The 288358-nt window shown below is 41.7% G+C and overlaps 1 protein-coding gene across 1 annotated transcript; it reads right to left on the bottom strand.

The window, feature by feature from the left end:
* Window positions 1-52447: 52447 nt before the first annotated feature.
* LOC119809548 (cadherin-6) lies at window positions 52448-185184 on the bottom strand. The gene is made up of 12 exons (XM_038322428.1): window positions 185063-185184; window positions 110374-110741; window positions 81732-82026; window positions 77577-77696; window positions 74918-75085; window positions 72367-72554; window positions 69933-70186; window positions 63659-63795; window positions 60909-61030; window positions 59727-59844; window positions 59332-59583; window positions 52448-53136 (listed from the first exon to the last, which is right to left on the bottom strand). The coding sequence occupies exons 2-12, from the start codon at window positions 110599-110601 to the stop codon at window positions 52646-52648; spliced, it is 2373 nt and encodes a 790-aa protein (XP_038178356.1). The 5' UTR covers window positions 110602-110741; window positions 185063-185184; the 3' UTR covers window positions 52448-52645.
* Window positions 185185-288358: the final 103174 nt, after the last annotated feature.

The raw sequence follows: 288358 nt of genomic DNA, 5'->3' as shown, positions 1-288358 counted from the left end.
ACTGTTTCTTTCTCAACAAAGAAAAGCAAAACCAGGGAATCATTTGTCAAAGTTTCAAACAGAAGAGTCCGTTTATGAACTGATCCTAGAGGGCTTCCTGTTCTCACATTTGTGGGGTTTTAGAACAGAGACGCATTTTCTGATTAACCTCCAAGGCGGAGGAGCAAAGCGCTGTGTTTGTCTCTTTTGACTTATTTCAGCAGCCTGAATTTTTAAAAAAGAGGAAGAACCACCTTCAAGGAGAAAGTATTTATTACGCTTCAAAAATTCAGTTTATATGTGCCGTTGTGCGGAGCAATTCCTTTTTCACTCTGCTTAATGGCCAAGTGATCATTTGTTTTGGAGATTCAGTGAAGCTTTGGGAGATTTAGCAACCCATGGAACAAGCACATTTCTGAGTGCTTTGCTTCTCCTGCTTAGGACAGGGAAAATAGGCTCCAGTGAATTATACATGAATTGAGAAGTATTGATTAGAAGTTCATCACTTGCTCTGTGTTCTGGGACACACAAGCTCAGTTTTCCAACTTTCAAGAGCTGATGAAAAGGATACTTGTGTTCAGTTTCTCTTTCTCTTTGGAACTGGGTGACCTTGGATTAATCTCCTGCGTTATTACTTTTTTTGGCTTTGGTAAAGTTACTATTGTTCTGTCTACATTGTTATGAAAGAAACATCAAAAGATGTAGTCTCATGGGTCCAGGATGATGGGCTTTGAGTTGATGTGACAAGGTAAATCCCTTACTTCCTGGTTATGACAGGCGTGTGATTAACCCTCTGTGCCTCGGTGTCCTTATCTGTGAAGTAGGCCCAATGATAGATCCTACCTCAAGAGGTTGTTTTGAAAAAAAAATGAAATAATTTACAAAGATAGTTTTAGTTTACTTACAACTGTGAAGAAGCATCACAGTCACACCATGAAAATAAAAAATATCATTGAACTGGCTTTGTTCTATTACTCCCTTAATATAACAAATAAGACAAGCATTTGAGGGAAAATTAATTTCACAAATTAAAATTATGGAAAAGATTTGTTGAAACAAGTTTATATTATTTGAAAGGCACATGTTTTAAATATCTACATTAATATACACATACAAATGTATCTATACAAGCCATAAAATTATTTATTCTATTAAAATTTCATAGACACTTTAAATAACAACCTGAAAATTTTTTTACCAAAATTTTGTACTATCATCATATTTCTTTCTGTTTCACATGCAAAACCATTTTCTAAATAAAGAAAATATTTAGTCACAAGTACAAAAGTGGAATAAGATTTAATAATCTCCCCTAGGAACTGATTTTAAGGTTTAAACTATCCTTTTATGAATAGTGCATTAAAAACTCTTAAATCCTTCTTATAATGTCTTCATATTTAAGCTTCAGTGGAGAAAGAGAGGCGCTTACCAGTCTCTCACTTATTTAAAAATATTCCTGGATTTAAAAGTATTAAGAGCTTTTGCTTGAAGATAGCAGCGTAAAGATAACTGTGCTGAGCTCTGGTCGCTAATACCAGCTGAAAGCAACACGAGTCTAACGAAAAGAATCTATCTTTAATGAAGCCAGGAGACAGACACAAGTCCTAACTATGAAGAATTGCTTCTAAATATAGGGCCATTTGGCCCCGATTCCAGAGGATGCCAAAAATGGAATCATGCTGGACAGTCCACATGCACAGGCCTAGTCTCCAATAATAGGCACAGCTCAGAGGGCTTTCCCTGTTGTCCCTTAACAAGAAACCATTAGGTCCCCATTCCACACTGACACACTGCACACCAGATGGAAATAGGAGGAGAAAAATACATTAACTTTGCAGAGACACACTGGAAGCATATTGTGGGATAACGACACTGTTAATTATGTGTTGACAACAACTATAGCCAATGGTTGCCAAGTGCTTACTCGGTGCCAGGTACTGATTACATATACCAATTCAGATAATTCTTATAGTTACCTCTGATGAAGATGCTATTTTTTACCAAAGCTTACTAGTCAGTTTCAGGCTTGGAATCCAGAACCAAGCCTACACTCTTAATTTCCAAGACCGGCCATGTTCCGGGAGTCAGCATTGATCAAATGATAGTAAATGACGGGTCTTCTCAGAGTCAACTGGAGCGTAGGCCACGGATCTTTGTGCTCATTCCGAAAAGGAGGCAGGCCTTAGTGTTTCTCTTACTATGGTAAAAGCCCCATTATCAAAATCAGCTTTGGGAGGAGAGGATTCATTTCGGCTTACAGTTTCATGGCACAGGCCATTACAGAAGGATTTCAGAACAGGGACTCAAGCAGGGCAAGGGACCTGGAGGCAGGAGCTGATGCAGAGGCCACGGAGGACCACTGCTTACTGGCTGACTCCATGAGGTAGTGCGATGTGGACCTATGAGCTGAAACAAACCCTTTCCTGCCCACGTCGATTTTAATCGTGGTGTTTTACACCAGAACTAAAAACCCTGACTAATGAGGAGATTGGTACCAGGAGTGGGGAAGGACTGTGAAAAGATTTTAGAACTTGAAGCTGGAAAAGCCATTGAGTGTTTTAGAGCAAAATGAGCTGGTCACGGGAACTAAGGAGACAGTTCTGGGGGCAAGTGAAGGAGGCCTGGCTTGTGGAATTCCAGGGGGAGGTTTGAGAGACCCTTAAATACTGTTTGGGGGACTGTTTGATAATGTGAATTAAGAACCACTACAAGTGAAACTTTCTCGTTATAGGCACAACTGATGATGGTTAGCTGGTTGGAAGTGAGAAATTAGCAGTGATTAAGAAGAGACAGCCATCACCGAGGCAAAAATCTTCTTGGAAGATTCCTTAGGGTCAGCACACAGAAGCTATGGTCCAGAAGGCTCCAAGACTGTACCTCGTGCTGGTAACCTTACTTGGTAATAGCAAAGAGTTTTATCAGGTAGTACTTGTTTCGAAGGCATGAAGGAGTCACGGAGAGCAGCTGAGGCTTGGCACTTGGGAGGCTGGGAAAGGCCCATTCGTGAGGGTGCAGCCACAGCTGAAGAAGCAGCCTCAGGATTGAAGGAGTCATGGAGATAATTTGAGGTTTGGCATCATGTGACAGAATCAGAGTTCCTGAAGAGATTCCAGGAGAGGCTTTTGGTAAAGATGCAGCCCTGATTGCTGTAAAGACCCGAGCATTTTCAAGATGCCAGTATAATGGGATGACGGGCAATGGTGACAGCAGCTGTGGATCGAAGCCAGCCTGATTCCAGAAGACAAGATGTGCGTGCCGGAGAATCATGAGAGAATCACAGACCCTGGGTGCTGAGCTCATTACATTGTTGGGGTTTTAGAGAGACTAGATATTTTAGAGAAACTCTGAACTTGAGACATTTTGGAGAAAAAACTGAAAACAAAAGGAAAAGGACAGTGCATTGCAGGAGATGAATTCAATCGCGCTGGGAACTGCAGACAGAAAAACCGCCACAAAGAAGACTCCATTCTGTGAACTGGGAGTGCATACCAGGCCCTCGCGTCTTAGGGTAATGGTTACGAAAGTGCTGTTGGATATCAATAATAAGGAAACTGGGATGTAGGTGGGCGGTGTGTGTGCAGGATGAGAAGGTAGCTCAGTTGGTGGGTTGTTTGCTCAGCATAGATAACGCTCTGGGTGTGATTCCCAGAACCATGTAAAACTAAGTATGGTGGTGATACCTATAATCCTGAGAGGTGGAAGCAGGAGAATCTGAAGTTCACGGTCATCTTTGGGTACAATGGCTGGATTGCATGAGACCCTGTTTCAGAATAGGGGGAAAAAGGAATCTGATTATAGACTTTGTGGGTTAAAATAGAACCAGTTCCACGGTAGACGACATCTCTTTCGTACTTGCTGAGTAAGTGAGCAAAGTCACCTAGGTTGTGGAAAAGTCAAATCAGCATTAAATGTCACAGCAAGAATGCTGAGAAATGATATGGCTACTATTTATTACGAAGTCCTTAGGGAAGAAAAGGGTACGCTGGAATCTTCATACTCTGTTAAATATCATTCAGCCAGAGAAAACAAGAATATTAGTTTTGGCACACAAAATAAATCAGAAATGTGGTAGACATTAGGTTTTTCTAATTCTATTTGGTTATGAAATCTAGCGCAGTAAGTGATGGAGACCGGATAAAAACAAAGAGTACAGGAATAGGAATTTGAATACTGACTTGAGCACGGAAATAATTTAGATACAGCACCAAGACAGAGCAACGGGAAATTAGGAGTTTAGATGAGAATGCAAAGGTTATAAATTGTCACAGTGTAGAAATAATGATCTCACCACAACAGTTGCGAGGTCAGCAGGAAGTGCTGATGGGATGAGCGTTTCCCTGCTTCTCTGTCTTTACTGTGGCCTTCGAGAAATTATAGCGCTGATAACTCAACTGATGAATGCCTAAGTACATTATTTTAGCACATAAAGATAATACCAGGATAATTTAACATAGCTATATAACAAACCACACTAGTATATATGGGGGGGGGATGTGTAAATTTGAGAGAATGGGTACGTAAGATATTTTCCTCATCTTCCTTAGGAAAGTTTATAGACACTGTTTAAAGTTGATTAATAAATTTTAAAAGTAGATTAAATGTATTATTCAAAAGCATAAAATTTAAAACTAGAACTTTATCACAAACATAAAGCTACACACAAAACAAAACAGGGAAACCCAGATCACACAGAAAAATATCTAAAAAGTATTAAAAGCATAAAATATAAAGTGAGACATAGAGCTAAGACCAAATGTTGTCCTGATCTGGTAAGTATGAATGGAGTAAGCATCCTTTCTTTTTATTTAATTTTTTTCATTTTGCATACCAACCCCAGTTCCCCCTCTCTTTCCTTCTTTGGCCTCCCAGACCTCCCCCCACCCCACCTCATCTACTCCTTGGAAGGGGCAAGGCCTCCCTGAGAGTGTTGACAATGTCTGGCATCCTAAGTTGAGGCAGAGCCAGGCCCCTCCCTGCATCAAGTCTGAACAAGGTATCCCACCATAGGGAATGGGCTCCAAAAAGTTCATGCACCCAGGATAAGTCTTGGTCCCATTGCCAGGGGCCCAACAAACAGATCAAGCCACACAACTGTCACCCACTTTCAGAGGGTCTAGTTCAGTCCCATGCAGACTCCCCTGCCCAGAGTCTAATAGCCCCCACTTGCTTGGATCAACTGTCTCTGTGGTTTTCCCCATTATGATCTTGACCCCCTCCCCTTGCTCATATGATCTCTCTTTCCTCTCTCCAACTGAAGTGCAGGAGCAGCCCAGTGCTTGGCTGTGGATCACTGCATCTGCTTCCAGCAGTTACTGAATGTAGCTTCTATGGTGACAGGGTAGTCACTGATCTGAATACAGGGGAAGACCAATTTAGGCACCTTCTCCACTGGAGTCTTAACTGGAGTCATCCTTGTGGATTCCTGGGAATTTCCTTAACACCAGGTTTCTCCCTAAACCCACAGTGGCTCCCTCTATCAAGATATCTAATTCATTGCTCTCTTCCTCTGTCCCTCCCCCATCTCGGCCATCTTGATCCCTCATCATCCCATCTCCATCTCCCCCCTTTACCTCCCTCCTAGTTTACCTAGGAGATCTTAACTATTTTCTCTTCCTGGGGTCCTCCATGTGTGTCCCTCTTAGGATCATCCTTTTTACCTAGCTTCTCTGGGGTTGTGGATTATAGTCTGGTTATCCTTTTTATTGTTTTGCATCTAATATCCACTTATGAGTTGAGTACATACCTAGTTTGTCTTTCTGGGTCTGGACTACCTCACTCATGATTATTTTTTTCTAGTTTCATTCATTTGCCTAGAATTTCATGATGCCATTGCTTTTTGCCACTGAGTAATACTCCATTGTGTAAATACACCGCATTTTCTTTATCCATTCTTCGGTTGAGGGATATCTTGGTTGTTTCCAGGTTCTGGCTATTATAAATAATGCTGCTATAAACATAGTTGAGCAAGGGTCCTTGTGGTATATTTGAACATCTTTTAGGTATATGCCCAATAGCGGTATTGCTGGGTCTTGAGGTAGGTTGATTCCCAATTTTCTGATAAGCTATCATACTGATTTCCAGAGTGGCTATACAAGTTTGCACTCCCACCAGAAATGAAGGACTGTTTGTTCCCTTACTCCACCTCCTCTCCAACATAAACTATCCTCAGTGTTTTTTTCTTTTTTCTTTTTTTTTTTTTTTTTTGGTTTTTCGAGACAGGGTTTCTCTGTAGCTTTGGAGCCTGTCCTGGAACTAGCTCTTGTAGACCAGGCTGGTCTCGAACTCACAGAGATCCGCCTGCCTCTGCCTCCCGAGTGCTGGGATTAAAGGCGTGCGCCACCGCCGCCCGGCTCCTCAGTGTTTTTTTTATCTTAGCCATTCTGATACATGTAAGATGGTATCTCAGTGTTGTTTTGATTTGTCTATCTCTGATGACTAAGGATGTTGAACAAGTCCTTAAATGTCTTTCGGCCATTTGAGATTCTTCTGTTGAGAACTCTCTGTTTAGATCTGTACCCCATTTTTTAATTGGATTATTTGGTAGTTTGATATCTAGTTTCTTGAGTTCTTTAGGTATTTTGGATATCAGCCTTCTGTCAGATGTGGGGTTGGTGAAGATCTTAGAAAATGGAAAGATCTCTCATGCTCTTGGATAGGGAGGATCAACTTAGTAAAAAGGGAAATTTTACTAAAATCAGTCTACAGATTCAATGCAATCCCCATCAAAATCCCAGCACAATTCTTCACAGACCTGGAAAGAACAATACTCATCTTCATATAGAAAAACAAAAAATCCAGGATAGCCAAAACAATCCTGTACAATCAAGGAACCTTCCGAGGCATCACCGTCCCCGACTTTAAGCTCTACAATAGAGCTATAGTAATAAAAACAGCTTGGCACTGGCATAAAAATAGACACATGGATCAATGAAATTGAATTGAAGACCCTGATATTAATAAATAATTAATTAATTGAAGACACCTGATTTTTTACAAAAAAGCCAAAATTGTAAAGTGGAAAAAAGAAAGCATCTTCAACAAATGGTGCTGGCATGACTGGATGCCAACATGTAGAATAATGCAAATAAATCCATATCTACCAAAACTCAAAACTCAAGTCCAGATGATCAAAGTCCTCAACATAAATCTAGTTACACTGAAGTTGACGGAAGAGAAAGTGGGAAGTAGCCTTGAATGCATTGGCACAAGAGACCCCTTCCTAAACATAACACCAGTAGCACAGACACTGAGAACAACAATTAATAAATGGGACATCCTGAAGCTGAGAAGCTTCTGTAAGGCAAAGGACATGGTCAATAAGGCAAAAAGGCAGCCTACAGAATGGGAAAAGATCTTCACCAACCCCACATACTTTCTAATATAAGGGAAAAAACTGACTCTTACTCCATATTGTTTAAAAACAAACTCCACAAGAAATACGAAAGGGTTGCATCTCAGAGTGGCTCAGTAAGATAGAAAATTAAAAGTGGGGACCTAGAGAGGTGGCTTTGTTAGCAAAGTTCCTGCTGCATAAGCCTGAAGACCTGAGTTAGAATCTTCAGCACCTGTGCAAAATCTGAGTGTGGCATCACCTATGTAGCCCCAGGCTACAGTGAAAGCGGGGTACGGAATGGGGTATGGTGTCTAGGGGTTGTGGGGAAGAGGTGGTAGTGCTGAAACCTTGGAACTTACTGACCAGCCAGCCTAAGGTAAGCTCCAGGTTCAGGGGAAAACCCTGTTTTAAGAAACAAGGTGAACACCACCCAAGGCTGACCTGCCTGCACATTCCCATACAGACTCCCCTTCAATATATGTACATATACACTACAGATGCATTTACCATGGAAACACACAATAAATAGGAGGTGGGGAATCCCAACCCCTTCAAAAAGAGGAGTGTTTGAAGATTTTCATTGTAGAAATCTTTCATTGCATTTGTTAGGTTTATTCTTAGGCATGGGGGGGGGGGGAAGGTATTATTAAGAGGATTGCTTTCCTGCTTTCTCTCTCAGCATTCTTATTGAAACACAGAAAAACTATTAAAGTTTGTGTGCTGTTTTCTTTTATCTTGATGTTTTGCTGAAAGTACTTATCAGGTCTAAGTTTTGTGGCAGAGTTTGTTGTACATAACATGAATTATGTTAGCATTTTACTTTTATTCTTGGGGTTTTTATCATGAAGGAATGGTGGCCTTCGTGAAGTGCCTTTTCTGCATTGATTCAGATGATTATGTGATAATGTGTCCATGACTCTATTAATATCACATTTTTCTGATTTGCAAACATCGAATCCTCCTTGTGTCTCTACCATGAAGACCACTTGAGCACGGTGAATGGGCTATGCAGTTGAATTCCATTTGCAAGTATTTTGCCGAGAGTTTTTGCATTTATATTTATAGAGGAAACTGGCCCATGGTGTTCCTTTGAGGCTGAGTCTTTATCCGCTTTTGGTATTAGGGTAATACTAACTTTGTAAAATGAGGTTGATAATCTTTGCTGTTCTAATGTTTGTGCTAGTTTGAGGATCATTGATTCTTTTTCTTTTTGAAAGGCCTGGTAGGATTCAGCAGTGAATCTACCTGAACCTGGGCATCTTAGTTTTTAACTGGAGACTTTTAATGTCATTGCTTGCTATAAATCAGTTTATGTTGCTATAGCCTCTTGGTTTAGTTTTGGCAGGTCATATATATGCTTGGAAAGCTGCCCATTTCTTTGGGAATTCCCAGCTTGTTGAAATACAGGTTTTCAGTATGGATTTTGTTAGAATCTGTTGTAACAGCCACCTGATTGCCTTTCATTTTGTTAATTTTGGTCTCTCTGGTTAGTTTGCTAAGGCTTGGCAATGTCAAAGTACCAATCCTTTGTTTAATCAATTCTTTGCATGTTCTTTCATTTCATTAATTCTCACTCTGATCTTTACTATTTCTTTTTATCTGCTGCTTTAGGTTTCTCCTTATTCTTGTTTTCCTAATACTTTGAGATACATTATTAAGTTATTTATTTGGGATTTCTTTGATATTTTAACATAGGTATTTATAACTATTAACACTTAGAACTGCTTCCATTTTATTCTGAACATTCTTGTATGTTTGCATTTGTATTTTCATTCAGTTTTAGCAATCCTTAAATCTCAATTCTGATTTCTTCAGTCACTCAGTCACCATTCAAGTATTGTGTTGTTCCAGCTCCATGAGTTTGTGAATGTCCTATAGTTTCTTTTGCTGTTGAATTATAGTTGAATTTCATTGAGACCAGATATAAGATTTTTAAAATTGTTTTCATATTTGTTAAGAATTTCTTTAAAAGAATTTCTTTTCTATTTATTTAGTAATAATGTGTGTGTGTGTGTGTGTGTGTGTGTGTATGATATGGCGTGTGTATTCAAAGCACAGCTTAAAGGAGTCAGTTTTCACCTTCCATTACATGGGTGAGAGGATTGCTTGAACCAGTGGATTTTCAGGCTTGCCAAGTACCTTTATGCCCTGAGCCATGCTGCTATCCCAGGGCTTCCTTTATGTCCTAAAATGGAACCTAGAGAAAGTTCCAAGTGCTTCTGAGAAAAATGTGTATTCTGAAATGTTTGGATGGAATATTCTGAAGTTATCTCTTCAATCCATTAGATATATGTGATTGAACTCTGATTTTTTATTATTTTTTGTTTGATCTGTCTGTTTGTGATAGTGGGGTATGGAAGCCAATCATTTATTATTGTGTTGAACTACACCTATGCAATTTTATCCAGTCTGTTTATTTTTATAAAATTATTCTTATGTTTAATACAAGCATGGTTAGAATGAGAATACCCCCTTTCATGAATGATTCACTTAATCAATATGAAGTGACTTCATTTTTTTCCCTTGAATAAATATGGTCTGAAGTCTATTTTGTCTGATATTAGCATGGCTACCTCTGCTTGCTTTCAAATTTGTTTACTTGGAATGTATTTTTGCATATCTTACCCTAAGGTTCTATTTGTCTTTGCCAATGAGGAGTGTTCCTTACAGGTAACAAATAGGTGGGTTCTATTTTTCATGGGCTAGTCTATGTTTTTTGATTGGAGAATTGAGACCAGTAACTAAAATTTAGTCATTATTGAAAGGTATGCATTAATCCTTATCATTTTGTTGTTTCTGTCAGGTTTGGTACTTTCCTATTTCTTGCTTGCTTATTTAGTATTCTGTCTAGTGTAACTGGTACCTCACAGGTGCATTTATTATTCCTCTTCAGTGTGTAGAATTCCTTTACTTAATCTCTGCAGTGGAACAATTACAGTATGGTATGTACTAAGACATCTGTCACTAAGGACCGGAAGGGGAAGAAAATAAGGTGAGCAACACTATCAGGGAATATTTCAGAAATAGAGAAAAAGACAGAAGGAAAAGTAAGCACAAGAGGGAATAATAAAGATGGGAGAAGGTAAGGGAGTTTGGGTCAAAGTAAAATAAAAAAAAGAAAGGCTTAAAAATGCAATAATACAATTTTAATACTCAGGAGGCCGAGACAAGAAAATTCCCAGTGCCAACCTGTGTTTTTTGAGAGACCTAAAACAAAATAGAAGAGGTCTGTGAAGATAGCTTAGTGTGTAAGGCACTTGCCACACAGATATGAGGACATGAGTTCAAATCCCCAGCACCCATGTTAAGCCAGGCTTAGTAAAATGATCTCAGTTCTCTTATGATGAGGTGAGAGGTGGAACCAAGAGAGTCCTTGGCAGCTTGTGACTCAGCTAGTCTGGTGTGTGCAGCAGCAAACAACAGACACTGTCTTAACCAAGGTTGAAGGCGAGAACTGACATCCAAGGTTGTTCTTTGACTACCACAAATGCATTAAGTTACATGTTCACCTGCATAGATGCATACACACGCACACACATGGACAGATGTCATACAAATAAACACACAAAGATATTAGAAAATGGAGAAGAGTGGAGTACAATTCAGTGTGCATAATAAAAATTCAATATTAAGTACCATCTGTTATGATGCAGTTACTCTCCTATGAAGAACATCTGTAGAACATCACTTGCCCAAGGTGGGTACAGATTCTGTCTCTTGGCTCTGTTGCTTTTCCTTCTTTGGTAATTCAGGTGTTCTTCTCATGAGTATGATGAGAGCAGAAAATCTGTGTTTGTGATGGTTAGTTTTGTTGACTTGAACTTGAAACAACCTAGAACCACCTAGAGAGAGAATGTCAGTGAGGCGTTACCCAGATCAGGTTGACCTGTGAAGGGATTATTGCCATTACATTAATTGATGTGGGGAGGCTTAGCACACTTTAGGTGGCACCATTCCCTAGGTTTGGGTCTTGGACTGTCTAAGAGCTGAGTTACTGGTACACATACATTCATTTTCTCTTAGCTTTTGACTGGATGTGATTAGGTGACTCAAGTTTCTGCCTTGACTTTCTGTTGACTGAGGTTTTCTGTCCCACCAAGTCCCACAACTGTTTAGTGCCAAAGAAACACACAGAGGGCTACATTAATTATAAACTGATTGGCCCATTAGCTCAGGCTTCTTATTAATTGATTCTTACATCTTACATTAACCCATTATGCTTGTCTGTGTTAGCTGCATGGCTTGGTACCTTTTTTGGCGAGGCAGTCACGTCTTGCTATCTTGCTTTCTCTGTGGCTGGGTCACGACTGCAGACTGAAGCTTCCCTCTTCCCAGAATTCTTGTTGCCCCACCTCTACTTCCTGCCTGGTCACCCCGCCTATACTTCCTCCATGGCTACTGGCCAATCAGAGTTTTATTAAAATACAAGTGACAGGGTACAGACCATTGTCCCACAGCAACTTCTCTCTAGTGATTGTCCAAACTTGAAAGTTGAGTAAACCATTTCTCTCTTAAGAGGGGAACAATACCTTGCTTTTGCAGGGATAATCTCTTCACAGCAACAGAAGCGAAACTAAAACAGTGTTGTTATGCGCACTGCTGGTGTTGCTCTTCACGATGGTGTGCCTCATAATCAGAAGGTCGGGGTTGTGAGATGGACGCTGTGTGTTTTAGTTAGAGATGTCTTTCAGTCTCTGGATACTGGAAAGACCTCCTGGAGACCTTTCCCCTAGTGTGTATCTTTAAGTGCTACCGAGAGTCTTCACTCCTATAGCGTATTACTCACAACACTGGAAGGTTCTCTGCATACTACCAAAGGAGAAAGATAAACAATAACCCAGCTCCAAACCCTTAAATCTATAAGGGTGACCTGCAAGATCTACTGGTGCCATAGTGGCACAAAGCTTGTGGGAGCAACCAACCAATATTTGATATGAGTTAAGACCCACTCCACAAGATGGAATCCATCCACACTCAATGCTGCTTGGGTGGCTAAAAATCTGAGACTAGGTTCTTTTTCTTCGGTTCTTTTTCTTGTTTGGTTGTTTTGTCATATTCCAATTTGTTTGTTTTTGATTTATCTTATTTTATTCTTCTTCCTTAGATGCTTGCATGTTTTCTGAGGAGAGACAGAAAGTGTGTAGATCCTGATAGGAGGGAACTGGAAGGAATAGGAGGAGGGGAAGCCACATTGAAATCAATTGCATGAAAAAAATCTACTTTCAATAAAATAAAAAAGAAAGTTTAATTTCTTTCTTTGCTGCTAAAACTAGATTGTTTGTTTTTATTTTTTGTTTTCCTTTATTGCCAACCTCTTTGGATAGCAACTAACTATCCTTGGCTTACTCCTTGGAGACTATAGCAGTGGGATCATGGATGCCATCTGGCATCTCCAGCGTCAGCTTAGTTGTCCTGAAGCTGTTTTAAAAGGAACCATCGATTTGTGGCAATTTCGTCATAGTGAATTAACACAGAAGCAGTGCTCGGTGCTTAATACAGTTCAGAGAAAAGTCTGATGATAAATATGGAGTAGCAAAGGATCATAGAACATCAGAAAATATTTTTTAAACTATTGGGTAACATATAATAGAACAATTCTTACCTTTTAGATTTATGTATATGCGATGTGTGCTTATGTATTCATATGTGTGTGTGTTCATGTGTGTGTCCAAAGTTGATAGACTATGCCCTCCTCAATTGATTTTCACTCTATCGAGGCAAGGTACCCAGAGCTCATCAATTCTTTCTACTATGGCTATCCGGCCTTTCCCAGGGATGCTTGGCTCTGTATCATGAGAGCAAGCATGAGGATGACAGAGAGGCCACCACTCTGTGAGTTCCGGGGAATCTGAACTCTGGTCCTCACCCTTGTGAAGCAAATGCTTTATCCACTGAGTCAGGTCCCTAATCATAAAACAACTTTCTCCAAGTATGTAAACCATCCTAATCGTCACTAGCCAGATGAAGTTGGTGGCTGCTCTGTCAGTCAACACACACACACACACACACACACACACACACACACACACACACTCACTCACTCAATTTTTCCTCTTTTGTACTCTTATCAAATGGTCTTATTTAGAAATTCACATTTCAGCTCGATTAAATCACTATATAATAAAACACTGCTTCCACGCCAGAGTTAATTGTTCACGTTGCTCTTGTTTTGAACTTTCTGGATTCTTAATTTGATTATGTCACTTGTCTACTTCCACCCCTTCAGGGACATGTTCTAAGCCTTTAGAAGGAAATTCAAATTCCTTGTCATGTTATTTTCTGACTCATAGTCCTCCCAAGCTTACTGCTAGCTTTGCCATACTGTCTCCCTTGCCTTTACGACAGTGAGGTCCCCGCTGCCATCCCTCTTTCCTCAGAACATGACTCTGCCACCTGTGTCTACGACATTGCCATTCATTCTTAAAAGCCAATTCAATCATGATTTTCCCTAAGAAATATTTAAGTATTTAGACACCAACATTTCACTTCCAGAATCCTTTCGTTCTTAGATCACTGGGAAATGTAGGGACTTGTTTTCTCCAATATCACTGAAAGACCATGTCATTTCCAGGGGCCAAAGACCTTGAGAACTGTTTATGTAGTTCTGTATCAGGAAGGATCCAATCTAGGGCCCAAAGTATAACTTGACATTAATCTGTCTTAGTATGTCACTATCCTTAGAGAGAAGATGAGACAACTAGCATAGGAAATTTAGCATTGTCTCGTGGAGACGGTCCTATGATCTCTTCTCACTGGAATTTGAATTTGTAAAGATTGGGTGAGTACAGTCTTGACATGATGGACATGAAATAGCAGAGAGGCATGACAACATATTTCATACAGGGCCACTCAGAGTGAGATATGAAAGGCTAGTGCAAAGGGTGGTGGTTCTTATCTGCTGGGGGTAAATCACCTGAAGCTGCTGTGTTTGGGGCTTGTGACGTGGCAATGTGAGACAGAACAGACTGTTAACTCTCTTGCTGGTCAGCTATCTAGGGACCTTCTGCCTCACCTGATAAAATCGTGGGCATTATCTGTGAATGCAGCTCTCAGACCTTCTTTGTGTAGTGGATGGGGGTTGTGATGGTTTGAAAGAAAATGCCCTCCGAAAGGAGTGGCACTATTAGGAGGTATTAGGAGGTGTGGCTTTGTTGGAGTAGGTGTGACCTTGTTGGAGGAAGTGTGTCCCTGAGGAGATGGGCTATGAGGTCTCATATATGCTCAAGACACGCCCAGTGAGACAGACCACTTCCTGTTGCCCGTGAGTCAAGATGTAAGAACGTTCAGCTTCTCCTCTAGCACCATGTCTGCCTGCCTGCTGCCCTACTTCCCACCGTAGCTATAATGGACTATAACCTCTGAATGGTAAGCAAGCCACCACAATGATAGGTTTTCCTTTATAAGAGTTGCTGTGGTCATGGTGTCTCTTCCTAGTAACAGAAGCCCTAACTAACACAGGGGTTGAGGTAGACACTCACAACTGGTCAGAGAACAGGTGACTGTGGGGTGGTGCTCAGTCACAGATGAGACATCTATGACACCCCCACTAACCAAGGCTCAGGGACCATCACTAGAGAGGGAAGAAGAGATGTGAGAACCAGAAGCCGGTGGGGAGCAGAGTAAAACCGGCTTCTGGACACACCAGGACCATTTGCTGCTGTTGAACTCCCTGCAGCTGGGGTTGCCTGTACACCCTGTCAAGATCAAACTACGTATGGTTCTGGGACCAGCTGAGGAGCTATTGAAGACCGCTGGCTTCTAGAGGAAGGAGAGTCATTTCCTTTAGGATTTGGGCCTGTGGGTAAATGGGCAGTACAAATCGGACTCCGTGGGTCATTAAAAAAGAAAAAAGCGCATGAAGTTGGAAGCGGCGCACATAGAGGATTAGGAAGAGTGGGAAGTTGTTATGATTAAAATATATTCTCTGAATGTTTGGAATTCTCAGAGGCTTAATAACATTATAATGAAATCATGAGTCAACAAGGAGAAGCTCTCCAGGTGCTGGTCTGTGGTAGCATGTGTGTCCCTCAGCAGCTGACAGGAGTGAGGGACGGCAACACGCAAACAGCAGCAGCAGCAAGTGGTGATTACTAGCCTTGTCAGGTTCAGGAGGGTTTCCGGTATCAGGGCTCTCAGCTGTATGGTGCTAGGAATTCTCATCGGCGTCCGAGAGCCTTGATCCTAGAGCAGTGGTTCCCAACCTCGCTAACACTGCGACCGTTTAATGTAGTTCCTCGTGCTGTGGGAACCCCTAACCATAAAATTATTTTTGTTGCTATTTTATAAATGTAATTTTGCTAGTGTTTTGAATCAAAATGAAAATACTGTGTTTTCCAGTGGTCTTAGGTTATGTGGTGGTTTGAATGTAATTGACTCCCTCCATAAGCTCATGGGAAGTGGTAATATTAGGAGGTGTGGCTTCCTTGGAGGAAATGTGGGGGAGGGCTTTGTGGTCTCCTATGCTTAAGATGCGCCCAATGTCTCAGTTCACTTTCTATTGCCTGCATATCAAGACATAAAACTCTTAGCTCCTTCTCCAGCACCATGTCTGCCAACACGCCACCATGCCTTACCCTGATGATAATGGACTGGATCTCTGAACTGTAAGCTGCCACTCCATTAAATGTTTTCCTTTATACAAATTGCTATGGTCATGGTGTCATTGACATCCTAAGACAGGTGACCCCTGTAAAAGGGTCATTTGACCCAGAGGGGTCACAATCCACAGGTTGAGAACCATTTCCCTAGAGATTCAGCCTGCAGTTTCTCTCTTCTGGCCCTCAGCTGCCCCCTACTTCAGCCTCCGTTCTCACATTCTCATGGTTTCTGCTCTTCCTCTTTTCCTTGCCTTCCTTCTAGAACTGTTTAGCCATATCTTGTTGCTCTGGCTGCTGTCACAGTTGCCAGCACTCAGGAGGCATCTCCTACCTCTGTCACTCCTGTTGCTGCTGGTGGCCACTGGTCTTGTGGTTCTGCCAATTCCTGTCTTCCAGATGGCTTGTCGCTATGCCCAGTTCTCAGCTTAGCTTGCTCGCTACTCAGCTCTGCTTCTTCTGCACCTCTCACCTGCCCCCCTTACCCCGCCCCCTGTCCTGGTCTCTGGCCATATAAGCAGGATGCTCAGCTCATTTGGTGAACTGGAGGAGAACCAACCTTTATTTCTTGATTGTAGACTATTAGCACAAAGAAAGGCTTCTGTCAGGCGGTCTTTTCTTGTCCACTTCAGTGGAGAGGGCCGAGTTGGTAAAGTAAAGAAAGAAGCAGCATGGATGGTGAGCGGTGACAGGCAGGAGACCAGCAGTGGCTTCAGTGGCAGAAGAGCAACTGGTACGCAAAGACATGGAAGCAGCAATGGAGCTGCACCGGCAGGAAAAACAGCAGAGATCATTATACAATTTCCTTATGGCATGGGGTGTTTAAAATGACTCGGGCTGCATTAAGGGTATCTGTCTGCTAATTTGACTGACAGTTCTTTTGCTCAAGTATCCAGGGTAGGTGGGAGTGTCCAAAAGTTGCTAGTGAAGGAGTCAAATTGCCCCATCCCCAATGTCTTTGCTTATTTGCAGGAAACGAACATAAGAAGGAGTGTTCACCAAAAGGACTTGCCGTTAACACTACTGCCTATTTTAACTGGGATTCTCAATACTCAACATTTGCCCAGTGCCACTGGGAGAAGGCCCATCTTACCTGTCTCACACCTGCTTTGCTAAGGCACGCCCCTTTGGATGGGAAAAGCTTTTCTTTTAGGAGAATATCTTCCAAACATCCATGAAGCAGAACACTTCTTAAGAGATTGATATGTGAACAAGCTCGACTGCTCTTGCTGTGCCCTGGCGTTCTATTTCAGGAGAAGGCTCTTTACCCTGAAGCAATTATTTTTCTCTGCTACCCAAACATCAGTCACCAGAACTGTCTTAGTTAAGGTTGCTATTGCTGTTATGAAATACCATGACCAAAAGCAACTTGAGGAGAAAAAAGGGTTATTTCACTCACAATTCCAAGGAATAGGTCATCATCAAAGCAGTGAGTGTACAAACTCAGGAAGGGCAGGAACCTGGAGGCAGGAGCTGATGCAGAGGCCATGAAGAGGTGGCTTACTTATCCTGCTTTCCTTTAGAGCCCAAGACCACCAGCCCAGGGATGGCACCACCCACAAGAGGCTGGTCCCTCCTCATCAGTCACTAAGAAAATGCCCTACAGCTGGATCTTATGGAGGGCTGCCTCCCTCTCAGAAGACTTAAGCTTGTGTCAAGTTGACACAAGCCATCACAAGAACTCACTCCATCATGAACAGATAGTAGTTCCACACTATACCAGTGGCCAGGGGGTGGTCAGGAAAGAGATCCGATGTGAAGTCCTACATTGGGTTGCTTCTTACTGAGCAACAAGTGAGGAGCGGGCAGGATCCCTCACAGAGCGATTACTGCTCTAGAATCTAGTATTGTTGGCCACACCTGAGGTGTTTTGAACCTGATTCACCACAGCCAGCTTCTACTCCTTGGTCAGGCAGTTGCTCTTTGTTGAAAGCGACAGGACAGGATGGGTCTCACTGAGCAGTAGCTTGGAATTTGAGCACAGTACTCTATCTCTCATTATAATTTTTTATTACAGCTTAGCTGGGGACATAGTTGATGGGGTGAAGAACACCTTGATCCATTTAAGTCATTTTTTTCTAAGCAGTCATGGTTAACATACCCGAATCATCCTGATGTGGGATGAAGGCAAGGCTGGCAGATGCCCCTATAAATGTCCATGATATACTGAATTTTTGCAGGTCTTTCTTCTCAGACTTTCTTTGGACTGCCAATCCCCAAATAATGACACAGAAACTTATTATTAGTTCTAAAAGCTTGTTCTTAGCTTAGGTCTGTAAATATCTTTTTTATTGACTTTTATTGAGCTCTACATTTTTCTCTGCTCCCCTCCCTGCCTCTCCGCTCCCCCTTCAACCCTCCCTCAAGGTTCCCAAGCTCCCAATTTACTCAGGCGATCTTGTCTTTTCCTACTTTCTACTTCTCATGTAGATTAGATCTTAAATCTCTCTTAGTGTACAACTAACTCTTATAACTTAAGTTAACCCGTTTCTATTAATCTACATTCCGCCACGAGGCTCTTTACCTTGCTACCATTCTGTATCTCCAACTCCATCCATTTTGAATGGTGAAATCTGTCTCTCCACAGTTCCCATCTCTGCCCAGAAGTCCTAACTATTTCCTCCTGCCTAGCTATTGGCCATTCAGCTCTTTATTAAGTCCACCAGGTGCCTTAGGCAGGTGAAACAAAACCTAGAGACATCTTCACACAGTGTAAACAAATATCTCACAACACTGCATTGAGTCAGTGTTCTATATGCTTGTATCTCCAGCCAGTTATAAACATTCTAAAGTCTCACTCTTTGTTTTCCTTGAGTCAGGCTCTCAGGCTGGTTTTGTACTTGCTATGTAGCTAAGGATGACTTTGAGTTCCTGATCCTTCTGAGTGCCAAGTGTAGAAGGAGACTGCTCTTTCATTTCCCAGCCAACCAGACCTGAACAATCACACAGAAACAATATTAATTACAACACTGTTTGGCCCATTAGCTCAAGCTTCTTATTAACTAACTTTTACATCTTAAATTAACCCATTTCTATTATTCTATATATCACCATGAGTCTGTAAGAACAGGTAAGCTTCTGTTCTGGCGTCTCTCTCCTTTAACAGCTACATGGTGTCTCTTTGACTTTGCCTACTCTCTTTCAATATTTCTGTTCAGATTTCCCACCTGACTTTACTCTGCCCTGCCATAGGTTGAATCAGCTTCTTTAGTAACCAATGGTAATAGAGCATATTCACAGCATACAGAGGGAAATCCCACATCTGCCAAGAGCTCTGGTGTATAGACATGTAACCCCACACATTTATGAACAGCTGAGAGTCTAACACAAGGCCCTGTACACGGTAAGCAATGATTCTGCCACTGAGATAAATTTCCAGTCTTTTAAAAAAAAGTAAGTATTTCACTGAAAAAACTAAATGTTAATTGTTTTTAAGTTTAGGTTTTTATGTCCTCCGTCTTCCATATATTTTATTATAATACTTGGTCTTATATTTTGAAAGGATGATGAACTCTGATCATCATATAAGGTGTTTAATTATAATTCATTTTGAAAGTTGAGGAAAATATTTATTACATATTGGCTGCTAACATAATTTTGGCAAATTAAATATTATGAAAGAGAACAACACAGTGTTTATAGCAATATATTTAAGGTATATTGTTTACCTCCAAACTAGAAAACTGTAAAAAATAGAAAGATTTCCTTCATAGAAAATAGACAAAGAGGAAGGTAATAGTCAAGAGATCATATGTCAAAATATAATTATATACACGTCTATGCTAAATACCACTTTTATGTCAATAAAACACTTAACTATTTAGTTTTTCAGTAATTTTCCTCTAAATATATGAGTTAGTAATTCACATGCTGGGGAAGGGACAATACCAATTTAGACAATTACTCTAAATTTAAATTTTCATCTCAAGTGGGAAAGAATAGCTTTTATGCAGCTTTTCAATCCCTCACCCCATGCAAAATTATGCAGAGTTAAAGACTTTGAGATACTTAGAATCATGATTTAATATATCAGTGCTGTAAAGTGGAAAGGTAGCCTATTAATTCCTCCTTAGGGGTTTATTAACTTAAGCCACATAAGAGATTAGTTAGAAAGGCATCCATCTATTGTTGGTAGTTAGGAGAATCAAGTAATTTTTTGATTCCAACAGTCGAGAGTACAAACAGGAGCTTTTAATGAACAATGCTGAGCCGTTCTCAGTGTGAAAATATTTAACAGCTCTGCTAGGACTAGCGAAACCCAACTTTCTTTGTGTCTCTGCAGACCTTTGCAGGGAATTGTGTGTGGGGAAGGCGCACAACAAATGCTTCTGGAAACACCCGAGTTGATGTATTCAGAAACAAAAGAGGGGGAGCTGGAGCGAGCTAAGTGCAAAACTCCCGTGAAATGGCTGGGGTGTTTCAGAGGTCGAGAGTAAATTCAAAACAAAAGAGTTTGTACATGTAGAAAGTGATTTGTTTCATTAACCCTCATTTGAAAAGCATTCTTCCCCTCTATATCAATGACTTATTTATTTTTCTTTCTCCGGCTGAAACTTTCCAGAGCTGGATTTCAGCTATTGCTTTGTGTTATTCCTTCATCCTAACAAAACACATTCTACTTAAGTAGCCGAACTCAGGAAAACAATGTTGCCTTTTGACAACAAACTAAATGTTCAGAAGGCATTTCAATTTCAAAACTTTAAAAAATGCCGATGTTTTGCAATAGTTGTAGCTGTTTTCCAAACCTGCTGGATGAGCCCCTCTCCCCCGACCAGTTTTGATTGCGGGCCATTTCTTTTCACGGTCCGCACTAATATCCTCCACATGCTGCTTGCTCAGCACCGTCTTTCTCCCCATTAGCATGTACTCAGAGGAGACGAACATTGTCTTTCCGTGTGTGTGGAACACTTGTCCCTCAGGGATTCAAAACACACACACACACACACACACACACACACACACACACACACACACACACACACACACACACCTCATGCCTTTCCCTGGGTGACCATCCAATATTTTACCTAGGGATTTTAAGGTCGATGCCTGTGGAGGCTCAATGCTGCGACTCTATAATATGGAGACCCATTATAAACACAGCCGAGACGTTTTATACACTTGTTGTCTGAAAGCAAACTTAGGCTTCTGCGAAACTTAAGGCACAAAAGCTTAGGGAGAGATTACAACGGTTCCACCTGATTGCCTTAGCCACAGCTTGACATTCCCAAAGGATAGATATTAAAGAGAATTTTTCAGAGATATACAAATTTACTTATTCCGGTATTCAGTAAACATTCGCTGGGCCCCCACTGTGTATATGACAGCAGGTGTATTGATGGACCATACGGAAGCACCGCTCATTGTATTTGTCACGTGAGTGCCATCTCCCAGAGGGCTTTACCAACAAAATCGAAACAAAGAGGGCTGATTATTATGAATTGTGATGAACACTGTTCCTTCTAAACATCAGTACCATGGTCAGGCATCCCTAGCAGATATGTATTACACATGCATACAAAGGGAGTCTTTGAAGAAAGACTTTTGCATTCAAAAAGTAGATCTAAGGCAAATGCGGTAGAGGGTCAATGATGGAAACGTGAATACTTTCAAGTTTTCCCAAGAGCCATGACACCAGTCCCCCTTGATTACAGAGATCATCTGTTTTTTGAGGCCATGGTACAGCTTTAACACTAAGATGTGTCAATGTAATGCAACACTAGGGTCTCACAATTAGACGGTGGGGTGCGGGTGTTGCAGGCATCAGAACTGCTCCTGTTTTAAGAGTGTCATCAATGCCATTAATACAGCGGCACAAGAATAACCAAATCACTGCTTAAGAGAAATCCTAAAAGGCATTTTATCTCTGAAGAATCACGATCTTCTGAACTGTGAGCTACATTTGCAAGAGGGTGCATTTTTTAGCACCGCTGAATCCATCATAGAGTTAGTCCATAAAAGCACAGCATTAGCATTGCCTTCCACTTTCTGTGTAGTTTTCAAGTTTGACAGAAAGGTGAGTGGCCTTACATCCTTTAGGTTTTTGGATAAAAGGAGGGATCAAACTTTATTCACAGTAGCATAGAGACGGCGGTTACTGCAAATTCACAAACTTGAACACCAAGCTGGTCCCCAGGAGAGAGAAGGCATTTACCATATCGAACACTAAGCACTATGGCTTAGTCTGCACCCTGTATGCACAGGCTTCTCCTCCACAGCGTGGCAGCTGTCCAGGACCCATGACTTGCTGTTGCTGCCCAACTTTGTGGGAGAAGATTCAGCCACAGGTTACTAGCCAAGAAGAAATCTGAATGCAAAATTCTGACTTTGATTTCTGCTGAATGAAGATCCTTTTCTTGTCATCATCAAATGGAAAATCCCTGGTGAGCCATCGTAGCTGGGCCGTCCGCTCTGGGAGGTCTTTATCAGCCATATTTCTCCTCTTCTCCACAATGGTACCTACACTCATCTTCCCACAGGCACCCCAGAACTTGGTGACCCCAAATTGAGGGGTCACCTTTGAGGGTGTGTTTCACACATCCTCGTCTCCAGTCTTCTCCCTGCTTCTTATTTTCTGGCTATGGCAGGAAAACCTCGCTGACCTTGTATCTTTAGCCCCAGCAGCCTGGCATCAGGCCGCATAAAGCCAGTTTCTTCCATGACCCCCATTTCTGTGTGCATTGGAAATTTATGTTTTTAAGTTGCTCCCCCAACCCCACTTGGCCAATTTTCCATCATCCTTCCTATGACGCTTTCTCTCATATCGGACTTATCAACTTTCCCTGTTTTCCTTCTAGTTTTGGGGAGAGTCTTCCTCAGCCGTAGCCCGTTCTTTGCTTTTGCTTATTTCGTGACTCCCATCTCTCTCATACTGTGTTGTATTCCTCTTCTCCACAGGCTCTCTTGCCTTCTCTGCCCAACCTCATCCTTCACCACTAATTGCCATCTATGTGTTGCTCTCTGTGGCAGTTCAGAGGAAAATGGCCTGCCTCCATGCGCTCAAAAATTTGAATACTTGGTCACTAGGGAGAGGCACTATCTGAAAGGATTAGGAGGCCTTAGTTGGAGGAAAGGTGTTACTGGGGGTGGGCTTTGAGGTCTCAAGAAGCCCCTTCCAAGTCCAGAGTTTCTCTTTTCCTCCAGCCTGTAGATCCAGAGGTAGAAGTCTCAGCTACTTTTCCACCACCGTGTGCTGTCATGCTTTTTTTGCCATGATGGTAATGGTCTAAACCTTGAAACTGTAAGCCAGTCCCAATTAAGTGCTCTCTTTTATAAGAGTTGCTTGGTCACGGTGTCTCTTCACTGCTCTCAAGGCCACACTCACACCTGAAATTGATCACATTAAACTTTAGTTCCATGTATTTAACTACAGCCCAGCTTTTCTTTTTAAATATCACATGCCTGAGAACGAGCACGTTTGAACGGAACACTGTCTGTTCTTCAAACTTTTTCTTTCATATCTTTCATATCTGGGTGATACATACTCAGTCTAGAAATGTGGGAATTGTCCTCAACCCAGTCCATCAGCAAAATGGTTAGAAATCTCCCACAGACCCATGGACATGAAGACCGCATCTCTGTCCCCCTGTGCTAGTGTCTGCCCGACTGTCTCACTTCCTGCGACACAGACTCCACCACCCACGCTCTTACCTTCTGCTCGCCACTTTGTCTGCGCCACTCCGTCTGTCTTCTCAGCCTTTCTTCATTCCGGAACCAGAGCGAAAGAGCCAAACTCACGCTATCACAGGCTCTGAGTGGCCCTGCCAAAGATAAGGCCTCAGTTGCAGTTCACTCGAAATGAACAGGCCGAGCAAGCGGTTCTTGGGAAAGCCGCAAGCCAGGGACAACCCATCAGAGGGTGCCCACAGTCTCGTGTAAGCTAAAGAAAACTAAAGATAACTTCTCCTACCATGTAGCTGGAAAGTTCCTAACCATTAAGCCACCAACCGATTCTATAGCAACCCATAAACCTTGTATTTAAACCCACCAATCAGTCCCCAGACTAACCTCCTCTCTCTGGAATTCCCCTAACCCTGCTTACATCAGCCTGAGAGTTTCACGGGGGTTGCCATTTGCTCATTCCCTGAATGGTTGACCTCCCTTGCATGGAAAAATAAGCATTCTTGTTGATTGCCTATGTGGCTGGTAGTCTTTTGGGGACTCTTCTCACGGACCCTAACACAGAGTTGCCTCTCCACAGAATGTCTCACCGTAGCATTGCATCCTATGTTTAGATCACACAATGGCTGCCGTTTTAAAGCCCAAACCCTATCTTGTGTCTCACCCTGTGCTGCATGAGCATGTCCTTCTCTCCTTTCTCACACCAGCACCTTCGGCTCACCACACAGCTCTCCACTCCATCAGACATTTTAAATTCTCTAGCATACCATGGTCTCTTCAAGTTTTGGGCCATCTGATAGGCTGTTCATTCTGCATGGATGCCCTTTCTTCTTCCCCACCCAATTCATTTTTACTTTCTAGCTTGATCATTTATTTCACTAGGAAGTCTTGATGTGTGTCCATAGCTTGGCATATCACAATCCTTTTGTTTACAATTGTATATTCAAGTATCTTCTGCTAGACAGTAATACAGAACACAATCCACAATTGTAGTGCTAAGTACTCGTTATAATGATGTTTATTCATGCCATCAAATTGAATGGTAATGAAAAATGCATAATTTGGATGACCTTTTGGATAAGATGCATGAATTTGCTTAAGCTCTTCAGAAGCAGCACTAAAATCCTATAAAATAAGGAGAATAGCCAAGAAAATGGATGCATTTTATATGTGTACCAGATTTTCATCATCAATTCATCTGTTGATGGGCAATTAGGTTGGTTCCATTTCCTTGCTATAGTGAATAAAGCAGCAATAAACTTGGAGGTACAAATATCTCTGTGCTGGGCTATGGGTTCCTTGAGGCTATGCCAGGAGTGGAGCATCTGGGTCCTATGGTTACTCTACTTTTAACTTCATAAGGAGCCCCCCAAACTGATTTCCATGTTGATTGTATTCCCATGTCTTCCCTAGCATTTGTGGTCAGATTCCCGGACGATGGGCACTGTGACTGAGGGGAGGTGGTATATAGAGAAGCCGAACCTTTAAAAATTTGGTCATTTGTTGTGTGACAGACTGGTGCTGGGGAGATGCAACAGCAACACACACACACACACACACACACACACACACACACACACACACACACACACACCTACTTACCCCAGATAGTAAGCCCATGATAGACCAAAGCACTGATACCATCCAAGTCCAACTTAGTGCACCAATGAGTTTTATTGGGGTTACTTACAAGAATGTGGGTGGGGGGTTACTTACAGGAGCATGAATGACTCATGGACAGCTGTATCACCAAAGTCTACCCTAGCGTGGGTGGCAGTTTGCAAACCTGGGAGATGGGAGCCTGTCACACAGCCTGGAGGCAACTCAACAGGTTGGAGAGAGTCCTTAGTAGTTTAGTTGGTCTAATCCTTTTCCAGGAAGCTCATCTGACTTCTGCTTCTCTCAGGCTGCTTGGCTTGATCTGCTGCTTTGTAGCTTGTGATGTCTAAGACTGAATCTCAGCAATTTTTACTGTTTACGCTTGTGAAGGGATGGGTCTAGTGACCAGTCAGTTTCAGGGACTTCCTGAAGCTATTTTGAGTTGTTTTCTTTCTGGCTTAAAGAGCTTCCTCGCAGAATGATATCTTTTAATTTTGGAAAAAACAATACCACTTGTTTCTTCTTTTTTTTTCAAAACCGCCTTTTCGATTAATTAGCCCACTTGTTGAATGGTAGTTTTGTTTCCTTAATATTTGGTGATAAGTGTTTTTGGATCCTCAGTAGTGAGTTTCTCTGCTAAAGCAATAAGCCAAGTCAAGTTGAATTAATAAGACCAGGTTTAAACCGCGCAAAGCATTCCCAGGTGTTCTCAGGGAAAGAAAGGGGAGAAATCATACCACTGTTCCCAAGGAGGGGCCTTAAATACCCTGTAGGCATGGTCTTTGCAGCTCCAGGGGAGAAACCACTGCTTGCTGGGCTTTCGGAGGGTGGGATCTGGAGAGGGAGAAGTGGAGCAAAGTGGGGATTCCCAGTTAAACATTTAGTTTCTGCAATTCTTTGTAAATTCTGAATATTAACCCCTGGTCTGAAGAACAACAGCTAGTAAAGATTTTCTCCCATTTGTCTGTCTGTCCTGCTGTTAGTTTTCTTTACTGTGCAAAAAACTTTTAGAGTGGGGTCTCATCATACATCTCTAGAACTTTCTCTATAGACCAGGCTGACCTCGAACTCACAGAGTTTCACTGGCTTTTTTCTCCTAAGTGCTGGGCTAAAAGCCATGCACTACCACACCCAGCCCTAACCTTCCAATCTCATGTAGTCTCATCTGTTGGTACTTGGGTCTAGTTTCTGTGCCATTGATTTTCTGCTCAGAAACTTCTTGTCTAACTCAGCTCTTGAAGAGTGCTCCCTGTTTGTCCAGGAGTTTCAGTGTTTCAGGTTTTAAAGTCTTTGATCCTTTCTGAGTTGATTTTTGTACATGGTGAAATATATGAATCTTATTTACTTATCTGCAGCTGGATAAGAATCATTTCTTGAATAGAATACCTTGTTTCCAATGTATGTTTTTGCCTCCTTTGCCATTATATTCAGCTGTACACATACTGGTGACCTCACTGGGCTCCAATGGATAGTTCTAAATCAGAGCTCATACAAATGGCCCTGGTTAAACTAAAGAGGCCACCAAACCAAACAAAAAGTCATGAAAATCTGGGAAACAGGCCAGTAAGGACGGGGGATTGTTGGGACCAGAGGGAGACAAAAGAGGTGTTGGAGAGAAAGAGTAATCAGAACAATTTTTGTATTTACGAAATTGCCAAAGAACAAAATTAATTCCCAAGAAAAGAAAAAAAATGAGCAATAGACATCTCCATATGGACAATTTAAAGAATGATTTATGTCTTTACATTTTAGTAGTTTAAGTTTTTAACTTTAGGACCAAAACCTAGCAGCTGAAGAGTAAACACCCATGACAACCTGAAGAAGGGATAGACGGGAAGACCTTGTGGAGCACAGATGGATGGGAGTAGGATGGATGAGCCATAGAGAACAGTGCTACCCCCACACCCACGGCTATTTTGGTGGTACAGATAGTCACACCCATCCGTCCACCTGCCACTCATCCATCACTTACTACCTTGTATAGTCGTCAGCCTCTGCCGATCCCACTGTCACCTCTCCTAGCGGAGGACCTGTGAAGAGGTGCTGTAGATGTGATCATTCTGACTAAACTTTCCTCACACAAATGCCTTTAAATTAAAAATATCTGTGACATCACAGGGATGGACAGTTTCTTACCTGATATTGTAATTGCCCTATCCATTTGAGGGTATGACAGGTGTGTAGAAGATTAAGAAGTATTTTTTTAAGAAGCATACTAGTTTTTGGAAGAAGAAAGTTGAGTAGGAAAGGGGGTGAATTTTTAGTATTGTGTCAGAATATTTACACGGGGATAGTAACATAAACCTTAAGTAGAGCTGCCAAATGTGGTGTAGGTATAGTAGAAAGATGGAGGGAAAGATTTGAGTGTGCGTGTGTGTTTGGGGACGAGGGTTTAGTAAATCTAAATCATCACTCTCGATAGTGGAAAGTCAATACATGCTATTTAAAACTGTAAACCCAAGAAACAGTAGCATTATGTTGACCTCTCTGAGATTGTTGATGTTAACAACTTTTTAAATTACAACATGGTACCATCATGACTGATGGAAGTCTGAAAGAGCTGATGGAGATTATTTCTGTGTAAGGGAGTAGGGTGAAATGGGAAGTTTATTCTCTCTCTCTCTCTCTCTCTCTCTCTCTCTCTCTCTATATATATATATATATATATATATATATATATATATATATATATATCTCAGTGTGTGTATGTATGTGTGTGGTGGGTGGATGCATGCTACAAGGCACATGTAGAAATCAGAGGACAGCTTTGTGGGGTTGGATCTCTCCTTCCACCTTTATGTGGGATCCAGGGATTGAACTCAGGTCACAATGCTTTTGCAATAAGTGCTTTTATCAAATGAGCCATCTTGTTGGCCCCTTCATTATAAACTTCAAAGAGCGATTTGACATTTGAAACTACGTACAATAACTTTAGAAAAATTAAAATTAATAAAAACCGAGTAAATGGCTTAGTTCCAAATCACCTAAGTGGAACGAATGACCCCGGTTTCTGATGAGGTGTAGTTGACGGCAGTAATTGATCCAATAATGCCCACCTTCTCTCCTTTAAGGAGGCTTACCTTTTAAAAAAATGACTATTAGCCGAGCTTACTCGGAAAGGATGAAAATAGACTATTCTAATAGCTCGTTTAGAACTTTAATTGGAGATTTAGCTGTGTCTTCTTCCAATTAAGCTAATTGAAGTGAAACTCGGATTGGGTCCTGGGAGAGGGGGAGTTCCCCAGCTGAGGCGCGGAGAGTAAGAGACGCAGAAGCAAATGCTGAGCGGTGCTGGTGAGTCAACTCTAGAGGGCTTCAATTACTTACTTATTGACTGACACATGCAGGGAACGTAGCCAGAAAAGTTGTGGGAAAAAAAAAAAAAAAAAACCTCAAAACACGGTAGTGGGAGGCCTCACCCGAGGCTTTAAATAAACGTTTGTATGGTTTCTGGTATTTTAATTGGACGCTTGCAGCCTTTTCTGGAGAGGCTCAGGTATAGAAAAGTGGAAGGGTATGTGCGAAGATATGAGAACTTACTGATCTCCTCGTCATTTCTGGAAACTTCTCTCTCTTTTTGGGGTCATGCTCTCATTGAGGAACCATGATTCTTAGTCAAATGATGTACCCACAGCTCCTACTGCATACCTTGGCTTCTGTGGGCTCTATAACTTTCTCTCTATCTTAAGTGTGCAGTAAGAGTCGGTGGAACTCGTTCTAAATGCAGATTTTCAATTCCATCCTTAATTTGTTTGCGCTGTCTTGTACTGCATTAGGTACAATGTTCCCACTATCTGTTTCCTCAGAAGGGGTGCTACTCCTCTGCAAATACTATACTAACCAACCAAGCAACCAAGTGAGCAAGCAAACGGGCTAGGGACATACGTCAACGGTAGTCAGTGTACTTAATGCAAAGGTAGCCATTAGGTTTCTATTCATAGCACCAGAGGTAAAGAAGAAAAGAAAACAGGAAATGACAAATATCTACAAAAGACTAATGGGTCTATAACAGCATGTAAGGCTAGCAAACCACAACTTAGTTCATATTTTCAATATAAAACGTGGGTAGATTTTAACATGTCTGCTATGGTGTACGTGGGGTCTCCAGAGTGAGTAATGTCTAAGGCTGGCAACATGTATAAAAATAACCTGGGACTTTTTTTTTCTCGTATTGACAAAAGAATTTGCATTTAAAAGAGGTAGGTTTTTAAGTTTCCTTGAGGTGCTAAGGCCAATCTACCCCTCTACCTTCTCTCAGCCAGCAGTCCATCCTTTGAACTTTTTCCATTCACAAAATTATTATTATTATTATTGAGTTGGTGAAGTATGTTTTTAATTGATTGTTTGCGAATTTTTGTGTTAATGTGTTTTAATCAGATCCACCCGTCACTTCCTCTCCTCCATCTCCTCCCAGACTGCCCTCCATCAACTACCAATAGCTTTTCAGGTTGCGGTGGGACGTCAGCAGTTCCTCCTCTGTCCCTTCTGGAATTTTAGCTGACTTTATCTTATGTCTGAAGCCACCACTGCTGTGAGTGTTTGTGTGCAAACACTCTGTCATGTGAAGAAAACCCTGTTTATAGCAATTTCCCTCACGCTTTAGCTTCCATAATCTTTCTGTTCCGTAGTGCTTGAATGAGAATGGCCTCCACAGGCCATTTAAACTGTAGGGGTCCAAGAAAACGCTGAAGGAAGACCCCAGACTCAATTAGTATGCAGGAACAAAGAGCGTGCGTTCCGCAGAAACTTCCAGCATGCAGGTCAACTACTTGTACAAATGGTGACCCAGGACAAAGGCGCAGGTCCTTTAAAACATAGCTAGGGGAGTTTCAGAAAGTTAGGTCATCTAAAACATGATTGGTTAAACTAGCAGCAGTTGTATTAATATATTTTTGATTGACTGAGGCTTTATTTTTTCATCTTTGGGTATATTAGGGCAGGTCTGTGCCTGTTTCAGGGGATTACAGGAGCTGTCTGTTTTTGGTCACTGTGTTGGGATATTGTGGGGACTGACTCAGGCCTTGGACATGTTTCCCTCCCTGTCTCTACTGTCAGGGGTGGTGCTGACTATTGGTCCTTTGTTGGGGAGGGGGGGAACTTGTTTGGTCTTAAAAAGTAGAAATTTAGATCTGGTTGTGAAATGGGGGAAATTTAGACCTTTCAAAATACTTGGTTCCCAGTTGGTAGAACTGTTTCAGAAGGATTAGGAGATGTGGCCTTGCTGGAAGAAGTTTCAAAAGACCACTGCCATTCCCAATGTGCTCTTTCTACTTCAAGGTTGTGGATGTGATCCAGATGTGAACTCTCAGCTCCTTTGCTTTGCCATCATGGACTCTAACTCTCTGAAATCATAGCCAAATTGAGCTCTTTAATAAGTTGCCTTGGTTATGGTGTTTTAGTACAGTAATAGAAAAGTAACTAAGACAGAAGCTGGTGTTAGAGAGTAGACAGTTGTGGTGACATGCCCTGACCATGCAGTTTTTTGGAGGAGTATGGAAGTTTTTGGATCAGGAAAGCAGTTGAATGCTTTAAGCAAGGCTTGCTGTATCATCTTAATTTGAGCTTAGAAGACAATGGCGTGAGAGCAACGCAGACGGCAGAGGTTTCAGAGAGATATAATGTTAGCAACTGGATTAAAGAGGATTATTTTGATATTTTAGCAAGAATGCAGCTGCTCCTGCCCTTCTCCTACAAATCTTCCTGAGAATGAATTAAAAAAACAATGGACTAATTTTCTTGGCAGAGTGATGTGGGAGAGTCTTCTGTTTGAGTTGATTTCATTGGCTAATAAAGAAACTGCCTGGCCCATTTGATAGACTGCCCCTTAGGTGGGTGGAGTAGATAGAACAGGAAGAAGGAAGTGAGGTAGATGGCTCAGTCAGATGCCACACCTCTCCTACATTAGGCAGACTGCCTTGCCTCTCCTCAGAGAGAGAGATGCAATGAAGCTCCAGCCCAAGATGGACGTACGCTAGAAACTTCCCGGTAAGACACCGCTCATGGTGTTACATGTATTATTAGATATGGGTTAGTCAAGATGTGAATAAGAGGCTGAAAATAATGGGCCAGGCAGTATTTAAAAGAATACAGTTTGTGTGTAATTATTTTGGGTCATAAGCTAGCCAGCGATCAGGAGCAGGGTGGCGGGAACGCAGCCCGCAGCTCCACATTACAGAATGGCGCCCAACGTGGATAACTGAATCCATAGAAAACCTGAGAAAGCTTGGGAAAGAATAGAGTAAAGCATGTTTTCTTGGTAGCAGCTATTTCTCAGGTTTGGCTTTGCTTGCTAGAGGTAAGAAGCACTCTCATCTAAGAGAGGCTTCCTGACTCAGCTTTAGCTGCAAAATCTTGCAGCTCTTTTAAGAGGTCCTGCCACGAAACACTTAAATGGTGTTGATGAAAAGCTGAATGTTTGTTTTTCGGTTTTCAGCCGTAGCAGGAAAAAAGCTGTGCCGTTTTAAAATGCCAGCTGTCTGGGCCGTCCCACCAGGGCAAACTCTGACTCTTTCAAGCAGGCGGTCCTGACTATGGTGCTTTTGAGTGTTGTTTAACACTGTTGCAGCTTGCTTGCTGGCAGGGACCTTGAACCGCCACAGAGTTGTGGTGATAAACAAGGCTATAGCCGGTACCTCTGCCATGAGGCTGGAAAGCTAAGGAATGGGCTGGATCTAGCTGTCAAAGCCACGGCTTTAGTCCTACTGATATTGTTTGGTAAATTAAAGATTCATATAGTCAGAAAAAGAGAGATATACAGTAAAGAGAGATTCAAAGACAAAGAAAACCTCTAAATGGTTTGCAGTGAGTTAAAAATACATGCAGGCTAAAAGTTAAAGTTCTTACAGTTAAAAAAAAAAGAGAAAGAAAGAAAGAAAAAGGGAGTAGTTTGTTGTGGTGGTATACACCTTTAATCCCAACACTTGGGAGGCAGAGGTAGATTGACCTCTGTGACTTCAAGGTGTGGCAGGACACACCTTTAATCCGAATGTCTGGGAGGCAGAAAGGGAAAGATTTCTGTGAGTTCAAGGTGTTGTAACACACACCTTTAATCCCAGCACTGGGGAGGCAGAGACAGACGGATTTCTGAGAGTTCAAGGACAGCCTGGTCTACAGAGTTATTTCAGGACAAAGATATACAGAGAACCTGTCTCAAAAAATAAAAGTAAAAATAAATGAAATAGAGGTTAAAATAAAGCCACACAAAGATGGAAAATACACAGAGAATCTTGATACTGTATGCTATTATGCTCTTTTTGAATTGTTTGAATGCTGAGGAACGAGCAACAGCTGCTAAAAGATATTTGTTTACAAATGGTGCTGAACTAATCCAAGAAAGATATCTTGAAAATACCTTGACTTTAGAATTTGGATCTAAGGATATGATACTTTGGAAAAGAGATTCTTTTATTTTTACAGAAAATGAGACCTGTTGGATTGCTTCTATCCCAATATGGTATGATAGACCACGCCCTCCTGAAAGGTTGCTGTGAACACCTTCAGAAAATTACTTTACCCAACTGATGACTGAAATGAACCTGGCACAAAGGTTACACCATGAAATATCTGATTAACAGCGTCCCCATTCAGCAGGAAGCAGTTTGGAGAGAAATAACTGCGCCCATATTCCCAAATATTGTTTATAAATGTTCTTTTACATTTAAAGGGGGAGATGATATAGATATAAATAAGTTGGATTGTTGTGAATCTTGGTTAATGATATTAAGGTCAATCTTCTTATATGTATTTCTGATCTTGATTAAGGTATTGTGATTGTGTAGTTCTTTTAAAAATGTAATGTATAATTAGGAAATATAGGTTGTTAATGAATAATCATCAATAATAGTAAAGCTTATAGTCATGTTAGTTAGATTTTCTAGATATATAGAGATATATTTCAGTAAGATAGACATTCTTCATATCTTTCAAAGACTACAGAATATTCCACCTAAATGTCTTAATAACTTAGGACTTTTCATGACAATGAGACACATCTGCTCCTGGCAGCACAAGCTACTTCAAGAGAAAGATGGGCATCGAAGAGGCTACTTATGGAGTTTGATAGCCATTGGGCAAGAAACTGCTCTTGCTTGGACTGTTGCATAAACTGGACACAGAGAACCCACAGAGAGGACTGCTGAACTTGCCTAAATGTGAGATGATTCTTTGGGGTTCCTGACTCATGAAAGAGTCTGCGAGACATTCTGCAGGACACAGCAGATACTGACTGAACTGCCTTTGAAATTTCCTGCTTCATGGAAACGTTTGCTGGAAACTATGGGCCTGTAGGCTGAAGATGGATGCCCCAACGGTACAGAGGAACTTTGGGTGACTGTCCAGACAGCAAGTTGTCTCTGTTATTTCTAGAGTTTGGAAGTTGTTTGTTTCTTGTTCACCTAGGTAATATTGTGTTCTTCTGGAGTCTTTGATGGAGTTGAAGAATAGATAGATAGTTATAGTTTTCCTTTGTTATGATAAAAGATAAAGTAGATATAAATACTGTAACTGTAATTCTTACTTGATAACTGTTTTGTTATATGTAATTTTGCTATGTTAAAGTTAAAGCCTTCTTTTTATTGTTTAAACAGAAAAAGGGGAAGTGATGTGGGAGAGTCTTCTGTTTGAGTTGATTTCATTGGCTAATAAAGAAACTGCCTGGCCCATTTGATAGACTGCCCCTTAGGTGGGTGGAGTAGATAGAACAGGAAGAAGGAAGTGAGGTAGATGGCTCAGTCAGATGCCACACCTCTCCTACATTAGGCAGACTGCCTTGCCTCTCCTCAGAGAGAGAGATGCAATGAAGCTCCAGCCCAAGATGGACGTACGCTAGAAACTTCCCGGTAAGACACCGCTCATGGTGTTACATGTATTATTAGATATGGGTTAGTCAAGATGTGAATAAGAGGCTGAAAATAATGGGCCAGGCAGTATTTAAAAGAATACAGTTTGTGTGTAATTATTTTGGGTCATAAGCTAGCCAGCGATCAGGAGCAGGGTGGCGGGAACGCAGCCCGCAGCTCCACACTACAGCAGAGGAGACCTCAAGACAGCCGAACATTGACTCTGTCCCATAGTTATTAGAAATCTTATGTAGGCTTATAATGAAAAAGAGCAAGTGGAACAAAAAGAAATAGAAAATATACAGTTTAAGGAGTGGGGTGTGCCCCAGGAAATTTAATGGGGTGTATGGTAGAGGAGTCCCTGCATGGGGGTCCTGAGAGACTATTGAGTTAAGCTATGGAAGTGGAGCCTGGGTGTGTCTCTGTGTCTATATATGTTGCTTGAGCTTTTCCTTGGGCTCTTTTTCTTGTTTGGTTGTTTTGTCCTGTTCCAATTTGTTTTAGCTTAATATTACTATTATTATTACTATTATTACTATTATTCCTTAGATTCCTGCTTGTTTTCTGAGACAGAAAAGATGTAGTGGATCTGGATGGGAGGGAAGGAGAGGGGAGAGGAGGGAAGAAAGGAAGGGGAGGGTAGAAGGAATTAGGAATAGGGGGAGGGGAAGCCATAATCAGAATATATTGCATGAAAAAAATAACTATTTTCAAAAATCTATTTCAAAAAATAAAAAAGGGAAGCCTAGATTATGTTGGAGACCATAAGATGTTAAAGGCACCAGAGTCATAAGAGAGTTGCACACAAAGTGTAGACACAGCCCAAGAGAAATATGTGTCTTACAGGCGGTAAACTGGAGGGGTGAAGCTATTTAATCAGACATGGTGCTATAGGATTCGGAGTTTATTGTGGTGGATTTTGGTCTTGCTTTGGTCCAGTATTTCCTTACAATGTCCCCATTCTTCCTTTTTGGAATAATAATGAATATCTTTATGCCATTGTATGTTGGAAGTATATAATTGGATTTTTAAATTTACAGTGATTACAATTAAGAGATTGCTGTGAATCTCAGAAGAGGCCTTGGACTTTTAAACTATGTTGTGATTATGGAAGACCATGGGGACTTTGGAATAAATGCATTTTGCTTTATGATATGCTCACAAACTTATGAGGGCCACGGGGTGGAATGCAATGGTTTGAATGAGAGCAGTCGCCATAAGTTCATATTTTGAATACTTGGTCCCCAGTTGATGGAACTGTTTGGGAAGGTTTAGGAGGTATGGTCTTGTTGGAGGAAGTATGTTATTTGGGTGGACTTTTGTTTTCTTTTTTTAAAAATTATTTAAACTTTTTTTCATTTTACATATCAACCAAAGTTCCCCCTCCCTCTGCTCTCTCTCCACCTTCCCCTTCAACTCCCCATCCATTTGTCAGAAAAGGTAGTCACTCCTATGGGGAGTCAACAAGGTCTGGCATATCAAGTGGAGACAGGACCGAGCCCTTCCCACCTGAGGCTGAGTAAAGTATCCAGTCATAGGGAATGGGCTTCAGAAAGCCAGTTCATGCACTGGGGATATATCCTAGTCCCATTGCCAGTGACTACAGATGCCCAAGCCACCGAACTGTCACTCACATTCAGAGGGTCTAGTTCAGTTCCATGCAGGTTCCCCAGATATTAGTTCAGAATCAGTGAGCTCTCACTAGCTCAGGTCAGGTGTCTCTGTTAGTTTTCCCATAATGATCTTGACCCCTTTGCTCATGTAATCCCTCCTACCTCTTTTCATCTGTACTCTGTGAGCTCATCCCAGGCTTAATTGTGGAATTCTGCATCTGCTTCCATCAGTTACTGGATAAAGGTTCTATGATGACAATTAGGGTAGTAATTGATCTGATTACAGGGGGGAGGCTAGTTTAGGAACCCTCTCCACTATTGCTAGAAGTCTTAGCTGGGGTCATTCTTGTGGATTCCTGGGAATTTTCCTAGCACCATATTTCTTCCTAATCCCATAATGGCTCCCTCTATCAAGATATCTCTTTTCTTGCTCTCCTTCTGTTCTCCCAATTCAACCATCCTGCTCCCTCATGCTCTTCTCCCCCTTTCATTCACCTTTCTACACCCAGTGCTTCCAATTACTCAGGAGAGCTTATCTATTTCCCCTTCCTAGGGGCATCTATGCACATCTCTCTTAGGGTCTTCTTTGTTAGCTAGCTTCTCAGGGATTATAGTCTGGCAATCCTTTTCTTTATGTCTAATATCCACTTAAGAGTGAGTACACACCATGCTTGTCTTTCTGGGTCTGGATTACCTCACTCAAGATTTTTTTTTCTAGTTCTATCCATTTGCCTGCAAATTTCAAGATGCCATGTTTTTTTTTTTAAAACTTTTGAGTAATAGTTCATTGTGTAAATGTACCACTTTTTAAAAAAAATCCATTCTTTGATTGAGGGGCATCTTGGTTGTTTCCAGGTTCTGGCTATTATGAATAATGCTGCTATGAACACAGTTGAGCAAATGTCTTTGTGGTATGACTGTGCATCCTTTGAGTATATTCCCAAGGGTGGTATTGCTGGGTCTTGAAGTAGATTGATTCCCAATTTTCTGAGAAACCAGCATACCAATTTTCAAAGTGTCTATACAAGTTTGTTCTTTTACCAGCATTGGAGGAGTATTCCCCTTACTCCACATCTCCAGCATAAGCTGTCATCAGTGTTTTTCATCTTAGTTATTCTGACAGCTGTAAGATGGGATCTCAGAGTCATTTTGATTTGCATTTCTCTGATGACTAAGGATGTTGAGCAATTCCTTAAATGTCTTTCAGGCATTTGAGATACTTCTGTTAAAAATTCTCTGTTTAGATCTGTACCCCATTTTTAATTGAATTATTTGTTATTTTGATACCTAGTGTCTTAAGTTCTTTATATATTTTGAAAATGAGTCCTATGTTAGATATGGGGTTGGTGAAGAACCTTTCCCATTTTGTAGGTTACCATTTTGTTTTATTTACTGTGTCTTTTGCCTTACAGAAACTTCTCAATTCCCATTTATTAATTGTTGCTCACAGTGTCTGTGCTACTGGTGTTACAATTAGGAAGTGGTCTCCTGTACCAATGTGTTCAAGGCCACTTCCCACTTTTTTCTTCTGTCAACTTCAGTATAACTGGATTTATGTTGAAGTCTTTGATCCATTCGGACTTGAGTTTTGTGCATGGGGATAGATATGGATCTATTTGCATTCTTTTATGTGTCGATATACAGTTATGCCAGCACCATTTGCTGAAGATGCTTTCTTTTTTCCATTGTACAATTTTGACTCTTTGTCAAAAAACAGGTGCTCATAGATGTGTAAATTTATTTCAGAGTCTTCAATTCAGTTTCATTGATCCATATGTCTGTTTTTATGCCAATACCATGCTGTTTTTATTACTTCAGTTCTGTAGTAGAGCTTGATGTTAGGGATGGTGATGTCTCCAGAGGTTCTTTTATTGTACAGGATTATTTTGGCTATACTGGGCATTTTGTTTTTTCATATGAAGTTGAATATTATTCTTTTGAGATCTATGAAAAATTGTGATGGGATTTTGATAGGGATTGCATTGAATCTTTAGATTGCTTTTGGTAAGATTGTCATTTTTACTATGTTAATCCTCCCTATTCAACAGCATGGGAGATTTTTTCATTTTATAATATATTCTTAAATTTCTTTCTTCAGAGACTTAAAGTTCTTTTCATACAGGTCTTCCACATCTTTGGTTAGCATTATCACAAGATAATTTTATGTTGTTTGTGGCTATCATAAAGCGTGATGTTTCCCTGGTTTCTTTTTTTAGCCCATTTATTATTTGTGTATTGGAGGGCTACTGATTTTTTTTTGAGTTAACCTTGTATCCTGCCACATTGCTGGAGGTGTTTATCAGCTGTAGAAGTTCCTTGGTAGAATTTTTGGGGTCACTTATTTATACTATCACATCTTCCACAAATAGCTAAAGTTTGACTTCTTTTCTCCTTTTGATAGTGGAGCTCAAGGGGATAGAACCTAGCTCGAACCTTGAGTACTATATTGAATAGATGTGGAGAGAGTGGACAGCCTTGTCTTGTTCCTGATTTTAATGGAATTGTTTTGGGTTTCTCTCCATTTGGTTTGATGTTGGCTGTTGGCTTGCTGTATATTGCCTTTATTATATTTAAGTATGTTCCTTGTATCCCTAATCTCTCCAATATCTTTATCATGATGGGGTGTTGGATTTTGTCAAAGGCTCTTTCAGCATCTAATGAGGGGATAATGTGATTTTTTTTCTTTTCAGTTTGTTTATATGGTGCATTATATTGACAGATTTTTGTATGTTGAATCATTCCTGCATCTCTGGTATGAAGTCTACTTGATGGACGTTATGTTTTCAAAAGAGTTCTGTAATTCCCAGTGATCTCTCTCTGCCTTTTGTCATGGATCAGGATGTAAACTCTCCACTGTTCCTTTGTTCCGCCATCTAACCTCCTGAAATTGTAAGTCCAATTACGTGCTTCCTTTTATAAGTTGCAATGGTTATAGAATCTTATCACAGCACTAGAAAAGTAACTAAGACATACCTACTTTCCTGCAATAATTGCTGAGGCTTGGAGGAAGGGGTGTAATATAAATATTCTGTTTAACCCTGTGTTCTCCATGGTCTCTCTTTAGATTTGTTTTGGTGTGTGTGTGTGTGTGTGTGTGTGTGTGTGTGTGTGTGTGTGTGTAGGAGTTCAAAGAGGCTGTTGGATCACCTGGAGCTAGACTTAAAGGTGATTTTGAGCTCCCTGAGTTGAGTGTTGCGAATGGAACTCTGGTCCTCTGCAAAAGCGCTACTTGCTCCTAACTATCGAGCCATCTCTCCAGTGCCGTGCCACAGTCTCTTATTCTCTGCCCCTTGGCCGGTTGTGAGTCTCAGTATTAGTTATCATTTACTGCAAAACTAAAGAAGCATCTCTGATGAAAGCTGAGAGATGCAGCAATCTATAAGTAAAGCTAAGCATTTGGAAGGCTGTTGATATGTTTAGCAGTACAAAGGTTGTAGGTGTTCCTCTAGGGTCCTTGACTTTCTCAGTCACGTGTTCTTGGCCTAGCTAACAGCACCAAGCATGAGTTCCATCTTGTGGAGCAGACATTAAATTCAATCAGAAACCACTTGACGGCTCCCATAACTAATATATGCCACTATTGCACATTAAAGCAAATCCTGCCAAGCCAGTCATTATCATAGGTCAAAATTGGATAACACTCGACTATTTTTCCTCCCAACCATCCTGCTAAGAACCTTCTGACTCCCTGAAATCTATCCAGATAGATGAAGCTCGCATATTAACACATAGTTTCATTTCTCAGTTTCCCAGCAATAGGGTCTTACCACCAGGCTCTGGTGGGTAACTAAAAGCAGTCACAGTAGCGTTTATTGCTTTGAATGGATCTCTGGGACCCCTTTGACCAATAACATAAAGAAAAATAACTGTCCTGTTTTCTTTCTGTTGCAATGATGACTATCATGATAAAAAAAAAACGAAACGAAAACAAAACAAAACAAAACACTTGGGGAAGAAAGGGTTTTGTTGTTTTGTTTTGGTTTTTCCATCTTACAGTTCACACTCCAAGGGGAAGTCAGGGCAGGAATACAGGGGCAGGAACCTGGAGGCAGGAATTAAAGAGACTGCAGAAGAACCCTGATTACTGGCTCCCCCCCTCCATGGTTTGCTCATCTTGCTTTGTGATGCAATCCAGGACCATCACTCATGTGAGTCACGAACCAAGAACATGCTCCATAAACGTGCCCACAGGGCAATTTCACGGAGGCAATTCCTCGATGTCTGTTTCTTCTTCCCAGCTGACCCTAAGGTGACTCTAATTTGATACTAACATAGTAAGTTACCCTGGTACTGTTTTTGTTTGTTTGCTAGTGTATGAAATCTGGGAGAGACATTATCTCCCTCTATAGTATAATTCCACTGAGACTCGTTGTGTGTTAGGGAATATAAAACAGTAGGCTTCATATGGCTTTTCCAGAGAACTTTAGTGTTATTTCTTCCTATACCTGCTCCTCTTCCCTGACCTCTCATCTTCTTCTGCATTCAACCCTTCCTGCCCTGTATATTTCCATTTCCCCTTTATAACACCCGTGTTTAACTAATTTCCCCTTTAAATCTCACTCCCTCGGGGGGCATTTTTAATTTCTTCACTTCTACAGGTGCTCCGGTTTAAACACGCATATCTAAAGATCAAATGTGAGACCGAGGATCTACATTTGAGAGAGAATATGTATGTGGTGTTGGTCTTTCTGGGCTTGGGTTTCCTTGCTAACAATAACTATTTTCAGCTCCACTTGCAAATTTCATAATTTCACAGCTGAATAATCCACTGTGTAAATGCGCCATATTTTCATTATCCATTCATCAATGGATGTTTGTCTAGGTTGTTTCCATTTCCTATATATTGTTGACTAGAACAGCAATGAACATGGCCGAAGGACTGTCTCTGTAGTAAGACAATAGGATCCTCTGGGTATATGCTCAGGAACGGTATAGCTGGATACAATGGTAAGTCTACTTCTAACTTTTTGAGATGTTTCTGCAATGATTTCCATAATGACTGCACAGATTTATACTCCTACCAACCATGAATAAGGGCTCCCCTTTCCCCACATCCATGTGTGCAAGCTTGTCATGGTGCCTGTGTGTTGGCTGGAGGAAGCTGTGGGAACCGGGTGTCTCCTTTCACCCTGGGGGGTTCTGGGGATCAAATTCAAATCATCAGGTTTGGTACAGGTGCTTTGACCTCCCCACACATTTTCCTGACCCTCACCAATTTACCAAATTTCATCTATTATCTATCTATCTATCTATCTATCTATCTATCTATCTATCTATCTATCGTCTATCTATCTATCTATCTATCTATCTATCTATCTATCTATCTATCTATCTATCTATCGTCTATCTATCTATCATCTATCTATCTATCTATCTATCTATCTATCGTCTATCTATCTATCTATCATCTATCTATCTGACTACAGGTCTCTCTATGTAGCTCTGACTGTCCTGGAACATTTAAAGTAGACCAAGATGAATGTGAACTCACAGAGATCCATCCACCTCCACATCCCCAGGGCTGATATACATTAAAGGTTTGTACTACCATGCCCTGGTCACCAAATTGTTTAGAAAGATAATAGATTTTGGTGGATTTAAACTGAGCCAAGGAATCTGGATTGAACATATTTATTATTTTTAATATAAAAATATTTGTTAAATATATATTCAATTGTGGTTTTATGACACCTCAGAATTTTATATAGTATAGTAATAAGTCAGAAAATACCTTGATTTATAATAAAGAAAAATATTATATTTAACACATAAACTAGGCAGTAAAATATTCATCACAGAAGAGGCATTCAGAAATCATTGATGAACAGGTCAATTTTTAATATAGCACTTAATTTTTTCAGGTATCACAAGTGGATGCTTTTCTGCAATGCCCAAGGCAGTCACAATTAGAAAACTCTAGGGTAAATTAGCACTAGGTTGGAAACTGTGACATTCTGAGATGATCATTTCAGCTCTTTCTAAATCTCTGTGAAGCTGTAAGTCAGGGAAGAGCCAGGTGTCTTTGTCAAGCTTTTCATCCTGACCTTCTGAGAAGGAGAAATAAAAACAGCGACAAAAACCGCGACCAATACGCTTCTGTCTCTTCGTTTTGTGGTGAGCGGAAAGACAGACAGGGAGGGTTCACACAGAACAGCGGTATTTTCGCAGTGTCCTAATTAGGGTTACTATTGCCAAGATAAAACACCACGACCAAAAGCAAACTGGGGAGGAAAGGGTTTACTTTGGCTTACCCTTCCATGTCACTTTTCATCGCGGGGGGAGGGGAAGGGGGGAAGTCGGACATGAACTCACACAGGGCAGGAACTGATGCAGAGGCCATGGAGAAGTGCTGCTTACTGGCTGCTTGCTCCGCCTGACTTGCTCAACCTGTGTTCTTGTAGAACCCAGGACCACCAGTCCAGGGATGGCACCACTGACGATGGGCTGGATCCTCCCTCATCAATTACTAATTGAGAAAATGCCCCACAGGTTTGCTTACAGTCAGATCTCACAGAGGCATTATCTTTCTTTTGTTCCCCTAAACTTTTTCATTTATTTTACATACCAGCTATAATTTCCCGTCTCTCCTCTCTTCCCATTCCCTCCCCGCAACCTACTGTCTACTCCCACCCCCACCATCCACTTTTTAGAAAGGGTAAGGCCTCCCATTGGAGCCAACAAAGCATGTCATATCAAGTTGAGGTAGGACCAAACTCCTCCCCCTGTATCAAGACTGGGCGAGGCATCCCAGCAGTGGGAAATGGGTTCCAAAAAGCCCGCTCATGTGCTAGGGACAGGTCCTGCTCCCAGTGCTTGGGGCCCCACAAACAGAGCGCGCAAACTCTGGACAGACAGCTAGGGAGCCTGCATGGGACTGACCTAGGTCTGCAGTATGTAGGTGATAGTTGTGTGACTTGGAGGCATTTTCCTAACTGATGCGCCCTCCTCTCAGATGACTTTAGTATATGTCAAGGTGACATGAAGCTACCCAGCTAACTCAGGATCCATCTGCTCCTCCTCCTTTCTCAGACAATTAGCTTTAAGCTTTGGTGATGCCTCACCCAACCGTTGGCACTGTCTCAACCTCTACGGATGTCGCTGTAGCATCGGTAGATAGCCACAGTTAAGTTTCTGCTGCTCACAGCTTGAAGTAGGATTGAAAATGGAAAATTAAATCCAGTTAAAGAAAAATAGTAAAAAAATATTTCCTTTAATTTAGACTCAAAGATTTGTAGCTGATAACTTGCCACAGCTATACATGCCTGATGGATCAATTGGGTTTTCTAGGGATATCTCAGAAGCCACACTATTGGGCCAAGAGCCATTAGAGGGAGTTAATGACTAGCTAATGTCCCTTCTTCCTTTGTATCTGTGTTATTCAATGTCCATCACTATTGCAAAATACCTGAATATTTCAGAGCTCTGCCTCTGGTCATACCATGACTATTTCTATCTTGAAATCTTTGAAATCAGAGTAGGTATGATCATCAGGAGACCCTTACAAGAGTGAACCTATTCATACTTTCTCAAGGAAATTGGGGAGGCTTAGGAGGTATTGTAAGATCCTGAGACTTCTTGCCAAGGACAAATGAGCGCTTAACGTTTGCTGAGAGGGCAGGAGAGTCTCTCCTTATGTGGAAAGAGTTTCATCTCATTAGTTCACCAGCTAGGCTTGGGTAAAACAGTGTCCTGTCTAACTTAATAGATAATTTGTCACGTTTCTCCAGAAAAGGTCATGCGATACTGAGATCATCAACTTAAGGGAAATGACTTATTTTTTCATTTATTTTTAAATGTTTTAGCTCATATCACTTGGCCCCCTTGCTTTGGGCCCATGATGGCTTAGTACATCCTAGTAGGGGGTTTGTTGTGAAGGAGGCCTACTCATCTCCTGGTAGGCAAGAAGAAAAGAGGGAGATAATCAGTCCAGGGTCCCAATATCTCCTTTGAGGGCATTTTTCCAGTGACCTAACTTTGTTCCACTAGATGCCACCAGCTAAAGGTTACCTGACCTCTTAACAGTGCAACGGGCTGGGCTCTAAGCCATTAGCAGACAGGCCTTTGTGCGGTATTCAAGTTTCAGACTATGACACCTTCTACCTTCTTCATCGCATCTGAATCACTGAAAGGCAACACAAATTGCTGATTCCTCTCCTCTCCTCTCACAGGGCATCGCTGCTTGACAGGGGGTCCAGTACAATTCATAACGAAAATATCAATGTTGGCAAGATGACGCTTATGTAAACAATCAGAACTTTTGCAGATCTGGTGGAATTTGATATTTCTTGGGGGATATTTTTCTCTTAATAACACTGTTCCAATTTTGTAATAAGAATTACTTGGGTAATTGGGGTTAATAGGCAGAAATTTTCTTTCCAGGCTTTCTTTCTCCCTTCAGAGCCTTTGGACTGATCTCATGGAGAGTAATGGCTTTGGGGCCGCAGCCATTATCATTAGAATTTGAATAAAGAGAAAATTTCCTTTTTTTCCCCTCTCCAATAAATATTCACTCAAATGGACATGCATGCGATGGAAGGAATGTGGGGTTCAGTGGCAGGATTGCAGAGTCTGCATTAAAAAAAAGTGAGTTTAATTAGAATTCTGTGAAGAGGACCTCCAGGCAAACGGCCCTACGTACTTTGTTCATGAAATAGGAATGATACAGTCTAATGTACAGATTTTTTTATTAGGTAATATATATGACAGTTACTTCTAAAGTGCTATATAAAAGTAAGGCATTATCGGGCAGCTAAGCAAAGTTAAAAGCTTTAATAAACCCACCCTTGACTGACTGTATGAAGACACCTTTTTACCAATGTGCAAACAAGACATGTTCGCCTTTAAAAGTTAGGTTTCTGAGATTAAATGGCTTAGGAAGCAATAAAGATGATCTAATATGTCAAGGGAGACATTAAAAAAAGGGAATAAGTATATTGCAGAGAGAAGTAGGAGACAATCTACTTCTTTTAAAGAGCCATATCTATTCATAGCATATTTGGAAAAAGTATTGAATTCAGGAATATGAAACCTAGAGAAGCCCTATGAAGAATCATGATGTCATTCCATATAAACTGTTTAGTGGGGCAAACTATTATTGATAATGGGACGGTAAGTCACATAGCCCTTGATGAAGGTGTGTGTCTGTTTAGTCCAGTGCTGTGCCTTGTCACGTTGATCTGCACCTTAAGAGTCGGTGCACACACAACTACTGCAGCATGCACATCCAAGTCTAGCACTTAGTATCTGAACTGTGTGAACAAGGCTCGCTGATTCCAACTTAAGAAAGGAGATGAGAGTTAATTGTCACAGCAGGCTAAGTCCTTTAGCTTCTTAACCCATTGCAAATTTTGAAAACCCCAAGAACAGAAGGCTCTTCCCAAACGTCCAAAGTGAGGATTCATCCAAACTTAGTGTGAAAGAGCTTACCGTCTTCATTAAGGAACCTTATATCTTTGGTTTGGGATAGTAAGTCGGCCAACATTACTCTATTGGTGATGCCTTCTTAGGGTATTCCTACGTGGGAGTCCAAGGTCTTAGGAAATCAATAATATGGCAATTGATTAGCTATACTTGCCATGGAATCGGAGTCAGAGATGGTAGACAAAAACCTGTTAAAATGGTTTTTCACCTGAAACAAAGATTGAACTTGTGTTTTCTGACTTTCTCTTTTGATGATATCGTCATGATTGTGGAATGCAGTTTGTTATAGTGGTTGAAATTGGGGGGAGGCTTTGGGGAAAACAGTGCGAGGTTGACTGGAATTGAAGTTATAGATGGCTAAGATTCTTAGTGCTCAGTAGCTACACATGTGCTAGTATCTGTATCCTAACCTCTTCCCACATAGTTTAGGGGTGAATGGCAGGGATTTCTTGGAGGCAGTGTACTCCCCAGGGCATCAGTAGAAGAGGGAGAAAGGTCCCAGATGCTCTCATGCCTCAAGAGTGAGAAATCAATACTATCGAGACTAGACTGTCTTGGTTGTGACAAACAGGGTTGTTTTCCCCTAATCATAAATAAAAACATAATGGAGAGTGGTTTATTATGATGAGTAGAAAGGGCTCATCTTACTTAAATGTCTGTCTGGGTTCATGCACTGTTTCTTGAAGAGGCTGCCTTGTGCACCCTGCCTCTGTGGGTTAGGGAAGTTGGCCAGCATCCTTCAGTCTCTGTTGGCTCTATGCTTAGGGGTGCCACGGTTCCGAGGGTGGTACAGAGGTGGGGGTGAGTCGAGGGTACGAAGCAGGAAGAGACTGGAACACAGTTGCTCTGGAACACAGTGTGCAACATTCCTAGCCTTCAAAAAGTGTATTCCTGACAGCCTCATTTCCTTTTGTGGGCTTCTGTTTTTGAATACATTACATTCAGTCCAACTGGCAAAATAACAAACACAAGGAAAAACAAAACAACAATAGCAAGTTTCTATTGCATCCATCCCTTTTGATACCGTTTGAGTTTTCCAAGCCTACTCCTCTTTAGGGACCTCAGCTGAGACCAATTATAATGCTTAAGCATCCTTTCCTTTTTTCTTTCCCTTGTTAGTCTGTTTGATTTCTCATCTCTTGTAGTGATTTGAGTGAGAGATGTCTACAATAGGGTTACATATTTGAACGCTTGGTCCCCAGTTTGGTGACCCCGTTTGAAGAGGTTGCATAGCCTTTAGAGGTAGAACCTTGCTGAAGTATAGCTTTGGGGGCAAAGCTTTTGAGGCTTTGTAGCCCCGCCCCTCTTCTAGCTGAAGATGTTCATGTGTTGGCTTTTTGCTCTGGCCATCTGCTGTCGTTCCTCCCCTACCACTATGGCTCTCCTTCCGGAACTGTAATCCAAAAGAAACTCTTTCTTCCCTAAGTTGCCTTTGGTCATGGAGTCTCATCACAGAAACAGAAAAGTAACGCATACACCTTTCTTCCCTAGAGGAGGGACAACACCCGACTCTGGCTGACTGTTGACCATTCCAGAGCACACTATGCGTCCTTCACAGAATACATAAGGGACAAACAAACAAGCATCTCCTTGGCACTGCTATGAGTTCTACCAGTTAAAATAATTCTCAGACAGCCTCCGTGGAAATAGGAGGCAGCTTAGAAAGGAATAAGATGTGGAGCACTGCAGCTCCAAATGGCCGGAAAGCATGTCATTTCGGATTTGGATTTTATTCTCATTTTTACCCTAGTCTGGCTCTTGCTTTTTCTTTCTTTTTTAAGTGATAGATCCACAGACCATTGTTTCTGAAGGAGTAAGACAAAGGATGAAGATTTGGAGGGGACACAAATATAGAACTGTCACATTTTTTTTATCTGAAGCAATTACTGCGGGGACAAGCACCCTTCTTCTCAGTACAGCAGCCCTATAAATAACAGCAGGATTCTTGGTGTCCCGGCAGTGGGATGCTGCACTGGTGCTCCAGACTGCCGGCTGGGAGAACGGTGCTTTACAACCTACTTACTGCATAACAAATTTGCTATAGTTAGCTATTCGAGAAGTTGAAATACTGGATTCAGAAAGTCAGTCTATCAAATACATTAAAAAAAAAAACCAAAAACAAGCAAAAACCTCCCTGATTATAAACAGTAGCTGAGAGAATTGGGAAAAAAAAAAGCAAGTTAGAAAAAAACAGTTTATTAAGTAATATCATATAAATAACGTTACAAAAATTGATTTGCAAAAGGCATATTTACTCTTTGTGAGAAATCACTTTTTCAAGTTGCATTCTTTTCAAATTTATAAGACTAAGAAAAGAAAACCAAATAAACGGAGCCGTGTCAAGGAGCGTGTTATCTGTCGTTTGACTACAACACAAGGCCCAGCCACACTGCGCTCAAGGGTCACTGTTTGCACCCCACTCCTCTGACACAGAAATCTGCTGTGTAAAGGGTTAGGTTACCAAGGTCTGCCTAGCTAGACGCGTGGGTGGAATTCAGCCTGATTGTCTCCATCCACCCTCTCCTCTTGCTGAAGATGCAAACAGACAGAGGACTCCAGGCAGTCTTCGAGCGTGGCACAAGCTTCAATTTGTACTTGAATTATTTTTTAATTAAGTACAGTTGGTACCAGAAGCCTTTATTTTCTTGGTTTTAGGAATCACAAGTCACAGTAGGAGAATGCCAAACCGCTTTAGTTTGGTATTACCTAAGATGCAAACAGCGTTCATTACAAGGCCTATTCGGATGTAGCCTCCTTTCAAGGCAGTGAAAATAATCGCAAACAGAACAGCACAGTGGGCTTGCAGTGTTCCTGTGTTCTTCTGAGCAGATCTATGAGACATTTGCTACACAAGCATTCCCCGGGAGTGCTGTGTGATCCTATATATGTTTTTTTCTTTTTTTAAAAACACTAAACTAATAGATCATAGAAAACTAAAAGGTTACAGAAGGTGCCTCAGATATATTTACATAAATAGCATAGCCTCACAAGAAAGATGAAGTTCTCACTGTAGCGGAATGCTTTCTCTTACAACACTGAGTCCATGCCTCATTTGTCAAATAACCTCATTTGAAAGGAAATTTGGGTTTGTGGTTCATGTTCCCCTCCCCAATGGTATTAAGGAACTTATAAAAGGTCTTTTGAAATTAATCTAATAACCTGGTGTCTCCTCAGCTAAGTGCCCGGTCCCGTATGAAATATGGCAGGTAATAGCCTTTGTTTCCATTTGACGTCCTTTAACGCTTTTGTCTGCTGGCTCTGTCAGGCTAACATTCCCCCCAAATTAAAAAATGAGAATGCGTCATAAATAACGTATTGCAAAATGGGGAGATTAAAGATTGTCTTCGGCAATGCTTAAATTAAATCGATGCTGCAGAGACCATAAACTCCTGGCTTTAAGAATGAGCTATTTCTTTGCTAACTTTAGGCAAGTGTGTGAGCCAATGCTTTCTCAAAGGGCCTTGCTCTTTGCATTGAATATAGCTGGGGTCTGGTATTTTTAGCAGAGAATTATCCCTTTTGAGAATGGTTCCACGAAGACAACAAAGGAAGATTTAAGATGCTGCAATCATGATCGTCTCTGAACTCTGGTGAGATCACCGTGCAGTTCCATTCTGTGGAAAAGAAACATGCTTCTCTGAGCTTAGGACACAGCCCATCTTCCTGAGGACTCACACAACAAGTATTGCTCTCTCTCCCCTCTTATCTGATAAAGAAGGTAGGGTGTATTGTTAATTGAAATACAGCGACCTGCCTGCATTGTGAGCCTACTTCTACAATATGACAACTCAAAAATGGTTTAATCTAGATAATGTAAAAATTAAAATAAAACTAAAATGGTTTTTTAAAAATAGAACATGTCCCTCCAAATGGCAGAGATTTTGTGTTCTTCTGAAGTAATTATGCTGCTTCAAGTCTAGTAACCGGGGACTGAGAGAATTCATTTGGTGGCTGTATTCCTGGGGACAAGAGATTGGTTTGATAAGGACAAGAACCCCATTCAAATATTTAGCTTGTACCAGGAATCAACTCTGCTTTTTCTTTCTCATTGTGTGTTTCTAATGTGCTCAGGGCTGCAGAATCTAAGAATTCCCTGTTGATATTTTATAAATCATTCTCCTCGAGAAAATACCCACTTTTCAGGATAAAGCCTTCTATGTAGAACGCTGTTCGGGAACACACAGTATACAGATTATATAAAGGAAACATTAGAAACTTATTTTGACTTCTCAAAAACTTGGATGCTTCTAAGCTCCAGAGTCAGTTCTTGTATAACACTCTGAGAAGTGGAAATGAGAACTAAGCCACATATTTTTATCCTGAATTAAAATGAAATCACCAGCTTTGTTCCATCTGAAAATAGAGTGATTCTCTAGTCGAACCTCCAGAATGTAAAACCAGGGAAGCTGTGTTTACAGCACCCAGATTTCCTCTCTTAAGGTCTTAGGAGACTGTCCTCGCCTCTTTCCCATTTGATTTCTTGACTTATTTGAGGGCCAATGTTTTCAGAGTTCCTGAAGAAAATGGATGGAAACTGAGGGAGTTTCAGTCTCACTCACAATGAGCTAATGTTCTTTAAAGTCCCATCTTATTGTAGGAAACACCGGAAGAGGTTTGAAGAAACTTTCTGTTGAAAAGAGGTTAAAAAAAAAAAAGGAATCAGAGCTTGTGGAACAGCCCTTAATGCCAACTGATCTGCTTGTGTTCAACAAAGAAAATGTTAGAGTTGGACCCCTCCTACTCCTGTGCCATCCTTATTGCCTGGGTCTAAGACCAAGACACAATTAATAGGAGAACTACTTTTCCTCTCCAGAACAAAATTTCATGTTGACTTAGGATTTATCACAGAGAGAAATCTGTCCATGGGAACGCTTTTAACCTGGAATTTTGGTGGGAAGAAAAATTACAGAGAGAGAGATGGTTGGGCTTCTCATTCTTTGTTTGACAATTCTTAGGGGAAAGTGTCTGAAGTTAACACCTATAGGCCTTGAATAAGCCATTTTTTTAAAGATTGGCTTTACCAACAGTCTTCGTGATAAGACATTAAACAGTTATTTAAATATCAAGTCATACTTATCTACTCTCGATACAATATGTGATTTCCAGTGTGGGATCAAAAGGTTTTGGCCAATGACATCTCAGATAGCCTGACTTCCTTTCAGTACATACTTGTGCTCAGAGGGAGAGGTCAACTTTTTCCCAAAACGTTGGAAATTGCCATTGTCAACTCTTAGAAATTTAACACCAAATTTCACACCAAAAGCTCAAAAGGGCAACGTTTGATGATACCTTTCTTTTTAAGAACTGTTTCTTGGTTCAGTTTGTCACATAATGTATGATACAAGATAGAGTACTCTAATTTTACAATCAATTGTGCAAGGTGCTGTTCTCATGCTAGATCTAGGAGCTCTCTTTTCCAAATACTTACCTGTGAATATAATGCATACTGACCCATTTTAGTGAGCCATCTGGCCACATTTGTTTGCATGCCTCTCTCTCTCTCTCTCTCTCTCTCTCTCTCTCTCTCTCTCTCTCTCTCTCTCTCTCTCTCTCTCCTTCTCTCTCTCTCTCTGTGTGTGTGTGTGTGTGTGTGTGTGCATGTGCCTGTGTGTGTTTGTATGTGCATATCAATGTGCATATGAAGAATTAGGAAAAGAAAACCCTCAAAGATGGAAATAGCCCAAGCATAAAGTACTCGTGACTCTTCAGAGCATTTCATCACAAACAGGAAACCATTCAGGAAATACAAAGGGCAATACAGTTGTAATTTTTTTTAAACCATAATCCAAAATCCACATTTCTCCCATTTTACAGGTGCCATCTTTACTTCCTGGGTAAAAACTATTTAAAAGCCAACTAAACAACAGTGTGTTTCTAAATAGAAAATGTGTTGATAAAACATTACCCTCAAATGGAAATAATGCTAAGATTATCTCTATAAAATTAACGTGAACTGAAAATAAATCCCTATGACTAATAAGAGAAGTCAGGACATTCTTAAGTATATATTATATATGTATATACAGAGCCTTTTAAGAAAAGTCTTCAAATGAGGATGTTTCATTACAGTACTTTGGACATTTCTGATGACCGCACAATGTGAGACCCTAATGATGAGAGTCATTAGACCATCTGTATGAAATAAATGAATTGAACCTGCCAGAAGGATGAGCTTGGTTAAGTTGGGTCCCCTGGATAATAACTGACTAAGAGAGTCTAATTGCATAATTAGAGCAATAATAGATTGGATGGATTTTATATTACTTTCCTGTCTTACTTGAGACCATTGCTTTATCATCAGTTCAAAGACAAAGATGGTGGCTTTGCCACAGAAGCCAACTTAAGAACAGCGGGGAAACAAGACTACTTTCAGAAATCGGCTGTCAGTTTCCCAAGAGTCTTAAATGTTTCTTTGCTGAAGGCAATCCAGGCTCTTCTCTTGTGGGCACTTCAGAAACATGGCAGGCAGGTTCTCAGCGACATCTCAGCGCCATTCATTTACCCCCTCATCGCAGTGTAAGTACATGGAGTCTCCGAAGGCAAGGGCAGGGATTAGGTTCAGATGTGACTGGTCTAACCTTCCCCTTGAACTCTAGGGTAGGATATTTAATCTAACCTTACTAAGTCGAGTTAATTATATAAGAAGCATTTGAAGACTATGAATTATTGTATTTCACACGGCTACTCTCAGGTATAGTAGGATAATAGTGATAACAACTACAGACCAAAAAAGTTACCGTCTGCTTCAGGAAAGTCTCGCAAGAACTGCTGGGTGATTTAGACCTATGTCTTATCAGTTCCCTGATAGCTGAAAGAATTAAGGGATCTGTGACACCGTTGGTGGCACAAAACTTTAAGATTTGCTAAATATTTCCTCTGTTAACATTTTAAAGCTATTTCTCTTGTTCCCTTTGTTTGGCACAATGGTGACCTTATATGTGTCTCACACCGGTTAGGTGATGAGTGTCAGGAACACAGCCTTGCTCTTTGCTACTGTCTTTGAATATCACCATTTGATTTGCTTCTAAATCACCTGAACATATAGAAGGATTTGATTCTATGAGGAGTTGGTGCCAGAAACACCTCTTCCAGCGCAGACAGGATGCCCCAGATGACACTTCACATTCTTTGACGCAATACACCCTTACCAACCCTTCCGTAGCTAGGGATCTCCTCCAGAGTTGATTGACCAAGAACAGTTTCCCAATTGTTCCCTCCTTTTATGTTTTTGTTTTACATTAAAACTATATTTGTATCAGTAAAGTCTGATCCCTTCTCCCATTAGCTTGGAGCATTCAGCTGGCCTGAGGCCGTGAACAAAAAGTAGCGTCCAGGCCAGCAGTAAGGAATGTGTGGCCAACCTGCCCTAAGAGAACAAGGGAAAAGACGCTGTTCCCTTCTCTCCTCCCCCGCGGGCCTGCTGGGCTCACTTGGTTAACTGCATGAACTAAAGAATAAAAATTTGCCTCTTGGAAGCTCATAAAAGTGTACTAGAAAAAAAGTCTCTAACATTGGATCCGCACGGACTGCAGCCATTGACGTTCGGAACGGGTACAACAGAGAACCCTTCACGGGATAGCGGATAAATAGAAAGAAAGAGCCACTTCACATGTTCCAGTGTCGTAACAGGAAAATGAAAAAGGCAACAGATTAAGAGTCTTTGTCACTGTCCATCCCTCCGTACATATCCGCTAACTTTTTGAACCGAGGACCCCAGTCACTCAAATAGTCATAATCTTGGTCTCCATCTGTGGTCACTGACTCGAGCGAGCTCAGCGAGTCGGCCACTGAGCCGGTGCCTTCGTAGGCATAGGTGGCCAAGGAGTCGTAGGGTGGGGCTGTGGGATCTGTGTCATTTTCCTTTAACCTTTGGTTAATAAAATCTCTGACGTCAGTGTTGTCGCGAGCTGTTGGAGTCCGTCTGGGTAGAAAAAGAGCTTCAGGCACAATGTCCCTGCGCGATTTGCTGTCCTCCATGGCTTCGGGGTTCCTCAGGGTTCCAATATCAAAGGCCTGGGTGTCCTCCTCTCCGCCACCTTCGTCGTTGTAACTGACAATGTTATCTCTGATGTCCTCTTTGGAAATGATCAAAGGCTCTTTCTTCCGTTGCCGCCTCAGAGCTGCGAACAGCACCACGGTCACTGGAAGCAGAAAGCAAAACAGAAGGGAAGGAAAGTTAATTTGCCATCCAATTAACACGGGAAAGAACCCTTGCTTCAACCTGCCACTTTAAAACTTCTCTTGAAAACACAGGCTCAACTTTTCCCGGCGTTAAGGATCCATTTGTCTTTATCCATAATCAGATAAGGACCCCAGAATGGAGTGTTTTAAAGAAGGCTATTCTTTAAGCAGATGATAAAATGCCATCCTATTTTGACAGTATTTTCTTCCTTTTTCCCCCCTTTGAGAAGGCAAAGTAATTTTAAGGTAGGTAAGGTAATAATAACAATAATAATTTTTTTGAAGCACGGAGAAAGTACTGCGGTAAAAGTGCAAATTATGCCAAGCACCTAAAATGCTCCAAAACTGGCTATAAAGAAAAGGCTGGCACCTTTGGGAAGTGTTGAAGGCTTTGCATAACTCCACATTTAAAATAACTATCGCGCTATGCCTTCCTGTTCCCCCCACCTGAGAAAAGTGCAAAATTAGTTTAAAATCCCAAGCAGAGATGTGAATGTTTGCATACCTTCCCACATACAAAGAAATATTAGTACAGATAAAACTCCCGAGAGACCCAGATTCCAAAAGCTACTCCGGGTCCCGAGCTCAACCAGTTGAATAGGGCAGATAGTAATACACCTTCCCTGGGATCTAAGTTTGAGTTAGACAAACATATTTATATGAGATTTCACTATCAAAGACGTATGCCCCACAAGTTTGTTAGCCAGAATGTCTGTTTCACATATATATTATTCTTTTTTTTTCTTCTAGCTCAAATTAGAGGCAAAAGAAGAACGGCGTTTAAATAGCTTCTGCTCTCTCTTCACAGCTGGTTGGTAGAACAAAGCTGGCTGCCTGCAGAGAGACATCTACCTGCAAATGGGTAGATGGCTGGAAAATAAGAACACAGTAACAGCTTACAGAGGAAGCGGCCGCCCAGCGCAGGCAACGCATTACCAGTCCTTGTTTGTCCAGTGATATTTACTACGGGAAGCACTGGCAATGCCTCTACCACGTCACCCGTTACACGGTCCAGTTTTTGCATGCCATGAAAACGGAATTCTTGCAATGAGATTTAGAAGGCAAGAGCATCTTGCTCCTAATGAATAGATTTGCACACTCAGAGGTCTATATATCATCCTTTTAGACATTAACAGTATTGCTACTTGGCATCCGAGAGGAAGAGGTCTATGTACCAATTACTGTGCTAAGTGCATTTCATACTCAGTCCCACTTAATCATCATAATCGTCCTATGAAGTAGGAATCGTAGTGTAAAATCCAGTTTACCAAAGAAGAACTTGAAGCCTGGAGAGGTCACATGCAGCAGGCATTCAAATCCAAGTCCATCAGACTAATGAAGTTGTGCTCTTACCTGTCATGCTGGAAGCATATTGGGGTGACTGTCCCTTTCCTAAGGAAATTCAACTCTGCCATCGCAGGCATGTGGCTGTGTAACTGTCCACACTCTCTGTTCTTGTCAGAGAGTGTCCCGATGCCTCCATCGTCTCATCCTCCCAGGGGATCCATCCATTCTTTCCATAAATAATTGTGTGGTGCCTGCTTTGTGTCAGGTACAGTTCTAGGTACTAACCCATATGACATGTGCATCAAATGCCTGCCTCAGAGCCTGGACAGATGTGTAGGGACTGTGGGATGGAGACAGAAAATAAACAACATGTATAACAAGCCAGGAAATCATTAGAGGATGCTCAGTGCAATGCAAAACCAGAAAAAGCAGAGGAGGAGGCCAAGGAGGATGGGGAGGGTTTTCTCTGTTCGTTCCATGGGCTGTGCATTTCTGTATCATTTCAAGAAAGATGGGGTGGGAGTGGGGATTATCCAAGGTGTTCTCTGACAAAGGGGAGATAGCAACAAGAAAAGCCCCTAGGGAGATCTGTATCTGTAGTGTATGAGGGGCAGGCAAGAGTCTCAGAAGCTGGGCCGGAAGGAACCGAGGAGAGGGGAAGGGAAGAGTTATGTCTCCAGGCACCTTGGTGGCTTTGGTAAGTTTTCGCTTCCACCTTGGTGGGTTGGAGATGGAGACCTTCAGAGCTTAGGAATAATCTCCTTTTATGCTGCTTCTCAGTGTGAAGTGGCATGGATTTGCAAAACAGGAGTGTAAGGAAGGGTGACATTGGGGATTAGTGGATATACCCTGACCATCTGCCTTTCAAGAATTCAACTTTAATGCACATGAGTTCTTCAGTCATTAATGGTCAGACAGCAGGCATTTGTCACTCCCTAATTCTCCAGATTTAAGTACTCAGGATTTTAAATTTCAGTTCTGCATTCACATGAAGTTATAGCTTCATACAAGTGAGAAGGGAGAGTCATAGATACTCAGTGCTCAGCCACGGTTTAATTCTACAACCAAGACTACGTACTCCTTTTATCAGCCCCGTGTAATCTGATGTCTCGATGGGAAATCTTGATGAAAACTGACTTTTATAAATGAGGACTGGACTGGGGCAGAAACATTTAAAACAGTTCAATGTATCTGTAGAGAATAGTCTCTTCTTCGTCATCCTCCTGGGGCCAGCAGCAAGATTTCAGGGGTGGGAGAGGGAAGATGGTCAAATTCATGCTCCAATCCCATTAGAGAACTAGCAGATCTAACAGTTTGACCTCTGTAAAAGGGAGGCAATAACACACTGCCAGGTGCTGTCATGAGGAACATGTGAAGATTTTGCAAAACTCTAAATTGCTATGTAGATTAGATGTAGCTACGGTTGGGATGCCTAAACTATTTCATTTAATATTTGTACATGCATATAATGTGTTAGATCCACTCCATCCAAATCCTCTCCCTCACAACTCCTCCCCTACACACCACCAAACTTTTCTTTGAATGCTTTTACTGTTTCCTTTTAGTAAAATACTGGATGCCTTTGGTTTCACCCAGGGACGTCTGTAGGGTGGGCAAGTGCCCTGCCCCCAAACCACACCCGTAGGCCAGGCTTACGTTTGTACCAGATTTCCTCATGTATCAGTGTGGCTTTCTTTCTCTTTCAGTCTCTCACGTGTGCCTCTAACCTCCCCAGTGGCCCCAGTTTAAGTTTTCTGTCTCTTTCAGCCTGGAACGCACTGCATTTCAAAGCTCACAGGGAAACTAGGGATTGGGATGGGATCCCTGCACCAGCCTGGAAAGACCTGGGCCTAGAGCTGAGCTCTGCTGCCTGTTCCACGTGTGACTTGGCCACATACCTTACTTCACACCCTGCTGCCTCAATTTTTATACCAAAGATGCAGCTAAATCCACCCCAGGTATTTCCGAGGAACCAGGGAAACATTTGTGAAGTGCCCCACGCAGCATCTAGTCTGTGGCGTGAACCTAGTTAAGCTAAAACTCCTTTTCTAAAAATCCTTTAAAAAATTATGTACAGAATTCCCAAAACACCAGAGAAGGTGTGGGAGGTACTGGAGCCAATTAAGAATAATGAAGAGACAGTGAATTTATTGGCAAAAAAAAAAAAAATGAAAGAGGAAAAGAAAACGAGTTAGTTAGAAGGAAGAAAGGAGAGAAGAGAAAATGGCTTGATGCCTGGAGGTCTCTAAGTCAACATGCCACAGAGATACTTGCTCTCTACACAATTTCCAGGAAATGGAGCCAGCCTAGATGTCTAAATAGATGAATAAAGAAAACGTGATCCATATACACAATGGGGTTTTATGCAGCCACAAACAAAAATGAAATCATGACATTTGCGGGAAAATTGATGGAACTGGAAATCATTATGTTATGTGAAAGAAGTCAAACTCAGAATGAATCCTCTATTTTCTTCTACATAAAGAATCTGAATTAACATTATATGTGCTCACATATACGTGTGTGTGTATTTATATGTATGTGTGTGTTTAACTGCATTTAGGAGCGTAGGTTTCAAAAAAAAAGAAGGGTCTAATGAGAGGGGAGGAGGTGGGTAGTTGAAGATATTGAAGGAAAGCAGAAGGGGACCAGCTGGGGCAAGGGTACGGTAGCAGGGAAGGGAGTCAGAACCAAGTGTAAGAACACAAATGTGTGGAGGGATTATGATGAAATACGTTGCTATGTGTGATAACCTTAAAAACAATTAAAAATGTAAAAGAGCAGGACAGATGACTAGTGAGAGGAAGGGGAAGGGCTAGCAAAAGGAGAGCTGCCTCTCCTTCCACAGGCATGGCTCCCCCGCCCCTCCAGGTTCTTCCACAGGCATGGCTCCCCCGCCCCAGGTTGTCCAGATACTCCTTTTAGATCAAGAAAAATGATGCAGTCCTCCAGGTTTTACAGACTCGCAGCATTAGGGATGCTGATATGTCTTTCTTTTGTACACTGTCATTGCTGTATGCCTCAAAACACTTTGTTCAAATCTTGCTGGAGAAGATCATGGTTCTGAAGTTGAGTTTCCAGTCTTCTGTTGTGATTGACAATGTTGATGAGTCATATGAAAGATCTTTCTTGTGGAAATGCAGGCCCTTTTCCTATGCTTCTCTGTTGCTGTTCAGGCTTCTTTATTAGAAGAGGTTTTCCTCCTGTGCAGTCTAGGTTACTGCTTTCGTGTTTGCTTTTTAGAGAGGGTCTTGTGTACCTCGAGGTGGCCCAGACTTACCATGTAGCTAAAGATGACCTTGAATTTCTGATCTTTCTTTTCCCACCTTTCAAGTTCTGAGATTACAGGCATGTGTTGAACTTTGAATTTTTTTTCTAATTTTATAGGCAAGATTGTAAATATAAATCTTGTTTTTATTTTTTAAAAAAGTTTATTTTGTTTATCTTATGTCCATGGGTGCTTTGTCGCCGTGTAACTTGTGTACCACGTGTATGCCTGGTGCCCTTGGAAGCCGGAAGAGGGTGTTGGATCCCTTGAGAATGGAGTTTGAGATGATTGCGAGAGCTGGCATGTGAAGACCTGGAATACAGCTTGGGTCCTGGCAGAGCAGCCAGTGCTGAGTCGTCTCTCCAACCCTGTGTTTTCATTTGTGGAAGAGTTACTTTGGCTGATACTTGAATTTTTACTTGAGCAACAGTTAAAGGTTTGTTAAACTTTCAAACTCAGGTTTTTGGCTAAATTAGTTGGTTGGAATAAAAAAAAAAACATCATTTGTATGATTGCTAGACCTTATGTTGGTTTCTGTCTCTTTGAGGAAGCTCCTGAGAGAAACAACTTACTAGGGGATGTATCTTGGCTTATGGATTCAGAGGATTCAGCCCATGGTCTCTTGTGTCTACGGCTTTGGGGACTGTGATGAGACAAAGTGTCATGTTGACAGGAACATGTGGTGGAGCAAGGTGGGCAAGAGACAGGATGAGAGGAAAGGTCCGGGGACAAGATATCTCCTTCAAAGGTGTGCCAGGTGACATAAGTCCTTCCACTGGGTCCCAGATCCTAGCAGCCCATTCAACTGTGAACGCATCTCAGTGCTTCAATCATTTGGTGAAGTTAGCAATACCTGATCCAATTCCCTTCCAGTTGCACCACCATCCGAGGACAATACCTCCAACACATGAGCAGTTGAGCGGAAGATGCCGAATCCAAGCCATCACAGATCTTGTGTTTCCCTTTCATTCGTTTCTTCAGGGACCCAGAATCCACTTCCTGATGTCAGGAGTTATTTATTAACAGTCTGAAAATTAGCAGACATCGTGTACGTGGTAAACTGAGAGCAGCTCTAAGCGGGTAGTTGCTCCATTGTGTAGCTCAAGGTAAGTTTGTTGCATTAAAGAGATTGCCACCATTTGATTTTTTTCCCCTGGGTAGGAAATGTTACTATCTTCCTTTTGCAGTTTTCTGTTGATCTCAAATGTTATCTTTGTAAAAGGGGTCCTCATCAGATACGCCATGATGCATGACTTGTACTCTTCAAAAGTTAATTATCAGACAACATACAGAACAAGCAGGGCGTGTATATATGTTGCTTTCAAATACCCCCTGAGATGCAGTTCAGTACAATAGACAATATATTCTTTTGAAAAAATGGCACCCTGGGCAAGCAAAGACATGGGCACATAGTACATCTGTTCATTCTCCAAAGCAAAAACGAGTTCATGTTTGAACAACACAGATTCTCAGCATATAGCTCTACTCACCTAGATCAGGCTGTATGCCTTAATGGGGGAGGCGGAAAAATCTAGAGTGTCACAGTAACAGTGTGTGCCCCTCACCAAGGGGAGAGAGGATGCGGGGAGGAGCAGTTTACCTAGTAGGATCAGGATGCACAGAAGGATGGCCACCAGAGCCCCTGTGCTCAGCCCTGTGGGGTGGATGAGGGCCTCGGCGTGGCAGGACTGCATGTTCCCATGGTGGTCACATGCACAGACCCGGACAGTCACTGTCCCAGTGCTGCTTTGGACTGGGTAGTCGTTGTCTGAAATGACCACAGGCAGGAGATAGGTGCTCATCTCGTGTCTGTTATAGCCATTTTTCCGAGTTAGGATTCCTGCGGTGTTGTCTGGAAGCAGAAAGGAAAACAGTGAATATGTGTGACTACATCAGGCATTGAATAGGTTGTGATGGACATCAATAAGTACGGATGGAGACTGAGATCCAGTCCCACAGGGGTATGGAGAAAGGGAAGGTCAGAAGCTCACTTACCTTTGTTGTCCTGTACGGTAAAGTTTGAGCCACTGACTGCTTCAGGAGCCAAGGAGAATGAGAATTGGTGTCCACTGTAAGGGTCATCCTTGTCAACAGCATGCAGGGTCTGTATCAGCTGAAAGAGAAACCATAACGTTGTCCAGAAGGTTTCAGGACCTAAAATGTTTCTTAACAGTTTTCCAAGAATTTGCTTAATTTTATAGTTCATAACTTAATTAAAATGATAGCTCTTGAAAAGCAATCAGTACATTCCATCCAAAGATCTAATGTGTTAGAAACCCATGGCGCCAGGGTTACTTCTTTGCTGCAGGATCTACTCTGAAAACTATGTGGTATTCACTTCGACCTCATGCCACTATATGCTAGAAGGCCCTTCCTATGTTGTGACAATCTGACTGGGCTCCAGTCGTTGCCAGGTACCCCTATGAGGCAAGGTCACCCTGGTTGAGAAACACTGCAGAAGAGTAAGCCAAAACTCTAAAATGTCTCAGTGATCGTTGATAGCATTGCCACTTAACAAAATGGAAGTACACTGGGCAGCCTGTGTAAAAACACTATCTTGTGTTCACAGGTGAGCAAACTGGGAAAACAACTGAAAAAGGAAATTAGTGTAAAGAAAAATGCAGTAACATCTGTGTCCCACCTTCCCCTATACATTCATACTGCACTTCTGTGTTGACAAAGCGTAGCGCCATCTCTCTGCCACAGGCTGCAGCGACCTGTTTCAGGTGGGTGGCACATGGGTGAAACAGTAACTCATTCATGAATTTGTACTGCTTTGCAGATGGGCAATGGAAATAAGTAAAACCGTGAGTTATAGGCAATGGGATAATAGGTTCTAGTTATTATTTTCATGCACATATGCAAATTAAGCTATCTGTTCACCAATAAAGATTTTTATCCCAGCAACACTGTGACTAATCTATCTTAATGAAAACTTAAAACTGATTTGGAAGCCACATCAGTCTTGGAGACTGATGAACTTCCAGTTCTTAAAAACTATTTGTTCTCTTATGCAAGTTAAACATTCGTCTTGGTTATTATTTATGGTATTAATCTCCTTGGCATCCACTTCATAGATAATTCAAGACAAGCCCTCCGCTGTGTGTATCGTCTCAATTATTAGATCTAAATTAATCTGACTTTCAATCAGAAGGCGCTTTTTAAAATACAACCCACCTGATCTGCCTTTGCCTTTTCACAGACAAAGGTCTCATAGAACTCAGCAAATTCCGGGGCGTTGTCATTGACGTCAAGAACTTTAATGTACAGAGGCACGCGGCTGCTTTGCTTTGGATTATCTGATACATAGCATAAAGAAAGAGATAGGCATCATAAATGCTGATTACCATTTCTCCTAGACAAGAGCCACTCACTCTTCCAGTCTCATTCGTTTGCCCTAATCTCCTGGTAGGTGGAGGAGAGAGTTCAGGTACCAGGGTCAGGAGCTGGTAGCTCACGTTTTCCTTTCTCTCATCCGCTTAACCCCTGTGTCTATTTGAACGCTCATGAAATACAGCCAAACTGGAATCTGACACCTAATATGGGCTGGGACAGACAAGGAGCATAATAAAGATAGTGAATTTTAGGTATCTATTTTAATGTGGAGATAAACACGCGAAGCATATGAACATACAATGCACCAGATGGCTAAATTAAGCAGAGGGGAAGGATGGAGAGAGATGGAGCTGTTCTGTTGACTGGGATAGCCAGGCACCTTCTCAGAGGCACCGTTTGTTCAGATGCGGCTGAGAGGAAGGAGTGAAGCCGTGTGAACATTTCTGGATTCCTAGGGAAATGAAAGAGCAAGTAGAAAGGCTTCGGAGTGAGAGCGAGGCCTTTATAGAAGCCCCCAGATTCTGAGCTGTTGCAGGTGGTTAACAAGCTCTGACAATAGGATTCTTAAGATCGCTAGCGTCTATTTTTCTCACGCTATTCTCCCAAAGTGAAAGTGGCTGCACGTAAATTGTGGTATGTCTCAATCACCCATATTTTCAAATATATTAGAGAAACATTAAATTCTAAAACCAGAAAATTTTAGGTGGAAACCTAAAATAATGCATAAATGACTACTTTAGTAAAAGAGCTAAATTTCGTGTTTTGAAAAATGATCTTTTTCAGGGGAAAATCATTTTGTAATTTTAGTGCTTTTAGAGTTCACTGATGTTAGTATACACACCAGTTCCTTGGCACAAATTCTGAAAACCAAATTCTTATGTAACGGATGTCCAATGAGATGTCCTAATCACTATCAATGCCAGGACCTTCCTTTGCCCACACTGGTTGGTTGCTATTCCACCCATTCTCCTTCAATTATGTCACGTCTCATGAGTTATGATGTCAAAATGAAACTGTAATAAACCATTTGATATGGAGTGTTTCACAGCAGATATCCAACGGAGATAAAAGTGTTTAGAACTTCAGAAATTAAAAATCAAAACTGAAAAGAACTGTATTTCAGAAGCCTATTTATCCTTTATTTCTATGTTCTCCTGTATAATGCTGCTCAAAGTTCAATTTAATTTCCTTTCAATAAAACAATTTCATTTGAAAAGTTTTTTTGGCCTTATTTTTCTTTGCATTTTATGGGGAGTAACCTAAAACCCATTCTAAGGATTTTATTGATTATTTGGTGCTTTATGGTGCTCACTTTGACTAGGAAAGTGATACTTTGTAGTTCTTAGTTCAGTAAATATTTTGAAATAGAAATTCTACAGAAGGTTGGAATGAATGTCTAAGAGGTGTTGACCAATGCTTATATTTTTTAAAAAATTATTTTATTTATTCATAGAGTGTGTTTTTATCATATTCTGTTCTGTTCCCCAACTCCTGCCAGATTTTCTTCCCTACCACCCAACTTCATGCTCTTCTTTCCCTTAAACCAAACAACTGCGTGAAAAGAGAAGCCAGGTTGTCGGTCATCTATTGTGTGTGACTGCTTTCTCCATGTTTAAGATGACTATTCTAGTAGGAAATTAACTCCACTCAATTCCACAGACAGATTATGAGTCTACTCAGCAGGCTCATAGGTACATTTAATTATCTCAAAAAATAAAAAAAAAAAAAGAAGAGGAAAAAATAGAAGCTAATGGAACCAATGTTATGGAGTAACAAACCACTTTCTGATTGAAATACAGCTCCATTTGCCTTTCTTAGAATTCTCATAAGTTGTTTTTGTTTAGCCACTTTGTTTTTCTGGATTTTGATACGACTAAATGTACCCAATGCCTACATTTTGAAGATAATATGACCCTACTTATTCCCTTGTTTCCTGTGTGAGAGTCCATTTTTTTCCCAGCTGTTTTTGTGATTTTTCTAACACTTATAACTTATAACCTTTGGGAAGTCATATTTACTATGTGCCTATTCTATTTCACTTGAAAGATATATTCTTTCTTTTTTTTTTAAAAAAAAAAAAAAACTCTGTCTCTGTGTATGTGTGTGTATGTGTGTGCCCAAAATTTGTGTTGGGTGTCTTTCTCCATCACAACCACCTTACTGATGGAGGCAGGTTCTTACTGTCTATATAGCCTACTTGCCCGAAAGGTCCCATCTCTGCCTCCTGAATGCTGGGATTACAGGGAGCCGCCACATCCACCCAGCTTATATGGGGACCTTGGGGATCAAAACTCCAATCCTACACTTGCCTAGCAAGCTCTTTTCCTTCTGGGTTATCTCCCCAGCCCCGAGAGATGCGTTCTTATTTATTATTTCCAAATTGCAGAACTTTCATAGTTTTATCTCCAGTGAAGATGAACCAGCACACATTTAGAAGAAACATCTTGGCAGATCTCTCCCACAGCGCTCTTTCCCTCAACACTTGTAGAACAGGGTCATCAATATGAGGGGAACAGCTCTGGCCTTGCTTGAATAAGCCCTCATTGGGGCTCATTCCATCAGTGGGGACAGCTGAGTAAGGTTGGACTTACTAATCTCTGTTGCTATCACTGTGATGTTGTGCCACAGCAGTGTTTCCCGGTCGAGAAGTTTCGATGTAAAGATTGAACCATTTCCAGAATCAATGTTGAATATCCTGTCCATGTCCGTATGTCTATCCACAGAATACCTGAAAACACAGAGCAGGATTTAGAAAGACTTTCCTGGATTTTCCCTTTACACCTCATAAAACCACCCCCAGGACAGCTCATCTGTTAATTCCTTCTACCTGTGGTGTTTTAAAGCATCACCTGTAACATCCAGGAAAATATTTTGATAAATTATATCTTCACAATCAGGCTGAGTAGTACACTCATTAGGCAAGTGGTGTGATTTTAGAGCTCACTATTAATTTCTTTTTTATGTGCAATTAGACCAAGTTTATTTTAATATGTAATTTAGAGCAAGTGTATACAGTAACTATTTCTAGGACTTCACTGTGCATGTGTGTGTATGTGTGTCTGCGCGGTGTATAGGTGTATGTGCTCAAATGTGCATGTGTGTGCATGCGCACATGCACGTAGACACCACCGGCTGACGTTGGGACTCTTTCTCACTTGCTTTCTTCCTCATTCACGGAGACAGGGTCTCTCCCTTGAGCCCAGAGACTGCTGATACTGCTGTTGTTCTGGACAGTCAGCTCAGCGGCAGGGATTCCCAGGGTTTGCCTTCAGTGTACTTACTGGACTTCCAATCAGGCTGCCACGCCCACCTGCCCTTTATTTAGGCCCTGGAGGCCTACTCCAGTCCCACCTTTCACAGGTCATCCCATGCACCGTTTCCCCAGCATATATCCCATTTTTTAAAAAATTATTTATTATTTATTTTACATCTTGATCATAGTTTCCCCTCCCTCTTCTCCTCCCAGTCCCCCTTTCTTCCTCCCCTCTTTCCCCCCACCCCATTCACTTCCTGCCATTTCTATTCAGAAAAGGGTAGGCCTCCCATGGATACCAACAAAGCATGACACGTCAAGTTGCAGTAAGCACCTCCCCTTGTGTTAGGAATGGGCAAGGCGACCAGTATCAGGAATAGGGTCCCAAAAGTCAATAAAAAAGAGCCAGAGACATCCCCTGATCCCACTGTTAGGAGTTCTGCAAGAAGACCACACTGCACAATCATCAGAGATACACAGAGGGCCTAGGTCAGTCCCATGAGGGCTCCCTGGCTCTTGGTTGAGTCTCTATGAGCTCCTGTGAGCCCAGGTTAGTTGATGTTGTGATTTTCTTGTGATGTCCTTGACCCCTTGGGCTCTTCCAATATCTTTCCTCCCTCTCTCTCTCCAGCAGGGTTCCTCGAGCTTGGCCTATTGTTTGGCTGTGGGTCTCTGCATCTGCTTCCACACACTCTCTTTTTAGATTAAGTCTTTTGAGATCTTCAGAATGTTAATATATGTGCTTATATAGGGAACGGATTGCTTTTCTGTTACCCATTTTATTTTAAAAAACCATTCTGTTTTCAGAAACAAAGGATTAGAGTGGAATGCAATCTGAGTAGAAGGATGGGTCGGCTACAGTGAAGAATTGGGGTCTCTTCTAAATGTCATATAAATCTATCCACGGGCTCCACACAGGGCAGGGAAGCATCATAATCTAAGTCATGTTGGACAAAGATGACTAGTTGAACTGAGGAGAACGGCCATACACTACAGTCATAGGATGTTGGAAGAGCCACGAAACAAGGCTTGAGGAAGATTTGAGGCCCTGGTTTTGACCCGCAGATACGGAGGACCTGAGAAACATCTGGTGGAAAGATCTAGGCTGAAACGTGAGACAGAGAACTGCAGAGACAGCCTGGAGCAACTGTGGAAAAGGACATGCAGTAGAGGAAGGAGGTTCTGAGGACAGTGCCACTTGGGTGTCCCAGAGTGACAAGGGCAAGCATGACGATCCTGGGGCAGAGTAAGGGCTGGAGATATATTTACGGAGGGCTTTTAGAAGTTCAGAGGGTCCAGAATGCTATCTTAGAAACCAAAGATAGAAGGGACCTTCAATCATAACACTCACGACGGATTAGGAAATTGGGAGAAATAGTATCCTTCAAAAATAAATTTGTTACTAGCTTTTAACCTACTTTTAAATTTATTTAATTGTGCAATTGATTTTTTGGGATGCCTGTGAGAAGGGAACAAGTATGCATGTGTGTTTATGAGTGAAGGGGCATCAAGGGAAGACTTTGAAGAGATTTGATATGTTCAGGTTTGTTATGAAAAACAATTTTCCTTTTCCACTGCATTTTCAAAACTTAAGTTATTGAAGGGGGCTTAAAAATATTGGCTTAAAAATTGGCTTGGTAGAAACACAATTGAAGTAAATTATCCAACTAGCTGATCTATTTAGAGTTACAAATGCTCTAAGAAGAGATGTAAGTAGTTTGCAATAATGTACAATGCTCAAAATCCTATTTTAATGAATTGTTTGTATTTACAACACATAAGTAACCAGATACAACAAACAACATATTTTTGCCACTTAGCAGTTGTCTAAATGACACAGGCATCTGTTTATTGCTTGCTACTCAAACTTCTTTCAGAAGAAATTGATGATGTCACAATGGCTATCCTGTCATTTCGTCTTAACTTTAGTTTCAATGTATTTAACATAGACTTTTCATCTTCTGAAGGGCTCAAACATATTTGAAAAGCTGTCTATTGGTTTTGATGTTTCTGCCATGAACCAGCAGCGCTGAAAAACTTTGGGCAGAACACTGCACTGATTTGATCACCTTTCCTCATTTTCGAAAATGAATGATAAATATTGCTAACCAATTGCTACTTCTCAAGAAGGAAGTCGCGGTGAGACATTTAAGAGGAATCCAGGAGCCTGTCTTTCTCTCGTGAGGAGTGCCAAGATTTGGGCGTCCTGCTTTGTGCTTTTGTAAGCTGTCGTGGTTAAACAGCCATCTTCTGCTCTTTGTCTCGGCCTCCCGGTGTAGTTTTAAGTTCTACAAGTAATCATGCTTTTCTATCAGGCCTTGAAATAAATGGGAAGCAGTGAGGAAGTTTTAGTTCAAGGCAGCTTTAAATCTTAAAGAGAGGAGATTAACTACTTAGGAAATACCAAAATTTATATTGTCTTTCCTAATTGGGAGATTAAAAATTAATGGAAACCCTAAAATGCCTATATTGTTTAGGAGAGATGATTATAGACAAAGCTGTATTTTCTCTGTGTTGTTATTTTCTTTCCTCTGAAGTATTTCAGTTTATATCAGGGATATTTATTGTCCAGAAACATTAACTGTGACCATTGCCCATAGGAAGTAAAGCAGTCAGTCTCTGTATGGCTATAGCAGATCCGGCGACCTCTTCTGGGACTTCACTGCATTTTTTATGATTAAATGATTTGTAATGTGTCCTCCAGTGAGGGAGATTTATGGCGGGAAAGAAGCTGTGTTTGCATATATACTGAAAAAAAAAAACCATAGACTTACCTTATTTTTATTTATGTGCATGAGTGTGTGTCTGTGTGTGGGCACAGGATCTCAGGTACCGAGAGGTCAGAAGGGGACACTGGATCCCTAGGAGCTGCAGTGATAGGCAGGTATAAAACACCTGGTATGAGGGTTAGGAACCAAACTTGAGTCCTCTGTAAGAGCAGCAAGTGACGAGCCATCTCTCTGGCCCTCACACAGACACAGTACATGTAGATATATATAGTGACATGTTTTCTCTCGTGTGTATCAAGAGACACTTTGATAAAGTTATAGTAGGAAACCATTTTGTGAGCGAAGAGTTAAAGATGCTTGCTGCATAGACAACTCAACATATCGGGAATTATTTGTTCCCCTAACAGCCTTCAGCTGCTCAGTATTTTTGTCTAGGCTATCCCAGACTGTGTATAGGCATATTTTCTTAATGTGAGAATGATTTTGGCTGGGTGGTGGTGGCACACGCCTTTAAACCCAGCACTCAGGAGGCAGAGGTAGGTGGATCTCTGTGAGGTCAGCCTGGTCTACAGAGCGAGTCCCAGGACAGGCTCCAAAGCTACAGACAAACCCTGTCTCAAAAAAACCCCAAACAAACAAACAAACAAACAAAGAGAATGATTTTATCCTATAAGGAAAACCACTGGAACATGCATTGCTATGCCAATATAATCTATGTTCGTTTCTAGACTTAAATCTATATTCATATGTCAAATCCATATGTGCTAAGGGAAGGCTGGTAGCAGTAGTCTTTTGAATGAACCAACAGCCAATTCAGCCGGATGAGTTAAGTACTTCCATTCATAATATGGAGAATAATGCAGTGGGTAAAACTGGTATTTGGTTTTAAAACTAATATAAATGTATTTAGCCTAAATTTCCAGAAGATATTTTTTCTTCAAAGTGGAAGGACGTTGCTGTATCAGAGAGGCAACTGAAGGTCCCATTTGTTAACGTCTAGCGTTAGCACTTTTAAATTGGACTTTACACTGGCTGACTTTCTAGGCACACCCTCCCCTGCTGAGTCATTAGAATGATCTTCAAGTAAGAGAGCAGTTGTCAAAGTACTACAGTGTGCTTGCTATGGTAGTGAGAGCCGCCATTTGTTTCCCTGATTAAACACGTTACATTCACAAGTGGGAAATACTGGGGCCCTGGAGCTCACACGGGGCTGCACTGGTGGGCTGAGTCCTCTTTAACGTGTCATGGATCTTCCAGCACATAGATAAAACACGGCTCTTCTGCGCCCTGCGAGCAGAGCGGACAGCTGTGTGTTTTAGATATGAGGGTGCCGCGAGATTTGAGTAGCACGAAGCGGACTGGATGCTAGAGCGCATTTGCGTAGAGCTACACGTATCCTTTTATCTGCAATAACGTTTTCCACAGAGCAGGCAGAATGACCCTTTAAAACTGTAACTTGGGATTAGGTAGCTCTTCTAGTCAAAGCTTCCAGATGGCTTCTCACCTCAATTAGATGCAATTCAGGCTTTACCATGAACTATAAAGCTGGGTAGGACCCACAAGCTCCTCTGTGGCACCCGGCCGACTGCCTCCTAATTGACCTCTCTCTCCACCTCCTCCTTCCTCTCTCTCCTCTCTCATCCTCTCCTTCCTTTCTTTTCCCTCTTCTCCCTCCCCATTTCCTCTTCAGCTTTCTCCTAGAGACACAGACCCCTCAGCCACTGCTACAAAAGAGGAGGTCAGCTCTGGCATTAGCCCTCTTCCTTTTCCCTTTCTGCAGGTCTTCCCCCAGAATTCTATGCAGCCCATCCCTTCATTTTTTTTTCCAAATCTTTACTGCAAAGGTTTTCTACTAAGAAGGCTAAACCTGGTCACATCATCTTAAACAGTTTCCCTATTAACTTGATTCTTAGAATTTCTTCACCTGAGCTATGGTTCTTTCTCTTTTGTTTATTTTTCTCTGCAAGCTCTCTTGAGGACCAAGTATAGGTGTCTGCTGCCTTCCCTTAGGCAGATGACTGGATGGTGTGTGTGTAAGGCAGGTACCCTAATGAGAATATGTCTGTGGACTCCCTGGCAAGAGCCTCTACGGATTTTATTTTTTTTTCTGCTTACTTTATCTAAGGAGAATGATTTACACCATAGTATTCTGATTTAGCACCGTTTTCATTTATTCTACTGAGCCACTGGCTGCCGGGTGGAAGCTGGTTGATTCCAGGATTTGCATACGATTCTAGAATCCCCCAGTTGTCAGGGGCCTCAAAGAGCAATGAGGTTTTCTTGTCACCTGATTTATAGCTCAGGAGCCAGCAAAGCACAGGCAAGATGGAGCTTGTTTACTGAGCATTAGTTGGGATTCTACCCTATTAATTTCTCCAGCCTTTCACAGACAGATCACGAAACAGTTTTTGTTTTTATTTACACATGCACAGGGGAAATTATTCATCTAAACGGAGCATAATTCTGCCTCTAAGTGTTACATGATAGGTCCTCCCACACTTGAGAAGCACGCTGGCTGTCAAGCTCCGTGGCTGTGTTATTTCTGTGTGCCACTCTTTAGTAAATCTCCTGAAACCTTACAAAGAGCCCAGGTCAGTCAGCTGCAGCACCTTCGATCCCCTCCCTTAAACAGCAAACTCCAGCGGTACCTCTCATCTCAACATCTTTTCCTTTCAACTTTTGTGTCCTTGAGGTCTATGCTGTTGCTAAAGCAATATTTATGCAGTGAGCAAGGACAGTTAAAGGTGCTGTTTGGAACCGTTTTTCAAGAAAACACAGCTGTCTAATTGGAAAAAGGATTCCTCTTTTCTAAAGCACAGGTGGGTATTTGGACATAAACACAGACTTAGCTTTAGGAAAGAGACAGGGCTGCTGTGCACTTACTTGACAGGGTTCCTGGCAGCGTCAGGATCCTGAGCTGAGACAGAGCCTATGGTCGTGTTTATCTGCGCGTCCTCTCTTATTTGTAGGATGTAGGCCAGTTTGCTGAAGACTGGAGGCTCGTCCACATCATCTACCACAATTCTCACGGTGGCCGAGTCTTTGAAGGGACCCAGGTAGAGAAATCGGGGCTCAACGTGGGGATTGGAGGCTTCCACCTTGAGGGTGTACACTTTCTTCTTTTCGAAATCCAAGAGCTTCAGAAGAAAGCGATGCAGCACACAGAGAGGCAAGTCAGAAACCATTTTAGTGGAAATCCCTGACAAATGCATGTGGTCTGGCTGCTTTGGGAAATGACCACACATTAGGGCAATGTTGGGCAGAGGCAGCAAGGGTAAGGCAGCATTTTTCCCATACTGTAGAGCATTGGTAGGGAGAGTATTACACAGACTGTGAAGAACCATGATGCAACCATGATAGAAGCACAGCCTGAATGTCTGCTGCTGCAGAGATGTGGGTACCCAGGCGACAGGCATATGGGCAGGAAGGGAACTGGACACAGGAATCACTTGGTCTGCTATCGCGGAAAAGTGGGTACTCAGATACTGGACATTTGGGCAGGAAGGGAACTGGACACCCCTTTAAAATACTTTGGGTTTGAGGAGAGAGGGTTGCAGGGACAGCATGGCAGGCGTGTAGTAAACCATTTTGCCAAGTGTTCTCACATCTGGCTTTACCTGCTGGGTGTTTAAAACTTGCCAGTGCCTGCAGCCCCACTTTCATCTAAACCCAACTTTCTCTGGTGTCTGGTGGAGATGCTTATCCATAGTTTTAAACAACTCTAGGTGAGTCTGAGTGGAGCCAGAATTGTGACCCACAGGTTAGCACAGTGACTCACACTTGCCCATTCAGACGAAATAAGTTGTTTTTGCAAGTTGGTAAAAGCTTTCCTCAATAGCCTTACAAGGGCACTGGGCTAATTATTTGCCAAAGAAGGCAATGATTCCCGTTGTCAAAGATCTTTAAGAAAAGATGTTGCCTTTGAAGACATGGTGAACGCAAATGCATATTGCCCACGAGCAGTCTCAGATGCTATCATGACAAGGCTCGCTAGAAACGCTATTAATCAGGACGTTGGCGAATGTAATTTAGTCGGCTAGGCAAAATTTCAGTTTGAATCTGATAAGGCACCGAGAAAATTAAAAAGGTTAATGCACACTAATGGGCTTCCTAATCATATCAGGGTCTAAAACATTGGTCTGAGTGTCACTTAAGCATGTTTTATTGTGCTCCCAGATATTCAGCCATGTTCTTAAGAGGGAAATTTTTCTTGTTATTTACATCCACCATGCTTACGTTCACCAGCAAACCGTGGTGCGCTGAGGGAGGGGGATGATATTACACTATACATCACAAAAGAGAAATCAATGGAAATGAACCTAAATCAATACTTTCGGCCCCGAAGCACACAATTTGTTGGTTTTTAACCACGGCCACACTTTGGTATAGTGCTCTTGTCGCCAACCAATTTTGAGAGGTCAACTAACACACAAGCAGCAGACTGGGGTAGGGGAGATTTGACGAACTCATGTTCTTGAAGTAACTGAAGGAGTCCTGCGAAATGTCCTCTTTTGCTTAATCTCTCTCTCTCTCTCTCTCTCTCTCTCTCTCTCTCTCTCGTTAATTCATGCCACCTTGCTCCCTGCTTGTATTGAGCCTTTCCTTCAAAGCACGGTTCACAGTCTGCTCGTACACATTCATTTAGGGGTTCTGTCACTTCCTCATTGATTCCCTCCTGGCCAATAGGTCTTAGGGCAGCAGAGATTGCCTGTTCTATGTACCGTTGAAACACCAGCACCCATAACAATGCGTAACGCTGTTTATTTTATCGTTTATATTATTTATTTAGTCATTTCTATGTATTCCACTTGTTTCTATTATTTACTTAGAGGATCTTTAGGAGAAATTTATTAAAAGTATAAAAGTCATGGGTATGTAAAATTACTTTTGACTACTAAAAGTCAACCCAAGAGATCTCAGTGCGTTAAGAACGAGTAAAAGAAGAATCTGAACAAATGTTTATAGCAGATTGTCAGTGTCCTTGGGAGTCAGAGGGAAGCACTTTCATTGGTAAGACGTTAAGAGTTTTATCTTGTGCAACAACTGTGTAAAGCTGTAGATGTACCGATAAATAGCCTACTTTCCCCCTACTAAAGGATAGCATTTGGAGTTGAATAAATCTAATATGGAATTGTGTTTACATCTCCTCTCTCTCCTTTTCTATGTGTGCATTCTCACTTGTATGTGTATGCTTGTACACACATGTGCACTCTGCATATTTGTGTGGTATCTGGACTTGCACAAATACTCTATTCTGCAGCCATCTCCTCAGCCCCAATCAGGGAGTTTCAACCAGTTTCCATAATAACACCATTACCTTCTTGACGGTTATAATCCCCTCCTGGGTTTCCTGGTCGGTGATGACATCAAACATATCTTGCCCCTCACCATCCGTGATGCTGTACTCAATCTCTGCATTCTCTCCCACGTCAGCATCGCTGGCTTTGATTCTGCCAATTGGTGTGCCCGGTGGAGAGGACTCGGGGGTCTTAAACTGGTACGTACCTATTAAGCACCAAACAGACAAATAAGGCGGAGACTAGGAGATGTGCTACTTAAATAAGCAGTCCACTCCTACCCACTAGGGGTGCATTCAAGATCCCTAGTGGAGTCCTAACTGAAACTACTACTAAACCCTACATAAAGGATTTAGTTCAGGTTATGTAGTCTATTTTTTTCTGTATTTATTTTTAATATATAGATATCTTTAATAAAGTTTAACATATAAACTGAACACAATAATAGACTATCAGCAATAGCTTATTCCTAATTAAACAAAGAGAGCAAGGATAATAATGATGACAAAGGTATTTAAAATAATATTTTGGCCTGTTGGCTGGCAATAAGTGAAGTTGCAGAGAGCCCAGCCGTGGTGAGGGGAGATAGTTTTAAGATCTCACTGTGGATGGAGATGGATTGATGCTTTCTTCAAAATAATTAACGGTGCCCTAACCTCCTTATGTCTTTACTACCATGATAGACTCCTCCTTCTATTTCATGCCCTGCCTCCTTGCAAACGGAGTGTTCTTTCTTGTTCTGTAAACAAGCACCCAAGTGTGCGGTGTCCTTTGGAGACTCAGCGGGAGAGGAGGTTTCAGAAGCCCCACGGAAGTAATAGAGCAGGAAGAATAGAAAACCTAACTTGGACTGACTTGAGGCCAATTACTACGTGTTCTTAACAGGGCCTCTTCCTGACCTTGCTAATAATAGCTGAATTTGGAAGTGAATTAGAGCAATTTGGAAAAACACCCAAGTAGCTATGATTTGACTAATAATCCAAGCTGGAGCTAGATGCAGAGTCGGGGGTGTGGGTAAATACCCCAGCAATGGAGTTCACCACTCTTTTCCTTTGACTAATTCTTTCATTTTTAATTTCATCATAGCATTTTCTTTATGTAATATATATACATATATATTTACAAACATATTTAGCATTTATATATTATGTTTACATAATAATATGTAAATATATATTATTTTATTTTTGAGACAGTCTCACTGTGTAGAACAGGCTGGCCTTGAACTCACAGAAATTGGCTTGCCTCTGCTTGATTAAAGGTGTGTACTACCATGCCTGCCAACATTGTTTTATTTTTACTTCTAATCTAAACCTGTACTTTGTTAGATGATGCTATTTTTAATACCTTCATGCCGCAAAATTAGTTTAAAGACAACCTGTGGCTTTCAGCTTAAATCTGATAATCTTGCAGACCAGTATGTACTTAGAATGTGTGTGTGCGTATATGTTCTTCCCTCCCTTCTTCCTTCTATTCTTCCCTCCCTCTTCCCTTCTCTCACTCCTTCCTTCTACCTCTTTAAAAAGATTTATCTTTTAAAATTATTTTTATTTCTCTGTGTGTATGTCTGTATGTGTGTGTATGCTATGTGTGTGCAGGTGCTCATGGAATCCAGAAGAGGGCGTTGTATCTCCTGGAGCTGGACTTTTAGGCAGTTGTGAAGATCCACCTGAACCTGAGTTCTCTGAAAGAGCATCGAGTTTTCTTATCTGATTGCTGAGTCATCTCTTTAGTTCCCTTCTTTTAAAAAATATGGGGTCCTCCTAGGCTGGCATGAATACCAGCCTGGAAGCCACCACCACCGTCCGAGGGCTAGGATTATATGTGTGAGCGAGTCAGCATATCCAGCTACATTTTCTACTTAACGATTCAGATAACTTTTTCAGGGGAGAATGGTCACAAAGACATTTGCTTTAGAAGGGAAAATCACATCACAACCAGTTCCCACTTGGGTGGCTGGATGTGAAAGTCTGGCGTGATGCTTGAAAGAGAGGCAGTATTCATGGGTGCCGATTTCTCTTCTCCCCAGATAATGACAGTGAATGATGTCTGAGATGATTTTCAGTATCTCAATTAACCATACTATAGAAAGCCCTTTATGATTACAAATGGATTAAGCACATAGCAGCTTCTCCAGCTGTATTTTTGGAACTAGGAAAATAATAAATCCTTCCCGGCAAAGCTTGTGAGCGTTTAGCGGAGATTACATGCCTGATTAAGTTCGTAAAAACACAAAGTCAACTTTTTCCTAACAGATAGCAGCATACATGCTTTGCTCAGGCAAATTTATGACTATGGTAGTTATTTTAATAAGGGGAGAGAAAGCAATGATGTTGCTTGTACAGCAGCAGCCATATCAGAAATCGCTCAGCTAATGACCGACGGCAGAACATGAGCATGCGCACTTCCCGAGCATAAGTGGTAGTTGAGCTCATTTCAATAATTCTAATAAAAGTGCCAACTCTTTCTAAGTCCAGTGATTTTGACAGTGTTGCCAACACTGAAAATATTCCTCGAGTCAAAATTTTACAAAGGCATATTAGAGAGATCTGTTCAATCAAATGTCCCTACTCTGGGGGAAACGGGGTGGGTTGTCATTGACATCTGTCAGCGTGATGTTCACGGTGGTGGTCCCCGACAGGCCTCCCATCTGGCCACCCATGTCCTTGGCTTGAATCACGACTTGGTACTGTTCTCTGTTTTCTCGATCCATGTTGAGCAGCGCTGTCTTGATGATACCTATGGATGCAAAATTGAAATTCAGAAGTGGAAGGGGAGGCATTAGTGGTATTTTATGGAATCATTTATTTATGCAAACAAATGTAGACTGTCACCCACAATATGCAAACCACTATGCAGATGTCACTGTGATATAAAGATGATTATATGCAGCCTTCCTAGCGAAGGAAATTACAGTCACACAGGGGGAGAGGCACTCATTAAAAATCCTGTAATACAAAGGGAATAAAAACAAGCACGAGCGAAAGCCAGAGCAAAAGAGACCGCAGGTAGCGCAATGTAAGTGTCGTAGGATGACATTGTAAGGTATAGTTATATACCTGGCTTGGGGCATGAGAGGGCACACCACACTTGTTGCTGGATAAAAGGTATTGGGGTGTAGTCTGAGAGGATAATTCAGCAAGCCATATGCCTGAGCTGATACCAGAGTGTTGCATTATCAACTTGACTAATTGCCCTTCAAGAGTACCTACCATAATGGATGTTCTGTGGGGTTTAGAAGCCACAAAACTATGCACTAAGAAAAATGGCCTGAGGTCCCTCCCAGGTATGATCTTGCGTGATCCTGGAGAATTTGGCTTTTCTTCCAGAGAATGAGAACTCAATCCCAGCGATCCCTACAGCAGCCAACAGTTTAGCGATAGGTTAAAGTTGTCTCTACAGCAAGGCAGTCAGATAACGACTTGAAAGAGTTTCTCCAAGTTTGTCTGATCTCTGTAGAGTGTTTATGCTTAAATTAACTTTCTTTTCAAAATCCCTGGAGTAGGCTTTGTAACCCTCTCCGGTCTCACATTCTCGTGCTGAACCACTAATGAAGCTGAAAATATCTTTTCTTCCTTCTTAACAAGAATGCCTCAGACAACAGGTCAATTTTATTCCCATAGTCTTGGCTTCGAGGAGCAGCAGCTCTCTCTTCTCCAAATAATGGTTCTTCTCTATTTAAACACAGGAAATCACCTTCGCCTTTTGTCCTTTAAGCAGGGTAATTCTAATTTTTCATTCTCATTGTTTTTCTACTCAACATTTTCTCCCTCCTTGGGATTCTTTCCAGGTTCATTCACCTTTTAACACATAGATTTCTACCTGGATATAGTAACCCAGAAAAACTCTGGCTTAAAATAAAGAACATTTGAAAAATATATGAGAGGAACTTGATTCAAAATATGTATAGAATCTACTGTACAATACAAATGCTTTGTACTAGAAAATAAACCAGCAGATAGCATGGTGCTTTTGACAGAGGTGCCTTTGTATTCTGCATTAAGTGATACACTTGTGCTCCACATTGTGGAGAGGCCTCAGTACCTCCATGCTATTTATAGCCCCACGAGCACACACTGCCAATGGGTGGTTTGTTCTGAGTTAACCTCCTCTCAGCCCAGATGCTCCTGTTTAACATCAACTAGTTTGACTAAGTATTTCAAGAGGTGCCTGAGCCCCAAACATCCACAAAATGAGGGGAGACAGCAAGAGATGGGAACGAGAGAAACACAGGCATCGCAGCTCTCAGAGCCATGTCTGGCCTCCTGACCAGAGGGCAGGATTGAGCCCTGGAATGACTGGCTGCTTCCCTGACCTGTGATCTGCTGGTGGGAAATGAGATGGAAGACAGTTTTTTTTTTATGTTAATCTACTGTCTTCTCAGATTGCCAGCTCTCTGAATAAAGCAGTTTTAAAGATTCAGTTCCTGTCTCTTCTCATTGGCAATTGTGACAGGCAGCAATGAGTCCAGCATTCCACTTAGACTTTGCAGGCAAAAATTCAGAAAAAATAAGATGCTGTAAGAAAGATTCTATCAGGCGAGTTGATTCACTGGACCAGGGCTGGGTTGGACAGGACAGGCTAGACCATGGCATCAGAATGAGACCAAAATCTCAGTGGTGTGACCGAGCTATGGGTCAAATCTTACTCAGGCTCTAAACAGGCACCCAGGGATCTGTGCTCATAGTAACAGTCTGGCTTCTGGGCTGAGGCCCTATCTCAACAAGGGTTTCCATGATCACTGTGATCAGGGGTAGGGAATGTGACAGATTGTGCACAGCTGTGCTTGGAAGTGACTTATCTCACTGGCACACTTTATTTGTGCAAACATGTCCCATGGCTATACTCTACCTAGCTTCAGAGCAGAACAGAGAGAGATGTGGCATCATCAAGTAACCAGGAAAAGAGAAGAGCGGACTCAGGATTTCTGTGAATAGGGTCAACCATTCTCAGAAAGGGCCACTCCTTCAGCTTCATGCCAAATTCGGTGGAAAAAGAGAGTAATGAATGACTCTATCCTATACATGTGCTGTGAAAGACTCATTGTCGTATTTCTTTATTAAAATTATCTGGGTGTCATGCTTACAAATAAATCATTAGAGTTTGGCAGAGAAACACAAGGGAAATCCAATCATGCTGATTGTTTTTTATTAAACAATATGCTAGGTCAGCTGAGCATGTCAGTTAAAATTACAGAGCGTAGACGAGGAGATGCAGAAAGTATTCTAACCTGTTTCCGACTCCACTGAAAAGTAAGGCTGTCCCTGTAGGATGCTATAGACAACTTTAGCGCTGTTCCCATACGTTGGGTCGTCAGCATCCGTTGCAGTGACTTGGACAACAAATGTGCCTGCAATGACAGAAAAGTAACTGAGACCAACTTGGTATGTGTGCATATGAAGAAAGCATGAACTTAATTCATTTAAAAATTAAAGTACATTTTAGTACATGCATATATTTGTGTGCATGCGATGGCCACACATGCTACTGTGCATGCATGGAGGCCAGAAGACAATTTATAGAAATAACTTCTTTCTTTCAGTTGTGTGAATCCTGAAGATCAAATTTAGGTCATCCGTCTTGGAAACAAATATCTTTGCATTGAGCCATCTTGTTATGCTGGTTCATTTTTTTTTTTTTTTTTTTTTTTTTTTTTTTTTTTTTTTGGTCAACTGGACACAAACTAGAATTACGAGGGAACTAGAACCTCAATTTAACTGCCTCCATTGGACTGGCCTGTAGGCATGTCTCAGGGGCATATTCCTGACTGATGGTTGATATGGAAGGGTCCAGCCCACTATGGACTGTGCTACCCTGGGCAAGAGATTCTGGATTCTGAGAAAGCAAAATAAGCTCAAGCCATCCAAGGCAAGCTAGTGAGCATCACTTCTCCATAGTCTCTGCTTCAGCTCCTGTCTCCAGGTTCCCATCTTGATTTCCTCTGATGATAGACTGTAACCCCAAAGTCACAGTCTTTTATCACAGCAATATAAGGTCAACTAGAGCACCAGCTTCCATGGCAAAGGAGTGGAGAGTCACAGTACAATGTATGTTGTTGGGAAGCCATTGATCCTTGACTTGAAAGGGATCAGATTCACATCAATGGATGCTGTATGCAGTAGGTTAAAGAGGGGCAGACTTCGGTAGAGGTGAGTCTTGCCCATCTCCTGTGATGGCATATGATTGGACTGTTGCTTCAAGGGTTCTTTCAAGTTACTTAGGACTGGAGGTAGGTATCTCGAGACAATCAGCCTCTTGAATTACTTGGTCAGAATTAACGGGAATTCTGTTAGGTGTTGTTTAGTGGGTAGCCACTTGCAATTTTGCTAGAAATTCTGTTTCTCTTGGTCTGAAATGTGGCACATGAAGATACAATTGTAGTAGCTGTTGTGGTATTAGTTATGCCAGCTTGGGGACAAAGTTGAATGGGACAGACAACCACTAAGAAGCCAGGATCCAGATCAAATTTTTCCAAAGGTTTAAGTATTATGATCAGCAAATATCTTCATTGTTTAATCTTGTTTGAGTCAGGTTTCCTGTTATGGGCCCTTTAAATGTCTGATAATTCTAAGAGGTTGAAAGACTTTGAACCATTAAAGGGGTAGCGTAGACCAGCTAAAGAATTAGTTAGGGCTGGCAGTAGAGTACATGTAGGAAGCTCTAGGTTCAATCCCCAACCCCAAATAAACCACCTCATTTATATAAATAAATGAGGTGATACCTGTAACCTCATCCTTCACGGAGGATCAAAAGTTCAAGGTCATTCTATGCTATAATGTGGGTTCAAGGTCAGCCTGGGCTACCTGTTTCAAAAAACAAGACAAAACCAAATATTGGTTGATTGGGATAAGACACTTTAAACACCTGATAGTATAATTTTAAATTAAGATTAAATGTACAGAGGAAGCTCTAGTGTTTTAGACTGGCATTTTTACTTCAGGAACCCTTAACAGAGAACTTTGGAAGTAGTCCTACCTTGCCTTAAGGCCATACTAATTTCACGTGTGTGTTTGCGTGTCCATTACATGAGTGAGAAGTTCTGAAAAGGCCCTCCGAGTAAGGGTACCCTATGGCTGCCTTTTGCTGTTCCTATCAGATAAGCAGTGGTTGTCCTGCTTTTGAGAAGGGCAGGGAAGTTCTATGCTGAGAATAGGAGAATTTTGAAACTGCTATTGTAATATCTAAACATTTCATTTATTAAACAAATAGAGTGCATTGTGCTAGGGTTGAATGTGTCGGCTCCCGTTGTATCGTGCTGAGACATGAGACACAATACCCACCTATACAATTTGGCAGGTTAAGTGGCCAGAGTGAGAGCCTCCTGGAACTTCAGAGGGAGAGTTAATAGAAGTCAACAAACACCCAAATTCTTATTTGCATTAATATAACTTCTGTGTGCCTTTGGAATGTGATTATCTGGTGTTCTAAGCAGCCATTAGGAACAGCTACGGAAGGAGAGGCTCTATTCCTGTTTTCTCATTTAATCCTCATGATTATCCTTCGGGAGTAGACATTTATTATTTATTTTTGTAGATGTGGAATTGGAGGATCAAAGAAATAAAGATCAGATAAATCAAGTAATTTGCCCAAGGCTACACTGCTGGCTATTAGTGGAGACAGTTTCTAATTCAGGTAGTTTTGATATTGAAGTACACTTTACCCCTTTGCTGTTGTCCCATTACATATACATATACATATACATATACATATACATATACATATACATATACATATATGTGTGTGTGTATACACACACATATATTTAACACTCCTTTATCTATGCCAATATTGATTCTTTAGACATGCATTTTGGGCTTTCCCCTAAATATTTCTACTTAATTCTTTCCTGGCTTCAAAAGTAAGTGACAGTCTCTAAGAGGAGTGCAGGGCATTACAGTTAGTTTGGGATGCTGCCAGGAACAAAGATAAATATCTTTCTTTAATTCTTCCTTTTTTGCTTTTTTTTTTTTTACCACCTACAAGAAGAAAATCCTCCAACTCATCCAAGAAAAAAAAGATTCATTAAAAATAATCCCTGCTTCTTTCTTTGCTCTGATGATCATTTCAGATTTTTCTAACAGAACAAAGTGGCATCAAATAAATGATGGTTTTTTTCCTCGGGGGGGGGGGGGGGGAAATGATGCTTTACAATCACTTCGCCAGACTGAATATTTTTCAAATTTTGTACCTCTGAACACCAATATATCTCCTATCTACTTGATGCAACCAGAGAAAAGTTATTCTGTGATTTCAGCCTTTTTTGAAGTTGGCTGAGTGAAAATAGAAACCACCTTTCCCTTTAGCAGTTTGGGGGTGTCACTGTGTTTGCCCTGTGAAATATTTTAAAACTTCTAAGAGTGGGAGCAATAGAATGTCCTCCTTTCTTTAAAGCCCATTTACCTTTTTCTAGCTTAAGCAAGTGTTAAGTCCACACAAATTAAACTTAAAATTGGTAGCGAACTTGTGCATACAAAAATAACCCTCTGTATGAAATCTCATGGACGTCTTTACTGTTAGCGTACTGTTTGTAGATTTGAAAAAAAAGTTTCCTTGAAGTCTTTCCCCCAAATTCATAGTTACTTAACACAACTGCCAGTGTTTTTTTCTTATTAAACAAATTTCTTATAACTGTGGTGTGTGTGTGTGTGTGTGTGTGTGTGTGTGGCTGTGAGTGCCACAGCCTGGCTGGGGGTCAGAGGGCTTTTTTATGGAATTGGTTCTCTCCTTCCACTTTCTGGTCTGGTATTGAACTCAGGTTATCAGACTTTTGAGGTAAGTACCTTTACCTGCTGAATCATCTCTCTGGCCCCGTCAGTACTTTTGAGACTGAACTGTAAAGTCAGGCTTTAATTTTTTTTTTTTTTGGTTTTTTTTTTTTTTTCTTTTCGAGACAGGGTTTCTCTACAGCTTTAGAGCCTGTCCTGGAACTAGCTCTTGTAGACCAGGCTGGTCTCGAACTCACAGAGATCCGCCTGCCTCTGCCTCCCGAGTGCTGGGATTAAAGGCGTGTGCCACCACCGTCCGGCTCAGGCTTTAATTTTTAACTGGGAAGATTTCCCCCTGCCCCAGACAAATTGTGTTGTTGGCTGAGGGCAATAGAATAGGTAGCTGTCTTTCAGTCCAAGAAAGAGGAGGAGAGAGAGCAGGTGAGGTGGCCTCCCTGGCTTCCTCCCAGCCCCCCCCCCCTGCTGCCACACCCTTAGGAAATGGTGTCTTCTTATGGTAGTCATAAAATAAGACTAAAGTGACATTAGACCATGGGGTGTTCTTATGAAAAGGACATATGTTAGTTTGGGGATTTGGCTTCTACATTCTTTCAGTTAGTTAAATTTGGCTCAGGGCTCTTCCCTTGGTGGGTGTGGAGACACCACTCGGTTGAACTCACCGACATCAGCCATCTCAGGGACTGTGGCTGTATAAACGTCCTTGGTGAATATTGGTTCATTGTCATTGATGTCGTGAATCTTGATGATGAATTCAGACTCAGGCTCTACCGGTCTCCCTGTCCTTCTGTTGATAGCTTGAGCTCGAAGGATGTAAACGGGTTTTTCTTCCCTGTCCAGTCTCTTCGTGGCCTGAATGTCGCCTGTGTTTTCGTTGATAATGAAGAGATCTCCTGCCCCATCTCCTGAAAGGATATATTTAAGTGATCCATCTCCTCTATCCTGGTCTGAATGTAACTAGTGTAGGGAAAAAGAAATTAAAGAAATAAAAGTCAAGCATGTGATCCTAAACCGTTTCGATTTCACCATGCAATTTATCTCAACTGTTTGCTATTTGATATCAACAATCTCCAAAAGCAGGTACAGCTCTTCTATTTTAAACTACCTGCATAACCCTTTAATAGAAAACACCACTCATTAACGAGCACATTTCTTAATCATAGAATTTTCTAGAATGAAACAGAAAATTTGACAACCTTTCTTATTTTGAAGAAGGGAAAACTGAAGACAGAAGCAATTTTAAAAGCCCAGTATCATGTAAATTAGACTGGATCAATCTTTTCAGTATGGATGTCAGATCCCGTGAGAGGACTTCCCTAGTCACTTTGCACACACAAACATTTTCCAAGTGTCCCACTGCTTAAAAGACGTGTGGGTATAATCTGCCTTTTGGTGAATTACGGAAGCTAGGCAATCACATTGGTAGATGGAGATCATAATCCATTTTCTGGGGAGGAGTGATATGTGTTTGTTTGCCTGTCTATTTCAGTTTAAAGCATCCAAGAGACCTCCTCAGTGCTGCTTTCAGCAGTGCCTTGAGACCACGTGACCAGACAGTCCATCATTTCCCTGGGACAATGGTATCTGGCATATCTGGCATTTGGATTGTAGTAGGAGACAGGAAGTGGCCTTCTGCTGTGCAGAGACGGCCTACAATTGAAACAGTCTGCCTTATGAGTTAGTGAGACCTGACCCTCCACCCCAGCTCTGGAAATAATACAAACAGAGGTGATGAAGATTCACTGTCAATGAAATGGTCCAGAGGAAAGAGTGGAATTAAGTGAATGCCTGGCCCTTCTAAGATCGTCACCTGATGATCCTAAGTTGGAGAAGCAGTTCCTGCTTTCTAACTCCTAGATCCCCTTTCAGAGTCGAGTTCCTAAATTCTTCTACCCCACCCTAGCGAAAGTGTAGGCCTCCTAGCAGCCCAAGTCCATTCACAAATTTTCAGTGTGTTATGTTGTTGTTGAGGGTGACCATTTAACAGTCAGAGTAGCAGGCATCCGTGCTCACAGACATGTTAGTTACAGAATCTCCTTACAGTCTTCACACAGAGGAGCTGGGTGACCATGGTAACCACAACAGGTAAACATCCACGGGCTCTGATTAACACTGCATACGCTTCTAAAGCAGTGGTTCTCAACCTTCCTAAGTCTGTGACCCTCTAAAACAGTCCTCTTATTGTTGTGACCCCCCCAGCCATAAAATTATTTTCGCCGCTACAACATAACTGTAATTTTGCTACTGTCACAAACTGTAATGTAAATCTTTGTGTTCCTCCATGAAAGGGACATTCAACCCTCAAAGAGGTTGCGACCATAGGTTGAGAACCTCAGTTCTAGAATACCTGCAGGTGGACTCTCAAAGCAGAAGGGAACTAAGATGTTGATCTAAGCAGTCTTTTTAAACACATGTTCTATGGACTATCCACTACACGGGGTACAGAGGGAAAGAATTCTGTGGTCCTGTGTGCTTGGGAAATAGTTAATCTGACTCCTTCTTGGAGTAATCTGCTAACACATGGAAGACTGTGAGGGCCTGAATGTCAGACATGATTTTGTTTGACACGGCTATCTGGAGCTTTAGTGTTCAATGCAATGTTCTTTGGGTATGACCTGTGACAGCCCTCCTGGAAAGTTTCTTTTGTAATCCTGAGTATCTTATCTGTCACTGTAGAAACAGGAAACCCAAAGTTCCAATTAACGTAGTGTTTCAAAATCACACCCAGCTCAAGTGAGAGTCAAAGAAGAGAGAACCTGCTGGCAGGAAGGCGCCCTGCAGAATATTTGGTGCAATGTCCCCATTTCTGGAGCGAGAGAGACTGTGTCCAGTGCCACACAGCTACGCTGAGCTAATCACTGAATTGGAGAATGAGAATATTATTCATACAATTAGTAGCTTTGAAGGCAATTTGGCAGAAATAATGGAAGATAAAATGCGAACAGGGAGGAAATTGCTTAGAAGTGAGACAAACGCCATAAGAAATGTAAAACAAGAGCACGCTATGATTTGTGTAATGTGATACGCCAAGGAAACGCTGAAACCACCCTGACATCGAAAGAGCCGCTAGGGAAAAGTTAACTCTCCGTTGACAGATTCTAATGACTGAAGAGCGCTCTTAAAAAGCCATTTTATTAACTCAAAAGCAGAACAAGCCCCGCCGATGTCCTTTGGTTGCATGGTCCTGGGCAGCCGTGGTGGGCGGCCGTGGTGGGTGGTCACGGTCAGCAGCAGGGTGCAGCATGTGGGATGTGCATCTAAGCCCTAAGTACAGGTCATGCTCACTGTGTCCCTCGCCAGGTGTGAGACCACAGCAGAGTCAATTAACCTCCCAAGCCAGGACCCTTATCAGCAAAATGAGGATAATAAGGGCTGCAGGACAAGCGGCTGGGAAGAACTAATTAGAGGCTATATACAAATACCTCATTAATTGCCACATAAACATGCAATAAAAGCACGGTATGTGTTTTATGAATTATGAAGAGCCATCTAAGTGGAAGATATTCCAGGAGCATGAGCATTAGCTGTGGATTTATCATCGGCATGTTTTTGCTCTTATGACTTTGAGAACTTTGTCTGAGGACCATAGAAACCCAATTTTTGTAAACATTCCCTATCTCTCAGGTAAAATCTGTTAAGAAAAGCCAGAATTCTTCTATTTGGTGGCAACTGCTGTCTTCACATGTGATTTATTCTACGCTTTATTCCACTAGATCATAGACTCTCCTCGGCTGCTTCTTCCATCATCTTCAGTGTGTAATTGTTGCACACTCAGTCGGCGAATACCACATCCGGTCACACGATTTATGCAGGTAAAAGTAATCAGGGAGTTGTTTTTAGCTGTCAGAAGCAGCCATTTCCATGAATTATACTAGAAACACCCGGGACGATAGAGGCAGAGGGGAGATGCCGGCCAGTGTCAACAGGGACTGTGTTGCAGATCACAGCTCTGATTTATCAATATTTGAAAACCAGTGGGGAAATGCATCTCTTCGCTCAGGCCTGGCCTGATAATAGAACAACTTAACCTCCTCCCTCCTCTCGGCCCCCAACATGAGCTTTCTGGTTCTGATGGTGCAAGTGCAGGCCACAAAAACCCGCATCTCTCTCCACTCTCCCCCCTTCCGCGGAGCAGCCCTGGGGCCAGCTCTTTCCTCTGTTCTTGGGAAAGAAAGAAAACAGAAGACTCTGCCGCCTGTGAAAGCCGGGGCGGCAAGCAGACATTAGGGCTTCATTGAGCACTTAGATTTTAATTGGATTTTTTTCTTTTGTGATGTCATTCATCATGGCCACCGGAAGAGACAGAAGTTAAACAACAACAAATGAAAGGTTGTAGGTTGCCCGAGGCATATTTTTTACTAATTTCAGTGTAATGTGCCTGTTCCATTAAGTTTAATCATCTGGTTCACTTTTAATGGTTCACCATCAAGGAAGAATTAGTCACTTCCCTCCCGAAGTCTCATCTCACCTGTGGCGGGCAGGGTTTCTCACTACTGTATCTCTGACACTTTCAGCCAGAAGGCGCTCTGAGTTCATTTCTCTACTCACTTTCTCTTCTTAGTTATTTTTTTTTAAACAACAACAAATGTAGTGTCTTGGGAAATAAATACAGGGATCTCTGTCGCATGGCCCCATGGAGGGTGTCACCAGGCAAGTGGCAGCATCATTGCCTGAGGGGCTGTCCCTGGGAACATAGCATTCTTTTATCAGCCACATTGGACCAACTTGCAGCTTAATTTTGAATTCAATTCAAGGGCATAGCATTAATTGTATAGATATTTAGTAGTCTGTGAAGCCAGCTAATGCTGCTCTATTACTCCCATTCCTGTGCGTCACTTGGTGAATCTCTGAGTCGGTGTCCAAACTGAATCTTCTAAGCACACTCATGGCATAGGTGGAAGACAGAGTCTCAGCCTAAGATTCCGAGGATGGCACGCATAAGTGCCTGCCACAATCAGACGGGAGCTTATGGACGTGAACACGGGCTGGTTTTCTGAATGAAGACCCCGGAAGAATGTAGTGTGGCCTTTTAGGAAAGGAAGAGTTGCTCACCTAGATGTCCCAGGACAACCGGAGAACAACTACAGAAAACAGACGCTGCCCACTGGGACTGGGGTAGAAAGCAGTAGCTGATGTGGAGGAAGAACATCTCTTTTGTGGTCGGCAGATTAAACCTCATCTCACATTGGATCTTAGCTGAAAGTCTGAGAAGTCATGAATATTGTTTTGAACTAGGAAGTGAGTCTATCATCAATTTATGTCAAGAGAAGAATTATCTATTCTTATTATACGTTTGTATATATTTATACATTTTCCTATATATTGTCCTGTGGTGGTTTGAATGAGAATAGTTCTCATAGACTTGTATATTTAAATGTTTGGTCTCCAGTTGGTAGAACTGTTTGGGACAGATTAGGAGGTATGGACTTGTTGGAGGCAGTGTGTCATTGAGGGTGGGCTTTGAGATTTCAAAAGCCCACACAAGGCCCAGTCTCTCTCTCCCTCTCCCTCTCCCTCTCCCTCTCCCTCTCTCTCTGGGTTTATTGTCTGTGGATCAGATGGGAGCTCTCTGCTCTTGCTCCAGCACCATGCCTGTCTGCTTGCTGCCTTACTCCCCAGCATGATGATCCTGGCCCCGCCCTCTGAAACTGTAAGCAAGTCCCCATTTAGAAGGTTTCCTTTGTTGGCTGTCTTGGTCATGGTGTCTCATCACAGTAATGGAAAAGTAAGTACACAGTAAATAAATCCACTTAAGATAGTGAAGGCTGGGGAGATTTGGTGGGTAGATTTTATGTGAGAAAGAAATGGAACCCTGCTGGAAGACAAGTCTTAGAAATTGATTCCATTTTAGTGATTATAGGATCTGGTAAATAAAAATAGGTTAAAATTTTCATATCATATATTTTATTACATGAGCGTTAATGACTTTACATGAGTTAGCTCATTTACATCTGATAATTATTTCACAGATGACAAAGTCGAGACTAGCATAATTGTGACAGGTGCTAATTGTTCTGCAAACTCCTGCTAACTTTGTATTTCTGTGAGGAACTACCTGAGCTAGCTAGTTTATTTTGGTTTACTTGCTTTATTTGGAGGGTTTATTTTGGCCCCTGGTTTCAGAGACTTCAGTTCATAATTGCTTGGCTCTATTGCTTTGGATCTGTGGCAAGGAGGCTGAGGTAGCTTCTGGCCTCCTACTTGTCAGGAAGCAAAGTGGATGAGGGGCCAGAGCTCTTCCAAACGGAGGCCAGCTGCCAGCAATCGGAGCTATTAAACTATACCTCATTTCATAGACTCTACTTCCAGCCAGGCCACCAAGCTGTCCCACAGTGTGTGTGTGTGTGTGTGTGTGTGTGTGTGTGTGTGTGTGTGTGTGTGTTGCCATCTACAAACATTTTGGGTCCATTATTTCTGGATATCCTGGATCCTGGGATGCACATGGACCGCAAGCTGCAGGTCAAACAGGATTGCTTCCTCTGGTCTTCCATAGTCAGTAGTTCTGGCTGGCACATGGCTGCTTGGCCTTTGATCACCTTTTCATAAGGTAATACATGTGTGTGTAAGTGTCAGCGCCCACTGCTTAACAGGAACTGGCTTACGGAATTTTACTCCCAGGCTGAACCTGGTTTCCTGAGGGCTGATGAGGACTGAGCCTGAGGGCACAGCAGACCACAAAGGGGTGGGACCTGGGTTTCAGAGTCATCTCTTGCCTGAGCAGCATCTAATATGATACAGAAAAGTATCTTAACTTCAGTCATGGTAATTCTGCTTTCTGCTTATTTTTTAATCTGTTGCTTTTACAGTGATTATCTCTTAATTGTCTCACTGGTTTTCAAAGATGTCAGGAGTGTGACCTGGGACCTACCTAGAAGGATAAATGCCCGGCCTAGACTCGGGAACTCAGGGGAGTTCCCCCTGCAACTTGTGTTTTAAAAAGCCCTCTAATGGATCCACTTTAATGACCTTTATTTTTAATGACATGTATGTGTGTGCATCTGTGTATGAGTATGTACCTGTATGTGTTGGTGCCCGAGCAGGCCAGAAGACAGTGTCATGTTCCCTGGAATTGAAATTACAGGCCGTTGTGAACTGTCCAATGTGGGTGCTGGGAGTAGAACTCAGTAGAGCTCCCTCTCTAATCTTGTTTACTCTTTTTAATGTTCCTTGTATATACTGACCAAGAAACATTTCTGGTTATGATCAATATATCATGTTAAAATGTAGGCTAGTTAAAGTAAAGTTGTAAAGTTTTGTAATGTTATAAAGTTGCCCAGAATTCCATTTGTTAGGTCATATATACAAAATCTAAACAAGAGTTTTTATGTGTCGTGTGTGTAGAAGACTTTAAAACTGACAAACAGATTTTTAAAGCAAACTAGCCATGACATTCATTAATCTCATCCAGGATTTTTCACTAGGTACCCAGATCAGGGTTCATTCAGACAAAATTGGGGTAGTGGGGAGGTACATGAAGACTTAAAATTAAAAGTTAAACATATACAGAGACAGTTACTTCCATAGTCAAATCCTGTATTTATTTCCATCCCCCCCTTTGAAAGTATTTCTAACACTGGGCAAGGACAGCTACACATTTGTTGAACTACTCAGTGAAATAGGCGCCTGCTTGTTGGTGTTTGAGTAGATGCTGCATCTTTTGCAATGAGGAATAGGAGTCCTCTACCTAACTCTGATGGCTGCTGGGGTCTGAACGGTTGTTTTAACCAGTACAGTCACAATGGGTGAAGGGACGCGCTTCCATGAAAGATAGCAATGGGTATAAATTCACACTGCATACTCATCTTGCCACCTTGGGAAACTTAGTTAGCTTTTCGAGGACTATTTCCTCATCCATGGTAGGAATAATAATGATATTTCATTTACAAGTATGTCGCTCTGAAGATTGCTAAAAGAATGTGTGCAGATGTTTGATGGAGAGTCTAGCTCAGGGAAAGCCTTCTGCAGGTTGCTACTGTGTTTGCAAATATGAAGGACTCAGAAGGGAGATTTCTGAAAATGGAAAGATTTGGGTTTGAATTTTGGCTTTCCTATTAATTAGCAAATTAATTAAGCTATGCTAGACTCCATCTGTCCCCTGCAACACAGTTTTCATAATAATTAACTTTGCCAACTATTCTTCCCCTCACGGCCCCTTAAATGCTGCAGGTTTTGGGCTTGTGTCTCAGGGCCTTTCCTTCCATATTTCATGGATTATCTCAAGTGAGGTCATTTCTTTTGTTTGTTTTTTTTTCAAGCATGCAGCTACTACCTATGAGACTTTGCCATCAATGCCCAGGGTGTCTGACGATTTCCTTGAGATATATTTCAAGGATGGGATGCTTTCAAGGACGTATCTGCCTCCAGAGCAAGTATCTTAGCCCACTTATACTCAATACATCCCAGCTGGCCTCATCATCAATCCCACAAACACTTCCTTACTCCTGTGTGTCATAGCTGTAAAGACCAGTAGAAGGTCATCCTGGAGAGCACCTGACAATCCTGTAGAGCACTTGTCTTCCTACCTCTTCATATAACATATATCGTGACTCATTATTTTCTGTTCCCACCACCATTTCTCTTCGATATATTTTTGCCTTGCAAATTCACGTGCACACACACACACACACACACACACACACACACTTTCTTCTATTTTCCTGTCACTAGACCCATTTTACAATCACATAAACATGGAAGATGCCACTATTCTACTTCAAACCTTTAATGTCCTCTGTTTCCTTGGGACAAAGTCCTTTACATGGTGGCTTTTCACCCTCTCATTGGCTTCACTGGCCACCATCCTCTCTGAACAAGACCCTTGCTCTCACCACACTCTGCTGTCCTCAGGGAGTCCCACTTGGCATAAATCCATTTTAGAGTCTTTATCTAGTTAATCCAATTCAAGTGCCAGGACTACTTACTCTTCTCTTTCTAGGGACACCTTCCTTCCATCGCTAGTCTAAGATTCTCCTCCTATGTACTTTCAACATATTTCCCACTAAACCAGCAGTATATTCTTTTTTGTAATGACTCATTTTGTAACTGTTTTCTTTTTTAAAAAAAATTTTTTTTAACTAGATCACATATCATGGAAGAAAGCTGAAATCTGTCTGGTTCCTTCATTTTAGTAGTCTCAGGACCCAACACACGGGCACATGATAGATGCTCAATAAATAATGATCGCAAACGACGACTGAGTGAGTGTCCTAAAGGTCATCTTGGATTGGACTTTGATGATGGATGGAGGTTCTGGCACATAGCAGACAGTCAACAAATCTTAGCGTCCCCATCTGATGTCTTCTTGACTTTAGGAGAACTCTGGATATCAAGAATATGCACACGCTCCCAAAGTCACTGGAAAATTCAGCAATTGCTATCACATATCAGACACATGGTCTGATTTGAAAAATCCAAAGGAATAATTCAAGATGCTGTGTTGGATCTGAATAGTTTCCTCCAATAACCAATTAAACCTCAATAAAACAGAACACTAAAACTACCTTGCTTTATCTTTGTTGTCAGGGCACAGAGCGGTTACAAATGCATTGAGATTCCTGATCATGATAAATAGATTTGGTGTTGCTCAGAGGTCCCTAGTCAGTCATGAAGAAGCAGCCTTATTTAGGGAACTTTCTCAAGTATCACCCTATTGTAGAAGGGAATAGAAAGTCCTCTGATTCACAGACACATTGCTCCATCATAAACTAATTTAATGCTGTCAACCTAGACCACTTAAAAAACATTTATTGGCCTAGAGGGTTGCATCAGGCAATACGTAAAATCATCTCATACATGTCTTTTATAAACTCACAATTTAGGCTTGGGAACACTGACTCATAGGAAAAAGACAGGGAATAAAAGCAGAAATAAGACACTCGAGTCCCACTATTATTAGTTAGGAATGACAAGGTAGCAGAGAACCTATAAATAGGTAGTGTGGAACCAGAGACTGCATAAACCCTTTGATGGCTTAGGAAGGCTTCCTGGAGAAGCTTAGGTTACTGATGGGAGGAAAATGACTTCACTATCTTGTGAGAGCATGGCACATGGTTTTAGGGCTGAGTGTGGGAGAAAACCAGAGGCAGCTTTGCATATGTGCCTGAAGTAATAAAACCCATAAAGTCAGCAAAAATAGAAACACTCCTTCTCTTGTGTTTCATGGTCACATTCTTCCCCACACTGCACTTAGATATACAAGGGAGATGGCGTCTTTATTGTTTTTTTTTTTTTTTAAATAGCTTATCCCTCAAGCCCTATTCCCATTGAACACTAGGAACTCAATATAGGTTAAGCATCGAGTCAAAGATTTGGTGCAATAACAATAGCGTCTGCCTGATTCAATAGTGCAGTCCCCTTGGATAGCTCTTTAGGTAAATTCTTGGCTGTCTGCCTTCCTTCTTCTAGTGCTTCTAAAAATTTCATTTTCTTTCAAATGCGTTTGTGTTTGTTTTATGTGTACGAGTGTTTTGCTGGCATGTGTGTATGTGCATCACATGGGTGATGGGACAGAAGAGGGCACCTAACCCCTGGAGTTGGAGCTACGGGTGACTGTGAACTGCCCCACAAGGGTACCCAAGCTTGGGTCCTCTGGAAGAGCAGCTGGCACTCTTAACCACTGAGCTGCCTCCCCAGCTCCCAGGTTTACTTTTGATATGTAAAACAACCTGTGAGAGAATCTAGAAAGTTCTGATTCTTTTTTTTCCCCTGACAAAACTTAAAATGGAACTGCCTGCATAGCCTATGTTTCTTTTCTGTTATATCACATTCCCTTACTGACCTGAAAAAATGTGTTTCCTATATAATTTCAATAATAGAATTAGCTTTCATGACAGTGGAAATCGTTTGCCTTTGAAACATTATCTGATATGACTAATCTTTTGCAATTTTTCTGATTGCAATTTTGGGAAAATGATATTAAGTTTATATTATAGTGGTTCTTTTGGGAGTTTTGCTAACACTTTTTTCTTGTGAATCTTTACATTCAGTTGTATGGACATTCACCAAGGATATCACTGTGTCAAGCAATATTTTAAATGCCGAGTAAAAAAAAATCCACTTTCTTGTTTCTCAAATCAACAACACTATTGTCTCTCTGCTCTCTGTAACAAAATGTTTGGGGATCCGAACTGTGTGTAAAGGAAGTCTAACAGTGGATCCTTGGTCCTTATGCTGGCCTCCAGTAGCACCTTCTCAAGTCATGAGAACCAAAAATGTCTGCAGATACTTAACCAATGTCTCTAGAAACATAAAACTGAGATTATATGTGTGTATGTATGTATGTATGTATGTATGTATGTATGTATCTAACTACCTACCTATCATCTACCTACCTATTATCTATCTAACCTATCATCAATTCATCTACTTGCCAGCCTATTTTATCTATCTTACCTATCTACTTATCTTAATCTACTGATCTTTTATCTATTGATCTATCATTCTATCCACTTACCTATCCTTCCATCAATCTATTATCTATTGTCATCTAGAGATCTAGCTATCTGTCTGTCTTTCTGTCCTTCGAAATTTCTTCTCAATGTGTACCTTGTAAATTTCAATACAGTTAAACAACACAGTAAGGTGCTCTGCACTGGCTGAGGTTATGCAGGACCCCACCCAGTTTAGTCTTTTATCCTCTGTTAGATTTAATAACCACTGAAACAGGTCTTGTGTTATGTGGAAGAGAAGAATTTCTGACAAAGTGCTAAAAGCAAAAGAATTTTAAGTCAAGGCAGGAGAAATTTATTAATTCCCTTGACATTTATCTTTTACACCCAATACCTTGAATTTAACGTCAAAAGAACCAAGCATTTTAAACGAACAAAGCTTTAGTGTTATACTAGTGGCAGCAGGCAGGATATTGGTGTTCCTGGTCCTAATTGCCAGGACCCATCACCTGCTGCTCTGGGTAGCAAAAGTACTTTGTGCATGTGGTTAATTAAGGTCTTAAGATGGGGGTGGGGGCGAGGGATGTTATCTGGGATTGCTAAAGCAAACACGGTGTGAAGAAGAGTGTCTGGGAGGAAAGGGAGGGAGGTGAAAGGAAATTTGATGAAGCTAGAAAGACATAGTCCTGGGAGACTTTGGAGATGCTAACTATGCCAATTCAAGGTGCAGAGGTGGCAGGAAGATAGAGTCTCTCCCGCAGAGGTGGCAGGAAGATAGTCTCTCCCGGACCCTCCAGAAGGGTCCTAGGCTGACTGAGAACCCACTGTATAGCCCAGGCTGGCCTCTAAATCATGGCAATCCTCCTGCTGTAGTTTACTGAGTGCTGAGATTACAGATAGGAGCTACCATTTTTATCTCCCGAGGATCAGCTTTGAGCCATCGCTACTTTAGTCCAGACACACCCATTCCAGACATCTGAACCCTAAGGCTGCAAGGTGGCACCTCCGCACAGCTCAGAGGCACTACACTTATGGTGGTTTGTAACAGCAACAATAGAGACCAAGAAAAGAATCCCCTGTTTTTGGAGTTCATGGTGAACTAAACCATACATAGTCTTTTAAGCATCCTAATGAGAAGGTGGAAGCCTAGCCCTCACTGAACGCTTGCCACGTTTCAGGCACGGCACGAACCCTCCGGGTGTTACATCATTTAAATCCTGCAGTGCTTCTAGAAGGTAACCTTTAGTTTTTACTCTCTTTCTCATTTTTTTTTGCCCAGAATTGGTAACTGAGGTCAGCGGGGTTAAGTGATCCACTTCAAGTTACAGGAAGAGCCAGAAATGTTACCAAGGCATGTGTGCCTGGCTCCAAAGTCTATGCTTGCTTTCATTAGGCCGTATTGCCAAAGCAGCACCCACAATGACTGCATACATTCTGGATTCATTTAATATTTCAGGCCCCAGGCTAAGTGATTTGTAAATTTTATTGGCATAAATGATACAAACTGTAATAGATGTTATTGTTCATTTGGGATTTATCAATTAAACAAATGCCTGCTTGGTTTATTAACCACATGAAGTTATTTCCCAAAAAAGGCATTGTTTATTGCTTTTTGCTCGGTTCCTGAAGTCAAGGTCTTTCTTGTCTTGGCAGACTGCGACATTAGTCTCAGCTCCTGCTTAGTCTAACATTTTCATTTTCAAAAGCCAGTGGTAAATCATGCTGCGAGCCAGATACCCAGTCAAAAATTGATTTACTAAGGCACTGTACCTCACCAACTCTAATCCTATCTTTTGGCCTCAGAGTATAATCTCTTCAGCCATTTGCCAAATCTGAGGACACACACACACACACACACACACACACACACACATTCACACATACATACACACACACATACATACACACACTCACACACACATACACACATACACACACACACACTCATTCACATTGCCCTCTATTTGTCCTTCTCTCTGACATACATGTCTTATAGGAAAACATAAATAGATAAAATACAGACATTTGAAACTAATGGACTCTCCCCCAAATGTATTGTTCTTGAAAGGCACAAAATAAGTTGGATATTATATTCTTTGTGGACCCTGGTTTAGCACCTAAAACACTAAAGCTCCATCTTTATAAAAGCAGTAGTTTGCCGGAGGGAGGGATCATTTCCTCCTCAAATTCATAGCTCTCAAGCATCCTGAATGTGCTCAATAAATGCTGTTTAAATTGAATTTCACAACCTGCTTGTACAGTCAAGGAGGTAACGTGGGGGACAGTCCTAGGAAGAAAGATTCTGAGCTTCTTAGATTTCCTTGCTTTGGAACAAGCTCTGAGCCCTGCCCCTTCCAAGGGAACTAACTATGAAAGATCAGTGAAGGATGACTGGTACTGTCTGATGGCCATGCTGACTGATGGCCACACTGTCTAACTGATGGCCACACTGTCTGATGGCCACGCTGACTGATGGCCACACTGTCTGATGGCCATGCTGTCTGATGGCCACGTTGACTGATGCCCATGCTGACTGATTGCCACACTGTCTGACTGATGGCCACGCTGTCTGATGGCCATGCTGACTGATGGCCATGCTGACTGATGGCCACGCTGTCTGATGGCCACGCTGTCTGACTCATGGCCACACTGTCTGATGACCACGCTGTCTGATGGCCACACTGTCTGACTGATGGCCACGCTGTCTGATGACCACACTGACTGATGGCCACACTGTCTGATGGCCACGCTGTCTGATGGCCACGCTGACTGATGGCCACGCTGACTGATTGCCACACTGTCTGACTGATGGCCACGCTGTCTGATGGCCATGCTGACTGATGGCCACGCTGTCTGATGGCCACGCTGTCTGACTCATGGCCACACTGTCTGATGACCACGCTGTCTGATGGCCACACTGTCTGACTGATGGCCACGCTGTCTGATGACCACACTGACTGATGGCCACACTGTCTGATGGCCACGCTGTCTGATGGCCACGCTGACTGATGGCCACGCTGACTGATTGCCACACTGTCTAATGGCCATGCTGACTGATGGCCACGCTGTCTGATGGCCACACTGTCTGACTGATAGCCACGCTGTCTGATGGCCACGCTGTCTGACTGATGGCCACGCTGACTGATGGCCACGCTGTCTGACTGATGGCCACGCTGTCTGATGGCCACGCTGACTGATGGCCACATTGTCTGATGGTCACACTATCTATGGCCGCACTGCCAGGTCTCCTGAGTTGCTGGTGGCCTGAATGTGAATGCTTTTTTTCAGCTTCTCAACCTTTGTGCTGTTGCTTTGTTTGCCACACTTCAACAATAGTCTTTACTACGCTACCATCTTCTCAACCATATGAAATAGGCAGAGAGTATTATATTTGGTTCTGTGATTACACCTGGATTCTGGCTCCAGTGTCACTGTTCTGTTGGTGACAACCTCTGGTGAAGATCCCAGCTCCTCACATGTGAAAGGGCCGAGTCTTTCTCAACTGAGTCTTGACGTGAGGCACTTGAGGAACGCTCACACACATGAGAGTAGTTCACAAACTTCTGAGCCTTGCACCATGAGGGGAACTATTTTCCCTGTTCCTCATCTTGCTGCAATTTTCCTGCAAGGAAGCTCTGCTCAGAAAACAGTCCTGTTGCCTCCTGACCTGTCAGGGGATAACCTCTCTTCTGCTGCGTTCTCTTTCCTGGGGCTTTCTGTCCAGCGCCTGCCGCTTCATCAGGTGTTACCTGGCGGTTTGCACTGCAGTCAAAACTATGGCTGTCACATCACCATTTTACAACTCAAGCAAGTAATAGCTAGACCCTTGACAAGGCTAAAAGCGAAGAAAGTGCTGCCACTCCAGTTTGCTGACATCATTTAATTTTCTTGGTTTGATTTAAAAAGCTCTTTTACTGCGAAAGGCAGAGGTAACCACGAAGATCATAGCTTTAATCCAATGTGAATAGCTAGTCCCTTTCCCCTTTTATATATTGAACAGTTGGGAGAATAGCTAGAAAATGCAAGATGCAAGCATGGTAAGAGTGGCTTGCTTTATCTGGCTTCTGAGGGTGGGAGGAGCTTTCTACCGGATATATAATTTATTGTTTCTCATCTCTGCCACTGCCATGGCCACCATTACCCCTACTGCCTCCACCACCTCTTTCATCAGTGCCAAACCAAAAAACCAAGCCAAGCCAAACCAAACCAACCTAACCTGCGGCTATCTTAAGCAAGGAAGTGAGCCAGGTCCTTTTGTTTTATAATACATGATGTTATGTTAATGCTTTAAATCACTGTATTTTAAGGCAAGACATTTTGCACATCTTCCTTCCTGTTCTCTTGTAATTGTACTCACAAGTGGAGGAATGATTTAAAATGTGGCTACCTGGAAACAGTGATTTTTTTTTCCTGTGAGAACTCTAAATATATTGGTTACAAGATGTAGTTGGTAATAATCATGTAGACATTTTCTGTCCCTGCAATCCATAGCTGACATTGTTGACATCACACTGCTTTCCATAACTGGCATTTTTTTGTGAAATAATTGCCATCAGCAGTCTCAGGTCCTACATGAGTTCTCTGGCGATGTCTTTTGAATTGTCTGCACATGGTAGTGCCTTAGGATTCTGTGTACGTGCATGTGTGTAGGCAAGTGCATGTGTGTGGGTATGTTTGTGCATGTGGAAGTCATAGGATAATCTTGAGTGTCATTCCCTGGGATCTCTCTCTCTCTCTCTCTCTCTCTCTCTCTCTCTCTCTCTCTCTCTCTCTGTCTCTGTCTCTTTGTGTGTGTGTGCATGCACATGATTATGGCGACTAGTATTCTGCTCTATAACTTCCCACCTTCTCTATGGCCTTGAGATGGGGGTCTCTCAGTGAACCTGGCTCTACCTGGCTGGACAGGAAACTCAAGATAATCCACAAGTCTCTGACCCCTCCCAACACGGGTTACAGTCATGTGGCTATGCCTGGCTTTCATGTGGGTGCTGGGATCTGGATGGAGGTCATCATGTTTATGCAGAAAGGGCTCTTACACACTGAGCCTAGCTCCGCCTTCTGTTTTTGAGACAGAATTTCTCATGAAACTGGCTGGCCAGTAAGTCTTAAGGATCCACCTGTCTATGTCTTCCCAGAGTGGGGATGACCAGTAGGTACCACTCTGCTTGGCTTGCTTTTCCCTTATCTTTTTTGTTATGGGCCCCAGGGGATCAAACTCAAGCTCTCAAGCATGCACGGCAAACACTTTACTTACTAAGGCATCTCCCTAGCTTGCTTCTTAAGAATTTTAAGAACAAGAAATTTTATTCCTATTGGTCAACTCTGACTTTCTCTGGTTTTGTTTCCAACTTTCCTCTACCAAAACCCTAAATATTGTCTGACTTTTATTTGTGAGTCTTAAAGGAGCTGGCTTTTATGACGCAGTATTACTTGTGGTATACTCTTTCCTTATTTATCTTGTGTATGCACGTCTAACCCTGCTGCTTTGGGTTGTCCTGGTTTACACAGAGGGAGTTCGGGTTTTCTCCAGTGGTATCGTAAAATATCTGTACTATTCCGATGTGAACTACGCAGAGGTAGTTTCCATACAAAGACCCTCATAAAAAATTTGGTTTATATATTTATTATCTAATACTTCCTCAGACTTCAAAATAATTTAGTCAGCTGCCAACCGAATAACACAAAACAGTATCGCCTTGGGCTCAGCGCCGTGAACCGGGAGGCATGAGAGCAAAAGTCTAGCATCATGTCAATTGTTACTTATACCGTGCCATGTACTTCACATCAGCAGGTCAGTGAGTGGATGGGAAATAATCTCTGTTCACGCACACAGATGGAAACTATGGGAAGTAATGACCATGTTAACTAGCTTGGCTATGGCAGCCATTTCAGTGAATACATACATCAGAACTCCCTATTGTATTCCCTTAGAGCACATCTATTCTGTAAGTGTGATTTGGGGTGTGTGTGTGTGTGTGTGTATGTGTGTGTGTGTGTGTGTGTGTGTGTGTGTGTGTGTATGTGTGCATGCTGTGGTACACATGTGGAGGTCAGAGGGCACCCTCAGTTGACTGTATTTAAGACAGCATCTCTTGTTTGTTACTGAGTGTGCCAGGCTAGCTGGCCTGTGACCTTCAGAGAATCCCCTGTTCCTGCTTTCCTTTTCTGTAGGAGCACTGGCATTAGAGACACGCACTACTCCACTTGGAGTCCTGGGGATCTGAAATCACACCCCTTTACATGCATGGCAAGTGTTTTACCCCTGCACAATAACCTTAGCTCCTCTATACAATTTGTATTTGTTAATTAGACTTCACTAAAGCTTGGAAAATTGGGAGGCAGTTTTGTTTTTAAACTAAAAAATTAAAATTCTAACCATAATGCACCAAAAGAATAAGTACATTTAAGAGAAGCACTAAACCTATGGGAGGCAGTAATGAGATAACAAAGAAGATTTTTATCTTTGGGCGACATCGTAGTTTAATTCAACTAATATTTGGCTTTCTCCGATGCACAGATCTGTGCCAGGCACCATTGGGAACAGAAAAATTAATAAGCTATTAAGTCTGAGGTTTTGCAGAGTTTACAAAGATTTAAGTTTCAAAAGTACAAACTCAATATGTGAAAGAAAATTGAAAGGGCAGCCTGTGACTGAGTAGGGAACACTACTCCATAAATGTAAGGTCAAAGTTCGTCTTACACCAGGCATCAACTATTTCGCTCTTGAGAAGGTGAAACATCCAGATAATTAAAAGATTAAATCGACACTAAGTTTTCACAATAGAACTTCAGTTCAATAATAAGTAGATTATAATATATAAAAACTTAACTTAGATTATTATGCTCCATAATAATGGAAATCATTTTTGAGAGGTCAGATGTCTTAAATCGTTGACAGTAGAAAGAAGGAAGGTCTGGGTGTGTTTTAACATTTCATGACAACTGAAATCATGGAAATTCAAAATGATAGTGTGAACTGATGGTTTTAAAATCAAATTATAAATACTCTTATGGGTCAGGGTCTACAAAGTGAACCCCACTGTGGTCAGACTCTTCTGTGGTGTTTTGGGGGTCACTCACTCTCCTGTAAGCAACCCTTCATCCATCCTCTGAAGGTGTGCTCACTAAACTCGTTTCTCCATGTTACTCTTTGGTGGGATCATACTGTGGCTTGGTGTTGGTTCCCTATAAGGTCAGAGTATAAGTTTATTTAAATCTCCTCAGGCAAAACATTCCTTGAACACCTTCCTATTGATACATTCTTAGCACTCTGGATTGCTGCTGGTAAGTTGCGTCTCTATTGCCTTGCTGCTGTGGGAGCAGCTTCTGGCCCACGCTATTTGACCTCACAGGACAACCCCGGGCATCATGACCTTTGTTGCTCTTTTGTTGTTTTTCTTGTTCTTAGATGGTGGGCATATTGATCTCCCATGAAGTCCCTTTAGTAAGTAGGACGTGCCCAGTCCTTTCTAAGCCTCTCTGTACTAAATTTATTTAATCTTCACTGCACTAATTTTGTTACTCCTGTCATTTAGCTGTTGAGAGAACAAGGGACCAGAAAGAGGTTAAATATGCCCTGTATTGCACACATAGTCGGTGATGTGGCTGGGCTCAACCACAGAGTACATTATCAATGCACACCCTCTAGTGAATGACTGGAACTGAATGAGCGCAAGGGTTTTCTCCTCAGCTTTATTTTTAAAAGGCTGCAGTGGAGTTTATCTTTTTTCAACTGCTTCCTTACCTCTAATCAATATCCCCTTTTCCTTTTTTTCTTCTATTGAGGTATGTGTATGTGCGTGTGGCAGGAGGGTCAGCATTAAATCCTGCATCTAAAGTGGCATTTTGGTTTTTTTTTTTTTTTTGCCATACTCACAATTATGTTTTCAAGTTATTTGAAAGACATCAACTCACCTACAATACTTGATACACCTCACACATACACATATTTTAATCTTCTTAAAGCTTTCTCTCTCTTTACACACACATCAAAATATGACTTAAAGAACCTGTATATTCCCTGTGAAAAAAGTTTTTTAATATATAATTTCCCCCATATTCCAGTCTATAGTTATTAATTTGATTCCCTTTGAGCTATGAGAAAATCTGTTACTTTTGCTTTTTGTCAACAGTGGCAATTAAGGGGTTGGAGAGATGGCTCGGCGTATAAGAGCACTGGCTACTCTTGCAGAAGACCTGTGTTCAATTCCCAGTACCTATATGGTGGCTCACAACTATTTGTGACTTCAGATTTGGGGGACCTGATGCCCTCTTTTGGCTACCACAGGTACAACATGCACACAGACATACATGCTGGCAAAATACCATACACATAAAAATTAAATAAAAATAAATAAACAAGATAGTGGCAACTTAAAATGTTTCTTATTCTCTTATGATAACATCTGTATTTCATTTTTAACTTCTTTGGTGCCTGATGAAGTTTTGAAGTAACTCTGAAACCTTTACTATGTCCATGAGGGTTATACTTCACTTCACTTTGGTTAGCAACAATATGTAACCTTACATGAGGATGAAGTTTGAAAATAGGCCTGTTATAGGGATACACACTTACCCCAAAATCATCCTCTTTAAAGTTATGGTGGCACACTGAAGTCTCAGCATGACCTGTCCTGGAGAAAGTCATCAGAACGGACCCCTCACCTAAACCTGCTTGTTTACTTTTTGGTAAATGGTGGTTGGAGTATACCTTTGACTAGAGAGCTGACGGTTCTCTCAATTTACGGTTCTGACAGAATACATTTGATCAGAGCACACCCTCAGCTCTTGCTGTCAATGGAAGAGAAGGAAACCAGTGGAACTAACCAGTTGTTTGAGAACACATTGACAATTGATTACACTAGGAACTTATTATTTGAGTTTTGCAGTGAAACTCACTCAAAATCATAAGTAGGAGTTTCGACGTGAAAAGAAATGTAAGCTGAGCTGTTGGCATTCTGTGTCCCGATAATTGCATCCAGTGCAGAGAACCCGTGGTGTGGCATATACGGAACTCAGACGCAAACCAAGTACTTTCATGTTGTAATAATGGTACCAAGTTAAGGCAACAAATAAAGACACACTTTGCAGTGTTTACAAAGAGAGAGCAGAGGACTTGTTTGATGAGCTTGGGGGTGCCTATGACTGCCCCGTTTTGCTTGTGTACCACAGAGGCAAAATAACTATAGCAGACGGGATCTGAACTCTTAACTCTTAACTCTTTTTTATTCTCCCTGATCCCTTCCTTTTGAACAGCAAACTGACTTCACACAGGGAGCTCTAGGCGTCCCCATCCTAATGGAATGGAAGTTGGAGGTTTGGGGATTGCATCTCCATTTGCTTTCTGTATGTTGCTCGGCTCACTCTGCAGCCAGCACAGCTCAATGGTTAGTTGCCTTTCGGTTCATGGTCAAGGTCAGAGACTGAAATGTTTCTGCTCTCTACTTGAGCTGCCAAGCACAGAGGAGAGTCTAAAAGTCAGAGGGAGGACTGCGGCCACACAGGACAGCTTCTCAGAGTCGGATCGCAGATTGAAGCTTTTCAAAAATTTTATTACTAATGTGAAATCAGCTTCTGGACGGTGGAAACAAAACGCAGATGACTGCCAATTCCGGCAGCTGGGATGTGACCGCATGGACCTTGCTGAAGACCAATCAGTGAAGGAGTGTCTGCAGCCACTCTCTTAAATATACCAACGAGTTGAAATATAAAAATGTGAAATGGCCGAGCATTAAATTTAAATGATGGAGAAGAAAGCTGTGCCCAAGGCACTTGCCCCGAGTCAGGGAGAGAAGATTGTCACAGGCCATTGAACCAGAAGAGAAGTGTGGAGGTTATCAAGGGAAAGGAAAGACCTTGAGAAAAAAAAAATCACAGTGACCAGAAAGATCGCTAATTGTGTCTCACTGTAAAACGCTGACCTGCTGTGACTATTTTAAATATCACTGACATGTGCTGGGAATGACAGCAAAGACAGAGAGCTGCACGTTTGGATTCGCACCATCCTTTGAGAACTAGTCTTTACAGCAATCCTAGCAATTCCTCCTCTCTACACTTGGGTCTTACCCAGTTAGTTCTCAGTGGGGTACCCATGTTCTGTTTTTTTAATTTTTTTTTAAATAAAAAAATAACTCATCAACTGTTTATTGACAACTTCGTGCATGTGGAATGAATTTTGTTTACTGTCATCTCCACCCTCTCCCATCCCGCACCACCGTCACCACTGCTGCTGCTCCCAAGTCTCCACATCCATGTCTTCCTGCTTTGTTTTCTGGCACATTTTGTTTAAACAGGGCCATTTCTATTGCTGTGCTTGCACCAACACATTGGAGGCTGTGGTTTTATCCATGGGTACAGAACTGATGAAAAACCCGTCTTCTCCTTAGGATCTCTGTACTGATAGTTCAAGAAGGTTGAGTGTGGTCCTACAGGTCTTTTAGTCAGCAATGACTGACTGATAACATGCTCAGTCTTGTGCAGGCCTAGATCAGGGAACTTCAGGTTCTGTGAAAGTCATTATTGCAAAGACCGTATCATGCCAAGAAAATGGTATTTTACAGCCTTTTTTTTATTTGAAGCTGAAACTTTATCGATGATCTGCATTAGCTTTTTTTGTTTGTTTATTTTTTTTTATTAAAAATTTCCATCTCCTCCCCTTCCCTCCCCTCCACCCATACCTCCACTCCCTCCCTCTCCAGGCCATAGAGCCATCAGGGTTCCCTACACTACGTTGAGTCCAAGGTCCTCCCAACTCCCTCCAGGTCCAGGAAGGTGAGCAACCAAACTGACAAGGCTCCCGCAGAGCCTGTCCTTGTCGTATTTGCTTAAATGTATGCTTCCAAATAGGCCTGCGAAGTTGTGGGCATATGGGAAAAAAGGACTAACGCAATCCTTTGGTGGCCCGACAGTGGGTTCTGCCTGCTACGGTCCTAACAGTGTGAAACAGGGGCCTGAATAGCTCGGCTCCTCTGACCCTCGCTGACCACTGTGTAAAACAATAACAGTAAAGAGTAACTAGGCATTTGTGTATCGCGCACAGCCATCTCCGTCTGTTTCCGGATGCTGTAATAGAATGTCTGAATGATGTGGGAGAGTCTTCTGTTTGTGCTGATTTCAATAAAGAAACTGCCTTGGCCCATTTGATTGGCCAGCCCTTAGGTGGGTGGAGTAGACAGAACAGGAAGAAGGAAGTGAGGTAGATGGCTCAGGCAGATGCCACACCTCTCCTAAGTTAGTCAGACTGCCATGCCTCTCCTCAGGGAGAGATGCGATGAAGCTAGCCACCAGGTCAGACATGCTGAATATTTCCCGGTAAGACACCGCTCGTGGTGTTACATAGATTATTAGATATGGGTTAGTCAAGATGTGAGTAAGAGGCTGAAAATAATGGGCCAGGCAGTATTTAAAAGAATACAATTTGTGTGTTGTTATTTCGGGTGTAAAGCTAACCATGCCGGAGCCGGGCGGGACGAAAAGCAGCCCTGCCCGCTGCTCCACACTACATCTGAACCTGGGTGATTTATGGAGAGAAGTTTATTTGACTTTTAATCCTGAAAGACGGGATAAAAAAAACCAGGAAGAGACCACGAGAGAGTCTGCATGGCTCTGGTGAGGACCTTGTGAGGCTTTGACTTGCTGCAGAGAGAGAAAGGGACAAGTAGCTGTGGGCGGAAGAGGGAGGCGCTCGGGGACATGTTTGTGAAGGACATGTTATGTTTGTGAAGGCTCACTCCCTTTCCCATGAGTGACCTCAATTCCCTTGTGAGGTGAGAGTTGCTACAACCCAAACCACTAGAGACCCCAACATCTCTCAGTGCCATTCCATCAGCCAACTTTGGCACGAGTTCACTTGGGGACAGAACACAGGAGGGTCCAGAGGAGCAACACACTGAAAGTGCTGGGCAGAGAGTCTGGGCCAAAGCGATGCTCAGAAAATGCCAGCTCTGGCCTCGTTTTGATCGACACTGCTGCTATTTGAAGCAACAAGTGGCTGGGCGATGCTCTGAATTGCCTATTGAGTTAGTGCCAGGAGGTTCCCTCTTTAGCCTAGGCTCTCTCTGAACGTGACACTAACATGGGGATGAGAGATACGGGTGCCTTAAAATATCGATACAATATTGCTGGGTGTTGACTAGCTCTGGACCACATAATTATAGGAACAAATAATTGCTCAATCCCTAATTTTAAAGGTGTGTATGGCTGAGGGCGTTTATTTTTATGGGTTGTTAAAACATCACTCTCTAATTACCAGGAGAAGAATGGCTTCTAGAATTGGGTAGACATTAATTTTAAAGACTCAAGAGACAGCTCTATCAGGACCATTAAGGCCTCAAGTAGAACCTAAAATTTCATGATATTAAAATATGCAGCGGATCAGTTATTGGGAACTCTTTCCCCTCCCTCCACCAAGAAAATCCACTAATTTCCCAAAAGGCAACAGAAAATACTTCTAAATGGACACAGCCCACTAAATTCCACACACAGACCTCCTGATATGCTGCTGAAAGTAGCCCCACGTCAGACACTTCTGGCAGTCTGTCTCTCGTGGGTGTTGTGTGGAGGGGCCAAAGAACAGTCCAGATCAAGAGAATGAGATTTACCACGGGCTGTGGGGAACGTGTGTGAAGCTTTTGTAGAAAGGTAGGCCAAATTTGGAGATAAAAAACAGAGCAAAACAATCCCCCCCCCCCCCAACATTCATCTTTGACTACTGATGCCTCCATCTTCGAAATCTGACCTCTGACTATGGCTACCCATTCTCTTCTCGTATGGAACAATCTCCAGTGGATAGCAGCTACAGAGAAGGAAATGCTAGATTCCGTGAAGCTGGCCCAGGGGTACGGGGATTTGGGGGAAGGAAAAATCGAAAGGCTTTCTTCCTCATTTTCTATGAAGTTTACATAAGCTAGAGATCAGACAAGTGGATGCGGAGTAAAGTCGAACACTCTCCCTTGGCCCTCTAACAAAACCCACGCACTTTGTGTTTTCTGGGTCATCAGCGCCGCTTCGCGATCTCGGTTGTCGAGTCTCTAAAGTTCGGATTCTTCGGACTTCTGACTTTTGCCCTTTTCGTGTTTGCAGGCAATTACGTGGGAGAGCCAGGTAGCTCTCCCTCTGCCCCGAGCGCTAACTCCAGCTCTGCCTAGAATACGGGGTTCAGACACCCTTCTCAAGGGGGCTTTGCCGAACCTCAAAGCCTGGCTGGCCTCACTCCTTTATTTTGCCCTAACCCTTTGTGGATGTCACTTTCCCACTGAACAGGGTGTGGGGTGGGGGCTTTCGCTGTCGTGACTGACAGTTGTAGCCCCTAGGGCTGTGGTTCCGGAAATTGACAACATGTCAGAATCATTAGTACTTAATTAAAACCCAACTAATTCAGAATCTCCAGGGAGTGGAGACCCAGGCAAAACATCTTTTAAAAGTGGCAGTTCTCAAACTTCTAATCTGCAAACTGCTCACCCGGGGACCTCCTTAAACTGTAGAGTCTGCTCAGTGAGAAATAGGTGAAGCCGGAGAATATGCCTTTCCAACAAGATCTGATGAACGCCACTTTGCTGAAGCACCTCAAGGTTGTCCCCTGTCCCCCCACAAATCGGTCTTACTTATACCCTGATTCAGGTTTCCATCTTAAACTCACAAATTGTTACTGAACCCAGGACTCTTCCTTCATATCCTGCGAGCTCTATCTGCTGCCATGATTTTAGGTTTTCCCCTAAGTGCATCCCAGCTCTGTCTTGTTCTTGTGTTTATGCTAATCTCCCTGGCAACAGAATACAGTGCAAGGCAGAGGAACGTAAGGGCAAGACGGCAAAGGTCACTGCTCTGCTGCTCCTTGGCTTCTGAGTATAGATCTTATGGTTCCCTTCATTGCTGCCTCAGCCCTGGTCTCTTTCCTTCCTGGCTCTTGCCATCTTCTGTGTCCCAAAGACCTCTCCCTAAATAGAACCCCAGCAGCACAGACACTGAGAGAAACAATTAATAAATGGGACCTTCTGAAACTGAAAAGCTTCTGTAAAGCAAAGAACACGGTCAACTAGACAAAATGACACCCTACAGCATGGGAAAAGATCTTCACCAACCCCACATCAGACAGAGGGCTGATCTCCAAAATATATAAAGAACTCAAGAAATTGGTCATCACAAGAACAAATAATCCAATAAAAATGGGGTACAGACCTAAACAGAGAACTCTCAACAGAGGAATCTAAAATGGCTGAAAGACACTTAAGGAAATGTTCAATATCCTTAGTCATCAGAGAAATGCAAACCAAAACAACTCTGAGATTCCATCTTACACCTGTAAGAATGGCCAAGATCAAAACCACTGATGACAGCTTATGCTGGAGCGGTTGTGGGGTAAAGGGAGCACTCCTGCATTGCTGGTGGGAATGCAAGCTGGTACAGCCCCTTTGGATATCTGTCCCTCTTCACTCTCCATCTTCAGCCTCACATTTTCATTCCTTCCCCACTGTCCCTGTGAGTCGCTTTGAACAGATCAACGCAAATACAAGCAAATGTCCACACAGGGAAATCTTTTCCTTCCACTTTAAGTACTGCTTGTTTAAGCTCACGCCTCTTCCTCAGGAAGTTCTTCTGTCTTTCCACATGGAGATCAGATCCATCTCTTTAGTTTTAGGCAAAACTCTGGTAGGCTCTGAATTACTGCCGGCCGTACTGACGACACCATTAAAGGTTGTCTTACAGCCGTTGTGTAGGTTCACACATCAACTAAACTAGAGTCAGCGACTCCCAGAGCTTGCACCGAGGCAACCTGGGTGTTGCTGGGCACTCAGCAGGAGAGATGGTACAATGTCATGGCAGCTTCTGACCTCTGCCCACCAATTTGCCATTACTAGCTCAAGGCTGTTCACAGATTTTACAGAAGGGGGCACTATATTCCTTTTGATGATGTCATACTGAGGGCTGGGATTCCTCTTAGTGGTTGAGACTGGAAGTGTCTACAGCTCAAATGTCAGGATAGAAAGAGCAGCTGGGGGTGAAATCCAATCTGTTTGAGGTCTTCAAAGCCATGTAAGTGGCTGTGATTAAGGATGAAATAAAAAATACTAGTTTTTGTTAACTTATATGTATTATCCCTTCAAAGGGTTACTGAGGTGTTAGAAGAGAAACTTTTATTGAGTTGTTTTAGTTCAACTATTTGCTACACGAGACCAGTAGATACTTGTTTCTGTCCAAGGCCAGCCTGCGACACAGCACTGTGACCTGAGAGAACTTTGGAATCCCTGCCTTAGTCCAGTGTTTTTCCTCTAAGGTACCCAGACACAATTTGTCTGGCATAGTCTCCTCGTCTGTCTTTTCTTCCTAGTTAATGGAAGTTAAAAGTTGTCAACGTGTGTTGTCACACTGAAGGTCCATCATGTGTCTCCCCTTCTTTTGCTTCTCTTTCTTTTGGAGATTTTATTTTGGAATGTGGGGAGTGGGATTGAACCTGGGGCCTTGACATGTTTGACAAGCACCCTATCACTGAGCTACCTCCCCTGCTTTTCTTCTGTCTTCTTGTAAAATTTATTCTTGTTTTCTTCTACTTTCAATTAGAATAAAAAGCTATTTGTCTGTTGGCATCGCATTGCAGCAGAGACAGATTTGGGAAGCTTTGCCGCCTCAACAGTTTGAGAATGACTCCTGCATCCCCTGCAGCAGCACTGGCTGGAAGGGCAACGTCAGTGCGCTTTTTTGATCTTTTTTTTTTTCTCTCTAGCTGATATTCCCTCAAGTATTATGACTTCAAGGAGGAGGAGGGTCAACAGAAAAGGGCAGACGACAAAGAGGGTGAGAAAGGGAGCTGTGTCTTGCTGCCAATAGACTATCCAGATGCAATGCACGTGGGGAAAGCCGCCATGGTTGTGGAGGGGTTTCGCCATTAATTGGCATACTTTCCTGCCACTGGCATTTGCTAATTACCTTATTTTGCTTCTGTGCTGTTAGCGGTGTTATAAAACTCAATATTCCACTTCGCTTCATTATACATAGATTAGTGGGGCATGCCCAGTGAGGTTCTCAACAATTTTACTGTGCATTGGCCAATAGTGGTCATCTCACTAGTGTTCCGCTGCAACTCCAGCTTGTGTGTGTGTGTGTGCGTGTGTGTGTGTGTGTGTGTGTGTGCGTGTGTGTGCGTGTGTGTGTGTGTGTGCGTGTGCGTGTGTGTGTGTGTGTGTGTGTGCAGCTGCCTGTACTTCCCAGGTGAAGATACCAAAGCCCTGAAGGCTCATTTACCTCCCCCACGATCATGGCAACCGCCAGTTTAATGATGCAGTTTTGGGTCTGTACATCCATAACTGGCAACTTTCCTCCATGGCTCTTCTTTCCCCTATCGCAATCATAATCGTAAAAACCCATTCTTGCACATTTTTATCCCGTTGCTGCTGCTACCGTCCTGGACTCTGGGACTGTGTGGTATTATTGAAATAAGATAGAATCAGTATTTGGGAAGAAAAAGAAAGCGGGGGGAGGGGATTTCAATCATTTTGACAAAGTGCTTTTTAAAACTTAATCTTCTATGGTAATAATGCTATTTGCATTGTGAAAGTGCTTCAAAGATTAAAAAAAATCTATTACTCTATTAACACAGGGGTGTCAAGTGGCACAGAGGAAATGAAGTCTAAGCAGGGGAAGTGTCTTCCCTCAGTGGTCCCAGCAGGTGTGAGTCGCAAAGCAAATTGGTGACAAGATCCTTGGGGCACCACTGTTGCTGTTCACCGGGTCTCTGGGTATTTTTCTCTCTTACTTTCTTCCACATTAATAATTCACTGCCCTGGAACATTGCCTGGCTACGTCAACTTAAGCCTCCTTCATTTACAGTGGTAAATACTCAGGGAGGATATTTGTACAGAGTTATTTGGGGAGATTTGATCACAGATTAAAATGTGAACACGCAGCCTTGGGAACCTGCACAATTTATGCGATTTGCATGATACCCTGACGAAGGTGTTTCCAAATCAATCATAGGCAAGGGCATTTTAGCATCTATTTTTTTTTTTATGTTCATTCTCAGTTTAAGAGATGTGTGACAATTACTTTCTTCTCCATCCCAGCTCATGAAATGCAGAATCTACAGGCTAGGTACTGGCTACCCTGGCTTGTCTTTTACATCTTTGCCCAGGTCAAATTTTCTTCAGCAAGAAAGCTGGTGACAAGAGTGGCTGACACGTATCGTGACAGCTGAAGGATGCTGCCTCTTCGAGTGAGTTCCAGGACCTCGCTCCTCGCTCTACTTCCTAATCAATACAATGGTGGGACCTCGTTACCTAGAAATAACACCTTTGTGTATCATGAATCTTTCATCAGCCTTATACAGTTAAATCCTAAGAATTTAAGATGCCCGGTTCTGGCCAATTATCTTGGATAAGCCTAACCAGTTCCACTTGTACCAACAGTAACTTCTATAACTAACCTCTGGGGCTCAGTTTGGCCGAGAAAAGGTGACTTTTGTTCGGAGCGCAAAGGGTGCCGGGAGAAACAGAGTTAAGAAGTAGTTAAAGGGACTCAGGCTCAGAATGCTTGCTTTCAAATTGAGAAAAAGGACTTGCTCTCCTTACACCAAAGTCGTTCTCTTTCTATTTTTAATAGACCCTACTTTACAGACTAGCTGGACCCCATTTTTCCAGCTTAAGTAAAAAATTAAAGGATTTATGATAATCCTCCGTGGATGGTTGTGGGCGGTTCGTTTTCCACCTGAGCATTCTCTTTCTGTTGCACTGCTAATATTTCTCAGCTTCTTGCTACACTTTCATCCTGCAACTACTCAAGCGAGAAGAAAAAAAAAAAACCAGTCTTACCAGATAAGCAACAATTCATACTGTACTGGGGAATAGTTTATACCCTCCTGTCTATTTCTTAGCAGTAACTTCTTTGGACTTTTAAGCTTAGACTGTCAAAGCACCCAAAGGAATCCTACCTTGCCCACGTACTGATAATCGGATCCTGTGTATTCCTCCAGGAGGAAGAACTGATTCCACATCCAGCTCCTTTTCGAACGGCTCAGCTCATTCCTGCTGTTCGCAGAGAGCTCCAGGGCCCTCCTCTTTGCTGGGAAGCCACTAGTCCTTTTAGATAACGGGCTTGAGGAAGTTGGATAGGGCTGGCCAACCCAAAAGAGCAGCAAGAAGTAGGGATAAGTTCTCATGCTGATCGATGGCAAGGCAGGCACACGGGACTTTGGGTAGCGAGTTCCCCTTTCCTTAATGCGTCTCTTTTCACTGCACTGGATCCAGGCTCATTCCTCCCCTCTTCCTTAATGTTCTTTGCTTGGCTCACAGAAAGTATCTGGAAAGAATAATAACATATCAAGCAGTTTTAGAGATGCTTAAAATTCAGTGTTAGAGCAAATAGGCAGGAAAAAAAGAGCACAGGAATTTGAATAGCAAAATAACAACAAAAAAGTTAGCTATCAATTTTGAAAGAAGGAAAGCAGTCTTTTTGGGCACGCAGAATGGGATATGCAGAAAGGGAGGCACAAGCCCAGCAGGAAATGCTCTTTCTGTTTTTCCTTTTATATCTCTTACGGATCCGACTTTAAGTAATAGCTTCGCTAGAGTTCAACACACCACGATGGATCATTTCACTACTCGTTTGCTTCGGAATACGTGGGCCGAGATCTCGTTAGAAGCGACACGCTTGTGTTTCTGATTCTATTTGCATATTTATCTCCACGAGCAAGTCCAAGGCAAAGAATACCACAGACAATTTAAATTCAATTGAAAGTGGATCATTTGGAAATCTCCCTGGAGTGCACCGAGCACCTGCGACGTGCCAGGCAGGAGGCGAGGCAGAATGTACTCTGCAGACACTTGGCTGCGGAGATGTGCTATGATGGACCAGCAGGGTCAAATAAGGCTGGAAAACACCAGACGCCTTCTCTTCAAAAATGCAGATTTGCAGAGGGAAGTTTCCGAAGTACTTATCAGTGTTAACAAGCTTATATTTAATCCAAAAACTTTGCAAACTTGACCCCACCCCAAACTATAAGACCTATTTACTCTATGAAAAAATATATAGAATTTATATTTAAGAACCCTGAAATGTACTTTGTGTTGGCAAATTGTCATGTGTTGTTTGAGCTCCCTGAGAAACTTATTTTAGAAATTTAGTTTCTCAGACTGTCACTGAAGATGCCTTGTCTGGGGATAGGCTGCCCCCTTAACTCTGTGACAGGGAGGAAAGAGACCAGAAAAACAGCCCAAGAGTAAAAAGCACTGTGTCTCAGAGAACAGCTACAAGGTGAGCCATTTCCACCTGAGGTGACTATCGTCTGCTCCATGCCTGGAAATCGCCAACAGTGGAAAGCAGAAGTTGGACGTTGAGCTGTGAGAAGCTCATCCATGGGGAGAAAGCTCAATTGGGAACTCCAGCCGGCTGCCTCAACGTCTCCAGTCAATTTTTAAAAAATATTTATTTATTTATTATGTGTACAGCATTCCTTCCATGTGTGCCTGCAAGCCAGAAGGGGGCGCCAGGTCTCATTATAGATGGCTGTGAGCCACCATGTGGTTGCTAGGAATTGAACTCAGGACCTCTGGAAGAGCAGTCAGTGCTCTTAACCACTGAGCCATCTCTCCAGCCCCTCCAGTCAATTTTTGCTGGATGTTATAAACCCTGATTTGATGGCCTTGCATTTGCTCTCTCTGTCAGGCTACTCTAGTCCTCTCTGCTGCGCGTTCCTGATTTGATGACACTTTGACCTCTGTCTGCTGTTTCTACTTGCTGTTTATTGTTTTACTTCTGCTTGTGATCTACTTAGTGAACTCACTCATGTGTAACCAAGAGGATGGCTATGTTAGATCACCTTCCAGATCACACAGAATAAACTCGTAAGAGATAAGGAAGTAATATTCCAATTTCCTTAGGAAATCCTTGAATTGTGTCTCTAAATTTCACTTGTGTTACCAGCAATCAAATTCCTCAAATAGTTTCTGATTATCCCAAACACACTAAGCCTATCCCAGTATCAAGGACCACCACTGACTGTGAGACTTTTGGAAAAGGCAGTTATTAAACAATGTGGGTAATTATTGTCCATGGCAAATATTAATTTTCCTGGACACAACTTATTATTTAAAAACTCCTGGAGCCAGACTCTTGGCAAAGATGTCCAGTTTGAGTCAATGGCTTATGTTATTAACGTCACACATACCACACACTCTCCTCCTTCCTCGACCTCATAGGGTGCTGGCATTACAGTTCTGCCCCGCCATGTCTGGCCTACCTTCCCCGAAAAAAAAAAAAATCCAAAGAATCCAACAGATGACACATTTATTATACTATTTGGATATTATACTACTTGAATAATGTACCAATAGCTACAAGAACATCACAATGGTCATTGGGTGAGAGCATCATCTTTGTACCATACAGATAAACCAAACAGGTAATTGGTCCAGTATTTTGTTTCCACTTGATCCCTAGCATCCTATCACAGGGATGAATATAGCTGACAAGGGTTTTAACTTTGTGGTGTTGCTTTTCCTCCCAGCCATGAGTAATTATAGACATTTGCCATGGTCCTGAAAGCGTCCTATTGGGAGGGAGGTGAAATATTCCATCATCTTCAGCACTTTCAAAATTTTATTCGATTATTATGCATCTTCCTGACAGCAGGCTGGGGAAGTTGAAAGATCCACAGGTGACAGGGTTTGCGCTGTGACTATCAGTCAAGCTGGAGAAATGCCAGGCCTCAGTACTCTCTGGGCCTCAGCCTGGGCACAGGTGCGAGGTGACCGGCGTGCGCTGTTAGGTGGGGATGACTCCTCCCTCCCTTGTTGGTGGGAATAGGGAAGGGACCCAGAGAACATGTGGAGAAAAGCTCCCCAGAGACACTTATTCATTTTTAGAAAGAGAGATTACACTAAGGTTGATTCAGTGAAAATTATATTTTTCTTAATTTCCCACATTCGCCATTCTTTGCAGAGACGAACCCTGCAGTGAGGAATTACATGTCTGCTGCTCTGCTCTGCGTGTGCCCCGTGGCGCTGGCAGGGGAGGGGGCTGCAGAGAAAGGAGGTGTCAGCTCCCGAAAAGCCGGCTCCTAAAGACCATTTTAAAGAAAAATCGATCCCTGTGGGCGTTGTATGCAAACTCTACAAGCTGTTGCCACTTGAATATTAAATATTAGTTCTTTTTTAATACCACAGATACCAAAATGTCAAGCATTTCATTTTTCCCCCTTAGTTAGGAACGAGCTTTTAAAGTGATGCAAATTTAAGCAGTTTCCATGTTCGCTGTGATGTTGGTATCGTTTTAATCCAGTTCTTGGATCCATCTGACAGGCGGAGACCTAATGAAAAACTCACTCTGCAAACCAGAATGACAACGATCTGCTCCTGCTTGACGTCAGTGTTTTAGAAGTGTATATTTCCATGTAAATTAATCTCTACGAATTTGGAAAAGTTAGGCGTAATTCCATTTGACCCCCCCCGTTTTTTCTTTTGTTCTTGGGGTTATTTTAGCATCTGCTCCACAGAGGGGCAGTTTGAGGAGCAAACGAGTCATTGCGTGCAAAGAACCTGAAGTGGTGCCTGACACTTAAAAGTGTATTGCTAAATACTACTATTATTTTTGTTAATGCCATTTGCATTGCAGCCTCAGATCCAAATATATCCACACTGGAAGAGTTTGAAGGTGGTCACGTTCCTCTTAGGACTAAATGTCTTTCCATTGTCCAGAAAACACCTCCAAGCAAGCCAGAATTCTTTCAAAATTCAAGAGTAGAAACACTTGAGACTCAGGTTAGACCCATTTGTTAATTGTTCACCTTTGGGTGGCGTTCAAATCAGCTCTGGCAGTTATGGTATGGAAAGAGAAAGCAGATGTACCCTGTCTGGATGGCCACTGCTCACGCAAAGGAAGAGAACATGGACAAAAAGCAGAGTGCACTAGGGGAGCCCCACATTCATAGAACATGTGGTTTTTCTTCCTACCCACCTTACAATTTAACATTAAAAAGGAATCTTTATTCCAGTATAAAAAATACCAGAGCCACCTTCAACTTGGTTTTGGCTTTGTACAAACGGTTCTGGTAATCAGCATGCTGACACGATTCTCATGTAGTGTTAGATAAGAATTTGATATAACGAGAATGAATACTATTTGCATTTTAGATTTTGTCTAATCCAAAATTATGAAGTGGGGGGAGGGGGGAATTGCACACACTCCAAAGTCATGTTTTTAATGTACAACAGCAATAACAACAGCAACTACCTCCCCAGGGTTCAAGGTGTTGAAGGTCAGGGATTCAAGCAAAGAAGTGCTGAGAATCATTAGAACTTTGAGGCGCGTGGGAGGCTCGGCATTCCTGAGCAGTGGAGATAGGAGAGAAGCATGCGGCCCACACTAATGGATGTGAGGCTCACTCTGTAGTCTACCAAAGTCAGCCAGAAGGACAAAGGACTGAAGACATGCACTCATAGTGGATTTTAAGATTGCAGGCATGGTGTTCAATCAGGAAAGAGCCAGAAGATAGATGGTGGGAGGGACCGGCACAGCAAAGCAGAGGCTGGGCCAGTGTAACACCCTTGTTCTCCCTTTTGTGCCTGCTGGCACCAAGAGCGAATAAGCTAGGTGCATAAACAATGCCATAAAAACTCAAATTGAACTTTCTAATTACAGTTGAACGGTAGCTTACGAAGACCCTGACTCTACTTTGGATTTTCTTTGGGGAGCAAACTTGCTTTTTCTTACAGGCGATAGTTGTAATCTCTGAATGTTGCTTTGTAAATGTGCATAAATCCAGAGAAACAGTTTGAATCTCCTAGAAGCTTTATTATAGTGACATGCAGAAGGTAATTACGATGTTTATGTATAGTAGGGCAAGACCCCCTGTAACGTTAGTAATTGCATACATGGAGACTGTATTTGCCCAGAAGCCAATATGAACTTCAGTTGTCATAAGAATACTTATGACAGATACAGCTGAAGAGATGGCTCAGTGGTTAAGAGCACTGGCTGCTCTTCCAGAGGACCCAGGTTCAATTCCTACCACCCACATGGCAGCTCTTAACTGTCTGTAGCCCCAGTTCCAGGAGATCTGACATTCTCACACAGATATACATGCAGGCAAAGCACCAATGCATGCAAAATAAAAATAAATAAATCATTATAAAAAGGAATACTTAATCAAGCCCAGGTATGCCATTTAGAAAGTTGGATTCATTAATTCAGGTTCTACCAATTTCCAATATGTAATGATTATTCCAGAAGCTGAGTTGATGTTCTCCATCAATTAGCAAAGATTTCAGACTTTAATAATATAAAAACGTTTCACTGGATATGTGTAGATTGAGAAGGAGAATTACAAGGTCTTCAAGTTCCCTAGGGCACTTTGGAATCACCTTTCATTCACAAATCATTAATATGCTAATTAGAAAATGTCTCCATTGATTGAATTGCTTCTCTGGTGACTTATGTTTGCTAACAGTTTGAACGACTTGACAGTATTATCTGGTTTTGATGCTGATTCCACTACACTATTTGCAGACAAATAATATTAGATATATTGAAAGCGATATAATTACACTAATGCTTTAAAGTTCAGACTTGGCATACATTTATTTGCCCCAGTGTTCTTGATTAATGCTAATCAGGACAATGTTTCTACATTCTAGCTAGTTTAAAAATGCAACCAAACACATCCATTGTTTTGTATGTGGGGGTCTTCAGTTTGGTACCGAAAGCACAGCAAGCATTCTGGAAAGCAATATTGTAGGCCCACTTCAGCCCCTGACCACAGTAAAGGAATTTTAAAAAAATTGATTATGAAATTATTTAGTCAGATAAATGATGTTGAATATATGTATCTGTATAATAGCCTAATATTTTGCTTGAGGCTACCCACGGAAAGCATTGCTATAAAACTCATCTACACTAAGCCATCTAAGTCATAAGCAGAGCTTTTTAGCCTCTGTACCATCAGCCCCTTATTAATTTTTAGTACCTTTCCTTTTCCACTTTATAATTAATGAAGTAGAAAACAGCTGGTTGTTTATAACTACTTAGCTTTATTCCTGACCCCATTGCACTCCAACTAAGAGTATGACATTCCTTTTAAAAAATATCATTGGATAGCTTCATACATTAATATAACAAATTTTAGTTGCTTTCCCTCCTCATTCCCCCATTCATCCCATTGACTCTCCTGTTAAAATCCGTCTTCTGCCAACGTCTCCCTCCTACTTTAATGCCTTCTTTCTGTGTGACCCACTAAGCTGAGTCAACAGTTCTTGTCTGAATGTGGGTGGATGGTTATTTAGTGGCGCCAGGGCACCTATTGGTAGCCATACTACTGTGTCAGTGCTATGCTGTCCTCAACTCTCAATAGTCCTTTATGGAACAGAGTGAGGAGGGGAGTGGCCTCATGGGCCCTTCCCTGTCCATCATGAAGTGGAGACAGGCCCAGGCTTACGCAGGCCCTGCACAGATAAGCACAGCTTCAGTGAGTGCATGAGCACAGCTGCTGTGTCACATCTGGATGACGTCATTTTACCGTGCACCTCCTCATATGCTAGCTCTTACATTCCTTCTGCTCCCTCTGAAGATGATCCCTCTTTCGGCTTTGGTGCACTGGGGCCAGGATATGGCTTAGCACATTGAAACCTAGCTAGTTAAAGACATAGAACATATACCAGGATGAATTAAACTGTGTTGCTAAACAGACACATTGAACAAAGAGCTTAATAGCCAATTAAGTTTGTTTAAGATTATTTTTTTTTAATCACTTGACAAACTTGGTCGAATAGGTTGCCATCTGCTGTGGCTGAAAATGTGTGGACTGGGCACGGAGAATCTTCTAGACGCGGGGACACGAGGACAGCACCATCGCAAACTATCCGGTAGGGATTTCATCACTTGAAGTCTTCATTTCCAAACCCCCATTTCATTTCTCTGTAAATGTCAAAGTCACTGTGGAGTAAAATTGGTTCCGTTTCATGTGTGTAATGAACTCCACTGAAATGTGTCAAGCCGCTCTGGCATCTCTCACCATGTAGCCAACCAACAAGATTCTCTTGTGCCAATGAATCATCATGGCAGCAGCCATCAAACGATGGCTGGGCTTTTTTTTTTTTTTTGTAAATGTTTATATTTGTGAATAACATGCCAAGCTGTTTGCAAACGAATGCATTTCCAGATGAAGCCATTTCAACAGCATTACTCTCATTCTAAAATCATATTCCACACATTAGATTAATGAAGATAAAATCAAATGCGGTACAGTACATAAAACAGGGTTTTATGTGCAGTTGGGGCCTCAAGGAGTATTTGGTTTGAAATGTAGGGCAAAGCAAATACATGTGAATCAAAGAGCACTTCCTGCTCTACACGTAGAAAAACGCTTAATTATGCCACTGTCAGAGAAATGGTCACCATGTGGATAAGACTAGACTCTGCATGCCACGGATCTGGGTGAAAAGTCTCAGTTCCGCCCAATAATAGCTGGACAAATAGAGGACCTCATTTTTCTTTATTTATAGTAGCTACCTCAGATGCCTGTGAAGATGAAGTAAACGTCTCAATGTTTGTGGTTTGGCTGTTACACCTAGACTTCAGAGCCAGAGAATGACTTAGCAAAGGCTACATGTAGGCCATCCTTGGACCATATATTGCCTCTCAAGTATTTTTATTTTGTCTTTCTAAAATCAGGCATCAATGTTATTAGCTAATTACAAACACAGACCATAAGGTCAACCCACAGGACAAGATATGCTCCCTGATGCAATAGGGCATGACTATTATGAACATCACCAACTGCTCTCAGATTGGATTTGAGGTCTGCTCAATAGGAGAGAGAATACGTACCTGGTATTGTAAACCCAGTTAAAAACCCATGGTTAGAGAGGTCATAGGCCCTTGGGGAGAATTCATCACTGTTGTTTAGCAACATTGACATGGTACCAAGCTGCAATCAAAATATTATTTATACCCATAGGCAAATGCAGCTCTCATCCTTGATCAGAGAAGCGCCCCTTTACAGTGAGTGGTGGCAACTACAGATGCTCAGAGCTGTTCAAGATGCTTAGAATAAATGACAGACAAGGGCTCATCCCTAACAGGACACTTATCTCACCCCTCCTATGGGTCAGGTGACTCCGTGGAAGAGGGTGCAGAGAGAGCATATGGATGCGCCTGAAGGCAGCAGGATTGAGAAACACTTTCTTCAGGGCATTACAAAGCTCTTGTAAAAAGGGATCTCACAACAGCTGAAGTTGCTTGCTCTGGGCCTGCACAGATTGGGTCTGTCAACAGCTAATCATAGATTAGGGTGGGGCTCACGAGGCCCTTATGGACTATTGGCAAGTGATGGATTCCGCGATAGTCAATGCCTTCAGTTGTAGGCTTAAAGGTGAGCCTACCAGACTCCAGTGGATGGCTCCAAACCTGTGGCCATACATATGGTCCTGATTGAAATCAGTGGGGGCATGAAACAAACCAAAAAGCATGAGAAGTCGACCTGTAGAGAGGTGGGGAATGATAGGGTAAGGTGCGCGGAGGATGAGAGTAAAAAGAACGCACTACATATGCGTGTGGAATGATCAAAGGATTGATTTAATCAATTTAAAAAGTAAATAAAGATTTTGAATCACGTTAATCTTCAAAATGAACTAAAGCTGAATCTCAGTGGTGCTTTCTCTTCTGTGGAGTGTGATCTGTCCTCCACAGCAGCCCTCCCAGCTTGCCCCAGTCCACGCTGCTCCTTATCATACCCCCCCCCCCCATGAGGGCTGATGTTCCACTGCCATTTGTCACCTTGTTTCCATATTCACTTGCAACATTCCCTTACTGTCTTGCCTGGCTCCTGGGGGCCTGGGCACATGTGTGCCCTGTCTTGCTCTAAAAAGATTTACTGATGCAAAGAAAGGGAAAGAGAAAGTATTTTATACTTTTAATTAGCTGTTCACGGTCTGAATTTTAAACATTTCTGTAGTAGACCAGATGTTCAGGCTACAGAAATGTATGAAAGGCTTGGTTTCATATTAGCCTCCGTTTATATGTTAGGTTTCTCAGGCGGTGACAATTTTTCTCTTTTCTTTTTTTTTTCTTTTTTGACATGTAGCCACTTAAGGCAATACAACTTAAATGAGACTGGGAGATGTCAAAACTCACTAATCAATGAGCATAAATGGCTTCCAGATTTCAGTGAGTTTGCTCTTCCTTCGGTCCTTAAAGAAAGGGCAGCCTGGGAGGATTTGCTGGTAGTTGTGGGCAAGCAGGAGACCGGGTGTTTTCGTTGATATGAGAAGTTCAATATGTCCAACCTTATTAAGTCACAAGAGGAGTCACATGATTGGGTATATCACTGAGTAGCTGTGAACTTGATCCATCACATGTATATGCATTCAAGGCTTGGACTTACATAAAGCATAACGAGGAGTGGAGTTACTGTTACTTTTGCTGACGTAATTTATCAGTTTTTATATCAACTCCTTTAAGAGATGTTTTAAAGTTATCAGAGACATCTGGCTCATTCGTACTATTCTGGGTAACATTTACTATATCCTGTTTCTGCACCCACTGTGTGCCAGAGTCACACTAAGTACACCATGATGATCCGGTGAATGGATAAAAGAAACTGCAGCTCAGAGAGGTAGAGAAACTTGTTCGAGATCATTCAGTGAGCATTATGACAACGTGAAACCCTACCAGAGCCATCAGAAGGTGGCCTTACCCTGAACCCCCATAAGGAAGTCACAGGCCAGGCTCAATATAGCTATGACCTTAGAATTGATTCTTCATGACTTTTCCTCAAAATTAGCACCAGCACAGGTCTCTGAGGGGCAAAAACAGTCATCACAAAGCATATGGGCTAGATGGAGAACAGCAAACAAACATTTGCACCGTGCCAGGTAATAGGAAAAATGCTTTTCAAAGCGATCAGTGCCATAGCAATCTGCCGAGATGGGGCCACCCTCTAGACCAGCTGTATGGTTGAGAAACACAGAATTGGAAGGTCTGGAACCTGAGCCCACGGGAACACAGTGAGTGAGTGACAGTCATCCACACCTGTCTTCTCAACCAGGACGCCAACCATCCCGTTTGTATTTTGCTTAGGAAAATGGCATCTAGCTTTAACTTACTCTCATTTCAGACAAGAGTTCTACAAATTTATCATGAGCTCTTTAAATCCCCACCAAACTGAAGATGACGCAAATAGTACTGGAGGCTGGGTTATTCACGTGAGAGAGAGGGAGCAACCGAAGCTCAGAGAGGGTAGCTACAAAGGCAGGGAGAGGAGATGGAGGGGATCGAGTCAGGGCCTGGCCACGGGGGAGCCATGAAGCCTTGTGATCCAGTGCTAAGAGCAAGTCTGGAACATAGTGACCCTAAACAAAACAAGTGGTTGTGGGGGTAAAAGTGTGCGTGCAGCATGTAAGTATGACTTGCATGTAGAATTCATGAGCTAATAATGATCTAAGGACTAGGCATGAACGTTTGAAGACTCTGGAGAGCTCGAAGGCTTCACTATGATGTAAACATAACACAGGGACACACGCAGCATTGACCTCCAACAGTTACGGGAAGATTCAAATTCTCCTGAATGTTTGGCATGAGAAGGCATAGATATATAGAATAAATTTAAGCATGACTGTCAAAAGTCACTAGTGTTTACAAGGTCTCTCTCACCTTGTGCAAGCTTTTATATATCTCTAGGTTTTTGTTTCTGAAGCATGAAATTAGAGGGCCAGATTAGCACCGCGAGAGAAGCGCACCAGGCCCAGCTTACCCGTGTACCTCCCTTCACTAATACTTACAAGGCATGGAACATTGCCAAGAGGATCGACACACTGAGCTCCTGTTTCTCTTCACTTTTCACTTGAGAATAGCAGAATTGGGGGTTTCAGTGGAGGTGGTGAATAAAGCATCCCTTGTTCTCTTCCAAATTACAAAGAAATGAAGAAATAGAAACGTGGTAGATGAAACAATAGTTACTTTCTTCGCCTGGGGTGGTGATGCACACCTTTAATCCCAGCACTTGGGAGGCAGAGGCAAGTGGATCTCTTTCAGTTTGAGGCCAGCCTGGTCTACAGAGGGAGTTCTAGGACAGGTTTCAAAGCTACACAGAGAAACCCTGTCTCAAAAACAAAACAGACAAATAAAAAAAAAGTTACATTCTTCATTACTTAAAAAAAAAAAAAAAGCCAGGTGGGAATGATGGCTTTGTGTAAAAGTCAAGTAGGATTTCTAAGTAAACTCTAGCATTAGGCAGGCTCCCGCGGAGCCTGTGTTACCCTTTATTTTGCCTTTAAAAGAGTGAAGGAAGAGATGGTTTGTAGCACTGGGTTGCACGCCCTGAGTCTACAGTTCAGAGCCTGAGTGGCTGAGCTTCCTCTCCTGTGCCTGGCCAGCTCAAGGTACAGAAGCAGAGGGAAGTGACGAGAAGATGCCATTTTAATCCCCAACTAATTAAAAACATCATTAGAAACAGAGTGTTCCCAAGCGCCCGTACATCACTTATTATTTATTGATAATTCTTGAATTTACAGGTTTGGCTCTTGGAGTTGTTCACAACAGCACTAAAAGGAAAAAAAATATGAATAATTTAGAGACAGAGAGCTTAAAGCTTCCCTAAAAATATCTTTTGCTTCAGGTCAATCAATGCATTACACACAAAATAAATTCTTTCCCATTCTGCCTCACCTTTCCAAACACACACACACACACACGCACACACACACATACACACACACACACCACACACGCTCACATATTAACACATGCATGCATGCACACACACAGAAAGGCTAATAATCTAGATTGTTTTTGTCCCTCTTCCCAAATCTAGATATTTTTATGCGCTTCAGACATCTGCCTGTTAACACTGAAAGCTACCGTGGCTCTTCTCACCCGAAAGGAAAACAGTATTTTTAGAGGTGTAGGGAGCAAACAGGCAGAGCTCCACTGCTGTCTGGATAGCTTTGTTCGTTCAGCGTGTTTTATGTAACACTATTTGCAGAGGATTCATACCCTAAATTAGATGCTTCTTAGAATATCTTGGTGTAATAACTTAGAAGAGATGTATTTTAATAAATAATGCATGACAACTTAAAGGGGCAGCACCACATTCAAAGAGTTCTTTGAGATTAAAAAATACGAAGGGGACTTATGAAGGTGAAGGATCGTAACTAATTGGAGATGTTAGCTGACCATCAAATTTAAATTTCCATTAGCCAGTGAGACAATATGCTAGAACGGAATACCCGGTGCTGTATCCACTTTGATTGCCTTCGTTTGGAATGTTTAATTAGAACCCCTGTTTACTTGAGTCAAATTGTGCATAAAATATCACACACACAAAAACATTTTAAAAGAGAATTTTAATTATACCACTAAAGAAATGCCCCTGTTCAATGTTTACTAAACACTTGCCAGAACAAGTTAATTAATACATGCTTAAATATGTGAAAGAAGAAAAAGGAAGAGGGGGGAATCACATTTATCTTTTGTCGAGGTTTGCTACAGTTGTCACAGGAGTTCCGTTTCCAATTTAACAACTGTCTGTCACAGTGCACATGTATAATTACAAACTATGGGGTGCCAGAACCCAGCACAGGCCAGGGTAGAGCGCCTCCCCACTGGAAGCCCTTGTTCCAAGCTGCTGCTCAGTGCTGCTGTCTGCTGTCTGCTCCACAATTGTCCTGTCAAGTCCCTTCATCTTCGTTTGTGCCGTGGTACCATAGCAGGATGCTCAGCTATTGCTTCCTCAAATAGGTCAGGAATAGGGCTTTTAAAAAAATTATTTAATACTATAAAAAAGTTTTTGATAAAAAAGACCATATGTGGAGAGAGAGAAGGATTTGGGTGGTACTCAGTTTTTACTTCTAATTTCATTACTTTACTTTTAAAATTTTCAGTTTACACTTATTGGTGTGTGGAGTGTGGGTATATGTGGGTGGAGGTCAGAGGGCAACTTTCAGGAGTTGCTCTCTCCTTCTGTCACGTGGGCTCCAGGCATTGAATTCAGATCCTCAGGCTTGGCAGCCAGTGCCCTTCGTGGCTGAGTCATCTTGCCAGCCCCTTTCTGTTTGAATTCATTGCCTGTCTCTTGCTCTCTACTGATCCCTTACTTTCCCTGCTTGTGAATGTGAGCCATGGTGAGTCATGACTGCTTTTATTAGAAAGATGAGTACTGGCAAGCAGCTGAGGGGCCATTAAAACACCAAGGGGTGCCAACCTTCCTGAGAGATGCCCTTACCTTAGAAACTTTATGGAAAGTCAGAAGGAAAAGTACCTAAAGCTAACTGTGAACCCTTTCAGAGAAAGTATACAATTCATTAATTCTCTCTGCCATTATTAGAAAGATTTACCTAAACTCTGTTAGCCTTTCTGTTTCTGAATAGTAGGCCATTTGTCAACACCCAAGGCCATGGCTGTTCCTTCTGGCAAACTGTTCCCACATCAGTTTTGCCCAGAAGCATTTCTGAACTGGTCTTCTGTAGCAGGTTTGCTAAAATTTGTTCTCAGGTTACTGAAACCAGTTTGTCGGCCCAGCCCACCAGCTTGGCCAGATCCCGTGTGGATTCACAAAATGACACAGACCTGAACTTCTGTTCCAGTTGAGACAGGAGAGGTGGTCTCTGTTCAGCCTCCACTGTATTAAATAAAAATAGTGCTGTAGTCTAAATGTCTATGACCCTGCAAAATTTGTATTTCACCCCCAGTGTGATGGTGTGAGGGTCCGCGAGATAGTTAAGTCATCCCTTATGAATGAGGTTAATGCCTGATAAAAGAAATCCCAGGCAGCTCCCTTACCTGCTTCTGTTGGGTAAGGAGAACGCAAAGAGAGCTAATAAACCAGGAAGCCGCCCTTACTAGTGGATAATCCTGCTGGGCTTCCTTCTTGGACTTCTAATTTCCAGACCCTTGAGATACAGATTTCTGCTGTTTACAAGCCACTGAGTTTATAGTATTATTGTTAAGACAGCTGCAGCAATTGGGGTAAAAGAGTACACAAACAACCCAGGGAACAGCCATTACTCGGGACTGCTTTGGAGAGCAAGGCCTAGCAAAAGCTGCGTGAGAGTAGGGGCAGGCTACTATCTTGGAGCTTGATATAAAGAACGAAAGGCCACAGTTTCATGAAAGGTAGCCTGCTTAACAAAGCAGGACACTCTCTTAGAGGACTAGTTTCTCTTAAAAAAAACAACAACAAAACGACAAAAACCAAACCCTATGCCTGCACAAAGAGCGTGGTTCAAGACATAAGCCCACCAGCACTCACTTGCTCCTATTAATTCCAGCTGGCAGGGGAAACAGACTTTCCGGATGCATTTTCTTTTGGTATAAAATAAGAACCTTGAGCGCCAGCACATTCGCACACCTACCAATTATGAAATGAGTTTCCTGAATATGAAAACTCGGCCAAGATATAATTTAGCCCTGTAAGCCGCTGTCAAACTCAGCTTTGGTTCCACTTGGAGCATCCAGTATTATTATTCGATTGGTAATTGTTTAATGGACTTCAGAGAAGCTTTCAGGTTTTTTCCCACAACAGAGTAAAAAGTTTTTGTAAAATGAGCACGTTTTTTTTCTGACGTGCACACACACACCCCGTAGATACCTTTAAAAGTGCCTTTGAGAGTCAAGTGTTTCTGACACACTAAGCGTGAAAGATGCCACAGCTCTGTCACTAATATCGGATTTTTTTTTTTTTTTTTGGTTAGGTGGCTGTAAATAAAAATCAGGTATCCATGGTTATAAATTCCCATTTCACATTTTCTTCAGCCACAGCAAAAAATTCCAATTAATTGAATCACAGCCAACCACAAATAATGCCAGGAGTGCAGTCCTTGGTGCGTCGGGTCATGCGCAACCATTCATTAAGATGCAGAGGATCAGCAGTAAAGACCTGTAATGCAGGCTTTGTCCCAGAATTATTATGTGTGTGTGTGTGTGTGTGTGTGATAGATATGACTAAAGTATCTAGAAAATGTAGCTACAGCTATTTTAGACTGAGAAAATTAGCTGCAATCCTTATTTTGCTTGACTTAGAATTTTTGATGAAGTTCTGAAGTGTCATTTTCAAAAATGAAACTATTAGTTCAGGATTTTTACTTGTATTTTAAAAAGAGTTGGCACAGAATTTCCTTATAAGCAAGTAGGGACAATTGATTGGTATTGGTGTCATCTGTCTGTCAAGTCCACTGTGGGCGGACTCAGGCTCATACATTTGCCCAGTGACTTTGTGGAATTGCTGTTTAAATTTCTCTGTCCTTTTTCTCTGTTCCACGTTCAGTGGGACTACCATACAAGCAGGGATCTCAGTATTATGAGTGATTCACAATAAGAGCTCACAGGACCAGGCATATGGCACCTCCTATCTCCTCCCCATCTACTTGTCTCCACCTTTAACTTCGGAACTTGCCAGAAGGTATAGAAACCCATGGGAGCTACCTGTAGACATGACTTTAGTGCCTTGTCTTAATCCCAGCTCCTTTGTGGTCCAGACGTGATGGTTGCAGGAAGGAGGTGATGCTGGCCATGAAAATGCTTCGGTTCTTTATGATTCACCTGGTCTGGTGCTGATGGTGCTTCCTGGGACAGGCTGGAACCCAGAAACAGCTTTGCCCAGGAAACCAAGTAAAAATATTCCCTTTGGGTTTCCAAGCCGTAGCTTTTTCTCTTGGTTTCTGTTGCTGTCCGTCCATCACCCTGTGTTGTACACTGACCCTACCTGCCAGGAAAGGAGGCCTGGATGAAGTCATGAGGATGATGCTGTACTCCTTCTGAAGCTGGTGCTTTATGATGTGAAGGATTGGCCCATCTATCCCACCTTGGAGCTCCTTGGCTCATCATTTAATTAAGCTGATTGTGTTCTTCTGGTCCAGGGCCAGCAGCTTTTATGCGGGATGGACAGGTTGAGGCTGAGTAGAGAGTCCTTTGAAGGCAGAACTGCCAGGTCAGCATGCGCGTTGCTCTTATCATCCTGGCTACATCTCGGACTGAAGGCAAGAAAGGAGCCAGAGTACGTCAGTTCTACTCCTAGGACTGATGCTGTTGGCACATAGCTCAACCGTCAGAGGGGTATCAGAGGGGTGTTGGCATAGCCTGGGTAGAATGGAGTGTCCCTGTCCATGGTTCCTTGTTGACGTACCCATCATGGGGATCCCAGCAAGCAAGGGGTGGGCAGAATGGAGGAACTGGGCTAAGTGTCGGTGCTGCTAGAAACCTGGAGAGAAATGAAAGAAAGGGGAAGGAGCTGTGCTTTCGTTGTTAAATTGCGGAAGCTTCTTCAACTTGGGCCTCTTGTCCAGTCACTCATGACTTCACCTCTCTACTGGTGAAGTGAGGGTCCTTGCTGTTAAAATCATCTCAAAATGTGGATTCTAAAAGGCCTGCTTATTTAGACATTCTTCCCTAGTAGAATTCCAGGGAACTCATTCTTCTTGAATGTTTGGATGAAGATACCAGAATTTAACCCAATGACGAACATTCATTTTGTCTGCCTTTGGGATAATCGTTATGGAGTCCAAGGCTGAGGCAATTCCTGCCACTGGTGTTGCTGTTCTTCTATGACAGCAGTTCACTCTGTGTAAGGTGCTGTATTCTTTGATTTTGTAATCAAATCTGTATTCTAGACCATGGACTGTTGACTTCTATGGCCAGTCATTCCCTGGGGTTCTGTCTGGGGCATTGTTTAGGCTTGGGTTCAACATCGTGCTACTTCACTGGAATTTATTTGGGGGAGGACAGCGGTTTCTTTTTAGATTCAGAGACAGAATATCACTTGGGTTCCACAGAAACAGCTGACCAAAGTGAGCAGCTCTGGGAGCACAGGACCCTCAGGCCTTGGCAGGGTTGCACATGTCTTTCTATCTTCCCAGTTTATCTCTTTGTTCATCATTTAAGACCCCGGAGGTGTCAGAGGAAACTAGAGGAAGGTGACTGTTAAGCCCAAGTGCAGATGTTACTCGGTACTCTCAAAAGACTCCACATGCTGCTTGGCTTCTGGTCTTCTCAGCTCTGACATATGGTCCTCACCCCTCATCTGGGAACCTTCTCTTTGCAACAGATGGAGGCCATTACAGAAAATCGCAACCAATCAAAATGTAGAGTTGTGAGCCCAGTCACAATGGATACATCCATTGCAATACAACTCTTGCTCCTAAGGCTCAGGGAACAGAGCAGAAAAGGGGGGAGGAGTGGAAAGACTCTTTAAGAGTCAGAGGAAGAGGATGTTTGCTGTGCTACCCATAAAGTCTCACCATCACGACTGCATAAACATGAAATGAACAAGGACAACAACCATAGACATAGGCAAAGCAGATGGGGGGAAAGACCATGCAGCCTCAAGCCTACATAAAGAACTCGGCCAATAGGCTTTTGTTTCTTCATTGGCTTCGGCATAGATACATTATTGAAGGGGTAGAGAGTTTCTCCATACATATGCACGTCACACACCATCATCAGCATCTGAAACTCTTCCTGTCTTACCATCACTTGAATCATGACAGTGGCATGACATGAGATGAAAATAGATGTTGATGAGTTGTTCTACCAGTCAAGTCACAGATGTTAGCAATAGAACTGGGTCTTGAACAGAGGGTGGAAATCTAATGCAAGTATACAATGTGACAAGTCTATGCGAGCTGATAATAAAACCAAATGGCAGAACATGGGGCATCTTCCTTCATGTTTTCTATGGTTAGGGTCATCCAGCCTTCAGCAAAATTTCTCACATAGATTGCTCAAAAAATTGTATTTGGGGCTATGAGTTAGTTCAGTGGTGACTGCCTTGTACCTGCCAGGGTTCAATCCCCAGCACTGCTCTTTCTGAGGGTCAGGGAACACTGTGCAAAAGAGGATGGAAATAATGCAAGACATCAAAGATAGGAATAAAGGCTGAAAATACTATCATAAGGGCATGACACAGCTATTGTAAACACGAGCTCAGCAGCTGTGGAGCAAGACTAAGATGTCAGTAGCCATTCACGGGTCAGGGAGGGGCTCATGGAACCCTAATCGACAGCCAACTGGTTGATTCCAGAGCAGGGATAGCTGCTGCCTGTATTTGTGAACACATGGGTGAGCTCTCTAATGGATGGTTCCAAACCTGTGGTTACACAGAGGGCCCCGGTTGTAACTAGTGTGTCACAAAACAAAATAAAAAGAGAAACCAAGAATGTGGTCAATGAAACTGTGGGGGTGGATGTGAGGGGTGGCAAAGCGACGAAGGAGGTGGAGGGATGAGAGTAAACGGAACATACTAAATACATGTATGAAGTTATCAAAGAACAAACACGTGTGTGTATCTGTGAGAAAGAGAGACAACACACACACACACACACACACACAGAGAGAGAGAGAGAGAGAGAGAGAGAGAGAGAGAGAGAGAGAGAGAGAGAACATGTGGACATGTGATTGTAAAACGTGTTCAGGTGTACCTGATCAAAGCATACACTATAGGCTGGTTAAGCCTAGACAATCAACGAACGTATCACCTCATACAATTACCATTCTTTTTGCACTAAAAATGGTTTTTACTTGTCGGAGCACAACTACTTTCTTTGAGAGAACCCTGATTCAGTGAATTCCTATTAGGAGGTAATAGGAGGACTAAGACCATTTTGCAATGGTTAAGCCCACCAAACATAAAAATTGTGAACTATGGCACACCTAATTTAAAAGTTTTTTTTTAACCTATCACCTGCCAACATGGGGGCAGCAGAAATTATTTTCTGGACAGGCTCTATGATTTTTCATAATATCTGGATGACTGGGCAGCATTGTATGTGTGCTTTCTGACTGTGGGAGACCTCTGGAATGGAGATATTTCTTCAATGTTGCTTTATGGCGGTAGAGTTCAAACAAGAAGAATTTCAAGAAAAAAAAATCAGTACAACTTGTTAGCCTCCAATTTATCATCCACCTATACAAGATTTAATGGCAGTGTTAACCGGGAGACTCAAGAATAATTATAGCCTAAAACAAGCCCTGAAAGGGAAGAGATGCCAAGAGCTCCGTGGAGGGGATGCTGTCCTGAAACAGCAGCGACTCAAGCTAGGAGACTTTCATCGTGTGCAGTTAAGCACTCTGCTGCTGTGGGTTTCTTTCTTAAATTAAGGTGCCTAGTAGGGTTGAAAATAAAATATGTATGATTAGCAGGAAATACGCTGGCTCAGAATAGTTGGCAATGAGTGGGAAAAGGACAGAGAGGTGTTCCTCCCCACCCCTCCAAGTCATTAATGGCTTTAGTTCACAGATGTTATATCAAATACTTACTTTGAAAGACTGCTTTGAGGTCTGCTTTTAATTTGAACAGTTAAATATCGTATTCATGCCAATGAATCCTTTCTCTTGTTTTAATATCATTAGGAAGAAAGCTTTCTTGGCCAGAGTGAATACTTTAATTGCTTAAAAGAAAAAAAGAATAACACACATATTTAATAAAAGCCTTTAAAACAATTTTCTTATATTGGCTAGGCACCTTAGTTTATATGATAGGCTTTTAGTATTTAAAACCAAATTACAGTGAACCATATGGGGGGAAAGTCTCAAGAATAATATTTTAGCAAATAAATAACCTCTCACAGTTCTTTGTTGCTTAGCCTTTTCTGGCAGAATCTGCAGAGGAGTTTTACAGAGGCCCTTTATTTTGATAATGCAATTAGAATAAGGCACACTCTGTATAATCCCACAAACTGCTTGGAGCAAGATAGGGGTCACCACCAAACTTTGCTCATAAATGTGACAATATTAGTGCTTTAAATTTGCTGCCTTCAAATGCTTTTACTAACAAAAATATTTGCTTTTAATTTAAGGTGAAAGGAAAAGCTTTTTGTAAGTGTGTTTGTGGTATTTTTTAATGCAGCGAAATGCCACTATTTATAGCTCAACAGACTGCTGTCTGCACGACCAGCATTTCCTACTGTTTAGAATGAACAAGAAACAACTCCTGTATTTCATCTGTTTGAAGAGAGCACAATGTAGTTGCTCCTGTGAGCACCAGGTCACGAGGTGCAGCATCCCAGCTGTCTTCTAAGCCAAGGTGGTCATCTCTCATCAGTGTACTTCTGTCTGCCACCAGACAGAAGGAGGTGGCCCTCCCAGTTAAGGGAATGGGCAAGGAATGAGCCAGGCACGGGTTGACATTTTATTGTGTGGCTTTGGACCCATTAGTTACCCTTTGAAGTTTCAGAATTTTCACTAGACTGGTGATGATCATATTCCCATACTATGATATTAACGTGGAGTCAAATGACAAAGTAGACAAAGATGTTGACACATAGTAGCTATGTAGTAGATGCTAAAGTAGACAAAGATGTTGACACATAGTAGCTATGTAGTAGATGCTAAAATAGGCAGAAATGCTGCAACATAGTAGCTACTAGCAGGTCATATTTTTTAAATGAAAGTTTGATGAATTTATAACTTTTGATCCTTGCTAACTTTTGAATTTTATATTAGCCAGATCAAAATGCAAGGTTATTGAGTGAAGATACCCAGGAGATACAACAGCAGAATGCAAAATATGACATTTTCAAAGTCTTCTACTTTATTGTTAGCATCCATACATATTTTGCAATATACTCAGTAATTAAACTACCTTCTTACTCAGAACATTTTTGCCTGTCAAGTTCTCTTACAGTCTGACGTCCAGTGTGACCACACTGTGGCTTTTGCCTGGCATCTGGCTCAGTGTTGAGATGACCAGACAACTCAGCTCTCCATAGGCTGCGGTAGCTCTGTGGACAGAGCGCTGACCTTGTACATCAAAGAATCTGGGTTCAAATCCTCATCGTCTCCGAAATTAGGACAAGACCATGCAGCCTTGTGATCCCAACAGGAAGATCAGACATCCTGAAGCTATAGGTTGAGGCTAATAGCTCTCTGGGTAGAGTGTGGCTCTAGCCCACCAAAGAACCCGGGTTTGGTTCCCCAGTACCTCCTAAGCTAGAGAGGTGATCACAGCAGAAGAGTCATGAATTCAATATTGTCCTCCTATCTAATGTTAGCTTCTGGTTTATCTGGACTACATGAGACTGTGTGTCAAATCCACCATAATAGCAGGAAGCTTTTTGCCTCTGCCCATTCACCTTGCTTTTCAAAAGCCTTTGAGGTTCAGAGGAGAAACACTGCATTGTGGTGGCGCTTCCTCCCCTCTGTCCTGCCTCATCCCAAACTGAAATGTAGTCAGGGTAAGTGCTCATTTATGGATGAGCTTCACCATTTGTATTTCCCCATTGACTTGTCTGGCTGAGGAACGGACTGTGACCTGACGGAGGTGGGGGATGGAGAGAGTGGATTTCTATTCCTTCCTGGGAAAACAACGACATTAAATAGTGAAGCATATGTCCTCTGGTCTGTAACATCCTTACTTTGTAGTCCACTGAGAAAACATTATGACAGCCTTAGTCATGGGAGTTTCCCTCTAGAAATAATGGGGTCTGCTTTATAGAGATTGGACCTCATCCTTAAGGGTCCTGAGAAATGTGTGGATGGATAACATTAAGAATGAAGGAAGATAAAAGCATGATTTGGGGAGGCTCATTATGTAGACAAAGGGTTTTTTAATGAGGCTGCGTTCCTTATAAATAAAAATCTAGAGCGTGACAAGCTGGCACAGCAGGTAAAGGCTTGCTAACAAGCCTGATGTCCCGAGTTTCATCCCTGGAACTCACGCAAAGGCAGAAGGAGAGAATTCGCTTCCAGAGCTGTTCTCTGTTCTCTATAGGCACTGTGGGACATTTGCTTGCACACGCATGCACATGTGTGTGTACATGCGCATGTGCACACACATACATGCTTACAGAGTCTGTAACAAAAGATGATGGTGATCTGTGCCACTTCTCAACTTTTTGCCATCCTGATGGGTTAGATAACTACTCAACTTAAAATTCTACGCCTGATACCTCCCTCTGCCAGTTAGCAGCAGTCCAGACACCCATGCTGAAGAAAATCAAAAACCAAGGTTTAAGGAAATCACAGCGAGAGAATGCTGCCTTGTTACCTTTTATACCTAAAAGAATCTGGTAAAGTGGATAGGAGAGGCAAAGAGAGAAGATCAGGGAGAAAGGGAAAGAAGGCGAAGAAGAAATAACCCAGTAAAAAAAATAATAGGATATTCTGGTAAGAAAAAGACTGAAATAAAAATGTAGGTTATTTCCCATAATCAGTTAAAGTTTCCTGGAAGTAATATGTATTTATTCCTTGGTCATAGGAGTCAGTCGTTCTTGATGGTTGGGCTGCTATCTCAGTCCAAAAGCTAGACTGTGTCAGGTCCATGCAGGGATCAAACCTAAACACTCTCCTCTTAGAAAGGAGATTGAATCCGGGCAGTGGTGGTGCACCTTTAATCCCAGCACTTGGGAAGCAGAGCTAGGTGGATCTCTGAGTTCGAGGCCAGCCTGGTCTACAAGAGCTAGTTCCAGGACAGGCTCTAAAACTATAGAGAAACCCTGTCTCGAAAAACAAAACAAAAACAAAAACAAAAAAGCAAAAAGGAGGTTGAGAGGTGAAGACTTGGCAACACTTGTTGGGATTAGTGAGACCCCAGATCCTGAATTTCTTGTAATCCCCTGATCTGAGTGCCTACACCTGCTCTGAGCACGAGACTTCCAGGAGTTCCTGATGGCAGGGGAGTGGTTTCTGGTAGGTTTGGCTGGGTCATGGCTATCTCTATATAATCTACCCCTGAACACAATAAAAGGGGCGTTCTTGGGGAATTCAAGGATGACCCATGTCGCTGTCTCTCTGTCTGTGTGTGTCTCTGTATTTTAACCTCCAGCCCCCTTGCCCGAAGATCGGTAACTGGGTAATAGCGCACAGAGTGCAGACACGGGGACGCGGTGCGTGGCAAGCACTGAGCTTGCTGAAGGAATGTCCTTACTAATCTTATATCAGAAACCTTACTGTGTCTTTTTTTTTATGTTCTTGACTGGTGGGATTGGGGCCTTCCTTCCATTCATGAATTCTGACATGGTGAGAACAGCATATGGACGGTTGGTTGCCATATCTGGTAAGCTGGTTTCATTGAAACCTGCAGCTAGTCATACACAACCTGACTTAATCAAGAAGGGATAGATAACCTAACTCTATATAATAAGACAAAAGCCCTACAGGAGTTAGAATCAAGGTACAACAGCGCATTTAGCTTCCCTGTCGGGGATCCAGTGCTTGAGTTGACCATAAAACAAGTCGGCACAAAATCAGTCTGAAATCATCATAAAAGAAAATGAGCTTTAAATGTGTGTGAAATTCATATCATGAGCTTTTCCTTTAAAAGTAGCCTTTATAGGCTTGGTGGCTATCATTGAGACTAGGAACGAACGTTTCCTGTGCTAATCCCGGACTGTGGAACGAAGGAGGGTGGGGAGACATACAGGTTTGCTTTAAAGACACGGGCAGCATGGCTCCCTGTTTGAGCATGAGCTGTGTTTCCCTCTGGGATCCAGCAGGTCTAGATGTGTCTGGCAGACTCTTGGGGATAGCCTGCCCAGATTGTCTGAGCTGGTGACACTATGATGCCTCTCGGGAGAGAATCGTGCTCAGGGGGAAAGCGGGCAAGCTTGAAGGAGGAATGACGCCTCAGCCATCATAAGGGAAGGACAGTTGAGCACAGCATGGTGCTGCTATTTGGATCTGCCCTCCTGAGACTCAGGTGCCAGTCCGAGAGAGAGGAGGCTGCAAGTATGAACGGCAAGAGCTATTTTTTACTAAATTATTTGGAGACACTGAAGTTTCAGATGACCTGAATACCCTAAAGTCCAATTGTTCATTGAACCGCTGGCCAAAGCGGGCCCCACTTCCCTGTCTGTTGAGAGGTATATGACCTGGATTGAAGATGGTCTCACTAATTCAGTGGGTATAGTCAGTTTTCAGTGGTGCTCTTTGCTTCGTGTTCCCATGTCACCAACCCTCATTGCCTCTGGGTCTGTTTTTAGTAACAGATCCCACAGCCCCATGAGGCTAAATACAGTCAAGCATAGAAGAAGTCACTTAATGATAGGTGATGTAGGTGTGTCTTCTATCTATCTGATGATTTCATTGGTTAATTAATAAAGAAACTGCCTGGCTCATTTGATAGACCGGCCCTTAGGTAGGTGGAGTAGACAGAACAGGAAGAAGGAAGTGAGGTAGATGGCTCAGTCAGATGCCACGCCTCTCCTAAGTTAGTAGACTGCCTTGCCTCTCCTCTTTGAGACAGATGCGATGAAGCCAGCCACCAGGTCAGACATGTTGAATCTTTCCCGGTAAGACACCATTCGCGGTGTTACACAGATTATTCGATATGGGTTAGTCAAGATGTGAGTAAGAGGCTGAAATTAATGGGCCAGGCAGTGTTTAAATGAATACAATTTGTGTGTTGTTATTTCGGGGCATAAGCTAGCCGGTGGCTGGGCACTGGGCGGCGGGAACGCAGCCCCTTACTACAGATAGGATTGCAAGCTTAAGGAATGTATAGCAAAGGATTCAAAGACTTACGCCAGGCAGAGAGGAGCAAAATTTAAGATTGAGCACATGTATACTTCTCACCTAACCTTCATTTCCTTGGTTTGGCTGGTGCATTTAAAAGCCTTCTTAGCAGTGGTCCATGTTGAATTGAGAGTCTAGATATGTCTAGTAGAAGGAATCCAAAGACTTTGCGGTATAGGAAGTTGAAGTGCACTTATCTTTTGTTACTGTTCACTTACTCTCACTAGCTAGTCTCTTTATAGACCCTCTAGATGCCCTAGGGAATATATCTGTATCTTTACCTATGCCTCATACAAGCACCCTTGAAACATGCTAAAGATTTATTCTTAGCAGGGCTGATGATGGTTATGGAAATCACACTACTGAAATGAGCTTCTTAGTTGCCATAGAGATTGCATGCAACGGCATGGAAAACATGTGACCTCAAGAAGCCAAAGGCATTATAATAGGTACCCAAACCACAGTCATGATCAAAGAAAGGCTACCCCAAGAATTCCTGGTGCTGGGTTTTATAGCATGGGAATCCTAGAAGTTAAATTGTTTACCCAGTTGCTTCTTGACCTGAAGCAATGAAAAATTCCAAATTTGACAAGCCGAATCGCCTTAATGTAGAGACTAAGTACTAACTAGTTTTAAGATTCAAGATAGTTCCTAGGAAGTGAGCTTGGGTGTCCACCAACACATGAATTGATAAATAAAATACATGCACCATGAGGTATTATTCAGAATGAAATTACATCATATGAAGAAAAGTTGGTAAGATGGAGGCCATCACACTAGGTAAAATAAGCTAGATACAGAAAACAAGAACTACACCTCTTTCTTCATACATGGAAGCTAAATCAGGATGGTGGAAAATAGCACAGGAGCTAGTAGTGTCTGGGAAAGAGATTGGGGAAAGGAGTGGATAGAGAGAGGTGGCGGGGGTAAAAGAAGGGTGAACAGACATGATCAATGCATGAAAATATCCTGGTGAATCTCATTAATTTCCACAACTAACATGTCCATATCTGATAATCATAATAAAATGATTGCAATGAAGAAATATTTCCTAGATCTCTTTAGAATGAAGAAGAGGTTTGGCATCTGAGGTCATTTTATAGACTCTAGCCTTCTCCCAGGAACTTGTGCATGTTCGCCATAGTGGTATCAAAGGAAAGGGAGAGACCCTGAGGCTCTACCACTGAATGGAGGTGCACATCTGCACCCCACTGATGATATGCTATTTACCAGGGTTGGACCTCCATAGGCGTCTGTCTCGGGGCCATGAGCTCATTGGAAGTTTCATTTCCTGGGCTGATTTATTCCTACTATACATGGAGAACTGACTTGGGGTGGGGCCATGGACAGTGGGTTTGAGCTGAGGACAGTCATGGGGCCCAGACACCACCACTGTGGTGCACTAGCCATAATCAAGATTATTGAGAGTCAAGAGAAAAATAGACATTTGGGTGAAACCCACCACTTGGTGGACCTAAAGGTTCTGTCAGTCTAGGACCCAGTGGGAAATTATAAATTAAGTTAACCTGTATTCTAATTGTGACTCGAGAGCCTCTTGCTTAAATGGAGAATGAACTGGTGCATCATATTCAAATATAGAGTGGACTGTCTCTTAAACCCAAAGATGCTATCTATCATCATTTGGAGAAAACCAGGCAGGAACTCGGATATCGGTCACTTCTATCAACTCTCTTTCCTCCTGGAATAGATACTAGTCCTGGAAACAGACATAGCACCTTCCACACATGACATGATTCTGACAGTATTGCATGTGCGACCTTACATGACAAGGGTCACTGCTAAATATCCATGGGATTATCTTATGCCTACCATGTATCTTGATGAAGTCTAGGGCCCTGAACAAAAATGGACTGACCTGTTGAGAACTGAGATACAACAGCAGTTGAGAGACAGCATTGGGAAGCTGTGTTACTGTCTTACATGAGGTTTTGATCTAGAGAACGATACTGGGTGCAGGTTTCCTGTAAACAGCATCTATGGATACAATGGCACTTCTCATTATTATGCCCAGGTCTCGTCTGTAAGTAATTTGTTCCTTAGTCCCACAGATTCAGGTTTTGTTGGCTTAAATATTTCCACACATAGAGAAAAATTGCTTCTTCAGGAAGGTATAACACCAGACCCATTTAATTAAGGGTTGAAATTGCGACTATTGTGCATCACGAGTCAGTATGCCATGGGTTGCGGGATGACTGGTCATCCATTCATGTGTATCAAGGGGAAATCAGGTGGATGAGTAGGAAAAGGTGCCAGGGGATCTGATGGAGCCTCTGAGATGGCACTTGATGCTGCCCCATGAAGTGGTAGAGTGAAGTCATTCTACAAGAACTGCAGTATCGCTGAGCTGCGTCGCCTTCACCTTCTGGGCTCTTGGGTAGACTGATTCTCAGTCTGCTTTGCAGCAATGAGCACATGACAAAAGTCTGTTGATAAGCTGTAAGGGATACATGTATGAGGCCTCCTGTGGTGGTTTGAGTCAGAATGGACCCCATGGGTTCACATGTTTAAATGCCCAGTCAAGAAGGAGTAGAACCCTGGTAGGTTTAGACTGGGAGGTGTGGCCTTGTTGGAGGAAGTGTGTCACTTAGGGTGGCCTATGGGGTTTCAATGCTGCCCTCCCTCTCTCTACCTGTAGACCAGCACGTAGCTCTCAGCTATCTCTCTAGCGCTGTGAGTGTTGCCGTGCCGTCACCATCATGATAAAGGACAAAGCCTCTGAGACTATAAACAAGCCCTTGATTAAATGTTTTCCTTTATAAGAGTCGCCTTGGTCATGGTGTTTCTTCACAGCAACAGAACGGTTACTGAGACGCCTAGGACAACTCGCCCATACTATTCTTCTGCAGCCTTTTCCTCAGAAGCTAGAGGTTAATAACCGGGGAAAGCTATAGTGCAGAAGGAATCAGGTTTCTGAAGTTCGTTCACATCTGGCTAAAAGCAGATTTTTTTTTTTAAAAGATATACTTCTGCAAGGGTCAAACCATTCTAATTTAGTTTTTTTTAACAGCTAGTATCCCCTAGCTGAAAACCCTGTGAAAAATAAGATTTCTCTCTAGGGGTTAATGGAACATTTCAGAAGAGCACCTGGCCATAGCCATTATGCATAAATCCAATGTAGAAGAGACAATCCAAATAAGTAGAGACCACAAAGATACAGAAAGAGGGATGGAAGGCTAGCTGTGGATGTATTCCCTTAAGTAGATGTGTGAGTGGGTGGCTTCTGGGTGCCCGACACCTCACACCTGGTTCACATGTGAACTACTGTCTGGATTCACTGATGGTGGCTCAGGAGTCACCACATTGAGAACAAGAGACACTTGCTTTGCCCGCTCTCTGCATCCGGTAGAGTGTTAGGACTAGCGACCACGGGAAAGACAGGGAGGGAAACTACCTTGCCTCACCCGTATCTCTAGAGCTGGTGAGGCCAAATATGTGAGAGAGCTTTGGATCATATGCAAATGGAATTTTCCATCTGCACTGAGCTGGGCTGCACTAGAAAAGTAACGAAGCAACCAGAAAGTTAAAGAATTTGCTGCAGATGTGATTTATAGGGTGTGAAGGAAAAATGTGAGAAACCATGAAAGAACATGCTTCCCTCCACTCCATCACACACAACTGAGGGCTGTTACCGTGAACCCCTTAATCCACTCTCTGTTCCGTGTTGCCATATTAGCATGGAGAATAATTGGAATGAATCCTGGCATTCTGTTCCTGACTCTGGGAAACATGAATTCATATCACTAGACAAACATTGCTGTCTTCCTTGCAGTTGGCAGGCAGAGAAGATGAGCATTTCATAAGAGAGAAGGGCATTTGGGGTAAGGTGACCTCTGCTCTCTGCATATAAAGTGCCAGGGTCATTTACTCGTCGCTATCTTTTCTTCGCTAGGAATGATCTAAATGACCGCTGCTACACCGCGGTCTCTAAGCGAAGTTCCAGGTCCTCGGAGTGTCATGGTGGAAATGCTCTCTCTCAGCTCTTTACATGAGCCCATGCATCTGGTGGAGCGGAATTGCTCCTCCCCTTCCTCTTAAACTGAAGAAGTTAATATCTAAGGCTAGCACATCTTTGCATCCCACAGGAGTCTCAGTTCCATGGGGGTGATAACAGAGGTTGTGGAAGGTGGGAGTTGGGAACCGGTATGGTCCAATAATGGATACAGCTGTCTTAAAAGAAGAATCATTTTTTAACCTCCAGTCTCCAAGCCTTTCATATGCTAATGCCTGTGGCTGATCTCACAACAGTGATGCAGAGAACAGACTTTTTCCACACTTCTAAGTCCAGGGACTTTCTTTTTACCTTCTATTGTCCTGGAGGATTGAGTGTTCGTCAGCCTACACTTTGAGACCTGCTGGCCCAATTCATTCCTCCGTTTGCAGAAAAATTCACAGATAATGAATCCGTATGAATAAAAAGGCAGAGACAGTGAGACCCTGTTCATTCATCTGAAAGACCATTTGAAGAATTGTCTCTGCTAAAATGATGTGCCTTTCTCCCCTTGGACTTGGAGATGCAAGCCAGAGAGCATCCTTCAATAAAGCGAAGGCTGGAGAAAGTGGAAGCACATTTCATCCAGAGGCAGAGAGTTGTGGATTCCTCTGTTGTGTTCTAATATATAACCTCACTGCAATGAGATTTTAAATGGACACTGTGCAGCTGCCTTGTCAGATTCTTCAGCTGCACCACCAGACACCTGCCCACAAGGCTGAGCGAAGTGCCTGAGAGTTACTGATTCTGTAACAGTCATGCTGACCCTTAAATTCACCTTGCTTTTAGAATTGGTCTTATCAACCATTCATTTTTTAAATATGTACTCCTGTGTATGCCCAGGAATGATCATCTATATAGTTTCATACTTTATATAAATACCTTTTAACAAGCTAAATTTTACTTTTAAAAGCTTCTGAACATAAATGAAGACACAGTCTACTAAAATAGCATGGACTAGGTATATAGATTTGGTAATCATCTAAAGTGTCCGAGCAATAACTAAACCACTTCTTATTACTTGGAGGTAAGAAATCTACTTTCTGTCTCTTCTGTGTCGTAATGAGTTCTGTGGCCCTTGGCTAAGCCCTTAGGTATTCTAGGCCTCAGTTTCTTCAACTGTAAAATAAGAGAACTGCAATGATATCCTCCAGGGACCTTTCAAGCTATAAAAGTCTATGCTTCTCATTCTGTTTCTTCTCAAATTTCCACATTTAGCAGATTTCAATATCTATCCATCACGGGATGCCCTGCAGAGGAATGGTTCTGACTCCCCGAACAGCACATCTGTGCTACATCGAAATAGATGACCTAACAGGCCCCATTATTTTATAAAGGATGAGTGAACATCATTCTAGCTACTGGTCAAAATTGTATTCGGGCATTTGGCTACTTAAGTGTGTCGTTTATCCCCTTTACACCTATATAGAGAAGTAAGTACATGATCCAAGCCTCATACTAGTTTATAAGTTACTGAATATATTGCAGTGTAATTAAGCACAGGTTAGGAAAAAAACTTGTATGCATACGACATAGAGGAGGGGTTAAGTTGCCAGGGCTGTGCCATACAGTCCCGTGGCCATGGGCTTAATATGACCATTGAGAACATGAGTAGTTGCTAGTGTGGATCAAGATGTTCATGAAATACATACCAGACCCTGAAGTCCACAAAAGGACTAACATGCCTTATTAGTAATTTTCATAGTAAGATGGCTGATTTCAAGTGGAAGGATTATGTGTATGTTGAGTTAAATAAAAAGTATCATTAAAATTAATATTAATTGTTTTCTTACATGGCTGCTAGAAAATGCAAAATTATATCTATGATACTATATTTCTTAAGGACAGTACTGTTATAATAAAGGAGTTTTTAGAACAAGGAAGAGTAAATGCATCAAGTATGAACACTGTGTTCTAATTTATTCCTAGAAAATCCAATCAATGTAAGTAATGTCTAACTTTTAAATAAGTTCTCGTCCAAATTTTTAACATTTTTTTTCTCTCAATTTTTTTTCTCTCAAAAAAAAAGTGATTTTTGTGTATGTGTGTGCGCGCATGTACTTGATTGAATAGTATGTCAGAAAATGGAAATCATGCCCAACCCCAGGAAAGAATGAGTGATAGCTAAGCATCCAGAGGTCTCATCTCTTACTTTTTTATATAGAAAAATATAAAAATTATATATTGAATAATTATAAAAGATTATTTTCCAATTAGGCTTTAGAGGTCATTTACTCTTCCTCCCTCCCTCCCTCCTTCCCTCCTTCCCTCCCTCCCTCCCTCCCTCCCTCCCTCCCTCCCTCCCTCCCTCCCTCCCTCCCTCCCTTCTTCTTCTGAACAGAATCTTGCTCCATCCTCTCGTGGGCCTGGTACTTCTATGTGGTCCAGCTAGTCTTGAACTTGTGTCAGTTCTTTTGCGTCAGCCTCTTGAGTGATGGGATTATGGTCTTGAGCCATCATGCCTGGCTCATTTATTGTACATAATGAAAATATTAGAAAGCAACACTGTGGAAGTAATAGCAATTTAGCAAAATAAATAAAGAGGGGTGGCTTTGACAATTTGTTTCAACTGCTTGTGCTCAGGGCAATGCTGTAAATCCGAGGGGTAACGGTGGTGGGTGCAAACTTTGGGGGCATGTGAAAACATTTAAAAATCTTTTCTTTATGTCCATTTTTTACCTTTAAATTTAAGGTTTTCACAGTATTTAAGGTACAAGGTTGACTCCTAATTTTGTTCTGCTCTGTTTTTAGTAACTGTCTTGAATGGCAACAGTATAAACAAGGAAAAGAATAAACTTAAATGAAAGTTCATTCTGTATCCTTTTAAGGGGACAAATGAATCCAAAGAGCTTAACTTGGGGTTGAGGTGAGAGGATTTGTGATGCGAGGGGAGCAAAGGCCCCTCCTATGTATGCAGTTCCTGTCTTTGAAATAGGACTTTGCAGTGGGTTCCTGTCGGTTTTCAGTCAGGCATCACTGGGTCCTCTTTTCAAACTTCAGGACATACCTCCCGTTTGGATGCTTTTCAAAAGCCATTGTTTTATGGTTATATCCAAAACGGAAAAAAAACCTTTACGTATATAGTTTAGGAAATATTAAAATATTAATTTACTACCTGTAAACAACCAAACATGAAAATATAAGAGCCTAAGCCTTAATTCTACAGTGTACACATTTTCATATCCAAATTTTCAATGAGCCTAAGAATGAAAAAGTAATCACCATTCACTGAGCATGGTCTGTGCACTAGTAGTCCATTACAGAAGAAGCAGGGAGACCTCTGGATGCTTAACTATCACAGAGACCTGTCTGGAGATCTCTGGATGCTTAGCTATCATAGAGACCTGTCTGGAGATCTCTGGATGCCTAAATATCACAGTGACCTGTCTGGAGACCTCTGGATGCTTAGCTGTCTAGGGTTGACCATCATGATTTCAACTGAATGATGTAGAAACCAAGATCCCACGGTACCCAGAAGTTGAACAAACAACTCACAATGCATGAACAAGGGCCAGAAATGGATTTAGTGTCTTCAGCTGAGAAGCCTACTTTGCCCTGCTGTTTCTCCCACTTGGTCTTTCAGAAGAAAACGTGAGAGGAAGAACCCAGCATGGCTACAGAGAATTGAGGATGGGGAACCAATTTCACAGAAAAAAGAAATCCTGCGGGGGATAGGGAGAAATCTATTCTTTTCTCTCTGTGTCACAACCAAAAAGTCAATTTTTAATCATATGGGTAAGATTATCCAGGAGCCACCCTATCAAAATACTGACATGAGGGTTGGAGATTAAATATGGAGAGGCACTCAAATTTATTACTGCTTGTGAAGAATTATCCCCCTCTTGTTAAGACACAAAGGACTAGAATTTCCTGGGCTTAAAATTGCCCCAACCTGGATGTAAGCCATGTAAGGCATGATCACTCTGGACAATAAATATATAGCTATGGGAGAATGTGGTTCAAAGTGCACACCTTGTAATCTAGTGTGCTGATGGCTGGTGGAAAATCACGAGGCTCCCACCATCTTCTGACATCTCCATCCATTAGGGGACACAGATTTGTTCCAGCTGCTCAGCATCCTTAAGGACCACAGAGAGCTCCTTCAGGCTTTGTGATGGCATGGATCCTATCTTCAGTGCCTGATTTATTCCTCTCTAAAAGACTTATCTTTGGTGGCTAACCATTTATTAGACATCACCCCATATGCTTACCTATCTTGTTCGGATGCTCTAAATCCTCGCTGGAACAACGCAAGCTTTAAATATACAAACTGGCTTCATTCATTCTTAAACAACTTCTCTTCCCAAAAAGCTATTTTCTTCCCTTGCGCGTTAAAAAAATGTAAGACGGCTAAATGGCCATGTATTCTTAAGTGTACAAATCTGTGTGGATTTCCTTCTGAAATGAGATAAATTTTGCTGTTTGCCATCTTATCAGCACGATTCCACAGTATTCCCCAAACATCAGAAATCATATCGAATAAGGAAGTGTGATGAAAGGCATTTGGAGGAGACACGTGCACGGGGACCCACTTCTCCATTCAGATGGTGGGCACAAATATTGACATTAAATTTCTGCACGAGCGAGCAGATTTTTAAAATTTTGCTGATCAAAGCATGTTCACAGCCAGCACACTCAGATCCGGCTAGAGGACAAAAGATGAGAGAGAGGAAATGGAAAATGGAGACGGGATGTGGATGTGCACCCTCTAAACCAGTGGCTCTCAACCTTCCTGATGCTGCGACCTTTTACGACAGTTCCTTATGGTGCCGTGATCCCCAGGCATAAATAATTTGCTACTGTCATTTTGTTACTGTTATGAACCATAATGTAAATATCCGATGGGAAGGATATTTGATATGGGACCCCAATGGGGTCGCCACCCACAGGTTGAAACCTTTCTTTTTTATCCTCTCTAGTATCCTCAGTGGATTGACTCACTAATACCGGCCAGAGAGAAGCTTGGGAGAGTCTAATGGTACACATGGCAGCATGGGGCGGGTGAAAGTGGACACAGCCAGGGGTTGCAACGTGGCTCCGCCAGGGGAGGCCTGTGTACCTCTGAGAACCTGGTAGATAGGAGATAGCGTAGAAATTTGCCTCCCGTTTCCTTCACATTACCTGCGTTCATACTGTGTTCCCGTCACGTCTTAATTAGGGGAGTGTTTTATGATACTTCAATGGGTCATTATAAGCTACAACTGAAATAAAGTTGAGTGATTGGTTTCGGTGAAAGACACCTTGATTGAAGCAGTTATTAGTAAATGAGAATGTACAATGGGGATAATTGGAGGGAGCACACTCATTATTTAGTGATGTCTTCAGATTTTCCCATTAATTTTCCCGTGATTAAACAAAATTACTTACATTTATCCCACTGAATATAGAGGATGTAAAAAAAAAATCACTTGGCAAAGTATAAAATTGCTATTTACACTTAATCCATTAATAAAAACTTATACTTCATAATAAATTGTTCCATATTTGCAGACATCTGGTTCTTATTAAAAAAAACTGACAAATGCTTTTTATCATGCAAAAAAAAGAATGGCAAAAAGGAGTAAATTTTCTAGCAATTAAAAGCAAATAAAAATGCAAATATCAGTCATGTTAGTACAAACAATAGGCATAAATTAATACAAATAAGCTAACTAGTGTCTCAAAATGCCTACAATTCCCTGCTGATCAACAAAATACAAAAGAACTGCAAAAGTTATTTTATGATAAATTTGAATTTCATAATTTTCTTGATTCTTATTCTAAAATGTGACAAGAGTATTGCTTCTTGCATGCATTAAAATATAATCTGTTTTTGACCTTTCATTTTTGAATTAAAAAACCCAGAAAACACATTTGGAAATGAGTTTGTCTTTCATTTGTTCCTTGAAAAGGAAAAATTATTCATTTAGTTTTCACTGCTATAAATAAGTTACTCATTTGGGGCTGGTTTCCCTAAAATAAAGGGTTTATGCAGTCGGCCATGCATAAGCTTTGATGCACCACCCCTCCCCTGTTAGCTGGGTAGCTGTTTGCAGAGACATTAGATGAGTAGTTGGTTTTCACTGTCTTAAAAAAAATTCTGGATAAGAAAGAGGGAGAGGAGTGGAAATCAAGTGGAGGAAATGGAATGTGCCCTGCTGGTGGCATTCAGAATTTCTTTACAAATACATGGGCACAGAGAGGTCCTCCAATCACAGGCCTCTCCTCCTATTGCTGGCACTAATAAATGGATGACTTCACACTGCTCATTTGTGAGTAACTGGTGCTTGACTACAAGGTGCTTTGAGATAGGCTAATAGCGCATGCTCATAACTTTTCAAAGTAGCCTCAATACATAAGAATAAATAAATGTATATAAATCTATATTTATCTATATGCAGACATGTATACACAATTCTGTGACTATACAGAATTTGAGCGTATCCCCTATCACAATGATAGAAACCTGAGAAAGAAGGACTGTATCCTAGGAAACAGGACTATACAAACTCCAGTTCTATGCATGAGATGGAAGGCATTAGACATACGGCTAGACAGAAGGCTACTTTTGAGCTTTTCCATAATCCATAGAAATTTCCAAATCCTTTTTTTTTTTTGAGACAAGTTTTCTCTGTGTAGTCCTGACTGTCCTGGAACTCTATAGACCAGGCTGACTTTAACAGAGACCCGCCTGCCTCTGCCTCCTGAGTGCTGGGATTAAAAGCTTGTGTCACTACCACTCAACCCAAATCATCTTTTAGTATACTTTTTTCTTGCATATATTTTAAAAGTAGTGTATCTCAAGTTCTAGTTACAGGGACAAAAATAGACCCTTAAATAAATTCATTAGTATGCCAGAAATATAAATATGGCATAGAATATTTAAGAATACATGTTAAACAGAATAACATTGGGAAAGAGAAAATTTGGGAGTTTGAACATCACCTCAGTTAATCAAAAAGCTGTCAGAATCCATCAGAATAAAAAGTATAACAATTCACTAATTCACCAAGAATTACATTTTGAGCTCCTCGTCTTTCACAGACACTGTATACTGCCTGCTGTGGTTTATACTCTGACAGAAAATTGTGATGGTTAATCTCAACCATCTGCATGATGAGATCTAACATCACCTGGGAGAAGGGCTTCTGAGCATGCCTGTTGGGATTATCCCAATTAGGTTAACTGCAGTTGGGAGACCCTCTCGCCATGGGTAGCATTATTCCCTGGGCTGGAATCATAGACTATATAAAAAGGAAAATGTGAGTTGAGCATTCTGTTCATCTTTCTTGGTACTTCTTGAGCAGAGTAAGATGTAACTAACTGCTTTGAATTCATGCCACCTTGACTTGATTGTGATGGGCTAAACCTTAAACTGTTAACCAGGAAGCTACTTCCTCAAGTTGCTCTTGTAAGGGTGTTTCATCCTAGCAGCAAGGAAGGTGACCAACATGAGGAGATTGTAAGAAAATGAAGGACGGGAAGGTCATATGTGTTTAGATCAGATGAGACCCACGAAGACTGAATGGAAAGGACAAAAGGATTCTGAATAGCAGAGAGTGAAGTGGCATCTTACATACATAAGGTCAAGAAAAGTTTCTCTGCAAAAACTCTAAGACCATGTCAATGAGTCAGCCATGATGTAACTGGTGGAGGTTTAAAGAATACAGGGACCAGCAAGTGAACAAGTCACATGGGGAATTGAACATTCGGTGGTCTGAATAAAGCAAGAACAGAGAAGCCAGTGAGAAGTTCAGGTGAGATGACTCCTGACTACAATGCATAGTAGGAAACACTAATAATGACAAACTATGAGCCAAGTTTGGTGGTCAAGGTGCTTGTAGCTTACATTTCTCCCCTTATAGTTTTTATAACCATAAAAGAGTTTTTGGTATAAAACATGCTTCTTTACTTTAAAAAATACTTCTATTTCATGCGTATGAGTGTTTGCATGCATGCATGTCTGTGCACTAAGTGAGTTCAGTGCTGCAGAGGTCACAGAGGGACTGGGGTCACAGCTGGTTGTGAACTGCCATGAGTGTTGGGAACTGAACACAGAGCCTCTGGAAGAGCAGAGCCATCTCTCCAACCCCCAAATATGCTCCTTATAATGCGTACGACTGCACGTTCCTTATAATATACATGTCTGTGTATGTATTATGAGTTGTATGTATATATATAAAGTGTGCCTGTATAGACAGACATGCATGTTTGATTTTCTATGTTCTATCTCTGTGACCTTTAATAGGTGTTTAACATCTGTGTCTCCATTTCTTTCTCTGAGCACTAGAACACCAATGTTATGAAGATAAAATGATTCAATATAAATAAAGCTCTTGAACACTGTGGCACATAGCTCAATAATTCCATATATTGCTTTCCCAGTGTATTCAGCAAACACCATTTTATACAAGTGAATTGAAAAGTATATTGTAAATATTTATTGGAACTTACATTTGCACAAGAAAAAAGCAATAATCAGATCCCTCCTCCACTGTCCACAAATTCATTTGATTGGAGAACTTTCATCGAATTTTGGGGCATTGCTAACTCAAAGAGGAAACTTCTCTGCTTGTAGACTGGGTCAACTAAATGTTTCTGGTCTGGATTGATAGTGTAGCCAATATCCCTCTCTAGAGGTTAGGGGTGAATTAAACATCTGTCCACTTGAGGGCACTCTAAGATTTCTTCAAAGCCCCGGTTCAGGGGCTACCCAACCTTGGGATGGCTACCAGATACTTGTCTTGAATTACAGCAATCTTAGAAAGAAAATTCAAAAGGTCCAGAATAAAAATTTTGGAGAAAAGGTATGGGACCGCAAATTTGACGATTATTTTAGTGTTTCCCAGTTATATATTTAATCGAGGGGAACATCAACACTTTTCTGAGAACTTCAAACAGCTCAGCTGGAAGCATGAGAATTAGCATGAAGTGAAATATTTATATTTCACTTAATACTGTTTAAGACTCATTTTCTCCTTGCCTTAAGACAAGAAGTCAAATTAACCATTTCTAATTAAAGGGCTCCAAACAAAGTAGTGTATGAGCAGAAGCAAAAGTTAAATGCTAATGGCTAAGTCGTGAGTATGAAAAGGCATTTGAGTTGGAGGGCATCTATGAGAAGACATAAAGGCCTTGATGGGCCAGCAGAACCTCTCCACGTGATTGTAGAAGTATGGTAACAGCAAGCAGACTGTGTTCCTTTAAAGCTGGACATTGAAACCATTTGTCTCTATGGCTAAGCCACAAAAGACATACCTACACAATATTCAAAGTGAGCTCGAATCATTTCAAACATATTTGATAGGGATCCCACACCCTACACCCCCAACAATCCTCCAGGGAAGATCCAATGAGGAAGAAGTCCCAAGGGCCACGTGGAAACAGCCCTGGGGCTCCCAGGTCACTCCTCCTCTATTTCCAAATCAGCATACAAATGCATGACAACTTGATTAAAAGGTCAGTTTCCTGAATGTGATCTGTTGAAAAGAGTTGGAACATTTGGTCCCCAGATGGGTGCACAATGAGTCATCTGAAGATGGGGTAAAGTGGCAGCGACTTCAGGTCAGGAGAGGGAAGTGGCGCAAATGAGAACACCATCAACGAACTAGAAGGGTAATTAAGACACAGTCATGTGGCTGAAGGAGATTAAAGAAGAGTGTATTGGGCTTCCTGCCTATCCTTAAAGTTTTAGGGGGTTGTCCTAACATGGCTGCTAGCTTTTCGCCTGAGATTCCTGTTGCTCCTTCCACTAACAGCTCAGGAGATCTCCCCTGGGTATTTGCTTATTAATTAACATACTTTTGGTCCTGGGTGAGAAATTATGCTGTTACATGTCTTTTGTGTGGATTTCCAGTTTCTCTTCAGCATTATCTTGATTTTGACTAAGTTGAATGGACACGTTGTTCTACAGACTTGGGATTATCTTGCAAATGGTATTTTAGTTGTAAATTAGTGCTTTTTTGAGGAAATAAATTTCACTTCTTTCTCTCTTTTCTCCTTTAAGTGTGTGTGTTCTCTTGAGAAACAAGTTGGAAATGCATTCTAGTGGTGTTTAACATGAAGAATTTAACACAAAATCACTGAGGCTGTCTGTCAAGTGAATTGAATGAATGAGATATCTTTCTTTTTGAAAAACTTACCTTTCTTTTTTCCTTTTTGCCCCTTTGGGCTCTTTGTATGTTCTCTTGGTGTGGGTGAGTCACATGACTGCATGGTCCAGTGGGTGTTTAGGGATCAGATTAGAGGGTAACCATTGGTGTAGGTCCTGACCCGCCTTGTTTGGGACAGGGGCTTTTGTTTGTTGCTGTGTATACCAGACAAGCTGGCCTTCAGACTTCCAGGGGCTCTCCTGCTCCCTCCTCCCCTTAAGCCACAGGAGCACAGGAATTACAGATTTGTGCTACCATGCCCAGCATTCCGAGGGTTCCTCACGCTTGCCAAGCAAAAGCTTTATTTACCTAGCTATCTCTCCAGCCCTCAAATTCCATTTTTCTCATGTAGGATTTATTTCTTTTTTCCCTGATGTTTCCTTCTCCAATTTTTTATGAGAACATAAAAATGTTTATGTTGTTTATTTTTTTTATAAACATCTATAGTATCCTGTAATATCCCCTTCTTCCCATGCTGGGGTTTGAACCTAAGACGCTTTAGGCACTAGGCAAGTACTTTACCACAGAGCTACATCACCAGTAGCTAAGATGAAACAGGAAGATAAGTCAGTAGGAGTAGAGTAAGCCCAATGCTTCCACAGTCTCTGCTAAGAAACACATTGGAAGCTTATTTTAATGGTGTTTAACAAGAGAATTTAACATAATCATAGAGGCTGTTTGTCTGCAAGTGAGTGAGATGAACCAGCCTTTCTTTCCTTATTTGCTTTTCGTTTGGAAAAACATTGTGACACAGCACAGAGAAGCCCACGAGCAGCCTGTTCTGTTCATATAGTATCCACCATTGGTGTCTTAGTTCTGTGTGTCTTTGGAGGCGTTAGTTACTGGACAGGGACAGTATTTTTTTTTTTTTTTTTGCCTGTACGTGTTGAGTTTATCTTTTAATTTTAGACTCTAAACAACACCCTAAGAACCTGGAGGAGCAGCAAGGCCCCAGGCTGCTTATGTCCTGCTTCTAAATTAGGACTTCAGGGCTCTTTCTGCGCCAAAGAGAGAACACATTTCCTTTCCACTGGGGTATTCTATGTGGAGTCGGATCATGATTATCTTGATGTCATTGTTGGGGGGCCAGCAGCAGAGGGAGAGGAAACAGATCAGCCAATTAAACACCAATGCAGTGTTCAAAGGATATGGAAGATAGGCTTTAATTACGAAACAGATGACACCACTCAATCTTAATTGTTGTGCCAGGATCCAACTCATTGGCCTGTTAATCACCAGTCAGGAGAATGGATTGCAGGGTCCCTTACGTCAGTCACCAAGGGCAAAAAGCCTCTGGCCATAATTACTCTGCTCCTTAATAATCCGAATTAGGACCCATGATGGAAACACATAGAAGCATCTTCCCATCTTTTGCAGACTTAAGGCCTGGAAAACATTCATGCAGTCGCTGTGATCGTAGACAAAAAGGATCTCTCCGCCATAATGAATTCTTCACTAAGAAATCCTTAGGTGGAAGTCAAGTGTTTCTCACACCTTCTTTCAGAGTGATAATTCTTTTTATGTAAAAAAATAAGCACAGTTATTGGTTCCACCGATACTGTCTGGGGAACTAGAGACCTGTAAGGGTTTCCAAATTGGCAGTGGTCATGCAGTCGCAACAGCTAAACTGCTTTCAAAACGTGTAACAAGTGCCTCCCAGAGAAAAAAATATTTTCTCCACCCTACAGTTCCTGATCCTGCTTTGCTCATCGGTGAACTTCACAAAGATAAAGGGCTGTGTGCTCCAGTTCCTACACACCAGCCTAGTTAAAGTCTCCCAGGTACAGTGACAAGAGCCAGCACAGGGACTTTGAGGGGAATGAAACATACGTGGGATTTGGAGTCCAACACTCAGCTCCCAATGCCTACCTCGCCACTATCTCATTGCTCACTAAGTGCTTCTAGCTCGATCCAACTCCGTGTTTTGGAGGATGGTTGGAGCTCAAGATGCTGCACAGGTCAGGAGATACGCAGCTGTTAAGCTTAGAAGTTCCACACAGTTCTTGTTAGTATCCAGTTGGGGGAGGAGCATGGGACGGAAAAGAGCGAGCCAGGAATGAATACCTGTTATTACACTAGTTGGCTTTCCCTTTTAAATACACCATGGGAGAGGTTTATTTTTTCTCTGTGCTATAGAAGAGGAAATGAAGCCAAGAAGATTTAAAAATATACTTAAAAGTCATATAATTCTGTTACTGGCTAAGCTGGAACAGAATCCCATGTCTGACTCTGGGATCAGCTTTTGATTTTAGCCCTCACCTCCCAGGGTTTGATTCGTCTCCCAAGCCTTAGCCTTGGTTGAAGGAGTAATAATCTCTCAGATTAGTCATTCCCAGTCTCTAGAATCTGTGCTATCATCCACATCTCAAGGGATGCTGAGGACAAAACTATGATAATAGGGAGCTAGGGAGACCGCCCTGAACCACAGGGATGACTTCTCTACTTGCAAGTCTTCCTAAGTGGGCGGGGTGTCTGAGAAGGAGATGTGAGGGTAGGGAACAAGTCCAGACAGAGAAAAGGTTCTGGAGATGCTACACCGTGGGTTTTTTTGGGGGTGGAGGAAGGGTTCGGAAGCCAAGAATTGCAAGTAGCCTATATATGCTAGAAGACAAGGAAATTTCCTTGGAGGTAGCAGGTTGATTTTAGCCAGTTGAACTTTTTGTTTGTTTTTATTTTTCTATTTTTTTTGAGAATTGCATACATGAGTACAATATCTCAGCATTTCCATCCCTTCCTATAATTCCTCCTGCATCCCCATCTGAGATTTCTGATCTATAAATGTCTATAAGAATTGACCTGCATTACTTTTAGGAACCAAGCTTGTGTGAGAGCAGGAAGAAGCAAACAACCGGATCTTTGTCTTTTGTAGGGTTCTGCAGTCTTGTTTGCTCATATGTAGGGTAGCTGAGACAGACTCCCTTCTCCAAGGAGGTAGGAAGGGATTTTATAATTTTGTTTTGTTTTGAGACAGGGTTTCTCTGTAGCTTTGGAGCCTGTCCTGGAACTAGCTCTTGTAGTCCAGGCTGGCCTCAAACTCACAGAGATTCACCTGCCTCTGCCTCCCAAGTGCTGAGATTAAAGGCGTGCGCCGCCACTGCCCGGCATAGGGATTTTATAATTTTGCGTATGAAACAGATCTACAATATTCTATTTTCCTCTTGTGATGTTGTGTTGAAGCCGAACGAGTTCTGAATTTTGGAGTGTTGTGGATTTCAGGTTTTCAGACCATGAATGCTTTATATGCCTGTAAAACTTCCATTTCCTCCCTCCCCAAACCACACTGTTGCCAAATGAATGGAATGACAGACTGCTGAAGACAGTCAGGAAGATTCTGGAAAATGTGATGCTCCTCTATCTTAATGTCCTTTTTTTTTTTTTTTCGCTAATTAAATTTCATAAAGATGTGGCGGTTACTTTTCATTATCAACTTGCCTTTAGGTAGAATCACGTGAGAGCCTTAATGAGGAATTATCTAGATCACGTTGGGCTGTGAGGGGTTGACTTGAGCATCAGTTGATATAGGACGACCCAGCCTATTTTGGGTGGCCCCGCTTTCTAGGCAGATGGTCCTGACCAGATAAGGAGAAAAGATCCATCCATTTCTTTCTGCTCTTGGCTGTAGATGTGAAAGGATGGATGATTTCCTTTCTTCACTTTCCTTTAGTGATGTAAGCCAGATGAACCCTTCCCTCTCCTTTGGGGGTTCTAGTCAGGGTGCTTATCACAGCACAGGAAATAAAGCTGGAGTGGGGTGAAGCGGAAAGGGGGGGCACTGCACTTTGAAGTTTGAGGAGCCACTCTCTGCCTCCCTCTATCTACCCCTTCCCTTCTTTTCTCTTTCTGGTCCTGGGGCCTAAAGCAGAGCCTCCTCTGTGCTAAGTTCATGCTGCCCCTACTTCTCAGGAAGCTTGCGGATGGTAAAGTGGCCCCTGTGCTGGGGAGGGGACCCCTATTTTGAGGAGCACCTTGAAGGCACTAGATTGCACAGAGTGAACAGCCTCACCATTTTCTTACGAAAGTCATGAGATCATGTTTTTCCCCCCATTTGATTCTGAGAGGCATAAAAACCCTCTACATCCTTAATTAGTTTCACAGAGTGATTTGATTGCATAATAATGAGGATTGTGGGATTTCATCATCTCATCTTTCTTCCTTCCCAGAGCCTAATTTTTCACAACATATTTTCAGTCCTAAACAATTTCTGAGAATAACAAAGATAATGAATTTTATGTACATAATTTGTAAAAAGCATTCCATTCAAGAGGACGAGGAAGCTGTTGCTTTCCTCCAGGCGACCAGGAGGCCGTGGGCACTGTGGGCAGAAACAGCTGTGCTCTGCTTTCACACCTCCCCTAACTCACTGGGCCAACACGGTTGAGTCCTTAGTTGTTCAGCCTCCCCGTGCCTGGGTTTCCTCGTCTGGGAAAAGACAGCAGCAAATCCGCAGAAATTACCTACCACTCATTTGCCCCTGACAGCAACATCACTGTTACACACCTGTTGTGAAATCCTGGCATCTCTTTTTCTGTGGACCCGAGAACAACTTTCTTAAATGGGCTGGCTGCTCAATTAAATCTAAGATGATAAAAAAATTAAGCAGGAAAGCGCTTCGTTTACACCAGAAAAGTCCCAGTTTTAGTTCAGGAAAGGATTAAGGTAGAACTGGGACTCCACATTTCTCCCACACTAATTATATCTGGGGTGGGCTGAACGGAGTCTGCACAGGGAACAGAATATATTTATTAGCTATGCAATTTTAGGAAGTTATTTAACCTCTGCGCTTCTCGGGTTACTCACCCACAATTTGAGGATTCACAGCACCTCCACACCCCCTTGTTTTTTTGCATATGTGACCCGGATGGGTGGTTTAAGCCTAGAATGCGCTTTCTTGTGGTGTCTACCACTCTCATTGCCATGGCTCCTGCCCAAAGGATGCATGACCTCCATCCCAGAGGCTCTGAGGAATGATGTTAGCTTTCGCCTTTTGTGTAGTCTCTCTGCCAGACACAAAGCCTGGAGTCATTTATGCACCAAACAGAACACTTGGGAGTTGAAATCAAGCCATATAAAGGCACAATTACCTTTCATTGGACAGCTACATAAGAGGGCTTTACATCAACACTTCCTCCTCTGTATCCTGCTGCCCCTTGCACGGTGTGCTGTCTCCCAGCATGCTTGGCTGCTGCCCACTTAGATGCCAGTAGCCTCTCCCATCTGTAATAGTCCTTGATACCTCCGAAACCTGTCCAATGTTCCTGGACAGGACAATGCCTCTTTCTGAGAAGCAGTGTCTTAAAATTGTGATTTAAACAGTTTTTCTTGAGGGACCATTAACATCATAGCATAGCATTTGCCTAGCATGCATGGCACCCTGGGTTCAGTCCCCTACTGTGCACAAGCAAAACAGAGCACAACAACAACAATAGTAAACAACAGCAACATCAACAACAACAACAACAGCAACATCAACAACACACACAAGCACCCACGCACACTCCCAAAACCAAAACCAAAAAAGGGAAACAGAAAACACAGACTTAGACATAAATATTTTGAGACTGAAAACAAGAGTTCCAGTGACTAAATGTTTGTTTCTGCAAGCTTAGGGTTTATCTCTTGTCATTTGGCTTGAAATCATTTGTTTAACCCCACAATGTGAGGAGCATGGGGAGGAAAACCATACAAGCTTCATGTCTCGCAGAGTCCTTGAGAAGACTGAAGGGGAGAAAACCTTGGTACAGGGCGCACACAGCAAATACTAAGTCCTTCCTCATTGTTGACTTTCCTTCCCAAGCCCATCACAGACGTCACACGGAGCTCTTCCCCTGGGCAGCAGCGCAGCATCTTCCATAAAATAGCATCTCCATAGTAAAAGCCATTTTCTCTTTCTTTGCTGGGATTTCACATTTCAGCCTTCCCCAGTGACAGGCTCATCAAAATATTGACTCTTTTTTTTCCTCCCTTTTGACTCCTTCCTTTATTAGTAGAGACTAGATTTGGCACAGTTAAATATGGATTCCATCCATTTATGCCCACAGGGAAACCACAGCAACATACACGGCCATAGCCAAGTGCATGTTCACAGAGACAGGAGACAAATCATCCCAACAGCACTAATGAGATTTTTTAAGAATCAAAACACCGAGAACTGCATAGTCTACAAATAGTTTCTTAAAAAGAACAAAAAGCCAAGAATCTTATAAAACTATTTAAATAAAGTAGTTGATTGATAAAAATCCGGCAGGCATCCCACACTAGAGAGCACAGGTACGCCTCCCAGGAGGAGGGATGGTGTTACCTAGTTTCAGGTTTTCTGGAATCCGGAGTTTATTAGTAGCAAAGTAATTAATTTTTGAGACAACAAATTCTTCAAGGAGACATAAATGCTAAGCCAGAGCCATGTGAGCTGAGCAGCTAAAGAAAGGGAGATGAAAACACATTGAGTGAGCCTTAGGAGGGAAGCATTTCCTTCACTACCAACTGCATCCTCAAAATCTGGGTGTTTTCAAAAGAGTTTCTAAGCAAATCTCCACTGCTCAAAAGATAAAGGCGGCATCAAGGAGCTTGTGTGTGAGTCAAGTGGGAAAGAAACTGGGAGGCAAAGTTGTTAGGTACTAAAAGATAGTTTATAATCGGAAGTAGCGAAGATCTGGCACAAAGCACTCTGTGCTTGTGTCTGCCTGTAGGAGGGAGGCGGAGGGAGGGAAAGAAGAAAGAAGGAAGGGAGGGGCTTTGTAAAAACAAGGAGTCCATCATCCATAAAATGAGTTCCCAAGAAAATATCAAACTAACGACCAAAATAACAAAAGAATAAAATTTATATTGGATTGGTTTTATTATTTTATTTTTGTTGTTTGCAATGTATGAATCAAGATTATGTAGAATTAGTCACATTTTATGATTTAGATTATAATATCATTAGCAGCTAATTTTTCCACCTTAAATATTTTCTTTTTTCTCTGAATTTCAACAGTCTCACCTATATAATGAATCAATGTATATATGTAAATGTTACATATATTGAGATGTTTAGGTGAACTAAAATCTTAGCATTGATCTCACCTTTCAGTATGTGACTTATTGTGCTGGTATCTGAGTCATCAGAAGAAAACACTTTCATCTTAAGCTCAACCTAATAGATTCTTTTGGAAAGTTTTTTTTTTAATTAAAAACTTTCCATAGCATTATCTCAGGCAAAATAAAAATGCATAAACTTTGATGTGTGTGACAAATAGAAAAATAAGGGATGTAGCATAGTTCTATGTGACTCATTCTCTCTGATTTATATGCAGGACTAACTTTTATATCTGTATCAATCACTTTTACAAGATGGCAGGATTACATTCTTAGAGTAAAGAAAAATTGGTACTGAAGAATGCGCACATGATTGTCAGAGTCTGGTTACTGTATATCATGAGTTAGGAGCTATATATCCCAAGTAGGCATACTTCCCTCGAGGTAATGAAGATTTCCATTCCAGAAGAATTAAGTTCCTTGGGTCATTTTAAGATTTATTTCTGTGATAGCAGTTTTATAGACAATCTGGTTTTGGAAGTCTTATCTATACTTAAAACCAGAATGGAAGAAAGGCATTGAATAGTTTTATTGAAGTTGCTAGTAAGTAAAAGAAAGGCAGATGAAAGGAGACCTAGAGTTCATGATTGGAGAGCATCCTTCCTGGGTTTTGCATACTGCTTTCCATATAAGCGGTGTAGCACAGTGCTCTGCCTAGTTTTATGTTAACTTGATACAAGCTAGAGTTATTTGTCAGATCAGGCTATAGGCAATCCTCTAGGGTATTTTCTCAATTAGTGGTTGCTGAGGAAGGACCCAAACCGTTGTGAATGGTGTCACCCTTGGCTGGTGATCCTGTGTTCTAGAAGAAAGCAGGCTGAGCAAGTCATGAAAAACAAGCTAGTAACCAGCACTCCTCCACGGCCTCTGGTCATGCCTTCAAGTTCCTGCCTGATTTGAGTTCTTTCTTTGGCTTCCCTCAGTGAACTGTGACTAAGGGAATGTAAGCCAAATAAAGTTCTTTCTCCTCAAGTTGCTTTTGGTGATGGTGTTTATCCTAACAACAGTCACCTTAGTTAAGAAACGCAGCTAGTAGCTCCTATCTCTGTTTTAATAGATGAGAAACCTGAACTTGGACAAAAACTGGGGGTAGTTTAAGAGCTCATAACCAGCAATGGCCAAATTGAAAATTTTAATTTGTTATAATTTTCTGCAGCCCCAGCTTGCCTACCAAACACAGCATACTCTTTTTCTTTAGCAACTTTCCCTTTAACACTTTATGCAGCATTTATAGTTCAACCAGCATTTGTGGGGATTAACTGGATGACGTGTCTAACTCTGTTGACACATGCCTTTCATTAGAGAGACAGTATTCCATTATTTCATGGTGACATGCAAATGACGAATGAGAGAAATCAATTGCAAATCACACAAGCATTCACACGGAGCTCATAGTCCCTAAATTCTCCAGGGATTTCAAGTCAGATTTTCTGATTTCTTCCAGTTCCATCCATGAGTCATCGACCCTTGATGACAATCTTCTTTGAAGTATATTCAATAAAATGCTGATTAAACTTCATTGAAAATTAGTGGTTAAAATCTGGAGAATTATTCCCCACTTAATTCTAAGACTTTCTGGTGTAGAAGTGCTAGCATTAATATATTGAAGACAGAATTAAAGCAGACTTGAAGTTTCTTAAATTCATGGGACTAAGTGTAAGACAAATACAGGCTTTGGACTTTGGCTTACAAAATCAGTACTTTAAGTATATAAGGCAAAGAGCAATCAATCCCATGTGTCCAATCAGAAGTGTTTTTCTTTCTTAAGCGTGATAGCCATGAGCTAGAGGCTTGACTAGTGAGCAAGGAGTGATGGGGAATAATGGAGCAGCCACAGTTGACAGCAGACTTCATCAATGTGCCACTAGGTTGAGCTTGCACGGTGAACAATTGGTACATCTGTTAAACTGAATTCTGTTCAGGAAACTCAATTTGTGGTTTTTATTGAAATGTCTCCCCCATTCTCTCAGTGTCCAGGACAGAGTGGGAATTAAGACAGAAGAGTGAGATCAAAGCCAGAGGCTAAAGGAAAGACGAAATCCAGATGTTAGGGAGGACAACTTTTAGAAAACGCCTTTTTGCATTATTGACTAAATGATGCCCTTTCTCTGCTTCAGTCCTTACAGGAGCTGCTATCCCCATATTTCCACCCCAGTTTCTCTCTTGGCTTTCTTCTTTTCATCCTTCAGTGCAGGACAAATATTGCTTCGCAGAGGGCTTTCATAGCTTCCCCAGCAGAGCATACTCCTCTCTGCATCCTCTAACCTTGTGCCAAGGTCCATCTCTCTATAACATGCATTATAGCTCCAGGGCAATATACCGGCTATTGACTTACTAGTCTATTCCCGGGAGTCTTACCTGCTTTGTTCCCTAGTGTGCATTTGCCATTTATTTAGCTCAGTCCTGGTCTCAACAGCATCTCAAACGTGAAATAAATGAGCAGATGAGTCAATCTCATCAGAATTTTCTGTTTAGAAATTTTGACCCCCTTCCTTTGATAATTGACACCAGTTCTTAAGAATAATAATACAGGGCAATCCCAGCAGTGAGATATACTGTTCGTATGAAGTAAAAATATTCAAAACACCCTGTAGATGGATTTAGCATATCTGTTGGAGTGAGTCACGCTTCCTGAGTTCTCACATTAAAAAAAAAGTATTTTGCTTTGATTTTTGGCAATACAGACAATATCATCTCGTTAATTCAAAAAGAAACTGGTTAGTATGTATAATCTTTGAATGTAGGTCCACATGCTGACAAGACTCTTTGGTGGTACCCAGTGGGGAAGATTCATTCCAGCAAGATACAAAGAACAGTTTTTTAATTATGCTACTTTATTTGGAAACATTAGTACCCTCACCCTGATCTCCACAAAGGTCTTGTTAGAATAAATTATGCAAAAAGAGGTTTTAAAGCCATTTTTTGTATACACCTGCCTATCCATACCATGTTGTGTGGGGGAATTAAGAGGACATCCAACAATCTCATACCTAGATGCTTTTCCTTGTGTGGATCTGAAATAGAGAACTAGGCTGAACAAATTCTGACTGTGGACAGTGCACAGGAAGTCACCGAGACTTTAGCCACACAGTTTGAAATGATTTCTTTAGTCATTTATTTGAGAACCATCTTTTGAATTATCCTGTATCCCAGGCATTGTCCCAGATACCTTCACTCTTTACCTGCCTGGAACTTGGAATCCATCCAAGAATAAACCAACATAAACAGGAGTCACTCAGTCACTCATAATTCTGTCAATTATATTTTAAACAAACACTGATTGGTCAGTAGCCAGGCAGGAAATATAGGCGGGGCAACAAGACAGGAAGTAGAGGAAGTTCAATGAGAACAGGAGTATTCTGGGAAGAAGGAAGCTCTTTCTGCAGTTGTGAGCCCATCACAGAAGAAGCAAGATGTGACTGTCTTGCTGAAAAAAGGTACTGAGCCATGTGGCTAACATAGACAAGAATAATGGGCTAATATAAGTTATAAGAGTTAATAAGAAGCTTGAGCTAATGGGCCAATAAGTTTTATAACTAATGTTGACCTCTGTGTGATTTCTTTGGGACTTAATGATTGTGGGAACCGGGAAGGACAGAAACACTGACAACTCAGGATGTAAAGGCTGTGTGAAGTATCTACAGGGAGCTACTGGAAGTCTCGGCATGAATGAGATGAAGGAAGGTGGCATATCCCTGCTGACCCTGGGAAGGGAGTTCCAGAAACAGGTGTCAGCAAGAGCCAAGGTTGGAGAGGAGGTTCGGCTTGTCTGGTGTGCTATGGTTGAGTCTTTGTCACAGCATCTCCCTTTCTCTCCTCCCTTATCTATGCCTCTCTTCATATATAAATATATAATAATTCATAAATTAATATCTATACATTTTAAAATGATTTATCAGTAAGTAAGTACATAGGTTTAAAGTTTATAAATGTATGTACATATGCATGTATACATGTTAATATATCCATATTTTTTATATATATGGAGAGTCAGAGAGGTAAAGAGATTGAGATTTTAAGAAATTGTTTTATACGTACGTGTAACTGAAGGGAGTCAAGAGTAATTCCAGCACTCACATAGCTGAGGCAGGAGGATTGCAACAAGTTTTGGGACAATCTGGGCTGCACAGTGAGTCAGAGTCAGAGAGAGAAAGAGAGAGAGAGAGAGAGAGAGAGAGAGAGAGAGAGAGAGAGAGAGAGAGAGAGAGAGAGAGAGACAGACAGACAGAGAGCCCGAACAGGCAGGATTGAATCCTACGAAACTACTGCAAGTTTTATTTTTCTGGCCATGTGTGTATGCACGTATGTGTATATGTGCATGAGTGCATGCACCCATGTCCCTGCATTCATGTGTGTGTGTGCATGATGTATCTGCACACACATGAATATCTGTCTGTACCTATGCATTGTGTGCTTTCATGCACACACACACATACACACACACGTGTATGTGTATGTGTGTGTGTGTGTGTTTGAATGTGCTCATTCATTGTTGATCTTTTTGTCTTTTGGAAGAGGCCCACTCAAATAAGGTCATCTGTTTCACTCAAAATCCATCAGTTTTGATATTAATTTCACTCACAATTTTACCTTCATGGAGATGTTCAAAATAGTGTTTGTCCAATATCTGGGCACCTTGGTTCTACTGGGCTGACACGCAAAATTAGCTATCAGGCTGCGACAATGGGACAGGATCCACGGAGAGGAAGGGTTGGTAGTAGAGAGGGCAAGGTTTTGCTGAGGAGATGAAGGTGCTTTCGTGAAACTTGCTCTGATTTCCATGAATCTTTCAGACCATTTTCTGTATGGAGAGCCTGGGAAAGAAGGAGGCACACCAGGCGTCCATGGCACTCTGGGAAAGAGATGGTTGTGATTTGGATTCTGGGTCTGGAGGCAAGAGACAAGAAAAGGGATAGATGGCAGGGCTGTTGAAACAGCAGATCAGAGTGGGCTCCCGTGGATGGAAGGTGGGCCTGATGGGAGAGGGTGCAAGCATGTTCCTCACCTTTAAAAAAGATGGAGAGAGTGGGAGGAATGCACCTAGGGATTTTCTAGCAGAATAAGTGGGCATGGGCATAATTTCTTTAAAAACAATTGCAAAAATCCCTGTGCTTTCTCGCATCTGTAATTTATACTGGTATCGTAAGTTCTTTGTTAAATGGATGAAATTGCCGTGCAGTTGGAATTACCTACCCGTGTTTTACTTTAATTAACTATAAATCTTTGAGACGTGTGAGATAAACCTCGTTCAGGCACAGTTTTCTTTTGGCTATAATTTTAAATAAAACAATTGAGCATTGTGTGCCTTTGTGTGGTATTTGTGAATTTCTCTGCTTATAAAACTTCTAATTGCTTCATTGGATAATATATGATAATTAAGCTTAAAATAGTAATGGTTGCAAGAAGATATTTCAGGTACATTTCAAGTTGGCATTTGCGTGATTATTTATGCTCTTCAATTTCAAATGTGTCATAGTAATAATATCATTATTTCATGATTTAGTTATCAAATGAACTAAAGCTTAAACTGATGAAAATAGCAAAATGCCTTCCTCACTTAAGTAAATTTATTAACACTTGCTTTTAGCTTCAGCTACATTTAGGTTCAAATCATCTTTGGATCTGAGCTGAGTATGGCTTAGTGACTTAAACTCTCAAAAACTCAAATTTGTGGAGTAGTTAGGTCCAGAGAGCAAACCCAGTAGCTAAAACGCGGTTAATGAAACTTAGTTAAATGGTGGTGAATAGAGCCTGAAAAGTAGTTCTCCTTCCTGTGTACACCTGGGCTGAGCTGAGCAGAGCACCTCTGCTCTTCCCTGGCCTCCTCTTACCTCTCTGCCAGGGCCTTCAACCCTCAGCGCCCAGGGAGGCCACATTGAAAATCCTGGCATCTCAGCCTCTGGCATCGGAGCTGAGCTAGGCCTTCTTAACTTGGTCAATTAATAATTCTGAAATAACGGATCCAATTAGCTCACTTGTGAGTATACAGCTGTTTATCTTGAAATACCATAGATGGAGCTTTTCAGACTGTGGGCTATAACCCATTTGTCTGCGGCTGAATTAGCAATTCAGATGTGAAGTTAGAGATCATTCCATGGGATGGACTATATCAGAACAGAGAATTTTACACGCAGAAAGCTTTGCAGAGTTTTCTTTGCTTAATTTTTTATTTTAGTTGTAATGTATTAGACTGTAAGGTAAAGTATTTTTTAAAGAGTAATTTGTGGTCAAAATATCTAAAAATTACTGGTATATGTTTTAAAGTTAAAGTTTATTTATTTTTCTCTTGGATTGTGAACTTTTTAGAATCTATTTTTATTTTTTTAAAAACGTGTTTCTTCTTTCCCAGTTTCACACACAGACACAAACACACGCATTCTATATTTTGACAACACCCTCCCATTGAACCAAAAAGATGCTGCTTCTTTCCACAGATTTAAGTTGTATGCTTACAAATGGCCTTGACTAAGCATTGAGAGGGAAATAAAAATGCTTTCTTTTTGCTCAAAGGATGTGAGAGTATTCACAGAAAAGGGTCCCAAAGCCCCACACATGGCTACAGTCTGCCTACCAGGAAAGGGGCATGGAAATACCTTCCTTTCTTTTCTATATCTTAGAGCCACCAACCACCAAGCTTCATATGTTAGTCAGCTTCCTAGCACTGTGACAAATACCTGATTCAAACCAACTTAGTAAGGGGACAGGTTTATTTTGGCTCAGAGTCTCAGATGTTTCTACTCATGCTGGTTGGCCTGCTGTATGTGAGGTTGAGCATCAGGGCCAGGATCACATGGTGATGTTCATCTCATGGAAGCTGAGAGACAAACGAAAGAGGAAGAGACCAGAGTCCTAAGCTCCCTTCAAGAGCATGTTCCCAATGTTCTGACATCCCTCCATTAGGCCACACATCCTAGACTTTCCATTCCCTCCCAAGGGTGGGCTGTAGGGGACACTCCAAACCCCAGCACTTTATATCTCAGGCTCTTATTGCTACAGTCTCTTATTGCTACAGTCTCAACCAATTATATGGGCTAGCCAAGGAATTTAGCTGTTGATCTTGCTTCTATGAATGCCCGACTTTCAAGTGAATTTATGGATAAAACCTGATCCTAAATTGGATGTTGTTCTTGCCCCTCTCCGTGTGTGTGTGTGTGTGTGTGTGTGTGTGTGTGTGTGTGTGTGTGTGTGTGTGTGTGTGTGTTGTTTGCTATATTAATGCAGGAGTCAGTAGACTCCTTTTGTAAGGGCCAGACCGGAAAGATTTTAGGTTTCGTGACTCATGTACAATCTGGGAAGCAACTACTTAATTGATCCCCCCCCCCACTTTATTGAAAATAGATCCTGTTCTCACATAATATATCCTAATTATGGTTTCCCCTCCCTCTTCTTCCAGTTCCTCCCCACCTCCTCTCTCATCTGTATCCCATTCTGTCTCTTATTTAAAAAGAACAGGCTTCTAAGAAATAAAAATAAAACATAATGAAATAAAATATAACAAGATAAAACAAACAAACAAACAAATGAAAAACCCTAACCACTTTGAAGTTGGACAAAACAAACAGAAGGGAAAGAACCCAAGAAAAATCCTAAGAATCAGAGACCCACCCATCTACACACTCAGGAAATCCCATAGAATCACTAAACTGGAAGCCATAATATATATGTTGAGGAGCTTCTGTCTTCTCTTCTGCAGGGTTTCTTGAGCCCTGATGGAAGGGATTTGATGAAGCCATCTCACTTAGGGCAGAGTGTTCCATGATCTGTCTCTGTGTGTAATGTCTGACTGTGGGTCTCTTTTTATTTCCATTTTCTGCAAGATTCTCTGATGGTGGCTAAAGTCATCAGGTGTCATTCTATGTTGGGTCATACAAAAACTGGCAGTGGCCAACAGACAGAAATCTGAACCTCTATATTAGACTTTTCCCCCAAAGAAGCATAATGTTATATTTTTTATACACCTTATTTGACAAAACTAGCATAATATTGCAAAGTTCTTAAGCCCAGAAATGATCACTTTTTTAAAAAAAATCCAAGTCTATTTTCAAGTTAGATATACTAGAAGTTCTGAAAGTGTATTGAATGTGAGCATGGACCAGTAATTTAGACATTGTGAGAGACCATCTGGTGGCACTCAGAGACATGTAAGGACCCTGTCTGCCTATTGTAGAAGCCAGAGCCCCCTCTTGCTTTACAGTGGCAACCGTGTCTTCCTGAACACCAGCACTGTCAGGAAATACAGTCTGCAGATCTTTGTAGAACATCTCACCTAGTGTTGCACCAGGTGAACTGCTTTGAGCCTACGAAAAAGCTGACTGATTGTCCTATAAGTCACTCTGTCCTCTCCTCTTCCTCTTTCTATCCCACCTCTTTCTCCCCTCTCTTCCTCTCTCTGTCTTCTTGAAGTGTATGTGCTACTCTGAGGGAATCACATTTTTTCTCTTGTACATATGTTTAGGCTGGGAACAGCAATCAAAATGGCTAAGAGACATTGAGGCTCACTCACAAGCTGTAAACAATGTGAAGGCCACACCTCAAATCTCATTTAACCTTCACAATAATTCAAGAAGGAAGGACCCTGGAGAAGAAGGGTTTGGATGATGTTGTCAAGCCAATCCCAGAGTGAGTGTGCAGATGAGGCGCTGATTCCTAAACTGAATTGCCACTGAGTCAGCACACACACACACACACACACACACACACACACACACCTTTTCTTTACACATGCAAATACTGACACCACCATTTTGGGATAAATGAGAGTCTTCTGCACACCAGACACAGATTCTCAGTTTACCTCACTTTATCAGAGTTTCAATCTATTAGGTGTCTCTGTCAAAGCAGTGACAGGATCTATCAACATTTATTTTTCATAGGAGAACTGAACTGTAGCCAAGCTGTTTAGTTTTGCATTTTCTCTTCCCTGAGTAGATACAGCGCGACATAACCGACTCTCTGGACTGCATCTTTAAACTCATGGGGAGTCAAAACAAGCAAAATGCAATGCGCTATTTCAAGGCTCCAACTTTCCACTAGATGGGAGCACTGGTTGGATAGAGTTTCTAGTAGTCCAGCTTACTGTGGTTCACTCAGAATATAATTCTATGCACTTAAAGGATTTGAAAATTCATTAAGTATTTTCAAAAAGAAGAAAGAAATATGCACGGCATCATTAGGTGGCCGACAGGTGTCTATGAGAGGACACTACTTATAATAGTAGTTGTAAATATATTAAAGTTGGTTCTCATCATCTGAGAGGCGACTCAGTGAGAATTACAGTGGCAAAGATTTGTTGGTTTATCTCAAATGGGATACGAGACCTCAACAGCAGCACTCCAGTATCAAATGGATAAAAGAAATTAAATCTAGTCATTCATATCTGTGACTTGATTCAGTTCAATTGAATTTCCTGGAGGGTCTAACGAGAATTGCTATGCCCTCCCCCCCCCCCCACCTTTTTAGTGTTTTAAACGTTTGATAGTAAGCCAAAAGAATAATTCAAATTCATATGAGTTTCTAAAATTTTATCAGGATATGCTCACAGTTTTTCATTAATTTCAGGTCAAGATTTATTTCCAAACAGTAAATAAAGGCTTACAGAAGTACAGTTGCATCACCAAATACCTTGGCTTCAAATGCGCTTTTCTCCCAATGTGATTTCCTCTTAGATACGACAGAATGTCTTTCTGAGCCTGAGCATATGGGCTTATGCTAATATAAAATGGTGTCTTCGAAAGGTTATTTTTGTTTTCTGCAGGGAGCAGTCATCCTTTGACCTATATTCAATATGTGACACAGATCTGATTGTGCGACAGCCATTAGCCTCGTCCAAATTCCCCAGTTGGAGGTTGGGGCTGAGGTCAGAGACCATTACTCTTCGGTGTCAGGGCTAAACTTAATTAATGCCTCTAAAAAGTATGTAGATGATATTTTGTTCTCCTTAGGATGTATGAAGATGGCCTGCAGGATTTAATCCCGAAAAATGCTTAAAACAAGAACGGCTGTGTTGTTTGACATGCTCCCATGACCTCCTTCTGAATTGGCCGCACTTTGCTTTTGGCTTTTTCCCAGCCTGCTGGCCAGGTTCCCCTCCCCCATCTCCCCTTTGGCAAAGATTCTTCTCTGCAGCTTTCTAATCCCCAAGGCCCCGGGGACTTTAACAGCGCCTGCTCCTCCTCGTGCTGCTCCAAAACCCACCAGGGCCACAGGGGCAGAGGTACACAGCAGGGGGCTGGGCCCGTGATGTGGAGACACAATGGTGGTTTCTGTCGTGCTCTGGGCAGAGGAGGGAGCTCTTCCCGGGAGCTGGTGCTGAAGTGTTCGGTAATCATTTTTCAATGAGAATTGGCAGCTGCCTGCCAGGATGGGATGTTATGTCAGCACGGGTGTCAGAGAATTCGGGAGATTCCGGAAGGAAGTCATTGGCAAATGAGATAGGGCTGGGGAGGGCGCGATGCCAAAGGGCGAGGTGCCATTCAGCAGATAACTTTAAAGGTAACTTCTAACCCACATTATTTAGGAGTGCTTCAGAAAGTAGACCCCCCCTCTCCCAGAGGCATCTGGCCACAAACAGTCAAAAGGAAAACAGGAAAGAACCTTCTAAATGGCTTTCAACAGAGACTTTTAGAGCCTGTGAAACAAGATTTACACTCACATGCTGTATAAACCTGTTTAAGCAGCGTTTATTATAAGCTGCTTCTCGAACCCCTCTCCTGGTTTCCTGACCCTGCCAAGGTATGAGTCCCTCCCACTCACGAGCTCCTCACCTCCACAGCTGAGCGGGAAATGTTTTCTAACTGAAATCCCCATGGGACAGAGACATCCACAGTTAATTCCCTTGCGTGTGGACCGGTGATGTAGATGTAATTTTGGGCCCTTCACCTTCGCAGTGAATGCACTCTGCCTCATGTCTGAAAGTTTGTATCTCGGGTTTTTTGGGAGGTTTCCTGATAGGCCCACTGCACCGTTAGTTTTACAGTTCCACCGTTTGTGTTCCAACGTCCTTACCCATCAGCCCTTATCTCCTGTGTTTTCTGATTTGAGGACAATGCAGTCAGAATGTTTATTCCTTTTGAGAATTTCACCTGGAGACATATGCTCTTGTAGAGGGAAGAGAAGTTAGGTTCATTGCGAAAACCATCCCCCCACACTTAGTGAGCAAGCAACAGGTATCTAAAGATAAGAATAAAGTGAATGAATAAATCATAAAGGAATGAATGGGGAAATATTGACAAATAAGAGTTCTGCAGAGTGAAGGGGTATCCAGGGCTTGGAGAAGCAGTTCCAGCCGGTCAGCGTCTTCATTTCTAGAGGATAGCGCTTTCTTCAGTTTGCCGGGGACATTGTTGGTATTAAAGCTGGTGTGGTATGGTGTGTGTGTGTGTGTGTGTGCTCAGCTCCTGGCGAGTGCCATGCACTTTTTATGCCACCATTGTGATCTCTCTCCTGAGAAACAGGCCCAAGAACTTCAGGGGCCAAGGCAGCAAGCGCAGTAACAGAATCTGCATTTTGCATTCTTCCATCATGGTGGCTGGGGTTGGTTCACACCTCCGCAGGCCCAGGTGAGAAGCCCAGCTTGGCTTGTAGATTTCCAGGGAACAGAGCAGAAGATGCTCTGAGGAAGTTCTGAATTTCAGCCACTTTTGGCACAAGACTGTGTCAGCCAAAACACATTTCAGGGAGTGGAATTGCGGGCATCTCGCCCCCCCCCCCCCCCCGGCGGCACGTTTCACTTGTAACATAAAAGGAAAAAATGTGGCAGTGCACTCCAGGGAGTGAAATATTTTTAAAATCCTGAAAAAATGGTTTTTAAAATGCTCTACATTGATTGGAAATTCGGGGAAAAATGATGGTCACAGTAGCAGCAAAATAAACAGCTGACGTTGGGGCAGGAACATTTCTTAGATACTAGGTACAGTGTGTGTGTGTGTGTGTGTGTGTGTGTGTGTGTGTGTGTGAGTATGTGTGTGCGTGTGTGTGTGCTTGTGGAGACTAACATTCACTGGGTATTTTTCTCACTCACCCTCCCCCTTATTGAGATGGAGAAGGTCTCTCATTGAACCTAGACCTAGCCAATTTGGCTAGACTGACTTTCAAGTAAGCCTTTGCTATCTCCCTGCCTCTTCTTGACCAGCATGGGGATTGCCGGGTTTTCTGGGGGATTTGAACTCACATCTTCCTGCTTCAATGGCAAGCACCTTAATGACTGCGCCACCTTCCTAGCCCACTAAGCTAAAATTCTTTCCGACATTGCCTTAGTTACTACTCACCATACAGGGCCCCTATCTGTAGGGTAGTCACTGCACGTGTATAGTCCATGTGAGACTTGCTTTGTCACACGAAACAAACTTTAGAGTACTATGGTATAGAGGCCCCCCATCTCCAGATTTCACAAACAGCTCATCTTTTGATTTAATAAAAACTGTTGATAGGCATAGTTTCTTAAGTCTGCTATAAAATTTGCTGAAAAACAGAAATCTGAACATGTTGTTTATATTACATTTGCACAGAAGCAAACTCACATTGTTGCAGAGAGATGGCCCCAAGGAATTCAAACGAGATAAAAAAATTTCTCTTTCTACCTCACCCCTTACAGAAATACCTTTTTGTGTGGCATACATTACATCCATATAAACACGTTAGCAAAAAAGTAAGCCGAGAACCCCACTTCTGCCCAGAATTACCCAGTAAAAGAGGGACAGATTTCAGTACCCTTTCATTGTATATTTTATACTTATTTCTCACAGTGTTTTGATTTAGATTCAGATAAACATCTACATTTCAGCTCATTTTTCTTTCAAATAAAAGTCCAAAGGGTAAAACAAAAAAGCCATCTTAAGATGAATTTGGGATATTTATAGTAAGAGAAAAGAAAAAAAGAATACTGTTGGTGGTGGTTCACCCCTCCCCCCCCCCCCCCCCCCCGAGATAGGGTTTCTGTCTTTGTGTAGCCCTGACTGTCCTGGAAACTCACTCTGTAGACCAGACTGGCCTAGAACTTAGAGATCTGTCTGCCTCTGCCTCCTGAATCCTGGGTTCAAAGATGTGTGCCATCACCTCCTGGCACCAGTGCTGTTTTTAAAGTTTCTCAAAGCTTCAGTGGTTAGAACAGAGCTCAAGGCAAAAAACAGTGAAAAAAAAACAAACTATAGAACATGCTAGAAAAGGTTAAAGCCCAAGCTGAAGCTCCCGAGAAAGGAAAGTGCTCACATGGTGGGGTGTCCTTTGAATCTCTTTAGGTTATTTTCTAGATGCGACTATGAGAAAAAACTGAAATTATATTTCCCTTCCAGCTAGTTAAGCCTCAAATCCCTAGATGAAAAAAATGTTTTCTTTTTGGACAGTGATGTATTTCTAGTCTGTCTATTCCCAGAACAAACACAGCAAAAACCCATTTCAGGCACTGACTAAAATAAAAGTCAGGGGCAGAGATCACTCAAATGGTAAAGCGTTGCTGTAAATTGCCGTTTGCAGGTAACCCCCACTCACTGGAAAGGGTAGGTGGGCTGGTTCTTATTACCTCTTCAGCCGTTGTTTGTCAAACCTACCGCCATTGAATTCCCTCCTTACATAATGCTTGTATTTTCACATACAGAAACGCAGCTTCTGTCTAAACTGTGGCAGATGGAGCTGTTGGCTACCCAGCGGTCCTTTCTCATTGTTTCTTCCCTCCTAATAGAATTCTAGATTTACTCAAGAGTGTTCTTTTTACACACATACTCATGTACACAATGCATGGAGGACTTGATTACAAATGTGAAGTCTTTAGTACAAAAGCCAAATAGCACCTCAAAAACATCTCAGAAATTAATACTGTATTAGGGAGTAGTTGACTTGTGACTGTCACATGGGACCAAGGGGCACCATCCTTAATCTTTAATTGTGAGATGGCTCTCTGCCCTCAATCCCTTCAGTTAGACAGAAATAAGAAAGCTTATAGCTTCAGCTGCCCGTGGCAAACATCTTAAACCCTGAAGGAAATCATTGGTTGGATGACTTTGATGCTGTTTTGGGCAGGATGGAGACAGAATGACCCTGGCCTTTTGTTTCTGCCGCTCATCTTGGAGCCTACCTCTCTCGGACTCTTTCTTGTGCAAAATCATCATTTTACTTATTCTTAAGTTTGAGACAAAATTTTCTTTTTGCCAGGGCTCACATCATCCTAATACACAGGCTGAAAACACGGAGCCCAAGGGACTGGCAATGATCAGATCTTCAGATGCTGGGCATGCGTTAGTTCTCTTTTCTGGTGCCTTCCCTGTTAATGGTGGTATTTACCTCTCTTTACTTCCATTGACTTAGTCACTTCCGCAAGTCCTTTAATCCCCTTATTTTTCTGAAGTTGAGAGGTGAGGTGTGGGAGAAGAGTTCACTAAACTGGTTTATATCACTTGTGCTAATAAGAAACACTACTAATTGCAAGTGTCAATCAACGGAAAGGTGAAAAGGCAAAAAACAGCACCAGGGAGAGCTGACCCAATGCCTCCGCAACAAGGTTTTTATGGCTTTTTTTTTTTTTTTGAGAGTTACATTTTTCCACAATTGTCAAATACAATTGAAATATTTTCTTGAAGGGAACATAGTACCTAATTTAGTCCAGGAAATCTGTGGATATAAAATAAACTAATTTCTGCTTCAATGTTTAGTACATTTAAAATTGTTTATGTCCCTTTGCCTTCAAGTTGATGGACAGCACATTTAACAGAAGTATAAAGAAAAAAATACCATCCAAATCTTATTCCCTTCGTCTTGTAACCTTATGAGACATTTGACATGTTGAGATGGAGCTGGGCTGAGCTGTGTATTCACTGCCAAGCAATATCCATGAGGTTCTTGTTCTGTGCATTGACCGCCACTTAAGGAACAAAACAGAATTACACAACCAGCCAAGTCTAATTCTGCCTCTTTTGTACAGCTACATCCAAGATCACAGCAAAGTATACAGAATCTGATATTTGACGTCCTATAGAACTTCAAGAAACATCTGGAAGGTAGGAATTGGAAGAAAAAATGATCATGTTCACAAGACACATACACAAGAGTCTCCCACAGATTCCTCTGCAGATTTGGTTTGATGTATGACTACAGGTAGATAATAAACCCAAAGATAACCAAGGTTTATCAAGCTCGTCTCTGCTTATGAGAAAAACCATATAACCAGTTTCAAACTTGAGCACAGAAATGGAGAACTGTAACAGCTTTACACCTTAATGTAGATGACCAACAAAATACCAACTTCCAGCTGAGATGTTCAGTTACTCTGTTACTAGGTGCTTCAGTTAGGATCCGTAACTGTTTTTCAGATATTTGGTCAAAGGCACCAAGATAGGGAAGAGAGAGAGGGAAGGGAGTAGGAGGGACAGAGATGGGGGTGGCTGGGAGGGAGATTCCTAACCTATTGAGGGCCTCTATAGACAGTTCTGGAGACTGGTATGGACCCGCCTCTCAATGCATCTGAAAGAAATCAGATTACTAGAAAAGAAGCTAACATCCAACATGAATAATGTAGAAGTATATAAATGTAGCCCAAAGTTCCATAATGAGTAGTTTCCATTTGTCCTTTCAACCAACGTTTAATGAGTTCTCTCTATTTGTCAAAATCACTGCTAGATCTTAAGAACTTGAAACACGTCTCGGCAGCCTCGTTCTCAGGATGCAGTAGGTGAGACTGAGGTGGGCCGGCAGAGACTTCTGGGAAGGGGTCGTGACTGCTGCACTGAGATTAAGGATGGGCTATGACATGATCTTGCAGCGAGAAATAAATAGGAGGGAGGAGGGGACCAGACGCCCTGAGAAGAAACAGATTCATGGCCTTTTCTCTGGCAAAATATCTAACTAAATGAGGATGAGTGAGGACGCCGGGGAGTCAGCAATTAGGACATCTGTACCAGTGGTTCCAGCTGAACATGCACCAAGTTGTGTCCAACATATTCAGCTTCACATTTAGCAATGGTCATCCTATCCCTTCCATGACTGAAAGACCCAGTTCTAGCCAGGTGTGGTGAGCCACATTGTAATCCCAGCAGTCAAAAGGCTGAGGCAGGAGGATGATGGTGCGTTCTATGCAAGCCCATGCTGTATATTTAGTACCAGGTCAGCCCGAATTGCATAGTGAGATTTTGTCTCCACCCCATCTGACTCTGAAAGTCAAACTGATCCATTCACTCCCCACCTAATTTCTGCCTATTTAATACGTATTTCCCAAAAAGGACTTTTACGTCTTATTAAATACCTACTAAACGAACCTAATGTCAAAGTACATGGTGCCACCAGCCTTTGCACAAAAGATGTTCATTAAATAGTTTTTGAAGGGATTAGAGACAGAAAGACTATGAAATATTCAGAAACATCCTGTCAAAACCTAAAACATATCAGAGTTTTGGTGGTGAAGATGGATGTGATACTATTTTTGAAGCTGGGCAGGATGTTAAATGGCAAACTTAAAAACAAATAAAAACACTGCCAATGTCACTCAAGACTCAATGTTAATTCTAAATTCCTAGGATGTAAATGCAGGGAGAACAAACAACACAACTCATACTATCTTAAACCTTCCACAGAAAGCATGGACTGCTGACCTGGGACAGAGAGTGAGGAATAAAATCCTTTTTTCCTACATAGCTGATATGTGTTGTACTACCTCCGCTGGTCTCTCCAGAGCCAGGCACAGGGGCTCTCGATAAATATTATAGAATGAGTTAACTAATGAATGATGAATCTGAATCTTCCAAACACTCTGGCCAGCTTTCTTTTGGGAACAACAATAAGCGATTAAAAGATTGATTCAAATTAAACTGAAGAGCCAGACCTAAAGTAAAATGGTTTTCTTGAGGTTGAAATCTGTGGATTTGGATTAGGATGAGTTGACCTAATTTATAGGAGAACAGATTAGTGTACTGAGGGGTTGAGGGGTGAGAAGGAAGGAGAAAGTTTCTTACTATGTTTCTGAGTTATGAGAAATAAATTGTTTTGTGTGTGTGTGTGTCTGTGTAATCTGTATACCCATTACTTCTGTATTTGAGATACACACATAAATGCTATCTACCTGCGTTTATCATCACTGCCTGTCACCTATCCAATTCATTATCCAGCCACTCATTATTTGAATACATAATGCATACATGTGAGTATATTCTTCCATATTAAGCATAATGGACGCCATAATGTACAGTTAAAACAGCAGAGGAATACATTTTACCTTCTAAGAACTAGCAGTGAGACTTTGGAACAAGGAGCAAAAGTGCTTTGTTTCCCAGTTTTGTCTTGTAAGCAGGGGAGCCTGACAGTATTTACTTCAGGGTCTTGTTGAGAAGACTGAATTTACATTTTTAGAATGATCTTTAGAATATGTCTAAAGTGGTGTGAATGCTCTCTGAGTGACACATTTTAGTTATTATGTTTCTTTGTTCCCTCCTATCGTCTTTCTTCCTAAGAAGAGGAAACACATTGGATCATTTCAACAAGAAGTGAAAAAAGTCATGTACCCACCAAGCAAGAAAGCAGTTGTCTTAGTTATGAGAGGGGGAAAAAGAGTCTACACGTGGATACTAAAACTGTAAAGGGAAAAATTCTCAGGAGGACAACGTTTAGATTAGGTTTGGCTTCTTAAAATACAATATATGAAAAGCATAAACCTCGAAGTATGTTCTGTCTCCAAACACAAATTAAGAATTAAAGAAATCAAATTGTCAGACTCTGTAATCTGCTTAGGAAAGCATAAATTGTTAATCAGTCTCCAGGCTACGATGCTTACGACCAACTTTAGCAAGAAGTCTGCCTGGAGGAGGAGAGGGTCGGGCAGCTCCGTTTCGAAGACTCGCAGCCTGTTAACCCCAAGCCCTCTGGCTCTCTGGACACCATTGACAGAGTTCCCTTTGATATAGACTTCCTTTAAATTAGTCAGTTATTAAAAATTAAGTCATCAGCACAGGCTCGAAAAATTATATTTTCACTAGCATGAATGAGATGAAAGAAAATAAATCAAGAAAATGTTTCTTTGAGAGAACTGTTTGTAATTGGCGGGTGCTTTTCACCCATCAGGCAGTTCTTCCTGAGCCTGTATGCTGTGCTCGGTCACTTGTGCTGCCGTCATTCTAAAACTCTGATCTTGTGACTGGAGAGCAATATTTCAAAGCCATTTTCTCATTTCCCCCCCAACCTAGATTTATCTATTCCATAAAGCATTTTCTATTTGTATCAGAAGGGCTTTTGCTGTGGAAAGAGTCAAATAATGAATTTCCCCAAAACTCTAGGCTGAATATCATCCTGAGGAACACTTGTCAATCAGATGGAACCTAAATTGGAAAGTATGCGACAAGCACAGCATCTCCTTAGCATGCAGAACCTCGTGGCTGCTTCTCTGAATTGTTGAGCGTAACACAGTCCAAATTTCACTCCTGGCTTTAAAGTTCTTTTTTGTAACATCGTGGACGTTAGCACACAGATTTTTAATTATTAAATCGGGAAACTTTGGCCCTTGTCTTTGGCGACTGGTAATTCTAATCAACCATGATGAAAAGATGAGGATACAAGAAAGAAGTAAGAGAGTAAGTCATTTACAAGTTCCATTTTAGTGTAGTGACAAACTGGGAAGCGTTCAGAACATCAGTGTGAGAATCCACCGTTGGCTCCAGAGTTCCCCGTCAATCTAACCCCACTTTTCAATAATTTCTTCTCTTTGTGTCCATCATCTCTTTCATTAGATCGTATTGGATTTAGCTACTTGGGAGAATTTTATTAACCTCCCATATTTAAATAAAGTCACTGCACCCATTTAGTACCCTGTTTGGGGTGAAAGTGGCCATTTTAATCATCAGCATCCATGCTGCACACTGCCCTGCCGGGTACTCTTCTGTGGCCACCTCTGAAATGATTTTATTATTTTTCAGGACAAAAAAGCATATGTCCATTTAAATTCCATTCAAACGATGGGGAGATTTTTATTTGTCTGTTTGTTTTATAAACCACAGTGATCCTTCTAGAGATATTTAGGAGTATAGTATCCACAGTTGATACCCACTGGCAAAGGGGAAATCAGTTTTCTCCAAAGGATGGTCACTGGGTACGTACCATTAACCACACCTCAGGGGAGGTCCCTTCCCTAGGAAAAACTGGTCAACACAAAGCAAACTCAATGGTATTTTGTAAACTCTTTGTTTCATTTTGCTTTGTTTACGCATGTTGTTTTTTTTTTTTTGTCTTTCATTTGTTTTGAATTTCCTTTTTGAGTTTTTGAAGTGTCTATTTGCTCATGTGCTTCTTGTTTTTGTTTGTGTCTGTTTTCTAAAGAGAGAGAGGAAGAACATAAAGACAAAGTTAGATGAGTCGGAAGGTGGGGAGGATCTTGGGGGGAATTGGCGGAGGGGAAACACAATTAAGACATATGGTATGAAAATGTCAAATGCAGGCCCTGGAGATGTGTCTGGCATGTTTGCATTTCCTTCAAAGCCAGCTGACGGGTTGGCCACTTTGCTTTCTATGGAGGTAGGGCGTGCTGCCCAGCTGGTACTCTGGCATGTGGGGGCGATGGAGTAGAACGTCTTTTTCTTGAGGACAGTAGCTGCCAGTGATCCTACTTCCTCCAGCTAGTTAATCAGGGCCTGCTCCAAACATCTCTTGTTTTGATAAAAGGACTGGAGGTATCAAAAGGTTCCCCTGTAGAATTAATTCTTTATGAAACACTGGCAAAATCCCAACTAGGTACTTTTAAGCAAGCAGCTTAATTTGAGGATAATTGCTAGGAGATACAGTAGCTTGATGTGGTCCACATTAGGCTTCATCAGCGACGTAGTAGTCATGGTGAGCTCTGTCATTTTGCATTGGTGATTTCTTAGTCTGGCCACACACTGCTCTGATCAGTGTTGAATTAGTACATGTTGCTAAGGAGATCTCAGAATATTTCATTTGAATGTGAAATTGAACAGCTTTAAACATTCTACAAGGTGGATGATAGATTAATAAAATTCATTTTTATTCTTGCAGTTAAAAGCATGATACACTTGCTTTCATGGATGAAAGCTATATTATACCTGAGAGAACTATCACTTCTAAAAGTAAAAATGCATACATTAAAATACAAATCAACATTTTAGAGATTTTTTGTTTGTCCATAAGAATATGAAGTTTATTTTTATGGAGAAATGCATCCCTTTTATTATTTGTTTGGTTAAGATGAGCTGTGTTTGTTCTTGCGTATTAGATTAGATATAAATTTAAAATTTGTCATTGCTTGCTAAATAATCCATTATACAATCAAGTGGAGAAATTAATTGTTTATGACACATTCTGGCCATCATCTTGGAAAAGTATATTTTTAGAGGACATGTTTATATAGTCAAAGATCACTTTGGTTCTAAATATTAGAATTAATATCTATAGGGCTTATTTTTTTGAGACTAGAGCTTGAACCTAAGGTTTTGTTCGTGCTAGACAAGTGTTCTACCACTGAGCTATATTCCCATGTATGTTGTAATTACAGGACCCAAGGATACCTGTTGGTCCAGTGGTTTTGTATAGTTTGCCTTTTTTGCCTCTTCTATAATTACAAGTTGCCTTTGTTTTTTTGCTCATCCATATAAGAAGGAAGTGAATGAGGCCTCATTTTTCAATATGAAGACATTCATTATACAACCCATTGGTCATAAGGCTTTTGGATTTCATGGAACATTAACAGTTTTATTTTTTAAAAGGGGGAAGAGTTGACATTGAGTTGCTTGCCAGATTTTAATCTTGCCAAGGTAAAACCCAGCATAATTTATCCATACATATACTCTCGTGAAAGAACTGACATTCTAACTTCAAAGCAAGGTCATTGTCTGGGCTTTTAATATAGAATAAATGAAGGTTTATGAAACACAGAAAATGTTGCCATTAATTTTCATATCTAATCACTAACCAGTAAATTTACTTTTGAAGGATGAACTCTTGACTTTGAATATCTGGAAGAGTCATTTATTTGGATAAGGATCATTCAAAACTGTCATCAGGTTCTTACACACAAACCAAGTCTCAAAGTGCACCGCCAACACCCAACCAGGAACAAAATTTTGAAGGAGATATTAAGAGTTTTCTTTGCAATAGAAGTTTAAAAAATGTGGAAACACAGAAATCTAGAAGAAGCCTTTTTCTCTATTCTTATCGGTTCGTTGTCAAGCCTGCAACACCATGGAATACAAACAACAATACTGTAGCTGTATTTCCTCTTTAATTTTTAATGCAAGAATTAAGTAGAAATGACAAAGAGCAATGACATCCAGTGACTAGATATCAAGTTATAGAAGAGAGAGATTAAAGAACAAAATGAATGTAGTACAACCACAGATAAGTCACACTGCAGCTCCTTGCTTATCAGTTATCTCATATGCAAATGGTTGGTATGGGATGAAGTCTCTGAGAACCTTCTCATGACACACATTATCTGATTATATGTCTCATTATCAAACTTTCTTTGGAGGCTGGATGCACTACATGATGTTTTAAGAGTGGCGATAGGGAGAACAAAGGAGAATGGTGACCCTTCTGTCACGCAGTGACCGTGGTGTTGAGAGCCTCTTCCTCCCTCTCTCGCTACTTTTTCCTTCCTTTGCTTTTTTAGGATTTGTGTGCATATGCGTATGAAATTTTACTTTGAAAAGAATCCATTCAGAGCCAGGCCTTATGGTGCATGGCTTCCATAATCCTGTCACTTGGGAAGTAGAGGCAGGAGGAAAAGGAGTTCAAGGCAGTCCTTCGATACATGGGGATTTGGGGTCCAGGGCTATACAAGACCTGCCCCCTCACTCATGCTAAAGTTATTCAGAACAGATTCTATATACTGATAGTAATAAAGTAATAAAATTGTGGTTTTACAAGAAGCAAACAACTTCTTTTATTTATCATATAGGGAAGGATATAAATCCATCCTATCAGTGTGAGTACATGAGAGAGTGGAGGGCAGCCTTGGATGTCATTACTGTGTCTGTTCACTGGGATCTGGGATCTGGGCCTTTCTGATTAGGCTCTGTTGGCTGGCCAGTGAGATCTAGGGATTGGATTGTCTCCTCCCCAGTGCTGGGATCATAGTCCAGATCCTGCATGGCTTTTTATATGGATGCTGATGCTGGAGATTGAACACGGGTCCTCATGGGTGTACAGCAAGCACTTTCCTGACCAAGTGACCATCCCAGTTCTATAAATACACTCTGATTCAGCATCCCAATTGCCTTGGGCATACTGGATTGTTACTGTTATGATTCGGGACTGATGTACTTAGAGGTACTTACTATGAAGTTAGGTTGTTCCTTGCCATCAGTGAAACGAATGGTTTCAGTTTTAGCTACTTTCTCAAAGTGCTTCCTCCATCAATGAAACTATCTCTCATATTAGGAGATGATAATGATGCTCAGACGAATAGCCCACATATGATTTTCGCTGTTTAGAAGCTAAAATGTGTGATTACAAATGCAATCGAAAAATCGAGTAACCTAGAAACATTTTCCTTAGCCTTAAACTTTGCCTTCCTCTGGTCAAAATAATCAAATCATTCCCATGCCCTCTGCTGCTCAGTGTTTCTCAGAGAGAGAGAGAGAGTCACACTTGCACTTCTAAGATATCGCAAGTGTTTGCTAACAGCACATTCATTAAGTGCTTGGCTCAAAGGGAAATTCCCTGGAAATTCAAATGAAGGAAGGGCTAAGTAAAGAGGAAACACACATTAGATTTCCCCTTTGATTTACGGCATGATTGTTATGATGCAAAGTGCACATAAAACTGGGGAGCTGTCTCGGTGGTGGGCCTGCCTAGAGTATATAAGGCCCTAGGTTTAAACTCCAGTTCCAGGGGTTCTGATGCTTTATTTGCCCTCTGCAGGCACCAGGCATGCATGTGTTACACACACGCACGCAGGCAAAACAAACAGAACAAAAGCCCCCAAACATGCTGGCTCCTGCCTGTAACTGTAAGCGTAAGCTAGGCTGAGTTGGGCTGTGAACCATTCTGGTCTACATAATGGATTCCAGTGTAACCTGGGCTACAGAGTGACATTCTGTCTCAAAACAAACAAACAAACAAACAAACAAAAATCAACTCACCAAACCAACAAAACCAGAGTAAAATGCTTACGACATTGCATGACTTTATAGGAAAGTTCAGTAAAGCTTAGTTTGTCATTATTATTATTTAGACATATACAAATTCTTAACTCAGTAGCTGAAGAGATGGTTCAATAGTTAAAGAGCATTTGCTACTGTGGCAGAGAACCTGAATTCAGGCCCACATGGCCACTCACAGCCATCTGCAACCCCAGTTTTGCCCTCTTCAGGCAGCAGGCATGCATGCATTGTATATACATACACACAGACAAAACATTCAGATACATAAAATAAATAAATAAAAACTCTGAACCTCTCTCTCTCTCTGTGTATGTGTTTAAATCCTCTTCCTTATATGTATAAATAACAGTACTGTAGGTTTAAAAGTCTTCCATACCAAGTGTGTCGGTGTTGGGGGAGCTACCTCGGTAGGTCTATCTTTCATTCACTCTACCGTACAAATCGTTTTGTTTGTTTGTTTGGTTGGTTTTTGTCTAAGTCACTATTTTATACCTGGCTTGCAGGCCTCCAAAGAAGACAGAGCCACCTGTTTGACTTGTATGATAAGAAAGAGATGAGGAAAGGAAGTGCTAGTCTTTAAAGTATTAAGAAACACTTTCTTGATTCTGATGACTATCTGACCACATTAAAACAATACTCATCTGGTTAATTTATAGCCAAGCCATGATCCTCTCTTTAGGTGGTAATTTCCAAAGGCTGATTTTCAGGTTTACATTCCAGAGGTGAGACCAGCAGTGTGTATGAACACGCTAAGGGTGCAATTGAGCTTGAAGTACCCTGCTTATGAGGAAGAGAGAGCGCCCATGTGAAACAGGCACGTTTTATTCTGTTTTGATTCTTGTGTTCTAAGGGACGTGGAATTTGTCTCTTTCGGTTTCTGTCTCGGCCATGTCCTCAGCTTAACTTTTCTTGTTGCCGGTTTTCATTACTGTGACTTATTAGGTTTCTTGACCATCTTTGGTCAGACCTACTTATTTAGGAAATTATAGAAAGACACGGTATACTCTCAAGTGATGAGCTGTGAAGAAAGATTAGACCCCATGGCAAGCTAACATTATGATCTTCATCTTCAAAACTTGCTCTCTTCCATGAGAACACTGTGTATCTCCTGGTAGAAGCTTTCGACCTGGTAGAAGCTGCCAAATATTGCAAAATCAAATTTTAATAGTAGCATTGTGACTTAAACTCTTTTTATAAATCTCAGAAAGGTGGTCTGACTGCTAGAGAAATTGGGTACTCAACAGTGTTCATGCTAAGATAATAATGAGACGAGATGGAATGATTATAGAAGTCTGTGTGGATGGGAGACACAGCCCCCTGCACTCACATCTGGGGAATGTTTATGAAGGTGCACTCACATCTGGGGAAGGTTTATGAAGGTGTTCTCCAAGTAATCATCATACAGCAGGTGTTTTTACTGGAAGGCTAAGGCTTGGAAGTTCCCTGAACAGTCTAGTCTTGAACAGTTAGACTACTGGCTGAAGTTGCTTCCCTTGGGCCAAACTGTTTTTGGCTTAACCAATCTGACTGTTTCTCATCTCGTAAGTGAACCAACTTTCTGAAAGAGTACTTACAGGTTCTCTCAGGCTCCTTCAGTTCCTACTCTGGGGCTAATAGGGATCCAAGGACTATATTCACCTAGTTCAATAGGGAAAATCTGAAGTTTCTCAAAGGACTGCTTTGAAAATAGGAGCCTTTACCCAAAAGAGGAACTTTTAAAACTATAGGCAAATTCATTTTTACAAGAGCAAGTTCAAACAAAAGCATTATGGTTGATATCCAAGAATGTGTCCAAATCTTCCATTTATCTTAAAGTTAAGATAGATATTCCTATGGAAAACAAGATCAACCTATATTTCTGCATTTCTTCCCTGGTTTGTAGAACATTTTCACTAATGGGCTCTCTCCCCCTCTCCCTGTCCACTCTCCCTCTCTCTCTCCCTCTCTCTTTACCTCCCCCATCTCTCTCCCTCCCCATTTCTCTTCCTTTCTCCCCTGTGTGCATGCATGTTTAACTTTCTTTTAATTTTTTTTTCTGCAACTTCCATAATGTTCTTGAATCTTTGTATTAAGGAAACACTATTCAGGAATAAGTGGAATTTGATTATCTACATCCTCACCTTTTTGTGAATCAAATGAGGTAGGCTCAGTAGACACTGGGTAGGCCCGGACAGAATGAAAAATGCAATTTAGACTGAGTCATTGCCTGTTATTTTATAAATGAGACCCTAACTCTGATGGACCCTGGTGAATGGCTGCGGTGACTAAGCAGGGACAAGGCCACTGGCTTCTGCAGGGTATTATCTCATTTGCAGCACATTTCAAACTTCAGAGCCGAATTTTCCATTGGAAGTCAAAAGCTGAAGATTGTCAGCAGAAAAGGCTGATTCACTCTCCGGAACTTATCTTACTCCGGGTTCCAGGTGGAGCTTTTAAAGGGGAAGGTTATCTAGGGATGGTGAGACGGCTCAGTGGGTAAAGGCACTTGCTGCCAAGCCTCATGACTTGGGTTTGATCCTGGAAATCCACATGGTGGAAGCAGAGAACCTACTCCTGCAAGTTGTCTGGGTTCCACACAGGTGCCATGGCATGTGCATGCGCATGCAAATAAAAGAAAAAGATGTAATAAATATTTTTCCAAAAGAGGTTACCTAGAACCTAGAGAACAGTTATGACACATAACAATCAGAACAAGGGCAACGTGTGCATCTTAACTGCCTTGGCACTTATGCTTATTCGAATGGGAACTTCTTACCGTCAGATACCTCCTTTTCAGCACAAAGTTAGCAGCCTTTGTTTTCTTCAAACATTTCTTAGAGGCAAGAGTCTTTACTAGTTGGAATTATCATAACTATAAGCTTCTTCTTAGTAGTTGGTAAGATGGCATTTAGGAAGCAGAGCCTTGACAAGATTCTCGGAAGATATATAAGGAAACTCTTGTATGATTTTGATAGTGGTACGCTCATGATTAATTGGCCATTGCTTTGATTTGGAACCATATGTAGACTTTTGAAGAAGACCAAAGGTCTACATACTTAGAAAATTATGAAAATATGTCAGAAGTCCCTTAAATGAAGGGCACTATGGAAATGGCAGACAATGGTTTTGATCTGAGACAAGTATTAAGATTCTGCTCGGAAAATGTGAACATCTATGAAGAAAAAGCAGACAGGATCTTATTATCACAGCAAGACCTGTGTTGCAATTGAACTGCATGGCAGAGGCCCGGAGTGGTCCACTATAGGTCCCTACCAATTAAACAGGACAGTTGCGGTAGCCGGAAATATGAAGCCCTAATAATATATTGCCATCCCCGACTACAAAGCAGGTAGAGCCAGAAAGGGAGCCCACACAGAAATTCCCAAGGAAGGTGGGTGCTTTCCACTATTTATCTCTGTTTCTATCCTTGGATGGGGCAGCCATCCCATTACCACTAATGAGACCTGCCAAAGCCACTGTTCTAACTTGTTGCTTCAGAAAAGGGGCATGTGATCCCTCACAATGTGATTTTTAGAAATGCCAGCTGCTGACCAGTGTCTCAGGCATTCTGCAGGGCACTTTGGTCCCCTAGAGAAGAGGATGCTTCACGGCAAGTTTGTCCTCGCAAAGCTGGTGGAAGTGGCGGTTGTGGGAGGTAAGGCACAGGTGTTTGGATAGTCGACAACTTGAGAGAAAATGCTTTCGCTCCACATACTGTCTTTGCAGAGTTAGCACTGAGAAATGTAATTGCAATAAATTGGCATAAAAACCAACCAGGAGAGAGACTGGAAATCCCCCTGGAGACACCAGACTGTCACTTCCTCCTAATGGCAGGGAAAGATAATTGTGGACAAATACAGTGGAGTTACATCATTGCATTTTTCTCTCGGCAATGTATGTGTATTTGTTGAAGAAACTAATCACTTCCTCTGCTTCCAAAGGATGGCACAAGCCATGAGACCAGGGAGGAAAAGGTCTACTCTTTATTTCACCCCAACACTTGGATAATTAGAACATACTGGAGAGAAAAGGGGGGTGAGGCACAGTTCTCTGTTGGATTTCTAAGTTTCTTTTGCTGCATTGAAAATATGGCACCTGGCATGCACTTTGCCCCCTTCATGACATCATGAAGATATTCACTTTATCATATCGCCTTTCCAACTGGCTTTTGGATTCTCCAGAATGCCAACACAGAGTCACATGCAAATGTTCACACACAAAAGACTGTGCTCAAACTAGAGGGGGAGGCATTTGTCCATCCCCCCTCCCCCCCACCCCGCACTCTCCCCAAAGCAGAAAGAATCCTGAGGGTTTTCCATTGTCAGGTAAAACTGTCGGCAAGAAGGAAAATAAGCCAGCTTTGGCAATCCTTCACAAGGCTGTTACTCATTCCCTGAGGAGCTGACGGTTAACTAGCCAGGTCTCTCTGGCTCCGTTAGCGTCGTAGGAGGGGTCTGCAACCCCTGAATTATTAACCACCAGGAAAGCTCACAGTTAACATCCGTCTCCCACCCCAGGCACACTGTCAAAGGAAATATCTTTTCTGGTCCACAGCGTGTGACTTCAGCAAGTGAAAGTGAAGAGACGCAGACTGATACAGCTTGCAGTGACTGTCGTAAGAAAGTGTCATCATAGGGGGGAAAACGAGTGGGAGAGGGAAATGTGTGGATGTTCCACATGATTAAACTTCTTGGTTCTTGAATGTTCTCGGTAGCGGTTGAGTTAGGCGGCCAGCCCCTTGCAAACACAGAGACCTGCAAGTAGCGTCCCATAAAATATGGATTTTATTGCAGCAGCGACAACATTTCTCAGTACCACGTTGACCTCGCCAGCATCTCCCATCTCGAGATGGACTGTAACTCTTGGCAGGAGAATAACTACCGAGGAAGTGACCCTGGCTTTGCTGCAGTGTAGGACGCTGCTATAACCGCCTTCATTAAATTTCACAGTAACGCGGCGGGAACTCCGCTCTTGATTTGACACTTAAAATCAAGCGCACCAAGGTCTGATCTCCAAACAGTCGGAGAAAGGCATTCTCTCCCAGACGTGTGTGAGTGCGTGTGTGCGTGTGTGCGTGTGCGTGTGTGTGCAGCCATGGAAGAGCATCCGCGAGCGGCGTCTCCATATGACTTTTCCCTGGACAGTGTGATCCATTTTCGAAGTCCAGTATCGGACTTGCCTTGCAACCTAAGCATTTCTGTCCTATAGAAGCCTGCAGGCATTGCTCCGAACATGCAAGCTAACAGTTTTCTTTAGCTTACTCTCCCAGCCAAACCATCTCTGTAAGTTTTCCTTATTGGGAGCATTCCAGACTTTTCAGACTACCTGAATTAATTTCTGCGTTACCCTCAAAGCCAAAGAACGTAACTCAGCCCAAGCAGACAACACACAGACCCTTGTATTGTTGGGTAGGTGGAAATAAATCAATCCCCAAACGGTTCCACCGCTCCTGCACGCACTAGCGCCCTTGGTAATTGACCAGCCAACTTTGCAAAGCTGGAGCTCGCTCAGCAGGCCGCCTCTGCCAGCCCCACCGAGAGGACGTCGCAGCTTCCTCTAGTCCGCACTGTTCCCAGACACCCCCCGACAAACCCCTAGGCGGCTCGGTCTTACCAGGCGGCGGAGGAGCGGCGCCCAGGCTCCCCGGGAAGCGGCGCCGGTCCTGAGCAGGGGCAGCAGCGCCACCAACGCAGCCCGACCAGCGCGCCCGCCTGCACTCCAGCTCGCGGCTGAGCATCCCTCCTAACTCTGCTCACAGCATACACCCGGCGCTGAGGACCGCTCTCTTTCCCTGATTGGCTTCCATCAACACTACAGAATTAAAGCTATGTATATATAAAGAAGAAAGAGAAGGAAAGAAAGGGAGAAAACGCACGCACCAGCTCCGGCATTACCAATAGAAACCGAACCTACCTCTGTTCGCCTTCCGGATCCTGGGGACACCCTGCAACTAGCCCAGGATGCTCCTGCCTCCGCCACGGTTGCCGGCTCTGTGCTTCTTGCTGCTGTGGCTGGAACTGCAGCTCTCGGGCTGGGAAGGTTATGGCTTGGGAGAGCTGGCTCTTGTGGGCACACACTGATTTGCAAGTGAATGAAGTGGGAGGGAGCAAAGAGAGGAGGACTTTGTTACAGAGGCCCAGTGCCTGCCCCCGCCCGCCCCCTCCCCTTGACAGAATGACTCCCAGTGTTTGAAGTCCGGAGCAGTTCGCTCTCTGGAACACTCCTGCAGCCCCAGGCTTTCCCTTCCTCTTTTTTCTTATATTTTTTGGGGGGTGGGGGTTGGGGATGGGTGGGGGACGGCTTAAGACATACTGAGAACTTGTGTGACTCTATCTGATCTTTCTTTTATGCTATCAAAATGCACCGTGTTCAATTACCAGCAATGGTCGGATGTTCTTTTCTAATAGACCAGGCAATTAAGATTCCCGGGGACACGGTACCTCGTGGCGCTGTGGGCCAGTTTGGGGAGAGAGCACGCACAACATGCACGCGAATAAAATAACCCTGGTCTCCAGAGGTAACAATACCAAGGGCTGTTCTTTACAGCAGCCAGATTCATGAATGTCTTTGCTTCTCTCATCTCAAGAACACACGGATTTTTTTTTTTTTTTTTTTTTTTTTTTTTTTTTTTTTTTTTTTTTGTAGCTTCGGGAGCTCTGGTGCTGTTTTGGAGAGGATAATTCCAGAGTGCTATAGCACGAAGCCATATGCCCCCCCCGAGAGTGGAGAAACGGTTCAAATCCAAACCCCTCAGTCTCACCAATGTCTTCATGGATGGTCCATCATTCTAAATAAGGTGATACCAGGATACACTGTACTTACAGATTAGAGTGTATGTTGGTATTTAAAACTCATTTAATGTTGTGAGATCTTTCTGGGAAGTTCCTGAAGTAAGATAATGTCTATGCTAAACTCCTCGGTACACATAGCTATCTTGAACGGCTAGCCTTATACTTGCCAAGAAACGGCTTGTACTAGGAAGGGACTAAGCTGCAGAAATCTTAGCTACGTCAAAGCATTGTTAAAGGGGAATCATGACTTTTCTGCCTAGAAGATGCAGACATGTTGCAGCCAGGCACTGTTGGATTAAGAAAATTAAATTTAATTACCACAATGGCTTCACCCTGGGTCAGTCACATCCCAAGCCAGCTGTTTGTGCATTGCTACAAGCTCTCAACAAGATTTTCTTTGCCTAGTGCTCTAAAGACATTCCAGCCACTTGGCTTCCGAGTGATTTAACTAGCTAGAGGTTGGTCTTCTTCCCAAGAGAGCTCTTACTAGAAAATCTTTTGTGTCCTTAATAGAAGTTCAGGCGTTTTAATGAAGCCCAAATCAAAGTGTTTCTTCCAGGCAGCCGGTGCTTCAAAGAGTTGTATGTTGCATGGTCTTAGCACAGATGTTCTGCACATGGATGGTAGAAAGACTTGAAAAGACATCCCTGTGAAGGAGAGCTGCTTTCGGTTTACGGACAGGAGGCTGAACATGTTCCCTTCATGTGGCCATTTGAACTGCAGTGGAGCAGGGCGAAGGGAGCTGACAGCTGCTTCACATACACTCACCCCTCAGGTTGCATGCCTCTTAATTTGAAAGACCACCTTGGTACATCTGTATAGTCCTTTACAGCTCCCAAATTATTCTTAGAGCCCATTTGATGTGATTCTGTTTTCAATAGGATGTGATTTTTTTTTCTGTCGAAAAAGACAGAGGAGATAGGTTGATAAAGACACAGAAGAGGTTCAGAACTGTGCCTAAGGTAATAAAGCTAGCAAAAATAAGAGATGAAAATCCTGGATGTATATATGCCAACTGGGGTGTCCACAAAGTATGTATGCATATATGATTTAGTAGCATGTGTGACAAAATAAGGGAACATATGCAAGTATGTTAATAAAAACACATTGTGTAAGAGTGCCTCTAGCAGACAGATGTATAAATTAACTGATTTTATGCTATAGGAAGGGTGTTAGTGAGGGAGATTTTCTATCCATCGAACCAGTTAATATCTCACAAAGGAAATCTCTTAATTATTTTTGATGTATTACCCTTCAAACTCCATTAGCTACACATTAAGGGTGGTTAAAACAACCTCATTTTATTAAGAGTGGACAATCAGCTTGCTCCCGAGCAGTTTCATGTGGCAGCATTAAGTGACTTTAAAGAGTTTGTAACCCCAGGATATTACACTAAAGGACTTTATGTGATTCTTGGAACTTCCTACTGACATTTACCACAACGAACTATTAATGTTCAATTATGATATTGATAAAAATACCCAGGATTATTTCATCCTTCTTTCAGAGGTGAAGCAGTGGACAGAGCATTTCGCATTGCTGCTAAGTCCTGCTCTAAGTTGCTCTTTGGCACCCTGGGACACCTTGACAAGTCATCAACTTCATTCAGAAAGTGCTGAACTAATGTGGCAATCCTTATCGTCACACGGGGTTTTGTAATGAGCCCAAGAGGGCAACTCTGTAGGGTCTCTGGAAAGGCCTAGATGCAGGTGTTGAGGAGGCATGAGCCTTCTGCTTCGAGTTATTTGCCCTCCTTCCCTTCTGCTGTTGCTTCGTCCTTCTTCGCACTTGCCCCCTCTGCCTTTCAGTCCACGAGACAAACAGCACCACCCATGGCTTAGTCCAGAAGCTTCCCTGCTAGAAAGGTGAGACAAGTTTTTCTCTTTTGTCTATCCTCCTCATTTAGCTTATTGAGAATAGCTTCAATTGGTCAGGCTCCTCCAAGGATGGTTAGTGAACTGGAACTGGAAAGGGAGTAGAGGGCACATTCATGAAGGCTGCCCTGGGTTTTCTAGGACCAACATAAACAGACACACTTAAGGCGTATCCTTGGATGTGGGGAAGACAAGTTATGAGAGCTTACCTGTTTTCTTTAGTAGGTTGGTGACCTTGAAATAGTTCCAGGGCATGTCATTGTTTTATATGTACATGGCAGCCAATGTTGCCTTACCTCTCTCACCTTTTTGTGGTAAAGTTTCAGTTAAAAAAAAAGAAGATTCTCCTTCAGAGACCATGACTAGGGTTAGTGTGTGTGTGTGTGTGTGTGTGTGTGTGTGTGTGTGTGTGAGTGTGTGTGTTCTTTTGTGGAGGCAAGCCAGACATCAGCGTCAGGTACCTTCCTTTATTGCTTTCCACTTTAATTATTTATTTTTGAGACAATGCGTCCTACTAAATATGAAGCTCAAAGGTTGACTAGATTGGCTGGCCTGTCTCTGCCCCTTAGCATTGAGACAACTGGTATACCACATGGATTCTGAGGATCTGCACTTAGGTTCTCATGCTTTACCCACTGACCCATCTCCTCAGCCCAGGATGTGAATTTTGATGAAGAATATTCTGGTTTTTCCTAAGTCTGTCTTCAGGTGACTAACAGACTATCTTATACTTATAATAGGGATACATATAAATAAATAGTCATGGGGCTGAAGTGATGGTTCAGTGGCTAAGAGCACCGACTGTTCTTGCAGAGGACTCAGCCTTGACTCTCATCACCACATGCTGACACAACTGTCTGTAGCGCCAACTGCAGGGACTCTGGCACTTGGATGTGAAAATGCACCCTTCATGTGTGACTACTGGGGAAAGCACGCGTTTGCATTGCTTATGGCTTCATCATTACGTGAATACTAGTGAAAAGAGTTCACTGAGGTACAAATGTCCTTCCCCCACATCTGCTTTGTATGTTTGAGTGCACACGCACTACAGTGTGCCAGTAAAAGCTGGGGGCATGATTAAAAGGGTGGGAGGGACCTTTGGCGACTTCTAAGTGCTACTGAAGCGAAACAAAGGAGACAGGAACTCTCCATGGAATTTCTGTTTTTGGAAGCACCCTAGACATCTCAATATGAGCTCAAACAAAGCCATACAAACTGCATGCGCTTCGATAGGTCCCCAGCCCTGGGAGAGCTTCCAAAGTGGGTTGGATCCCTGGTTGCCTTAAGATATTTCACTCTTTATCACTGTATTTGACTCATTACTACAGGTAGATTACAGCAAGTCAAGAGACTTCCCAATGGGATAAATGCACAGCAGTAAATGCCACTGACCTACACAAGATATTTTTAATACTCTTGGCATTTCAAGATAGATAGAATGAACTTATTTCTTCTTCTTCTTTTTTTTTTTTACATTTTATTCACTGCCCTGTTGTAGAATATAAATGTATCTGTTCATATAAGTACAACTCAAGTTTGATGGACTGGTAGCTAAAATTGTACTGTAACAGCGAAGAGACAGGCTGACTATTAGGAAGAAATTTAACATGCTAGCATGTTCTTTTACTTTAATATTGTTTGTAGTATTGGGGACCAAACTCAGAGCCTTTGCAGGTTCTAGACAGGAGCTCTGCCTCTTTTTTGTTTGTTTGTTCGAGATAAGAATTTCTCTGTGTAGCCCCGGCTGCCCAGGAACCCAGTAGATCAGGCTAGCCTTGCACTAAGAGAACCACTTGCCTCTGCCTCCCAAGTGCTGGGATTAAAGACATGCACCACCAACACTTAGCATAGTACGTTCTTTTAACTAAGTGGTAGATACCAAAATAAACACAAAATCCTACATTTTCCTCCAAAAAGGAAAAAAAATAATTTTCCTCTCACACCAACCACCTCCCAATTTTAGAAACACTTGATTAGGAAGAATGACAGGCTGAAGTGGGGGAAGACAATATAATAGCATATGTTCAAAAATATTTTGGGATTTTATAGATAGTGAGAACATCAAATTTCACAGTGTATCATGGCTGTCAAAAAGAAGACAAAGATGAAGATGAGAGAATGGAAAAAAGAAAATTATTAAAAGTATAAGAACTCTGTCTAGAGTAGACCCATGCTCACCTTGTCCTTCAGTACCTGTTTGGGTAACATACTTAGAATCCCTTTTCTTCTTGGTTTCGTATCTTCTCTTGTACATACTAAGACACTCTTGGTGCTCTGGCTAGACTTCATTATTTACATATTGTTTCATCTGCTATTTATATTTATATTGAGTTCTTGAAGTTACGGCATTTGTTTGTTTTAGTTATCATTTTATCTCTGATGCTAGAGGAAACATTTGGTGCTTGTATGAATGAATAAGCAGAAATTCAAATGAATGAGGGCGAATTCAGTGGATGGAAAGTGGAGATGGATTTAAAATCAAAGTTATGAGTTAATGGCAATAAGGCGGAAAAAGAGAAGATTTCTGTCCTTAGAGTACTGCCCTATGGAAGGAATACTTAGATTGGCTTTTTCTTTTTCTTTCCTTTTCTTCCACTTCCAGGGATTGAACCTATGGCCTCACACATGTTAGACAAGCCCTTTATCATTGAGCTATAGCGCCAGCCTTCAGACTGGTTTTATTGTGTCAGAAGTTTCAACCACTAGACAATGTCACATTTTGTTTATTTCACAACGCCCATACTTTCAGATTTTGACCTCATTGGAATGTCTGTACGTGCCTGTGAAAGCTGATATGCTGAGAAAGTATGACATCATGGTATAATTGGCTGGTCCTTTTTTTTCGCCTCAGTGACACATAAAATAATGACCCCGCTTCCTACCATTGGTATCTTAGATCTGATGAAATGATAAAAGTGCATGCTTGATTTTAGCTCAGCTTACAGAAGGACTTCAGATTTTCTGTAGTTCAAGATGAGAAACGCTGGCAGCTTTAGGCAGAGATGAGTCCTACCCCTGAAGACATTTTGTCATGTTCTGGATGACCCTTTGTCATGAATTCTGCACATCTTTATCAAACATGATGTCAATGAGTGTACATGCAAACTTTTTTTTTTCAGATGCGAAAACAAGTATTAACCCATGTCAAAACCAACGCCATCACTTCATAGAGTTAGAGGGACTGGACATGATGCCCACTTCTCACTCGTAAACTGTTTGTATCCATTGTTGCTTCTAACCTTCTGTTTCAGCTTAAAGACCAGATAATGGGCACATCAATATTTTGATAAGAACAATAACATGAACTGGATTCATAGGGTGTGCCAGGAACCTGTTCTTTTTTATTTTTAATTTTATGTGTGCGTATTGCGTGTGCACATGGCTGTACAAGTTCTCATAGAGTCCAGAAGAGAGCATCAAACGCTGAGGAGATGGAGTTGCCAGCACTTACACATCACCCAGTGTGGGCGCTGGGAACCGAACTGAGATCCTCTACAGGAGTAGTGAGCTCTCTCAGCCACAGACTCATCTCTCCAGTCCACCCGGAGCTCGCTTTTTATGTAGATGATCTTACTTAGTCATCCTGGCAATCTGTGCACGAGCTATCCTTACATCCTCATTTGCAGATCAGGGAAGTGAGGGATGGGAGGCAGTTTGCTTAAGGTCACGCAAGGTAACGGCTTGCAGCTGAGATGCAAGCACACACTTTGAAGCGAGCTCCTGCAGGTGCTTTCAGTCCTCCAGAACCTACTGCAGAGTTTATGTGCCATGATGTGAAAATTAGACCCTGCCATGGTCTGAAATGCCTGATTCTAAGATAAACATGTTTGGAGTGTTACACGGCCATCTTCTGTATTATTTGCCGCAAAAATCTGGACAATCGTTTCAGTTTTCTAATGGATCTATTTCCAAACCATATTTTTGCTGTCCAAAAAAATTTATATCCAAACCATATTTTTGCTAAATTTAAGGGCCAGTGAATAAGCATGTTAGCCTTTTCTTTCAAATCAAGAAAGCATAGCTTTATTTTGTGTTTGATGTCTACTTCTGGCTTCCAACATTTCCTAGCTAAGGGCTCCCTAAAACTGAGAAAAGTCAGTGTGCAGTTCATTTCTTTTCCCTTTAAACAGCATTAGAATCCATGTTTGACCTCCATTTCCCATTGACTGTGTATGTTTGACCATCTACAAAGGTGTACTGACCCTCACTTGCTTTCCGACAGAGCTGCTTCTGTGCTCTTCTTGACTTCGGGGGACGCCTTGATTCCTCAGGAAGGAATCCTTCCTAGAGGGTCAGAAAGAGCTCTAAGTCACAGCTGAGGTCTTCTCTATACCCCTTGAAAATCTACTTAAAATTCTAGTGCATGGGTCTGTTCCTCCAGAGGCACGACGCATACATCTTCCCACCCCAGATAGGGAGCCCGCAACAGATCAAAGTAAGGATGCCACCCAAAATCCATCTTGGTGATCCAGTGAGTTTTATTTGGGTTACTTAGAGGGAGTCTGGGTGACAGGTTAGTTACAGGAGAGATGGATCAAAGACAGCTACATCACTAAAAGCCTGCCCCAGCATGAGTGACAGCTCACCAAAGCTGGAGCCCTGGAGCACACTGCAGGACTTGCTGCCGGTGGAATAGGCCCGAGGATCCCCTGAAGACAAGCTGACTGCTCATAGCTCTCTCCATTTGCATCTGTTTACTGCTTTCATAACTTTGGGGAGGGCCCCTCATGAATCTTTTGGGGGTCAGCTTTCCCAGACATGCGAAGTTTGTTTACTCTCTGATCCTTTGGAGGGAATGTTTCAATTCATAAGAAACTGTTTCATATAAAAAATTCTTCTAGGACTAAGAAGAAAATAGAAATCCTTTTGAGTATTAGCAGATAAAGAACATGGTAAAGATCTTACATGCAATTCTTAGGATCTATCCAGACGCCGTATGTTAAATATAGAACCAAATCTTTTGATGTACTGATGACTTTTCTAAAAAAATGTGTCATTCTGGCCAGGTCGTCATCTTTTGGTCCATTTTCCTTACTTGTAAAACAAGGAATGCATTGGCCTAAGTTTTCACTCTCGTGGTTGTTGATTGAAGCTTATCTGCACTTGTTATTTTTCATATGGCCACTAGGGGGACAAAGGCAAGTTTTTTCTCCTCACACAGCTGCTGCCCATTACTGATTCAGAACGATAGTCTCGAAGAACAACTGCAAGGAAAGGCGATTTTTGTTAATGAGACAGTGAATGTCTTAAAATGGCTTTTTATTAACTGCTATTAAACTGTGATATGACCTGGCACCTCTGCAAAATTTGAGGATTTGAGGAAAGTGATTATTCCTATCTCTTTGACCAGTGGAGTCTTTGGAAAGCGCAGTCATGTATCTCCAAGAGAATTATCAAGGGGGAAGAGTTCAGAAAGCCACTAAGAATCCTGGCCGGGCAGGACTCGTTAAGGGATGTCACAAACCGCAGGGCTTTAAGAATGGAGAGAAATGAGGGATTATGCTCCTTTCAGAAGACATGGGTTGCCAACTAAAATGCCTCATTGTCACATGTGGGATACATCCCTTCGTGTTGTTGGTTCTCCTAGAGACACCACCCACAAACAGGCTAGGCTGTTGCCGCTGCTCTTGGGCGCTCACCAGAACTTTATGGTAAAATCCTTTTGCAGCAGATATCACATACTTTGTTCAAAAGACATGGAGAAATCAAGTTCATATTGACTGGGAAGCTTCCTCCATGCTGGCTAGTACCCCGAAGGGGCTAAGGAGGCTGCTGGGGGTCAGAAGCCATCAATAACCTTATTCAACTGTGACCCCGCCCCCACGCACTATAAAAGCTAACAAAATATGCCTATCTGTCCAAGAGTGGGGCAAGTGTCATGGGAGTAACCAGCTGCTTGCTGACTGGATTTAGGGCCCATTCCTTAGGAGAAAACACTTGCCCAGACTGTAAATCTGCCCAAGAACTTATGGCTGCAGGCACACATAGGTCCCAGGGTTGAATCTACTACTATTCTTTTGCTAAATAGACACAGTATCAATCTGCCCTCTAAATCTGTATCTCTATGCTTGTAGATTGGTACAACTCACAAACCCTCCAGACATTTTCTTTGCACAGCGGATGGTGGTTGGCTCAGAAACTCAAACGGGGCAAAGGGCAGAGAGTAAGTGCCTATGGGGTTCTCAGCCACAGACGGGCCATTGAGGAGAAAGAAGCAGAATGATTTTAAGAGCCAGGAGTTAGGGAAGACTGGCGTGGAATGATACCTTCTGGACGTGACAAGGCCATTGCACTCATGAGCTCACACCGGCTGTGGACTCACACACGAGACCCTCACAGATGACGTCAGTTAATACTCCAGCACCAGAGCAGAAAGCGACTCACGAGCCCACTGTCATAGATTGCTATCGGCAGTTGGTGGCTTCTAGGTAGGATAGTCATTTTTGCTTTAAGAGTGCAACTTCTGTTAGGTCAGCTGTGCTCCAGCGTGGTCCCATACCTATGAGTACATAGGTAACACATATCGGTCTCGGTGGATTTTAAGAAGGGAAAGAGAAGACATAAGTTGGGACATGACCAGCTGTGTCCTCAAGCTCCTGCCACCGTACATTCCCCACCATGGTGAACTCCATTCTCAAAATGATTGGAAATAAACCCCGGCTTCCTTTAAAAGAGGGTGCAGACAATAACATGAAAAGCATCTTCCACAAGCATTTTTCCTCCTGAGCTGTCTCCCTAGTCGCTTTAACATCTCTGAGAGTACTTACTTATATTATTTATTTGTTGGAGACAGTATTGTGGATATCCCTGGCTAGCCAAGAACTTGCTATGCAGCCAAGAGCTGGGATTACGGATATGCAGGACCATGCCTGGCCACGAAATGTTCTCATCATGGGCACGAGTAAATAGACACGTAGAGATTGGTTTCTATGCCTCCTGGCACTGTCGGCTGGTTGCTGAGAGGGTCTTTGACCCAGCCACCTGCACACCAGCACTGACATACTTTGATTCTCCGAGTGTGTTGCCACATGTGTTAGACACCCCATGTGACACAGCACTCCCCATGCTATCATCTGGTTCATGTTCATTACTGTTTTGCCTGATTATTGCAGTTTTCCTGGGTCATGGGCAAGCAAACTCAAACAGGTTAAGAGTCCTGAGCAAGAATCTTTAACCTGAAGCTGAACATCACTTCTTGACCTGTAGTGTAAGATCAAGTGGTAGTCTGGACTCAGGCAGAATAGTGCCTGAAGTATTAATGTCTTACCATCTACTATTAGTACCAGGGTCTAGAGCTAGAGTACAAATTTCCCTGTCTCTACCTCTTAGTTTTGAAAGGCATAGGCAGACAGTCGGGGTGCTTCTAACTTAAAAACTTCAAAGTTGCAACCTCAAGTTTTTGAATGACAGCTGTCACCTGTCCGTTACGTACCTGTTGTAGACTCAGACCTGTAATCAGCATGTTGTAAGTTGCCTTGCGTCATCCCCAGAACAACAGTCTAAGGTCAACATCCATCTCATTTTGCTGCTGAGGAGCTTGTACCTCAGGGAGATTCAATTACTTCTTCAAAGTCACACAGCCAGTAATTGGCCAGAGAAGAACTCAGATCTTAAGTACAACTCAAACTTAATGAGACTCAAGGTGTCACATTGGTTTGAAGTGGTCGTGATGACACATTCTATTCTTACATATGACTAAGAAATAAATTGCCGTTGGGCAGGTAGGAGCCCTATGGCTTTATGTGGAGGTGAGAAATTAAGAATATTTCTCATTTTCTAATAGAAACATTTCGATGACATTTATTTTAGGTAAATAAATACAATATTTATCACTATATTTCTATTATAGAAATACATTTTTATAGTAATTCTAAAATATTAGAAATATTTTTTTATTTGAAAATAGAAAAGGAAGGTAAGGTTTCTGCTGGCCTGCTTTTCATTTTGTAAAATATGATCTTTCTGCGGTAAAGAAGTAAGGATGGAGCTATCCTGGTGCAGAAGAAAATGGGGCTAAAAAGGCTGTTCCACTGACTACAGAGAGAAGATACAGCTACTCCATAGAGAGCCCCCTCCCCACAGCAATGAAGGAGAACTCTTCTTGTCTCCTGCCTGACCCTGGTGGCTTAGCTTTTCTCAATATTTGCTTTCCTTCCTTCTCATTTTAGTACTTTTTTTTTTTTTTTTACTTTTTTTCCCATGGCAGAACACAAAGACTCTTGCCTCTTCGCAGTGTCTCTGAGATTCCCCTGAACAAAGAGGCCTGACAAGAGCACATGGTGGTTTCAAATTAAATTGATGGCATTGCTTCTTCAGGGTTTCATTCGAAATAGCTGACAGCACACATAAAATTAGCCCAAGCGATGATGCAATGTTATATCCCCTCCACTGCCTTTTTTTTTGTTGATGTTTTTTATCTGTGACAGTTGCCCATGAGGGCTTTGGAAAAGGGCACATAGTTTTACTGCATGTTTAAACACAGCAGCTTCATTTGTACTTTTTATTTCTGCATTCATTTAAAAATGTGTGCACCCTTCACCTAAGTTTTATTTTAAAAAGCAACATTGTTTTCCTTTTGCACTGAGCACTAGTAGGTGTTTATAGAGTGTGTCTTCTCTCCTGTGTGTGTAGACCTGACACCCACCACAATCTCTTCTCCTGTCCAGGTTTTCAGTAAAGCCAAATGATTACTGGAAATTCCATGATTTGCACAACAATCCTAAAGCGACACCAAGTCTACCTTTGACCACGACTTCCAGTTTGACTCCTCCGTTCCTTACCACTTCTTCAATTTTTCAACTCCCTACTTGGAGCATAGGTATCCCCAAAGGAGGATTATCATGTGATTATAATATACCAGGTTGAATTGGTTATTGTGCATCTTGCTAAGTCATCTCTGAGCAGGTACCTTCTTCTGCTAGCATTCATATGGGCCATGATTACAGATGTACGGAGTTCTTGAGGACTGGCTGGATGTTAAAGATACAGACCTCTTTGCCTTTTCCAGATGGAAATCATTAGAAAAGCCTATTAAAAGTGGCAAGAGCTTATCAGATTTGAAGCACTTAAATCCAGAAAATGTTGGTGCAAGGTTTTATGGTGGGAACTGCATGAGAAATATTGCCTAGTTCACACCTCCTTTGGATCCCTCTGCATGCTGCCACATCTGTGGCCGTTTTCTTCTTCTTCTCTCTTTTAAAAAGTTACAGTGACTTCCCTGAGATTTTCTGATAAGCGGACTTCTCACAGCTTGACTGTGTCCTGACTCTGTAGTGAAAGCTGCTGTGGCTGAGGAGAACACAGGTCGCCAGTTGCTCTGCTGGACCTGGCAGGCGACCTAAATGCTTCATGTTTATTCCTTGCTGGCTGGCAATTCCATTTGACTGCCGGTTGGATGCATGGCTCCAAACATAGACTCGGGTGGGGTGGTATTTTTGGATAGATCGTATAACCAGATTCCTGACCTGGTCTCCTGCTCCATGGTTCACTCTGTTGGGCTGGAGACTGATTCAAAGATGCTGATGAGCTTTGGAGGCCGGCCTCTTGGGACATGGCAGCTTGCCACCATGCCATCAGTTTAGACTAATGACTGCACAGAATTCTCATGAAGCAGATGGCTACTAACCACAATATTAATATTATTTTGCTTTATGAATTTGGGGAAAACAATTTCCACAGTTGCAAGGGGGGGAGAACCCTCGCTTGGATTTTATAAAGAATGATCCGCTACAGAAATAACATGCTGTCAGGACCTGTTTTATACGCGTTCATTATCAGTGACAAATTGTGATATTAATTCTATAGCAAATTTGTACTTGGGATTTTAGTGTTTCTCTCAGCCATTTCCTTTCTCTGCCTAGCTAGCTGTAGAGTAAAATGCTATGAATTTCTCCTTGGAGAGATCGACAGCTGGATTTAAATGTTACCTCAGTAATTTGCTTAGAGATACTATTGTTTATAAATTTGAAGAGGGGCTGTGCTCTGACAGGATTCGGGATAGAGTGGAAGTTTGAGGTAATTGCTTAGATAATCCAGGTAGCAGAGACTTCTGCCTGGATTATTCCAATAATGCAGCCCAAACCAGAGACATTTATTTCTGTTTGAATTAGCCAGGTAATTACTTCTGTGCTCCGCTTTCTTTTGCTGATGACATTGAGGTCTGTGGAGGTCGGGAAAAATGACTGCAACAGGCGAGTTTATCTGGACGAATCCTGTGATCTGTGTAATTCAGCCAGGAGAAGTGCCAATCATTGCTTTGTTTTGGTCAGTGTCCTGGACTTTCCGCGATGCGGTTTTCATGATAATTCACAGAGAAGGGAAATTCAGGAATGTTCAGTATCCGAGCATTAGGGAGTTGAGATGATTTTTGTTTCAGGCAGAAGGATTCTAAAATTGTATCACTCGGTTAAGATGACAGTCCCCGGCACCATCTATTGCTCACTCCTCTGTCGGTCTTGAAGCCCCATGAGGACAGACATGATTTGTGGTCTGCAGAGTTTTGTTTGTTGTTTTTTTTTTTCTGTTTTTGCTTTTGTTTTCTTTTCCATTTTTAGAGGACACATGTTTGAAAATGACTTTGTTTGTTTGTTTGCTTCCTTTTTTGGAATTAAGACTTTTTCTTTTCTGTGAAATTCTGGGAATGTATTTTTTAAGGGAGGGAAGCCATCTGTATGTTAGATTTAGTCAGCCATTAAGAAAGAAGAAAATCCTAATAGGACAGGAAATGGTGAATGAGTAAGAGACGAAGGAAATAACCAGGACCACATCTTCGAGGAGCAGGGCTAGCAAAAGGACATAGCAACAGACTCAAGTCCCTTGTCACTTAGAAGGCTCGTTTTGAACCCTTGTCGTTTTGTTGTAAATTTAAAATAAGAAAAGCAAGGATTTGGTATTCCAAACCAGTGCTTCTTAGTAACCCATCTCTTAATTATATTAGACACCCACTTTTTGATCACTTAGCAGTTTTGAAGCAATAAATTAGAAGGACAAGAGGTGACATGATGGTGGATGGGAATTTAGTGACAACCGAAGTGACAGCTGACCTTGAGTGGAACGAGGACAACCGCCATGCCAGCGGAAGCGGCACTGAAGGCATGGAGTGACACGGTTGTGCTGAATCCCGGGCAATGACTCTGTCATTGAGAAACAGTAAGATGCAGCTATAGCCCTCCAGAAACCTGCCAAGTCGGGTCTGTCATTCAAAAGGTTTGGGATCAAAAGTACTTCAGACATTTTCATATTCTCACGCAAAACAAGATGCCTTGGGCGGTAAGACCTATAAATCGAAACCTAGAACGCCTTTGTGTTTCACATATACTTTATACTCATAGTCTAAAGGTAATTTTACGGAAGATTTTCAGAGCACTTCCCTTTTGCCTGTGACCCTCACACAGCGCCATGGAGATTTTGGTTTTTTCAGGTAAGGGGTGCAGAGCCTGTCATGATTCCTCTAGGAAGCTGGTGACAGATTAGATGATGCTTTGGTCATATGGTGCTTTGATAATTTGTTTGTGGAGTAGTTGGTTCTCAGTAGTGACTTGACGCCATTGTATGACCCATTCAGTTGGGTCATAACCAATTTAGAACTCCATCCTCCTTTGAGGAATAATCACCCCAGGACTACTGGAGTGGTTCAAATATCTGAAACTATTCTTCTGCAGGTTTAGTCCTTTGGGTCCTTAAAATTGAAAGAAACACACTGGTAAAATAAAGATATGCTGGTGTTGTGTGGCACTATTCCTAGTGAGACGTGAGCAGACATCTACTTATCTTAGACAGGAAGTCAATGACAGATGAGAATATGCATACTACCAAAATCTAACTTGGTGAACAATGAACTTATGGGTTTCTTGTAGGAATACCAGGGAGTTAAAACTTACAGGAGCAGAAATAGCTCAAATACAGCCTGTATCACTAAAGTCATCCCGAGCATGGGTGACCGGTCACAAAAGCTGGAAACCTGGAGCACACCGCACAGCCTGCAGGTAGCAGCTCAATGGACAGTAGAAGGGGATGCAGGTTTTGTTGGTCTCTGCTTCTTCCAGGAAGTTTGGCTTCTCTGAGAGTGACTCTCAGCAATCCTAGCTGTTTATATACATTTGGGGGAGGGTGTGGTCTAGTGAATCTGGTCAGTCCCAGGGACTTCCTGGAGCTATTTTTGAATTGTTTACTTTCTGTCTTAACTAGCTTCCTGGCAGAGTGGCCATTTCACCTCTCCTTAGACCATCTTGTTTGACTTCCATGGAAGTCATCTTGTCTTAAAATATCCCATTATTTCACAAATACACACCTCTATTTTTGTCTTAAAAAGTTTCCCTCCAAGATGAAAGTTTTTTTAAAGATCTATTTATTTATTTTATGTATGACTGTTGTACATGCGTGTCTGCCTTTATGTCAGAAGAGGGCATCAGATTCCATTACAGGTGGCTGTGAGCCACCAAGTGGTTGCTGGGAATTGAACTCAGGACCTCTAGAAGAGCAGCCAGTGCCCTTAACTGCTGAGCCATCTCTCCAGTCCCAAGAAGGAAGGTTTTACATCATAGAAAACTGCTACCCAACACCTGGTAATCTCTCAGTACAAATTGATCAGATTACTAGATACCCCAAGACTTGAATCGGAAATGTCTGCTCACTCATTTCATAAGCTGTGATTATCCCCGTGCTCTGGAGACCCAGTAGAAAGCTGTAGAGGGCAAAACTAACCCATCTTGCTTCAATTCTCTAAAACAGTTACCTAACATTCGTTCTCACATCTTTCTGGAATATAAATATTCTAAGCTTGATGCCCTGGAAACTTCCATTCACAGAGCTCATTGTTGCTGATTAATTGGTTGGCCACTCTTTTGGCCAGATGACATACTTGCTGAGTTAATGATACCTCTATTGCAAAATGAATTGTACAGTTAAGCAGCATTTAGTTTGCTGCCCAGAGAACCCAAGGGTGATTGACAGTGTTGCCTGAGTTCATTGGGGGAAATTATAAATATGTTTAATTTCAGTGGGTTTATTTTGGGCCACCATACTTCTGAATGGTAATAATAAGAGGAGAAATGGGGGCTGTAGTCAGGATGAAAGAGAAACTGTAGTTGTAGCAGGGGCACAAATCCAGAGAACAATGGCTAGTTGGCATTCCCTATCTGGAGAGTGTTCATGGTAATTCTACCTCTGTCCTAAGTGAGAAGGTATTTTAGGTGCCTTATTTTAGAGCAGAGCTTTTCAGCTGGTGGGTTGCGACCCTTTCGGGAGTTAAACAACCCTTTTACAGGGATTGTTTAAGACCATTTGAAAATACAGGTATTTACATTATGATTTATAACAGTAGCAAAATTACAGCTATGAAGTCGCAATGAAATAAATTTCCAGGTTGGGGGGGTCACCGCAACAAGAAGAACTGTATTAACGGGTCCCAGCATTAGCAAGGTTGAGACCCACTGCTTGAGAGCTACCACACACCCAGAGATTCAGAGATAGCTTCAGTACATGGTGGCTACACCGACTTAGTTATCAGTAATGCCTTTAGTGCTAGAACTGCTCTAGCTTAGAAAATTTTCTACACGGGCACTCTGCTCAATTTGCCAGACACAGTAGAGAAAGTATCAAGTCCACACTGGATCTGACCATTCACAGATAACTTCCCTTAAACCCTCTTGTCTCCTTACAAGTTAAACAATAGAGCCTACTCGGCAGTTGTGAATCTAGTTTCCTCCCTAGTAAAAATAAAAGGGGGCACAAAGCCCCACAGCAACTCCAACCCTCTCCCCTCCTGCCTTGTATTTCATGGAGCATCTATGCTCACTGTGGAATTGACAATAACAAGACAAAGACTAACGTTTCAGATGAGAAATGTAGAAACAAACAGAGCTTCGTGGCTGACTTTCTAGCGAATAGTGCCCCAGCCAGTAAGAGAGAGGAAAGGAAAGTCCAAAGAGCTAGCTGGAGAAATGGGAATGTTCCCAACGTGCCAGCCTCTATGTCTAGCCCGAGTACAGTTCTTCCCCTGGCAGTCCGACCCATATCACTAGCTTGGGAGATCGTTAGGAAGAACTTATCCATCCTTTGGTGGCCATTGACACTGGCTTCTGTGCACAGTAAAAATTTTATACTCTTTATGAATGAGCCCAGAAAACACTTTCAGAGTTTTCAAAAGTTTCTTTTGGGGGTGATCGTCCTTCTTCCAGGGACATACCCTCACCAACACCAAGCTCATAAATGCTCGTCCCTCGGTACCCACAGACCTGCCTTTATGGTGTTTCTGCTGTTAAAAATCCCCAGCTACTTCTTTTATTTGCACTTTTTCATGTAGCATTGGCATCCTCTTACCAGTAGCCCTTGCACCATGTTAGGATATAGCTATGTCACTCTAGATGAAGGCAATTAAGAAGTTTCAGAATATTGTGTTTGCCTCACCACACTAAACCGTATAGTTTTGACATCTGTCTAGTGCTTTCTTTGTCTAGACTCTCCGTTCTTATTTTTTTTTTAACCATGAAAATGTCCCTGAGGAAATATTGGAAGATTAAACAGAGGATCCCTTGGGGCAAAGAAACAATCTGCTAGTCGAGGTTTCTGTAAAATGGATGCATGGGTGTGGCCTGATGTAAGAAAGGCAACCATAGACTAGGAGAGTAGAACTGGGTTCTGTGCTTTGACTATGGTTTGTCATCTCCCAAGTTCATATAATGTGGTGAGGGAGATGGGTGGAGTTAGATAAAACCATCAGAGTGTAATTCCCATGAATATAAGAGAGAGAGCGCAATGGATCCTCATCCACTTTGCTTGTTCCTGTCCTTGTGATATCCTTGAGACTGCCAGAAAGAAGGCTATCATTGGGTGTGGCATTTGATTTGGAACCTTCAGAACTATGAGCCCAAAGCAGGTCCCTTTTTTTAAAAAAATTACCCAGTCTGTAGAATTATATTACTAGCAACAGAAAGATTAGGACAGAAGGGATATAGTCTTGAGCTCCTCTGATACTGTCTAGCGAGCATGAGAACAGTGGGCATCAGTCCCCATCAACCAGGATGGAGGTCAGGAGCATAAGTCATGTGATGACAGCAACCTCTGATGCCTGAAGTATGGGATGCTTAGACACTGGCTTATATTGTACTCTCCATGCCTCTCCTCATAGTTTATATCTTATGCATGCTTCCTATTCCTTAAATTTATTTTAGATGATTACACAAAGCACAGAAAGTGTAGGTGCTGATGTGTTACCATGCAATGTTCTGATACTCATGTTGTGCGGTGTCTTCATCATGGTAAACAGATTTGTATCATCAGACATAAACCCTTTTATTAAACTTTGCAAAATATATAATATGTAGTTATTTACTATAGTAATAATCCTGTATGGTGGAACTGAACTAAACAGGCTTCTCTCTCCTAACAGTGACTTCACACCTATGAGTAATCTCTCAATGTCCCCTGTGCTCCTCTCCAGTAAACTTCTTAATGACTCTTTACCTTAGTCTCTTCATTTTAAACAAGAGAGGATGACAGTGTCCACCCAGCGGTGCTGATGTGAGGAGTTCTCAGATCAGCCAACGTCAAGAGATCCAAAAGTCTGAAGGAATGTTTCTGAGCACTCAGTAAACTCAGGAGCTGGGTCAGCAAACCCTGGATGCTGGCTTCTGGTGCGATCCTCTCCCTACAGCGGTATGTGGTGGAGAACGACATTTGCTGAGCCAGGAAGGGCTTAGCTGACAGGACCCCCAGCAACGCAGCTGTGTAACACCAGCACTATTTCCTCACAGCTCAACATCGATTCTCAACTAACTGGCTTGAATTCCCAAGTCCCCTCTGGGCCAAAGAGGAGAAAAATGCTGAATGAAGAGCCCCACATCAAATTGGACATTTATGAACAAAACCTAGATGCTCCATTGAGGGCTATCACTTGGACTTAAAGCAATAGTGTCCCCTTGATGATAAGAGCTAGCAAAACAAAATGTGCCTCACATTTTCTTTTGTTCTCTTTCTGCGGGGTAGCTGTTCTTATAGATTCTGTTTGGCACTGGACATAGCATGTTACCTCCTTTACAGCTGAAGATAAATCATATCCTGTATCTGAAGTGGCTACAACTCCCGTAGGTCATCTTTTAACACTTAAAATGTCTTGAGCCTTCATTATTCAACTATATCAAGATTCTCCTTGTCTTATCTAGGGTTTCTATTGCTGTGAAGAGACACCATGACCACAGCAGCTCTTATAAAGGAAAACATTTAATGGGGTGGCTTACAGTTTTAGAGGTTTAATCCATTATCATCATGGCGAGACATGGTGGCATGCAGGCAGACATGGTGCTGGAGAAGGAGTTGAGAGTTCTACCTCTTGATTCGAAGGCAACAGGAAGTGAACTGAGTGTCACACTAACATAGCTTGAACAAAGGAAATCTCAAAGCCTACCCCTACAGTGACACACTTCCTCCAAAAAGGCCACACCTACTCCAACAAAGCCACACTTCCCAATAGTACTACTCCCCATGACCCTATGGAGGTCAATTACATTTAAACTACCACACTCCTGACCAGCGTCAGTCAGTCAGCCTTTACAGAGTAAATTTAGGCCTGTGCTAGGGATAACAAGCCCCTAGAACATTCCTCAGAGTTTATGAACTAGTTGAGAAGTAGGACATTAGCGTGTTTTGAGTTCTTCACTGCTGAATGTTTGGGGTCTGTAAAGGAAAAGATGTCTCTCGATCTTTTCTTCACAGGTGTTCTGAGCATGCCAGCTTTGTCCTCTTGCCCAGTCCCCCATCTCAGTCACGGGGCACTATCTACCCTTGATAGATTATAGATAAGCAGCTGATGATAAGTTCCACTCTGGTTTCTTCTTGCCTGACAAAAGCTTGATTTATCTGTTTTGGGTCTTGCTTTGACTCTACACACTATTTTTTTTTTTTACCCGAAATTAATGTTCAAATGCGACTTTCATTGCCTGGGTGGAGTTGTCATTTCTAAAACCTCTTCTTTAATTTTTTATTTGAAGGCCCAGGCCACGAAAGCAAGGTATCTGTGGTAAAGTGTGTAGACTTAATTTGGCATATTAGTACAGTTTTGCTCTTTTGCCTGGCAGTTACAAATCATTCTTCTCGATGGTGTTTCATATTCAAGTCTGTTTCCGTTTTATGCATTTATTCTTACATCATGGAAGATGAAAACTGACCTGAGCAGGCACCAAGGGGAATGATTGTTGCTCCTTCTTGGGACAGGAGCACAAGCATTATATCCAGTGGAAAGGAAGCAAGAGTAAACACACGGAATGACCCGAGTGTTCTTCCCATTAAGCAGGTAAAATTATTCCCTGGCTCTCACCACTTTGTATCTGAGGCTTCGCATTTTATTTATAATATAAACTGTGGTCTTTTCAGCAGGTGCTGCACTGTGTTCTGAGCAAAGGTAACGGAAGACTATGTTTCGTTCCCCACATAATGTGGTCCTGATGTGTAGCCGCTAGCTTGCTTCCTGCCGGCATGTGTGCCTTCACAGCTGCCCTCGGGAGCAGCATTTTCAAACTTTGGAAGCCTCAGTTGTACTCATGGCACTGTTTACTTGTGTTGTCTTAGATCCTCTTCCCACGCAGGGCAACTTGCAGCCGTTTCTTTGAACTTAATTTTTTTTATCATTAAAAAAAAATACAGCCTGGCTGAGTTGGATTTCATGACTCTAATCTCAGATTTAGGCTTTCTTGTTGTTGACTGATTATTTATATATTTTTCTCCAGGAAGACAGATCGGGTTATAACAGTTATCTCAGAGGAGTCCATTGAGATGAACTAATGAAAAAATAAACATAATAAATGGGTGATTTGTTATGAAACTGTGAGGATGTAATGGAGGAAATGAGGTCTCTGGTGGTCGCCCCCGACTGCACACTGAATTCATCACAGTGCTTCTGGCTTGGGGAGCCGAGAGCCTCTTCTCTTCTCCACAAACTCTGATAGTTATACTTCTGTGTGCTCAAGAGGAGAATTAAAAACAGGATCTTTTCATGCGTATTTGACTTCTTTTGAGGGTACATTATCATCTGACACACAGACCCATTGCTTGTTGTACTGTAGCATCCACAGAGGACTGTCAGAAAACCAAATGGGATTTTACTTGGTGCTTTTGCCAAGTACAGGAATCTCTTTTAATCCACTAACTAAAATTAATTTTGAAAAAAAATTTATATGTGTGTGTGTCTGTGTGTCTCTCTGTGTATGTTTCTGTTTCTCTGTGTGTGTTTATGTGTCTCTCTGTGTGTGTCTGTGTGTATGTGTTTTTGTGTGCCTGTGTGTGTGTCTTTGTATGTGTCTGTATGAGTGTGTCTGCAAGTGTGTGTCTGTGAGTGTGTGCCTGTGTGTGTGTCTGTGTTTTTTGTTGTGTCTGTGCATGAGTGTGTATGTCTGTCTTTGTGTGTGTATCTGTGAGTGTGTGTCTGTGTGTTGTTGTGTCTATCCATGAGTGTGTGTGTGCCTGTATGTATGTGTCTGTGCATGAGTTTGTGTGTGTGCCTGTATGTGTCTTTGTGTCTGTGAATGAGTGTCTGCATGTTTTTGTGTCTGTGTTTGAGTGTGTGTGTGTGTTTGTCCATGAGTGTGTTGTGGCTGTGAGTGTGTATATGTATGTGTCATTGTATCTGCTCATGAGTGTATGTGTGTGTCTGTGAGTGTGTATCTGTATGTGTCATTGTGTCTATCCATGACTTGTGTGTCTGTGTCGTTATATCTGTGCATGAGTGTGTGTGTGTGTCTGTGAGTGCATGTCATTGTGTCTGCCCATGAGTGTATGTGTGTGTCTGTGAGTGTGTGTCTTTGTGTCTGTGCATGAGTGTGTTTGTGTGTCTGTGTGTGTCGTTATATATGTGCATGAGTGTGTGTGTGTGTGTCTGTGAGTGCATGTCATTGTGTCTGTTCATGAGTGTATGTGTGTGTCTGAGTGTGTGTCTTTGTGTCTTTGCATGAGTGTGTTTGTGTGTCTGTGTGTGTTGTTGTGTCTGTGCATGAGTGTGTGTGTGTCTGTGAGTGTGCATGTATGTGTATGGAGGGTAGGTGCATGTGAGTGACTGCAAGTGCAGTGCCGGGGAAACGGGAAGAGAGTGGCACAACCCCTGGAGCTGGAGTTCAAACTGCCAGATGTGGGTACTGGGAGCTGAATCCCTTTCTTCTGCAAAAGCAGCAAGTGCTCTTAACTGCTGAGCCATGTCTCAATCCTCCTTAAAATTAGTTTTGATTTTAAGAATAAAATTATTTTGAGGAAGTGCTGATAAAGATACATGATAACCATTTATACCCAACTACAGAAATTGTTCTCTGAGATAACAGGCCAACAACAAAACAAAACAAAACACCAGATTTTTCCCCCTTCTTTTTACCTAGAGGACTATTTAGCTTCATTTATGTTGCTTGGCGATAAAAGCCAGTGCCCGTGAAGATGAAACACTGGCAGATAGATCTCAGGAATGGATTGGAAATTTTATCCCATTGAGAACTCATCTCTTATTTAGAAGCATGGCCAGTATCCAGACTATACACTCTGCCAACCCTACACAGTGTCTGAGCCTTCAGGTCGGGGTGTCTATTATTTTATACAATCACCATATTTTATTGTCTGCTTTAGATGGACACTACTTTGCTGAACTTATATGTGGGTCTGAAGAAGAGAAAAAGAGACTGATTGTAGAAGTCTTAGTCACTTGAACCTCCAGATTCGCCAAACCGCTTGGTCAGAAGACATTGAGGACACACTGTCTAAGCTCTAAACCCTGTCTCCCTCCCACAATCTTCCATCCAGGTGAAGTCAAATCTAGTATAAGGGCTAAGAAAAAATGAGATAGAGGAGAAATGAGAATTATCTGTGATTTGAGCTTTATAGCTGCATACAGTAACTAATGATACACTCAATAAGACAAATTAAAATGAAGAGGTAGGAGACATAAAAAATATCCATACCCCCTTTCTCTGTAATGTGTTTTCCATATCCAAGACAGAGATCTGTGTTTGGAATGGAGCATATAAATCATCTCCGAGGCCATTGCATCTAGTGCCATGTCTGCATGGGTGACCGGTTGGCCTGGCAGTGACAGATGGACTCACACGATCAGGTCTGGTGGTTCAAATGGAGTTCACTTTGGCAGTGACTAAAAGTCTTTATGATCCAGCGATTGCTCAGTGGCCTGGATGAAACGGATTGGTCTCTTTCCTCGTGAGTAGTTGTCTACATCACGGGACTAGAATGCAAGTGCTAATAATTGTCTCCCTGGCTGCTGGTCTCAGCAACAGGGCCAAAGAGGTCAAAGCAAAGGGGACAAGACGCTCTGTCTTTTCTGTGCTGTTGCTCATTGAGCCCATTGCACCAGGTCATCCCATCAACCAGGCAGAGAGAAGGGAACCATTCCTCACGGTGACCCATGTTAAACTGAGCCTATCTTAGCTGTCAAGTCGTCAGCTCTCTTGATGGCCTCTGTGACCAGATATTGATACATGCAGGATTCAGTACAACATTTTCACCCCCGAGGGACAAAAGTAAAAGTAGCGTTAGGAAATTAAAACGTCTGGAAGAGGGTGGGGTTATTTTTTATTAGAGCAAAGTGTCTAGAGTTGAAAGACTGGTGGGGTGACTGCCAATGCTTGTTATAATTTCATTTGTCTGTGTGCAAGAGTTAACTTCAAAGTGACCTTAATCAGTGTTGGTGACCTTAGGATTTATAAGAATGCCCCTTTTAAAAACACATCAACCTTGGCCTGGTAAGGTGGTTTGGTTGGTAAAGTACTTCCAAGCATGAATATCCAAGTTCCATCTGATGAAGCCTTCTAAAATGTTGGTCATGGTAGTTTGTGCATGTTGTCCCAGCAATGGCGAGGTAGGAGGCAGAGTCCAGTAGATTCCTGGAATCCACTGCTCAGCTTGTCTAGCCCATTTGGCAAAACTCCAAGCAGATGGCAGACCTTGTCTTAGTCATAAAGTAGGAGGGCACTCGAGATTGATCTCTGGCCTATGCACACATGTATATGAACGGACACACACACACACACATACACACACACATACACACACACACATACGTTCCCCTCAAACATTTTTGTCCATTGTAGAGACAATGTAGAGACCATTTTGACAGAATTCTTACCCAGATGGGAAGAACTGATAAATGAAGATGCTCATTTTTACTAATTGAATAGAAAAAAAATGATCCAATACTAAACAATATCCAGAATGTTTATATTAAAACATATGAAAAATATAATTATTTGTTATTTTATTATGATTAATAAAATAGGTATGCACAACCATAGTGAAAAAGCCAAGAGATTTACTGTATTAAGAATGTAGGCTGAGCAGGACAGTGGTGGTGCACACCTTTAATCCGAGCACTCGGAAGGCAGAGGCAGGCGGGTCTCTGTGAGTTCAAAGCCAGCCTTGCCTGCAAAGGTGAGTTCCAAGAAATCAAAAAAAGGGACAAAAGAAAAGAGTAATGGCCTTGAGATGGAGGCTTCACCCAGCAACTGAGGGAACAGATGCAGAGACCGCAGCCAACTATTAGGTGGAATTCCGTGAATCCTGTGGAAGAAGGGGGAGGAAGGTCTGTAGTAGCCAGAGAGGTCAAGGACACCAACAAGAAAACCCACAGAACCAATTATCCTGGGCTCATAGAAACTGAGCTGACAACCAGGGAGCCTGCATTGGATTGACCTAAGCCCTCTGCAAACACATTAAAGTTGTGTAACTTGGTCTTTTTGTGGGACTCCTAACGGTGGGAGCAAAGACTGTCTCTGACTCTGTTACCTGCTTATGTGACCCTTTCCTCCTACTGGGTTGCCTTGTCCAGCCTTAACAGGAGAGGGGGTGCCTAGTCTCACTGCAAGTTGATATGTCTTGGGTGATCTGCCCTTTTCTGAAGAGAAACAGAGGAGGAGGGGGAATGGATGTGGGAGAAAAAGACTGGGAAGAGACGACAGAGGGAAAACTGTGATTGGGATGTAAAAAGAACAACAAAAATATGTAAATGCCAAAAAGAATAATGGTTTGGAAGAAACCTAAGTGTCAGTGCTACTTAACCAGACAAAACACATCTCAACATATGGGACTTAACATTTTTTGAGTGGCTTATTTCAAATCCTTGAGTTATTTGGACCATTTGGGTATTTAAAGGAGAACATGAAATTAGACTCTTCCTTCACACTCTGTCCCCAAAGCATTTAGATAAAAACACATGGGCTAGGGCAATGGTTTCTCTACAGGTAAGAGCACTTACTGTCAGAGCAAAGGACCTGTGTTCAAGTCCCCAGCACTCCTGTGAAAGCTGGGCGTGTCTGCACGCGTCTGAGGCCCAGGTGCTGGGTAGAAGGGCAAGTAGATCCTGTCTGGGAGCTTGCCGGCCAGCACCCCTAGCAGAAACAGGGCCTTCAGGTTCACCAAAAGACTATGTCTGAAAAGTAAGGCGAAGAGGAGTACAGGAAGACACCTGAGGTATTCCCCCATCCTCTCTGTGGTCCTATATAGTCATGCACCCACCCCACGTACAGATACACATATAGCAAACACACACATTCTTCATCCACACAGACACCCTCTAAACATACATACACGGCAACATTTTAAATATAAAATCTACAAAAAAATAGATGAAAACAAACACGAGCTTGCTGCGGTGTTCCTGAGGAAGATCGGTCTGAACCGATACAGAAAGACCCACGGGCAGACTGAGTACATTAAGATACAGTGTTAAATACAAACAGCTAACGTGAGAATGCTTGTACCATATATCAGGTTTGAGTAACAAGTATTTCTAATATTTTAAGCTTCTCCAGTACGGCAAATTCTTTAATCACTCAGAGAAGGGCAGCAATAATAGAAATAGACACTTTAGCCAGCAAACTACAAATGACCAATAAACAGGAAGCTTGACTTTAGCCAGCAAACTACAAATGACCAATAAACAGGAAGTTTGGCTCAGTCTAAGTATTAATTAAAGGAATGGAGATAAAAAACAAGCCCAGCATACTCATTTTTGACTATCAGACTCGGACAACAGAGAGAAAATCGAGGACACTTTGTGCCTGTGCCGTGGTCTGTGGCAGGAAAATGACCTTCCCGTTCCTTTTCCTTGTCTAAATTGCTTTTGGTCATGGCGTTTATCATTGCAGCCGAGAGGCAACCGGGGACTTGGAGTCTTGTGTAATTACATGCAGAGGTATCCATACACCGTTTAGAGTGGGAAAAGTATCTGCTTGCTTCCAATCAGAAAACTCTTGACACAAATCTTTCAACAATTGGTGAAAAAGAGCTGGAAGCTCAAACTAGTTAAAAGGGCAAATCCTTTCCTTTAGAAAATGACATCTTTAAAGGGATAGATCTATGGGTAGTTTTTTCTCACCGTTGACCAGTGATCTGACTAGAGAGGAATTACCACTGGGGCACAGCCTGCTCCCTGGAGTGCAGTTCAGACCCAGGTGCCTTGAGTCCTCCAGTACCATGACATTGTGCAGGAAGCCCCGTCAAGGGAAGCTTCGGAGAGTGTGATCACTCAGTGTCTTCTGAGACAATGTTTGCATTCCTGTCACCAATGCCTAATTTCAGAACTGTTTGCTTTTGACTCCTTCTCTTGTTAACACATAGAACTGACCATAAAATAACTCTCTGTAAATATCAGCTCTCTGATGTGAGCGTGGACTGAGGGAACCTGGAAAACCGTAGGATTTCAGCACTCAGTGTGCAAACAGTTCTCCAAGGTTTTAGATACAAAGAATATCCTTTTGTTTTTCTTAAGTTTTTATAGATTCAAATGTCTTCTGTAAATAATGTAGTTTATGCTGTAAACTGTCATTGGAGTCCAGGAGAGAATTTCTGACTACCCCTTCCCTGCCAAAAGAACTAGCAAAAATGAAAACAGTGGAGAAAAGTTTGTAATTACTAAAATGCAAAGCTTCTCCTTCCTAACGTTTTTCTGATGCAGCATGACCATTTGTCTTCTGATTCCCCTAGTAAGGGATTTGTTTCCAAAGTACAAAATTGTTTTGGAACCTCTTTCCTCAGTTTTCCACTTCATCCTTCTGTTTTCCCATAACATTTCCTCAGTCATATGTTTTCAAAATGGGCTTGATCCTTGCCTTTGGGCAGAACTCACCTGTGATGATTCTATGCTCCAACAAAAGCTGTATCATAATTGGCAGCTTAATCTATAGTTATGACATCAGCATATCTATCACGTGAGAGATGTTTCCATGGCAGAGTGCATGAATTCCTCTTTTGTTTAAATCACAGCTTTCTGTTGTTCTTTCTTCCGAGACGCACTTTTGTTCATATACGAGAAAATCCTAAGTAAAATCTTAATTTAAGGGATTAGCAATGGCGAGTGAACATGGTGTTTACCCAAGACTAAGCTTGTAATAAAACTTCAGAGGGAAGAAATTATGAAAATCCATTTCTCCAAGCTTTGCTTTTTGACTCGCCTATCTGTTACTCCAAGTTATTGAATGTTTCAATTTATCAGCACCTCCTGAGCTTTGTAAAACAAAATGAAACGTTGTGTTGCCCTTCTCTACACTCTGAGAACTTTCCTATGTACCCTGAAGGGGTGGAGGTTGAGGAGAGGCAACGTCCATCTATGCCAAGACAAGGCTTTAAAAACATCTGCCTGGTTGGTTTAAGGAGAAATCACAAGGAAAATGATTCTCATGGCAGTAATAGATTGGGGATTTCCTTTAAGAAGAGACAACCAGGCTTACAAAGCTGCCGAGGGAGCTGAGCTTGAGATATGGCTCAGTGGTTAGGAGTGGTTATTGACCTCCTAACCTGACTTCAGCATCCAGTACCCACATCCGATGACTCACAACTGCCTGTCACTCCATGGGTACCTACACGCACACATTTCCAAAACTCTTCAAATATTAGCAAGGGCCAAGCAATGACTCACTGCACAAAGGGACTTGCTTTCATGTCTAACGGCCTGAGTTTGGTCTCTGGAACTCCCATGGTGGCAGGAGAGAACCTTCTCCTGTAAGATGTCTTCTGACTTCTATTACTATGTGGCACATACGTGCACACACACACGAGTGTAAATTAAAGATTTTAAGGTAGACTGGAATATGTAGATGAAAAATATAAAAGTTCTAAAGTTAAAACATACCAAGGCATATTTGAGAAGCCATTCCCACAATGAATAGTTGTATAAAAATTTTAGATATGGGAGCAAAAATTAGCTACTTTAGAAACACACTCAAGAATAAGTTTGTGAGCCGGGCGGTGGTGGCGCACGCCTTTAATCCCAGCACCCGGGAGGCAGAGGCAGGCGGATCTCTGTGAGTTTGAGGCCAGCCTGGTCTACAAGAGCTAGTTCCAGGACAGGCTCTAAAAAAGCTGCAGAGAAACCCTGACTCGAAAAACCAAAAAAAAAAAAAAAAAAAAAAAAAAAAAAAAAAAAAAAAGAAAAAGAAAAAAAGAAAAAAAAAAAGAAAGAATAAGTTTGTGAGGTTCAGAATCAGACATTCAAACTCTTGGCAGGAAAGTTCTTGATCAGTTGTGGAAGTGGGACAGTGACAAGCTTCTAGTCTTGGCTTGAAATCAAGAGCAAGCTAAGGCACAGAATTATTGGAATAATAATCAAGGGATATCACTCGATGGACTTGGGACAACGATGATTTCTATGTGACTTATTAATAGAAAAACCCAGACAAGCAGGGTGATGGTGGCACACACCTTCAATCCCAGCACTTAGGAAGCAGAGTCAGGTGGGTCTCTGAGTTTGAGTCTAGTCTGGTCTACAAAGCGAGTTCCAAGACAGCCAGGACTGTTACATCTGTCTTATACAAATCAATAAAACGATAAAATAAAGTCACCCAGACCTTAAGCCAGAAGCAACGTGATATAAAGCTTCTAGAGGTATCTGGGTCCAGGCTCAGGGAATACATGCACAGTAGTGGCAAGTGGAGGCTGAGCCTAGCAACTTGTTATTGAAAGAGACTGAAGAAGACTTGCTAGTTCACAGGGTTAGCCTGCGACCAGGGCTTGCATAACACGAAAGCGTAAAGGCTTTGGGTGTTTGATGAGGCACCCAGTAGAGAAGCTGCCCTGTGCCTGGTGTTGTCAAGACAGGAAGCATGCACATGCCAGCAACATTCCTGCGTATGTTTCTCTCACTCTGTTTCTGTGTTTATTGGGCAGGACATGATCTGTCAGCTTCACTTAGTGCTTTTGTTTGGAATCCAGCTGATATTGGGTTAGAAATCAATACAAGACTTACAAGATAAAATTATGTCATCTTATTGACAGCTATCAATAATAGATAATGAGAACTTGGTTTGAACTACTTTGAGTTGCAAAAATTGAGGCTACCCATTGGTTTAAGTGAAAATTTAATTATCCAGAGTTGTTAGCTTGAAATCCATTTTAAATATCAATGTAAGTTGTGAAAAAATGGTAATTTGTGCAAAATCAAGTAGATATTATTAACTCCCAGCCAAAATTAACCTCCAAAAAATAAAAAAACAGGTAGAATGTTAGAGAAAAATATTTTTCTTTTTACAAACAGAAAACTTTGCATTTATAGTAGAATTACATATATATGACATGAACAAGTATGTAAATAGAGAATATCATTACAGTTTATGGGGCATCACTATAAATTTCATGAGAACAAAAAGAAATTAATTGCCTGGGGCAATCTAATACTATCTAAATATAAATAAGTTTGTAGTCAACTTTTTCAAAATGAACTTACTTTATTTTTTGAAAATTTCACGAATACTATTTTTATTAGTATTTTTTCCTTCGCTTCAACTTCACCCATCATTCTTCACTTCTTTTTAAGTTTATAGCCTCTTATTCTTTAATTATTCTTGTTCCAGAGACACACACACATTTTTTTTTAATTTGTAAATACAACCTTCTGAGTTCATTTAGCATGTGTTGGGGCTGACCATTTGGAACTGGGTAACCTATCAGGGAGCTCATCTCTGAGGAAGACTGAGTCTCCTCTCAGAAGTTATTAATTGGCCTATAGATCTTCATCTAGGGTTGGAGTCTCTGTGAGATGTTCCCCACCCATGTAGACAAACATGCCTACTGGTGTTGCCATTGGTTAGGTAATGATATTTGTTGGGAACAATTAAGTCCTGGCCTTCAGCTGCTCTTCCCTGTCTAGAGCCTTCTAATTGAAGTGACTAAAAGCTGTGCTTTGCCTAGAGGATCAGAGGATGGGATTTTCACCTGTTGGCCGTTGACTGCAGGGTATTTAAGCCTCCAAGGTGCTATTAAAGAGGGGCTTTTTGATACCAGTGTTGGAAGGTCTGTGTGTCGATCTGTCTCTGCGTGTGTATTTTAACTTCCAGCCCCTTGCTGAAACTCGCGAACTGGATTCTAGCGCATAGAGCACAGACTGAAACTCGCGAACTGGATTCTAGCACATAGAGCACAGACGGGGGCCGTGGTGCGTGGCAGATATTGAGAGATTTCATGGGTGTAGCTTTGTTGTCGTATTTGGGAGACTGTCCTCAGACTCCAGCAAAGTCTACTTGTTTTTCCCCTCCTTGTTTCCTGAGCTTTAGGTATAGGGGCTTGGATTGTAGATGTATCAGCTAGGCCTGGGCACCCCATGGTCAGATGCTGTTTGTATTTTGACTTGGCTTTTTGCAGTGGCCTACAAGTGGGGTGACTGCACAGGAATGGGTCCCCACCCATTGGAAACTCACCAGGCAAAGGCAGTTCTTGAACTAGAGGTCTAGAGCTAGTCATGCATGTGTGGATGGGGGGGCTCAGAAACTTACCCCACACAATCTCTTGTGGGTGTGTCTGTGAAAGCAAAGCCACCTATAAACAGTCCTATTTTCCCTTTTTCTTTGTGATGGCTCATATTTTCAGGAAAGATTTTTTTTCCCTACAAACGTAGGCTCCATGGAAAGGCAGATGTAGAGATCGATTTTTTAAAATCTCTCTTGTGAAGCTTTATTCATAACGTCTTCAATCTGTAAGATGCTGTGATGTTCTTCAGTCGGTGACTGGATGAATCTGGTGCACTCACATGGTGAAAGTTACTTAGGGATAGAGCTGCATTACTAAGTCTGGAGAAAACCTACAGGAATCTGAAGAGCATGCTTCTGTGTGAAAGCAGTCGGTCTGAAAAGGCTGTAAGCTTGTATTCTCAAGGGAAGCAGACCGGTAGGAAGCCAATTTAATAAATTATATAACATAATGCATGCTATATTAATAGGTAATGATGATCTATGTAATTTATTCAACTTTGATGAAAATAAGAGCAGTTTTCTCACATAGGAGAACCTGGCCGTTCAGTTGGTCAGACTGGTGCCTTTGCAGTCAGAGTGTTACCACAGTGACTGTCTCACCCTGGAGGGGCTGACAACAGGACAGGTGTTTTGTCAGTCAGAGGCTCTCCAGGACAGAAGCCTGGAAATGCTGGTTCAAACATTAGCAAAGGAAACGGCGTTGACATCAACAGGGGAAATCCACTGGGACCTAGTGAATAGGCGAGGAGAGGGAAGGGAAGGCCATGTGCCAAGCACCTTTCACCTGACTTGCTACCAGGAGGCGCCTCCGACACTGGGAGTGCGTCTTCCCACATCACTGAAGGCCATCGAGATAGTTCTTCAGCTCTTTACTCAGGTGGTTCTAATTTATGGCAAGTTGACATTACAACCATCCGTCACAGTGTGGATGACCCTGCCTGTGCACCACCCCAAGAAAGGCTCAAGTGTAGACAGAAAGGGACACACAGCTTTCGGAGGCAGGGAGGCAACAGAGTAAGATGGTCATGGAATATGAAGGATTTAGGACGGTGGGCGGATCTGTATCATGGCGACAGTAGTCACATGACTGGATCGGCATTTGGCACAGTCCATAGAACATATGTCACGGTGAGTCCTAATGTATGCCTTGGATTTCAAGTGTCATAATTACATGGTAAAATTGGCTCAGCAGTTATAAAAAATATTCTGTACTAATGCAAAGGATTAGCAATAAGGAAAACATTTGCATTCAGGTGGAGAAACTCATACGGGAACTACGTTTTTCTGTTCAATATTTTTGTAAATCTGAAACTTTTTAGGCAATAAATGATTTCTCCCCTATTACTAGGTTCACAACTGAAAATCCTATAATAACAGGGATGTTAATAAAAGGAGAGCATGCACTTTTATTTAATGTAAGTTTTATAGAGCACAAAAGCCTCTGGAAATAAAGACGCAAAGGGACAGGAAAAAGTGTATTTTTCTGAACAGTCATGCAGAAGTGTGATCAGAGGACAAAGGATGCTCCCGATGCTGTAGGGCTGGGGGGTGAGAGGAGGAAGTTAGTCCTGTTTGTACAAACTGTTCTCTGGGGTGTCTAGAGTAGTGTTTTCCACGGTGTATATGATGGCTGCCTCTCAAATAAGGGTCTTAGTCCAACTTTAGAGACAAGCCAGGGAGTCTATTCCTGACCTGCTTCAGAGGGAAAGACTAGAAAGTTAGGGACTTTCTGTTTCTGTTGTGTTCTCAAATGCCAGGGTGCCATATAAGGGTAGCATGTCCTGACCCCTATGACTGTTGCAACCCATGGTGTATTACTTAAAAAAAAATTCTTTCTTAAAAGTTAAGGTTTTAAATAGAAACTTTCAGCCGGCGTGGGTGATGATCCTATGCTACTCCCCTGGAAAAGGGAAGCCACACTCTGTACTCCTTCAATTCCCATCTGAATAGCCGTGTGCCACGTGACAGGGCCCCCTAAGAATATATCGCCTTGTGAGGGCATGGTCACGTTCATTTAAGTATATTCAACAGTGAAGTCTCTAATGATGCATTTTTCTTAGAATGTATCATTGTCACTTTGCAGTGTGTGACCATGTGCACTTACAGACATCCCCAGACTTTTAAACAGGCTGTGTCCTCATGAGCTCACCGCAGTGGAGAACTCTACAGTATAAATGCATTAAATCCATGTAGCCTATGAGATACCATAGGTTAACAGCAGTGCACTGCGGAGCACTTGTTATTTGCCCGGGGAATCCAGGCTGACTGGTACCCGCGGCTTGCTGTTGCTACCAAGGGAGGGCACTGGGTCCCATATTGCTCATCCAAGGCGAGAACAGAAGTCAAAATGTGGGGGGTATGAATTCCCATCGGTGTGTTGTATCATTTCTGTATACCACAGTGAGGTTGAAAACGTGTAACTTGAATTGCTTTAAGCTGGAGACTGCCTATATACATTATACAGTTCTATGGGTGTGTTGGTGTATATATGTATACATAATACAGCACTATGGGTATGTTAGTAGATACCATATAATTTCATATCTTTTGTATACATTTTATATTTATGCACTAGTGTAATTGTTTCAAAATCATTTCCTAAGTGAACCACTTTGCTCCCCAGGTCCACGGGGTCTCCTCAGTGCCTCCCACTACAATAGCGTTACAAGCACTGAGCCCAACAGTGTTTTCTTAAGTCTTCTCAGATGGTGAGAAACTATTTTTCTAAATATAAATAGAGCAGAAATAAGTATAACTCTTCCAAATCAGCATTCTTTGCCTTATTCCGAACTACACAATCACAATCATAGAAAGATAAAACAAAACAATACACACAACACACAAGTATACATGTGCAAGCATGCACAAGTACATGTGTGTCTACATATACAACATATGCATATGTGTAAGCATGTGCGAGTAATGTATGTCGTATATCTCTTTCTGTCTTTCTCATTTTTCTCTTAAAGGTTCCTGAACTAAGAATTATCAAAAAATTCACCATTTCCTCCATGTTTTGACAAAAAAATCAACCATACTCCCCCCCTCAATCCCCAAGTAAATGAGTATTGTAGAATAAAAGACTATGTGGAGTTTTTTTTTATATATTTAAAAATCAAATTATTTGTGGCTGAAAAGGAGATGAATGTCATTTGCAGGCAGTGGCTTTATTCAAAGCTTCCCTTTTGTTCTCTGGGGGTGAAAAATACAATCAATACATTATATAAGAAGGTATGTGCCATTGGGGAGGGGAGGAGTGGGCGAGTGGTCTGTGCTCTCTGTGTGGTAGGAAAGATAGTGTAGATGAATGAACTTTTCATAGATGATCTTCACTGCAAAAAGAGAGAGAAAGAAGAGGACAAAGTTAGAATGTGGAGGATTTCCCCTTTGCCTTTTGTGTCATGGGTAGTCAGTAAAAATAATTTTCAAAATAACATTACTAAATAGAATGTTCTAATATCTATTCACAAGAAGCAGATCATTATGACCGATGTAATAGTGATCACAGAAGAATAGGATTTTGAAATTTTAAAATCATTAGAAATTATTTTTCACTTCTAAATGTTACCCCATCAAAGAGTCGTCCCTGGTCCAGTGCAGGTTCGAGCCCTTCTCGTTTTCTCTCTCACTGTGCTCCTCTACTGCGGAAGACTGCACTGAATTTACAATGATTGAAATTGGTGGTTACTTTTCTCAGTATCACCTACCATGAGAGCATAAGCTGCAGCAGGTCATAAGTGAATACTTACCCCTCTTCTGGGTTTGTAACCCCCTGAGCAATGCCTGACAGAGGTCAGGTGACTGGCAAAGGCATCACGAGTCACTGAGCAAGGGAAAGGTTTGGTAGCGCTGGAGGTAAGAGCCTTGGATCTCTGAGCAAAAGGGTCAGCCATACCTTGTCACTTCTACTTAAGAGTTACAAGATTTTGGGCAACTTAAGTTATGTTCCTCAGGTTTATTAACTGTTGAGTGGGCTTGAGAGTGGTAGTTCTATCTCCTGGGTTTGTTTTGGGGAGATTAGACAAATTTACGGCTAAGGAGCAGTGAGGTCAGGGGATTTTCTCGATAAACCTTTCTGCGTACTGAGTTGTCCTGCTCGAATACTTTTCCCAACACTGCTTCTAGAATGAACATTGCTTCTTATCAAGGGCTGGAAAGGGTTTGATATTGTTCCCTACTTGCAAAGTAACAAGTTGGGGTCCCTCAAAGTCAAACAGGCTCAAGGAAGATATGAGACTTCTGTATCAGAAATAAGAGGTACTTCTGATATCAGTAGCCAGACTATTATAACTTCCTCATACCATTTTCCCAAGCAACAATTCCCACAGCATGATGTGTACCAAGTGATATTCTGCCTCCAACTCACAGTGGTTTGCATTTCAGGAGAGGAACCCAGTATTCAGAAAACCCTAACCTACAAGGTAAGCAACATGCTCAGCTACTTTTGCCTCAACAGAAACATTATCTTTGTAATACAGTGTTCTGGCTCATTTGGGCTGATACAACTGAATTTCATGGACTAGGTGCCTTACAAATGACAGAAATGTATTTATTGTGATATGTATTTTATGCATCATATATATATAATTGGGGAGTCTGAGGTCAAGTTGGTGTCTGGCGAGGGTTCATTTACCTGCTCACAGGCAGCTGCACTCACTCTGCCCTCATATGGAGAAAAGAGCAAATGACCTCCCTTGACCTATTTTTATGAAAGCTCTCATCCCATTCACGAGAACTCTTTCTCATGACCCAACCAACTCCTAAAAGTGTCACTCCCTAATGCCATCACCTTGGGAGTTAAGACCCAACATGGCTGTTGTAGGGATGTAAGTATTCAGAACACAGCATGCTGGATGGCAAATTAAACTTTTGCTGCACATGGAGACATTGTCACTTTTTTCCAAGGCCATTTACCCCACAGATATCATTTAAAAGATGGCAAATAAGAAAAATGCCCATGTCTTTGCAGATGACTCATGCAGAACCATGACAGAGCCTGGAACATTCTCCCACAACGATGTCTACATATTGTCTTTACGCAGTTTAGCTTCTGACCACTCTTCCCAGGGATGTGCTTCAATGGCTAACTGGGCTTCAGCTTGACTGAGTAACAGGATGCCAGGATACTTGGTTAAACATTATTTCAGAGTTATCTCTGTGGATACAGTGTACTGAGTACAGCAAACGGGGCTCCTCAACGTGACGGGGCATTGTGTTTCTGTTGAGGGTGGGAACAGGACAGAAAGGCAGAGGGGGTGTTGAGTCAGTCCTTGTCTGACTGAGATAAGACATTGTTCATCTCCTGCACAGGGTGTTCCCAGTCCTCAGGTCAGCAGACCTGAACTGGAATCTGCACCACTGGCTCTCTAGCACCATGGTCTTTCCTCGGCATCCCATTTGCAAATGGTAGATTACAGGGTTTATGAGAATCTGTAAATACCTAATAACATGTACACACACACACACACACACCATATATGTATGTTGTGTGATACTTTGATTGCATTCTGAAAATAAAGCTTGCTTTAAGTCAGAGGGTGGGGCTAGCCACTAGTTGACCAAAATTAGCCATAGAGGTTTTAGAGGACAGGACAGACTAGATAGGAGATGGGAAGTAGTAAGGCGGGGTGGAGGGAAGATCTTAGCCCTTTTTGATTGAGGAACAGAAGAGAGAGGAGGTGACTTGTGCCTTCTCCGCTTCTCTGATCAGGCAGTCAGGTTCTTACCTCAATATCTGACTCCCGATTTTTTATTTATAAAGAATAATTAGGTAAATGTTTCATACATACATACATATTTGGGCTTCTTGGAAAAAGTGATGGTGAACAAATTGTTCAGAGAGTCATCTAGCATGTGCTAAGAGACGTTGCTAACTGGCTTAGTTAGGGTAAACGCAAGGGCATGCCACCTCTGCGGAGAGCTGCAAGGATGGCGGTCCCCTTTGTGTGAAAGGGGCCAGTGTTAAGCGCTCTCTTCTTTGGAAACTTCCAGACTGTAAGATGTCGTGTTTCTAGGTGCCTTGATTGTCCTCCCTCAGTTGTCACAGAATTACTCTGTCTCTTTCAAGCAGCCATAACTTTACTTTGGTTACCCTATATAGTTTTAAAGCTTTTTCCTCCCCAGAATTGTAGTTGTAAGGAGGACATGATATTTTCTTGTCCCAGCCATAGCTCCCTGAGTCCCCGTGAGGCCAGCACTCCATAGTCTAAGGTCATTAAGTGCAGTGGTCATTTTCTTTCTGGTGTAAGATTGTACACAAAAACAAAACAAGAAAACCCAGGCCTCTGAGCTGGAATTGAATTCAGTCTCCCAGTTTGTCACCCAGGCTGCCTGGAGTCAGGAGAGGTCAAGATGCAGCCCATGTAGGAAGGACCCGGCTGGACTTTAGAATGTCAAAATAGTCCCAGAGGCAGGTGGATCTCTGTGAGTTTGAGGTCAGCCTGGTCTACAAAGTGAGTTCCCGGACACCGGGACTGAGACTACACAGAAAAACCCTGTCTCGTAAAAATACAAACAGAAAGAAAAGAAAGAAAGAAAGGAAGGAAGGAAGGAAGGAAGGAAGGAAGGAAGGAAAAAGGAAGGAAGGAAGAAAAAAGGAAGGAAGGAAGGAATCTACTAAAGTGATCCCAGTATTCTATTTTTCATATTGAATAGTTGTACTTACTTTTCCAACAGACAGTGGGTTATGCAAGTGAGAATTTTTAACTTTTGACTTTGTAGGCCTCAGTGGGTACTCTGGGCACTTAGATCTATAAAGGCCTAAAGGATATTGAGAGCTGCAGATGCCTCTTTAGAAAATTCTTTTTTATTTATATTTATTTTTTTTTCTAGAACTCAACAGTGAAATATGGCTATGGTAATACTATTAAAATAAGCTGTGAACTGTGTAAAAAAAGTCACAGAATCTAGTTAAAAGGAAATGATTATTGATTAGTTATATGTAGAGGAAGCAATAGGTTTGAGGATAAATATTATATATTTCTTCAAAATACAGCAATTGTGTATCACTTCAGAAAAAGTCAATAGAGTTTAAGAGATTAATGTACGCTTCTTGTCTTGTTTCCCCCCCTCCAGTCGTATTAAACTATTTAGCAATGTTTTGACATTAATAGCTATCTATAGAATTGAATTATCTGATTGGATTATATTAAACTTTTTGGTCTTAATGATGCTTATCAAATTATTTCATTAAAAAATCAGGCTGAACTTCAAAGTGCTGCCTGAAATGAGTGATGACTTTTACAAAACTAAAGAACAAGTCAAACCCTCTGAAAAGGATTATTTCCTTAGCCTTTGCTTTAATATGCTGCTATGAATTTAGCTGGCAGAGTGGCCAGCACCCGATATTCTGGCGTAAGTGCTTATATTTTTGCAGATGTTCTGCCGGCTAATTTTACAAAGCCAGAAGCAGAAGAAAGAGGCTGTGGATGAGCTGTGAAGTGCAGAATGGCGTGGGCAGTGAGGAACTGCCTGTCTCAGAATCCTCGGTGACTCAATGGCGTGCTTTCCTGCTCGGTTTTAAAGCTGAGTTACCTCCTTAGTGCTGGTCGCAGGAGGGCTCACCCTTCCTTTGTTTTTTTCACTCTTTGAATACAAACCCCAGGAAGTGAAAGTTACAATTTTGCCTGAACAGACAGACATTCCAAAGCCTTTTTGCTTTGTGGACACAGGGGATGTATTCAGAAGCTTCCGGCCTGCCTGGTGGTGATCACGTCTTTTGTTCTTTTGTGAACATCTTAAGTGAACTTTGCTCCAGACAAATTAGCCTAGGGCGAATCCTTGAAAGGACAAGATTCCAAGAAGGACGTACAACACAGGAAAGGGCCTGCTGGCTCATTTCCATTTGGCCTCTTTTTGTAGCCCCACGTTGCTCACTTTCATGTATTATTCGCCCTAAGAATGATAATGACTGCTTTATTTTGTTGTGCATGTAAAATTTATTCTGCCTACTTCCCAAAGTTTTTAAGCATTGTTCTATTTTATGCTCAGGGAATCTTTAATACTTCATGGTAAACAATATCAGTTTATCTGCATCACATTTTTATCTGAAATTTGAAGCAAGTTTCAGACTTATAGTTCTCCAAATTATCCTTGATTAGTATACTAATTTGAAAAAAACCTCAATTTCTTTAAGCAAATAGTGATCCATCCTGTTTCTGACTCAGTAGTCTTTTTCTGGGAAGATTTCCTCACTGCAGGTTCCTGATTGGTATAGCATGGCTGTTATAATTCTGCTGGTCTTCCCTGTCAGTACCCTGTCCCTTTAAGAGACAAGCTCCACCTATTCCCAATCTCCCCCTTCCTGTCTAGGCAAGCTGGTTTCTGCTCTCTCTCTCTCTCTCTCTCTCTCTCTCTCTCTGTCTCTCTCTCCCCCTCTCTCTCTTTCTCTCTCTCTGTCTCTCTCTCCCCCTCTCTCTCTTTCTCTCTCTCTCCCCTCCCTCTCTCCCTCCTTCCCTCCCTCTCCCTCTCTCTCCATCCCCCCCTTCTACTCTTCTGAAGAGGCAGTTTTCTGTCCCTGTCCCCTCCCCTTCTTCTCTCCTCTATCCTCTCTCTCTATCCCTCTCTTTCTCTCCCCCCATATGCCCCCTATCCTCCCATACCCTCCCAATACCCACTAAATAAGCTCCATACCCAAGTCCTCTCTGCAAGGCCCATCTGTGTGTCCCTTACCCTCTGCTGTCCCCCAGCCGCTGTGGGACCCACCAAAGCCCCTCTCTCAAGCTGCAAATCCTAACAGTGGTGCACATGCTGTGGTTGACAATGTGTATGTTGTGTGTATGTCTGGCTTTGATGGCAGGGAAGAAGAAATCTGCATTTATCTTTTGTTATCAATTGCAATTGCCTGGTGAAGTACTTGGCACAAAGAAAGCACATTGCTTATCGTGTTGAACAAAAGTCAGTCCTAATCCTATCCAAAAACTTCCAGGGTTAAGATAAACCAATAGAATGGCTTCCTTTTTCTCCATGAACAATTTTTCATCTTAAATACAGATTTTTTTCATCTTTACTGTTATGATAATGTTCCAAGTTATGATTTCTGCTACTTTAATTCTTATTGGACATCATAATCAGGCTTGTTTTCAGAAGTATTTATTTAGTTATATCTTTACTTGAGATGCTTTGCAATCTACCCATGAGGAAGGTGTACAGGGAACCAATTTCTGCCCCTCACAGTGCCCTGCTTAGTGTCTCGTGCAGATCTGCTGAGTTCTAGGAAGATGTCAGCTGGAAGTTATTCTCGCAGTTGATCCTGGGTGCTGCTTTCTGCACGTCTTGTGAAATCCATATATCGACGATGCTTATGAAAGCCTAGAACATATATTTATCAGACTTGTGAATGACCTGAGGCCGGGATGGAGAAAAAAATTATTAGGTAGCAGGATCAGAAACTGAAAGAATTTGGACAAGTTTCCTCAAACAGAAGGAAACCTATTAGGGATGAATGTAAAATTCTACCTTAGAACAAAAACCAAACTTTTCTGCTTGCTGTTATGCTTTGGATCCCCGGCTGCTGAATTCCTCGGCTGCTGATGCAATAAGCCAAATCAAGCTGGATAAATAAGACCAGAATTAATAAACAGGGTAATGCAAAGCAGAGCACTCCTGGGTGGCCCTCATGAAGGCGGGGACAGAACAGGAAGGCACACGTGGCAGATCTATTGACCGCTTTTTAAGTAGCCGGTAGTCATGGTCCCGGGCATCTCTGCAGGGAGAAGCTGGCCACTGAGGACTTTCTGAGTGGGGCAGGGTCTGGGGAGGGAGAGTTGGGGCTTCCACCTAATCATCTGGCAAATGAGTGAAGACAGTACTTAGAAAGGGTCACCCTTGTTAATGAGGCCACATGCTTTGATGCAATCTCAAATTTATTTGGAAAACTTAAAGAAGGCAAAAGTCTCGCCGTGGCATTTGTCAACCCCAGCTGAAATCTACAGAAAGTCAGCGGTCTATTTAAATTTACCCATAGAATAATCTGCTAAGAGACAGCTCAGAGGAAATACATTGTTTCGTTTTGTTTTTTGTAATGGAAATGCTATCAAAAGGAAAGGAAGTTCATCTGGTTCTACATTGTCTCAACCTTGCATAGCCTAACATAGGTTTGGAGAAGTTTTAAGGATAACCATTTTGACCCAAGTTTTAATGGCTGTCTCCAACTTAGGCTACAGGTTCTCAGAAGAACCCTGAGCAGCCCAGATTTATTCCAGAAGAGGAAAATCCACAGTAAGGCAAACACTCACTTTAGCATCTCTATAGAAGTGCTGTGTAGTAACTCCAAAGAACCGTGGGACATCATTAACCACAGCTGCAAGTCTCTGAGGAGTTTGCAGGTCGGCACACAAGGCTATGTGAACGTAGAGCTTTCATGGTGGAGAATGAAGATTTACCTAGCTGTCACGGCTACAGGCCTGTGGTGTGGACAGAAGATTCAAAGGCATAGTGTCTGTCTGGTCTTAACTTTCCTGTCCCTGCAGAAAAGATTACCTTCTAGAATGCCACACACACATGCACATACCCCTCTGTACATGAATGCACGTGCTTGAGTATAAGTGCTTATATGTGTGCACCTACATATTTCCCCACATATGTGTATACATATATGTGATACATATACATATATATTTGTGTATAAATACACAAATAGATAAGTAGGATGATTTGATATATCTCATGAGTGCTATTAAGAATATAAAGTAATTTGTGGGGATGGCTTAGTGAATAAGAGTGTTTTCTGTTCAAGCATGAGGACCTAAGTTTAAATGCCCAGAACTCACAAAACACTTGAGTATTGTTGGTAGGTACCTGCAACTTAACACAATGGGGGATGGAAACAGGAAGAAGGTTGGGGGACTTGTGCATCGCCTGCCTAACTTCAGGTTCCCTTAGAGACTCTGTCTTATGGGAACAAGGTGGAGGTTATAGAGCAGGATCTAGCCCCCACATGCATGCACAGCTGAGTGTACTCACATGTATATCACATGCATATACTACATGCACATGTATATATAAATACTTTTGAAAGAATGGAAAACAGATCTGTATTAGAGAAAAATGACAGTAACAAAATAAAATGTGGTTAACTTTACCCAGCATGGTCAGAGAGTCATAGAACAGATAAATTGTCTTAGGGTCTTCTATTGCTATGAAGAGACACCACATCTATGTCAACTCTTATAAAGTAAATCATTTAACTGGGTCTGGCTTTCAGTTCAGAGGCTTAGTCCATTATCATCCTAGTGGGAAGCATGGTGGTGTGCAGGCTGGAGAAGAGCTGAGAGTTTTACATTTGATCTGCAGACAGCAGGAAGAAACTATAAGCCCACTAGGCCTGGCTTGAGCTTCTGAGACCTCTAAGCCCATCCCTAGTGATGCACTTTCTCCAACAAGGCCAAACCTCCTAATAGTGGCACTCCCTATGGGCCAGTCATTCAAACACACTATTCTATGGGGGCATTCATATTCAAACCACCACATATGAAGGATGGAAAGAAACTGATACTAAGAGTAGCTGAAGAAATAAGATTATAAGCACAGGTTATCTGTTCTTACTCAGTGTATTCCCTTTGCTTGTGTGTGTGCAAGTGCATTGATTTATCATGGAGAGCAGTGGAGATACGAGAAAGGTGATTCTTAGAATACAAACGAAGAAATATCTTACTGGGGTTGTGTCCTCACAAACTTTTCATAAGTAGAAAATATATATACACACAAACAACAAAATACAGTTGTTAGTAACAAAATACAGTGCAATGTGCCTGTTTTCTGTCTTGGTTAATACCCGGGTATAGCTGGACTCACTTCTGCTACCAAGCATCTCCAAAGAGGACTCTACCACATATCACCAGCCTGGGAAAAGACCCAAATTTGAAGTTTGACGTACTGCTGCTATTGAATGCATATCACACTTGTACAATCGTAAGTTGCAAAAATCATCTGTCGAGCTATCATAAGTCAGGCACTGTCTATATGGGAACCCAAATCATTTTAAGGCTTGGGTCCAAGAAATTTGCAAAGAATTCTTAGAAAAGACACAGGGCTTTTGCATTGGCCAAGAATGAAATTAAGTCTTTTTTTTTCTTCTTGCAATAATAGATATAGAAAACTAACTTCATAAAGTTTGAGTGCTGCACCAAGTTATAAACAGTAAGAAAGAATTGGGATAACAATCTGAGAGAAAAATTTCTTGTATTCAAAGAAAACAAGAACAAAACATTCTGAATGTAATACACAAGCTGTACCTCACTGAGAGAAGCCTTTATTGACAGAAGCCATGGTTCTCCTGTTAAGAGAGATGACAGAGAAGGTCTGGGGAAGCGTGCTGTGCAGATGGTCCAGCTGCATGTATGTTGATGTGCATGTTTTCTCAGCCTTAGGGAGATGTGAAGAGAGATAAAACAGGTCCAGTGATGACAGCTTCGCAAACCTAATGGGAAGGGCTTAGAAGAGCTAAGAGCAAAGAAAAGGGAGAGAACAGGGAATAGGGACAGAGAAGAGAGGGGGAGCTGAGTGTGCAATATTAGAAGAGACCTGGACAGACTAGGAAGAGAGATAGGGAAGGCGGACAAAGTCTCTCGTGACACAATTTTAGAAAGAATATTTAAGCTACAAACTTCAGATTGTATTAAGAGATTTCTGGTGGAAGATACTAAGAGACACAGTGTGTCACATGGTCCAGTGATGCCAACACAAAGCTACAGATGTCTTATTTGATGGGACTTTCAGAAAATGAAGTGCCATGATGTCTCCTTGTTCAAGTATATGGTCTTTCTCCCATGTCCCTTTTGTGAAAACTGGCAGGAACACAGCAGACTAGTGGTGTGTTATTGCCCATTTTGGAAGGACTATGGTATGTTATTATTATTATTATTATTATTATTATTATTATTATTATTATTATTATTATAATAACTAGAAGACCTCAGAATTCTTGCCCACTGTGGCTCAGATCTCTGTGGAGATTGTTGCTGGGCTTCAAGGCTGAGGAATGTTCAAACGAACACTGAACACAATCCACTGGCTTTCATGTTACTCTCCAGATCCATAGCTGAAAGTTCTGTCAAACCATTTCTCTAGGTGCCATACACCTGCACATTTACATTCCAGGAAACCCATTCAGCGCAGTGAAATTAAGTAATAATTGAAGTGGATACTAGCTACTTCAGCACAAAAGGTTTTATTTTGGTGTATTTTTAGCGCTTGATACAATACAGTGATGTAAAAGTACTAAATCATCAGAAAAAAAATCTGTAGTGTTGTACAGGATGTGAGAAGGGAGAAAAGAACAAAGGCCTTTTCTCCAATCAAATGCAAATGGAAATGACCCACAAGATTGTGAAAACAGTCTTTGTCCTGACAATGAACATTTTCATGCAGTGAAATCCATTTTTGAGACTCATTAGCAAACGCTGTGATCTTGCTGATTATCTGTAGCAGTGTCTGGTTAGTTCAAATTGATTAGGGGACCTCTGATGTGGGAGACTGAATCACTGAACTACCCCAGGTATTCCTGTAATTGGTTATCATGCTTAATTACAAATGTTTCAGCACAACCAATTTATTCTGGACTAGATTTCCCTTGCCTTTCCTTTGTTGCTGTTGCCAGCAACATTTTCTGTTTTCAGGGACCAAAAGGAGAGAGGGAGAGACAGGAGAAGAGAGAGGAAAAAAAAGAGAGAGAGGGAGGAGAGGGGATAGGAGAGAGACAGAAGAGAGGGAAAAGGGGACATGGGGTGGGAGAGAGAGGGGGGATATTAATCTTTCTATATTTTAGTTCCAAAAAGGCAGATTAATGAACTGATGGATTCATTCAAAGTATTTTATCTATAGCAACAGTTGTAACTGAAAGAAAAGAAAACATTTACATATTGGTCTGTAGTGGGTTGTCACTCATTGTAAACTGGTTCCCAGCCCTTTGGGTTCTCTTTTCCCTTGTTAGTTTGGGCTGTAAGCAGAAAGTTCAGCTCTCTCCTCTCTCTCACCCTGTTATGGTGTTGGCTGACCTTCATGTATTCAACCCACTTGTTCCTAAGATCATCAGAAACAAATGGACAAGAATAGAACGGAATCCAAGTCCCCACAGCTCTATTCATCGTCTGGCAATCCTGAAGACCTGAGCAAATGGCTGATTGTGCTGGTGTCCCAGACTGCAGTCTGGGCACATATTATGTTCTCTTTAGTTTGTCTTCCACAGCCAGGAGCATTCTAGAGTCTAATAATGAGAAGTGGGGCCCTGGTGGGGGTGCTGCCATCTAGCCTTCTTCGTCTTCATGATCAGCGAAGAACGGTGTGGATTTTATAGCCTCAAATGGAGATGATGAGAACCTAGCTTTAATATCCTAGAATCAGAGAGGGATGTAAAAGGATGTGAGCTTTTTCTCAGCCACCCTGCTGGAGACTGTCCATGGCTAGGAGAGCTACTATCAAGTTGTAATGTCTCCTCACCATTCATTCCACAAGAGACGCTTCAGGCATAGAAGCAAATCATGAGTTGGTGAAAACTTCAATTTCTGATTAGGATTTTCAAATATAATCCTTAAGTTCGAAAGTTCATAAATTTTCAAAGAAAGTACATTTTACAAGTCTGTACCGCTAAAGCAGAGGGAGGATTAAATTTCATCTAGTAGGACTCTCCACTGGTGTAGTTTGCTGGATGCCTTTAAGAAAACATAAAACAAACAAGAGTTCCTGATGCTAGGAGGGACCTTTGGAAAGAGTTCAATGAGCATTCATTTTCCAGAGGGAGGAATATAGAATTCAGGACAGTTTTGAGGGCGAGATCAGCAGGGCTAAGCTCTACTTCAAGTGTGGAACATGGCTCACAGGAAAAGAGTTTTCTTTTTCTCTGTATTTCCAGTGAAAATTGTCCCCTATCATTGTCCCCTATCAGGACAGTTCTGTCTTTACAGAGTCGTTTGAGTTTTGCTCTTCCAGTGATGATTAAAATTACTAATAACAACACAGAGTGCAATAAATTATAAGGAGTGACATTTTTGATTTTTCAAAACTCATCTTAGCATCTAACACAACTGCTCCTCTATGATGTTTGAACATTTGGGTGCCTGGAGAAAGCACAGATCAGTTCTTGCACGGTGAAGATCTGTTTTACAGTTCCTCGTATTTACCACCAGCACTTCAGTAAACTTCTGCAAATCATTATGTCGGGTGAGAATTAATTTTGAGAAAAGTAGCCATTGGCAATGTTCACATAAAAGTGTGAGGGAAACATTCCAAATGGAGGTTTTATAGTCACTGAAGGAAAAGCTCTTCTGTTATATTAGAGCTGCCAAAAGAATTCAGAACTCAAAAGATCCAAATGACAGCAAAGCGGATTGAAGCTGCTCTACTCTGCACAATTCGCTCTTCTTTATGCATTCAGGGCTCCACATCAAGAAAACTTATATGCAAGGGGTGCCGGGCAGATCCAATTATACAGAACTCCAGCTAATGTCTGATGCTTTTAAGTACTTTTCAGAATATCTGTAGATCGCTATAGAGCCACCTCTCAATTTCTCAAAGTAATGAGAAAAGACTTGGAATACATTACCCCCAAGTCCATAGAAGGAAGTAATTAGCATTCATTACCAATTTTCCTTCAATAGCTAATTGCACTTCACACTCAGATATTGATACAAAAACTGGACAGTTGAGAAGCATCAATGATCATTTATCATGTGAATGTGGCGAGAACACTTGAAGGAAAGTTTTGCTGTCCCAAAGAGCCCGCAACAATTTGCTCACGCTTTGATGGGATGCTGTGATCCATTGCAAACTAGACTTTAGCACAGACTAGTGGAACAGGGGTAGGGGATCTTGGAGCCTTAGGAACAATGTCTATTAGATTTGAGGGTTAAGTGAAGCAGAGAAACAGTGGCAGTGTGTGAAAAATGGTGCTAGTGTGTGTGTGTGTGTGTGTGTGTGTGCACTGTTATATCTGGGGCATGCCTAAATGGAGAGGAGCTTCTAGAAATATTAGTGTAAGTAGTCATTAAAAATGCTCAACTGTGAAAATTTGTATATCAGGGCCAGCCTTCTGGAATTTCTTCTCTTTGTCTCAGAAAGAATAGTCCAGTTATATTTGTTTGGAGAAGGGCTGTAGGTGTAGATAGAATTGATCCTCACCCTGTTTATTTGTTCTGAGGCTGGGTCTCATGTAGCCTAGGATGGCCTGGAACTTGCTATGTGGCTCAGGATGAGTTTGAACTTCTGACTATTCTGTCTCCTCTTTGTATCTCCTTTATGACCTTTTGAACCACTGTATCATCAGGATATGGAAAGATGAAAGTCCTTCCCTAGCACCTTCTGTGGAAATACTAATGCCTTTGAGATCTCTTTTTAGTCGGGCAGCATACTAAAGTTTTCACATCCATTCTGAGCTCTAACAAGAAACAGAAAGCATGTAAAAGTTAGAAAATTTGGGAAAGATATAAAAGTAAAATTAAAGGTAATGTGTTGAACTCATTCTCCCCAAGAAGGATTGAGTTTCTCCTCCCAGGATTTGTATGAGAGGTTTTTATGTCTTCTAGACAGTCTGGGCAAATAGAGCTCAGAGGGAGATGATGGTGAGAAACTTGAACTGGATGGAGAACAATCAGTGAACAGTATCCCCTCAAAGATGCTGAGGGAAGGAAACTCTTTCCCGTACATCTCCTTCCTCCATGATATTTATGCTGTGGCTTTCTATTGGCTGAATGCAACTGGAAGCTGGAGGAAGGCAAGCTCCTTGGTACAGTTCACTGTAAGTCAACTTTTGAGTGGACAGATCAGAGCAGAAAAGGAGGCGTCAGGTAAAAATGGGTAAGAATGCATTCTTTCATTTCTTCTCAGTGAGCCCAAGGTACACAGTGTAAGGTTGCAAGATTCATGGCTGCAACCGAAGATTGAACTATGGCTGGGTAAGTGTGAAGGACTGTTGATGTCCTTGTAAGACCACTGAACGTTGTATAGCAATTTCCCCTGAGATAAAACATTCCATCTAGGAGGGAATCGTTAAACCTCAGGATGCTCTAGAGGGAGACTCCTTGAGCCTCAGGAAGTGAACAACTTAGAAACTTTAGGCAGCTCCTGAAACTGAGCAGATTATTCTAGACTTCTTCTTTCCCAAGTTTATCTAAGCAGTAAGTACTTCTGAGGAGTACATTCAGATAAATTGAGCTGCCCAGAGAGGTGAAGTCCAGCCCATCTGCCTAGAACAGTGGTTCTCAATCTGTGGGTGGTGACCCTTTTGGGGATCCAATGACCCTTTCACAGAGGTTGCATATCAGATATCCTGCATAGCATATGTTTACATCTTGATTCATAGCAGTAGAAAAATTACAGTTATGGAGTAGCAACAAAAATAATTTTATTGTTGGGGACCACAACATGAGGAACTGTATTAAAGGGTCGCAGCATGAGGAAAGTTGAGAAGAACTGGCCTAGTAGAAGCAAACCAGCTGAAATGCTTAGAAGATAGGCAAGCAAGTTGTCTGGAAGACACAGACCAGCAGAGCTGTTGAGTTTCCTGGAAAAAACTCAGATCAATGGAGCTACCAGGAAGAGATGCTCCCTGGCCTCCCGAAGTTCCTGAAAGCTGTACAGTGAGCTTCATGGTTTCAGCTTTTGTTGTCTACCATCCTTGTTAGGTGGGTGGGCTTTTGGTGTGGTTGTTATTTCTGATTCATTACTGTTGACATAACTCCTTACCCATGCTCTTGTAAAGAACATCACCGAGACTCTTATTCACCAAGTTTGACTCTGGTATTGTCTTTACTTTGGTATTATCTCTTGTTGGTTCCACATTTGAGGTGAGTAGACGTTTCTTCACCTCTCACCAGGAATGCTGTCATACAACACTAAGGTATCTACAGAAGGTGAGAGAGGATATGGAGGTGCAGGGCTATCATGCAAATGGGATGCTCGTTTAACTCCAAGCAACAGGCAACAGAGGTTGCTTTCCCAGTTCCTTCCATAAGAATCTCTCTCCATGCTTTACTGTCTGTTGGTTCCAATCCATGACCTGTTCCATACCTGTGTCTGGTAGAATCTAGGACTGCCCTGACCAGTGCTGGGAAGGGAAGATGCAGCAAGAACCTGGTCTCATGAGTTCTCCACACAAAGGCAGTGCCTCTTAGGAAAATTTGACATGAGAAGTATCTACATTTAGGAATGTAGCACCCGTGGGAGGTGGACAAAATGCATGGGGATGTGGGTTTTATTAGCTCCATTTTCAGACAAGGATCTGAGGCTCAGAGCTGTTTAAAACCTTTGCCAAATTTGCAGCCTTCGCTGGGAATCAGCCCTCAAGTGCAGGTTTTGGATCTTTCAATCCTGTCAAAATCTGTCTCTTTTCTATCAGACAATTCAATCTGATTTCTACTTTACTGGCTTCTTTTTATCCAGCAACCATTGAATTTTTTAAAAAGTTGTAAATGATTCTAAAATCGACTTGGATGAAGAAATGTATGAGAAAGCCATAAAAAGAAAGGAAAGGAAAAAAGATTGAGAGGAATGCTATCTGGAAGTAAATCATAGTAGGATTCTGTAGTAGCTGAAATTGTCTAGGAATACACAGATTAACACAGTGAACTAGGACTTTTTGATCTTCATAGTATGAATTATGTCATTTTAATAGTGGACATATTTTAATAGTAGATAAAAATTATGTCATAGATGAATTCCAAAGACATTCAATGTTATAATAAGGAAACTGAAAAGATTAGCATAAAATATAGAATATTTTTGTAATTCTGGTCAATGTATAGCATTTATAAGCATGTTGTTTTAAATATAGGAATATCATGAAGTATGTAGAATTAGTTTTTTTTTTCCATGACAATTAATAGACAATCATCAGGAAAAAATACTTGCAAATACATGGAATAAACAAACTATAATTTTTAGTATGTAAAGAACAAATACACAGAAGAGGTTAAAAACGGATTACAAACACATTAAAAAGCTGTTTTGTCTAATTTTTATTAATAGGCAAATAAATTTAAGATGTGAAGAAATGTAGAAATTAACAGTATCAAGGTAGGCAAAATGGGCAGGGGGTAAACTTTTGTTTCAGATTACTCTAGTCAGAGCCAAAATTGCATTTTTTTTTTCTGGAGCGTTATTTGGTATCTTATACCAAACTTTTACTTTTAGGAAATTCTCCTCAGGATATAGTTCAATAAATGCATGAATAACATAGAGATAAACACTGCAGCGTTATTTATAATAGGAAAGAATGACAGAAGAATGATTAACTATTCACAACCCAAGGACAGCTAACATTTATAAAGGGAATTACTATTTAGCCAGAAGAAGGAATATATACTTACTGATATCATGATATGTTTCTTGTGACAAATGAATATTTCATTATTTATGTTTTATATATTGTTTATTATTATTTATATTAAAGCTACTATTTTACTAAAAGAAACATATTTGGAACAAACTAGCAAGAAGATGGTGGACAAAAACGCAAACCATGATTGTTCTGTGACTAGTACTGTTTTGAATGACCTTTACATAGTCTCTGTCTTTTTCTGTAATTTGTAATGTTTATGCTGTGCATCAATAAGGAAACACACAGAAGTCTATTAGAAGAAATGAAATGAAATGTGGAGTTCATCACTACACGGCATGTAAAGACTAGTTCTCAGGATAAACAATGTGTGTGTGTGTGTGTGTTTGTGTGTGTGTGTGTGTGTGTTTGTAAACTGCAATAAAAAGCTAGAAAGAACCAAGTAGAAGAGAGAAGATGATAATGGTCTGTCCTCACGTCTGCTCAGTAGCTGCAGAGAGCAAATGCCATCTGATTCTGTTTTGCATGGGGAGCTTGTCCGCATCCTGCCCAGGTTTGTTGCTATCTGGTCCCAGAGGACACAGTTCAACATTGCAGTCTCTGGCTTTCTTTCCCATAGCACCGTGGTCTACAACAAAGATGCCAGATCAGGCATAGTGACAGAAGCCAGCACAGTTACACAACTGTCTCCCTGGTCACAAGGAATTGTTGAACAGTTGTACTCAGAAGACCAATTCAATTTGGAACAGATCAATAGACTTTGTTGCAGATGGGAAAAATGAGGCACTGGGGAAGGGCCATTGAAAAGGCCAAAGAATTGGGCTCAGGGAAAAGACAGTGTCACCTGGAAGAGATCTTATTCTCAGGCTTCAGGAAACGTACTAGATTTTAATATTCAAAGTGTTATTTGTTCCAATCATGTGCATTGATTGGGATCAATAAGCTACCTGGTGTGTGTAGGTTTGGCCAGAATGGCTGTGCCTAAGAGAGTAAGAGATTCAAGATCCCCTATCACTCAGTGTTACTGCCTGTTGTCAACTGATGGTCACTCTTGGCTCCCAGGGCTCCCCTTTGCTACTCTCTCTTTCGAACTGAAATCATCTTTCCTTTCTGCTTACAGTACTCCCAATATGCAGGGCATGGTGGCCCATGTCTTTAATCCCATCATTTGGGATCTCTGAGTTCAAGACCAATCTGGTCAGCAGAGTGACTTCCAGGGCATTCAGGTCTAGCAATAGCAGATACATAGTCTTAATTGACACCTCCTGTGACCAGATTGGTGCCTAGCCCAATTGGCGTCAGAGAGGCTTCATCCAGAAACTGATGGAAACAGACGCAGACTCAAACATTAGGTGGAATCCAGGGAATCCTGAGGAAGAGAGAGATAGAGGATTGTAGGAGCCAGAGGGGTGAAGGACACCATAGGAAAACTCACAGAATCAACTGACCTGGGCTCTGAAGGGCTCACAGTGACTGGACCAACAACCAGGCAGCCTGCATGCAATTGACCTAAGCACTCTGCTTATATATGTTACAGCTGTATAGCTTGGTCCTCTTGTGAGACTCCTAACAGCGGGAATAGGAGCTGTCTTTTGCTCTTTTACTGACTTTTGGGACCCTACTCCTCAGACTGGGGTGTCCTGCCCAGTCTTAATACTTGGGGAGGTGCTTAGTCTTATTGCAACTTGATATGCTGTGTTTTGTTGATACTCATGGGAGACCTACCTGCTCTTTTCTAAACAGAAAGGGAGGAGGAGTGGATTGGGGGCTGGGAACAAAGAGGGGGCTTGGGTAGGGAAGACCGGAAGGAGAGGAGAGAGGAGAAACCGTGGTTGGTGTACAAAAAGAAAGAAAGAATGGATAAATAAATAATTTATTATTACAAAATAAAGAAAAGGAATCAATGAGGCAGATACTCTACAATGGATAGACTGTCAAGAGAAACAGGTGGGTCAATGGAGTATCAGAAAAATAAATAAATAAAAGGTGCTGAAGGGAAAAAAGGAGGAAGGTTTGTTGCAAACAGCAACAACAAACAAAAGAATTGAGGAAAAGGAATTAGGCAACAGGAAGAGGAGGAACTGACTTTACTTTCTTTCTCTACTGCTAGGCATATGTTGGAGTGAGTGGCCTGCTCCATGCTCATCTTAATACAAATGAGGAAGCCAGGGTCAAGAACTCACTGATTTGTCAAAGCCGTTTTATTTCTCAGCTTATATATTTGAGTATGGAATCCAAGTCTTTCAACCACCAAGTCAACTGTATTTTTACAAGGACATCTTTTAGTTCTTCTTGGGGGTATGAGACTAGGGGGATTATCATTAATTCACACACACACACACACACACACACACACACACACACACACACACACACGAGTGACAGCTAGATTTGACCATGTGACCACCAGTACAGTATGGTGACTTTTTAGGTTGTTTCTTGCTCTTTTGGTTTGTTTGTTTCGTGCATTTATGTGTGGCACACACACATCTGTGAATTGTGATTCCATTTGTACTTGCACATGTGGAGGTGTGTGTGCAGATGTGTGGAGGACAGAGGTTCACATCAGGTGTCTTCTTCCAGTGCTTTTCACTTTGTCTTCTGAGGTAGGGTCTCTGACTGAGCAGGGAGCTCATGGATTAGAGTCTAGCTACCCAGTCTGCCCCCAGGGAGACCTGTCTCTTGCTCTAGAACACTGGGATTAAAGGTGGGATACCAAGCTTGTTTTTCTTTTATGTGGATGGATTCTGAGGGTCAGAACCCTTGTCCTGATTCTTGTACCGCAAGTGATTTTTGCACTGCGGCACCTGCTTAGCCTTGGAATGTCCTTTCTTCCTCTCTCTTAGGTTTTTGGTACCTGATATTTTCTTTGATTGCTCATGAAATTTAACTTTCTTTTTCTTCATAACAGAAAACTGTCTCTAGTAAAAAGTCTTTCCATATGAGAGGACTCCGCTGCTTCATAATAGAGATCACTATCCAAATAACTGAACTATAATCCATGAGGGCACAGGTAACAGAGGGGCAGTGACGACAACATGTATTATTTTGCAAATTTTCACATAAAGATATATTTATCTTTTGCCAGAAAAAAAAAAAAAAAACCAGAGGGCCGGTGGTGAAGAGACATCTTCAGAAACCAGCCAGTATTTTTCTGTTGTTGCTGTTGTTTTTCCACCAAGTTTCACCGCTATGCATTTAGGCAACTCACAGCAAAAGTGATAGCAAAACAACAGATACCAAGTGAAGGGGGGAGGATGAAACAGGAGAGACTAATCCCCTGGCAAGAGGTGCTGTTTGATGACGCTTCAGCTGGTGATCCATTATGGTGGTTAGGAGGCCGGAGAGGACCGTAGATCTCCGAGGTCCACAGGGGCAGGAGCAGGGAAGAAGACAGAGAGAACGTTTGGACAAATGAAGTGCCTCAACAACCGAAGGGCGGCTGATGGATGTTCCCACACCTCGGAAGACCAACCTCCCAGCAGGAGAATAAAAGGTGCAAGGAGCTGTGCCGGCTAGAACCACACAGTTAGAGAACTGATCTCCTAACCTCCCGATTTGGGAGTTTATAATGCGCCATAAAAACTCTCGTCTGTGGGCTAAAACCTGGCACTACTACACTTAACTGCATTTTATTGCCATTGTTCAAATCCCCGATTCACTGTTACTTTTTCTTAAGTAGAATTGGTTCTATTTTCAGCAGTGCAGGTGCCAAGATGTTTTGTTAAAAAAAAATTCCACAGAGAATGGATTTGATTTTGAAAATGCAGACCCTGGATTTCAATTCTTAAGTTGCAATGCTGGCGTAGGCACAGAGGACGTTTTGATTAAATCGTGCCTATGTTCAGGCTATTAATCCCAGCTTGGATGGTGTCTGTAGGTATAGAAAACCACATGAAAAGCGGAGATATTCAGAGTTCCTGGCCGGTGAAGGTCATGCTGTGGGTAGCTTCACTTTCTGGCTTTCTAACAAAATTTTGAGAAGCTTTACACACTGGTTGAATATCTCATATCCTAAGTCCCCGAGACCTGAAGAGTTTTGAAGTTTGGATATTTTTGGATTTTGGAAAGTTTGCATAAACATAAGATATCATGGGGGAAATGAGACCCAAATCTAAATAACAAATTTATTTGTTTCATGTATGCCTTGTATGCATATCTCAGTGGTAATTACATATGCTATTTTTAGGGTGCCTGTGTTTTGACTGTGACTTGTCACATATGATCAGGTGTGAAATTTTCTATTTGTGGCATCCTGTTGTCACTCAAAAACATAGATATCGGAACATTCCAGAGTCCGAAATTTCAGGGAAGAGATGCTTCTCTGCCTGGGTGGATTGGTGACTTCATTCGCTATTGAATGAGGCAGGGGTAAGAAACTCGTATTGAAGAGCCTGTTGGTAACTTTAGAAAATACACCCCCAAACAGACAGTGTTTATGTGTGTATTTCAGATGTTGGGGCCATCAGTCATGAGTTTTCTGATGACTTTGCCTGACACAATTTTATTTCAGTGCTTGGTTATAATTTGTGATCTGTCAATTCCCTACTCAAAAATTAAACAATCTAGATTGCTCCTTAAATTAAATAACTGCACAAGACCAAGTCCACAGCCAGAAATAAGACTCTGGCCATTGGGCCTTTGCCTTTTCTCACCGCACAATCCTATGGAGTCAGAATCAATTGTAATGAGCCAATTCTCAGTATCTAATCATATTTCCAGATACTGACCTTTTGGTCTGTACTCAAGGAAATTCACAAAGTGTGAAAATCCAGGTTCCTGCCATGAAAGCCAAAATTTAAAGTTAAAACAAACAAAAATAATACCAATAACAAAACCCAATTTATTTAGTGAAATCAAAGCAATATTTTCTGTTTTCTGGGGGTTCTTTCTGGAGAAAGGCCGTTATGATAGATCAGATAGTCCAGTTATTTTAAAAATGAAATAGTACTTATTATTTATTCCACGATTTTAAACATTTTAATTTTTGAAAATTGCATCCATGTTTACAATGTATTTTGGTAATGTCTATTCCTGTCTCTCTCCCCACAACTCTTCTCCGGATCCCTCTTGTTTTCTTCAGCTTGGGTCTAATTGGTGCTGCCCATGTACAGTTAGGTATCAGGTCATCCACTGGGGGAATGGGCAACCCACCAATGACCACCCCTGCCACCCTAATGAAAAGTGACTGTCTCTCTCCTCAGCAGCCAGCAGGTCCTCCATTAGGGGTGGGGCATCAAAAGCCCCACCCACTGGATTATGTTTTTAAAGGTGAACTCTTCTACTTTGACTCTGTGAATTATGGGATGCCATGTTGAAGCCTTCTGGGCTCCCATTTGTGCCTGCTGAGCTACGGCCGTCAGTTGAGCTGCAGCTGGTGGGCAGTTGTTCTGTCACAGCTTCCGAAGTGCTCCTGAAACAAGGGCTTTAACCAAGATCTGACTGTACATCGTGCCTCTGTGCTGTGGGACAATGGTCTTGTACCCTGTAAAGGTTTGGCATTGTACTGGTTTAATAAAATGATGATTGGCCAGTAGTCAGGCAGAAAGTATAGGTGGGGCTTCCAGAACAGGAGAATTCTGGGGAGAGGAAAGGCTCAGTCTGTAGTAGCCACCCAGAGGAAGCAAGTTGAGAATGCCTCACCAAGCCAGATGGCTAACAGAGACAAGAATTATGGGTTAATGTAAGATGTAAGAGTTAATAAAAAAGCCTGCGCTAATAGGCTAACCGGTTTATTATTAATGTAGGCCTCTGTCTGTTTCTTTGGGACTGAATGGCTGCAGGACCAGGCAGAAATCTCTGTCAACAGCACTGGAACATATAATAATGATGTTTTATTTTCTGGAAACAGTAGCATGTTGGAAGAAAGATGGGATGCTTCTTGAACAATTAGTGATGTGGGATTCCCCTCTTTATGCTGTGAATATGTTTTATTACTGTTGGTTAATGAACAAAGCTAACAAAGCTATTTTGCCAACGGTTTAGCACAGCAAAGCCAGGTGGAAAACCTGAACAGGGAGAGAGAGAGAAAGAGAGAGAGAGAGAGAGAGAGAGAGAGAGAGAGAGAGAGAGAGAGAGAGAGAGAGAGAGAGAGAGAGAGAACAGGCAGAGTTAAGGAGATGCCATGTAGCTGAAAAAGGAGAAAAACACCTCCTGATAGGTCACAGCCTTGTGGTGATACATAGATTGATGGAAATGGGTTAATTTAAGATGTAATAGTTAGCTAGGAAAACGCCTAAGCTATTCGTTAAGCAGTGTTGTATTTAATACAGCTTCTGTCTGATTATTTGGGTCTGGGAGACCTGGAAACGAATGAGCTGTCTCCATTTACAAATCAGCATAAGTGGTAAACATCTTTCTTTGCACATGTTACTTTTCCCCCCAGTCAGAAAGAACAAGTGAAAACTTAGAGAACTAAGAAGATATGTGTACTTGCAAGATTCCATGTTGAAATGTGGGGTAAGTGTGCTGGATACACACAGAGGAAGGCACTGAGCAGAGAAGAAAGACATGAGATAGTCTACCACGTGGGTAGGGTCTAGATGTGTAACCTATGAAGGTGGAGTGTCGGCCAAGAGGGGAATGGAGGAAGGAGCATGGCGTACTGATAGCCAGGTCCTCAGCTGCACACAGACCAAACTTCTGCCATGCTGCTCTGGAGTCCACTGTGATCTGGCATTCATCACGCCTCCCAGCGACGGCTTTCCAGGATTGTAAAGTGACAGTTTTAAACTAGGTGAAACTGTTGCAGAGTTTCCTAAATGGTAGGACTCACCCTTTGAGGGGGTAGATTCCTCCAGACCCCTCTTCAATGTTTCCTTTCTTTCTTTGCTCTTTAAAATTCTTCCGTCATTCCCCAATGACTTCCTGACAAGCTAGTGAAGTAGCACAAAAAGCGGGCTTAAAATGACCCGGTCCGTGTCCCACATTTACATTCGAGCCTGAGCCCTCAGAAGTATCTGCACTGGAGGAACCTTCAGGCCCCATGCTAGGTGTGAGGAGACAGGGGCTCCTGGCTCATCTCAAACTAGGCCATGTAAGTACCTGTCTAGGACGACTTCAAAGACATCTGGGGTTGGTGCTTAATCTGGTCTGCCTGTGAGAGAAATTGGCATTACACCTTCTCAAACAAAACCGCGTGGACGGGTGCGTAGTTAGATTCTGTGTAATGGTGTGCATGTCTTTCTTTCTTTCTCTTTCTTTCTTTTATTTTTTTTTTTTTTCAGTTTATGCTTTCAAGAATCAACTAAGAAAGCTCTGTTATTTGATCCCGCTGATGTTCCCTTTCAGACAGCTGCCACCAGCACTGCTTGGCCACTTCCTTTTTATTTCCTATTCCCTTTTAACTGTCTGGCTTACTTTGATATGATTTCGTCTCTCTCTGTAATGGCAATGAGAGAGGATGTTTTTTCCCAGGGCCATGGCATGATATGCCTTTTAATTCATTTTAGGTTTATTACCTATAAAATTTAAGAATGAATTAGGGTTCTTTTTTTCTCCCTTGGGCTACATATACGTTAGACACATTGGAAGGCGAAAGGGGACACTAGATCATATACTTGCTTGACAGGCTCTTTCTACATCTGAATTGGTTGTCAAAGGGTTCGTTTCTGGGTCTGCTACTGTTCTGCTTTGTGGCGCTCGAAGAGTCACGTAATCTATCTGCACTCTGACTCTTTCTTTATAAAATAGTAAAAAAGAATATGATTTTACCTTTCTTATCTTCCAGGGATGCTGTGAGCTCCCAGATAAGGTGTGAAGCTTGCTCTAGGTTTCATGAATTCCACACAAGCATGCCTTTAAAAAATTTTAATACCAAAATACTAAATGGAGAACATATTTTGTTTTGGAAAACAATGTGTTTTTAAAGAAACAATATTTTCATGGCACAGTTACAGCTTAATTTTTTCCCTGTGACTTCTAGATCTTCTTTAACATGTGATTTAACAATATGTTGCATTTTGACAGTGATATATATATATATACATATACATATATATATATATATATATATATATATATATATATATGTAAAACTTTGCTTTAATTTGAACCCAGAAAGTTAATCTAGTCCCAGTGACTACTGTGGCCATTGAAACCTGATGCCCTACTAACAAAGCTACAGAACAGAAATCACAGGTAATGCTGCTGCTACAACAAAGTAAGGCCATTCCCTTAGAGTGTAGTGTCTTTTTTTACAATGCATTTTTCTTTTTCAACCACTGCTTCTTGGGTTGCATTTGGCTCCTGGCTGACCTATTAGTAACTGAAAGATAAGAGACATTGCTTTATAGCTTTTGGGAAAGAAAACACTTTGCCCTACATTTATATTAAGTAGTATGCATAATGAAATACCCTGGTATTCATCCTACTAATTTGTTGCTAGACATCTCCAGTTCTCCCCATGTTGGATGGTGGCAATTTGCCATGGTTTCTTTCAGAGTAGAGGGAGCATATGTTCCCCAGATTTGAAAGTTCAGACCACACATACCAATCAATGAAATGATTTTGAAATTTGAAAATTGCCTCTTTCTCTCTAAACACCAACACTGGGACCCCCAACTTCAGTATCATCACCCTCCAGGGTATCTCCAGAAAGTTACATGAAAATTATAAGACAAAATTAATTTTTTGGAAGCAAATGCATGTGAAATTGAGCTGTTAGAGAAAGGGTTATCTCAACTCCCAATAAATGCCATTAAAAAATACGAGAACAACAACAAGAAGAAGAAAAAGGGCGGGCATGGTGCCAGTCTTTAATCCCAGCACTTGGGAGGCAGAATCAGGCAGATCTCTGTGAATTCGAGGCCAGCCTGTCTATAAGAGCTAGCCCAGTACAGGCTCCAAACCTACAGTGGAACCCTGTTTCGAAGAAATGAAACAAAGAACGAGAGTATCATGTTGAATGCATGGTGTACAGTAACTGGGAGCCACGTGAGGTGAATACTCATGATGGATCTACTAAGACGAGCATGCCAGGCAGGGGAATCTCTTTATTTTAAGAAAGCTTCTTTGCTCCCATTTTCTAGTTGAGGTTTGAATTATTTTAAGATAATATGACATTAAGCTCATAACAAACCTCCCTTATTTTATTTCCTCATTACTATCCTTTCAAACGAAGTATTATAAGAGCTGGAGACATGCTCAGCAGTTAAGGGCCCTTGCTCTTTATGCGGAGGACCCAGGTTAAGTTCCCAACACCCACATCTGGTAGCTTATAGCTGTCTATTACTCCAGTTCCAGAGGTTCCAAGGATCTCTTCTGGCCTCTATAGGCTTCTGCATGCATGTGGAGCACATGAGCTCATGGACACCCATGTACATGCTCACGCATGCACACACACACACACACACACACACATGCACATACACACACATATACATAAATACACATGTAAGTTAAAAATGTACAAAATATATCTTTTAAAAAGTATTACAATGATAATTAAGTTGTCCTTCAAGAGTGAGAACATCATTGACAACAAAAGCATGATCACCAGTATTTTACATTTTTTTCTTTTGACCCTATAGCTGTAGTTCAGTACATTTTAATTATTTTTAATTCAAGGGCATGATCTATGCTGATGATCCCAGGGTCATCAGCCTCAGAACAACTCCTTACCTCCACATTCACAGCAAACAGTGTTATTTTGGTTAGTGAAAGCTGGCAAGCTGAGGTGAAACTTGACTAATGACAATCGGCTGAAATGGAGAAAATGTAAATAAAAGATACCACTGTACTGGACCATGGTCTAAGATGCTAACTGACTCTCTGACAGATTAAGGTCTTTTTCAAAGCAATACCTAACATTTCTTAATAACTGTTTAGAAAAGAGGGTAGTATATCTTATCATAAACTTAAGGAACTTAAGAAGAGTGAAGAATGGGACAGAAAAAGGGATATTATTTGTCTATATCGTAATTGTTGTTATTTTTCTTACCACAAATTCCCATTAGTAGTAATGGTAGTAACAGCACCATTGCTTTCTACAGGGACTCAGTCTAGTGTTATGGCAAAGGCATAACACATTTTTCTGTCCTATAACAAGAAAGGCTCAGTGCATATGGAGTGTGTACAATGACTTGACTCCCTCAGTACCCAGGTTGAGAGCTTTAAAAGCAAGAGTTACTATGAAGAAATTCAAATAATGCATGAAGCAGAGACACTCATGGGATTCATCCAATGAAGGGACATTGCTTGGGAGTTAATGACTATCCAGCAATAGACTGTATTTTCTGCTTCTAATACCTCTCCTGGGTGGAGTCATATGACATATCCCATGTACGGAAGATGAAGGCAATTAATTGATCAGTGTCGTTAAGAAACCAGTGGATCTTGCCATAGTTTCTTGTACAATCCACCAGATGAATAAAAAGAACTCTGAGACAGAAGTGGCATGGGGCCCATGTGGTCAAGTTGAACCATCCAACACAGAGAACACTCATCGTTTCAGATGTCATAGGCTACAGTGAAGTTGGGCCTTATGTGTTAGAAAAGCCAGCATTTAATACAATAAATATAAATCTCAAGATCTATCTTCTAGTTTTGATTTATTCAGTCTGGGCGGATGGGAGAGTCAACAGACACAGAAATCAAAGTGAATGCACACTTCATCTTGGGCTTCTATCAAATGTCAACACTTGGAACATACTCAGAAATTATTCCCTTATTTCTGGTCTTCGTGTTTTTTTTTTTTTTTTTTTGATAGTGTCATCTGGAAGGATTTTTTTTAATGCAATGAGAAACTGAGTACTTCAAAGAACCATTTACCTGGAAACATTGCTGCGTTGTAGGTTACCCATGTGTACTTCTGTAATGTGGCACATGAGAGGAAGGAAGGCCATCGGAAGGACTGCATGTGGTTGTATACTGGCATGGGTTTTGCGACTTTACAGTATATCATAATATTCTCATCATAGAGAGGTCAAAATTATTCACATAGATCAGAACTAGGAATGACAATGCACTGGGCATCACTTGCTGGGGAAGATTTTGAGTGTACCCCCCCCCCCATCCTGAAGTTTGCCATCCCTTAAGGGAGCCATTTTCCTTCCTCCCCTTACTCTTTGCCTTGTACAATTCCATGGAGAGCCGATGAAACTTCCAGCTCTGAAATGTGTCACCCGAAATGTGACATGACAGTGAAGATAATTAAGAATCCTAATTCTCACTTTTCTTTACCTGCATCCAACTGGGAAGTGGTTCTGAAGCCTTTGTGGGACTTGGGATATATTTATACTTTTGATACTATATCAGGAAAACTGTGATGTTGATCACAGGTGGGAATATCATATTTATAAGTCAATTGTAATTCAATCATTACTTGGGGGACAGAAGGTCCTCGAGGGAGAGTCACATATTTACATGATGTATTCTGGTGCTCAGATCTGTATTTGTAAGTCTGTTTCAGCCAAGAGATGTGTAAAATCACAAATGACTGGCCAATTCCCCACTGGGTGCAACTGAGAAACCTCATGAATTCCATTTTTCCACTTATTAAAATTTAATGTTCTAATATTAATAGAGGCCATGTACTAGGTCCTTGCCAAGATTTTCAGAAGAGAATCTGAAAATTGGACAGACTTGGCTGGTGCTCAGCAATAGTTTGAAGCTGGGCCCCTTTCTTCTCTTTTTATCTTTCTACATTACCCTTTTTCTTACACTTGGCTGCTCTTCTATGTTATGCGCCTCTTATACCCTTTCTTGATGGCCGGCGTCTATATCTTTGCACGGCTGTGTTCCTATTGTCACAGAGGAAAACCATTTGAATTTGATGTGGTTTCCTACACTGCATCACCTCTTGTCTGAACTGCAATCCCTTCTGGCTTCTTCCTCCTAATTCCATTCTGCCTCTATTTTGACTTATTCTCCAAATGTCATCCAGAGTGATGGTCCAGAAATGTAGGTCTGTTCCCACTTCTTCTTCCTTACAGAGGTTTCATTGTCTTCTCGTTGCTCTCAGAATAAATTCCAGAGTCCTAAACAAGGTCATTGAATCCAGATTTGTGGTCGGGCATCAATTTATGGCTGTGGGACTGGACTTAGCCACATTTCAGTTTGATTACACTACACCTCTGACTCCCATCATTGCTGCAGCTTTGCTCTGTAAAGGTCTCCTGCACACTGTCTTAGGGGGTACCAAGCCGTTACTCCTCAAGTAAGCAGGTTCCTGTGAGCCTCCCATCACAGCTTTTGTCAGCAGATGAATACATATCCTTGAGTGTGTATGTTTCTGCTGAAAAAACTCCTGACTTAATGCGTCCTGGATTCTTTACTATTGAACTCATGGTCAACAGCATTGCTCAGATGAGGCTTAGTTAACATATAAATTGTCTCCAGGCACATCATCACAGTCTTCTTGTTCTTACAAACACGCCACGGTATTTCAGCACTGTGAATAGAGCGATTTTGAAGGTAAAATCACACAAAAAAAACAGCACAACCATTTTACAAAGATGGCCGTAAATGGACTGTGAAAATTGCTGTTTGCCTAGTGTCAGATACCAGAGACGGAAGTTCGAGTCCCCTGGTTCAGTTGGGAACAAAGGTGCTCGCCGGGTGACTCAGGCTTTTCTTTGCCCACTGTCTGTGAATGACGGGAAAGCGTCGTATTCATCCCGAGATTACACACAACTTTTAGCAGTTGCGTAAATTTGAAAATCTAGAACCCATGAATAATAAGACTGACCAAGTGAAAAAGGAATGTCTCCACCAGATACTTTTGATTTCCTGTCCCCATGTCGACCTCATGCTTTGTTGACCAGTTTCTGAGTTTAAAGGAAGGTGAGTCCACTGTTAATGGGTAACTGAGCTCAGAGGGTAAGCAGTGAACTCCTGTGAAGACACAAATATCTCAAAAACTCATGAGAACATTTACCTCTCTTCCAGTCAAAAGCCCAGGCATGTATGTTTGTGCTTGCGCATGTGCGTACACGCATGAGAGAGAAAGAAACACACAGAGAGACAGAGAGAGAGAAAGACAGAGACAGATAGACAGACAGGCAGACAGAGAGAGAGAGAGAGAGAGAGAGAGAGAGAGAGAGAGAGAGAGAGAGAGAGAGAAAAGAGATCCTGTCGAGTTAAGGGGGAAGGGGGAGAGAGAGGAATAGATTGAGGTTTTATTGTTAAGAAAAGACATCCAATGGAGACCTTCCTCATCTTTTGGTCTAGAAAGACATTTGTTCCCCTGGGACAGCAGACAACATGGGCGGCCTTTGAAATTATGGTTCAAAATAGAGGTGTGTTTTTTGAGGACACTGATAAAGAATCAAATTAATCATCAAAGCTTTTTTGACATCTGAGATAAGAAATTTTTATGCCAGTTTGATTAAGCTTTATTTCTTATTTGTAACCAGAAATATCTGGATAGTGTGCCTTATTTTCTCTATTTCTGTTTGTCAGGAATAAGTGAGAGGAAAGCATAAGTATGCACATGTACACACTATATGTATGGCAGCATCCTGGCAGACATAATTCTTCCTTGTGTTTCTAAGTATAGAAAGATTGTATATACTAAGTGTTATACTGCTAAACATTTGTCGTCTTTGTTTCTAATTAACAAAGAAAATGAGAATGATTTGACATAAAGCTGTATAGGACATTTCATTTCATATTTTTACTTAAAATCATTATCCCTTTGATGCCTTTATTCTTTTCTAGTTAACATTAACTGTCAACTCAGCAAAGCCTTGAGTCACCTGAAAAATAAATCCCAGCTGAGTCATTGTCTTTATCAGACTTGTCTTTAGGCATGCCTTGATTATTGATAGTATTATTATATCTATAATGTTAATACTATTAATAATGTGGTGATTTTTAATTGATGTAGAAGCACCCAGCGCACTGTGGGTGTTACCATCCAGAGACAGGTGGTCCTGGGCTATGTAAAAAAGCTAGTTAAGGTTTTGCTAGGAAGCAACCAGAGAGGGAGCCAGCAAACACCAGTCCTCCCTGGCTTTTGCTTCCAGTTTCTGCTTGACTCCCATCTGTACTTCCCTTAGTTGTGGTCTGTGACAGAAGTATAAGCCTAATACATTCTTTCCATCCCAAGTTGTTTTTGGTCAGGGTGATTTATCAAGGCAACAGAGAGCAAACTAGGACTATCCATAAGACCAGTTTAGGTCAACTGTTGTTTATTATTATTGTTGTTGTTTTTAAGGAATTGATTGTACATGCCAAATGGCAATATCATAACTATAAAATTGTCATATTTTTCTATAATAAATTTAGTATGATAAGGAGAGCCACTTTACAAGGGATTTTGTGGATTTATCAGGTGAGGATGGACAGGTTTTCAGAAAATGAAGTATTCGTGCATTGATGGTGACGTAAGCTGAGGAGGTTGCCAACCACGCTTTTATTAATATTTACTCAAGTCAGCACTTAAGTGTTTACCGTAGCTGAAATGTGAACTATGCTGCAAAGGGCTCCTGTGTATGGACGTGTGTTTAGTGCCTGGGCACAGATTACTTGTGGACTTGGCTATGAAGCTTTAGAGCCTATGTGAGGTTTCTCCTGCCTCTTTGCACCACCTGCGTTATGATGTCCAGAAAATTTTGCACAGACGTTTAAGTGTCTATTGAGGATACATATTGGTGCATTACTGTTGCGTAGAGTAACAACAATGGCCCATTACTGTTGTGTAGAGCATACTCACGCACGCACACACACCACACTTGTACGCGCACACACACAGACATGTGCATATATGCACGCACATACTCATAGGTGCACCCTCACATACATTCATACACATGCACATTCTGACATACTTGCATATGCATACACATGTACACACACATGTATATATGTGTACAAACACATATGGTCACTCACACACAGTTATACATGCATACACACTCTCAGGCTCCACAGTTTCAGAGGACTAACATTTACCACAATTATGTATAATTCTTTTTTCCTTCGAGTTTTTAGATAATATTATGTGACCCTGTGTCTTAGTATTTCCTCGGGCTCACACATTTCCCTGTTAATTATATTGCCTGAGACCGTCGGAGAAGTGTCATTAGTCAGGCTTTGTTGGATGATCAGTCACTTCAAGTCACTGTCATAGCTATTGGTCTATAGGTGATAGCAATTAGTGACTTGGTGATTGATTTCCCTTAGAGGCCTGTGCAGCCACAGCACTCAGCAAAGATGTGCAACCCTGACATCTTGTGTGTGCGTAACCCACAGACCTTGAGATGATCTCTTGGAGGCAGTTCTGGGACGTCTTCAGTCAGGTAGCCCATTAGGGAGCTGATTTTCCCCTCCCAGGGAACGCGCTGGAGCTTCTGGAGTAAACCATTTTCTCTTTGCAGCAGAAAAGTATTTAATCTCTTTTTAAACACGGGCCTAATATTCTCATTTCCTCATTTATTACTTTTCAGACTGCACTTCAGCTGGTGACAGATGGGAATTGTCATCTGTTTTCCTACGGGACACACATGGCCTTCTAGACACAATTCCCTTAGTAACAGAGACGTTAACACACCTTTAAAACTATTTCAGGATATTCTGTCAATGCAGATGTTGTTTTTATTTTTAGATATCATTTTAATTCCTGACTGTTGAAGACATTTTTTTTGGATGGAAAACAATTGAGCCTTAGTTTTTAAAATGAAAGAACTAACCTTGTGGAGCTTTTCATGCTTTTCTATTTATACTATTTTGAATGAAGCTGGTAAGATGTTTGCTAACTCCCACTGTTTTGTGTGATAGCTCTTGTGTTTCCACAGGAGATAGTGTCTTAAGGTGGGCCATGGTCAGAATACATTTTGCCTCGAAGAATTAAAGAGCATTATAAAACAGTAACAACAACAAAATAGATTGAAAAAAATCTGTGCATTGACAGCACAAAATTTCTTTCCCTGTGAAGACGGTGCTGCTCTTCATGGGTCTCCTGTGATCAACAGAGGGGTATGTCACTGTTGATTCGGGGTCAGAGGCCAGCAAGCTGTAACCTGGACGTCTATGTCTCTGGGAAAGGAGTTCCTTGTGTATCACACTCCTGAGAAATAATGTGTTTCCCTGTCTTCCTCGTTCACTGGCCACAGCAAATGAAGTCACATATCCTGACAGAAAATGCACCCCTCCTAGAAGGACAATAACTAAGATCTTTGTCCCTGTTGCGTGTTATGATCAGGCAGAAATGAATGGGTGAGTTAGAAGCTTCTCCTTGAAGCTGTGTTTGTGAAACACAGACACCCTTAGCTCGTTTGTTTCTGCTGGTTGTTTTTCAGTGGACACGACCCATGTGAGCAAGGCAGAGTGAAGCTTCAGTTCCGACAAGCTATTCTTGTCCTAACGGTGTCCTCATCTCAGGCGTTATACATCACAAACTCTGTGGACAGAACTATACATGAATTGTTGTGTGCAGGATGAAATTTCTGTGCACACTAAGTGACACATTTACTTACACATCTGCCAATAGAAGAGGATATTTTTTTCCGTACAAATATCACCACATCTGGTTTGGCTTAGTAGATGGCACACAGCTCCCCTGCACAAACTCTTGACTAATTTAAGAATTCTTTTATTAGTTGGGCATGAGGATGCACACCTATAATCCCAGGGGGACATCAAATTCAAGATCAGTCTAAACTGCATACCATTTGAAGCATACATGCTTCAAAACATCAAGGGTTGAGGTCCATGGTTAAGAATGCGTGTTGCTCTACTGGAGGACCGGATTCTGATTCTGAGCACGCATGTTGGATGAATCACCACTGCATGCAACTCTAATTCCAAGGGACCCGACACATCTGCTCTCCAAGGGTGCCTACACTCACATGCATGCTACCGCACACATCACAATTTAAAATAATTAAATAAGAAAAACAATCCCCTCTGCTGTAACTCAGTGGTAGAGTGCTTGCCTAGCATGCCCGAGGCTATGGATTGAGTGCGTGGAACCACAAACAGCAGCAGCAACAACAGCAACTCCCCACACACCCTTAAATAAAACAAAACAAAACTTGCTTTCGTTCACCTGAACCAAAAGTCCATTGAAAATATGTACCAGTGAAGCTAAATAGGATTTTTATAATTCATTGACGTTTTCACTTTTTTTTAAATTAGTCAATTTGTATGCTACTGACTGATTATTCTGAAGTGAAAGGACAGAGAAAAGTGGGAAACAAGAAGTGGGAGGAAAAAGGGGGGTAGCAGAGAAAAATCGAGGTGGCGAGGAGGAGGAAGAGGGTGGGTGGAGGAGGGATGAGAAGTAGAAACCCTGGGGCTTGAATGGCTGCATTTAATAAGGATGGGGTATCTGAATGACCCCCAATGGTGAAGTACATAACCCCAAACTACTAGGTGGCTTCTAGAAGCTAGTTACAAAATTAGCTTAAGGAAATGGGAGCCAACGTAAAGCAATTTTCACCTTGTGTGAATTTAAAAACCACACAGGAAAATGCTTTGTGAGTAGAAGTTAGCATCCACGTGACCAACATATCCCCAGAAAGTGATTTTAAAATTTAATATATATATATATATATATATATATATATATATATATATATATATATTTAAATACCAATCCAAAGTGACCAAAGTGACGTTCTTAGTGGAAACACAATGAATAGTGATGTCTTGCAATGGGTGTATTCTAAATTAGTTTCTTAGGAAAATAATTGTTTTAATTTCAACAGTGAGTATTTTTGTGAATTATATAAGGGTGTGATGAGGTAAGTGGGGTACACCTTCTGTTTTATGAATGTCATCAAGCAGCTTTGAAAAAAGTTTTTAACTTTCAAGGGTGTAACTGCTGCCCTTACTTTTCAGGAACTTTGAAACTTCCAGAGTTGATGTGGGATTCCCCTCTGTATGCTGTAAATATGTCTATGTCTTATTGCCATTGGTTAACAAAGAAGCTGCTTTTGGACAATGGTTTAACAAAATATAGCCAGGCAGGAACATATATATATATATATTATATATACATATATATATATATATAATATATATATATATATATATATAGAGAGAGAGAGAGAGAGAGAGAGAGAGAGAAAGAGAGAGAGAGAGTAGGCAGAGTTGGAGAGAAGTCATGTAACCGCCACCAGAGAGAAACACCAGAACCTTGCCGGTAAGCCATAGCCACATGGTGATATACAGATTAATAGAAATGGGTTAATTTAAGATATAAGAGTTAGCCAGAAATATGCTTAAGTGATTGGGCCAAGCAGTGTTTTAATTAATACAGTTTTGTGTAATTATTTGGGGTCTAAGCCACAGGGAATGAACAAAAAGCCTCCCGCCAACACAGAGTCAGGAGATGCTCCCTTGATTAGCACTGTGGGAGGGCCAGTTACTTGTAGAGCAGATATCCTCCTGTCTTGGCTGCCCAGGGCTGGGCCACAGTGAGCTCCATCCTGGGACATGAGGCCTGAAATGACACATCTATAGAGATCTGTCTCTGCTCAGAACAAGAGAGGAAATAGGAAATGACTCAGGGCAACCTTTGCTAACTGGAAAAATGAATTGGACATGCTCCTAAACAGACTCGGATGACATTATTGTCTGAGAAAAAGGAGAGTCTGAGAAAGGTTGCTTACTGTTCACCACCTGGGACCCAAGAAACACTTACAAGAGTCGGGTGCCTGACCTAGCTCCCCTTTCCTTGTCCTCGTGTTCACCGGAACAGGGGGATCTCCATTCAATAATGGCCTCTGCTATTTCCATTGGTTCTGCCTTTTTACATTTAACTTAAAAACACTTTCAGTTAGGAAAGTAGAGTAGACGGCAAAGTCAGAGTTAGTGACCTTGACTGAAACACATTTCCCACTTGAAAATCTGGCAAATAAAACTACAATAATAGGTCTGATCTCAGAGGCACTGTCCTTTATAGTGCCTGGTGAAAACCGGGCAGCTCCATCCCACATTGGAATTGGGAACTCCTCAGTACAACTGCGGTGTGGGTTTTACATTCTTAAATCACTTTATCACTCCAATAGGAAAGAAGGCAGAAAAGCCGGTTTCGTTGTCCACAAAACAAAACAAAAACACCACAAAACACTACCTGTAAATACTCGCTTCTGCTGGGCTCCACCTTGCTGTAGTACACTGTTCCTTCTCTGTCTTTCGCAGAGGCGCCCTTCAGAGCTGAAAAGCCTAAAACCCAATGCTTACCACAGCTTGCTCTCATCTGATAAACTACGGACAGTTGTTACCTACTCTGGGAGAGGATGTTTAGAAAGTCGTTTGCTTCTTCAGATATATGCTTTTATTTGTTCTGAGTCTCAGAAAGGAAAGAAAAACAAAACCAGGAGGATGTGATCACCCCCAGGAAGGTGTAGAATCGAAAATTCAATCAAAATACAGACAAAGCCACAACACCACAAAGGACAACAGGCGTGAGCTAAAGGAGAGGGAGGAAGAAAGCAAAGGCCATCCTTGGTGCTTGCCATTGGTCAGAGTTCGCGAGCGGGAGAGCTTCTCACACCAATTGCTTTCTTTTCTGTCCTATTCTGTATAATGACAATTGCCAGAGATTCAAGCAGAGAAGGAATCCAAAAAATTATCTGACCCCTCCAATATTAGCCACCTCCATAGGAATTGCTGTTTGGGACAGTGTTGGGATGCAGCCACCGAGGCATATCCTCAGGGGATAATGACCAGCAAATGTCAGAGAAGAGAGTTTATCCTTTGAACTTAAAATGTTTTAGCTGTCAGGCTGACCATTGTATGCTGGAGACTGAGATACAGTTCTTGGTAAAATTTAAAAATTAAAAAAAAAATTCTACCTAAAAATTAGGGTTTTTTGTTTGGTTTTGTTTTTTTGTATTTTCCTTTCATACTTGTTTGGACCTAGTCAAGTTTTCAGAGGGCTGTCCAGGTGTACGGTGGACATTTTTCATCTCTATTGATGACATGATGTTTTGTTTCCCAAAACTCAGGTTGAGAAATGTCATGTCATATTAACTCTGTCTGTGTTTACTCTTAAATTTAAATGTGAGTCAGATGAAACGTCCCTGGAGTCAGACAATGGTGTGGTGACATCCTGTTTTCCTTTGGCGGTTGTCCGGTGAGTGACTGCACGACTCCATGCAGTAGCTGATGGCACAAGTTTGGACAGCACGGCTCTCAGAAACCTTCTCTGTCTGGTTGAGCGAGATTTACTACACAAGGAACCTCCACAGCAGCTGTGATCCCATGAGGGCCGGGTTATGTGCAGTAAACCCTCTGATCCTTTCCAGTGACTTTAAAACATGACTTTAGAGTTACATTAGGTGTAGATTCCCTTTGTGTTTGTAATACATATTCTGAATTGCAACAATAGATTTACGGTGCAGGACCGCAGGAACTTCCGGGATGTAAAGCTGGTTTGGTCAAATGACTTCGAAGAATGTTCTGGCTATTAACACGTTTAATGAAATAAGGAAGCTAGTTGGAGAATCCAGCTCCCGACATAGACCCTGCTCTATATCCGACTTTATGTTACTCCATGGAGTCTTTGCATCTTACCAGTGATGCAGGGAAGGCAGGGTTACTTCAAGGCCTTTCTCCAACTGCGCCAGCACAGTCTCAGCTTGATACTGGATTCTATAAGTTATTCGGCCTTCCTTAAATGCCTGAGTAATTTTAGACTACAAAAATGTTACCTTCCAGTTTCGATGAAAGTTTTAAAATCTATTCAACACTTGGAAGCAGAAATTTCTAAGAATTCAGAGTTTCCTTTCCCCAGATTTTAGAAGAGCAACAATGTGCTTATATGATGCCATAGTATTGGTGACATCTAATCAAAGACCCAAGACCCAACACTTGAACATTTCCCACTCACAGGGAGTAGGACTGAGACCACAGACAGCCACCCCGGGTCAAGTCAAATTTTTGTCACCCAAGTGTTTGGGAAACCTTACTTATTTTAGAGTATTTTGAATTTTGGAATTTCTGATGAGTCATCATAAGTCTGTACTAATTTTGATTTTCTGTCGTAACTTGATAGATTTGAGATACTTTAAAATAGTTATTTGTTTTTTCTATTTTCAGGACTTCGGCTTGAACCCAGAGCCTTGCACATGCTAGACAACAAAATATTCATTATTAAAGAGAAGCATAGTATTGTTATTTTAAAATGTTAAAATATTCAATTTATTGTAATATCTTAAAAAATAAAAACATTATCACTACAAAATGTTGTCATAAGGACAATAAAATAATACTGATAATGAATTTACTATGTTTACAAGCATTTGTCTTTGTTTTGCAGTGAAAATAATAATATTGAGTTACTTTCAATTTTGAAAAATATCATTAGAAAGTGTTGATAGTGGGGAATTTGAAATATACATAGTTACCCCACTCTCCCAGCTCCCTAATTCTAACCCCTGGTTCCTATCCTAGCAATGGTCTTTCTGTATTACTCTGTTCTTGGGTCATCAGTTTCCCCTTTGGCGATTTACATCAAATTATGAAACCGAGATAAATCATTATGTTCCAAATCAAAACTGAAGTGAGGAGCTGAAAGATGACTCAGTGGGAAAGTGCTAGATTTGAAAGATTGAGGACTTGGCCTGAGTTCCATCTCTGAAAAGAAGCAACTCCACAAATTCGTCCTTTGACATCTACAAGTTTGCTGTGGCAGTCTCTCTCTCTCTCTCTCTCTCTCTCTCTCTCTCTCTCTCTCTCTCTCTCTCTCTCATACACACACATTAGTAATTATTCAATTTGAAAAAGTAGAATTTAAATTATATGTTCACTAATAAAACATTCTGCATCACAGAAAAGGTGAAAAACCATTTTGGATGGTCCCCACAACTGCATTTTAGACACATTTTGTGGGTAGAAAAGGGCCAGCTTAAAAACCAGTATTTGGAGACTATATTTTGGAACACAGAAGGTGCTATGACGGAGTGTCCCTCCCTTCTCCCCGCCTCTCCTTTTAGACATATGAGGGTTCAGCAGTGACACTACTTGAGAGTTAATGACATCTAATGAACTCAGGTGTGTAACCTGTTATTGAAACACTCAAGAGGCACAGACTGCAGGGTTGTGAAAAGCAAAATGAAGTCATATCGATTCTGTGTAAAGTCTAACTGTATCTCCAGTAGCTTGTTGGTCAAAAAATGCATGAATGTTTCTTGTGAGTTTATCAATGATGTGAGAAAAGGCTATTGGGGGAGGGGTGGCAGTTGTCATTGTTGGTTTGATTTAACAAGTTCATCACTAAACATCTGAAAGGATTCAGGACAGATGCTGAGGTTTGCTTTTGTTGGCACTGAAGAACTGCTAGAACACAACATATTCCTCTCTCCAGAGAAAAGATGATTGAACAGTTACCAGAGTAGTGTTGTGCGGTCTCTGAAGAACCCACCACAGCAAACATTAATGTCCGCCAAGCAGAAGAACGCACAAGCAGCTTGCAAAGCACCAATATGGCAACCACTTTCTACACTCATGGTTCTGCTTAGTCCCTGCCACTGTGGTTCTCTGCTTTCCAACTGCAGATGGCATGGAAAAGCTCCACAGCTATGGGCAAGGATTGGAACTCAAAGAGAGGGCACTCCCTGTCATTTTGAACATTCTTGAATCACTTGGAGAATTTAGAAGAGCTGCTTCTACGAACATTGTTGGATCTAAGATTTGACCTCTGTATGCATTTTTAATGACAGTATAAGTTATACCTAAGACTTACTTCTGAGTGAAGTTGAAACATTGTTAAATGGACATTGTAGTCTTCAAGCTATGCTTGTGCTGTGTGACTTCAGCTGGTTGAAGAAGTTTGCAACTGTGGAAAAAATTCTGTGGTTTTCTATCCAGGGGAAGAAGAAAGCAATCCCAGAAAATAGTCAGAAATAAATCTGGTCATAGCCATATATTCGATGTCTTAAATTTTTTATTAATTCCTTCAGAATTTCCTGCCTTGGATCATTCACATTCATTCCCCACTTCATCTCCCAGATCCAACCTTCATTCCATACCCACTCAACTTTGTATTTTTATTTACTATTCAAATAAAACCCAACAAGTCCAATTAGTGCTACCTGTAGTCTCCTGGGACTGTGGCCATCCACTGGAACATGGCTGACCCAGGGGCTACCCTTTCAAGAAAAGTAAACTCTCTTGCCCCAGAAGTTGTCAATTACAAGTTCCTTAAGGGAGATGACGTGGAAGTTTGTAAGAGTCACATATTGCATGATTGTGAGGAAACAGTATTTTTCCAAACCCATTGGCGCAGTTTTATATGTGAATTCACAGTGATTGTGGCAGCATGCATGAAACCTGCTCCAGCCAGACAACATCCTAACATGGAGAAGGGAGGTGGGCATAACGTCCTACCCCACGTCTTTTTAAAATCATCCTAACAGTTTCAAATTTTGTCTTTGTCTTTTGCCTTTATATTTTATTCCAGCGGATACCGAACCTTTTCTGTTCGCTTGTACAAAGAGACTCTGCTTCCTTGCTGAGCAGGGAGTGACCTACACTTGACTATTTTTCCTTCACACCAGCCTGTAATCAAATCCCCTCAAATCTGTGCTCATCTCTGTTGCTTCCTCAAAACCTGGTCTTAAGTATCCCCAGTGACCTTCCCACATGCAAATCCTACACAGTCCTTTTTTATTTACTTCTTATAAACCTCTCTGCAGTTTTTTTGTGTGGCTGAGTGTCTTTTTGGAAATGCTGGATTGCCCCTATCCCTTAATTTCTTTGAAACATTATAATCTCATTTTCTTCTTGAGACCTCTTCTCAGGCTCCTGTTGACAGTTTTATGCCCGTGCTTCTTATGCATCCAAAGGGTCCAAGGCTGTGCTATGGGCTCTGTTCCTTCTCAGCACAGCAGAGGATCTCATCTGGACACATTGTTGTATGTTGTCTGTAGGATCATGGCATTTCAAGTTTATGCTAACCTTCCTGATTTTCACCTGACCTATTAAGTGTGGGACTGTCATGTGATCATAGTGTGCATGTGGAGTGCACATCTAGACTTGATTTTCCTGTCTTTCCCATCTCAGTAAATGACAATCACACCCTTGACTTGACAATCTCGGGCCTGCGATTGATTTTTTTCCTTTTATTTTCCACATCCAAGCCAACATCATATTCAGTAATATTAGGATTCCTACAATAGTCAAAGGAGATTATTTTTTATATAATCCCAATAGGTGCACAGAAATTCCATGCTTTTTGGTATGAAAATGGAAGTTTGGCATTGCATCTGTCTTTCATCTCAGACTTCACCTTGAACTGCAATCCCCTTTTCTTGACTTAAGGCCTTTCCAGTTTATGGTTCTCCTGCCTTGACATTTTCTTATATATGTGTTTGTCCCTTGCTTATTGTCCAGTTGTTGTCGCATTGCTCTCCTAAGCTAGGATGCAATGCATGCTCTCTTGCTGTTCAGAATTGTGCTCTCAGTAGCTCTGAAAGAGAAACACATATTGATTACCTGTAAATGTTTTGTGATCATATAAAATAATCCCTACTATTTAACACTTAAAAACCTAAGTAGAACGAATACCATGGCAAGCTCTGAGTCATAGTGGATGTCCACTGCTGAATCCCCATAAAGTCCTATTGGCAATTGTCTACCATATTTTTCCCCTACTCTAAAACATGTGGCTTTGTGTCCATTAACCCCAAACAAATGACAACCCACAGAAATAAAAATGTAGGACATATATTTCCACACCGAGTTCAATTTAGCAGAAAACACTTATAATTTGAAGCAAATGCTCTCTCCCCAGTAACAGTGCCCTTTTGATAAAATTTCACACCACAGGAAATCCATTACAATAAATATCTGTTCCAGTATCTGTCCATTTAGCAATAATTCTCTTTACGCTTGATAACTCTTCCTTGATGAACTATCCTAGGGACCTTCCTCTCCTTCCCTCTGAGATTTCTAGAACTTTAGCTCTGCCTCTGAGTAGTTGCTGTTGTCATGGTAGCCTTGCTAATTTTGCTTATATTCCCCCCTCCATATTTTCCCACAACCTTTGAAAAGACTATGCTAAATATGTGCCAAAGGCTATTTCTGACTTAATGTTGTAGGCATGAAATAATTCTTTTCTTAGCCTCTTGAAAAATGTTAAATGGTTGTCTCAGCATCATTGATTGAGACTATTTGTTTATTCCCAGGGCTGAAAGTTAAGGCCATTCTATTCTGATAGAACTATTTATTTAAAACAAGCTTGAAATCAAAGCATCTTATATAGTATGCAGTGAATGCTATTTAACCCAGTAATCCCAGAGTAAATAATTTGTTGGATTACTCAGTAGATTGAGAAATGAAGGTAGGATTTGGGTGTATTTGTTTTGCCTTTTTCTTTTTAATTACTCACTAAATAAGTGCTTATGCTGTATGAGTTTAGAAGAAGACAAGATCTTATCGAAAATGAGATGCTATTCGGATAGTTACCTTTAGTGATATAACAAAGTGCAGAACATATCCTTGCCTTTAGTGGTGGCAGGGAAGCTGTGTTACCCATGCCTACCTGGTGACAGTATGCTTATAGTTAAGTTTATAGTTATATATGTTTATAGACCTACTTTAGAAGAAAACAGATCTCTGTACTGCAAGAAGGGCATTTGAAGTCCCCCAGGTTCTATTTCCTTAATCTATAAAATAAAGGGAAAAAGTCTCTTACGACCTTATATATCATTCAGTCATTTTCTTTTGGATTAAAATAAAGATTATTGCAATGGGACAAGTACAAGGTGCTTTAGCAAGGCCACGGGAAATCATCATAGCAACGCTTCACAACTCCAGCCTTGCATGCTTCCTCCTTCCTTTCTGTGTATCAGATACTTACTTACATTCAAACTGGTGAGATATCATGTAGTTTACTTGGGTTTTCATTCTTGGGAAACATGCTACCCAGATCTTGTACCAAAGTCATCTTATTGCTGTAGATAAAAGAATATAATACAGTTTACAAAAATCTAATTCTTGCCTTCAATGTGAATTTGAATTTCTGCTTTTGTTGCTGTTGTCAATTAAAAATACTTCTCCACACTATACCTGCTCTTAGACCCATGTCTGCTACAACCCTGATTCTGTTGTTAAGTTTTGGAAAACTGTCTCTTTACTTATTTCCCTGTTTAGTGAGAACAAGCTTGATCATTTGCTTCTTTCTATAAAAAAGAAGAAAACAGGCTTTTAAGAATTCATATCCTTCCTAAACTCATTTGCTTTGTCTTTAACCCCTAATTCGATGGTATTCATAAAAGGACCTTAGGAAGGTCAATTGGGTTTAGATGAGATAATGAGTATGGGGTCTCTACCACGGGAATTAATATCTTAATAGAAAGAGGAAGGGAAACCAGAGCAGCATTCTTGTGTGTTTTCTCTCTCTCCAAATTCTTTTTTTCCCATCTACCTTTGTCTGTCCTTCTCTTCCTCCTTCTGTCCTTCTCTTCCTTTTCCTTTCCATGTGAGAATACAATCAAAAGGTAAATATCTACCAACCAGGAATTGACCTCTCACTAGCAACCAAATGAGCTGTCACTTTGATCTTGGTCTCTCCAGCTTCTAGAACTGTGTGAACTAAATGTATAATGTTTAATCGACTTCACCCATTGTACTTTATTACAACAGCCTAAGCAAACTGACACTAATGAATGGAAAGAATTTGAGTAGACTGTGAGATTGAACTTATTGATCCGGGGCACAATGATAAGAAGCTAGGAGTTGTAGGTGGACAATATGTAATCACTTCTTTGGAAATCTAAACATTTAATTCTAATACCTAGGACTTAATTGGAAAAAGCACATATAACCACAGTTAATAGTTTGCTGGTTCCTAGATTACTTCAGGAAACCTTGACTGTGAAACAGGCAATATAGGTAAAGTTAGAGGAAGAAGATTTTTTTTAAACTCTGTATACAAAAACAGCACATGATTTAACAGCAAATGGGTTTAAGTGATTTTGGGTGTAAAGATGTGTTATACCTTAATGAAGGAAGTCATAGATATTTTAAAGAGATATTTGATGTAGGAAACATTCTAGTTTATAGCCTCAATCATTTTGATGTTGATGACATGCACGGAGTGTACCTTGATGCCACTCTCAGAAGAGGCATACTAGATTAAATGGCTCATTAATTTGACCCATTATGGCATTTTTCTATGTTCCTACATTCCTGTGACCTCCTTGAAGGCTCATTTGGTCTTGAAGCCCTACAAGGTGGAAAAAAATCTCAAAATTAATCAAAAAGTTAGTAGAATGCATTCACACAGGCTTGGCAAGTTGTCAGCTTCTCCCTTGGTGAATAGCCTCCATCAGAATCCTGCTTCTCAAAATGAAGGCATAAGGACAGGCAGGGTGCCTGTACGATTACTGCTTGTGGCTGGCGTTTTTGCCCTAATTTTGGCTCCCTTTTTGCCTAGACATAGAAAAACCTTGAGTTCAAATATTTAGACAGTATCAGCTAAAGGAATAGAGAGAGACACATTCCTGAGAGTTTGATAATGAGGCGTGATTAATGGAACACAATGGGCAAGCAAAGTGTCTTTCATTATGAGTGAAGAAATCAAAGCTGATTCAGTCTAAGGTAAACAAATCCACATGAAGCAATTAAGGTAGCACAACAAGCATTTCTATTTCAAAGTATTATAATAATCTTGGAGGTATGCTGTCTTGAATACACATGATTTAATGAGAAAATAATTCTTTACCTATGTATGCTTACTTTACCTGTGTTTAAAACATACTGTTTTATGTACCCAAAGGAAATAGAATAGATAGATTAGCTTTGACTGGAAACACCTGTTTATAATTGTTTTCCCGGAAGATGGACACTTGATCCTTACATGATGAGTTCTTTCACCTATTTGTTATGTCTGAGAAATTAATGCTTGTCCCAAAACTATAAACCAGGCTACAAGTGAAAGCTGCCTTGCCAACACTGCCTGAGTCATTGGAAGGGTAGACCAGTTTTTCTCCTGCCCTTTCTGCGTGGCTGAATTTCCTTAATGGCCAATTCATTGTGTGTCTTCGAGCATGACACCAGAAAAGCTGTGATCTCTTTAATGAAGGATCCATTAGTCTTTCAAGAATGAGAACATGTGAAGTTGAAAAGGCTATTCAATAATATATCTCCTTGAGAGAACTCTCATCATATAGTGGAGTACACTTATACAGAATATGACTTATTCATGCATGTTTAACTGAGCAGAATGGGTTTGGAGTCACATTAGTGGGCCCTCACAAGGGCATACCCTTAGTTTACTATGTGTTTGCCCTGCTCATAGACTCACTAAGACACCTTTCTATCCACACAGATATATTCTTAGAATATAGGCCATTGTATAATTTTTTCTGTATTCTCTGTACTGTGAGGCACACCATCTCCAAGATGTCATGATCATAGGCAGCCACCCTGCTGGTGTGTGGGATGTGCTGCTCCATACAAACCCTCTCTGGTGCCGTTGGAAGTGACTCTCAGTAGACAAAGCCCAAGGACGACCCTGAGAATGACTTCTTTATATATTCATTCCTGCGTTTCATCTGTGCAGTTCTAAACCTATTCAGAAGTCTTTCTGTTTGAGTTTCTAAAATTTAGCATATCCTCTGTTGAATCTAGAGAGAAAAAGATGCAATTATAATACATGAACTGCCCTTGCTCTGCACATTAACCCAGTTATAGGAAACAGAACTTTTTCAATATGAAAACTAGAGTTTTCCCACATATTTTTATTCCACATATTTAAAAATAATGCAATATATCAGGAATTAATTTTAAGGTAGTCAAGTGTGATTCATCACCGTAAAGTCACTTTTACCAAGGAAAATAATTCAATATACTTTCTATATCATAGAAGAAGAAATAAAGTATATTTCATTTTAACACAGAAATACAATTTTGTGTCACAGTATAATTGGATTAGTGGTATAAGGAAAGCAAGCCATAATAGGGTTTTATTGTATTTTCCCCTAACGTTGCATAATAAGTATCATCTTCCATGAAAACACTTACCTGGAAAATCGTCTGAGTTCTTGGTTCTTTGAGTATAGTCTATAGTGTCCATTAGATTGTTCACTTGGGGGGTGGTCTTATATGCTAGGATTAATTTTTTATCAAATTTAAAGATTTGGTTACTGATCTTTGGACCAAAACTGGAGTTGAAATGTAACTTGAATAAGTAAAGTCAGTATTTAATATATAACCAATTTTATCAAACTGGGCATCATGAAAGCTAATGGTTTTGATGACACGAATGGAAAGTATACATAGATGCTGTTATAGGCAGAGTCTTGCTTCAGTTGAATACTTTGGGTACTGACTGGTCTGTCCTTGTCTAAAGACTCACAAGACTTTGCACACTCACTGTGTGGAAGAAGGACGGAGATAGGAAATTTCCTAGGAAAGAATACCTTCTGGGGTGAAGAGAGGAGAGAAGCAGTCAAGCTTGATCCTTTCAGAAGGACTTAACCTGATTCCCTAATCATGACCCCAGCTAAAACTCCTAGCAATAGTGGAGAGGGTGCCTGAACTGGCCATATCCTGTGGTCAGATTGGCAACTACCCTAATTGTCATCAATGAGCCTTCATCCAGTAACTGACCAAAGCACTGAGCTGAGCTCCTGGAGTCCTATTGAAGACAGGGAGGAGGGATTGTAGGAGCCACAGGGGCCAAGGTCATGGGAACCCACCGAGACAGCTGACCTGAGTTTGTAGCAACTCACAGACTCAGGACTAACACCTTGAAAGCCTGCATAGGACCAACCTAGGCCCTCTACATGTGTGACAGTTTGGTAGCTTGGTCTGTTTACAGGGCTTCTAGTAGTGGGAGCAGGACCTGTCCCTGGGCACTTTAGCTGGCTATTCCTCATGCTGGGTTGCCTTATCCAGCCTTGATACAGGCGGCAGAAGCTTGGTCCTGTCTCAACTTGATATGCCATGTTTTGTTGAAGCCCATGGGAGGCCTGCCCCTTTCTGAACAAGACTGAAGAGGAGTGGATTGTGGGGCTTAGATGAGGCAGGGGTTGGGGTGGGGTAGAGGGAATGGGAGGAGAGGTGGGAGGGGAAACTGTGGTCTATATTTTAAAAAGATTTATTTAACCTTCAGAAATAAACACATATTTTTACTATTATGGGTTCTTGAACTTATAATTGATTGTCTTCCAACTTAGCTACCCCTCCCCCCAATCTATGAAGTCCTTCCTGTGAATTCTGAGTTCTGTAAGGTGTGTGGTAAGTATGAAGGAAAAAAGTTTAAGTAAAAACGAAAGGAGAGGGCTCACTAGGGCTTCTTTCCGACGCTGTTTGGGTGCTAATGCTAATATATACTACAGAGAAGGCGCTAAGAGGAGCTGCTGTCTATCCACCCTTCAGGAAATACCTTCATGACCCCCTCCACATTCAAATCCAGTAGCACCCCCACATCAATAAAATGCCTTTGCTTTGACTGACAGGGCTTGGACACCTGGAGCATGGAGAATTGCGGCGCCAAGAGGGAAGTGATATGATTCCATAAAAATGCATCACTGTTACTGGAAGAAGACCAGGCCACTGGGAGCAGGAGGAGGATGGAGAGGATGACAGAATGAGCAGCCGGGGCTGCCTGTCTTGGGAGAACTGTTTTTGTGGGATGAACTAAGCATAGCTGCTCTTGCCCATTTTGTCATTAAAACAGATGACAATTTAATGTGTTTAAACTTTACTCTCTTTCCTATGTGATGGGTGGCAAAATGTTTTGTTTGATTTTCTCTGGAGTTTTGGTGGCAATTTTTTAAATTTTTAAAAATTTACATTTGTTTAATTAATTAATTAATTTTGTATTTTGAAGCATAGTCTCATTGTAAGTCAAGGCTGACATGCAGAATTTGAATGTCCGACAGGCTGGCCTACACCTTGTGATGGTCCCCAGGCATCTATCTCCCAACGGTTGGCATTGCAGGAGTGTACCATTACAGCTTGCTTTGTTTTCGGGTTTTGGAGACAACAACTCATTACATAGCTTAGACTATCCATAAGCTCAAAATTCTCCTGCCTTTACCTCCTGAGTGACAGGGTGGGACAATTAACACCATGCCCCACTAATGGAAATGGATGAGAAGAACTCCCGAAAAGACTTTGTTTCTCTTTTATAAGCAGATATTTTTTTGTTGTTTTTTGAGATTCATCTGCTTGTGATTTGTGATCAATCTTTCCTGCATGTCTTAGGATGATATTCTTCTTCACCCTAGAGTGCAGCTATTTATTGGGTATTAAAAAGTCCATAAAATCTTGCTTTCCCATTCCACCTTCGAAATATGTCTGGAAATATCCTCTGATGTTGGCTTTTTTTAATTCTTTGGATCAGAAATGCTTTGCTTTTAGAGGAGGACTCTTGTGCACTGCCTGATGCCTGAAGCATCTGTGGCCTTTTCTCACCAGGTGCCCCTAGCGTAGCCCCATCCTCCCCACCACAATTAAAATGCTTCCAGATGCTGTTGATGTCTCCCAGGTGAAAGGATGGGAAGGAATCAGTGTACTTTGAGAACCACAGCTATAATGTGGCCATTTGAAATGAAATGTTTGGAGGGAAACAAATGTCAGCAGAATTGACCCAAATGATTTAAAACAATACTAAAATTTCTATGCATCTGCTACTTAGTGACCGAAGTATTTTTTAAAAAAATGTGTAAATAGGACGGTTCCACTGTATGACTGCCACTTGTAACATTTATCGAGAGAATTCTGGGCTGGGCTTCTGTTTGGTCCTTCTGGAAGCATCCTGACTTCTCGTAGCATCTCTTTGAGGATGGCGATTTAAGAGAAGGGTTAAAGAAGCAAAACTTCTCGTTCAAGGTCACGTCTTGGTCACTGACACGGAGCTGGAGTCCTGGGCACAGGTTTTGAGAAGCTATATATAATTTCAGTCAGGGCTTCTGGGAGAAAAGGGCATATTTCCATCTGAAGGCAGGGACAAGGAATGCTAAGTTCTCTCCACAAGGGCTGTCTGACTTTGTCCTGAGTCTGAGGGAGTCATGGAAGTGGTGGTTGCTGTAACCCGGAAGGAGTGGCTGTTCTGTCTAGAAGGATCACTGGACAGGAACCTGGAAAAGTACAGCCAGTTCTAAGCAGCCAAGCTTAGATCATTAAAGAGAAACCTTAATCACACCCTCTTCTACACTCTTCATTCACCCTGATGACTCTTGGACCCCACAATCCTCTGTCTTAGCTTAGAAAGGATATTGCTACATCGGATGTTTTGGTTATTTCAGTGTATTACTGCAATAGGCTGAGTGAAGGGAGTGACTACCATTTAACATGGTTTTAAAGCACAGTACTGTGTATTTCTAGAGAGTAAGAACAACTAAATAAGGGGAATTATTGTTTATGAAATAATCAATCTTTGGGCAAAACAAGTATGTGGGTAATGTATGTGGGAAATGATTTAAAAGTCATAATTGTACTATCAGCCTAAATAATCCTTATCAAAGAGAGGCCAGTTTGCAAAGGCTAAGTGACTAATCAATCAGACGGCTGTGCCAAGAGCTTCATGTTTTATACAGGGGACCAACTTTACCAACTTTACATCCTGATTTTGTGAGACATGTTTTTCTGTCCCTTTCGCCCTTCCTCCTTCCTTTCTGTCTCGTCTGTGGGCTAACGTGACTGTGCTCTGATGAGCCTCTCACCGTGAGCCGCTGAACTCCATCCTCTTTCTCGGGCTTCTATTTCTGCTTTGATTGCAGCCTGGGATTCACAGCCTCTTCTCCACGCCCAGTGCGCTATCCTGGTGTGTGCCTCAGTGTCATGAATAGGTCAAGCTGCTTTTCTTTCATTCTTTCATTTCTCTATTTAAACGTCCGTTTGCATGTTGAATTTCATTGACAGTTTGAGTACGTTGCAATCATTAGGCAGATTAATATCTTTTCTGAAATCATCAAGAAACTCAGGTTTGAAGTCCTCCAAGACAAGTTTACTTTTCTCTCATTTCTCTCTCCATTTTCCTGGCCTTTGAAAACACCACTCCTTCCAACAAACCTCTTCTGTTTCATTAAGTGTAGCATTTTGGATCTCTCTAAACCTGGCTCCACATATTTAGACTCCTGGAAGCCATGTGTGTGATTCTTACCAACTTTTCCAGACACAGCATTTTTCCTCTGATAGGAATTTGTTAACTTTCCTTAGAGGGCAGAGGTTCTGGTTTGGCTTTTCATTTTTCCTAAAGGCTTAATATTCGCCTTTTTATGAATATAACTTTGGAATCAATAGCTCACAGAAATTCAATGTTTTAATCATTAGAATTTATTTGTTTTACATTACTTGGCTAAAAAAATAGATCTCTTTATTTGTATTTTGGCTACTACAATCAAGTGCAATGATATGATCCTACTAGTTGTGCAGTGGTGGTGCACGCCTTTGATCCCAGCTCTTGGGAGGCAGAGGCAGGCAGATCTCTATGAGGCCAGCCTGGTCTACAGAGCAAGTTCCAGGACAGCCAAGGCTACACAGAAAAAACATATTTCAAAACAAAACAATAACAAAAAATCCTTCTGGCCATGAACTGGAAGACAATGGCCATTGAATAGCCATGATGTCACATCCCTAAATTCAAAAAACATGATATAGAAGAAATTTGTTTGTATGCGTTTGTGTAGCCCTTGGAGGTGAGAAGAGGAAGGCAGGTTCCCTGGAACTACATACAGTTGTGGGCCACCAGGTGAGTACTCACTCCTAACCCGAGTCTTCTACAAGAGCAACAATGTCTCTCGACCACTGAGCCATCTTTGTAGCCCTTCACTCCTAAATGGTTTTTTTTGTTTCCCCAATTCTTTTGAAAAATGAAGAGAAAAGATTTGAGCTTGTATTTTATTATTACCTTTATTTACTTTAATTGCTTTCGTGTGTGTGGGGGTGTGTGTGTCTGTGGGCCAGCGTGCCAGTCTTTGTGTTGATATGTGAAGTCTCTCTGCTAGAATGTAAAATTGTAATTTTTATAAGGAAGGGCAGAGTGAAACCACTAGACTGGACTACTCCAGGAGTAGAATAAAGGTTTATTGAGGATCAAACTGCCAAGGGTATGTGTTGGCTGGAGGTAGGGTGGGGCAGAGAAAAGAGCAATACGGTGGGAAAGCAAGCAGGTTTTATATGAAAGTGAGCAGGGTGAGGTCTCGGAGCAGGCTGTGTGGACCAGGAATAGATGCCCTTGTTAAGGTAATTAACCTTTTTGGGTAGATTAAGGAAGATTCCTGGTGGTTAAGAGAGGCTCCTAGTAGAAAGAAATCTGCCTTTGGGTTGCTGTTTACCCAATGACAGATGTAATATCTCATAAACAGAGTAATCCTCCTGTCGATACAGGGAAAGTCCTTCTGTTTAAGAATGCCACTAACACTGCCGTGTGTGTGTGTGTGTGTGTGTGTGTGTGATCTCTTTGGGTCTCACACTTTTATTTATAAATGCTTCTCTTTTCTGTCATTACTATCTTTCTTCTACATTTAGACATTGTCTTAGTTAGGTTACTATTGCTGAGATGGAACACCATTACTAAAGAGCTAGTAGGGAAGTAAAGAGCTTATTTGGCTTAGTCTTCCACATTGTAGTCCATTGCTGAAGAAAACCAGGACAGGAACTCGAACAGGGTTACCTCCTGGAGGCCATGGAGGGGTGCTGCTTATTATCTTGCTCCTTGTGGCTTGCTCAGTCTCTTTCTTATAGAACCTAGGACTACCTGCCCAGGGATGGCATCACCTACAACGGGCTGGGCCCTTCCCCCATCAACCACTAATTAAGAAAATGCTCTTCAGGCTTGCCTATAACCAATTTTCTTTTCTTTCTTTTTATTTAATCGATGTGTCTTTTACATCATCTATCTTGATCCCATTCATTTTTCCATCCCTTTTCATCCACCCTCTGCCCCTGTACCCTCTCACCCAAATGATACAAAATTTAAGAGGAAAAAGGAAAAAGGGGGGGATTTAAACTCTCATCATGGAAGCAGCAGTATGACACAGTGAATCACACAGTAAACCCCTTTGTCTGTGTATCTTTACTTGCAAGTGTTCACTGCAAAGAGTCATTGGTCTGGTTCGAGGCCTCTGGTTTGTAGTACACTATTGATGTTGGGCTCTTATTAGGGCTCTTTTTGGACATGCTGTCATTGCTCTGTGTTGTAGAGAGCCTGCAGCTTTGGGTCTGCAGGGCAGATCCCTTCACTTGCTCCAGCAGATCGTAGATGGGAGGACATTGGGGTGGATAAGTTCTAACCCTGGTTCTGGGCCTGGGCAGCTATTGGGTTGGTCCGCTAGCAGTTCTCTCCTGATCTCCCCACCAAGAGCAAGCTCTCCAGCATGGTCCAGGCTAACGCAACTCTTGCAGAAATGAGTGAGGGGTAGGGCCGGTTCTCCTGCTTTTACATCTTCAGGGTCCGCTCTCCCACACCTGCACCATCAGAACCAGCTCTATTTTGTTGCCAAGGGGAGGCACAGGGGACAGTCTTTTGAGTGCCATAGCTGGTGAGGGGCAGGGACAGCCTTCCTGTTCTTATGACCCCAGGGCCAGCTCCTCCACCCGCCTTAGGCATTAATGGGTGGTGGTGGGGGATTGATGGGGAGGGCATCTCTCCTCCATCCTAGCTACCACATGTCTGATGAGTAATGGGGATAACTCTCCTTTGCTCATTACTTTAGGGCTGGGTTACCCTCACCTCCAAACATCAGGCAGCTGCCTAGGTAAGGGGCAGAGATCCTTTCCCGAGTGCTGCAGCTGGTAAAGGGGAGGGTCATCTCTCTTCTGATTGTCTTAGACCCTTTTGTAGGTTCATTTTTTCCCGAAGGGGTCACAGTCCACAGGTTGAGAACCACTGTTCTATAGTTTTGGCCTGTTTGGCAATTAGTCCTAGAAACCAGCCCAGACCATTGAATCAGCCTGGACTTGACAAGAAATAATGTAGCTATACAAATGGAATTGACCTGAAACTATAAAATTTGGTCAAGTGAGTAGTGAAAAAAAAGGGGGAGAATATTTTGACTTTTATCAAGGCATTTTTAAAGTAAATTATGTACATCATGGCCAAAGGAACCCTAACTATATTCCCTTTGGAATAATAATAATAAGAAAAACCCTATTACTACCACACGGATGTTATTGAAATCCACTGAAGAAATATTCTGATTAAAATTAATTCACATTATCATGAAGGTAAAAGGCAGTGAGCCAAAATAGGGACAAACTAAGTACATGCATCAGGGAAGAGAGCTTTTAGACAACCAGACTGAGCCCATGAAGAGAGGGGGGTGGTGATTTATTTAACGTGGCCGGGAAGCCAAAGCTAATGCAAGTAATGGCCACTCTAGGAACCCATGGTGCAGAGCTCTCCAATCACTGTGGAAATTTAACTCAATGAATTTTAATTTAGACCAAGAAGGTGTAACCTCATACACTGGCCAATAAAAGAAGCCCAGAGACAATGTTTCTAGCGAGTACATCTGGCAGGCAATACTCCCAGGTACCTTTGGAAGTGGATTACTTTAATCCTTTACATTTTGGGGTTAGTATGACCTTGAAGTCACCACTAAAGCTCATCTTAATGAAACAAACACAAAGATATTTTTCTCTATAGAATTAATTTTACTTTAATTCACTTCAATTCTCCCATATTTTTTTTTGAAGGCTAGGTAGTTTTGAGGGGCTTTTAAAATGCCATTCTAATTTGTAGATGTTATTGACTGATGCTGCTCCCTGTTTGGGGAAGAAGAGGTTTGGGAGGTGTGTGGTGTGCATTCATATGTGTGTATACGTGTTTGCATTTGCATGGGCAAATGTGTGTGTGCCTGTGTGGAAGCCTGGAGTTAACACTGACTATCTGTTTCCATTTCTCTCCACTTTATTTATTGCCAATTCGCCATGGGGATGCCCTGTCTCTGCCTACTGAGTGTTAGCAGGGCATGCTGCCTCCCTCTTGTGTGGGTTCTGGGGATCCAAACTGTGGTTCTCATGCTTTTGTTACAAACACTTTAGTTATGAGTCATTTCCTCAGCTCAGTTATCAAAGAACAGTATTGACCAAAGTATCTGGATACTTAAATTCCTATTTTATTTCTAGAAACTTTTCTTGGCTATTATTTCCTTCCTTCCTTCCTTCTTCCCTCCCTCCCTTCCTCCCTCCCCCTCTCTCTCTTTCTTTCTCTTCATTCCTTCCTTTCTTTTTTCTGCCTTTCTCTCCTCCTCCTTCTCCTCCTCCTCCTCCTCCTCCTCCTCCTCCTCCTCCTCCTCCTCCTCCCCCTCTTCTTCTTCTTCTTTCTCTTCTTCTTCTTCTTCTTCTTCTTCTTCTTCTTCTTCTTCTTCTTCTTCTTCTTCTTCTTCTTCTTCTTCTTCTTCTTCTTCTTTTCACTCTTCCCCCTTCCTCCCTTCCTTCCTTCTTTCTTTTTTAATGCTTGTTTAATCTCTTGGTGTATTGTGAGAGTGTCTTTCATGAAGGAGGCTTAGCCTTCTCATCTTTTCAGGGTCACATCATGCACAGTACCCCATTTTAAAGAGGATTCAGAGAACAATAGTGGTGTCTGAACTTTTTGGCATGACATAACTGCTTTTCAATGTTTCCCAACCTGAAAATGTATGTAGGAATGAGAGGTGACATCTTCCCTATTGCCCAAGTTGTGTTTGTCATCTACTTTATTCCTGGGGCATTTACACAGGGATATGCTACACAGATCACTTTTTATGTGACATCATTTACCCTCAGTCTGGCTACAACATCCATTATCACCAGGCAATAAAGCTATCACCACTACCACCCTAGTCTGAGCCAACAGCATCTCTGCTTGCTAACAAAGCAGTATTCTAATATGTCCCCTGCTTCCCCCACCTCCTGCAATTCACTATTCATGTAGCAATCAGGATGGTCTTTTTAAAGCCCGTGACAAGTTTGCCTGGAATATTACAAAGGCCTTCTACCGTGTTTAAAATCCAAACGTGTTTAGACGACTCCCTTCACCCAGGACAGCCCCTCACAATGCTCCTTTATTACACTCATGACACTCCAAGAGCAGCAGCTCTCTTTGTGTTCCTGCACCATGTCATGATGGCAGTGACTCTTCCCTCTAGTCATCCTGTGGCCACTCACTAATGTCATGTGGCTGTTGGACACATAGTATATTTTCAAAAAGCCGGTCTCAGAATTAGTGTCTCCGATCAAATGCCCGAGATACAACTTAAGGGAGTAAAGGTTTATTTTAACTTACTCTACAGAGGGTTCAGTCCATCATGGCTGGCAAAGCAATTCAAATCTCTGCCAGAAAGTAGAGAAGGAAATACCTGTTCTTTACTGCTGTCTCTTTAATCCTCTTTATTTCATCCTCACTTCTAATCCAAGAAATGGTGTCACCCACATCTAGGGTGGGTCTTAACCAACCCTCAGTTAATCCTTTCTGGAAATGCCCTCACTGATGCAACCAGAGAGGTGACTCCTCAACCTCCTAGGTGATTTTTTAAGTCCAGGATAATTGACAATGAAGATTAACAATCAAATTTGGATCCATCTGTAGAAGTCATCTACTCATTATCTTTGTGCTGCCTTGTTAGGAGTCGAATGGACCCCCCCCCCCCCACACACACACACATGTACATCCTTCAGGCATTGTGAGTTAACATCTTAATCCTGAACTCACGTGTTGATGGTGTTTAGATGAGTAGATTCTCACTGAGGGTTAGGTGGCTTTATGAGTAGAAGAGACATGAGATGACACATCTTTGCTAGAAGATACCTCCCTCTGTTTTGATTCAGCAAGAGGAACGTCATCTGGTCACACATAATGGATGCTGAGCAGATGCCAGCACTGTGCTTTTGGGCTTCCCATTCCCTAGAAACATTAGTGATGCCAACCTCTCTTCTTGATGATTTCTCTAGGGTGTGATGTGCACTTCCAGCATTACCCTTTTACTTTTCTCCTTATCTCTTCCACGATTTGATGCATATTGTTTTTGTTTATATTCTTTGTTTCATGGCTATGTTAATTACACTTACATCACTATGATACAATTATAACATGAGCGCTCTAGAAAGATTCTTTATTCTTGTTCATGTTTTCACTGAGTTCAGTACATGTTTGCTTGGCTCTGAATGTTGTAGAAGAACTAAGGTGGCAGAGAAGCTTCTTTAGCAAATGATGGGGAGGAAGCAGAAAGACACAGGTAGGGGTCAGTGTCATGACACTACCAAGTATACACACGCCCCACCCCTGTACACACACCTACTTCCTTAGGTAGGGATCATCTTCTGAAATGTTCAGAGGCTCTTGTAACACCACTGCTGACTTGAAGGCAAGGTTGGAACACATGGCCCTGTGGTAGGCATTTCATATTCAAATCAAAAAAATTTCACCCAATCATTAATAAATGCTATAACTGAAGAGTGTCTAGTATTTCTTTATCTCTTCCTCAGAGCCTGAGAGAGTGTTTGGTAAACTGGGAGCTCAATAAATATTTATTAAATGAAAAAATAAATTCAACGAGAGACAGCTAAAACTAAGGGAAATTTGAGGGGTAGGATGAAAATCTAATAAAGTAGAAACTTGCTAAAATATATACATATGTGAAGACAATCTAAATGAAATCATTAAAGACTTGGTAGACAGAGTCCCAACTGGCCATTTATTTGTCACTAAATGAAGCTTCCTGTACTGGGATTGAGTTACATGTTGTAAAAGTAAATCTGCTAGCTGGCCTGTTATCTGAGTACCCTGTCCCTTTAAGAGACAAGCCACACCCACTCCCAATCTCCCCTTTCCCTCTGAGGCAAGCAGATCTCCTGCCTCCTCTCCAGCTGGCTCTCTCTGTCCTTTGTCCTTCTTCTGGAGAAGCAGCTTCTGCCTTCTCCATTCTCCTCTTCCCCCTTCTTTCTTCTCTTTCTCTCTCTGTTCTTTTCTCCCTCCACCCCACTAAATAAACTCTATACCGAAACTTTCTCTGTATGGCGCATCTGTCTGTCTCCCACCCACCAGGAGACCCATGCAACTTTGGGTCTCCACAGAGGCCCCTTCTGGGACTGGCCTCAGGTCATCCACATCATGAATGATAACATTCCATCCAATTGAGTTGTTGGCCAAAGGGGCCCCATGCCAATACCCAAACAACCAGGGCTGTTACCAAGACTATAGGTTGCTCTTCATAAATAAAGCAAGGCCCCATTGCTAAAGACAACACCTACACAATTAAGAGTCCTCACCCATATGTTTCAGTGTCTTTGGTAGAGGAAGATACTCTACACACTACTGATAGAGAACTGTAAACACCAAGCCTGCTACAAACCCTTTGTCCTGCCTACAAGTCATGCTTGGGCCTTGGAGGCACAAAGCTTGTGGGAATAACTATCCAACATCTGATTTGATTTAAAGTTTACTCTACAAGACAGAACCCATAGCCAGTGCTGCTCAGATAAGCAAGAATCTTGAGACTAGATAGCCAAGGGACCCAGGGTAAAAGCAAATATACTTGTCTAAAAAAGGGGGCAGCAATAAAATGTCTCCTAATGATATACTTATAGATCAGTCCCTGTTCAGCTATTATCAGGGAGGCTTCTTCCTGCAGCAGATGGGAACAAATACAGAGACCCACAGTCAGACATTATAGAGAGAGTGAGAGACCTTGGAACACTCATTCTTAAATGAAATGCCTCCACCAAATCCTTCCCTTCAGAGCTCAGCGAACCCCTTGAAAGAGGAAGTAGAAAGAGTGAAAGAGCTTCAGAGGAGGACAGAGGACACCAAGAAAACAAAGCCCTTTCAATAGGCTTGAGCAAAACTCAGATGAATCACAGAGATTGGCACAGCAGGCCTAGGGCCCGCACTGGTCTACACAAGTCCTCTGCATATGTGTACTATGCCTTCTAAGCATTTCTGTGGGGTTCTTCATTGTGCTGACTAGTTGGTCTCTGGTTTTTATGTCTTCTGTTGGGCTTTTCCCCTTATGTTTGCTTGTATTGTCCAACTTCAATATGATAGTTTTTGATTCTCTTCATATATATACATATATATATGTATATATATATATATATATATATATATATATATATATATATTAAAAGAGTGAATGAATGAATGAAAACCTAGCCACTAGGGCAATGGCTAACAATTGAAGTGCCAGTAATTCCTACTGGAAGAGGGAAAATCATTTTCAGTTTTTTTCCTAAAGAGAGACACTGGTTATATCGAGCTCTCCAGGACAGGCCTCATGCTCAGGAGTAGTTGACCAACGTATAATGGACTCCAGTTTTATTGTGTGCTTTTATTTGGTAACAGATTTTTTTGGGGGGTTGTTTTGGTTTCTTGGTTTTGGGGGTTATTGCATGGGGTTTTGTGTGTTTCTTGAGAAGGAACTTTAAGTTGGGAGGAGGTGATCTGGAACAGGGAGGGAAGGATATGATAAAAATGTATTTAAACTTAAAATTGTTTTAGATAATAAAATATAACAAAATTGTTCTTCACAAAGCATAAAACAAAATTACCTTCAAAATTTCTACTTGAGAGGTAAGACCATAAACAAATTATAAAATCTAGGGCTATGACTAATGCAACTGGTTGTGTAGAACGTAAATAGTGAAAGAAAATATATCATCCCTGTATTTATATAAACTATCTCTAATGTACCTCCATTATTTAAAGACTGAATTTCTACTGTCCTTGAACTAAAGGTATTCTGATACTGTTCATTATGAGTTTATGTATTTAATTGAAATACTCTATTCTTTAGCATTAACATAGATTGCTTCATATTTCTACTCCACCTCCCCAGTTTTAGTTTTTCTCAGCCACAGCTGTATGTTTAGAGCCACAAGTCCAGCGATCTGAAAACTCTCTGCACCTCTGTGTGTACTGGGCATCTGCTTCTAAGTTCACTATGTCTGGTAAAGAATCCAGCAGATTTTTAATGACTAGAGCTTCCTCCCTGATCTTAAGAAGCAACACTGAGGCTTTATTTTGTTTAATAAAGCTTTGGTTTTAGTACTAGAATTTGGAAGTCATTCCCAGAAGTTTGTGAAGTTGGCAAAACAAACTTCTGATTGACAAGTTGGAAGTACAAGGAACATGGGGGAATATAGACTGAATCAAGTACTTATTTATGACCTATACTCATGGGTGCCTAGAAAAGCACTCATGTATTAGAAATTATAGTACTGTATGTGCTGAGGGCTTGGATCTCAGCTGATGGGACTGTTTCAGGAGGTTTTGGAAATTTTACCAGGTGAGGCCTTGCTGATAGTCATGGTATTCTTGGCAGCTGTGTCTTGGGGGTATATTCTTGGGAGCTGTGTCTTATTCTTGGTCCTTTCTCACCATCCCTTTTTTCTCTACTTTTTAGCCATCATGATGTATGGGAGCTACTCTGCTCCTCCATGCCCTGTCTGCCACAGTGGATTGAAACCTCTGAAACTGTGAGTTCAAATACATTTTCCCACTCTTGTTTCTGAGAGGTGTATTGTCATCGTAATGAAGTGTCTGATGAACACAGAACCTCGGTACAGCAGTGATGTCTTTGCTGTGACTTTAACTAATGATGTGGTTTTGAAACCTTTGGAACTGGCTTGTGGGTAGAATTTGGAAAGGTTAGGAGAAGCCCTAGAATGCTATAAGCAGAGATTAATTGGCCGTTATAGGAAAGCCAGGAGATCTGACTGCCCATAGGAATGTGAACAGTGACATTATATTTACCACGTGTCAGATGGAGATGAAGAGTCTTGGAAACTGGATGAGAGGTCATGATGTTGCCCTCCAACAAAGAAGTTGTCTTCATTTTTATCAATTTTGTGTGTGGCCAAATTTAAAGATGATGGACTAACATTGTGTCTAATGTTAGAAGACACAATCAAAGTAGTTCACAATTCAGGTTGTTGGATAATATTGGTGGCTACATTTAGATTTACAATGAGAATCGGGGAGAAAAAGCAGAACCAAGGTTTTTTGTTTTTGTTTGTTTTGTTTTTTTTTTTTTTTTTTTTTTTTTTTTTTTTTTTAAATCCAGTTTGGCTAGGAAAGAAGTGTGTTTAAAGTCAAGGCCAAGGACAATATGTCTGCTGGGGATTTGCCACAATTAAAAAGAAACTCAATGTTTTTTACTGAGACAATAGGAAAGATGCCTTGAGGGCACCCTGGGAATTGAGCTCCTTCATCACACAGATGCAAGGAAGTGAAAGTAACTTCACTTGAAATACTTTCCTTTGAGAGGAGTACTACTCTAGTGCCTTACTTGCATAGGGACCCAGAGAAGCATTTTCCTGGGTTCAAATGTTCCAGGACTCAGAAGTTGCTACAGCCATGGTCCAAGAGAGTCTAGCTACTACGTGAGCTGTTGGCCGACCTTAGAGTCTTATATGCGTGGGGATCACAATGATTATGGGACCAAAGGAGCTGCTACATAGATTCAAATGAAAGCTTGGGAGGCCAGGCGATGGATGGAAGGGCTTGGATCTCTATAGGTATTCCCTGGAAGATCCAAGGAAGTTTGGCTGCCAGTCACCTGGTACAGCTGTCAAGGAACATTGTGGGCAGCCACAGAGAGAATCTACGGGCTACATTTAGCTAGGTCATAGGGGTGGGACTGCCCAAGCCCTTTGTAACTCACAGGAGGTCTCTACTTTCTGTGGCTAGGAGACATGGAACAAAAGAATTTAACATTTCCTCTCTGCATTTTGGTCTTGCTTTGGTCCTCCCCTTCTTTGCCCCATTCCTTCATTTTGAATGAGGCATATGTATTTTGTCTGTGGTATCCTGGATGTATGTATCTTGTGTTTTAATTTTTCCTGGGGTTCACAGCTAAGTGCTTGCGTGGAGTCTTGGAGCATATTTTGGACTTGAGCGTTTGAACAATTCTGGAGTTGTTAGACTTTGATTGTCTTGCTGGGAGATAAAATGTATTTGCATTGTGAACTTTTGGGAGCCTGGACTAGAAATCTATGACCTGAGTTTTAACTGTTTTTCCCACATGCTTATCCTGAAGCAGTGGTGTTATTTTCAGGGGTGTTGGGGACTTGGGAGGTAAAGTCTATCTGAAGGAAATATCTGAAGGAAATCTGAAGGCACACAAGGCATGTTCTTAGGGGCCAGATCTGATGCTTACTTCCTACCCCACGCTCTTTCCGTTTTCTCATTACCATAAGACGAGCTTCTCTGTCCCAGTCAGAAACTTGTCTGAAATCAAACTTTTCCCTGGCAAGTTGTTTTTATCAACCATTTTCTTGCAGCAATGAGAGGTTACTAATACAAAGTCCCAACTGGAAAACCAGTTGTAATTTATTTCGGGAGAGTGTGATCCTTAAATCCATGACTCATTTCCCAAGGTTTATTACAGTATAGCTCTAGATTCCAAGGTAATATTTTTCAAACTATAACAGAATGACCCATTAGTGAGTCACAAAATCAATTCAGTGGGCTGCGATCAGCGGCTTTTTTCTTTTTTAAAAAATTATATAACAGAATTGAATCAAATAGAGAGTATCAGCAGGCACTATGGATTGTAAAACTTACAACAATTTCATTGCAATTTCCCCTCAGTTGTATGATAGTAGTGTGTGGTGTTATGATGTTAAATATATTTCTCACTGAAAATGGGGTCAAGGATCTGTGAAAGCCACAGTATTGAATTGCCTTGGGTTCATTCATGTGACATAAAGCAAAGAATAATTCACAGAGGGAATTTTTCCCCCAAGGGTATGAAGACCTGTTCCCAAATAGGAGCAGTTGAGATTGTCCCTGAAGTCTCGCAAACTAAAAATTGTTAAGAGATAGGTAGATGGGAGAGATGTGGACCAAAGGGTACAAAGTTTTAGTTAGAGCCAAGAAATCAATTTTACTGAACTGTTACATGGGATGCCGACTCTAGTAATTCATAATTCATTGTGTATTTCAGGATCACTAAGAGTACACTTTGTTTATGCCACACATGTGAACACACAGATATGCACAGACATACGCAAGGATGCACACACACATAATCCTAAGGATACAAGTCTAAAGAGTTTAATGTGTTATTTAGAGTCAATAATTTATTCTATGCTATGAATGCCTATCAAAAACATACCATTGAAATCCCGTATGTATGATACTTATTATATGACAATTAATAATAAAGTAACTTAGCAGATTAATGAAACACTGGAAAGAAAGCTTTAGATTCCAAGTCCAAAATTTTTTTAAACAGCACCCCATATACCTTTTCTCTTCTTCTTATTGAAAGTAGATTCTTTCCCTAACCCTTGCTAGCTATACTGTGATATGGGTATGGGAGAGCTGGACCTGCTCCCCCAACCTGGACAGCATGAGATAGCTGACCCTGGAGGTGTATGTAGATGCTAGAGAGTTGGTCCTGCCCCTTGCTGACTTCAGCACTCTGGAGAAGAGAACGGGCATTACACCTCACCTGGGCAATGTGGTGGAGTTGACCCTGGTGTCATGGGCATGGGAGGGTTGGCCCCCAGGCTTTAAGAGTCTGGTGAGGTGGTCCCATCTCTGCCAAAGCAGTGCTAGGGAGCTGGTTATGATGGTGTAGTCGCAGGAGAGCTGGATCTAATGGTGTGAGGGTGGGAGGTGGCTCTAATGGTGTGAGGGTGGGAGAACTGGTCCTGCCCCTTGCCAGCTATTGCGGGCAGGAGAGCAGGCACTGCTCCTCACCTTGGCAAAGAGAGAGCTGACCCTGTGGTGCAGGTGTATTAAAGTGGACAGGCCGACAAACTCAGCTAGCACCCAGGCCCAGATCCAGGGCTTTGAATTGGCCTGTCTGCACATCTACCCCGTATAAGAATTGCTGAAGCATGAGAAGAATTTCTGTGATACAGGGCAACAGCAAGATATCCAAGAGAAGTCCTGTGAAGATCCAGTATTGCTTAGTGTAGCAGAAGCTGGAGGACTGGATCAGGAACCATGACTCCTGGCAATGAGCATTCGCAAGTGAAGCTGTTTGGGCAAAGGGGCAGACTGGATGGCACACCATGACACACCGTAACTTCCATGGGGAGGTGGTTTTTGGTTTTTATGTTTAATTTTATCTATCATTTTGATTTTTTTTCTTTTGTGGGGGAGAAAGAGCAAGGATGGAGAGTGGGTAGAAAGGGATGGGGAGATGAGCGGGATCAGGGTACATGATAGGAAATTCCCAAAGAATGAATAAAAGTTAAAAAAAGAAGAGATTCTCTGCTCACATACTATATACTGGTTATGGTTTCTCCTCCCTGTCCAGCCTCTACTGCTTTAAGTACCTTCCCATCTCCCCTCCCATCCATATCCACTCCCGTTCTGTCTCATTAGAAAAGAGCAGGTTTCCAAGGGGTAATAAGAACAATACAATATAATGAAATAAAAACTACCACATTGAAGTTGGACAAGAAAAAAAAAAAAACAGAAAAAAAGGGTCCAGCAGAAGGCCCCCAAATCAGAGAATCACTCACTGACACACACAGGAATTCAATAGAAACATTAAACTGGAAGCCATTATAAATACACAGAGGGCCTAGGGCAGACCCTTGCAGGCCCTATGGATCCTGCTTCAGTCTCTGAGTTCCTATAAATTTTGATCATGTTCATTTAAAGGGTCTTGTTTTCCTGGTGTCCTCCATCCTCTCTGGCTCTTCCTTGGGGTTCTTAAGCCCCGAGGAAAGGGATTTAATGGAGATATCCCATTTAGTACTGAGCTTTTAAGGTCTCAGCACTCTCTGATAATGTCTGATTCTGGTCTGTCTGACTGTGGGTCTCTGTATCTGTTCCCATCTGCAATAGGAAGCTTCTATAATGATGGCTGAGCAAGGCCCTGATGTATGAATACAGTAGAACGCCATCAGAAGCCATTTTATCTATCTGTCTATCTATCTATCTATCTATCTATCTATCTATCTATCTATCTATCTATCAATCATCTATCTATCCATCTATCATCTATCTATCTATCTATCTATCTATCTATCTATCTATCTATCTATCTATCTATCATCTAGTAGTGTTTGGTTTTACCCTAAATCCCTGAGTTATTTAGTCTCTGGTTCTTGGTCACCAAGCAGTGTTGGATATAGAGGTTCTATCTCATGGAATTCACCTTAAGTAAAAGCAGATATTGGATGCCTACTTTCGCAAGCTTTGTGCCACACTTGCTCTAGCATATCTTGCTTGTGGCTGGCCTGGTGTTTACTTTTCTATTTTGGTAGTGTGTAGAGTACCTTCCTGTACCAAAGACACTAACATGTAGGGGTGAAGGCTGTAGGGGTGAAGGCTGTAGGGGTGAAGGCTCTAGGTAGGCAACAGTTTGAGTACCATGTATTCAATGGGTTGTGTAGGTCTTGTCTTCAGCCATGAAGTCTCATGTTCTTTGTCCACTAATAATTTGTAATTTTTTTTTATGATGCTTTGATCTCTCAATCAGAAGTTAAGTCTCTTGAAGTAGAGTGGTTATATAATTCTTTTCAGTACATTTTAATTCTGAGAGCATGGTACACATCTAAAACATTTTTTGTTAATATAGCAATTCAAAAAAAGAAAAAACAAGCAAGACTGTATCCTTTCATCTGCTTGCATCTTGTGACCCAGACTTTCCCTACTCCTTCATCCCTGCCTGTCAGTAGCATTACATCAGCCTTCTCTCTGCATGTGTTCTCAAGAGAGTTCCGTTTAGGAATTTATTAAAGGATTAAGGCCTGCGAGAGTTACCAAATATACATCTATTTTTTTTTCAACCCGAAATCTGTGATTCTATCATAGAAAGGGATCGTACTCTCCCTGCTTGATTTGTTTTTTCTTCATTATGGGAAAGCCCATACCAAAGAGGTCAGAAGTGGTTTTAGGTTTCTGTTTAGATTCCTTTTATCTCACTCAGATTTAAGAACAGCTCCTCCTTCACAATCCCAAGTCACCCAATTCAATTAAACAAGAGATTCCTGAGAAGATCAACCCAAGCATGACTAAAGTCTTGTCTCAGATACATGTCAAGCTTGGTTAAAAATTAGACTCCCTCTTTTTATTGCCAGGAAGAGGGAAGAATCTTTTAGTAGACAGAACTCAGCATGAGCAAGCAAGTCTCATGTTAGTTTGAGGTGATTTACTTTTCTATTTCCCCTTTGTACTTCACAGCAGGTCCTTCTAAGGAGGAAGCAAAGGGCTTGCTCTGCAAACTACCTTTATAGCTTCACTGAAGACTGGAAGCAAAACATATTTCAATCAGAATTATGCCTGAGTGCAATGAAAGTTTCCAGAGCCCACAGAGAAAGCCATGGTACATTTAAGGTCAGGGCTTGTATTTTAGAGGAAAAAAATGGTCAGTCCATGGGGGAAATGAAATTCTATGCTACCCCAAGTGAACTGTCGCACTGGATAGCATTGAGGAGATAAGGCCAGAAATTCCAGAGATTAGCTACACCAGATAAGATTCCCAGACTTGATGAAGAAAAGGCATTGCTAGGAGACACAGGGACTCCAGTGGAACTTGAGTGCCAGTGTTTTAGAGTGCAGGCACCTCTCTATTGATTAGAGTTAATGAGATGAGAGGGGCCCACATTGATGGATTATCAAAGTCTACCTAATCTTGTTTTGACTATTTCATCTTTCTTGTTGCTATAGTCAGAAGTATGTGCAAACTAAATCCTTGTTTCTTTTTTTCACTTGACCTTATTCTGATGCATCAAATTGATTCTCTTACACTCTGAACTGTGCCAATTATTGTGTCCGTCAAGCCATCCATTCATTAGAGCACTGGGGCTAATGGACACGCTCTAAGAGCACATTCATCTTTAGAAATACGGTAAAAGCTAATTCCTTTGGCTCAGCAAAGCTCAGGTTGACATCTTGCCACTCTTCGGGCTGCCAGGAATATCTGGTGACTTAATGAAGCAAAGATCTTAAACACACAACTTAGTGGATTATTCAATATCAAGGTTCGCACTGGAGTCTGTGATAAGGGATTAACGCTTTCAGTCCTACAAGGGCCCAGTCAACAGATTCAAACACGGGAGCTCCCAGAATGGACAGTTCATCAGGATTACAAAGTTACTTGTACTTCATGAGCCCATTGATCTTCCTTTTCATATGGTATTTAAAAAATAATCTTTTATATGCCAGTGGTAATGCAGCTGGATTAGTGGAGCCAACAGGCCCTGACTATTTAAATATTAATTGGGACAGCAATGTCTAAATCGGTGCTTCTCAGCCCTGACTGCGTATTTGAATCACCAGGGAGTTTTAAGATGTTTCCAATGCCTAGTTTCTACCTCCAGAGAGGCTGCTTTAATTGGTTGAAGGTGGTACCCTGACATCCGAGTATTTAAAAGCTTCTTAGGTGATTCGTGTATTTAGTCAGCATGGAGAAGGACTCCTAAAGAAGTGATGTAGCAGAATGCCACCTAGCAGCTTCTGTTCCTTCAAGCATGTTCAGTGTTACGCATCTTCTGTTAAAGGCACACTGTCTCACTTGGTGACAATCCGCTACCCTCTATGTGATAACATATGGGCTTTGCTGATTGAACGCAATGACAGCGTTTTGACCGTTTTAAGGACGGCGTTTGCAATTTTCAAAATAGAGTGTATCCAAAATTTATAGTCTAGAAAAGTCCTTCTGATTTTTCCTGTTTCAGGAAATTTACCAGAGCCAAAATGTAAAGCCTATTTAGATTCATTGCCAATTTAATAAACACGGGAGTAAGCAAGCAGCAAACAACAACCTGTAATTCTGTTTCAATTAACTAAATTAACTTAAAAAGGAGACAATGAGTTATGTACCAGTTTGTGCTAGAAAAAGACCCACGTTATTTTTATAGGTAGCAATATACAAATGGGATGGCTAAGAGGAGACCCACCACGAACTCCCAGGGGCATTTTGATCTAGTCCCTCAGCTTTCTTGGGTCTGAAATGCACAAGCTAAGTGATGGAAAAAGATGAAGGTCTTCAATTTGTCCCATCCTCTGTGCTATGTCTTTTAGGGAAAGAATAAGGATCCAGTGAGTAGCAGAGGGGCTCACTTCCTTAGAAGACGAGGAGGTGAGCAGATGCCTCTCCAGGCTGCTCCTTACGGTTTGTGAGTCGGTGTGGGCAGGGTTGCCCTGGTGTGGGATCTTGAGGGAAGGCTGCTGTTGATGCCTGCCTTTCTCTGGATTTTCATTCCTACCAGTGGCTGATTTACATTTACCTTGCTTACATTACCTTACATTACACGAGACACTGGGAGCTCGAACCATACCTATCCAGGCTGAAGTTCTTCCCAGGAGTGGGGGGCCAAGGCACAAGGGGCAAGCTCCATCCCCAGCCGAGACCTGGTTTCTCCTTTGTCCTCTGTTTGGCCAGCTGTTTCATCACATGTGGTTGCAAGGGTTTCTCCAACTGCCCTGCCAAAAGAAGCCACAATGAGCAAGGACTTCTATGTCTAAAAGAATTATGATTGCCTTTCCCTGTCTTTCTTTAAAACAGCGTGGATGCATGGAAAAGCAGAGAGGTCCAGCTAAGGCCAGGAGGAGAGACTCAGGCAGGCTGCAGCCTTTAAGGGAAACTGGAACCTGATTTTTCTCAATTTTCTAAGCCCTGTCTGAATTTATGTTTTCTCCTCTCCTCTCCTCTCCTCTCCTCTCCTCTCCTCTCCTCTCCTCTCCTCTCCTCTCCTCTCCTCTCCTCTCCTCTCCTCTCCTCTCCTCTCCTCTCCTCTCCTCTCCTCTCCTCTCCTCTCCTCTCCTCTCCTCTCCTCTCCCCTCCCCTCCCCTCCCCTCCCCTCCCCTCCCTCCCCTCCCCTCCCCTCCCCTCCCCTCCCCTCCCCTCCTGCTCTCCTTCCATTCTCTTTTCTTTCCTCTCTTCTTCTCTTTCCCTCCCTCCCTCCTCCCTCCCTCCCTCTTTCCTTCCTTTTTTGGGGGTGCAGAAGTTCAAAGTTTCTAGAAGCTCCTATCTAGGTATAATAATTTTCATATATTTTCCTTTTTAGTCTGAATTTCCTCTCTGATCAGTCTGCCTTGTAACAATTAACTCATGTATCTTCACAGCTTTATTGCCCTATTAAAAGGATTGCATTTATGACATGCTTTTTGGTTAGCCATTGTTGGCTTATGTCATAATGTACTTTAAAATGTCACACTAAAACACATTGTGACCATTTATTAGGATACTATAATTCTTCCTATCTGTCCCTCTACAAAAGGACTCTCTCTACCAGGTATACTTGCCAAACCTAGAGACAGTGTCTCTGACCATCATGAATGTCTTTCTCTTGCTTCATGTTCCATTTCTTAAATGTGTTGCTGTCTTCCATGTCAGCCGTCTGCCCTCTTATCTCTTCCCACATGCACTGCTTTCTGGGGCTTTCATACCATATTCTAAACATGCAGAGCCCTATCAAAAACAGCGATGAATACTTGCTTACCAGCTTCAATCAAACCATGCCATCTTCCCAAACCGACTTCAGTTATCTCAAGGGAATGAAACACTGAGAAGAACAACTATTTTTACCTGATTATCCCTTTCTCTATTTCGCAGTCACCTCCCTGGCCCTCCCATGAGAGGCAACAGCTTACATATTTTTAAAAAAAAATAATGTTCATTATCAAACTCACATTTTCATAAATAAAATTCTGCAATAAAAATACTCATAAATTAAAATACTGCCATTTTCCTCAAGTGGCATTTTACGAAGAGCAATTCTGTAACTGACTTTTTTCTTCTTCTCCTCAGTATTATGGTTTTGAGACACATGGCTCAGGTTTATTTATTTCAACTCCTATATCATGTTCTAGTGAATATTCATGCAGCGTGCTCAGCCAGTTGATGGACATTTAGTTTGTTTCCAACTCTGAGTTATAATAGACAATGTTTTAATGAACATTTCTGTATCTGTCGCCTTTTGCACATGAACCTGGTCTCTCTTCTGTCCCTGGTGCGCTGTTAGCTATAAATGTTCCTCTAAAGTGAAGCTTTCTTGGCACTTATTGCCAAGGGGCCCAAAGGCAAATTTCCTTGTTTCCATTTCATTCTAGTGCAGTTAGGTTCTGACCCGGGCAAGGAAGGGGTTGAGCTGCCCGGTTGGAATAGAAACAGCCTGTGGCATGTCCTCTTTGTGACTGGACTCCTTTACTCATAAATTTGCTCTGCTCTGGTCCTGGCTGATTTCTGAAATACTCTTCCCACAGTCTTCTTTCTAATTTACCCTCCTCTCAGAGAGTGGAGAAAATTGGTCCTACAGTTCTCCACGAATAGAGGCTTTTCAGTGGGCTTCTTCGCAACTGACATCGCAAGCTCCTGCAGAATCAGAGGTTTGATGTTTCAGAACGGCTTTGCCACTTTCTACAAACCAGGCTGTTTTTTTCCTCCCAGTGCAATTGCAATAACTGCCATACATTCTCACTACGGTCCTTGGAATGGGGCTGCATCTTATCCCCTTTCTACTCCGGGCTCATTTCTCTATGTAATAATAGGAATCTCTGTCACACACACACACATCAATCATTTTTTAACATCTAAGTAATGTAATTTTGCATTTTTCAAGTGGAATCAGAGAGTTTGGGATAATTATGGCAGTTCTTGTCTTTTAAATTATTTAATTTTTTAAGTTATTTGAGAATTTTCATATACACATATAATATATTGGGATCATATTTACCTCATCATTTCCTTTAACTTTTCTTAGCTCCACCCCCTCTTTTCCAGCCTTCCAAAGGGTAATGTCGTATGCTGTCTCTGTCTGTCCGTCTGTCTGACTTTCTCCCTCTGTCTCTCTGTCTGTCTTTCTAATCTGAATCCAGTTTATGCTGCCCCTAAACTCACAGGTGTGGGGCCATCCACTGGAGCATGGTCTAGCAGGGTTCTCATCCTTAAGGAAAACTGCTTCTCTTCCTCCCAGAAACTATCAACTGTCAAGTGCCTCTCAGCTAGAAGCTCATGGGGCCCTCCTCTCTCCATCCTGGAATGTTGACTGCTTTCATCTTGTGAAGGTCTTGAGGAGGCAAGCACAATTGCTGGTAGTTCATGAGTGGTGTCAGTTCAGGCAAACGTTTTCCATCAGTTCTCCCTTACAGTTTTCCACTTTATCGTGATGGTCTCTGTGCCACTAAGATCATGGGGGGAAAAGCAAAACTACCAACCAACCAACCAACCAACCAACCAACCAACCATGCAACCAACCAACCAACCAACCAACCAACCATGCAACCAACCAACCAACCAACCAACCATGCAAACAACCAACCAACCAACCAAACAAACAAACAAACAAACGTTTACTTTTTATAAGACAAACACACACACACACACACACATGCATGCACACCAGTTTAATCGAAGTTATCCTAACAGGATAATTTTCCTCCCAGAAGTTATGGTTTGGTCAACTGTCCTGGATACCCCACACCCAAACAACACAGGCTGTTGCTGCTGCTCTAGGCTGTCCAGCAGAATCGATGGTAAGACTCTATTGCAAAAGACACCACACATTTTGCTCATAGGCCATGGAGAAATTGGTACAGACTGGGGGGCTTCCTCCCCACTGGCTAGCTTTCATAGTACCAGAAGGTGCTATGTAAGTTTCTGGGGGAGAAAAGTCATTAACAGTCTTACCCAGCTGTGGGCCCTGTGACATCAAACAATTACCAGGCTGGCAAGATGTACCCATGGGCAAAATAGTGGTAGGAATATTATAGGAGTAACCAATCTATTTCTGGTTAGATTTAAGATCCACTTCGAAGGAGGATA

Source organism: Arvicola amphibius, chromosome 3 (assembly GCF_903992535.2).
Source record: "Arvicola amphibius chromosome 3, mArvAmp1.2, whole genome shotgun sequence".
Lineage (NCBI taxonomy): Eukaryota > Metazoa > Chordata > Mammalia > Rodentia > Cricetidae > Arvicola > Arvicola amphibius.
The sequence above is the reverse complement of the archived record's forward strand: the minus strand, read 5'-3'. Positions and strand labels throughout refer to the sequence as shown.

Excerpts from the sequence above, each read along its gene's own strand:
- LOC119809548 (XM_038322428.1), bottom strand. The coding sequence starts at position 110,601 with ATGAGAACTTATCCCTACTTCTTGCTGCTCTTTTGGGTTGGCCAGCCC. Across the intron at positions 61,031-63,658 it reads AGTGATAGCAACAGAGATTA|ATAATCCAAAGCAAAGCAGC; the intron begins GTAAGTCCAACC and ends GCTATGTATCAG. Across the intron at positions 53,137-59,331 it reads GTGCATCCTGATCCTACTAG|TGACCGTGGTGCTGTTCGCA; the intron begins GTAAACTGCTCC and ends TTCTGCTTCCAG.